The following is a 288,358-nucleotide window of genomic DNA, read 5'->3' on the forward strand; positions in this document are numbered from 1 at the left end:
GCTAGGCAGCAGGGTTTGCGTGGAAGGACAGTGCTGAGGAAATTTGTCCAGGCTCACTCATAAGGGGCAAGGTGAGGGAGTGGGGAAAGAAACATGCTTCCCCCTGGATTAAACAATGGAAGTCTTGACTTTATGACTGGCCAGCGGATACAGCATGGGCCTGGGAATCAGAAGGACCTGGGTTCTAATCCTGGATCAGCTGTGTGACCTTGGGCAAGTCACTTAACTGCTCTGTGCCTCGGTGTCCTCAACTGTAAAATGGGGATTGAAATTGGAAGCCCTATGTGGGACAGGGACTGTGTCCAAACCAATTATCTTGGATCTACCCCAGGACATAGTACAGTGCCTGGCACAGACTAAGCACTTAAGAAATGCTACAATTATTATTATTATTATTATTACTGGGGCTTTTCCCTGCCATGGTGGGAAGAGTTGGGCCCACTGGGTGACATTACTTGTAAAACCCTAAGATGTACATCCCAATAGACCCCAGTTGACTTTCTTAAGAGCAACACATTTTTGACAGAACAACATTTGTATCAAGAAATGGAATTTATGAAAGAAATAGATTCTATCCCAAGAGTATGCAGAGTTGTCGTATATATTTAAAGCTAAAATATGCTCACAGTGACAGGGAAATGATTTTATAGTGAGTGACTTTGGGTTAATTCATTTTCCAAGGGTACATGTAAAGCACTAAAACTGCCACTGCAAGTTATATGTGGAATGACTTTCCTTTTTGTTCTGTGAAAGAACAGTTTTAAAATGCTCATGCATAAACTAAGGCCAGACAATTTTACCCAGGAAACCCACTCTGGCTAAAGCAGCATTGTTTTTCAGACTTTGACTACACACAGGAAACCAGCTCTGTTCCTGTACATCTATAATCAGTTTGTAGAAAGAACAGGTCTAAGGGTGACTTTTCTGTGACAGAAAATTTCAGTGGTTTATAAGCAACACAAATTTATTAGGGTTGGAATAGAACTCGATTTGACAATAGTTATTGGGGAATATTCTCAGCTGGTAGGTATAAATGACATAGACATGTATCACCAAAGGAGAGTATGGCTTTTGAGGGTCTTTTTGATAGCAACATGTAGAAACTGCTGTGAAGCAAGGTCAGAAAACAGCATGCAAAACTCCGGCCATCCATTAAGAACAATTAGGTTTACATTCAGAAAAGATCAAAATGAATTGATCTTTGATCACTGGCTGACTTTTAAACAATAAATGCAAGTCACTGACATGCTACCAAATGGTATTACTACAGGAATAAGATTTAAGATTTTCTCCTGTGAAGGTTTCTGGTAAGTAGAGTTCAATTGTCCCTTTGCCTACTTATGTATGGTTGCATATGCATGCACCGTTTTATAATCAGGTTAAAAAGGACTTAGGTTATTTAAGTGTAATTGTTTATTTTTTATTTAAATGAAAGTAAGCTTCCACTTGAAATTTAGTTTCTCTATTTGTCTATTAGGATAAGACAGGATGGATCTTTAGAACTAAATAGCTGGTAAAATCTTGAACTATAATTTTGCACTACACCTAAATTAATCAATCTTTTATTCAAAAGTCAGGTTTTTGGGTTTTTTTTTTACATTTCCTCCACTTTGTTCTTTCCTATTTTGGAGCATCTTATCATCCTTAGGAAAAAAATGTTTAATCCCTTGAGTCTGAACTAATCAGAAATAACCTCCTTGTACTGTAAATCTCACTGCCTACAATATATGAAATACTGATCCAGTTTACAGTCTGGAAGAAAGGATTCCTGACCACCTAATCCGTGTGGCTTATGACATGTCAGGTGTTCCCCACTAATTCACTGCATGTTCTAAGGATGTTGGATTTGTTTTCAAAGTTCGGGTCTAGGAGCGCAGAGACCCACTCTTGCAATCGCTACCTTCTGCTTGACTTAGGGCAGAAGTCTCCCCCTTTGTGTATGAGGGACCCGTTTGCTTTTACTTCCTATCATGCAGGAATATGTCTTTAATGGACTGATTTTCGGCCCAACAGTAAAATCGCAAGTCGCTAAGTTTTAAGATCCCTTGTGTTTGCCAGCCTGCAAATATCCTTAAGAAACATTAAGCTCTATTCGGAACTATAAAAACAATTCTGACATTGTTTTCCTGGTGGAAGGTACAGTGTGGCTGGGACTGTGGGTCCTGTTTGGTGGAGTGGATGGAGCAACGACCTGGGAGTCAGAAGGTCTTGGGTTCTAATTCCGGCTCTGCCATTTGTCTGCTGGGTGATCTTTGGCAAGTCACTTCATTTCTCTGGGTCTCAGTTACCTCATCAGTAAAATGGGGATCGAGACTGTGAGCCCCACGTGGGACAGGGATTGTTTCCACCCTGATTTGCTTGTATCCACCCCAGCACTTAGTACAGTGCCTGGCACATATTAAGTGCTTCACAAAAAACATAGTAATTATTATTATTATTTGGCCTTTTCAGTCAGAGAGAGACAGACACACACTGTCTCTCTCTCTCTCTCCCTTTCTCTCTCTCTCCCTCCCTCCCTCAGGTTTCACTCTCCTAAGTACTTAGTACAGTGTTCTGCACATAGTAAGCACTCAATAAATACCACGGCTTGATTGATTAGGTGAACTTCGCTCCAGGGGTGTCTTCTTCAAAGATGAAAGGACAGAGAGAGAGAGAGAAAGAGGAGAGAGAGAGAGAGAGACAGAGAGAGAGAGAGTGTGCTGTGGTAAAAGGCTTCTATGAGGAATCACCAACAAGAGCCGGATCTGTGAATAAATGCAATGTAGTGACAAGAGTACATCAGAAGGAAGGGAAATTTTCCATCCATCTTTCTCCGATTACTTTTTCTTTACAATGGATGAGGACTGATTATAGGGTTGGGATAATTTCAATGCCCTGAGTTTGTGATGGCAACCTTGGCTAATCTATGTCTAATAATTTGCCAATCCCAGGTCCTCCTCATGCAAAAGATACATGGAATTGTAAATTAGGCACTTTTGGAAGGTGCCTTAGACTCTTTCAAGCCAGCTGGTTCCTGACATTCTAAAGTGGTAACTAACTCACCAAATAGTTCTCAAAGCCACCACTGAAAAAAACACATAATAGCTTAACCCCTGGGAGAATCTGAGCCAATGGAGAACAATTGATTGATACTATTACATGACATGACAGATCTTTTCTCAAACACAAAAACATTGCAGGCTGCTTTTCCTTTGGTTCACATGTCATGTCCATTTGCTTCTTCATTCTCTTTCCAGAGCCTCTCTGAAATTGAGGAGATAGGCTTCTTTTAGAAATCAACAGACTCATTTTTCATCTTATTGTATAATGGCATTAAGGTATAGTTCCCCGGTGACGAGGGAGAGCCTTTTTATGAATTCTACTTAAGGTTATGTAATAGTGGGAAGAAAGTTGTTAATAAATAGGAATAAAATTATCATAACCATTCCATGATGTAATGAATATGTTCTACAGGTGCATATATAGGGCAAACATCATCAAATAAAATGACAATCATTAACTGCTTATACTGTATGCTAAGCAATGGGGTAGAGATGAGTTTATCAGATTGAACAGAGGCCCCATCCCCTACAGAGTTCAATCAAGCAGTCCATCAGTGGTATTTATTGAGTGCCTTGTCTGTGTAAAGCAGTTTACTAAACACTTGGGAGAAGAGTACGAAGACATGATCTCTTTCCTCAGGTGCTTTTTATCCCCAATTTACAAAAGAGAAGTGGGAGTTTCAGAGAGGATTAGAGATTTTCCCAAGGTCACTCAGCAGGCCAGTGACAGAGCTGGAACTAGAACTGGGTTCTAGTCCTATGTCCCAGCTCCTTACACTTTCCACTAGGCAACTTTTCCTATTCCCTCATCCTATGACCTCTGGAGGTGTCCAGGGGCAGTGGCAGGTCACAGGGCACTCTGAGAATCTCCTCTCTGGGCTATCTATGACTGGCTGGTGGGAAAACCCTGGGAGAGATCCTGGATGAGCAGTTTTGGGAAGAGAAGTAAAGATATGGCCGCAGAGCTGCCTAAAAGACTCTTGATAGTCCTACTCAGCCAGTTCCAGCACCCTGCACACACTAAATGCTCAATAAATACCTCTGATGATGATAATGGCCTAGTGGCAAGAGCATCATGGCTCAGTGACAAGAGCAAGGGTTTGGGAGTTAGAGGACATGGGTTCTAATCCCGGCTCTGCCACTTAATAATAATAATGATGGCATTTATTAAGCGCTTACTATGTGCAAAGCACTGTTCTAAGCTCTGGGCATTTGTTAAGAGCTTACTATGTGTAAAGCACTGTTCTAAGCGCTGGGGAGGATACAAGGTGATCAGGTTGTCCAACGGGGGGGCTCACAGTCTTGATCCCCATTTTACAGATGAGGTAACTGAGGCACAGAGAAGCTAAGTGACTTGCCCAAAGTCACACAACTGACAACCGGCAGAGCCTGGATTTGAACCCCTGACCTCTGACTCCAAAGCCCAGGCTCTTTCCACTGAGCCATGCTACTTGTCTCCTATATGTGACCTTTGGCAAATCACTTCACTTCTCTGTGCCTCAGTTACTTCCTCTGTAAAATGGGAATTAAGACTGTGAGCCCAGTGTGGGATAGGGACTGTGTCCAATCTGATTACCTTGCATGTACCCTAGTGCTTAGAACAGTGTTTGGCACATAGGAAGCACTTAACAAATGCCATAATTATTATTACATGTTATCCTTTTCCTGGGCGTGGGTGGCAGCCACATGTGATTTGCTGAGTTAAAAATAATTGTGAATTTATTAAGCACTTATTGTGTGCCAAGTCAGTGCTGGGGTAGACATGAGATTATCCAATTAGCAACAGTTCCTGTCCCCCATGGGTCTAAATAAGGAGGCGGGGGAACAGGTCTTGAATCTCCATTTTGCAGGTGAGGAAACTGTGGCCAAGAGAAGTCAAATGACTTAATAATTATGGTACTTGTTAAACACTTACTATGTGCCAAACACTGTTCTAAGTGCTCAGGTAGATACAAATTCATCAGGTTGGACACAGTCCCTGGCCCACATGGGGCTCACACTCTTAATCCCCATTTTACAAAGGAGGTAACCGGGCTCAGGGAAGTGAAGTGACTTGCCCAGGATCACATGGCAGACATGTGCAGAGCCAGGATTAGAACCCAGGTCCTTCTGACTCCAGGCCCATGCTCTATCCATTAGGCCATGCTACTGGTCACACAGTAGGCAAGTGGTAGAGCTGGGATTCAAACCTGAGTTGTGCCATAAGTGGCCAAACCTTATGCATGAAGCTGGGTTCGAGGACAATTGGCTTGATTGGCCTCTAAGAACTCCTATGGCCCCATCTGTGGCAAGCGTCTGATTCCTGCCAACAACCTGTTTCCCTGCTAAAACAACTTCCCAAGTGCTTAGATCCACCGCCTTGCACCCTGTGGGAAATCAGTAAATACCACTGTTTATGTTATGTGTTATTCTACTATCGATCTTGTGCTCAATTGTTTTGGACTTATTAGCTTCTGAATATCTCTTTAAAAATGCCCTCAGTTTCCATCGAACCCAAGAAGTACACAGTTCTGAAATTCTGATAGGAGCCAACTTTTCTGTGCCAACTAGAGTCAATGACATCTAAGCATGACTGTTCACCTATCATTTAATTAAATTTGGAAGAAGTTATTCTATTTTGAAATATGATGAGCTACAGGAATTGGATAAAATTGCAATCTCGCCTCAGGATAGACTTTTTTCTTTTTCGTGCTTTCAGAGAAGTGGATATCCAAATAACCATTCAGATAAGCCTTGGTTACATCATATTTTTATTTGGAAAGTGAAATGGGTTGCTATTTGTTATTGTATCCTCTCAAGCTCTTAGTACAATGCTAGGCACACAATAGGTGCATAATGAATACCATTGATTGATTGATTTAAGCTTTAATTCTGCACTTTCCCCACATATCAAGCAAGGACATGCACTGCCTGATCATGGTTCTACTATATTTTACCATGGCAACATTTGGCCAGTGATTCCCTGTGACTAAAAAAAAGTAGATAATTGGTCCATGAAAGCTCACTTTGGGCAGGGAATGTGGCTATCGACTCTGTTGTACCCACCCAAGCTTTTAGTATAGTGCTCAGCACACAGTAAGCTCTCAATAAATGCCACTGCTTGATTGATTGATTGATTGATTGGAGACTGACAGAGAAAGAGTAGCACTAATCTAACATCAAGCTGAAGGTTTGTAAACTTTTTTTAGGGCTACAAAGCCTGTGTCTATCCAAGAAATCCTATCTGGTTCCTTTAGTAGCTGACTTTAGTAATGTAAAATGCTACCCTGAAGCTATGAACAGCAATCCTTCTGGCTACCATTTGTTGGAGAGTCATACCTTAGCTAGGTGCTAGCCTATCATTCGTTCATTCAATTCATTCAATTGGATTTATTGAGTGCTTACTGTGTGCGGAGCACTGTACTAAGCTCATCGTGTTCCCACTGGGTAGGGTATGTGCAGGGAATGACTCTGAGCTAGACCAGCCTGGAAACTTCTTGTGGGCAGGAACAGCCAACTCTGTTGTACTGTCCTCTCCCAAGAGCTTAATGCAGTGCTCTGCACACAGTAAGCACTCAATAAATACCATCATTTCATCATTTGATTGATAGATTGAATGAATACTACTTGGAGAACTTGAGTACTAATAGGTAATCAAGAGACTACATAATAATAATGAAGGCATTTATTAAGCACTTACTATGTGAAAAGCACTGTTCTAAGTGCTGGGGAGGTTACAAGGTGATCAGGTTGTCCCATGGGGGGCTCACAGTCTTAATCCTCATTTAACAGATTAGGTCACTGAGGCACAGAGAGGTTAAGTGACTTGCCCAAAGTCATAGAGCTGACAATTGGCAGAGCTGGGATTTGAACCCATGACCTCTGACTCCAAAGCCCATGCTTTTTCCACTGAGCCACACTGCTTCAGTGTGAAAGAACATAAAAGAAATGATTTAAGGATCCCATGATAGAACATCTTCAGACAATGTGATATGAATGTAGACTAATGGGTAGAATTAATGGCGACTAAATTGCCCTGATTGTCAATTGCCAAGTGTGATAACAATAACAATAATACTTGTTAATAATAATAATGATGATATTTGTTAAGAGCTTACTATGTGCCAGGCACTGTACTAAGTGCTGGAGCACTTACTATGTGCCACAGAGCTGGTGGAGATACAAATTAATCAGGTTGGATACAGCACCTGTCTCACATGGGGTTCACACTCTTAATCCCCATTTTATAGATGGACCCCAGAGAAGTTAAGCAACTTGCCCAAGTTCATGCAGCAGACTTGTGGCAAAGCAGGGATTAGAACCCAGGTCCACCTGACTCCCAGTCCCGTGCTCTATCCACTAAACCACACTGCTTCTCTGCTAGAGGCTTAGATAGTGAATCAAAGAAGCCATGTTGTAAACAATATTAAGTACTACTAATAACAATTCCATCCACAAAGCAAAGGCCCGTATTTATGCGTGTGTAGGATAAATGGTTGTTGGGTAGGGACCGTCTCTATATGTTGCTGACTTGTACTTCCCAAGTGCTTAGTACAGTGCTCTGCACACAGTAAGCACTCAATAAATTTGATTGAATGAATGGAATGGTCACCCATTGGCTTTCTTGGAACATGATTAGTAACACCACATTTAAATGTGCTATCCATACCTCATTTAAAGAATTAAGTCCAGCGTGAAAGTGATTTTTACAAAAAACATTCCTAAATTTTCAAAGCCCAAGGGTAATTAAAAAAAAAAAAACCCAATATGCAAATTCTCTATTCAAATTAAAAGAACATTACAATTGGTTTTGGGTACTGTCAGGTGAATCTCTCCATGAATTTTTGACCTAAATTCTGTTCACATAATATTAAAAATCACTGAACCCTCTTTAATGTGAAATAATTATTCCCAAGTAAAAATGAAAATCTGATAGGTATTGCCTGATGTCGCTTCTTTAAATTCCAATGACTGAATCACCTGACCACCCCAAAACGTTTCAGACATCATCAAAGGACTGAGGAACTCAGAAGACCTGGTAGGAGGAAGCTCTTTTGACATTTAGGTTATCGAGCCAGGAGCTAAAAACTTTCCTAAAAATATCAAAAAGCCACCTATTGGGGATTTGAAAAGTAACAGAAATCAGTGACTGAAGGGGGAACCTGAAACTGCCCCATAAAGGTCTGAAGATGGTAAAAGACCCTCGTGTATCAAAAAGCCTAAGCACAGCCATACCGAGTCCACTTCCACATCTTGATTAGAGTGTTCTAACTCAGCAGGGTGATTTTCTTTGTTAACCTTTCTTTTCACAGTTCATTAAGTGCTACCTCACTGTAAAGCACCACTATTTTTGAACTGTCTCACTGTCAGAAATCCAAAGCAATTTTTAGAATGCTGAATAGGTTCTAATTGTTAGAAAGATGGGAGTTAAGTCCAGATCTCCAAACTGGGTTGCAGTAGCCTATGAATGCGGAAGGAAGGATTAAAGACGATGTATTCAGAGGGTGCCGAGTAAAATTCTGTGGAACTCTTAGGTGGAAGGAACAAAATGCAGCATATAAAGAATGATTCACAATTTTAAAACGATACATGATTCTGGAATTTCACTTCCTTTGGAAAGCCTAGATCCCTTTTTTCGAGTATAAGAAACCTGTTCCTGTTAAAACTTGGCAAAGTAGTTTTCCGTAAAATAGGTGAAAAAAATTCCAACTATGCATACATAAAATTGTTGGTGGTTTTTCTTTATATACTTTTCCATAATGAATAAATTTAAAAAAATGGATTCCGGGACATTTTTACTGAATTTTTTAATTTCTGCTCAATGTTATAACAACATTAAATGATTAGCAATTTCACAGCTCAGAATCCTGCACCTAAATCCTGTCTCTTGAAATCTTTTGCTGATGCCTCTTCTCCTATGAGATCTTTGTAAAGACACATTTGTAGTTTGTGTGGGACAGTTCAAAAAGCTACTTGGATTTAGAGCTAATGGTTGAGTTCCACTCAGTCTAGAAAACACCAAAATCTTTCTTATTTTTCAGTTCCTTTCTCTTACTTCTGTTCAGATTATCTACAGCCTACATAACATGCAAAGAGCAGTTCACTGAAATTCAGCTACAGTTTGATCCTCTAATCAAAAATCTAGGGGGTCACAGAGAGACAGATGGGAATTCAGGCATTCAAATTCCACAATAAAAGGGGGTGGCGCACCCGACTTTCTACAGTGAAACGCTTGTACTGTCTGCAGTGAGGCTGAATGTATGGTCTATAGTGCTTTGCACACAGTAAGTGCTCAGTAAATATGATTGAATTGAATTGATTGAATAATTATGGTACTTGTTAAGCACTTACTATGTGCCAAACACTGTTCTTAAGTGCTGTGGTAGATACAAGCTAATCAGGTTGGACATAGTCCCTGTCCCACATAGGGCTCACACTCTTTATCCCCATTTTACAGATGAGGTAACTGAGGCCCAGAGAAGTTAAGTGACATGCCCAAGGTCACAGAGCCGACATGTGCGTCTATTACAGCCATGCCATTGGCCAAACTGGATTAGCATGGGGGAAGCCTGATTTTCCTGGAGGCCTCATGGTTGGAGTCTGAGAAACTGACCACCAATAAATCTTCTTTCCAGTCTTCTAAAACCAAGTCTTAGATATATTTATTTATTTGTACACTCAACTATTGATCTTGACTCCTCTATTTGGAAAGGGGTTCTGTCTATCTCCCTTTTAGAATGGAAGTTCCTAATAGGAAGAGAACATGTCCCTTCTTTGTGACTCCCCAAGCATACAGAAACTGCTAACCATATGCTTTAAGGCACTCAATCAGCTCTCTCTCATAATCCTGGCTTTGCCACTTGTCTGCTATGTGGCTTTGGGTAAGTCACTTCATTTCTCTGTGCCTCAGTTACCTCATCTGTAAGATGGGGATGAAGACTGTGAGCCCTATGCGGGACAGGGACTGTACCCAACCTGTTTTGCTTGTATCCACCCCAGCGCTTAATACAGTGCCTGGAACATAGTAAGCACTTAGCAAATACCATAATAATAATAATTATTATTACTCTCCTCCCACTGCAGCCCAGTTTACATGTTTTGCTCCTCCAAAGCCAACTTCAACATCATCTCTCTTGCTGTTTACCTCTTTACAACTTCCTTTCTCCCTGGAACTCTGTTCTCTTCACATCTGGCTAACCACTGCTCACCTCAGCTGAAAAACCCTTCTAAAATCGTATCTCTTCCCCAAAATCCAACCTGATTAATGTCTCCTCTCCCCAGGCTATTTCTCCCTCGCCGATACCCATTTCCACACCAGCACGTCCACATCACCTAACCTTTTGGATACTTGCCCCTCCCTGACCATAGCATTTATGTAGGTATTCTGTAATTTATATTAGTTTGTCTCCTCTACCAGGTTGTTAATTTTTTTTTTATGGTATTAAACACTAGAATGTACCAGGCACCATTCTTAGGCCCTGAGGTAGATATGAGCTAATCAGATTGAACACAGCCTATGTCCCACATGGGCACACAGTCTTAATCCCCATTTTACAGGTGAGGTAACTGAGGCACAGAGAAGTGAAGTGATTTGCCTAAGGTCATATATAGGAGACAAGTAGCGTGGCTCAGTGGAAAAAGCCGGGCTTTGGAGTTAAAGGTCATGGGTTCAAATCCAGGCTCTGCCAGTTGTCAGCTGTGTGACTTTGGGCAAGTCACTTAACTTCTCTATGCCTCAGTTACCTCATCTGTAAAATAGGGATCAAGACTGTGAGCCCCCTCATGGGACAATTTGATCACCTTGTAACCTCCCCAGTGCTTAGAACAGTGCTTTGCAAAGCGCTTAACAAATGCCATCATTATTATTATTATTATTAAGGGATGAAGTCAGGATTTGAACCCAGGTCCTTCTGATTTTCTAGGTCCATGCTCTTTGCACTAAGCCATGTTGCTTCACAATCCTTGGAATGGAGGGATAGTATCTATCCCGCTCTGCCACATGTCTGCTGTGTGACCTTGGGCAAGTAACTTCACTTCTCTGTGCCTCAATTACCTCATCTGTAAAATGGGGATTAAGACTGTGAGCCCCAAGTGGGGCAACCTGAGTACTTTGTATCTACCCCGTTCTTAGAACAGTGTTTGGGACATAATAAGCATTTAACAAAATGCCATAGTTATTATTCTTATTACATTAATACAGTTCAGACCATCAAGTGAATGCCCAATAAATACAAGAGCTACTATTACTAATAATAATAACTGTGGTATTTGTTAGCACTTACTATGTGCCAGGCACTCTACTAAGCTCTGGAGTGGATACACGCAAATCGGTTGGACACAAACCCTGTCCCACTTGGGGCTCACAGTCTCAATCCTCATTTTACAGGTGAGGTAAATGAGGCACAGAGAAGTAAAGTGACTTGCCCAAGATCACACAGCAGAGAAATGGTAGAGCCAGGATTAAAACCCACGATCTTCTGACTTCCCAGCCTGTGCTCTATCCATTATGCCATGCTGCTTGTCCTAATTTTACCGCAATTTTTGCTACCACTCTACACTGTTGATATAAACATTTTCCCAAATTGAAGTGGACATTTAAAGGAGAAAACCTCTTAAAGAAAAGAAAATCTCTGGAGTAGCAAACCTCTGACTCTGAAGGCTGTATTCCTCAATCCCATTTTTACACTGACCCCCAGTCAGAACACGAGACCCAGGCATCCATCCCCTCCTCTCGGGGATGTGGCTTTCAATCCTCCTGAATTCCCCTCTCTAGACTGGAATTTTGCCTTAAAATGAGCAGTTTTTTGGTATTTTACAGAGTGATTTGTTTACAAATATATAAAGTGATTTGGTTGCATATCAGAGTTAAATATTGTGCATTGGTGTTAAATGTGTTAGCTCATGCAAAATAATGAGAATAAGGAGGAAAGAGGCCAATCTGAAAAACCATAAACCTGCTAGAATTACTGCTTTCCTACCACATTATCTTTCCTTTTTGGTAAAATTAACAAAAATGTGAATAGACTGATATTCCTTCTGCGCAATGGAAACAGAGTTAGCCCTTTTTGTTTAAGTGCTCAACTCAACAGTTCTTTTGAAAACAAACGAAAATAAAGTCATTCTTAATATTAATTGTTTAATGAAATAACAGTAATTAGGATTTTTCCTCTAATCTTTCTAAACAAATTGAGTAATACACTTCACACTTACTGATGCCGTTCTGGAATTGTTGATGGGGTTGTTGACGGAAGATTAGAATTTTCTGGGTGGGTGGCTGTGAAATGAACCTTCCCCATATATCCAGGAATATGTGGAGTGCTGAAGGGAAAAAAGGAAAAGGGGAAGACGGAAGGCATTAGAAGAATCGTGGTGGCTCATTGGTAATACATAAAATGGTAGTGCTTTGTGGTTTCTATCACAAAGTTGGGACAAGGGCATCTGACTGACTAAAAATGTGAGCATGTGACATGATACTCTAAACATCAGGATTCTGGGGCAAAATAATGACTTTCAATATCCTAATATTTCTTTTTGTTTTTAAATTTGAATAGCAGATCATTCACAGAGATACCTGTGGTTTATTAGACAGAAGTCACATAGAATTCTGGAAAGTAAATTTGAATGGGTCCTTAACAACTTGCATTTTCATATTTCATGAAAACATGAAAACATGTTTCATGAAACATGTTTCATGTTTCATTCAAATTGCTTCAGGGTCAAACTTCAAATTCTCTTCTATCTAGTACAAGCAATTTCAGATAATCTCCCATAATGTAACACAATAATTTGATTTTTGAATAAAGAAGCATATGATTACATATTATTAAGTTTAACTTAATCTCATTTAATCCTCCACAGCAAAAAGAAAATAAATTGGGTTGTACACTGGTATGACCCAATTTCTTTTCATTAAAAATTTGTCATTTGACTTCTTTAGTTCGTCCTAAAGAATCGTCTAAGTAGTAGTTCAAAGGGTAGATGGAAGAATAATAGGTGAAATGCCGCAGGACTTCAATGAGGAAATAATAATAATAATATTTATTAAGCTGGGACCATCTCTATATGTTGCCAACTTGTACTTCCCAAGTGCTCTGCACACAGTAAGCGCTCAATAAATACAACTGACTGACTGACTGACTGAATGAATGTGTCAACTACTGTTCTAAATGCTTGGGTAGATACAGGATAATTAGTTTGGACAGCATCCCTGTCCCAAATAGGGCCCACAGTCTAAGTCGAAGGGAGAACAGGTATTGAATATCCATTTTACAGTTGAGGAGACTGAGGCCCAGAGTAGTTAAATGACTTCATTCATTCATTCAATCGTATTTATTAAGTGCTTACTCTGTGCAGAGCACTGTACTAAGTGCTTGGGAAAATACAATACAGCAATGAAGAGTGACAATCCCTGCCCACGACGAGCTCACAGTCTAGAGGTGCAGAGACAGACATCAATACAAATAAACAGACATTAATATAAATAAATAAAATTACAGATATATACATAAGTGCCATGGGGCAGTGAGGGGGAAGAGCAAAGAGAGCAAGTGAGGATGAAGTAGAAGGGAGTGGGAGATGAGGAAAAGTGGGGCTTAGTCTGGGAAGGCCTCTTGGAAGACATGTGCCTTCAGTAAGACTTTGAAAAGGGGGAGAGTGATTGTCTGGCGGGTTTGAGGAGGGAGGGTGTTTCAGGCCAGAGGCAGGCTGTGGGCCAGGGTTTGGTGGAGAGACAGGCAAGATGGAGGCCCAGTGAGAAGGTTGCACCAGAGAAGTGAAGTGTGTGGGCTGGGTTGCAGAAGGAGAGAAACGAGGTGAGGTAGGAGGGGGTGAGGTGATGGAGTGCTTCAAAGCCAATAGTGAGGACTTTTTGTTTTATACGGACGTGGTTGGGCAACCTGTGGAGATTTTTGAGTGGTGTGAATTGTCCTGAACAGTCCTGTAGAAAGATGATCCAGGCAGCGGAGAGAAGAATGGACTGGAGTCAGGAGAGGCAGGAGTTTAGGAGGTCAGCAAGGAGGCCGATGCAGTAATCTAGGTGGGACAGGATGAGTGATTGCCCATGGCCACACAGCAAGCCAAGTCCTCTGACTTCTAGACCCGGGCTGTTTCCACTAGCCATGCCATCAATAGTATTTATTATTGTGCTTAGAACAGTGCTTTGCACATAGTAAGTGCTTAATAAATGCCATCATTATTATTGGTGGAGCAATATTCAGAGCTAGGCACACAGACTAGGAATGGTCTCTGCACTCGAGAAATTTACAAATTTCAAGAAAAAAGGAAAAGTGAATATGGAAATGTCAGAGATATTTCACTGATCTTAATTGCCAATAAGATCCTAGCCAGGGACCTTCTAGTCCAGCTATTAAAGATGATCATCAACCAGGCAGTGGAAAGAGCATGGGCTTTGGAGTCAGTGGTCATGGGCTCAAATCCAGGCTCCGCCACTTGTCAGCTGTGTGACTTTGGGCAAGTCACTTAACTTCTCTGTGCCTCAGTTACCTTATCTGTAAAATGGGGATTAAGACTGTGAGCTCCCTGTGGGACAACCTGAGCACCTTGTAACCTTCTCAGTGCTTAGAACAGTGCTTTGCACATAGTAAGTGATTAATAAATGCCATTATTATTATTATTATTATCAAAATGTGGTTACAGACCAAGATGAAATTCAAAAGACAAGTTCTTCACAGCACCTCAGAATCCAAGATAAATCCAGGGAGTAACCCCAAGACCTTAATACACTACATTTGACCCCATCAGCAGAAAAATGTTGTGCGTGCCTCTTGAGCAGTTCCAACAGGCCCTACTGAGAGCTCACCTCCTCCAGGAGGCCTTCCCAGGCTGAGCCCCCTCCTTCTTCTCCCCCTCATCCCCCTCTCCATACCCCCGTCTTACCTCCTTCCCTTCCCCACAGCACCTGTATATATGTATATATGTTTGTACATATTTATTACTCTATTTGTTTACTTATTTATTTTACTTGTACATATCTATTTTATTTATTTTATTTTGTTAATATGTTTGGTTTTGTTCTCTGTCTCCCTCTTCTAGACTGTGAGCCCACTGTTGGGTAGGGACTGTCTCTATATGTTGCCAACTTGTACTTCCCAAGCGCTTAGTACAGTGCTCTGCACACAGTAAGCGTTCAATAAATACGATTGATAGATTGATCAGCTTCATTTTCGGACTATACTCAACATCAAATGGCAAGACAGGTGGGCAAACAATGAGGTCCTAGAACAAAGTCTGCCTCCAAACATCAAATCTCTGACCACCTTCAACATAGGTGATTTGAATGGAACACGTGAAGAAAATGAAAGGTACCAAGCTACCTAAGAAGCTGCAACTGGGACACAGAAGCAAGGAGAATAGACGAAGTGAGGACACAGTAAAGCCAGCCTCAGCCTCAGGCTGCGGCATTCCTCTTGAAAACTAGCAGTCATTTGACATCAATCAATCAATCGTATTTATTGAGCGCTTACTGTGTGCAGAGCACTGTACTAAGTGCTTGGGAAGTACAAGTTGGCAACACATAGAGACAGTCCCTACCCAACAGTGGGCTCACAGTCTAGAAGGGGGAGACAGAGAACAAAACAAAACATTAACAAAATAAAATAAATAGAATAGATATGTACAAGTAGAATAAATAAATAAATAGAGTAATAAATATGTACAAACATATACATATATACGGGTGCTGTGGGGAAGGGAAGGAGGTAAGGCTGGGGGGGATGGAGAGAGGGAAGAGGGGGAGATGAAGGAGGGGGCTCAGTCTGGGAAGGCCTCCTGGAGGAAGTGAGTTCTCAGTAGGGCCTTGAAGGGAGGAAGAGAGCTAGTTTGGTAGATGTGGGGAGGGAGGGCATTCATGGATAGACTGGCATGATTCATTCATTCATTCAATCGTATTTTTTGAGCACTTACTGTCTGCAAAGCACTGTACTAAGCACTTGGGAGAGTACACTGTAACGACAGACACATTCCTGCCCACATCGAGTTCATGATGTACTGTAATCAAGAAGGGAGAGACTCTTTTGAAGCAGAAGCTATGTAATAATGAAAAGGTACTGAGGCAAGAGTTGGAACACTAAGAAGCTCTGCAAACATAAAGCCAGACTCTCAGTTCATTGTAGGCAGGGAATGTGTCTACCAACTCTGTTACATTGGACTCTCCCATGTGCTCAGTACAGTGCTCTGCACACAGTAAGCACTCAGTAAACAGAATTGCTTGATTGACAGCACAGTAAGGAACAGTATTTTAGTGTACATAATTATGCTATATGGTTATAGGTCACACATTGTCCTTTTCAGTGAAATCTGCATCCAGAGGTGAATTTCATCATCAGGCATTTTTTATTCCAAGAAGGAAGTATAAGGATTTATGCACATAATTCCCCATTTTTTATGCATAATTTTTATTTACTGAAAAGGGGAGGGGCTAGTAGGTGTTTTAGAGAAGCAGCATGGCATAGAGGATAGAGCACATGCCTGGGAGTCAGAAGGTCTTGGATTCTAGTCCCGCTCCACCACTTGTCTGCCACGTGTGACCTTGGGCAAGTCACTTCATTTCTCTGGCCCTCAGTTACTTCTTCTAGACTGTGAGCCTGTTGTTGGATAGGGATGTCTCTATATGTTGCCAACCTGTATTTCCCAAGTGCTTAGTACAATGCTTTGCGCACAGTAAGTGCTCAATAAATACGATTGAATGAATGAATGAATGAATGAATGAATGTAAAATGGAGATTGAGACTGTGAGCCCCACATGGGACAGGGACTGTGTCCCACCCAATTCGCTTGTATCCACCCCAGCGCTTAGTACAGTGTGGGCAGACAGTAAGCGCTTAACAAACACTGCAATTATTAGAAAAGAACTGATTAGCAATAAAGAGAGGAGAGAAAAAAGTAGCAAAGTGGGGATACAAGGAAGAGGAAGTAAAGAGAGCTCTTGAAACTGCATCTCAGTTCTACTGAACTCTCCCTGTGATGCATACAATAGGCATTCAGTGAATTATCTCCCCCTAGTTTTGTTACCCCATTATCAGCTTTTGCTCCTTCTCCAACCTTTGGTGTCTGCTTACTTGTATGTGGTTCAGAAATAATCTTTTATTTTTTCCTCAAAACTCATGGTGGGGCAATTAGGCAACTAAATTTGGTACATCTTGTACCAAAGATATGGATCTCTGGGACTAGGATGTATGTTTCAATTTCAGTTAATACTGTTAATCACTATCACCACAATCATTTCCTTCATACAGGTTCTGAAGTCAAAGATTGAGTCTTGTCTTGTTCTCAGTGGAAGATTCCATTATGGTCAGAACATTTAAAAACTGCATGGAATGATAAGGTCTATGTAACCATCAACTCAAAGGTGAAACAAAAAGCAGAACCTTTAGGCTTGAATTAGATCTAGGAAATCATTTGGAGCTATGACGATTTTTCAAAGAAATGTGAACCATAAAAAGGAACGGACTGGGCAAGGCCAAACCAACAATCATCATCATTGTCGTATTTGATGATAATAATAATATTAATAATAATTATGAGTGGCATTTGTTAAGGTAATGAAGTCGGACACAGTCCTTGTCCTCCAAGGGGCTCATAGTCTTACTCTCCATTTTACAGATGAATTAACTAAAGCACAGAGAAGTTAAGCGACTTGCCCAAAGTCCACAGCAGACATTTGGTGGAGTTGGGTTTAGAACCCAGGTCCTCTGATTCCCAGGCCCATCCTCTTTCCACTAGGCCACGCTGCTTCCCCAGGGCTTACTATGTGCCAAGCACTTTGTGATACCAGATAATCAGCTCAAGCACAGTGCCTGGATCCCATGGAGCTCATGGTCCAAGTAGGAGGTCGAACAAGTAGGAAGTATTGAATCCTTATATTTCAAAGGAGGAAACTAAGGCCCAGAGAAGTTAAGTGATTTGTCCAAGGTCACACAGCAAGCAAGTGGGATTAGAATCCAGGTACTTTGACTTTGAGGCTCAGGCTCTTCCATGGAAATGCAGGAGACCACAAAACACATTGGTATGAGACTCTCACTGGAACAACCTGTGTCAGCTCTTAGAACAGTGCCAGTGCTTAGAACAGTGCTTGGCACATAGTAAGTGCTTAACAAATGCCAAAATTATTATTATTATTATTATGTGAATTGGGATTGTTTAACAAATTGGTTCGGCCTAATGCAGGGAGCTTAGGTTTAGGTTAGGATTCTTCATGCTTCAGTGTAGTAGGGGAGTGAAATAATTAGTGAGATTATTCAACTATGTCTCCCCAAGTCTTCACTAGAGCTTTCCAAGCATGCTACAAAGGAAACCCCCATCAGCCGGGTGGAAGTTTTTTACACTGACCCTAAAACACCTGCAGAACAGAAATATCACTTTGAACTCACTCTCTCCTTGTCCTGTCTAGTGAGAAAACTAAACACAAAAGAATGGATGCTCATCGGTGTGAATACATAAATCGAGTCACTTAGAGGAAGTTAATTAACACCCTAGAACAAGGTGGCAAGTGGAATTCAGGACTAAATAGATATCTGGTATTCACCCCTTGCCAGCTCCAAGAAGCTTCTGTACATATTCATCGGTAACATATTTTAATATTTGTCTCCTCTAGTCTGTAAACTCCTTATGGATAGGGATCATCTATACCTACTCTATTGCACTGTAATAATAATAATGGTGGTATTTGTCAAGCGCTTACTATGTGCGAAGCACTGTTCTAGGCACTGGGGGGGATGCAAGATGATCACATTGTCCCACATGGGGCTCACAGTTTTAATCCCCATTGTACAGATGAGGTAACTGAGACCCAGAGAAGTTAAGTGACTTGCCCAAAGTCACACAGCTGACAAGTGGCTGATCCAGGATTTGAACCCATGACCTCTGACTCCCAAGCCCATGCACTTTCCACTGAGCCATGCTGCTTCTGTACTCTCTACTCTCTCCCAAGGGTTTAGTACAGTGCTAGGCACACAGTAAGTGCTCAAAAATACCTTTATTTGATTGATTGATTGGTTTTGAAAACAAGTAGAAGAATAAAGTGCAGTACATACTATGAAAGGCAATTCCACATAACAGAGAATGAAGTCTTATTTTTACTGTTTGTAATTCATTATCATTAAGATATGCTGGTGTGGGGAAAAGTGATTGTTTACCATCTTGATGCAACACCATTCCCTCATGCCACCCAGCTTACATGCAATTCAGTGGCATTGTGGGCAGCTATTAGCACACGGAGGTTGCTTACTGTGTTAGTTGCGATGATGCACTGAAGAAATAGTACATCCTGATCCTCGGGGCTGCCGAGGCTTGGGATAAGACTTTCAGATTATGTGCAGGATAGAATTCCATCTCTGAGGGAAGGAGGCCAGAGACTCAGGGACAAGTCTTAATGAACAAGTCGACCCTGGTTTGAAAGACGCACCACCATTTTCATCTTGACCCACCTCTTGGATGAGTCTATTCTGACAACTTCAGTTCACGGACAAGATCATCTTTCACTAATGTGCCCTGCTTTGGATTTCCAAACAGGAATAGTGATGAGAAGCAGTATGGTCCAGTGGTGAAAGCACAGGCCTTGGAGTCGGAGAACCTGGGTTCTAATCCCGGTTCTGCCACTTGCTTGCTGTGTGACTTTGGGTGAGTTACTTAACTTCTCTGTGCCTCAGGTTCCTCATCTGTAAAGTGAGGATTCACCTGTTCACCTGTTCTCCCTTCTTCTTAGACTGTAGGCCAGAGCTGTATTCAAGTTGATTATCTTGAATCTACCCTAGTGTTTAGTTATGTGCTTGCCATATGCCAAGCACTTAACAAATACAATAAGTATTGTAATCATACTTTATAGTAATACATTCTTCTCTATGAAGCAGAAAAGAATAAATAGGAAAAAGTTTGGAAGCTAGACAGAATAACTGTAGGAGTTAGAAATTAGGAAAAAACAGAGAGAAATTACTGGGGGAAAAGTGTGGAAATTGATAAAGATTAAAAGGAAGAAATAAATAGAAAAGTTACTAAATTAGTGATTGTTCTTTCCTAGAGACTAATGCATGTGTTTTCCTCTAAAATAATTTATAAAACCACAGTTTTAACTATTTATGCCTGGCAAACTCTAGATATGGGTGAGTAAAAACAACTACCTTTTCCAAATCTGAGGAGAAACTGCCTGACCAGATTCATTCATTCAATTCATTCAATGGTATTTATTGAGCACTTACTGTGTGCAGAGCACTGTACTAAGCGCTTGGGAAGTACAAGTTGGCAACATATAGAGACAGTCCCTACCCAACAGTGGGCTCACAGTCTAGAAGGGGGAGACAGACAACAAAACAAAACATATTAACAGAATAAAATAAATAGAATAAATATGCATAAGTTAAATAAATAAATAAATAGAGTAATAAATACGTACAAACATATATACATATATACAGGTGCTGTGGGGAAGGGAAGGAGGTAAGGTGGGGGGATGGAAAGGGGGAGGAGGGGGAGAGGAAGGAGTGGGTTCAGTCTGGGAAGGCCTCCTGGAGGAAGTGAGCTCTCAGTAGGACCTTGAAGGGAGGAAGAGAGCTAGCTTGGCAGATGTGGGGAGGGAGGGCATTTCAGGCCAGGGGGATGACGTGGGCCTGGGGTCAACGGCGGGACAGGTGAGAAGGAGGCAAGGTGAGGAGATTAGCGGCAGAGGAGGGGAGGGTGTGGGCTGGGCTGTAGAAGGAGAGAAGGGAGGTGAGGTAGGAGGGGGCGAGGTGATGGAGAGCCTTGAAGCCGAGGGTGAGGAGTTTCTGCCTGATGCGTAGGTTATATAACATATGGTACAGTCTTGGAGATGTTTTTGAAAGAAATCAACATCCAAATGAAACATTTAGACAACTCAGACTTATGGGCATAACAAAATGCTAAGTGCACTTCTCTGAAAAAGTCAATGTAAAAAAACATTTTGGAATGTGGTGAGAATGGCATATTTTCTACCTGATTTTCACAAATATGTTCACATGTGGTTTGCAATGTGGTCTGAGATGCGTTTCGTTCCCTTCACTTCAAGGTAAGCATTCATTAATCTCTGGATGCTTACTACAGCACAATTAAGCACAAGGAGTATGTTATGGTCTACTGAAGGAGACACACCCAGTATTTTGTCTCTAATCTGGTTCTGAGGCTCCACATTAATTATTGTGGCATTTATTAGCGCTTATTATGTGCCAGGCACTGTACTAAACACTGGGATAGATACAAAATAATCAAATTAGACACAGCTCCTGTCCCATATAGGGCTCACAGTCTCAATCCCCATTTTAAAGATGAGGTAACTGAGACACAGAGAAGTGAAGTGACTTGCCCAAGGCACACAGCAGACAAGTGGCAGAGCTGGGCATTTGATATTCACCCCACCCTCAATGCCACAACACTTACATACATTACCTTTAAATTATACATTATAAAGTATTCATTTATATTCATGCCTGTCTCCCCCTTGAGACTGTAAGCTCACTGTGGGCAGAGAATGTGTCTGCCAACTCTGCTTTACTGTACTCTCCCAAGAACTTAGTACAGTGTTCCGCACATAGTAAGTGCTCAAAAAATACCATGAAAAACAAAAAAGGAAGGCCTCTTGGAGGAAATGTGCTCAGATTATAGTGCTTAGAATGCTGATTGGCACCTAGTGAATATTTAAAAACATACCATTATCATTATTAGTAAGATTTTTAAGTTGGGTAGAGTGGTGGTCTGTCTTATATGAAGGGGGAGTCCCAGGCCAGAGAGAGGATGCGGGTGAGGGGTCAGAGGTGAGATAGACTACATCAAGTTACATTGAGTAGGTTAGCAATAGAGTGAAGTGTGTGGGTGAGATGATTGAGTTCTTTAATGCTGATGGTATTTGATGCAGAGGTGGCTGGGCGACTACTGGAGATTCTTGAGGCATGGGGAGATGTGGACTGACTGTTTTTTTTAGAAAAAATGATCCAAGCATCAAAGAGAAGTGTGTACTGGAGTGGGGAGAGACAGGCGGCAGGAAGATCAGCAACGAGGCTTATGAAATAGAGTGGGATACGGTAAGTTCTTGGATCAGCATAGTAACAGTTTGTTTGGAGAGGAAAGGGGGCTTTAAGCAATGTCGTAAAGACAGGACTGACAAATTTAATGACAGATTGAATATGTGGGTTGAATGTGAGATGAGTAAAAGATAGTGTAAAAGTTATGGGCTTGTAAGATAGAGAGGATTCTGGTGTTGTCTAGAGTGATGGGGAAGGCAAGGTTTAGGTTTGGGCTTGGATGAGCAGTTAAGAAGTTCTGTTTGGGACATACTCAGTTTGAGGTGTCAGCAGGACATCCAAGTAGAGATGTCCTGAAGGCAGAAGAAAATGTGAGGTGGCAGAGAGAGGTCAGGACTGAGGAGGTATATCTGGGAATCATCCGCATAGAGATGGTGCTTGAAGCCATGGGAGCAAATGAGTTCTCTGAGGGAGTAGGTAGAAATGGAGAGGACAAGGGGATCTAGAACTGAAAACTGAGGGACTCCCACAGTTAGGGGGTGGGAGGCGGAGGAAGAGCCCATGAAAGAGACTGAGAAGGAGAAGCCAGAGAGATGGGAGTAGAACCAGGAGAGAACAATGTCAGTGAAGCCGAAGTTAGATGTTTACAGGAGGGGGGAGGTCTACAGTGTTGAAGGCACCCGAGAGGTCAAGGAGGATAAGGATGGAATAGAAATCATGGACTTGGCAAGAAGGAGATCACTGGTGACCTTTGAAAGGGTGGTTTCTGGGGAGTGAAGGGGGCAGAAGCCAGATTAGAGGAGGTCGAGAAGAGAATTGGAGGAGAGGAAGTGGAGACAGTAGTCTCCACTGAAGGAGTTTGGAGAGGAATGGTAGGAGGGAAATGAGCAGTAACTGGCCATTATAAATGCAAAGGGATGGGGTCAGAGATCAAGTGGAGGGAGTAGATTCTGAGAGGAGGCAGGAGATTTCTTGGGATATTTCTTGTGAAGATGGGAGAGTTGAAGATGGGATGGGAGGAGGGAGGTGCTGGAGAGGAGAAGGTGAGATTTTAGGGAGATAATACCTGATGGTTTCAATTTTATCAATAAAGTATATGGTCAGATCATTGGGGTAAGAGAACGGAGGGGAGGAAAGGGGGGCAAATCTAGCCCACACATTTCCTTCCTGTGATTCGAGCCTACTCACTTTTCCTCGCTCTGCTGTCACCTGCTGTCGATCCCTTCCTCATTCTCTCCCTCCTGCCTGGAATTTCCTTCCATTTCATATTTGACAGACAGCACTCTATTTTACCAACATCCTCCTGAAATTGCATCTCTTTCCTCTCCATCTAAACTGCTACCACATTAATCCAATCACTTTTCCTTTCCTGCCTTGATTACTGCATCAGCCTCCTTGCTGACCATACTGCCCTCCATCTGTCCCTACTCCAGTCCATACTTCACTCTGCTGCCCGGATCAGTTTTCTAAAATAAAATTTAGTCCATGACTCTCCAGTTTTTAAGAACTTGCAGTGGTTGCAAGTTCACTTATGTACATATCTGTCATTTTATTTATCCCTTTGCTCTTTCCCCCTCCCAGCCCCAATGAACTAAGGTACATATCTGTAATTTTATTTGTTTGTATTGATTTCTGTCTCCTCCCATCTAGACTGAGCTGCTTGTGTTCGTTGTTGTATTGTACTTTCCCAAGCACTTAGTATGGTGCTCTTCACACAATAAGTGCTCAATAATTATGAGAATGAATGAGTGAATGAATATCTTACCTCCCTGATTTCTTGCTGATACAGCATGCTTACTTTGCTCCTGTAACTCCAACCCATTCACTCTCCCGACATTGATTCCCTCCCCCCCATCCTCCCTCTGGCCTGGAATTCTCCCCTGCTTCATATCTGACAGACCATTACTTTCCCCGCCTTCAAAGCCTTATTAAAATGATATCTCCTCCAAGTGGCCTTCCCCAACTAAGCCTTCATTTCCTGAACTCCCTCTACCTTCTGCCTCACCCTTAAGCTTGGATTTGTACCCTTTAAATATTTGTTATTCACTCCATCCTCAGCCCACAGCACTTACATTCATCTCTGTAATTTATTTTAATGACTATCTTCGGGTCTAGACTGTAAGATCACTGTGGGCAGGGAATGTGCCAACTCTCTTGTACTCTCCCAAACACTTGGTATGGTGCTCGGCACCCAGTAGGTACTGTATAAATACGATTGATTCCAGGAAGCCTTCCCAGACTAAGTTCTCATTACCCTACCCTATTTTCTCTCCCTATTGCCTCTCCCATGCATTTAATCCCACCCCCAAGTACCTAGGTACTCCCGCACATCACATCTGTACAAATATATATATATATATTTATATATGATGGCATTTGTTAAGTGCTTACTATGCGCAAAGCACTGTTGTAAGTGCTGGGGAGGATACAAAGTGATCAGATTGTCCCATGTGGGGCTCACAGTCTTCATCCCCACTTTACAGATGAGGTATCTGAGGCACAGAGAAGTGACTTGCCCCAAATCACACAGCTGACAATTGGTGGAGCTGGGATTTGAACCCGTGACCTCTGACTCCCAAGCCTGGGCTCTTTCCATTGAGGCACACTGCTTCTCTAATAAATACAACCAAATGAATGGATAATGATGTGTTTACTGTGTGCCGAGCTCCATACTAAACGATAGGGTAGAGACCAGATATATCAGGTCAGACACAGTCCCTGTCGAACCACGTGGGGCCCACATTCGAAGTAAGAGGGGTAAAAAGAGGTATCATCCCCATTTTAAAGATGAGGAAACTGAGGGCTGGAAAAGTCAAGTGCCTCACCCAAGGTCATCTGGCAGACAAGTGGCAGAGCTGGGATTAGAACCTAGGTCCCCCAGCTTCCAGGCCGCCCAGCAGTTGCCCCTGAGCCCCCTTGCTTCCCTTAGTGCTAATTTATTTTAATATCCATCTCCACCCCCCTTAGGCTGTAAACTACTTAGAATTGTCTCTAGCAACTGTATTGTATTCTCCCAAGTGCTTAATATAGTTTCCTCTGCACAAAGTAAGCACTCAAAAAACCCAATTGATTGATGGATTGTTAATTGCACTCAATAGGCTTTGATCCTTTCACTGAATAAAGATTATGACTCTGCTGATTACAGCAAAAAGGTGGTAGGAGATTAACAGGTTTCAGAAGGCCCCCAGGGCTAATACTTTCACCAGTCAGTCGTATTCATTGAGTACTTACTGTGTGCAGAGCACTGTACCAAGCGCCTGGGAGAGTACAATATAAGGATAAATGGACACATCCTTAGACTAGATCACTCTGAGGGTTACAGAGAAATCAGACCCACATTCTGTACTTCCATAATCAATCAATCATTTTTATTGAGCACTTACTGGGGGCAGAGCACTGTACTAAGCCCATGGGAGAGTACAGTAGAACAATATTTATTAATGTTATCACAATATACTATAAGCGCCCCAACCAGGGACCCACCTGCTTCTCACATCCCTTTCCAGTATTCTCAGCAGGGAAAGGGAATAATATTGATGTGAAGTATCTCATGTATCTCATGCTTCTGTTCCCTTTTTTCCTGCAGGTATTTCTGGTGGGCTTTTTTTTTTTTTTGCTTTTTTTTTTTTTGCAACCAGCCACCAGCTGGCTGGGGAAGTGCTGAAACTTCTTCTTGTGTGGGAGGGTGCGGGCAGAGCTAATAACCCCCATGCAGCTGCAGTGGGCCACGGGCACTGGGGCAACTTGGTTGCACCAAGCCAGGCCCGCCTCTGTTCTAGGTGGACATAAATACGATTCATGATTTGTGGGTTAAAAGCAACTTCATATTTGAATACAAATCTAACTCCGGGTGAACACAACATGGGAAACCTCCTGGCTTTTTGTCCTTTAGGTTACAAGGTGAGTGTATCTGTGTCCCCAACTTGGCCCCCAAAACTCCACATCCCAGCAGGGCGTGGTGCTCTTCTGTGGCTATAACTTGACTCTTCATTGCAGATACCTGGTTTTCCATTTCCGCTGCTGCCGCTGGCTGTTTTATCATCTTTGCGGCAGGACCACTTTCTTCCTCATCCACCCACCGATGGTGGCTCTGCTCCTCCTGGCCCTTTGTGAGAGCCCTTACCGAGCAAAGAAGGAGGCTAAGCAGTTGGGAGAATAATAATAATAATAGCATTTATTAAGTGCTTACTATGTGCAAAGCACTGTTCTAAGCACTGGGGAGGTTACAAGGTGATCAGGTTGTCCCACAGGGTGCTCACAGTCTTCATCCCCATTTTACAGATGAGGTACTGAGGCACAGAGAAGTTAAGTGACTTGCCCAAAGTCACACAGCTGACAACTGGCAGAGTCAGGATTTGAACCCATGACCTCTGACTCCAAAGCCCGTGCCCTTTCCCCTGAGCCACACTGAGAAGGCAAGAAGCAGTGTGGCTTAGTAGTTAGAGCACGGGCCTGAGAGTCAGAAAGCCCCTTGCCTGCTGTGTGACCTTGGGCAAATCACTTAACTTCTCTGTGCCTCAGTTACCTCATCTGTAAAATGGGGATTGAGACTCTAAACCCCAAGTGGGACAGGGACAGCGTTCAATCCAATTTGCTTGTATCTACCCCCACGCTTAATATAGTGCCTGGCACATAGTAATAGCTTAACAAATGCCACAGTTATTATTACAAATGCAAAACTGTAGGGTCCTTGATAATTCCATTCTTTTAATTTGCTTGACCAAGAACACTGCTCCAGAGATCAGATAGTTAGACAGTTTAGCATTTTGTTTTTCTATAGTAACTGTAGGTAGGCATTCAATATCTTTCAGGATATCGCTCTCAATATCTCCCCATTCTTCAGTCTCACACTAATGACTAGTGTTAGAATCACATTTTGAAGCTACAGAGAATTATTTGAAGTGTCACTGTTCATTATTTTAAAAAAGGAAGGATTATCGCATTACAGAAATATGCCAACTAATACACAGAGCACTAGAATAGTAGTGATAATATTTATTAAGCACTTACTGTGTGTAGAGCACTCTACTAAGCACTGGGAAACAATGCATAGGTAAGAATTAGACCCTGTCTCTTGAGGGGAATCAAATAATGGGCATCTTGGGTCAGTTCCACCTGTGATTTTCTTTGTGTCTTGGAGCATACTGCATAGCTTATTTGGGCCTCAGCTTCCCCAAATGTGAAATAAAGGAGAAACCTGTGACATCAAATGGTAATGTATTTCTCAGGATCTGTTTTTCATTTTTAGATGCTAGTTTGATGTTCCACATCAAACTCTAACAAAGTAGCTAGTCATCCTAGGCTGGAAGGTAAAGAAAGCTTTTAAGAGAAGTATCCATTTGTCCAATTCCACACTATAACAGTCAATTATTATTATTATTACTATTATTGCATTTTTTAAGCACTTAACTATGTGTCAAGAACTCTTCTAAGCCCTGGGGTAGATCTTCTAGACTGTGAGCCCCTTGTGGGCAGGGATGGTCTCTATATTTGTTGCTCAATTGTACTTTCCAAGTGTTTAGTACAGTTTTCTGCACACAGTAAGCACTCAGTAAATACGATTGAATGAATGAATGCAAGTTAATCAGGTCAGACACAGTCGCTGTCCCACTGGGGGCTAGACTGTGAGCCCACTGTTGGGTAGGGACCGTCTCTATATGTTGCCAACTTGTACGTCCCAAGCGCTTAGCACAGTGCTCTGCACACAGTAAGCGCTCAATAAATATGATTGAATGAATGGATAAAAAGTCTCAAAGGCATTGAATTTCCATTTTACAGATGAGGGAACTGAGCCACAGAGAAATTAAGTGACTCACCCAAGGTCACACAGAGGCAACTGGCAGAGCCAGAGTTAGAACCCAGATCCTTTGACCCCAAGGTCCATGCTCTTACCACTAGGCAACACTGCTTCTTCTTACTTGAAGCTCCTTGTGGGCGAGGATCATCCGTGTACACCAATTTTGTTCTACTGTACTCTCCCAAGGGTGTAGTACAGTGGTCTGCACACAGTAAGTGCTCAATAAATACCATTGCTTGATTAAGGATAAAGAGACTGGTCTGAATGGGAACCATTTTAACCCAATGGTTGGGATAGAGCAGGCAGGATGGAATTGGAAAGCCATGCCTCCACTTAGTCAAGTTCGGCTATTGCGGTGTCACCTCATATCTCCTAGGTTATTTTACCCAGATAAGCTATCTTGGCTTGACAAATAAATATTGCTAATCATGTGCCTTAAGAAAGATTTTGCAGCTAACCCAAAAAACAAACAAAAAACCCCCAAAAGGCAACAACTCCAAAAACGTGTTTCTATGAAGATCAAGATTCCCTAGTAAAGGAACGTTTTATTCCTTCTAAAGAACTTTTATAGCCTTGGAGGACATCTAGTGTCCAAATTAGATAATCACATTTAACGTTTTCAGTAAACTACATTTTTATCAAAATGAATGATAGAAATCGTATCCTACATTAAAATCAAATTAAATATGCCTGCATTTGACATCAGATTAAATGATTGTGTTTAGGAAATACCACCTTTCAGAAAATAAAAAGGTTTAGCACTTCTGATGAAGTTAGGACCCTTGAGAGCTGTAGGTAGCAAAACCACCTGGCTTCACTCCTTACCTTGGCTGCAAGTAGAAACACTTGATTCTCTTTTCAGTGAAAGGAGAATCGATCTCTTGGCTACCCCTATCTTCACTGCTGCCCATTCCCAATATTCCTTTCAGCTCATAAGATCCTGGAGGTCAGGGATCATGTCTACCTGCTCTATTGCACTCACCCCAGCCCTTATTATGGGGCTATGTATGCAGCACTCAGCCCTGAATAAATACCACTGATTAGTTGATTGATTGATGGATTTGGAAGAGTTGTTCAAGGGGGAAGAAACAGCAGGGATTGGGCTATTGGCAAAATTATTAGGAGTGCCTGTCTGCTTCTTGTCTCTCTCCAGGCCACCCTCTAGGGCCAAATAGTGTCAATGGTCACCTCTAGTTTACCTCTGAAAAGTTACAGAATAATAATAATAATAATTGTGGCATTTGTTAAGTGCTTACTGTGTGCCAGACACTCTACTAAACACTGGGGTAGATATAAGCTAATCGGGTTGGACACAGTCCCTTTCCCACATGGGGCTCACAGTCTTAATTTTACAGAAGAGGGAATTGAGGCACAGAAAAGTGAAGTGATCAACCACAGTCCCAACAGACAAGTGGCAAAGTCGGAATTAGAACCCAGGTCCTTTGGACTCCCAGGCCCACGCTCTATCCGCAGGTCACGCTTTCTTGTTCTAATGAAGGCCATATCCCCCTTCTAGACTGTGAGCCCATTGATGGTAGCGACCGTCTCTCTATGTTGCTGATTTGTACTTCCTAAGTGCTTAGTACAGTGCTCTGCACACAGTAAGTGCTCAATAAATATGATTGAATGAATGAATAAATCTGAAGTGGAAAAGAGATCTGTTGTATTTAATCACATCATTGCGCCCACTGACTAATTCCATACCCAACCCCCAAGCCCAACCCTGCCAGTTTAGGAGGGAGTGAATACAAGGGATTTTTGTGTTGTTGTTTGTGAGTTGTTGTTTTTTTTTTTAAATCAGTGCTAGCAGCACCGGCTGGCATAGGAGAAAAAGGAAGGGTCAGGATGCCGTGGATACAGGCACACGCCTCGTGTTTTAAAGGTGAGAATGTGTAGGTGTAGGAAGAGGAGAAAGGAGAGGAGGAGGACATAATTCACTGTGTGTCTATTTTATGCAGCACTTGGGAGAGTGTAATGGAAGGAAGTGGGCAGGGAACGTGTCTAACAAATAAGTTATATCTACTCTCCCAAGCCTTTAGTAGAGTGCTCTGCACACACAATAAAGCTCAATAAATGTAACTTTTTGTTAGTCTCAAGAACCTCTTATCTTTCTCTTTCTTCTCCTCTTCTCCTCCGATTTATTTGCTCCTCTTTGTTCTTTGGTTTACCTTACTGCTCCATGTAAATAAACCTCCCCTGTTTCCTTTCCGTGATGCAAAAATCAGGCAAAGCAAGGGGCAAATATATAAACATGGTAATTCAAATTATTTTGCCTCTATTATCTAGATATTTCAGGAGGAAAAAATCTGGGCTCGATTCATTCATTCAAACAAACATACTTATTGAGCGCTCACTGTGTGCAGAGCACTGTTCCAAGTGCTTGGGAAGTACAAGTCGATTAATCTGGAAATTAACATTGGCTCTCCAAGTCAGCCTTCTAGGGGACACACCTGGCTCAATCAATCTCAATCAATGGGTTTTTTTTGGAGCACTTGGGAGAATAAAATATAGTTGGTAGCCACAATCCCTGCCCTCGAGGAGACAGATGCTAAAATAAATTACAGGAAAGGAAACAATTGAGTATACTTATGGGGTGGGACTAAGTGGATGGGAAAATTTGTTGGGAAAATGAGAGCTTAGTCTGGAAAGACTTCCTGGAGGTAATGTGATTTCAGAAGGGCTTTGAGATGGGGAGATTGCTGATCTCTTGGATAGAAAGGGAGAGGGAGTTTCAGGCCTGAAGGAGGGTGTGAACAAAAAGTTGATGGCAGGTGAAGTGAGAGCCAAGTCCCCGTGAGTGAGTTGGTAGGACAGAAGCGCAGTGAGTGGGCTGGCTTGTAGTGGGAGAGGAACAGGGAGGAAAAAGGATTTGGGGTTTGACTGAGTGCCTTGACTGTGGTGAGGAGGAGTGTCTGATGTGGAGATGGATGGACAGTTTACAGATCTGCTCTTCTTTAGCTGGCCCACTCAATACAAGGGCCTGCCTTTCTCCTCGGCTCCCCAGATATTACTGGCCTGGTGGTCCTTCTGACCTCTCCACCTTGGACCTCTGAGGGCTGACAGGGTGTTCCCTTACTCATAATAGTATTCAGACTCCCATGCTTGTCCTTCGGGCTCAGGGTATTTCCTCGGCTTAATGATCCTGCCCCCATCTCTACTCCTTCCTTCTTGTGCTTATGCGCATGTATCCTGGACACTGAAATACAGAATGGCTGCTGCCACCTATGACATATACTATGCTGATTCCGCTTCAATGCCCCACATTTTATAAAGTGAACGTCGTATTCTCAGTCGAACAGTTGCTATCCCTAGGGTACTTTTTTCTGAGACATCCTGTAAGAGATGCCTGTTTTCTATTTTTGGGCCCAAAATAAATCTGGCTTGATTTGAATTTGACTTAAATACCTGCTCTCCCTCTTTCATAGTTATGATTCTCTGATGGGACAGGAACTGTGTCCAACCTGATTATCATACATCTAACCCAGTGTTCAGTTCATGGCTTGACTGCGATTATCATTATTATTATTACCATTATTATTTAAATCCTTCATCTTCATGCAACTCACAAACAAAGTGCATTTGAGAACAGACTAGAGAGTCTATTTAGTCAACATTATGTTATAATACTACAGGGAATTCCTTGTTTCTGGGCCAGCAGACTTCAAAAGTGCTCCATCTGGAGAGCGGCCTCCTGGGTATCAGAGGAGCAGCGTGGCCTGGTGGAAAGAGCATGGGCCTGGGAGCCATAGGACCTGTATTCTAATCCTGCCTCTGCCACGTGCCTGCTGGGTGACCTTGGGCCTGTCACTTCACTTCTCTGGGCCTCAGTTGCCTCATCTGTAAAATGGGGATTAAATCCTACTTCTTCCTACTTAGACTGTGAACCCTAGGTGGGGTGGGGACTGTGTCCGACCTGTTGAACCTTCTAGACTGTGAGCCCGTTGTTGGGTAGGGATTGTCTGTCTTTGTTGCTTAACTTAACTTTCCAAGCACTTAGTACAGTGCTCTGCACATGGTAAACACTCAATAAATACAATTGAATAAATGAATAAACCTGTATCTCCCCCAGTGTTTAGAACAGTGTTTGGCACATAGTAAGCTCTTAACAAGTACCATTATTACGAGCTCCAGTCATCTCATTTGGGGAATAGGGAGGCTCCACCCCCTCCTCTTCCTTCCCCTTCATCCATCACTCGGCCAGAATATTCCTGTCCATCAAACCGAGCCATCCCAGCAGTTTTAATAAAAAGACAGCCGGAGGTAACTTACTAGCTTGTAGTTGTAAAACGAGGTTTGGAAGATCTAGGCTTGCCCAAAGACGAAATATCTCCATAAGGGTTGTCTATGTCATCTGCAGACATTGACTCAATACAGCCCCTGTTGGATTATAAAGAAAAGAAATGGTCCTTGCATTGCATTATTTAGGAAACAGATGGTTGGGGCAGCTAATATATGTTTAAAATTCCCACACTACCAAGAGGTTTTTAATTCAAATGATCCAAAAGGATAAAACAGAAAGATATACTCTCTTGTCCCCTTTTGCGGGGTCCTGGGATTCAATCCAAAAAAGTAGGAGAATAAAATTTGCAAACAACTTCACCACATTTGGGGAAGGTATCAACTCTGGAAAAAAAACTGGAAATAAAGCAAGAAACCTGCTACTCTTCTTTGCCTTCCAGTCTGAAAATAACCTGTTGTAGCCAATCACATTACAGGAACATATCTAGCTGCATAAAAAAAAAATCTGTAAAAGCGTAGGCTGTTTTACAACTGAACAGCCAGCATGTCCCAAGGGAGCTGAGACCAAACAGCTATTTAGATGAGATTAAAAATATTTATATTTACAGTGTCAAGAATCAGCTTACGTGTAAAGAGGGATATACTGCGTTCGGGAACTTGGGCTCACACTGGGAATTGCAAAAAAAGAAAAAAGAGAAAATCTTATATCATATTTCCCATCTACAGATTTAATATCCTTCAAATAAATTATGGCTTTGATTTGTAGCAAATGGTAGAAAGGAAATTCTTCAGCAGATTCATAAAGCAAAAAAATATCAAGATTGAAAGCTTCAACAGAAGCAGTGTGGTCTAGTGGATATAGCACGACCTGGGAATCAGAAGGATCTGGGCTTTAATCCCAGTACTGCCACTTGTCTGCTGTGTGACTCTGGGCAAGTCAGTTCACTTCTCTATGCCTCATTTACCTCCTCTGTAAAATGGAGATTAAGACTGTAACCCCCATGTGGGACAGGGACTGTGTCCAACCCTATTTGCTTGTATCCATCCCAGTGCTTAGTATAGTACCTGGCACATAGTAAGCGCTTAACAAATACCACAATTATTATTATTATTATTCAACTTCTCTGTGCCTCAGTTACTTCATCTGTAAAATGAGGATTAAAACTGTGAGCCCCATGTGGGACATGGGCTTTGTCTAACCTCATTAGCTTGTATCTACCACAGCGCTTAGAACAGTGCCTGGCATGTAGTTGGTGCTTAACAAATACTACACACACACACACACACACATACACACATACTACACAAACACACATACACCACTACTACACAAACACACACACACTTCTACGCAAACACACACACACACTACTACTACACACACACACACACACACACTACTGCACACACACCCACACACACACACAAAAAAAAAAAAAACCAGAATCAGTTTGACGGTTTTGGCCATCATTTTTCTGGAGAAATAAGTGGCAGCGGATCACAACCTCCAACTATCTTGGTTTGGTTTGGGAAGTCAGTTGATCACAAGCAGCTTTGATTAGCCATGAGCAGTGGGATCTGAATGTTGTTTAAACGCTATTTGTCTCCTGGCAGTCTAAAGGCTGGAACTTCAAACCAACCAGCCTCTCTCCACTTCCTCCATTAATTTCTATGTCCTCCTTCAGGAAATTGGGGTTATCAGTCCACTGTTCCCAGTGGATTTGGGGAAAATTCAGCCAAGGTGGAGAGAGGTCATAATTTGAAACATCTCTAGGGATCTGTTGTATTTATTCTACATGCATGATGGTGGTCCCTGGGGAGCCCCAGCTAGAATCCACAGGATCTGGAGTGAAGCTAATGGCTCAATGTGGACAGGGAATGTGTCTACCAACTCCGCTGGATTGTACTCTCCCAAGTGCTTTGTACAGTGCTCTGCCCAAAATAAATGCTCAGCCAGTACCCTTGATGATTGATTGCTCTGCACATAGTAAGTGCTCAATAAATACCACTGACTGAGCAATTGATCAAGTCAGTCAGTCAGTTAATCATATTTATTGAGCCCTACTGTGTGCAGAGCACTGTAGTAAGCGGTGGGGAAAGTACAACACCACAATGTACCTCCCAAGCACTTAGTACAGTGCTCTGCGCACAGTAAGCAGTCAACAAATACAATTGAATGAATGAATGAAAAATGTAACAGGTAGATTTCCTGCCCACAACAAGCACATAGAGGGGGAGGATGTGTAATATGTAAGAATTTCAGTTACAGACTTCTTAAGAAAGACATAAGAAAAGCAGCTACTGGAAGTCCTCGGAAGCATGCCTCAGTTTGTTCCTAAAGATCAATCACTCTTTCAGTGGTATTTATATCTATTATATGATCCATGGTATTTAGTACTTACAGTGGTATTTAATAATAATGGTATTTTGTTAAGCGCTTACTATGTGCCAATCACCGTTCTAAGCGCTGGGGTAGATACATGGTAATCAGGTTGTCCCAAGTGGGGCTCACAGTCTTAATCCCCATTTTCCAGATGAGAGAACTGAGACACAGAGAAGATAGGTGACTTATCCAAAGTCACACAGTTGATAAGTGGTGGAGCCAGGATTAGAACCCACAACCTCTGGCTCCCAAGCCCGTGCTCTTGCCACTAAGCCTGAGTGCCAAGCACTGTACTAAACTCTGGGATAGATACAAGATAGGTAGGTCCCAGATGCGGCTCGTAGTCTACATAGGAGGGAGAACAGGTATTTATCGAGTGCTTATTGAGTGCAGAGCACTGTACTAAACAGCATTTTATGTTGAAGTATAAGTCATAAACTAGTTAGAGGAAGAATGGAATCGGATAACCTATTTTTACCAGAATTGTCCAGAACACGGGTGCTCAGTGGATCACTGATGAGTAACATAACTACATTAATGCATTATTAATATCACAACTCCTCCAAGAGACCTTTCCTGATCAGGTCCTCTTCTCCCTGGCTCACTCTCCCTTTTGTGTTTATGCACTTGGATCCGTGGATTTTGAACAACTGATATTCGCCCTCCTTCTAACCCTACAGCACTTACATATGTGTCTTTAAATTATATATTATAAATAACTTATTGGAGTCAGAAGGACCTAGGTTTTAATTCTAATAGTGCTGTGTGACCTTGGGCAAGTTGCTGAACTTCTCTATGCCTCAGTTCTCTCATCTGGATTATGACTGTGAGCCCCATGTGGGTCATGGACTATGCCCAACCTGATTAACTTGTGTCTACCCCAGAGTTTAGTACAGCACCTGGCATGTAGCAAGCGCTTAATAAGTGCCATAAAAATATATTATTGTCTGTCTCCCCCTCAAGACTGTAAGCCCATTAAAGGTAGGGGACATTTGTGCTGATTCTGTTGTGTTGTATTTTCCCAAGCATTCAGTACAGTGCTCTGCACACAGTGAGTACTCAATAAATACCACTGATGGATTTATTGATCAATTAATGGATCTATATTGAGCCAAAGAGGTTCCATGGCAGATACTTCCCTGAATGTTTGACCCTCCCTGGAGATTCTGCCGAGCAATCAGGCAACTTCTCTCCATCCCTGTCTGCTCCATACACCTACCCTCTTTAAACTTATCTGCTCTCCCAGCCCCCATTTGTGGCTTTTCAAAACTATTTCCTCATTTCTCCAAGGCTTCTCTGCGTGTTTCCTGTGGGAGTCCCCGGACCCAGTGCTATGAAGGAGGCTCTGGTGTTTAAAATCTGAAGCAGATGGGTTGCAGAGCTGAAACAGGGTGTAAATTTAGAAACGTAATTTTAATAGCATTTACTAAGTGCTTACTATGTGCAGAGCACTGTTCTAAGTGCTGGGAAGGTTACAAGGTTGTAACCTTGTTCAGGTTGTACCACGGGGGACTCACAGTCTTAATCCCCGTTTTACAGATGAGGTAACTGAGGCACAGAGAAGTTAAGTGACTTGACTAAAGTCACACAGCTGACAATTGGCAAAGCCGGGATTTGAACCCCTGACCTCTGACTCCAAAGCCCGTGCTCTTTCCACTGAGCCAACTTGAAACACCTCAGATCAAGGATTACGTTGAAGTGAAAAGGGGGTGGTTGGGTAAGCGCTGAATCACTCCTTTCTCCTCTTTTCATCACCATGTTTTAGTTAACAAGAGGTATAAATACCCTTTAGTTCAGATTTGCACTCTCGATCTGGTAACCACACACCAAATGTCAACAGGAGCAAAAAATATAGTGCATTGTATAAAATATACTATATTATATTTAATCAATTACATGATATTTAAAATAAAAGATTCAGCTGAATATCACTATTATATTAAATATATGAATTGATTCAATCTTTCTTTTTTTAACAGCAGTATATCCTTAGAAGATACTCTAGACGGTAGACTATAATGCAGACATAAAACAGAGAGGCAGTGTTAGCAGGTACAGTAACAAGTAGATTTCTAAAAGTTAATGTTAATTCCAGTTATTCCACTGATTTTCTATGGAGACCTGGGCAAAATTTATGACTCTTATTTCCAACTCATCAAGAGGAATTTCTCCTCAAAAGAGGTGCTTTTGAAGAAAGAAAAGAAACCAATATCAAAAATGGAAACTTACAAATTAATGGGTTTAGCTGCTGATGTGAAGCGTCTTGTTTGAAATCGATCCCAAAGGCCCCCAACAATCTAAAAATGTAATCAGAATGACGGAAAAAGAGTTTTCATTGTAGGGTGTATAGAAAATCACTGGTTGCCCAAGAGAATCCCTCCCATCCCAAAGTTTTGGCGGATTGGCTGACCTGGGGGCTGGGGGCTTGACCTCCCCACTGGGTGGTCTTCATTTCGCCTGGCTGGGCCATCTCTGGCCTGCCATCACCTGGAGATGTGGGACCTGATTCATTAGCACTCCAGAGGATGGGAGGCCAGATGGATTTGGGCCCTACTCTGAAGGTTTCCCTGGGCCTGTCCCGAAATGGACATAGGAACGAATCTGGTAAGTCTACAGCATACTGGCTTCAGACCTACCTTGTCAAAGGGATGATCTGGCCCCAGGTAATCAGCTGGGTCACCTTCCTGGACTAGGCCAGAACCTGACCAATTTCCAGAGTTTGGAAGGATGAGGAGCAATTCACCTTATGATATTTGGTGCCATTTACCTTATGCTGAGGGCATTTAAACAGCTGTGTGACATGGTTTGGGCATGGTTTGGGCTCACATCCTCTAATAACCTTCCCTTCTAGCAAGAGTTCCAGCATCATTTTACCCAAAGGTACCATCAATACAAACCTTGAAGTTAGCTTTCAGTTTTCAGCAGATATTCATTATTCTTTTTTTATGGTATTTGTTAAACATTTACTATGTGCCGGGCCTTGTAATAAGCACTGGGAAGTAAACATTTGCCATCTGTCATGGAACTTCTTTGGCTCAAGGTAGACCCATTAATCAGTCAGTTAATTAATGGTATTTATTGAGCACTTACTGTGTACAGAGCACTGTATTAAACAAGCTAATCTGGTTGGACACAGTCCTTGTCCCACATGGGGCTCACAGTCTTGATCTCCATTTTACAGATGAGGTGACTAAGGCACAGAGAAGCAAAGTGACTTGCCCAAGGTCACACAGCAGACAAATGGCAGAGCTGGGATGAGAACTCAAGTCCTTCTGACTCCCAGACCCATGCTGTAGCCACTGGGCCATGCTGCTTCTCAGTGGTATTACTTCATACCATTTTCTGGAGTGTTCCAGAATTCCTGGGCACCTACCACAGATATATATGTTCCTTATGCATCTATGAGTGCATGTGTGGCTGAAAAGCTCAATGAGAGATCTACTTTCCCAGCCTATTAGGCACACAGATCTGTTGCCCTCTGTTACGTTGTTAATGTTTGCAGTATCTGGTGTTTTCTCTTTTGCCTCCTAGACACTCTTTCTATACACAGCTTTTATTAAGCCTTACCATGTGCAGAGCACTGTTCTAAGCACTTGGGAGAGTACAGTCCAACAGAGTAGGTAGACATAATCCCTGCCCACCATCAGCTTACAGACTAGAGGGGAAGACAGACTTTAAAATGAATTACAGATGAGCATGCCCATTGCCCTTGCCCGTTGTTTCCGATTCATTCATTCAGTCATATTTATCGAGTGCTTACCATGTGCAAAGCATTGAACTAAGTGCTTGGGAGAATACAATACAACAATAAGCAGAAACATTCCATACTCATAACGATCTTAACTCCCTCCTTAAACCCTCTGTCCCCCCACCTTCTTCCCAGTCTCTTGCCCATAATGACCTGGCCACGTAGTATATTGATAAAATTGAAACCATCAACTGTGATCTCCCTAAAATCTCCTCCACTCCTCTCCAGTACTTCTCTCCTCCTGCCCCTTCAACACCCCCATCTTTCCCAGCAGTATCTCGAAATGATCTCCCACCTCCTCTCAAAATCTACCTCTTCCCTTTACCTGTGCATTTGACCCCAGTTCCTTTGCACTTTATCAGAGTACTTGTCCTCTCCTTTTTTCTCTTCCTGACCGCCATCTTCAATTGTTCACTCTCCCACAGCTTCTTCCCCACTGATTTCAAAAGTGCTCTTGTTCTTAAATTGCTCGTCATGTTATTTGATATTGAGTCTGGTCACTAAATGATGCTGGTGGAACGGCTGACAGAACTGTATGGGACATGGGATCGGGCACAGGACAGAACACCTGAGCATCATCCGGTTCTCATACTTGGCAGGAAGATTAGACAATGTTACAGCTCTGCTCTGGGTCCTGATACCGTGTTGCAGCCACAGTCTGTTTGGTAGTCTCCCGAAGGACATGCTGGCCCTCTTGATTCTTTTCTCTATTTATCTATCATTGCATCACTGGTAAGTGTCTTTTTAAAGTAGCAGAATTTCTTGTTACCCAGAATAGCTTCTTGGGGCAGGGAACCTGTCTACCAACTCTATTATAGTGTACTCTCCCAAGTGCTTAGTACAGTGCTCTGTCCATAGTAAGCACTCAATAAATTACCATGGGCTCTGTGTAAAAGAAGTCATGTGATAAATTAAAGGGGGATACAGTCAATCCATCAGTCAATCACATTTGTTATTATTAATATTATTATATTTACGTGTGTTAAGCGCTTACTATGTGCCAGGCACTGTACTAAGTACTGGGGTAGAAACAAGTTGATCAGGTTGGACACAGTCCCCAGGGCTCACAGTCGAAATAGAAGGGACAAACTCCAGCTCACATTATTACTCAATTATTACTTTCTGGTGGGTCTCTCTACTTGTAGACTATGAGCACCCTTTGAATATGGAATAGTCCTTCTACCTTTCTCCAGCACTTAGTATGGTGTTATCAACAAAATAAACTAACGCATGTAATTATCAAATTCTAAAAATTACCTGCCCTGAGCCATAATATTTCTGTGCAATCCCTAACAAATCTGACTACAAAACCATGGAGTATTCATATATTTGACAAGTAGAATTAATATTAATTCATATGTATTAATACATACATATACACACACAAACAAATATATACATATGCTTGAGGCTTATGGAACATATGGCTAAAATGAAATTCTGTTTACAGCCCTGAGCTATATTTCCATGGATGGCTTTTGTGGTTACAAAATGTTTTAGCTTCACTTCCTTCAATGTTACAAACCGTCTGCCTCATTTACTATGTCCTTTTCAGCAGACTAAGTATTGAAGTGCAGCCATTAAGGTGGACCTGCACAGCAGTTACCAAGAACATTGAACTGTTGGAACATTTTACTAACTTGGCTTATTTCTGGCATCTGTTCATATCTTCTTAGGGTGAAACATTGAGAGACAGGATCGGCCTTCTTTTCTACTGTTGAAACGGGTGGTGTCAGTTTTGGAAGCAGAATCTTATCCCATGGGACAGCTTCATAACTTCTACGACATTAACACAGAAGGAAGATTTTATGAATAGGTCTTCAGTGCAACGAAGATTGAAGGTGACACACAGCAACAAAATTGTAATGACAGGTCTCCCTAAGACTTAATTTGTCCCCAAATAATCTATCCATTCATAAATAATTCATGAGAATGTGAACATAAGACCATGGAAATGCCATTCTAAAAGTAAGGCCAACAGTATATCCACGATTGCCTGAACATCCATCCTTACAGTTAGAGAAGTACATCTGACATCCCTAACTTTTCCATTTTCCTCCATAACATTCCCTGATAGGAAGGACTTTCCTTGAAGCTACCTTCTGCCTGCCTCATTTTTCCCCAAGTACTGTGGATTGCCACCTAATGTTTCTCTCTCCCACCTTAGGTCCAGAAACAATGACCCTAAGAGCTGCCCTGAGAGCCAGACAGCTTGGAAATGGGGAGGGAGGACAGGTTTAGGAAGTCAAGCACAGTAAGTACTCAATAAATACGATTGATTGACTGACTGACTGAAGAATGACATCTCTCCTCCCCTGTCTTCCCTTGGTAATGATAACTGAGGTATTTGTTGAGTGCTTTGTATGTGCCAAGCACTGTACTAAATTCTGGGGTTGATATGAGATAATCAGGTGGGCTAGGCCCTATCCCCAAGGGGGTTCACAGTGGTAAATAAGAGGGAGAACCGGTACTGAATCCCCATTTTACAGTTGAGGAAACAGAGTCACAGGGAAGTTAAGTGACTTGCCCAGGATCACACAGCAGGCAAGTGGTGGAGCCAGGATTAAAACCTAGCTCCTCTGGCTCCCAGGCCTGTGCTCTGTCCACTAGGCCATGCTGAAGGCCAAATTTTTCCGCCCCTAGGGCCCCCCCCACCCCGGCCACAACAATCAGATGTTGACTACATCTCCTAGCAATCCAAGTGGTGAGCCCTTCCTACATTGGCCTTCTCTTAAGAGTTGTGGAGGGAGAATGTCTTGAAACATGGAAACATGAGTCTGGGCTGTGGAAAGCAATAGCCTCCCAAATGGGCTAGCAGAAATCTGAGCCAGCCTGGGGGAGGAAAAATAAATTCCCCAGCCCCCAAAATTGGCTAATCTAGGCGCAAAATGAATTTTTATCACTATGACAAACTCCAATCAATCAATCAATGATATTTGCCAAGTGCTTACTATGCTCAGAGCACTGAACTAAGCGCTAGGGAGAGTACAGTACAACAGAATTAGTGAATGCATTCCCTACCCATAATCCTTTCCCTATTTGCTAATGGTAGCAAGAAGCCCTGGCTAGATTGTTAGAGAAGCAGCGTGGCTTAGTGGAAGGAGCCCGGGCTTGGGAGCCAGAGATCGTGGGTTCTAATCCCGACTCTGCCATTTGTCAGCTGTTGACTTTGGGCAAATCACTTCACTTCTCTGTGCCTCAATTACCTCATCTGTAAAATGGAGATTAAGACTGTGAGCCTCATGTGGGACAATGTGATGACCTTGTATCTACCCCAGCGCTTTTAACAGTGCTTTGCATGTAGTAAATGTTTAACAAATACCATAACTAGTTAATTGTTAGAGTGGCTGTCCCCAGCCTGGTTGCTATTTTCACTTCTTTCATTCACTCATTAATTAATTCATTCATTAAACTGTATATTTTGAGCACTTGTGTTCAGAACACTGTGCTAAGCACTTGGGAGAGTATGATATGACAATAAATGGACACATTCCCTGCCCACAATGAGTTTACAATCTTTGTGTTTGTATGGCTGTGCTTTTGAGGCTTTTGCCCTGAAGTGCCTCTCTGCATCACTAATTGTTGTAGATCAGGTTGACCTGCCTGCCACAGAACTGTTGGTAGCAATGCCTCGTCGTTCCAGGTTTTGCTTCATTACAATATTTCTTCTGTTTTCTAAGTTTATTATTTCCTCATTTTAGTTTGCCGTGAAGTAACTGTTGGAGTAGAGAGGGAGACCAGACTTTTAGAGGTTCAAACTGGGATGGGGTGGAGACTAAGATGGGGTGGAGACTAAGATGGGGCAAAACCAGGAAGGGAATGGGAAGATTGAGAGAGAAGAGAAAGGCAAAGGCTAGGGAAAAATGGTAGAGAAGGGAAAGGGAAAGAGAAGTAGAAGAATGAAAAAGAAAGAGAAGAAAAAGGAAAAGCTTACAGTATACTCTCCCAAGTGCTTAGTACAGTGCTCTGCACTCACTAAGTGCTCAATAAATACCATTGATGAGGAGAACAATAATGATAATGATAATAATTGTGATATTTGTAAAGCACGTACCATATACTAAGCACTGTGATGCATTCTGGTGGAGTTACCGTAGACTCAGAATGGACCCAGTCTCTGTCCCACATGGGGCTCACAGGTGAGGGTGAAGGAGTACAAATATTGAATCCCCATTTTACAAATGAGGAAATGGAGGTACAGAGAAGTTGAGTGACTTGCCCAAGGTCACACAGCAGGCAAATGGTGGAGCTGGGATTAGAACCCAGGTTTCAGACATCCAGCCCTCAGCCTGTTAGATTACACCATTCTGCTCCTCAAGTAAGGGGAAACTGAGGATCTGGGGATGGAGAAAGATGAGAGATTTATCACTACCATTTCCACCTCCTCCAGTTAATCCATCAATCAGTGATATTTATTGAGTGCTCTCTATGTGCAGAGACACTTGGGATAGCATGAAAGAGCCAGTATACACAATCCCTGCCCTCTTGAAGTTTCAATCTACTGGATTGAAAACGCTTCAACTCATGATTCTTTGTCCATTAAGAAAGCAAAGAAAGTATTCGAAGGGGGGAAATTTCAGTTAAACTAACAAGTTTTCTTTGTGCATTTTGCCTGGAGCTATTGGGAAATATATGTCTCTGCCTACAGCGGGTATTTGTAAATTTAATCAAAAATATGAAATATAAAAATGTTTCCTATATATCCTGTTTAATAAATGGAGAAGGAAGAGAAAGAGAAAAAGCAGAAAGTGTGGAATTGGAGAAGGATTAGAATCATGCTCTTCAGAGAGAGTGGCTCTGAGAAGCGGAGTGGCCTAGTGGAAAGAGCAGGAGCCTGGAAGTCAGAAGATATGGGTTCTAATCTCAGTTCACCTCCTATCTGTTGAGTGACCTTGGACAAATCACTTAATTTCTCTGTGCCTCAGTGCCCTCAACTGTAAAATGGGGATTAAGACTGTGAGCCCCATGTGGGATAGGGACTGTGTCTGACCTAATTACCTTGTATCTACCCTAGCACTTAGAACTGTGCTTGGCACATAGTAAGCTCTTAACAAATACCGCAATTATTATTATCATTATTATTTAGTGGCTCACTTTTGTGTGGAAGACTTGTAAACAAAGTCCCTTGCTCTGTCTGCAGCTTGATCCACAGAAGAAAGTTCATCTGAGTCCTGTTAAAAACATGGAGAAAAGAGGAACATGAGAAAATGCCCTGTGTCAGTTGGTACATAGAGGACTTAGATCCAACGAAGTTTGAAGCAGATTGTGTTCCCGATGGACTTGAGTCCCTACCCCTTAAGTACCTTGATACTCCCCTCACCTTTTAGGTACATGAGAAGCTGGGACTCAGAGGACTTGGGTTCTAATCCTGGAACCACCTCCTGCCTACTAGGTGACCTTAGGCAAGTCACGGCTTCTCTGCACCTCAGTTTCATTATCTGTAAAATGGGGATTCAGTACCCACCCTGCTCCTACTTAGACAGTTAGCCCAATGTGGGACAGAAACTGGGTCTGACCTAATTATCTTGTGTCAACCCCAACACCTAATGCAGGGCTTCGTACATAGTGTGGTAATTATAATCATTATTACTAGTATCACCTCTTAAACTCTGTGACTTCTCCAACCTGTAATTTATTTTAATATCTGCTTCCCCCACTGGATTGTAAGCTTTCTGAGGGAAGGGATCATGTCTACCAACTGTATGATATTGTACTCTGCCAAGTCATTCATCCATCCATTCATTCATTCATTCAGTCATATTTATTGAGCACTTACTGTGTGCAGAGCACTATACTAAGCACTTGGGAGAGTGCAATATAACAATAAACAGACATATTCCCTCCCTCCAACAAGCTTACAGTCTAGGGGGGAGACAGACGTTTAAATAAATAAATTACAGCTATGGACGTGAGTGCTGTAGGGCTGGGAGGGGGGGATGAGTAAAGGGAGTAAGTCAGGGTGATGCAGAAGGGAGTGGGAGAAGAGGAAAGAGCGGCTTAGTCAGGGAAGGCCTCCTGGAGGAGACATGCCTTCAATAAGGCTTTGAAGGTGGGGAGAGTCATTGTCTGTCAGATATGAAGAGGGAGGGCGATCCAGGCCAGAGGCAGGAAATGAGCGAGGGGCTGGTGGCAAGAGAGGCGAGACTGAGGCGCAGTGAGAAGGTTAGAAGTACTTAGTACCGTGCTTTGCAAACAGTAAACCCTCAACAAATACTATTGATTGATTGACTGACTGATTCTAAAGAGTAAAAATAAACACATGTATTCATTTGCCTTTTTAGAGTTTTAGTTTCTTGCTCTCAAAGGGTTGTATTTTTATGGTTTTTGTTAAGTGCTTACTATGTGTCACTGTTCTAAGCACTGGGGGTAAGTACAAATTAATTAGGTCAGACACAGTCCTTGTCCAACATGGGGTTCACAGCATAAGTAGGAGGGAGAACAGCTATCCCTATTTTATAGATGAGGAAACTGAAGCACAGAGAAGTTAGGTGTCTTTCCTAAAGTCATACAGCAAGCAAATGGAAAATCTGGGATTAGAACCCAGGTGTTTGTGATTCCCAAGCCTCTTTCCTCTAGGCCAGGCTGCTTCTTACCTATTTTCCTACAGGAATCCCTTATAATGACACCTGATGTTCAAAATGTCTAAAACTGAAACCATCATTTTCCTTCCAAAATCCTCATCTCTGCATGGAACCCTCTCAATATCTGTTTTTGGGATTGTGGATGGAGGACGGTTAAACTAATACATCCTATAGAAGATGAAAGCTTAAATAAGTAACTTACTTTATAAAAGATGAATCTGAACAGATCCAAATTATAGGTTTACATTCCACAGATGTTCAGAATGGTCTTTAATTATACTTACACAACATGTACATAATATATATGATATAAATACATTATATGACAAATATGATACAAATGTATTGTACATTATCAACATATATGATGAATTCTATAATATATAGTAAAGATATATAATAAATGTATCATATTTACTATTAAATATGTAGTAAACATAATAATCAGGGGAAAATTACACATATTACCTCAAGAGCCAGATCTCTTTTAAATAATTTTTTATTTGTGAATACACTATCCTCATGTCTACCAGGAGCAGGTGTTACTCTTGATGAACTTGTCCAACCTAGGGGGGAAAGAAATAATTTTTCAAAATAAAAGTAATGAGGCCTAATGGAAAGTATATATGAATTCCCAGTTAGGTGGCCTGGGTTCTATACATATACATATACACAGCGTAGTGGATAGAACACAGGCCTGGGAATCAGAAGGTTATGGGTTCTAATCCCAGCTTTGCCACATGTCTGCTGTGTGACCTTGGACAAGTTGCTTTACTTCTCTGGGCCTTAGTTATCTCATCTGTAAAAATGGGGATTTAGACTGTGAGCCTCACATGGGACAAGGACTGCATTCAACCCAATTTGCTTGTTTCCACCCCAGTGCTTAGTTCAGTGCTTGGCACATAGTACTGCTTAACAAATACCACAATTATTATTATTGTTAATATTGTGTAAAGAGAGGGAGAGAGAGGGAGGGAGAGGGAGAGAGAGGGAAGGGTTTGTCTCTTCTATTCCCTTCTGTGTTGCCTTGACTTATTCTCTTTATCCATCCCTCTTCCGAGCTCCGCAGTGCTTATGTACATATCTGTAATTTATTTATTTATATAAATATCCGTCTCTCCCTCCAGACTCTAAGCTCACTGTGGGCAGGGAATGTGCCTATTATATTGTTATAGTGTACTCTCCCAAGCACATAGTACAGTGCTCTCTGCACATAGTAGGCACTCAATAAATATGATTGATTGGTTAATAAATACCATTTCATAGGGACTCTATACATCAGTTCCTTAGGCCTCTGATTGGCATCTGTCAGGGCCCATAAGCATTCCTTCTGGATGAGCAGTCAGCCTCTAAATGACAAGAGTTTCGATCCAAGCTCCCTGGCCTGAACCCTTCCTTTCATTCATTCATTCATTCAATCATATTTATTGAGTGCTTACTTTGTGCAGAACACTGTACTGAGCACTTGGGAAGTACAAGTCCGCAACATATAGAGACGGTCCCTACCCAACAATGGGCTTACAGTCTAGAAGGGGGAGACAGACAACAAAACAAAACTTGTAGACAGGTGACTCCGTCTGTGAGTTGTTGTGGTGGCCATTCTCCATAGCCTTTACAGTGGGAGACTGAAAAGAAACCACCTCATCTGCCTTGGGGGCCTCGGGCTTTCAGCCGGAGGCTGGCATTCCTAGAAAAGAAACCAAGGAACCATGGCTGGAGTAGATTGCAGGTGCCATCCTAGCCGAGACCAATGGCTTGAGGAAGGGTGAGGGAGATGATAGAGCCCCACAGCTGTATTTCAGGGTGCAGTTTTGGGATCCTCAGCAGTCTGAATATGTCCTATTGGCATACAATGGATGCCATCACTTCTGACTTCTGAACAAGGGCCCAAATGCCACCCGTGGAAAGCTAGACAGCCATAATTCTGGGGCATGGCTGGGTACTGAGTGCTCTGTGGACCCAGTTAGTCAGTCATATTTACTGAGCGCTTACTGTGTGCAGAGCTTAGTACTGTGTACTAAGTGCTTGGGGGAGTACTAAATAACAGTATAACACACATTCCCTGCCCACAACAAACTTACAGTCTAGGGGGGAAGAAAGTCAACACTGACACTTGCTTTTCAGAAATTTAACTTACTCTCTGATTGACTCAACGAGACATGAATGTGTGGTGAACACTGATACGTGAAAATGTTTCTATATGTAAAGGTACTAATCCACCCCAGTTAGTATCAGTACTTTTTAATTTATCTATTTATGTAGTTATAGTCTGTGTAAGTGCATATGTGTGTGTGTATGTGTCTATATAAACATACATATATAGATACACACACACACACACACACACACACACACACACACATATGCATCCATCAAAGTTGATTACCCTGGTTAGGACTCTTAAAGGTTTCCCCTAAAAGAGAGTGTTGAAAGAAACATCTCTAAATGAAACATAGTTTCCTACAGCAAACAACTTAATGTAAAATGCATGAATCTGTTCATAAGAGCCAAAATATTGATCCAAAAAATATACATCTCATTTGAAAGTGATAAAAACAGTTAACCCGTGTATTAATTTACATGATCACATATGTAAAAGTATGGATAATAAAAGATTATGAATCTACACAATTATATATTACTATATGCAGCTACCAAAAGGCTCAAAAAAACATATTTATCCACAGGATAGGCCCTGCCAAACCCAGAGCTTTGCATACATCACTCTGATACTCACCTGAGTCCAGACATTTCAGAACATCTGATTTAACTGCCAGAACTGAGACCTTGGTGGTATTTTCACTCTGCACTTGCAACGGTAGTTTGGGTAGCCAGCTCTGAAGGCTTGGTGTGCTGTCCCTTTCTTATCTGAGAAGTATATTCGATGCAAATACTGCAGCTGCTAGTGTTGATGCCTGACAGATGTGCAGTGAGCCCCTGAAAGCCCAACACATGGAATGCACGTTTGCTGATCTGAGCACAAGCCAGACAGAACTGGACAATGTTATCAGACAGTGAGACGGCACTCTGAGAAATACCAGCTTTAACATCCACTAACACGAGCGTGGAAAAAGCGTTGAAAGGAAAGCGTTTTAACAGGAGTTGGCTATAACTGTCCGAGTGCACTAAATAAGCTGTGCATTCACTGTGCTCTTTACAAAGCTATTTATACAGCTGATAAGTCAAAATGCCTTCCTCAAATGACAGGATGCTGGCACCAAATCATTTTATATGTCAAGAAAATAAATGACAACAAATTAATGAAAATTGTAATATTTCATAAAAATGAGCTTGGCTTCAATCCAAAAACAACCACTTCCAATATTACAACTGTAGCTGAAGTACCACTAAATAATGTAGTAATGAAATAAATAGATTTCAAACAGTTTGCTACTAATGAGACCACAAAGCAGAACTTAAAAGGCTAGCAGATGGTAACATGGTTTTCGCACTTTCACTTCCAGATAAAACCCATATTTGGAAACTCAACTGACACACTCGTCATTAATGGGTAAGGGAAATGAGTTATTTTGTGTCACAGACTTCTACCCCAGGAGCAAACTCAGTTAAAAAGGCACATTATTTTCAGAATATCAGCTGGTACCAAAATCAGAATCTGGGAGGGTCTAAGGAGAAAAAAAATTGTCTATTTTCTATGTCTGTGTGGGCACATTTTAAGAGTTTAGAATGTTAATCTGTTCCCAGTTCAACAAACAAAGCACATTGGACAAAACAAAGGCTATGTCTGTCTGTCTACCCATTTTCTTCACAGATGCTGTGAAAATCAATATTCAATGTTGCGTAGACATAAATATGATTGATTGATCGACTGATTACATGTTTTTAATATTATTATCACGGGGCCTTACGATAAAGTGGTCCAGAGGGTTTATCCCGTGGGACTGTGTGTCAGATAGAGGAGTTCCGCCTAGGGAATTCCTTTTCCCTGTTCACTTGAAGGTTGGCACGTGGGGAATTCCTCTCCTTCAAATGTGCAGAGCACTGGGGATTCCCTGGGGGAAATTTGAGAGGCAAGGTAGACTTGCTATAGGCATGACTCTATCCCGTGTTATTGCTGAGTCTGGCGGTACACCCAGGAATTCTCTACACAGCTTTACACAGCTGACACACACAGGGAAGTGGCATGACCTAGCAGAAAGCATATCCGAATGAGACTCAGGAGATCTGGGTTCTAATCCTGGCTCCACCCAGTGGCTGTTGAGTGAGCTGGGGCAAATCATTTGCCTCTTCCGCACCTCAGTTTCCTCATCTGTAAATGGGGATCAAATACCCATTCTCTCTTACTCAGACTGTGAGCTCCATGTAGGACAGGGACTAGATCTGTTCTGACTGCACTGTATCTACTTCAGTGCTGGGCACATAATAACTACTCAACAAATATCACAACTATTATAGGCATAGATTTTCATTGATAACATTTCTATGTTATGCAGTCATCAAATTCTGCCACTAGTACTCAATCCAATGATACCCGGATAGCTAAATCAGTAGAAAACAAAATTGAAAAATGGCTTTATTAGAAGACTGGGTGAAAGAAGGTGTCGGCTATCGGGTAGTAAACTCCATATGAAGTTGAAGCTCTCCAATGCTGTTGGGATGTCTATCTATCTATCTGGTTGGACATTATCTATCTATCTATCTATCTATCTATCATCTCTATCTATCTATCTATATCTATCTATCTATCTCTATCCATCCATCCAATCATCCCTCTATCCATCCATCCATCTATCTGCATATGCTACTCCCTCCTACTTAGACTCTCAGCCCAATGTGGGACCTACTGATCTTGTATCCACCTCAGTGCTTAGTACAGTAAGCACACAGTAAGCACTCAATGAATATTGTTTTTATTCTTATTCTTCTCGGCTTCATAAAAACACTGGCCTGAAAATAGAAGCAGATCCTGTGCCAGACACATCTAGTTATGTAGGAAGGATGAATAAACCATCAATCACTTGATCAGTCGTACTTACTAAGCACTTACTGTGTTCAAAGCACTGTACTAAACTGCTTTTTTTAAATGGTATTTATTAAGCTTTTACTATGTGCCAGGCACCGTACTAAGTCCTGGGGTAGAAACAAGCTAATCAAGTTGGACCCAATCCATTTCCCGCATGGGGCTCACAGTCATAATCCCCATTTTACAGATGAGGTAACTGAGGCACAGAGAAGTGAAGTGACTTGCTCAAGGTCACGGTAGACAAGTGAGGGAGTCAGGATTAGAACTCAGGTCCTTCTGACACCCAGCTCCATGCTCTAGCCACAAGGCCAGAGTTGGTAGACATAGTCCCTGTCCTCAAGCAGTTTACAGTCTAGATGGAGAGGTAGGCATTAATATAAGTAGGTAAATTAAGGATATATAGATAAATTCTGGGGGACTGAGAGTGGGATGAATAAAGAGTTGGAAAAAAGGGATCTATTTTGTTATGGTTGCAAGGTGGAGGCAGGGTTAGACACATCAGTAATGTCTCCAAAAAAATGAAGCCAAGTTATATATGTAAAAGTTTTAAAACAACTCATACTGTGAGCTCTGGACTTGAGCTCATTGTGGGTAGGAACGTATCAGTTTGTTGTTACATTGTACTCCCAAGTGGCTAGTACAGTGCTTTATACAAAGTAAGCATTCAATAAATACGATTGAATGAATGAATATTATTTGCTCCTAATCTACTAATGATTCTCCATCACCCAAGAGCTCTTGAATTTATGACTTTTGAACAAATACATTTTCCCAAAATATTCTGGCGCCTCAATCCAAATTCCCCATTTCCACAGAAGATTGCATTTGAAGAAGATTTGTGTTGGTTTAAATCTGCTTCAGAGCAATTGCAAAGCTACTACATCAATAGTGAGCTGGAAGAGAATTTTAAAATCCTTGATATCGAAGCGCAGATTCTAGCTTTGGGCTTGTGTGTGCATCTTCTGCCCCCTACTGCACAGAATCCTGCTTCTTCGCAGTATTTCAACTCCCGTTTTGTGCTCTCAGACTCAATCTGAGCCTTTAACCCTCTTGATAGAGATCTGAATCTCTGAAGTCGAAGGTTGCAATTCTGATCCTCACAGTTTGCACAAAGTTAACTGATAGCTAGAACAGTTACGTATGGAGATGACCTCAGATTACGATGATTTTACATTTACTTTAATTGTTACACATTACTTTTTGATTAACATGATATTCATTCCTTGAACAGTTAATTAGCTCCACAGACCTCTCTTACTCTATCATGGCAGGTTTTAATTTCCTTTTTTTTAGCATCTGGCAGCTGTCATTGCTGAGATAGTTAATCTTCCATGAAATCTATTTTCTTTTGGTTGTTGGTGTCAAGAGGAGGCAGTGTAATTGTATTTACTCTCAGGTATTGCCTGCCTGACAGCTTTCCATGAACCAGAACCATCCAAAACTCATCCTTGTCTACTTGCCCTGACTTTCTTGCCGCCTTGATTGTGCTTTGGATTAAGGTCTCTTTGATTTGGTTATCATTCCAAGAATACACCAGTATTCTTCCAGAGGAGGCTGTAAATTCAATCTGGTATACAGAAAAATGGGGAGGGGGACTGGAGTGTTTTCCATTTTTAAAGAGGAGACAAAGTTGAAATTTCAGAAAATTAACAGCAACTATAATATTTTTTGGATTATTTTGGCATTATTCACCCTATAAGAACAAGTATCCCCGTCGCTCCCCCACCCTACCTCCTTCCCCTCCCCACAGCACTTGTATATATTTGTAAATATTTATTACTCTATTTTTTTTACTTGTACATGTTTACTATATTTTATTAATGATGTGGATATTGCTATAATTCTATTTATTCTGACGGTTTTGACACCTGTCTGCTTGTTTTGTTTTGTTGTCTATCTGCTCCTTATAGACTGTGAGCCCTTTGTTGGGTAGGGACCATCTCTGTATGTTGCCGACTTATACTTCCCAAGTGCTTAGTACAGTGCTCTGCACACAGTAAGCGCTCAATAAATACAATTGAATGAATGAATAAAAAGTATGAATAGGGTTTGTAGTCACAGGGCAACTTGTATAGAATGCTGGTAGGGAATTTCAGAACATTCCCACAGAGACCTGATGGAAAATGAGTTCTATTGACTCAAGTGGTGTTTCAACGTTGAAACTCTTGTGAGCTTGAAAGTAGCTTTGGTCTGCTGTCCCCAAGTGCTTAGAATAGTGTTCTGCATAAAGTAGAAATTCGATAAATACAATAGATTGATTGTCCACAGGTTGATTTCCAGCCTCTCCCTCATCTTTATGACGCCACCCTCCAAGCACTTACTGGCCCCTATGTGGATTTTTTTTGTGTTTTTTTTCAATTTCATAGAGCAATATCCAAGACAATAACAAGATTTTCTGAATGTTATTATAAAGGAATGCATGACACATAACATCAACATACGAATTTGTATTTAAAAACATCAGTCGTGACTTATTTGAACCCAATGCCATTGCCCATTAATTCCTGTTCAATTCATGATTTCTATAAGATGATTCTCCCCTAGTGGGTGGAACACAACCAGAACATTATGGCAGTCTTAATATATGAGCTAGGTAGAAGAAAGACAACATAGAATTGACTCATTCGTTAGCTAAAAAGATATGAGCAAGTGTGAGCAGCAGTGTGACTTAGTGGATAGACCATAGGTCTGGGAGTCAGGAGAATCTGGGTTTTAATCCTGACTCTGCCGCAAGTCTGCTGTGTGACCTTGTTACTTAACTTCCCTGGGTCTCAGTTACCTCATCTGTAAAATGGGGATTAAGAGTGTGAGACCCATGTGGGGAACAGGGACTGTGTTCAACCTGATGAACTTGTATCTACCCCAGTGCTGTCCTCTCATGATGGCACCTGGAGAGTTTCTGGTACTCTACTAGTCTCAGCTGCGGGAGGGAGAGGCAAGTAGAGGCCTACCCATTCCATTCCTAGCTTCGGCAGTGGCTAGCTAGTGGAAGGCAATCGACTACAAGTCAAAATTCACCTGTGCTGGACAGCAGCGGTGTGGGAAAGAGTCGAGGGTGGAAACTCAATTTTACTGTGCGGAAGAAGGCGATGATGGTAAGCCACGTCCGTGCTTTTGCCAAGAAAACTCTATGGATTCACTGCCAGAATGATTGCAGATGGAGGGGGGGGGGCGTTCTGAGAGAGATGTATCCTTGGAGTCGCTATGAGTGGAAGTGACTCAATAGCATAAGGCAAGACAAGACCTCAGTGCCTAGAACAGTGCTTGGCACATAGTAAGTGCTCAACAAGTACTATGATTATTATTATTATTGTTATTTTTAGTTCAGTTGAAAAAAACATAACGTTTCTGTGAGGAAAGGGTCATCTAGGAGAGGCTGCTGTGGCTCAGTGGAAAGGGCCTGGGCTTTGGAGTCAGAGGTCATGGGTTCAAATCCCAGCTCTGCCAACTGTCAGCTGTGTGACTTTGGGCAAGTCACTTAACTTCTCTGTGCCTCAGTTACCTCATCTGTAAAATGGGGATTAAAATTGTGAGCCCCTTGTGGGACAACCTGATCACCTTGTAACCTCCCCAGTGCTTAGAACAGTGCTTTGCACGTAGTAAGCGCTTAATAAATGCCATCATTATTATTATCTATCCCATGGGAACACAGCTGGCAGAATGGAGATTATGCGAGTGGCATCACATGAAAACTACTAGCCGTAGAATCAATTGCTCTGAGCAAGTTTCCAAAGTCTTCATGCCTGGACTGCAGCTTCTCTGTCATTTCTAACCGGAGACTATCGGCAGTGGCATCACTTCATTCTGCAGCCATTTTTCTTGTTTTGCAGGCTTACAAGATATTTCTACATTTTATATAGCTGGGTCTTTTCAATATGCTGACTGGGCGTTTTCTCTAATGGACAGTAGGGTGCTTCATTCATTCGTATTTACTGAGTGTTTATTGTATGCAGAGCACTATACTAAGTGCTTGGAAAATGCAATTCAGCAACAGATAGAGACAATCCCTACCCAACAACGGGCTCACAGTCTAGAAGGGGGAGACAGATAATAAAACAAAGCAAGTAGACAGGCAGTCCTTTTCAGCCTTTGGACAGAACTGAGCTGAGAAGAAAGAGATTGAGTCTAGGTTCTATGAAGTCCTTCTGATAATAATAATAATAATTGTGTGCCAAGCACTGTTCTAAGCACTGGGATAGATACAAGGTAATCAGGTTGTCCCACGTGGGGCTCACAGTCTTAATCCCCATTTTATACAGATGAGGTAACTGAAGTTCAGAGAACTTAAGTGGTTTGCCCAAGGTCACACAGCAGACAAGCGGTGGAGTGGGATTAGAACCCACATCCTCTGACTCCCAAGCCTGTTCTCTTTTCACTAGGACATGCTGCTTCTTAAACCTTTCTCACTCATTGAGGAATGAATCTTTACAAAACAAAAAAAAGTCTGTTGGGGAAGAAACTGATGTATATACATATACCATACATACATATATAGCTGTGAGAAGCAGTGTCTCAAAATAACACTGAATATAGCTTTCACAGATGTTTCTATATGTTTGTTTCTGCTATATTCTACTTTATTCCAACCAAAAGCCTTCGTATTGGCTCTACCTGGATCAGATTTTTTGTCCTTCTTATCTTTTAACACTGTCAGTAACTCCATGTGGACAAGGCATAAGGAAAATTGAACAGTAATCTTTGAAACCCTCATTTAGCCCCTGTTGAAGATTCTTCACCAAAACAGATTTTTTTGAAACAAAGAATTGAAATTTCCAAATTTTCTTTAAAAGCTGAGACATACCAATTATTCAAGAGTTTAATTCTGAAATGTACATTTTTGACACTATAATAATAAAGCCTCATGGGGAAATGGCTATTTTTACAATAGTGAAGAAAATTCCACAAAATTATTTGTGAAGGTAGTAAAGAATAGATGCTTCGGGTATCCCTTTGGGAAAATGCAATTAACTTTCAAGAATGGGAATAAAATGGATACCTTCAGCCTTAAAGCTTCAGCCTAGAGAATTTAACCTAGGAGCGTTCTCCAGTTCTTCTGGTTAGGGGAAATTTTGGGATTGAGAAAAGGCAGGCAGGATGCAGTTGGAAAGTTGCATGGTGCTCAGGAAGGTTGGATTGAGCCTTTAATTGGAGTGTGAATTTATGGGAAAGAGAATTAGCTACTATATTGCTCTGAACCTAAGATGCTCCAACACATTAAGATAGGCACGTACTATAATAATTATGGCAGTTATTAAGTCTTAAACAGTTTAGGCACAGTCCTAAATGCAGGGCTGGATTAAAAAAAATCAGATTGGGCACATTCCCTGTCCCACAAGGGGCTCACATCGAACACGTAGGGAGAACAGGTATCTTATCCCCATTTTACATTTGAAGAAACTGAAGCCAGAGAGGATAAATGATCACCCTAGGTCACAGAGCAGGCCAGAAGTGGAATTGGGACTAGAACCCAGGTTTCTTTTCTTCCAGCCAGCCCCACCTTCTTCCCACTAGGATCACATACAACAGTTGTTCATACTTCCACACTTTCAGATGGACTGCATGACAACCTTTGCTTCTTAACGATGTAGATTTGCATGTCATCCCATGCTGATATCCCCAGGAGGCAACCAGAGAAATCCTACTCCTAAATCTTACTTTGGAGTCAGAAGTCATGGGTTCAAATCCTGGCTCTGCCAACTGGCAGCTGTGTGACTTTGGGCAAGTCACTTCACTTCTCTGTGCCTCAGTTACCTCATCTGTAAAATAGGAATTAAGACTGTGAGCCCCACATGGGACAACCTGATCACCTTGTATCCCCAGAGCGCTTAGAACAGTGCTTCACACATAGTAAGTGCTTAACAAATGCCATTATTATTATTATCATTATTATTATTATTATTATTACTCTCACCTGCTCCCCTTGCTCCCCCTCATTACCCCTCTTTCAGACTTTTTACTCTCTGCAGCTCCTGTGCTCATCCCCCAACCCTGTACCCTGATATCCATGTCCCCACTCCAAACCTTATGGTCCTCCCACACCTGTTGCCTCTCACCGGACTCTCCCTGCACCACAATGGGATGCTTCAGTGGGCGGCTTTGTCATTTCAAATTTCCTGGACACCCCCTGCCATCCTTCCCCTCTCTCGAATACTGCCAGGGATCAGGGGGAAGTGGTCCCCTTCCAGGACACCCCCAGGATTCCCCCAGACCTCTTTCTTTGACGTTTTGATTGTCCTGAAAGCAGTGGCTGCAAGGGAGGCAGTAGCAAAACAAGGGTTTATTGTTATTACTATAACTAATAATAATAATAATAATAATAATAATAATAATAATAATAATAAACACTGGGCTAGTCCTGTTAAGGACCAGGGCCAACCTGCTGTGAGGAAATAGAGGAATGGGGAGTTCATGGTGGATTGAGGTAATTGGGATGAAGAAGGAGCTGGATTCAGACAGTATTAGGGAGACATTCATTCATCGTATTTATTGATCAATCAATCAATCAATCAATCGTATTTATTGAGCACTTACTGTGTGCAGAGAACTGTACTAAGCGCTTGGGAGAGAACAATACAACAATAAAGAGACACATCCCCTGCCCACAGTGAGCTTACAGTCTAGAGAAATGACTGGAAGGCTATTTTTAAAAGTCAGAAGGAGAGACACCCAAGGATGGGAGGAGGAGGATGAGAGGGTGAGGGGGGATGGGGCTTACTGATTGCCACCAGGGATGCTCTACTAACTCTACTGTATAACAGTCACCCGAAAGCTTAGTACAGTGCTTTACACCCAGAAAGCACTCAACAAATGCTATTGATTGACTTGATTGACTGATAACCTGCCAAAATACTTTGTCCAGAATAATAATAATAATTATGGTATTTATTGAGTGCTTACTATGTGCCAGTAAACTCACCATGCCATCACTAAACCAATTTGTCTTCCATTTCCCTATGTTGCTCTTCTGATTCAAAAAAGAATGATCCGCTTCCCTAGCTTTTTCCTCTGAACTTATGACTTTCCTGTAACTTCAAGGAGTGTGGGCAAGGAAAGTGTCACTTATTTATAGCTGTACTTCCCAAACCCCTGGTACAGCCGGTAGTTCACTCCAAGTGGGTGGTCAATAAGTACGATTACTATAGCCACTACTATATTTTTCTTATGACATCATTCCTAATCTTTGATAGTTTTAGCACTTTTTATTGCAAGACAGAGCTAGATTTCAGTTATGCACCATGTTTCTCACCTGAACCTTTATTCTTGTGAGACAGGAGGAATTGGTTGCCATATATATATATATATATATATATATATATATATATATATATATATATATCTCGAGACTGTGAGCCCCGTTGAGTAAGGATTGTCTCTGTTGTTTAATTGTACTTTCCAAGCTCTTAGAACAGTGCTCTGCACACAGTAACTGCTCAATAAATACGATTGAGTGAATGAATGAATGAATGAATGAATGAATAGTCCCAAAGACTAGATTCGGGTGGGAAGAAAATGTGGCCCTGTCAACTCCCTGTGGGATTCAGCTCCCTTCAGTAGCATAGGAGGAGAATGAAATGTAGCAGTAGCAACAGTAGCAGTCACTCATATTTACCGAGTGCTTACTGTGTACAGAAAACTGTCCTAAGCACTTGGGAGAGTACAATATAACGATAACCCGATACATTGCCTGCCCACAATGAGCTTACAGTCTAGAGCAGTGGCAGGAGAGAGGAGTAAGAGGCAGAGAGACACAGTGAGGAGGAAGAGTTAGTAGTACAACAGTCACAGAGAAGGGAACCAAAAAGTAGAAGTCCCATTTCTGTGGAGTAAATCGCAGGTTGCTGTGGTGGGGAAAGAACCAAATTTTTTGTGACGTTGTTGAAAGAATTTACAACTCCCACAGTCTCTACCTGATCTTGGATTAACTAATTTGTGGACACAAATGTTCTGAAGGATGAAAAAAAAGTTTCACAGCCCCACTCTATCCTCTCCTCTCTTTTCACAAAGTGTGAAGAAGGAGCAAGAAGAAGCTCAAGAAGGAGCACAAACTCACCTCTCTACGTCTCCTCCTCTCTCCCATCTCACCTTTGCCTACCACTCTCTATTACCCCCAACCTCATTGCCACCCATAAGGCTTCCAGCTGCTTTGTGAACCTGGTATGAGAGAGGAAGCATTTGACGGAACCCAAGAACTTGGGTTGAAGTTTGGTGCTAACTCCCTAAGGGCTGAGGTTGCTGACAGTGCTGACAGACAAGGAAAAAGGCTCCTCCTGCTACCCCTGGCTCGAATAATGATAGTCAGATGACTATTTCCATAGCAGAGTGAATAGAGCACAGGCCTGGGAGTCAGAAGGTTGGGGGTTCTAATTTCAGCTCTGCCACTTGTCTGCTGTGTGACCTTGGGCAAGCCACTTATCCATACTTAACGCCGCTGCTTGTATCGTCTTTGTGCAGAAATGCTCTGGGCATGTTACTCCCCTCCTCAAAAATCTCCAGTGGCTACCAATCAACCTACACATCAGGCAAAAACTCCTCACTCTCGGCTTCAAGGCTCTCCATCACTTTGCCCCCTCCTACCTCACCTCCCTTCTCTCCTTCTACAGCCCAGCCCGTACCCTCCGCTCCTCTGCCGCTAATCTCCTCACTGTGCCTCGTTCTCACCTGTCCCGCTGTTGACACCTGGCCCACATCCTCCCCCTGGCCTGGAATGCCCTCCCTCCGCACATCTGCCAAGCTAGCTCTCTTCCTCCCTTCAAAGCCCTACTGAGAGCTCACCTCCTCCAGGAGGCCTTCCCAGACTGAGCCCCCTCCTTCCTCTTCCCCTCCTCCCCCTTCCCATCCCCCCGCCTTACCTCCTTCCCCTCCCCACAGCACCTGTATATATGTATATATGTTTGTACGTATTTATTACTCTATTTATTTTATTTGTACATATTTATTCTATTTATTTTATCTTGTTAATATGTTTTGTTTTGTTCTCTGTCTCCCCCTTCTAGACTGTGAGCCCGCTGTTGGGTAGGGACTGTCTCTATATGTTTCCAACTTGTACTTCCCAAGCGCTTAGTACAGTGCTCTGCACACAGTAAATGCTCAATAAATACAATTGAATGAATGAATGAACTTAACTGCTCTGTGCCTCAGTTACCTCAACTGTAAAATGGAAATTAAGACTGTGAGCCCCATGTGGAACAACCTGATTACCTTGTATCTACCCCAGCATTCAGAACAGTGCTTGGCACATAGTAAGTGCTGCTAAAAAGAGACCACTCCAAACTTACCCTGGTTTTGGAGAAATGTCATTTTCGTTTTGATTGATATTTGTACCTTTCTGCTGTAAATGGTACTGAAAAGCTTATTTTTCAAGTTGGAATATTGAGCAGTTATTATTCGTAACACCTGAATATCCACCTATTAAGTGTTGGGAACTTGAGCAAACAGTTGATTTTATTCTGCAGTCAAGATTAGGATGAGCTCTTCGATTTGCTGCCTGCTGTTTGATTGCCTTTGAATGATATGAATTGTTCCAGTGGTTTTGAATCCGTGAATAAATGAGTGATCAGGGATTAGAAATCCCCAAGACCCAGGCCACAGGCTGACATCCCAGGTTGTTCAGCCTGGCAGGCTGGCCTGAGACTGGCACTTGCCTGTTGCTTTGGGGAACTGTGTCCCTGTCCCCCAAGCCTATTGCTGGCACCCCAGCGGGGCTACCAAATGTGCCTAACAGACAATTCCAAAACAGCAGTGTGGCCTAATGGAGAGAGCACAGGTCTGGGAATAATAATAATAATTATGATATGGGTTATGCACTTTCTGTGTGACGTACTAAGCGCTGGGGTGGATAAAAGCAAATTGGGTGAGACACAGTCCCTGTCCTGTAAAGGGCTGTCTTAATCCCTATTTTACCGATGAGGTAGCTGAGACACAGAGAAGTGAAGTGACTTGCCCAAGGCCACACAGCAGACAGTGGTAGAGCTGGGATTAGAAATGAGGTCTTTCTGACTCCCAGGCCTGTGCTCTCTCTGCTAAGCCACAAATCAGGGAAACAGGCTTCCAAATCTGGCTCCGCCACTTGCCTGCTGGTGACCTTGGGCAAATCATTTAACTTCTCTGTGCCTCAGTTTCCTGACCTGTAAAATAGGGACTAAACATCTGTTCTCCCTCCCACTTAGACTACGAAGCCTGTAACGGGAACCAGATCGAATCTGATGATCTTGTATTTACCCCAGTCTCAGCACAGCACTTGATACATAGTAAGTGTTTAACAAGTACTAATATTATTATTATTATGAGCTATGTCTGTAAACCCAGAACACTATTTGATGTGTGTGAACATAATAATAATATTAATAATGATAATTGTGGTATTTGCTAATTACTTACTATGTGCCAGGCACTCTTCTAAGCACTGAGGTAGATACAACATAATCAGTTGGACACTGTCCCTATTCTACAGGGGGCTCCCAGTCTTCATTCTTATTTAACAGATGAGGGAACTGAGGCACTGAGAAGTGAAATGACTCGCCCAAGGTCACACAGCAGGCAAGTGGAGGATCAGGGATCAGACCCCAGATCCTCCCAGGCCCGTGCTCCTTCGGCTAGGCCATGCTACTTTAGGTGGCCACGACCCAGGGGAGTGGAGGCAGAAATCCTGAAAGTCTTTCACCACCGGTCTGTGGCTCAGAGGGGCGGGGGGCTTGGAGACGGCCTGGAGCAGTGGCTCTTTCCAGTCTCTGGACACGGGCCCCTCCCTGCCCCCATCTCTACAATATAAGAGAATTAGCAGTCACATTCCCTGCCCATACTGAGCTTACAGTCTAGAGGTGGAGACATACATCAATATGAATAAAAGCTCTTCTTCTGCCACCACAACAGCTGCAGGTTTCCCGAACAACTGCTCGCTGGTGAGTTGAAATGGGGAAACCATATTCAGGATGGCTAGAGGAAACCCTCTGAAAACATGGTGTAGCCGGACCTTATATCATGGGCCACATCAGGGAAGAAGTGTAGCCTAGTGGAAAAAGAATGGGCTTTGGAGTGGTAGGGACTCTAATCACGGCTCCGCCACTCATCTGCTGTGTGACCTTGGGGGGGTCACTTCACTTCTCTGGGCCTCAGTTCCCTCATCTGTAAAAATAGAGAGTTAGACTGTCTGCCCCATGTGGGACATGGACTGTGTCCAACCTGATTAGCTTGTATCTACCCCAGAGCTTAGTACAGTGCCCAGCATATAGTAATCACTTGACAGATACCATATGTATGTGAATAGCTGGGAGGCAGCAGAAGAAAGATCAGCAAAGTGTAATCGGAAACAGAAATAGAACGACTACCTTAGCGGTGAGGTTTCATGATATCTGTGAAACCAAGAGAAATGGAAATGGCACCAGTCACCGTGGCTAACAAATTCAAAAGTGCACCAAAAGTAATCTTTACGTTACTCAATGCCAAGTCTGTTTTTGTCTCAGCCACCCTGGCAAAAATCTCCCTGGCTGCAATGCCATCTTCAAACCAAAAACACTCAATCGGTGATATTTATTGAGCCCTTACCATGGGCAAATAATTGTATTGAGTGTTGGGAAAGTGCAATACAATGCAGTTGATCGACACAATCCCCGCCAGCAGCGTGGCTTAGTGGAAAGAGCACAGGCTTGGGAGTCAGAGGGCGTGGGTTCTATTTCTGGCTCCACCACTTATCAGCTGTGTGACTTTGGGCAAGTCACTTAACTTCTCTGTGCCTCAGTGACCTCATCTGGAAAATGGGGATTAAGACTGTGAGCCCCTCATGGAACAACCTGATTACCTTGTATCTACCCCAGTGCTTAGAACAGTGCTTGGCACATAGTAAGCGCTTAACAAATACAATTATTATTACTATTATTATTATTACAGGGGGAGACAGGCACTAAAATACATTACAGACAGACTACAGCTGTACATATATATCTAACACATTACTACTAGATATTACCAGCCAAGGTTCCATTTTGCCAAAATCTTTATTTGGTGACTCAACTGCACTAAGACTCAAATCTGTTAATAGCAATTTCCCCTCCTCTCCCACCACATGGCTGGAAAACACTCTCCATTATTGATTTACCTCCAAGCCTGGCCCTGAGAGCGGCATCTGATACCGCCCTGGAATTCCAGAGTCTGCTCCGCTTCAGCTCTTCCATCAGTTTTGCTTCCCTTCCGACTTGCTGAAGACCGTCGTCTGGCGGAGGGATGAAGAGCTGAGGTTTCGGCTCACTGAGTTCCCTGCGGGTCGGGACGGTCCTTTCGACTTCGGCCTCCAATTCGGCCCGGCCCCCTGCACTCAAGGATCCCGAGCAAGGGTCGCCTAAAGGACTGTCATCCCTGTGCGGGGCTAAAGGAGACTGTTGGGTGGAAGGAGATGGATGAGGGTGGAATTTCAGAAAAGCCGTACTGCCCTTCTCTTCGAAGCTGCCATAGTTGTGTCGGTTTTCGGGGTCCTGTACGAAAGGCATGTTCATTTTCTTTAAGAGCCTGTGGTGGTGAGGTTTATCCATCTTCAGGAAGGGCTTTTTGGCTGGGGCAGAATCCGCAGTCGGAGGGGTAAGTAAACACGGCAGTTGGGGATCTGTAATGTTTTCCTGCATCGCAGTTTGAGATCACTGGAAATGGAAGAGATCCTTCCAGCTAAAACTCTTTAGCATCTCATCTTACAAAATGAGGCTAGAGGTCATTTAGGAGACGCGTTTGGTTAAAAAACAAACATCAAAATGCCCAAAAGATAGTTTAGTTCATAAATAAAGGAGTTTCTCAACAAAACAAGGAGCTAGTCGGCACATTGTTGTGAGGGCAGAAAGAGCTAGGAGTCATTTTGTTGCTTGGCAACACTTGGAACATTAGAAAGTTCTGAAACATGGACTTGCACATATCCTAATGGCCTAATCTCTTGAGACAACACCTTTAGATTGGGGGTAATATTACTGTGATATAATCCTCATTAGTGCCTATACTGAAAAGCAAAGTATTTTCCCTTTTTCCCCAATGAAAGTAAACTGTATCAATCAATCAATCAATCGTATTTATTGAGCACTTACTGTGTGCAGAGCACTGTACTAAGCGCTTGGGAAGTACAAGTTGGCAACATAAAGAGACAGTCCCTACCCAACAGTGGGCTTACAGTCTAAAAGGGGGAGACAGAGAACAAAACCAAACATTCTAACAAAATAAAATAAATAGAATAGATATGTACAATTAAAATAAATAAATAGAGTAATAAATATGTACAAACATATATAGATATATACAGGTGCTGTGGGGAAGGGAAGAAGGTAAGATGGGGGGGATGGAGAAGGGGACGAGGGGGAGAGGAAGGAAGGGGCTCAGTCTGGGAAGGCCTCCTGGAGGAGGTGAGCTCTCAGTAGGGCCTTGAAGGGAGAAAGAGAGCTAGCTTGGCGGATGGGCAGAGGGAGGGCATTCCAGACCCGGGGGATGACGGTTTTTTTTTTTTTTTCATTTAAAAAGTGATGGAACTTTATAAATCGATTCAATGTTAAGCCACGATTTCAGGACTCCCCCTCCCAAATTTCAGGAATGAATAATCCATCCATTTTTCTGACACAAAACCCTTGTCTTTATATCCTAACAGCTTTCAATTAAAAAACCCCAACAAACAACAGATCTCGAATTCATGGGGAGAAGGAAACAGTCCCAAATTCTTTTTCCTCTGTTCTTTGAATAATTTGAAACGTGCGTTGACTTTGCTTTCTGTCCTTACTTTTCATTTCTGTGACAAGATCCGGCACCAGAAGAGTAATTCCCCCGATATCTCATATTCCGGTTACACAACTGGGGAAGGGGGTAAGCTGCAGCTTAGCTAGGTAGCTTGATTCATTTAGATACATATTCCAGAAAATTCTTCAGTTTTTTCCCACTGATTACTAGAAAGGAAGAGGAAAGGGCAGGAAACTGTATATTCAACTTTATGTTGAAATTTCAACAACATACCATCCATAGAATAGTCGTTTCAATTAGAATACAATATGATAAATGTATATCATTTTTGATTTGTGTTTCATGTTTTGGGTTATTTTTAATAGTATTTAAGCGTTTAGTATATGTTAAGCATTGTTCTAACCGCAGAATATATTCAGGCATACCTTATAATACAACTGAGGAGCAGAATAGCCTTGATAGAAAGAGCCTAGGCCAGGGAGTCAAAGGATCTGAGATTTAATCATGGTTACACTTGCTTACAGTGTGACTTTAGACAAGTCACCTAACTTCTGTGTGCCTCAATTTCCTCATCTGTAAAATGGGGGAATTTAATCCCTGTTCTCCCTCCTACTTAGATTGTGAATCCCATGGGGGACCGAGATTGTGTCTGATCTGATGAGCATGCATCATCATCAATCGTATTTATTGAGCGCTTACTGTGTGCAGAGCACTGTACTAAGCGCTTGGGAAGTACAAGTTGTCAACTCTTAGTACAGTGCTTGGCACATAGTAAGAGCTTAACATATACCACTGTCATTTATTATGTTGCCTGAAGATGTGATTGTTTTGGGAACAGTTGTATGGTGGGGTACATTTTCCTATAGATGCACATGTTAATAAATTAGGATCCATTCCCCAACCAAGTCCGACAATTCCAATCTCCCTCCCCTCCTCACTGCCCTGACTGGCTTCCTTTGCTCTACTGCCTCTCCACAGCAGAGCACTTGTGTATACATGTACATATCTGTAATTCTCTTATTTATATGAATGCCTGTTTACTTGTTTTGCTGTGCACATATCTCTAATTCTATTTGTTTATATTGATACCTGTTTACTTGTTTTGATGTGTACATATCTATAATTCTATTCATTTATATTCATGGCTGTTTGTTTTGATGTGCATATATCTCTAATTCCATTTATTTATAATGATGCCTTTTTACGTGTTTTGATGTGTACATACCTATAATTCTATTCATTTATATTGATGTCCGTTTACTTGTTTTGATGTGTATAGCTCTTTAATTCTATTTATTTATACTGAGGCTATTGGTACCTGTTTCCTTGTATTGATGCCTGTCACCTCCTTTCTAGACTGTGAGCCCGCTGTGGGCAGGGATTGTAGCTCTTTATTGCTGAACTGGATTTTCCAAGCGCTTAGTACAGTGCTTTACAGTAAGCGCTCAATCAATACCACTGAATGAATGAATAAGTGAATAAATGAATGAATGAATGAGCTTCTAGACTGTGAGCCCATTGTTGAGTAGGGATTGTCTCCCTCTGTTGCTGAATTGGACTTTCCAAGCACTTGGTACAGTGCTCTGCACACAGTAAGCGCTCAATCAATAGGATTGAATGAATGAATGAGTGAAAGAATGAATTTCTAGCCTGTGAGCCCATTGTTGGGTAGGGATTGTCTCTATAATAATAATGATGGCATTTGTTAAGCGCTTACTATGTGCGAAGCACTGTTCTAAGCACTGGGGGGATACAAGGTGATCAGGTTGTCCCACATGGGGCTCACAGTCTTAATCCTCATTTTGCAGATGAGGTAACTGAGGCTCAGAAAAGTTAAGTGACTTGCCCAAGGTCAAACAGCAGACATGTGGCGGAGCTGGGATTAGCCATGATCTCTGACTCCCAAGCCCGGGCTCTTTCCACTGAGCCACAGTGCTTCTCTATCTGTTGCCGAATTGGACTTTCCAAGCGCTTAGTACAGTGCTCTGCACACAGTAAGTGCTCAAGCAATAGGATTGAATGAATGATTGAGTGACTGAGTGAATGAATGAATAAATAATAATACTAATAATGGCATTTTTTAAGCGCTTACTATGTGCAAAGCACTGTTCTAAGCGCTGGGGAGGTTACAAGGTGATCAGGCTGTCCCACGCTGGGGTCGCAGTCTTCATCCCCATTTTACAGATCATCATCATCATCAATCGTATTTATTGAGCGCTTACTATGTGCAGAGCACTGTACTAAGCGCTTGGGAAGTACAAATTGGCAACATATAGAGACAGTCCCTACCCAACAGTGGGCTCACAGTCTAAAAGGGGGAGACAGAGAACAAAACCAAACATACTAACGAAATAAAATAAATAGAATAGATATGTACAAGTAAAATAAATAAATAAATAAAAGATGAGGTAACTGAGGCACAGAGAAGTCAAGTGACTTGCCCAAAGTCACACAGCTGACAACTGGCGGAGCGGGATTTGAACCCATGACCTCGGACTCCCAAGCCCGGGCTCTTTCCAGTGAATTAAATGAATGAATGAATGAAGGAGTGAATGAATGAAGGAAGGACTGAATGACTGACTGAAGTGGGCGGGGCGGGGCTCGCGGGCCGCGAGGGCGCTGAGAGGCGGGGGTTGCCATGGTGAAGGGGCGGGGAGACGCATGCGCGCGCGCCGGGGGGGGGTGGTAACGGCCTTTGGGGCCGGTAGGCGGCGGCGTTGAGCAATGGCGGGCTCGTCCCCCGGCGGGTCGCGGCGGCTCTGGGGACGGGGCCGGAGCCGGGCTCTGGGGCCCGCTTTCCTCCTCTCCCTTCTCGTCTCCGTCCTGCAGGCGCCCCCTACCGGTAAGAGGCGGCGGCGGCGGCCCGGACTGCCAACAGCCCCCGCCACAGCGACCCCAAGCGGGGACCCGAGCAACTACCCCGACCGCCTCCAGCGCCATCTCGGCCGCTTTATCATCATCATCAATCGTATTTATTGAGCGCTTACTATGTGCAGAGCACTGTACTAAGCGCTTGGGAAGTACAAATTGGCAACATATAGAGACAGTCCCTACCCAACAGTGGGCTCACAGTCTAGCCCCGGCCTGGGACTCAGGAGCTGGCTAATAATAATAACGTTGGTATTTGTTAAGCGCTTACTATGTGCCGAGAACTGTTCTAAGCGCCGGGTTAGATACAAGCTTATTAGGTTGCCCCACTTGGGGTTCACAGTCTTGATCTCCATTTTACAGATGACAAATACCATCATTTATGAGAAGCAGCGTGGCTCAATGGAAAGAGCCCAGGCTTGGGAGTGAGAGGTCATGAGTTCAAATCCTGGCTCCACCAATTGTCAGCTGTGTGACCTTGGGCAAGTCACTTAACTTCTCTGGGCCTCAGTTACCTCATCTGTAAAATGGGGATTAAGACTGTGAGCCCCAAGTGGGACAGCCTGATCACCTTGTATCCTCCCCAGCACTTAGAACAGTGTTTTGCACATAGTAAGCACTTAACAAATGCCATTATTATTATTATTATATTTGTTAAGCGCTTACTGTGTGCCTAAGCGCTGGGGTAGATACAAGGTTATCGGGTTGTCCCACTTGGGGCTCACAGTCGTGATCCCCATTTTCCAGTTGAGGTCACTGAGGCCCAGAGAAGTTAAGTGATTTGCCCAAAGTCACACAGCTGAGTAGTTGGAGGAGTGGGATTAGAACCCACGACCTCTGACACCCAAGCCCCTGCTCTTTCCACTAAGCCACGCTGCTTCTCATAAATGATGGTATTCAGTGCTTACTATGTGCCAAGCACTGTTTTAAACTGTGGTATAGATACAAGGTAATCAGGTTGTTCCAGGTGAAGCTCACAGTCTTAATCCTCATTTTCCCTATGAGGTCACTGAGGCCCAGAGAAGTGAAGTGAAGTGAAGCCCAAAGTCACACAGCTGATGAATGGTGGAGCAGGGATTAGAACCCATGACTTCTGACTCCCAAACGCGGGCTCTTGCCACTGAACTGCCCTGGGTTCTAATCCCACCTCCGCGACCCATCTCCTCTGTGACCTTGGGCAATCATTTGACTTCCCTGGGCTTCAATTCCCTAATATATAAAATGGGCATTAAGACTGAGCTCTACGTGGGACATTGGACTGTGTCCAACCTCATTAGCTTGGATTCATTCAGTCGTATTTATTGAGCATTTACTGTGTGCAGAGCACCGTATTAAACACTTGGGAGAGTACACTATAGTAATAAGCAGATGCATTCCCTGCCCACAGTGAGCATTATCTATCCCAGGGCTTAGTAGAGTACCTGGCACATAGTAAATGAGTGACAAATACCACTGTAAAATATAGTTAAATAAGGTCACTTTCTTGATTACTAATGTCTTCATGTCAGCAGAAGCAGTTAAAAAATAACCAGGTAACAGTAATTGAGGACTTTTTTTAACCACTTACTATGTGCCAAGCACTGTAATAATAATAATGATGGCATTTATTAAGCACCTACTATGTGCAAAGCACTGTTCTTAGCGCTGGGGAGGTTACAAAGTGATCAGGTTGTCCCACGTGGGGCTCACAGTCTTAATCCCCATTTTACAGATGAGGTTACTGAGGCCCAGAGAAGTTAAGTGACTTGCCCAAAGTCACACAGCTGACAATTGGCAGAGCCGTGATTTGAACTCATGACCTCTGACTCCAAAGCCTGGGCTCTTTCTACTGAGCCACTCTGCTTCTCCAAGTGCCATACTAAGTATTGTACTAAGTGCTGGGGTAATAATAATAATAATAATGATGGCATTTGTTAATCGCTTACTATGTGCAAAGCACTGTTCTAAGCACAGGAGCACCGTTCTAAGCACTGCAAGATAATCAGGATCCAGATACAGTCTAAGTGAGGAGAACAGGTATTGAATCCCCATTCTTCAGATGAGGAAATTGAGGTACAGAGTTTTTTAATGTTTTTTTTTCTCAGCTCTGGGACAGATACAAGGTAATCAGTTTGGACCCGATTCCGGTCCCACGTGGGGCTCACAGTCTTAATCCCCATTTTACGGATGAGCTAACTGATCCACAGTGAAGTGACTGGCCCAAGGTCGCACTGCAGACATGTGGAAGATCTAGGTTTAGAACCCAGAGCCTGTGACTCCTAGGTCTGGGCTCTTTCTACCAGCCACACTGCTTCCCAAATGCAGAAGCACAGCAAAGGACAATCAGTATGTGCACTTTGCGAGGAGGGGATTGTTGATGTAAGTTACCCTTGCATAGATGGTTCAACTTCATCAAATGTGAAATATTCAAATTAAGGACAGTGAAATAGTTGATAGAAATATTTGTGGTGCAGGAGCTCCGCCTATGGGTCTCAAGTCTACATTGAAAAAAAAAATCAAAACAGAAGCTAAGCCATTTTTCCTCTGAGGTAGACTTCTTCTCAAGCTTGTTTCAAATCAGTTTTGACCTGTGATTCCAGTTTCCTGGAAGAAAAGAAAAGGAATGCAGATAATTCAGGACTGTTTTATTATATACTCCAGGTGATCTCATAAGAAATTGATGAGATGGTTTTAGTCAACCCTAATCATCTAGATAGAACGATGACCCATGACCCATGACCTCAGACTTCAAAGCCCGGGCTTTTTCCACTGAGCCATGCTGCTTATCTTGCCCAAAGTCCCACAGCAGACGCGTGGCAAATCTGGGATTAGAACCCAGATCCTTCTGACTCCCAGGCTCTAGGTCACGCTGCTTCTCCTTAGGGACCAGACTGGGTATTCAGTGGCAAAGGGGGGCATGGACGGAGCCTGGTCCAGAGGCCCCAGATTTCCAGTCTGTAAAGCGTTGCGACTAAAGATGGAATAAGGGTGTGAGTATCTGGGGATAGTTCTTCCATTCACTGTTAGAAATCACCTCCTAGAGCTCCCTGCAGTGCTCAGAGAACTAGGGAAAATGGGAAGAGAAGTGTATGTAAGCAAAAGTTTTCCCAAATTCGTCATCATTAATTAGTGTGATTCCTCTCTGTGAATTGGAGACTGGAAATCGAACAAAGTGAGAAGTGGATTTTGTTAATGTTGAATACAGATCCTGCCTTTAGGCCAGTGAAAGTTTGGTTGGGAGACATCCTAATAAAATAGAATAGAGCAGAACTTTAGATGCAAAGGAGGGAATAAATAAAAATAGTAGCATACATAACCAATGGGAATTGGGCTGGTTTGGGGTGGTAAAATCAGGAGAACGTCCTGTAAACAGGTGCTACATGTGGAGGGAAGGGCAGGCTACCTTAGACTGAGGATAATTTGAATACAGGATTAAAAGCAGAAAATACTTTTTTGTCTGTTTCCCTCAGAGTATGCAGAGTACCTTTTTGTCAGGGATCATGGCTCTGCTTCTGTTACTCCATCCTAAGTTCTTCGTGCTTTTACCCCAGTGGAATGGGTGCCCTCTTACTATTAAAGTAGCCCAGGGGGCTTTGACGCTATATGGAGTGTTATCCACCTAAAAGGAGATTCATTTGTGGACATCTGATGTAGCACTAGTATTGTCATTAACATCTACGATGTTAGGGATTTTTTGTAATATGACTTCTTTAATGAGGCTCATGATGGGAGATTCATGATCATGACGATGATGATACATTGATTTCTTTGTGAGAAATCAACCATCTGTTCAGAATTTCTGATATTTTAAGGCAGGGCAAAAATGCTTAATATTCTCAGCCCTTCCTCCCTCAAAAAAAACCCTGAAAAGTGTTGCCTTACCAAACTATTTTTGCTTTGCCACAGTGGACATGGCAGACAATTCCTATAAATTGTTTATTTGACAGGTATGCACTTTAGGGAATACAGTCGAATGAAAATTTTGAAGTATCTTTTGAAATTTAAAATTTTCCTTTTTTCCTACAAAGGACAAAGTGAAGTTGGGAGTGGTTTATTTCAAGAGATACTATGTAATGTTTTGTGCTGAAAGAAGGGAGCTGAGATGGAATTCTTTCACAGCAAATTGGCCGATAAAATAAATAGATGGATTTTTAATTTAATTTCTTTCAATTGGTTAGTTTAGTTTCTTAATACAGTAGATACTGGTTAAGCCAACATTTGTTTATTCAAAATACTGTGTAATTCAAAACAACTGCCATTTTTCCCAGACAATTACATGCTCTGTTGTTACTTAATTATCAGATAATCTGAACCCAGTTAGTTTGATCTGTTTTCTCTGGTTCCTTAGCATTCAAATTAATACAATTTTACAATAGACTAGACCGAGCAATAAGAACTGATTATTCCTCTATGTTTCAAATATTGTTTTACTCTCATTTTGGGTTTCAGGAAAATATTTTTACAAGGTTGTTTTTATTTCAGCCATGAAATTTTAGGGGATCACCGTGGTAGCATAGCCCCTGCTCTCAAGGAGTTTACACTTTACTAGGAGCAAAGGAGGAAGGAGAAAATGGATGTAAAATGGATTTTACAGTTGAGGAAATTGGAACACAGACAAGTTAAGTGACATCCAAATTAGGGCTTAAATAGTAGGGTGTGCAGTATGTAAGAGATTCCTATTCATGCTGTAGGAGGTTGGTGATTCACAAGTGCTCAAAGGTTGCTGAGTGGCAGTTGGGGGGAAGTACAGTGGGGAGATAGGATATTAAGTAAGAAGCAATGTGGCCTAGTCGATAGAGCATGGGCCTAGAAGTCAGAAGGATTTGGGTTCTAATTTCGGCTCTGCCACTTGTCTGCTGTGTGGCCTTGGGGAAGTCATTTAACTTCCCTGTGCCTCAGTTACCTCAACTAAATAATGGGGATTAAGATTGTGAGCCCTCTCTGGGACTGGGACTGTGTCCAACCTGATTAACTTGTATCTACCCTCCTGCTTGGCACATAGTAAGCATTTAAGTACCATTATTAGTATTACTAATTATTATCGTTAAATGGGGGAAGGCCTACTAGAGAAGCAGTGTGGCTCAGTGGAAAGAGCCCGGGCTTTGGAGTCAGAGGTCATGGGTTCAAATTCTGGCTCTGCCAACTGTCAGCTGTGTGACTTTGGGTAAGTCACTTCACTTCTCTGGGCCTCTGTTCCCTCATCTGTAAAATGGGATTTAAGACTGTGAGCCCTCCGTGGGACAACCTCATCACCTTGTAACCTCCCCAGCGCTTAGAGCAGTGCTTTGCACATAGTAAGTGCTTAATAAATGCTATCATTATTATTATCATTATTACTAGAGGAGATTTAATGTCAGGAGGGTTTTGAAGATGTGGAAATCTGTGGTCCATCAGACGTGAAGCAGAAGGAAGCTTGGCAGGGAGAAGGGCTTGGGCAAAGGGTTAGCAGTGGATCCTAGAGATATTTTGAAGGAAAAAACACAGAAGTTGGCCATTAAATTGAATGGAACAGTTGCAAGATGGAGGCATTGAGGATAATGTCATGTTTGCGGGCTTCAGCATCGAGGAGGATGGTAGGGTTGTCAACAGTGATGGGAAAATTAGGTAGAGGAAACAATATGGGAGGGAAGATCCGTAGTTGGAAGGTGGGAGGCTGAGGAAGAGCCAGTGATAGAGACTGAGAAGGAGCAGCCAGAGAAATCAGAGGGTTCCGATACTTGGGAAAATTAGAAATGGTTCAGCCAGTTCTGCCAGCGCACGGATTTGCACTCTGTGTTTTGACCAGAGTATGACAACAGAACTAGTGAACGTTCGTCCACGTTGAACATACTAAGCGCTAACAAGCTAGTTTTCTTTAACATGAGGGAGTTTTCAATATTACTCCCTCGTTGTGGGAGAAACAAGTGTACTAGGGAGTGTAATTAAGAAATCTCACTTTTGAAGTAAATGCCTTTAGATCCTTGTGGTGAGGAAGGAAGTAACTCTCAGTTGCCATTGATCTTAGCACAAAGTAAGCACTTGAAGTCTGTAATTGTTATTCTTCATTATTATTCTTTGTGTTATTTTAAATCTCACTGTTAATTGTGCCATCTTTGAACCTGAAGGGCAGTTTTATATACTTACATTGTGTGGGATAACTGCTAATAGTTTTTTGTGTGCGATGGAAACCGAATAATTTATTCTATAGAAAGTGTCAAACAGGTGTGTTCATGATATTGTAATATTCCACTTTCATCAGCATTAGGTTTTTTCCCAGTGGCCTTCAGTGTTGTTTAATTATTTTTTACTTTATATTTTAACAGTGGAATATCAAGGACGGGTAAATAGTGCTGATTCAGAACCGGAATTGCTCAAAGTAACAGGATCAACAATCTTCCCAGGTATTTAAAAAATGAAATAAATCTTCATTACTATTCTCAGGGAGTAATGTGACCTGATTTGTACAGTAAGGTCTTTGCATTATCTTCAAGCATTCCCTTCTCCCATACTACTTGTATAACATTCTGCAAACTGTAGTCACTCATAAAATACTGTTGATTGATTGAATTAAACTCCCTAACTCCGTAGATATGATGAGAAGCTGTGACAATGCAGTTCCAACCAAGAATACTTATCCACCCCCACACCTTCTGACCATTGACTCAAGTCCCCCCTTTAATGTCCCTGTAATTTGCCCACCCAGACAGAGTGAAATTGAGGGTCTGAACTATTTTGTTTGTTCACCATGTGACTCTAGCAGCATTAAATGAATGTAGTTGAGATGCACCAAAGTCACAGATGTGGAGTTAGAGCTCCTCCTGAGCTGAAAATCAGCGGGCTGCCCTGATCTGACCTTTCCTGCCCCTATCTGTTGTGACCTGGCCTGACCTGTGCAGACCTTCCCTGCCCATATGGGAAATGATTTCTGTCAGACAGATGTGAAATCATCTCAGCTAGGTGGAAAAAAAAAATCAGAGAGTCAGGGATTCCCCTGATGGCTTCCCCTTCCCTGCACGTTCCATTGGCATTTTAATTGGAAGAGAGCCAGGTCAGCCCCAGTTCAGATCATGTCCGGGGACTTTTAGCGAATTAACCCTCCACATCCTCCTTCCAGGGACTCACCTTGGGCTGGGACCAAGCATACCCACTGCCTGTTAAACTAGAAATTGCCTCAATCAGTCAATCTGTCGAATTATATTGAGCCATTCCTCTGTGCAGAGGTCTGTACTAAGCACTTGGGAGAGTACAATATACATGCTCCCTGCCTGCAAGGAGTGTATGTCTAGAGGAGTAAACTGATAATATAAATGAATAAATTATGGGTGAGTACATAAGTGCTGTGGGGCTGAGGGTGGGGTGAATAAGCAGTACAAATCCAAGTACCGGGGCAACACACAAGAGAGTGGGAGAAGAAGAAATGATGGCTTAGTTGGGGAAGGCCTCTTGCAGGAAATGGGCTTGTAATCTTGGGGTTCTGACCCCCCACACTCATCTGGGAAGTGTTTAGTGGGTTAGAAGACCCCCAAGATGACTGTCACACAGTGAACACTCAAATATGATTGATTAGTGAGCATGGTATTCCTGGCAGGCCCTATGTTCTTTTTGTTGCTTTGTTTTTTCTCTTCTTACCCTTCCTCATAGCATCCAAAATTTTGTTGACCCTTTCAGCTGCTGTTGCACAAAGGGACAATAACTTTAGGGAGCATTTGGCAATCATTTCAAGGTTCCTAGTCTGGATCCCTTTTTCAGTTTGTTTTGGATGACTAGGTAGTCATACTTAAGAATTATAATGGGGGAACCAAAGGAAAAACAGTTTTAAAAATTCCCCTCAAGCGCTCTTTCATCAATTACTAATTTCATCCATATCATGGAAATAAGGGACATCTTTTCCCTTTTATTTTTGGTAAGAACTGTAATACGTAGGCCCAGAATTCATAGTTCCTCATGACCACAATGAAAACATTAATGGGTAGGTAATTGCTAGTATTTGCATAATGCAGAAGAGCAGTATTCCTTAGGGAATGTTATTCACAATTTAACATGCTGTACTTTCAGTCAAAGTTTATGTCCAGTTGGATCACGCCAGTCCTCATATTCTGTGTGTTACGAATCGGCTGAGAAACGCAGAGCTAATTGACCCACTGTTCCTGTGGCATGGACCCAGAGGGGACCTTGTTGCAGGTAGGATTGTATTTTTAAAGCTGCAATGAATGCAGTTTGTTCATAAGTGCGTTTGGCCTAAGAACACAAATTCCCCATGCCTTATTAATTAATCCTTTTTTTCAATTACTTAAACTGTTTAGTACCTACTTTTGTAATGTACTTTGGTGAGGTTGGATGAGGTTTTCAAGAAAAGCCAAAGAGAAAATTATCAACAAAATATGCCAATAGGCTTCTAGGGCAGTGTTTTGTAAGGGTCTGAGTTACCGAATGTTTAGACGATTCCAGATTTGTCAGGCTATCATGCAGTTCCATTCAGTGGCAAAGCACAATTCATCGTAGAGGCACCTTTATTTAGCACCATCTAAAAGACAAATTAAATCTGCATAGATGTATGCACCTATTTACGTGTATTATTTTGTGCATATTTATTGAATTTGGTAGACACCCATAATCTAGATTTAATTGTTTCCCAGGCAAACAAAAATTCTACCCTGTCAGGCAAGATAATAATAATAATAATAATTATGGTATTTGTTAAGCACTTACTATGTGCCAAGCACTGTTCTAAGCACTGGGGCAGATACAAGGCAATCAGGTTGTCCCACATGGGACTCACCATTTTAATCCCCATTTTACAGATGAGGTAACTGAGGCACAGAGAAGTGAAGTGACTTGTCCAAAGTCACACAGCTGACAAGCGGCGGAGTCAGGATCAGAACCCATGACCTCTGACTCCCAAGCTCGTGCTCTTTCCGCTAAGCCACACTGCTTCTCTTACCCAAAGATTATGTTTTAAACTCTGACACAGTTTTCCCTGGTACCTGAAACCACTTGGATGTCACTGGAACTGCCTTCTAAGCTTTTTGTTTTTCAAGTTAGACAGTAATTCTCGAGAGCCACAAGTAGGTGATTGGGTTGTTGGGAGGAGGGGAGAAAGGAAAGGGGAAAAAGTTGTCCGTGATTAATAACCAACACCTTTATCCAATACCCTTCCAATACTCTTCCACAGTGCCTTTCATTTTCAGATTACAAAAAGTATTCCAAACATAATTGTCAACTCACCTGACAAGTTGGGTATTAAAATTAGCCTTTCAAAGAAAATGGTAGATCAGCCATCTTTGAATTGATCTAAAATGCAGGATTTGGGGGGCAGGATCTGATCTGATCTTGCTGCACTCTGACAGCTCTGGTTTCTGTTGCAGCGGTGTGTGAGTTTGGTCATCCCCCCCTTTTTAGAGGTGTACACAAAAGTTTAAAAATGAAATGACATGGTTTGAAATTACAGATTATTGTATCCATTAGCAATATCTCTTTCTAGACATCTCCACCACTCAATATTGCTTAGTTCAAAGGCATAAATGGGCAGATATTTTTCTTTATCATTTTCTCCCACTGTTTTCTTTCCTTGTGATCTACTTCTTCCTCTTGTACTCCAGTTCACTTATTGCTCATTCCCCATGGTTCTCCTCTCTCTGCTATTTGCATGCAGTTGTTACGCTCCTTTGTTGCCAGCCTCCTTGCTCCTTACCTGCAGCTTGGCCTATCAAGTCTTTTTACCTTGCTGTTTCTCCTCACTGTCTCTCTCTCTCTCTCTCTCTGACTTCCTGTTTCCCAAGTTCTCACTCTTTGCTCTTTCTGTCTCACTGACCCTCAAAAGTTTCTTGGTCTTTTCACATGCTTTTACTTTCCTTTTTCCTGGATTCCAGCTGATCTTTCTTCAGAGCTAGAGAACACTTAGTTAAATGTCACCTTAGTTGTCTGTCCTGCAAACTCTTTAACCTCTTTCACTTCCCAGCTTGGGAATGTGGTTGCACCTGTTTCTCTGCTTTCTGCGCCCAATCCTCACTTTACTTTACCCAAGCCACTCTTTCCAGTTGTCATTTTTAATTTTTCCCTTAGTTCAAAGAAGAAACAATGTAGATTGTACATACTCTCCCTTAGTTATAATAATAATAATGATAGCATTTATTAAGCGCTTATCATGTGCAAAGCACTGTTCTAAGCACTGGGGAGGTTACAAGGTGATCAGGTTGTCCCACAGGGGGCTCACAGTCTTAATCCCCATTTTACAGATGAGATAACTGAGGCGCAGAAAAGTTAAGTGACTTGCCCAAAGTCACACAGCTATGTTGGGGAGACGGGATTTGCACCCATGGCCTCTGACTCCAAAGCCCGGGCTCTTTCCACTGAGCCACGAAAGCATAACAATCATTTTTTATTTTAAAATGACAGAAATGTACACTATCTGAGATTTTTCCAGAGAGATCCTAATGTTAGGAGTCTTGACTTTGGTTTTACTTGAAAAATGATTAATGAAATAGCATCATTTTCAGTTGAAAATTTAAGTTGAAGTATTCACCTTGGGTTAACTCAGTTTTATAATATGTCTTGGTTAATAGTTTGATTACAGATCATACTCTAATCATTGGAAGAGAATTAACAAAAAATGTGGGTACAGCTTATATAGAAAGAATGGATATGAGACAGGCCTGGGAGAGGGTTGTATGTTCATTTAAATTGATAGCATCCAAACTGCCTTCTCATATTTGTATCAAACATGACAGGTATTTTATTTCAATTATTTCTCTTCCCCACTGAACTGCATCTGTTTGATTCTAGTTTTTTTTTTACTTTACAGAAAATTAATCATTGTACCTTTAAAAAAACACACTAAATTAACAGAATTGTTTCTGTGTTCAGGCATGCCACAAATCCAGATTGGTGGGTTGTCCTCCTAATGACCTGTTGGCAGAAGCATCCAGTCATCTTTTCCTGCCCTCTGGGAAAGAATTCCTTTTTATCATTCAATTCACCTGTTTTTTAATTTTTTCTGTTGCTTTTTTTCCACCTGCTCTGTTGGCATTGTGAAGCTCTGCCTGAGGATAAAAATTTCTACATATCTGTAAGTTTATTTGATTATTTTCTGTGGAGAAAAAGAGAGACAAAAACAGTATGTGGAAAGATGTTCTGCAACAAAAAGAATTGATTAGAAATGTTTGTCTCTTGGGACCCAAGCCCGTCTCATATTTTATACAGTTGCAGAAACTAATGATGCTGAACAATCTGATTGGAAATTTCCATATTTTTACATTGACTTTAAAACGGCACAAGCCTTGAAAGATTTGCTATACCAGATCAGACCACATTTTCTAAATAAAGGCCAGTATCACAAAAAGGCAAAATAATATCATAATGTGATTCTACAGTTGTGCTGGGTTCTTCAAAGGGTAATGATTTCATTCAAGATAATGACAATGATAAACTTATCGTTATGGGCAGGGAATGTGTCTGCTGATTCTGTTGTATTGTACTCTCTCAAGCCCTTAGTACTGTGCTCTGCACATAGTAAGCTCTCAATAAATACCATTGATTTATTGATCATGGTGTGTAACTCCAATTCTTCATCCGTGGCAACAACAGGATGTGAATACTACTTCAAATAAAATTTCAATTTTTACTAAGAAACCTGGAAGTCCTCTCCATCTCAGAGTTATTTGAGATGACTCAGAGTTATTTGAGTCATCTCATATCATTAAGGTCATGACTCCTTCCCCAAAAGTATGATTATCCAATGTAGATAGCCTATGAGTGATTCAGAAGAGTCCTAAATTCTAGTGGCCACTCAAATCTTGTAATTGTAAGCTCGTTGTGGGCAGGGAATGTGTCTGTTTATTGTCATATTGTACTCTCACAAACACTTAGTACAGTGCCCTGTATACAGTAAGCGCTCAATAAATATGATTGAATAAGAGGGAATGATCCTCTTTAAAAACTTACTCAGAACTTTAAAATACTTCTAATTAAGCTAAGGAGAACCTTGTTACATAGCTGCTTAGAATTGAAATGTTAAAATGATAACAAATTCATATTAATATTGCTTAGATAATTTCAACTGAAATTTGAGACAAGAGCTTCTTTTCATGCAATTATTAAAAAAAGAATTCTGGTGTCTAAAAGAAAAGTAAGAGCCATGCATCATTCGGCCTATTTAGATTCTCTGGCAAATTTGTTTGGCTTGTGCATTCTCTAGACAGTCAATCAGTTAAGTACTTAATACTGTACAATGCAATTCTAAATTTTATTACAAGAACGAAGACAAAAGCTTTTAACTCCTGTGAAGAAAAAAGAAAAGCTGTTTAACAATATTTAAACCATCCATGTAAAAGTATATTAGGAAGAACCATACAATAAGGTAAAGATAAAAAGTTTACCCATCTCCCCAGTCCAATTGGTTCTGTATATAAAGACTTGATGAAGTACTGGAGTTTACCATAATTTCAGTAAGAAATTTCAGTAAGTCAATAATTTTGCTTTAGAGTCTGTTCTCGCTAGATTGATGCAAAGTAAAGAAATAATATGGCCTAGTGATAAGAGCAAAGGCCTGGGAGTCAGAGGACCTGGATTCTAATCTTGACTCTTCCATTTACTTGCTGTGCGACCTTGGGCAAGTCGCTTCACTTCTCTGTGCCTCAGTTTCCCCCATCTGCAAAATGGGAAATCAGTACATGTTCTCCTAGTGGCTGTTTGGTGGGATGCCTTTCCCTGTAACTTTATGTGATACAAATTGAGATCCATTCCAGAACCCCTGGAAAAACAGTATGAAATTTCCTTACACAGTGTAACATCCACTATGACTAAACTATTTAATTTTTGTTAAATTAATTCAAAGCACTACACATGATCACAGTTCTTTGCAGGAGGCTGCAAAGTTGGTTCTGCTGACTGTGGTAATGGTTTCTTTTAACTCTAGCAAAAAATTTATCCACCTTGGTTTTCAAGGCGGCTTCCTTTCCTTAGGAAAGTACCATATAGCTGGCTAATTCATTCTTAGCCCTTTGCATACCTTTGAACTCCTCTATCTCTTAGGGTCATCTTTTTCCATTGATTCTAGAAATCCATCTGCTTTTCCTGAAGATGGATGCAAGATTTTACAATCCCCCAATTTTAGCGGTGGTGGAGGGACCATTACTTAGTCTTTGTCTGCTTGGTAGTTGCCCATGATGTGTTAGATGGTCCTAGATCGATGAGGCCCTCAGTGATAATGGTGTTTCCCCCCGCCCCGATAAGATCCAGTCAGCCCATAAGCATCTGCGTCATTCACTTCCAAATTGAGTTGCCCCCACTGTTCAACACTGGGGATAAGCAACATGGCCTAATGGCAAGAGCATGGGCTTGGGAGTCAGGGGATGTGGGTTCTAATCCCAGCTCCCCCACTTGTCCACTGTGTGACCTTGAGCAAGTCACTTAACTTCTCTATGCCTCAGTTACTTCATCTTTAAAATGGGGATTTAGACTGTGAGCCCCACTTGGGACAACCTGATTACCTTGTATCTACCCCAGCGCTTAGAACGGTGCTTGGCCCTTAGTAAGGACTTAATAAATACCATAATTATTAATTATTAATAGTGTGTTGGGCTCTTTTGAAAATTCATCACAAACTTTGAGGAGAATTTTTTCCAAGAGGCATTTGGTGTTAAATGCCCCATCTCAGATAAGGGTGAGGAGAAATCAGGGCAGGGTTTACCTACCCATATCACCCAACTGGAAGTTCCCGGTTGTTGGGCTTTGGTGTGTACCAAGACAGCAAACAGTAGTGATTGTGTTGCCAGAGTGGTGGTTGTGTCATGGCAGTGTTGTAGGCCGGTGTAAACTATCCAACAATGGTGGCTGAATCTCCAAGTGTTATGCATCATGGTATAGTTGTTACCAGGGTAAGGTAATGAATGAAACAGTAAAATGCCTTTGATTAATCCCTCAATCATATGTTTTCCATGGTGGCTGCAACTTGGAGTATACCTGCCTTTGTATTTAGTTTTCCTTGGATCAAAGATTAGCATTTTCCAGGGTGTTGGAACAGGGTGTGCATAAGATTTTCCTAAATGTATCCTATTCTTTTCTCATTGTCTCCTTTTCTCCTTACTTTAAAAATATATGCATGCAATACAGAATTGTGAGTCTTTTCTAAAAAAACAGAATCAAATTTGGAAGGTAATGATAATTACAAAATAATGCAAATTAGCATTGTGGAGCAGTGTGGCCTAATGGATAGAGCATAGGCCTTGGAGTCAGAGGACCAGGGTTTTAATTCCGGCTCTGCTACTTGTCTGCTGTGTGACCTTGGGCAAATCACTTCTTTGTGTCTCAGTTACCTCATCTGTAAAATGGGGCCTATGACTGTGAGTCCCTTGTGGGACGGGGACTGTGTCCATCCCAATTACCTTGTATCTCCCCCAGCACTATGGTGTCTGGCACATAGTACTTAACAAATACCACAATTATTATTATTATTGTTATTATTTGCTTCAGTTAATCATTTGTCAAATGGGAATTAAATACCTGTTTACCTCCTACTTAGATTGAGAGCCCATGTGGGACAGGGATTGTGTCTGGCTTGATTAACCTATATCTACCCTAGTGCTTAGTGCAGTGCTTGGCACATAATAAGTGCTTCGCAAATAACACAGTTATTGTTATTCCTCTTCCCATCAAGATGAAATTGGCTCCACTAATTTTCTACTGTCTTCCACTACAACACAGTTCACACTCTTTGATCCTCTAGATCTAACCTTCTCCCTCTGTCACGTTCTTGCCTCCAGCTCCTTGCTTTGACCCTTCACCCTATTTGGAACCAATCTGCCAGTTTTCAGCTCTCCCCCTCTCGTCATATCCCACTGAAGTCCCTGCTCCTCCAGGAAGGTTTTTCAGATTCATCCTTCTTCTCCGAACGTGCCCTCCCAACTGCCCTTTTAACACTTTTATTCCATCCCAGTATTTATGCACTCATGGTCACCCCTATAGTGCTTTTGTACTGACTTGAGTAGCATGGCCTAGTGGAAAGAGCACAGGCCTGGAAGTCAGAGGATTAGGTTCTAAACCCAACTTTGGCCACTTGCCTGCTGTGTGACTTTGGGCAGGTCGTTTTGAATCTATGCCTCAGTTTCCTCAGCCATAAAATGGGGATTCAGTAGCTGTTCTCCCTCCTGCTTAGACTGTGAGCCCCCATGTGGGACAGGGGCTGCATCCAAAATGATGAACTCGTCTCGACCCTGGCTCTTAGAACAATGCGTGATACATAGCAAGCACTTAAATAATACAATAATAATAATAATAATTATTATTATTATTACTGACTTATTCTATTATTTAAACACTTTCTTCTCCACATAGCCATTTTTCCATCATCCTGTTCCTCCTACCTATAATTGATTTTATGTTGTTCCTAGCCCTACACAAGATTGTAAATTCCTTAAAAACAGGAATCATATTTTCAAACTTTCGTATGCTCCCAAGAGCCAAGTGCATCAGTGTGCATCCATAGATGCCTGGTAACTACTACTGATTGATTAATCGGCTAAATATTTTACATGTCATTTCACTTAGTGTTGAAGTACCAGATTCTGGTCCACAGGTGGATTATTGATCTGATCTGGTGTGGTGATTCTAAAATTCCTAACATGGCTGTGTGTTTTAAAATGTCCAGCCATTGTAGCTCTTCTTGGTCATGAGTTCATTAGTGCGCATAAGCCTGAACCCAATGGCTCTTACAAATTCAACTACTTTTTTTGCAACATTTGATTGGCAAGATTACTGAGAAGCTTCACTTTGCCATTTTGAAGATATGTAGAAAATTCAGAGAGGCAAAAATGGATTTGTGTGTGGATCTGAATCCACAGATCTCGTGTGTATGAACTTCACGGCTAAATCCTCTGATTGGATGCCTTTGCCGACAGGTCATCTGGAGGACAACCAATCAGTCTGGATTAGTGACAGCCCACAAACATAGAGGTAAGAAATTACCTTTCCTTCTTAATAGAACTAAATGATCATACAGCTTCTCACTACACATATTTAAAGATATATATATAGCTATCTCAATCAGTGGTATCTATTAGGTGCTTATTGTTTGCATAGCACTGTGCTGAATGTACTGAGTACAGTATAACAGAGTTGATAGACACATTCCCTACCCACAAGAAGCTTGCATACAAAATCTTTTGGGAGTCTAAAGACTCCCAACTTCTGAGCAGTGCTTTCATGGCTGATGCCCCTGGGGGATTGGGAGAGTTGAAGCCTCTGCATGGCCTGAAACATTCCAAAAGTGGCAACCCAACCTCAGCACCCAAGATCCAGGGGAAACCAGAGCCACAACCAAGAACATGTCAGGGTCTTTGAATGTGCAGGCTAGCATTCTCTCTCTCTCTCTCGCTCTCTCTCTCTCTCTCTCTCTCTCCCTCTCCCCCCCCCCCCCCCGCCGCTTTCTTCCTTCCCCCTTCTCTCTCTAATATTATATATGTCTATCTGTGGGTTAAAGAAAGCAAACCAGGAAGACTCTGGCGAGGGGGGACTCAGAGTCAGAGCAAGAAGGAGAGAAGCCCTGAGGTGGAAGGGAAGGGAGACCTGTGAAAGAAATAGAAGATGCTTTGGAGGCGGAATTGGACATAAGGAGTAGAATAAAGGGGAAGGGGAAGGGGAATCTGAAGAGGAGGTGTCAAGGAAACAGAAAGGGTGAGAAAGTAAAAAAAAATGGGACAGAGAGAGTGTCAGTGAGAGGGGAGGGGAGGAAGAGAAGAACTGAAAGGGGAAAAAATATAGGGAAGAAAATAGGAGGTATGGGGAGCAGAGGAGATAAACTCAAGAGAAGAGGTTGAAATAGCAATGGGAGAGGAACTGATTAGAAAAATAGCCTTTAAAATGGGACAACAGACAGTGAGGGACAGGAAGAAAGGAATAGGGGAAAGAATGAGTAGAAGGATCCATAAAAACTGAGGGAGGAAAAAAGAGAATAGATTAGGAGGCTATATAAAACACATTTGAATTCAGTTAGCTCTTGAATTCATTCATTCAATCATATTTATTGAGTGCTTACTGTGTGCAGAGCACTGTACTAAGCACTTGAGAAGTACAAGTTGGCAACATATAGAGACGATTTCTACCCAACAACGGCCTCACAGTCTAGAAGATTATCTTCCCTGGGCTGGTGGCATGAATAAGATGTAGAAGAAGCGAAAAAATGGCTGATACAGGACCACAGATCTATGGCCCAGATATTATCCCGGACACTACAAGGTGACTGTCCAACATGTCCTCGCCATGGGCAAGTGCATGAACTGCATATGCAACTTGGCTTTGATGGTTTAATTTGGACATGTGCTTTTTCATTTGAATAGTCCAACATTCATTTTGAGGACTTCTAGTCAATGTCATTTGCAGAGGGTTTCAAAGTGGCTAAAGGAGAGTTATCCTAGGCATCCAGACTATAATTTTTTTTTTTTGTGTGTGTGTGTGTGTGAGAGAGAGAGACAGAGAGAAACCTCAATTTTTTACATTTCTTGGGAATAACTCTTATACTGAGTTTGTTTATATTTGATGAGCCCCTTTTGGGGCATCAGTTCTATACTGCCCCTATTAATTTTGACTTAGTGAGGATTTTTTCACTTTTACTTCTTATGATTGCTTTTTAAAAATGCTTTGAATGGCTGGAAAACTAAGGAGATGGTCAGGGATTATGAGGTGTAATTCAGGACTGTCTTTTGGAATCACTAGGTAATTTTCTTAGCCTATTGGTTTAAAGCTGTCTCCTTGTAAAACAATAACAAAAATGATACAACACACAGCTTAATGACAGTATGCCAACTATAACAACGTTTCTGCCATGTGAGAATTAAAAAAGCTATTTTTCCTCTTACTACCTCTCACCTTGACCTGCTTGAACTCTTCATGGTGGTTAGGAAGCAGGGGGAATGGGTATTGTTGGGTTGTTTTGAAAATATTTCTGTCCATGCCCTCTTTATCTGGAGCAGGAGTATCTTCTCTCTTCAGAGCTCAATAGCCCAAGAACAGCCCCAAATGGAAAATGTGTGTCAGATTTAGGAGTAGGTGGCTCACCATCATTAAGCAGTAGTGTTTCTTTTATCCAGTTCTAGTGACTAAATGCCCCCGGGGAGGTTATGCCTAACTAGCTTCTTCCTTACAATACTGGAGACACGGGGCCCTTTCTTAGGTCATAGGTCATATTCCTGCAAAGATCTGTTTTATGCCCGGTCTATTCCAGAATTTGAGTATACCCCAAGTTACTATTCCATGATACATGCAATCCAGGGCTACAATCATTATTGCTTGAGTCCTTGTCTCATGTTACAATAACCTCACAATACGTACAACTTGGGGATTCAACTGGTATTGTTTGATACCTTACCTTAGATTATAACCACCCAACCAAACATCCACCCCAGGAACATAACCTCTACTGTTTGGTTACAGTCCCTCCCTCTCCCCAGGCCCTGAAGTTCCAGCCAAATGACTGAGTAAATCCCCCACTTCCCCTTTTCCACCTGGGTTGAGATTAAACAATTAACAGTGATTGATCTAGGAAGAAGCTCAGCCCATAGTTTATGTCATGCTTTCAAATCATCAAAGAGATGATCAAATAAATTGTTGAATTGGGAAGATAACATAAGGACTATTTGGAAATAAATGATGCAGATATAAGTGATTTCATATGAGCTTATCAAGAGGAATCATTCTCCAAAAAGGACCTCATTAAACTTCAGTAATCCATTGCATTATTGTAAAATGCTAAAACAAACAGTTATGGTTTCTCCTCCATCAGCCAAAATTTAATGATTAAAAAGTTTTGTATCAATAGTCAAGAAAACAGATGAACATATATGATTGATATTCAGATATGTTCAAAGTCATTAACTTGCTAAATGGTGTCCTGGAAAGAAAAGTCTATTGCCTATACTAAATTGGTCCAATTCTTCACTAAATTTGAAAAGATTACGATTCCACTTACAGAACCTCTTCAAAAGACTTGATCATATAACAGCTCATTAAGTTAAAATATATGTTTCAAATTCCTTTAATACAGACAGCAATAGTGTGGTGATGTATTGTAAAAGTAAGCACGTAATGTATTACTCTTCCAGAAGTTCTGGAATGAATCCTAATTTATAGCATGCAGTTGTCTCTAGATTGTAAACTTGTTGTGGGCACGGACTGTGTTTGCCAACTCTTTATTTTATGGTATTTAGCAATTATTATATGGCAGGCACTGTACTAAGTGCTAGGGCAGATACAACCTGATCAGGTGGGACACAGACCATGTCCCACATGGGGCTCTCAGTCTTAATCTTCATTTCAGAGATGAGGCAACTGAAGCATCGAGACTTGGTCAAAGTCACGCAGCAGACAATCAGTCAATCAATCAATCGTATTTATTGAGCACTTACTGTGTGCAGAGCACTGTACTAAGCGCTTGGGAAGTACAAGCTGGCAACATATAGATACAGTCCCTACCCAACAGTGGGCTCCCAGTCTAGAAGACAAGTGGCAGAGCCAGGATTGAAACCCAGACCCTTTGACTCCCAGACCCATGCTCTTTTTACTAGACCATGCTATTTCTAAAACTCTGGTTTATGTCTTTATTTTTGTTGTTTTTGTTTTGTTTTTTACGGTATAAGTTAAGCCCTGTGTCACAGGCACTGTACTAAGCGCTGGGATAGATACTAGAGAATCAGGTTGGACACAATCCATATCCCCATTTTACAGATGAGGTAACTGAGGCACAGAGAAGTTAAGTGATTTGTACAAAGTCACACAGCTGACAATTGGCGGAGCTGGGATTAGAACCCAGGTCTTTCTGACTCCCAGACCTGTGCTCTATCCAGTAGGCCCTGCTGTTGTTTTGTACTTTCCCAAGCACTTAGTACAGTGCTCTGCACACAAAAAACACTTAATAAATACCATTGATTGATTTTTGGGTTGAAGTACCCCATATTGCAGTCACATTTTAAAGTAACGTAATCTTATAATAATAATGATAGGTATGTATTCTGTCAAGTGCTGAGTGCTGTTCTAGCACAAGATAATCACACTGGACAGGTCCCTGTCCCACATGCAGTTCACATTCTAAGCAGGAGTGCGAACAGATATTTTATCCCCATTTGACAGGTGAGGAAACTGAGGCACAGGGCAGTTAAATGACTAGCCCAAGGTCTTCTAAAGAAATAGCAAGATCAGAATTGCAGCTCAGATCTCCTGACTCCCAGTCGTATGCTCTTTCCATTAGGCTGCCCTGCCCCAAATCAATCACTCCTAACAGAGGACCCTGTAGATGGCAGGTGCATAAATGAAATGATCTTGAAAAATCAATAAAAATAAGTTGTTTTCAGACGGAGACATTGATAAATTCACCACCAAGCTTCTCCAGCTTTTGCAAAGGTGAAGCTGCCTTGATCTGAAATAAGGAAGAAAGAATGCTCGTACTGCAATCTTGGAGAGCCATTTGGAAAAGAAAGATTTGAACAAATATCAGGTTGCCTCAACAAGTAGACTCTAGTCTGTTTCAAAATATTTAAATTGAAAATCACTGGCATGTATATAATCTCCTTTTCATAATGAAGATAAATTATTTTTTGAGCTAAGAAATGATAAAAGACCTGAGTGCATTTTGAAGTGCCATTTCTCCTGAATCAATCAATCAATTATGTGTATTGAGCACTTACTAAGTACAGATTTAGCAGACATGTCCCCTGCCCATAATGAGTTAACAGTCTAGAGGGGAGACAGACATTATATGAATAAATAAGTAATTTATAATATATAATTTAAAGATATTCAATTCATTTGATTGTATCTGTTGAGCGCTTACTGTGTGCAGAGCACTCTACAAAGCTCTTGGGAGAGTACAATATAGCAATAAACAGACACATTCCCTTTCCACAACGAGCTTACAGTCTAGAGATATGTACCCAAGTGCTGGTGAGTTGGGGGTGAGGCGATTGTCAAGTGCCCAGAGGTCACAGATAGAAGTGGAGAGATGACACAAGGGAGAGCGAGCTGGGGAAAAGAGGGTTTAATCAGGAAAGGCCTTTTTTGAGGAGATGTAACCTTTGAAGGTGGAGAGAGTGGTGGTCTGGTGTATGTTCAGGGGGAGGGAGGTCCAGAGTAGGGGGATGACATGGGAAAGGGGTCGGTGTCCAGATTGGGGCCCAGTGAGTAAACTGAAGCTAGAGAAGCTAAATGCATAGCCCAAGCTGTTGTAGGAGATTAATGAGGTGAAGTAGGGTGGGGTGAGCTGATTGAGTGCTTGAAAGCCAGTGGTAAGGAGTTTCTGTTTGCTGTGGAGGTGGATGGGCAGCCATTGGAGGTTCTTGAGGAGTGGAGGAGACATGAACTGAATGTTTTTTTGTTGATAGATGGTTTGTGCAGCAGAGTGAAGTATGGATTGGAGTGGGGAGAGACAGGAGGCCGGAAGTTCAGCGAGGAGACAGATGCAGTAGTCAAGGTGGGAAAGGATAAGTGCTTAGATCCGCATGGTAGCAGTTTGAATGGAAAGGAAAGGGCAGATTTTAGCCAAGTTGTGAAGGTAGAACCAACAGGATTTGGTCGCAGTGAATATGTGGGTGGAGAAATGAGTCGAGGACAATGCCAAGGCTATGGGCTTGTGAGGTTGGGAGGATAGTGGTTTTATCTACAATGATGGGAAACATCTGGGAGTACAGTGTGGGTGGGAAGATAAGGAATTCAGTTTTGGACATGGACTCTTCCCTGAGTGGTAAAAGTAGTAAGGCAGCAGGCCATGTGAATGAAGAAAAGCCCATGTTTGTTTCCCTCAAAATTCCAAATTTAGATTTTTTTAATTGGCTCAACGTGGACAGTTCTCTTTTACTCATGTAATAAAGGAAATTGGCCAGCTGTTAATTCTTGCAGAATATTTTATTGAGTTTTGCAGTAGCTGTTTATTTGGGTTACATATAAATCGTCGAAATTTAAGTAACAAAGATTGAAATGTTATTTCTTTATCAGGAAACAACAGTATAAAAATCACCCCAACAGGAACCCTTTCATTCAAAGACTTCAAAGAGCCTATGAGTGGAGTTTACACGTGTTCCCTTGAATATAAGCCTACAGCAGAGCAATCTGAGAAAACCCTTCTACTCAAATACATTATTTATGGTAAGACTTTCCCTTATTTTGTACTTATTATTTGTACTATTTCTGCTTTTAAAATAAATATATTTGGATTAAAATGTGAGATCGACTGTTGACCTCCATTAAGTTTCCACTGTATCAATCAGTGGTATTTATTGAGCGCTTACTGCATGCAAAGCACTGTACTAAGTGCAGGAATACTTAGTACTTAGCTTCCCAGATTTCACGTAGTACTTAGTACAAGACAACTGAACTAGCGGACACGTTCTCTGCCCCTAACAAACTTACAGTCTAGAGGGGGAGACAGACATTAATATAAATGAATAATTTATAATATGTGTCTCAAAGATATGTATGTGAGTGCTGTGAGGTTGGGTGGAGCAGTAATCAAATGCCCCCAAATCAAAGGTCCAAGTGTATATACGATGCTGAAAAGAGAGCAAGCTGAGGAAAATAGGACTATATAATAATAAGAATAATTATGGTATTTGTTAAGTGCTTGCTATGTGCCAAGCACTGTTCTAAGCACTGGGGTAAATACAAAGTAATCAGATTGTCCTAAGTGGGGTTTACAGTCTCAAGCCCCAGTTTACAGATAAGGTAACTGAGGCACAGAGAAGTTAAATGACTTGCCCAAGGTCACAGAGCAGACAAGTGGTAAAACTGGGATTAGAACCCACAACCTCTGATTCCCAAGCCCGGGCTCTTGCCACTAGGGTATGCTGCTCCATGCTGCTTCCATGTTGCTCCAGTGCTGCTTCCACAGACTTAACTGTGGAAGGTATCCTGGAGGAGATGTGCCCTAATAAAGCTTTGAAGGCTATGGTTATGGGAGCATTTTAATTCCTAAAGCCCGTATTCCTTATAAGAACATAGGCATATACTAGGAATTTCAAGTCTTTTAAAGTTCCTCTGTGATGAGAAAGAGCAAAGGCAGCCGTTAGACTCCAAACTCCTGATTTCATAAAATTCATCAGACATCCCTAAGGAATCTGTAGGAAATTTAGAATTGTGAAAAGTACATTTATTTATGATGAAAAATTGCCTTTCACTTCTTATGTGGGCAAATGAATCTTACTTGGGCTTTCTTTATCTTGCAGCCTATGCCGAACCAAATTTTTACTACCAATTCTCAGCCCGATATCATTCAGCACCCTGCAACAGTATCTACAATGTTTCCTTTGAGAAGAAACTGCTTCAGATTTTAAGCAAGTTGGTTGCTGACCTTTCTTGTGAGATCGCTTTATTGAAATCAGACTGTCATCATGTTAAAATGCAGAGAGCTGGTCTTCAAAATGAACTGTTCTTTACATTTTCAGGTAAATATTCATCTGTTCCAAGTCCACCTTAGTGTTCAAAAGAGTTGTTTACTTAGTTTCATTTGAGACAACTGAAATCCTGAATGCATTTTTGATTATTTTTTTTTATTATACTCCAGGTATATTTTATGGCACCATGAGCATGTGTATATAGTCTTGTAAAAATAATGCAAAGGTAGATTTAGGAGTCAAAAGCATCTTTTCACAGTTGCAAAGTGCCTAGCTAGCGTGGTCTGGAAAAATAAACATCGTCTGGGGAGCCTGAGGCTTTATGCCACTCTCCAGCTGAAATAATCGTAGAAATTGTGGAATCTAGGCTGGTGGGAAGGTTGGGCCAACAGTAAGAGAGTAGTCTATTTTCTTAATCTCTTCTAACAAGGCTGGTCTCCGTCAATCATGGAAAGAGCATGGCTTAGTGGATAGAGCATGGGTCTGGGAGTCAGAAGGTCATGGGTTCTAATCCTGGCTCCACCACTTGTCTGCTGTGTGACCTTGGGCAAGCCACTTCACTTCTCTGTGCCTCAGTTACCCCATCTGTAAAATGGGGATTGAGACTGTGAGCTCCACGTGGGACAGGGACTGTGTCCAACCCGAGTTGCTTGTATCCACCCCAGCGCTTAGTGCAGTGCTTGGCACATAGCGCTTAACAAATACCATCATTATTACTATTGTTATTAAAGAGAGTAATCAATCAATCAATCATCAATCAGTGGTATGCATTGAGCTGTTACTGTGTTTCGAGCACTGTCCTAAATTCTTAGGAGAGTCCAGTCCAATAGAGTTGGCAGACACATTCTCTGCCCATAATAAGTTTACAGTCTAGATGGGGAGACAGTCATTAATATGAATACATAAACAATTTATAATATATAATTTAAAGATATGTACACAAGTGCTATAGGGTTGGGGGTGGGTGTAAGCTTTAGAATTGGAAGAAGGTGATCCAGACTGATTGGGGCGATGAATCTTTAAAGAGCAGCTTGCCTTCAAGAAGCATGATGCCATTATGTGCTCTTGCTATGCTGCCCCTTGCCTAGGCCAAAGCCCTAGTCAGAAACCAGGTAGATAACCTGGAGGATTAGGTTCACCCCTAACCTCTGGTTCCCCAGATTTATTTTTTCTTGTCACTAACAAGGCTCAAAGACCATCAGCTTTTAAAGAAAGTGAAAGGGGATAGTGCAAATTCACATACTGGTGAAGTGACACTGGGCAGATTCAGACACCAGGGCCATGTTTGTTCATGTGAAGTTGTACTCTCTTTTTTTTCCATACCCCCATCCTTATGAACCAGAATGACTTTGAGCTTTTTAGCTTTCAAGGAAGGGAAACATCAGGGCATCAACGTTCTCAGATCATACAAATCTGAACCTCACCCTGGGTCTGGATCTGGTTCCCCAGATCACCAGGAAATGGAGAGGGTGGAGTTTAGGGTGCTAATTTGTGCATCTAGAGAGGGGATGTTGAGTAGGAAGTCCAAGTAGGACAAGTTGACCTGGAAGAATTGAAAGGGTTCCAGTGATTGGAGGTGTCTTTAGCGGGAGAGGAGAGTTCTGCAGGAACTGAGATGAGGGAGAGAAGATGGGTTAGAAAGTTGTGGTCAGAGTGGTAATTGAGTTGGTCAGGTTAGGGGTGGTACAATAACTAGTGTTGCTGAGTTCCAGTGGGTGTCCAGGTTGGTGAGTAAGTGATGAGGGATGCAACAGGAAGTGTGCAGCATTGAGGAACAGAAGGAAGTGGGCGACTGAGTTTGTCACTGGGAACATTAATGTGGATATTAAAGTCCCTGAAGATCGGTGGTGGAGAGGAGAAAGAGAAAGAAAGTGAGAAAGCCATCAGTATTGCTCGGAAAATCGGAGGTTGGGTTAGAAGGGCAGAAGTTGACTACAACAAGTAGTTGAGGTGGGTGGTAGAGGCAGATGACTTGGACCTCAAAGGAATAAAGATAATGGATGGAGGATTGAGAGGTGGTGAAAGCCTCATTGGAGGGCAAGAAGCAGTCTACCACCTCCCTCTTTCTTTGGGAGGAAATGGATCTCAGCCCTATTATGTTGTAGGTTTGTGGCTCTGTAGGACACAAGACTTGACCAACTCTGGTATAACCTGTGAGATCTGCTGAAGTTGTCATAGGAATGACCACACAAATAGCAACCATTCATCTAGTCAGCAGGGAAAAGAGTTCACTAAGTGTCCTCCCATTCTCATTGACTGCTCCCCAATATTCTTCATCAAATATGTTGTCTTGAAGTCATTTGGGTGGTCAGCAGCCTCCTCTTTCTGCATCTTTTCCACCCTCCGTCCATCTGTCCTTCCCCTACAATCTTCCATTCCTCCATTTCTCCATCCTACTGTCCCTCCTCCAACAATCATCATCCTTATCCTAATCGATATTTATGGAATGGCTACTCTGTTGAGCACTGCACAGGGAACTTGGGAGTATACAGTAGAAATCAGAGGCACAATTCCACCTCCTGGAGGAATACAGGGCAAGGTGGCAGAACCAACAGTGTCAATGTTCTTGTATACCTACAGAATGAAATACATATCAATCTATAGCTAGCCATATAGCTGATTTAACATGCCATATGTTCCTTTAATAATGGGAAATGCAGCTTTAGATACGCGGTATATTGAAACATTTCTTTTAGTTTCCTCTCTAGAGTCTGTGAAAAGAAAAGATCCATGTGCAATGAAATCTTGTGATACTGCCAAAAGACTAGGCAAGGTATGTATAACACATAAGGGTGGAAAAGTGTAACTACATAGAAGAAATATCTATATCTTTAATATGATATTACCTTAAAAAGGTTGGGATATAGGGGAGGATTTGAATGTGGGGAGAGCTGTGGCCTGACTGATGAGGGAAGGCGGGTGGGGCAGGGATTCCCAGTCAGGAGAACAGTGCGGACGAAGGGGATGGAGACAAATATGTCTGTATTATCTTTAGTTCTCTCCTCGCCTCACTTCATTTCATTCCTTTCCCCCTTTCCCTCCTCTCTTCTTTCCATCTTATTTCACCCTTTCTTGATCCGTTTGCCTTCTCTGATTCCTCCCCACCTTATCCCACTTTTCCTGCATTTTTGATCCTGTCCCCCATGAGGGGCTTGACCCTCCCTTTCCCTTCTGACCCAAGAAACAAGTTACACTTCCCTGCTGCAAATTAAGTCCATTTACTTGTTCTATCTCAAGTAGAAATAGCATGATTCTTTACGCCAACTGTCCCGTGCTCCTCCCATTGTGCACTCTACTTTTAAACATGTACTCGTATGCCAAGCTATTCACTGCCAGGAATACAAGCAGAGAGCTAGCCATTGCTGCTTTAAAGAATGTTTAAGTTAAATTAATTTATTGTTTAGAATAGTTTTAAAGCATCTTTGCTGCTAATTCACTGCAGTGCAAGCATTAAATAAAAATTCCAGCTTGCTCTTCAACAAAATCTTTTTCAGAGGAAAGTGGGGAAGATATACAGAGTTGGTAGATGCATTCCCTGCCCACAATGAGCTATCTAACTTGAGCCTTCTAGAAGATCTGTCTGTCTGCTGCCTCTCCTTTCTCCAGTCGCTACTTCACTCTGCTGCCCTGCTCGTGTTATTCTGCACATATCTCCCCACTCCTCAAAAAACCACTGGTTGCCCGCTCTTTTCTGCATCAAGCAGATACTTCTGGCCACTGACTTAAGTGATTTGTGGTTTATCCTGCAGATTATACTGAAGGGGTTATAAACAAAATGTCAGATTTCAAGCATTCTCTGGAAAGATTAGGAAAAAAAATTTCTAGTGCATTATTATTTGTATACTAATTAGCTAAAGTTGAAGTTAATCCACATTTCAAGGGTTTTTTTCCTAATGTTACTTAATGACATCTGAATATTTTATTTAAAAAACTGAGTTATGTCATCATTGATTTTTCATTGTTAATATCAGCTGAATATGTAATTTGGAGAAGCAAGACGTCATATGTGATTGAAATTTTCGATTTCTATTAGGCTTTGAAAAAGCTACATAAGTTGTGCTGTCCAGCGGATCAGAAAATGAAAACATAAGCAAAATTCATGTTTATTTCCACCGGTATTTGAGAAAGAGTTAAAAAAAGAGTTACCTAAAATATTGCATACTCTAGATGATCTGTAATTGAGGTGACAAATATAAACTTAAGTTAGTTGAAAAATCCTTCACAGTGTAAAAGAATTAAAAAATTCTGCCAAAAGTGCTTCTGTAATTTCACCTACCATTTCTATTTGCTTTGGAAACCACTTTTGATTCTGCAGAGATCTTTCTGCAGTTAACTTTATAAGCATTCTGACGTCACATACTGAGAGCTCACCTCCTCCAGGAGGCCTTTCCAGACTGAGCCCCCTCCTTCCTCTCCCCCTCTTCCTCCTCCCCATCCCTCGTCTTACCTCCTTCCCCTCCCCACAGCGCCTGCATATATGTATATATGTTTGTACATATTTATTACTCTATTTATTTATTTTACTTGTACATATTTATTCTACTCATTTTATTCTGTTAATATGTTTTGTTTATTGTTTGTCTCCCCCTTCTAGACTGTGAACCCGCTGTTGGGTAGGGACCGTCTCTATATATTGCCAACTTGTACTTCCCAAGCGCTTAGTACAGTGCTCTGCACACAGTAAGCGCTCAATAAATACGATTGAATGAATGAATGAATCACAAAGGATTTTCATTTTTTCTTTTTTTCATGGTGTTTTTTAAGCACTTACTATGTGCCAGGCACTATATTAAGCGCTGAGGTAGATTCATTCAGTCGTATTTATTGAGTGCTTACTGTGTGCAGAGCACTGTACTAAATGATTAGCACTGTACTAAATGCTTGATACTAGCTAATCAGGTTGGAAACAGTCCATGTGCCACGTGGGGCTTATAGTCTTAATCCCCATTCTACAGATGAGGGAACTGAGGCATTGTGAAGTGACTTGCCCATGGTCACACAGCAGAGAGGTGGCAAAGCTGGAATTGGAACCCAGATCCTTCTGACTCTTAGACCCATGCTCTATCTACTAGGGAACATTACTTCTCATTTTCATCCATTTATTGTGCCCCTACTGTATACAAAGCAGTGTACTAAGCTCTTGAAAGTGGTCCAAAAAGTAAATTGAGGAACTAGTAAAGGGTATATAAAATCCTGCCTTAGTGGCTCTGGTAACTCAAGGCTCAGATGGAGTGGAAGGGCTTGGAAAACAGTTGGTGGAGTCAGTGAGAAGATAATAGATTATTCAGGTGAGGCCTCTTGGAGGAGATGTGATCTCTGGAGGTTTTGGAGATAGAGAGAGCTATGCTCTGTCAGATGCAAAGAGAGAGAGGGAGTTCCAAGCTCGAGGGAGAATTTGGGCAAGTGGTGGGATCGATGTGAATAAGGCACAGTGATTAGGGAAGCTTGAGAGGAAGAAAGTTTGTGTTCTGAGGTTTAGTGGAAGAGAAAGTGGATAGTAGAAAGAGTGGATAAAGGGGAGGGAGAGAACTGACTGCCTTAAAAGCCAGTGTTCAGGAGACCATTGATGTGGAGAAGAATGGGCAACCATTGGAGGTTTTTGAGAGGATTGGGCAGCCATGTTCCCCTTCATATGTTTCTTCAAAGCTGAATGCCTAAGCCAAATATCCTCTTCTTAGAGTGATCTTCATAGCCCTGCAGCTTCTGGGATGGCTCTTCCTGGTGATCACAATCTTCTCCCTCATCTAAAGAGACCCAGAGCTCTAGCCTGGCCCATCTTCTAGGCACTGGGCTTGCCCAGGGAACAGCCTAGGACAGGGCGAGGTCAGGCCTCACTCTGAACTGGGTTCTTGGGACACATCTTCCAGTTTTGGATAACAGGAAAAAAAAAACAGAGTGTGATAAATGTTAGGGTGGAGTAGGAAAGTTTGGAATTCTAGACATGACATAGCTTACTAGAAGTCCTGAATAGAGTGCCAGCCTTTTTAACTCATGTTCAAATGCATAGTGTTTGCAAGTCTCTTATTTTGTAGCAATCAAACGCAAGGGGTATTTCCAGTCCATAGCTAATTATAACAATTAAAGATTAGAGATTCTGAGTAACCCATGACCCAAGTATTTTGAAGATATAGATCCATATCAAATATGGAATAGATGCATATTCTCCATCACTGCAGAGTCAAGTGGGTGAAGTTGTTTTCTTTTTATTTAGTTTTTTAAACCCAAAATATGGATTGAATCCTTAAAGGGAACTTCCTTGGGAATTTTCAATGTGCTGGGACTCAGAGATGGATCAAGTAACTTAAAACTGAGTGTATCAGCATTATTGATCCTTGTGTGATTTTTGTTGATGTAGGTTTTAAGTTGTCAAATCCAGCCAATTATTTTTTTTCCATTTGCCTGAGGCTGCCTCATAGACCATGGACAAGGTGTTAATAAATGTCCATATATTCTCCTAAGGACTAAATATAGACATGGCATATTGTAAGTGCTTAATAAATGCTGGGATTGATTGATTCTCTTGGACAGGGGTGGGCAAGACCACAGTTAAACAGGTTTGTCCATTTGAAAATTGACCAACCTACTTTTCTTTGAACTATGTTCTTGTTTTTCAGGCTAAAAATCTTATAGAGAGATTTTTTAATCAACAAGTGGAAGTCCTGGGGAAACGTACAGATCCGTTGCCTGAAATATACTATATCGAAGGAACTCTCAAAATGGTGTGGATTAATCGCTGCTATCCAGGATATGGGATCAATATTCAGTTGCATCCGAATTGTCCTGATTGTTGTGGTAAGTGACAGATTTTACAAATCCAAATTACTAGAGTTAATGGTGGATTTTCATTTTCATGGTTGCTCCATTGAATTCTGTTTCACTATTTTGAATGGATATTTGAAGTAGGGTAGATTTGGAAACCTTTCTGTGTAGAGAAGCATGGCATAGTGGGTAGTGCACGGGCCTGGAAGTCAAAAGGTCATGGGTTCTAATCCTGGCTCCACCACTTGTCTGCTGTGTGACCTTGGACAAGTAATTTCACTTTTCTATGCCTCAGTTACCTCATCTGTGTAATAGGGCCTGATTTATGACTGACTATATAATAACACTGCCCAAAATTTGATCTGCCAGGGAGACATCTCTCTGTATTCTAGCAGTCTTATTTTTATATGAAATTACAAATGAAAACTTGTATGCACCTAAAAATGTCAGATTGCTATCTGCCAATTTAGAAGGTCTTAGGAAAGATACTGCTCATAGAGGCCTCTGTTTTCATGGTCGTTAGAGAGGAAAAAAGGTGACTTTGTTAAGCATATTTTTTGTGACGATGTAGAGCACATTAATAGAGTGTAAGCTGTTTGTGAGAAGCAATCTGTCTTGTGCTTCTGATGTATTGTGCAAGCGTAGTATAGTGCATTGCAGTAAGAAATTTGAAATAATAAAATTAGAATCAATCAATCGATCGTATTTATTGAGTGCTTACTGTGTGCAGAGCACTGTACTAAGCACTTGGGAAGTACAAGTTGGCAACATATAGAGACGGTCCCTACCCAACAGTGGGCTCACAGTCTAGAAGGGGAGACAGAGAACAAAACAAAACAATAACAAAATAAAATAAATAGAATAGATATGTACAAGTAAAATAAATAGAGTAATAAATATGTACAAACATATATACATATATACAGGAAGTCCAGGGCTTAATGTAACGTTCCTCTCCTACCTTTTAAAATGTGAAATATGTAGCCTTTTGAAATAATGAAAGTGCAGTCTTTGAAATTTGAATAAGATTTCCTCACTTTTCCGATGTGCTTCATTTTCAGGAAAATTATTATGACTGTTTTATTATGAAATTGTATACTTTCATCATTTCACTTTAGCATTTAGAAATAATGATCATAAAATAGCCTCTTTGATTTTTCTCACCTTGAAAATCATGCACTTAGACAGGAAAATTATTAGAGTATAAATCTTCACTGGATTTTGATCTATTCATGCAATTTAATATCCATTTCTGAGGATTATGAGATAATTAAAACCATTTAATGGATTTATGCACCTATAATTGGTAACCTTATGGTGAAGGTTTTCAGTCAAATTTTGAATTAGCTATCTGGAATTATAGTGGTTTATTTTGTTTCCTTTAATGTGGGTAAATTGGAATCTGTATTTTAAATGGGCCTCATTTAGGCTTTAACTTGCTCATGTGTTCTTTATATCTGCAACATGCAAATGATTGCAGCTTAAAATTGAAAAAGAGGATGATCCATCTACAATGATATTTTAAGATTTCACCAAATTGGAAAATAAAAGAAATATTGCTAGGTTAGTACTAGTGCTTTATGGAAGAACAAGTTTAATGAACCTAAAACTTGGTGAGAACTGAAATGCAAACAGAATAGGAGAGAGAAATAAATGGAAACTTGAAGTATAATTTTTCTGCAGGTGCTATTCTTATTGCAGATGTAGCTCTAAAATTAATACTGAACAAAAGCAATTTAAAGAATAGTATTTCTGTTGAAAAAATCGCTACTCTCTCAGCAGTAGACTGAAAAATAGTGCTCATTAAAATTCTTCCCAGACTTCTTCCCCCTCTTTTCAGGCTTTCCCCTAGATGGCAGGCAAAGATTGACTAATAGCAAAGTCGCCATACCAAAAAAATTCCACATGCCATTCTCTAATACTCACAGATACTAAAACACCCACAGTGTCATATGTGTCTGTTATTGTCATTATAAGTAACTATAAAATCATGAAGGACTTACTTAATATTAAAGGTCCCCAGACTATGAGCCCATTGCTGGGTAGGAACCGTCTCTATGTTGCCGACTTGTACTTCCCAAGCGCTTAGTACAGTGCTCTGCACACAGTAAGCGCTCAATAAATACGAGAGAATGAATGAATGAACGAATGTAATCCCCATTCATTACAGGAACCGTTTGCTCTGAATGTGTTGTATCTAACCCAAGTCTTAGCACATAGTAAGCACTTAAATGCCATAGTTATTGTTAGTGTCAGTAATATTTTGAAATGTGAATTCATTTTCACCATTTTCTTCTATTTCTGTCTCAGAATTATTTGCTGAATGTGTATCTTAGATTTATAAAGAGTGGCCAGTTTCAAAAGTACTCACTTTGGCACAAAATGATTCTTTCACCATTTCAGCGCAGTCGAGATCCAGTGTAAAATTACTAAATAGAAAACTGGAAATGAAAACAGGAAGTAAACACACAAAAAGTAAATTTCATCATAAAAAGCCACTGGTAGAAGACTGGGTGGTATATTTGCTACATCCCAGCTGACAAGAGGTGATCCTCCTATCCAAACTTTCCTCTGTCCCTTAACTTCCAGTTTTGATGGATGATTGAGAGTTGGGGTCATCACTTGCTCTGGGTTCAGGGTGTGGACCGAAGGTTTGGTGATCGTATTTCCCAGGCTTCACTTCCAAGTGTGTAGCAACAACCGAAGTAGAAGGAGGCAGTGTTTAAATTGTAAACGGTGCACATGAGGCCGTTAGGTTCCATATCAATACTAGACGGGACAGATGAGGCAAAAAGCAGTTTGGACTCTGTAAAACTGGACCGCGGGCTGCCCCGACCAAATCATTGGTATTGACTGAGTGCTTACCTTATGCAGAGCACTGTACTAAATGTTTAGGAGAGTACAATAGAATAAACACAATGCCTGCCCTCAAGTATCCTAAGAAACTTGTAGGGGAATTACAGGTAAGGGGAAGCAACTGAGTATATGGATATGTGCAGAAGTGCTGAAGGGTCCTGGTTGGGATAAATACCTAAATACTTAGAGAGTTCAGATTCAAATGAATGAGTGAAAGAGGGAAAATAGGATGGAGAGATGAGAGATTAGTTAAGGAGAGGTTCCTGGAGGAGATGTGGCTTTAGTAGGGATTTGAAAATAGGGAGTGCAGTGGTCTGTTGGATATAATAGTAATAAGAATAATGATAATAGCATTTATTAAGTGCTTATTATGTGAAAAGCACTGTTCTAGGCACTGGGGTGGATACAAGGAGATCACGTTGTCCCACGTGGGGCTCACAGTCTTAATCCCCATTTTACAGATGAGGTAACTGAGGCACAGAGAAGTTAAGTGACGTGCCCAAAGTTGCACAGCTGACAAACGGTGGAGCAGGGATTAGAACCCATGACCACTGACTCCCAAGCCCATGCTCTTTCCACTGAGCCAAGCTGGATATGAAATGGGAGAGAGGATGTGAGCAGGGGGTAGACTACAAAAAAGATGAGTGTGAGTCACAGTCAATAGACTGGCACTAGAGGATAATGTGGGGATGGATAGGAAACCACTGGAGGTTTTTGAGGACTGGGAAGAAATGCACAGAACAGCATTTTAGAAAAATGATCCGGCAGCATAGTGAAATATGCATGGGAGAAGGGAAAAGCTGGAGGCGGAGGGAGATGAGAAGAACTGTGTAGTGGTTTATGATAAATACTTGGACTAGCCCAGAGGGTGTCTGGATGGAGAGGAAGGGGAGATGCTGGAGAGGTTATCAAGACGGAACTGACAAGATTCGATGCCACCGGAAGTTGAAAGAGAGAGAAGTCAAGGATCATGCCAAGGCTGTGGTTTGTGGAACAGGGAAGATGATAATGTCAATAATATCAACAGTGGTGGGTAAGTCAGGGGGAGGAGAGGATGTGGGGGGCAAGAAAAGTTCTGTACCCATGGGCGAGCATTGCTCAGTCACCAGGCGAGCTATCAAAGGACATGGCCGCCTCCCCCTCAGCAAATACCAGGCTGGGATTTACTGATGTTTTCTCGTTCTTCAGTTTATGGTTAGAAGATGGAGTTGGGGGTGGGTTGGGGTGGGGGGGCAAAGTCTATATAGCCAGCAGCACAGGGTTCTGTGGAAGTGGTGATTGTGTGTGCTGAACTATCCGCAGTCTCTCACCCTACCTCGTGTGTCTAGCAGGATGCAGTGCAAGACAATTGTAACTGACCAAGAAAAAACCCCACCAAATTTAATTTGATCACCATTTTGAGAGGCAGCAAACTTAACTAGTTTAGCAGGCCTCTTAAATCAATCAAAATATTTTTAAAAACATTTTTGACTTTGGACTTGATTTTCCTTTTGGAAATGATCATGCCCAAGAGAGTGGAGAAGATTATAGAGCCTAGAACAGACTTCAGAATATTTTGAGTCCATATTTTGATTCTGCCAGATTAAGCCATTCCTGTGAGCTACACTATTTGTAAAACAGTTCATGAGTAGCATTTAATGCTTGAAGAGTTCATGGAAAAATAATGACATAGACATATTGGGGAAATGAGCTTTGTAAGTGTGAAGATGCATAATTAAAGGTTATTAAGGTTATGTTATAGAAATCCTGTGATTTTTATCTAGGTCAAAGTAAGTTGCTTATATAAGATCCTAGTCTGAAGCTTTTGCTTCTTTATAACTTCCTGCAGATGTGGGAAGGAACTTGCATTACTGAATTAGACTACATCAAGTTTATGATTCTCTTAGGCATTTTTTTGCTAGGTTCTCCTCTATAGTCAATATGCCCTTTGTGGGTAATGATTTGAGCTGTGCAGCAGACACTTGAGTTAATTTAATAATTAAAATGCATTCCAGTTTCTGAAATTAAATATTGAGCAGCGATGATCTAAATGGGAGAGGGCAAAACACATCCAGACTCTCAGTGCAATTGGGAGGCAGGGAGGTCCAGGGGTAAGAGCACAGATTGGGAATCAGGGGCCCTGAATTCTAGTCGCAACTGTTACTGGCCTGCTGTGTTATCATGGGCAAGTCATGCAACCTCTCTGGGTCTCAGTTTCTTCATCTGTAAAATGGAAATAAGATAGATTATAAACCAAGCATGTGACAGGGACTGTGTCTGACCTGATTTCCTTGTACCCAGCTAATCACCTAGCACACAGTGGGCATGTAACTAGTTGCTGAAACTGCATCTTAACTGAAAAGGTAAATTGCAACTAACGTTCCCTGAAGGAAAAAATTTTCAATCGAGAGAGTAGTTCCTGAACCATGACCAGGTATCCCACTTTTACCAGAGATACCCAGAATGGTGTACTTAATCAACTAAAGATGAGTAATGTAGCTAAATTAATGAATTATATATTGTGAATAGCAATCATACATACGTAAAAATCACCTAAAGTTAAAAATGCAGCTCACAGAGTACAGTTAAATGTGCATTAGTTCCTACCTAGAAATGATCTAAAATACCTAGAAATGTAAAACCTTTTATTTTTACAAAAAATGGGGTCATGGAGTAGATTTAACTGGGTGAGAGAGTATGCAGTGCAAGGGAAAGGAGAGAGAGAGAGAGTGAGTGCACTTTATTCTTGGTTTTTGTTTAAGAAGGTGGGAGGATGAATTGCGGTATTGAGTGTCTAGTTGCCATGCTTGTGAAAAGCATCATTATCTAGGTATTTACCTCCACAACCCCTATCATAGTTGGCATACCACCACCATTCATTGTCATATTAATTGAGTGCTTACTGTGTGCAAAGCACTGTGCTAAGCACTTGGGAGAGTACAGTATAACAATAGACACATTCCCTGTCCACAACGCGTTTACAGTCCTTCCAATATCTGAATCCGGAAACCTCAGCCTTGTCCTTGACTCCTCCCTCTCTTCAATTCCCCATATTCGGACTGTCCCTAAATGTATCAGTGTTCCTCCCCAACATTTCCAGGATCTGCATCTTTCACTCCATCCAAATGGGCACCCTTGTCACTCGGCAGGGAGAGAGGACAGGAAAACCAGGTAGACGACGCGGGCGGGGTTACCTAACCTGTAAGTCACAGGTCTGGCTTCATAAACCCAGATCTGATGTCGGAAATGTAGAGGCATCGTGAGTGTTCTCTGTCTTAGTGTGCAGAGTCATATATTGAGGTCTGCCTTTACTCTCTCTGGGAATTCCTGAAACTTTATCCTCTTGTTAAGTAATTTGTTTCAAAGTTAAATATACTTATCCGTCTGAACTGTCATTTTAGAACCATTTAGAATTGATTTTTTTTGTTCTTTATTTCAGTGATCTGCAGCCCAGGAACGTTCAATCCCCAAGATGGAGTTCATTGCCTTCAATGCAACAACAGCTCAATATTCGGAGCCAGGGATTGCTAAACCATCAGGATTTTGTGCATCTTAATGGTTCCGGTTTCTTTAATTTAACATGGTAATATAAACCATTTCAGCACTAGGTAACAGTTAATTTTGATTACATCAGTAAATAAGTTCATTGAAAAAACAAATGACTCATCATTTGTCACATACTTTAGATAGATATGTTATAGGTGTAAAATTTGTTTGTAAAAGATGTAAATGTTCCTAAAAGGTTGAAAGCCAAGGCTTAGTGTCTCTTTATCCACACAAGTGGTCTTCACCTTGGCAATTGCTTTGCAAGATTTGTTCACAGTCTACACTGAACTGTGTAAAGTATGTTATAGAAACACACTAGAGCCAGAGAATCCACATCATGAAAACTTGCTTTTTGCCACTGGGATTAGCTAGAATAGCCTAATAAAAGTAATAATGATTGTGGTATTTGTTAAGCATTTACTTGGTGTGAAGCAGTGGGGTAGATACAAGATAATCAGGTTGGACACAGTCCCTGTCCTGCATGGTGTTCAGAGTCTAAGAGGGAGAGAATGGAATTATTTAATCCCCATTTTATAGATGAGGAAACTGAAGCCTAGAGAAATGAAATGACCTGCCCAAGGTCCCACCGCAGGCAACTGGAAAAGCTGGGATTAGAACCCAGATCCTCTCTCTGCTTCTTATCAACTTTAATCAATCATATTCATTGAACGCTTACTGTGTGCAGAACACTGTGGCTAGAGCATGGGCCTGGGAGTCAGTAAGTAGGTCATGGATTCTAGTCCTGTGTGACCTTGGGCAAGTCACTTCACTTCTCTGGGCCTCAGTTACCTCATCTGTAAAATGGTAATTAAGACTGTGAGCAACCTGATACAAGGTAATATCTACCCCAGCACTTAGAACAGTGCCTGGTACATAGTAAGCATTTAACAAATACCATAATAATAATAATAATAATGACTATTATTCATTCATTCATTCAATCGTATTTATTGAGTGCTTACTGTGTGCAGAGCACTGTACTATGCACTTGGGAAGTACAAGTTGGCAACATATAGAGACGGTCCCTACCCAACAGCGGGCTCGCAGTCTAGAAGGGGGAGACAGACAACAAAACAAGACATATTAACAAAATAAAATAAATAGAATAAATATGTACAAGTAAAATAAATAAATAGAGTAATAAATACGTACAAACATATATATAGGCGCTGTAGGGAGGGGAAGGAGGTAAGGCTGGGGGGATGGAGAGGGGAGGAAAACCTCTTACTCCAAATATTGCTAATATTATTATTACTAAGTCTTTTGTAACAGAATTGGTTTAGACCCATCCCCTGCCCACAATGAGTTTACAGACAGTCCATGTTTCCCCACTCCTCAAGAACCTCCTACCATTGGCTTTAAAGCACTCAACCACCTTGCCCCTTCCTACCTTACCTCACTGCTTTCCTACTACAAGCCAGTCCACCCATTCACTCCTCTAATGTACCCTGATCTCGTCTATCTCTCCACCAACCTCTTGCCCATGTCCTGCCCCTGTGCCTGGAATGCTCTCCCTCGTCATATCTGACATTAGAGGAGAGAAGTGTGTGGACTGACTTATAGTAGGCAAACAGCGAGGTAAGGTATGAGGGGCCAAGGGGATTGAGTGCGTTGAAGCTGCTGGTAAGGAGTTTCTGTTTGATGCAGAGGAAGATGGGCAACCACTGGAGGTTCTTGAGGAGTGGAGAAACATGGCCTGAATGGTTTTGTAGTAAAGTGATCTGGGCAGCAGAGTGAAGTGTGGACTGAAATGGTGAGAGACAAGAGCCAGGGAGATAAGCGAGGAAGCTAATACAGTAAACAGTTTGGCTGGAAAGGAAAGGGTGGATTTTACCGATGTTGTGAAGGCAGAACTGACAGGATTTGGTGACAGATTGAATTTGTGGATTGTAGGAGAGAGATTCACAGAAAAAGCCAAGGGCACAGGCTTGTGAGATAAGGAGGATGGTGGTGATGTTTATGGTGATGGGAAAGTCATGGGGAGGACAGGGTTTTGGAGGGAAAATAATAAATTCTGTTTTGGACATGTCAAGTTTGAGTTGTCAGCTGGAAATTCAAGTAGAGATGTCCTGCAGGAGGAAAAGTGAGATTGCAGAGAAGGAAAGAGATCCAGGCTGAAGATATAGATTTGGGAATCGTCTGCACAAAGATGGTTGTTGAAACCATGGAGCAATATAGTTGTCCTAGAAAGAATGTGTAGATGGAGAATAAAAGGGGACCCAGAACTGAGCCTTGAAGGGATTCCACATTTCAGGGTTGAGAGGCAGAGGAGGAGTCCACAAAAGAGTCTGAGAATGAAGGGCTAGAGAGATAAGAGGAGAACCAGGAGAGGAGAGGTCAGTGAAGCCAATGTTGGATAATATTTTCAGGAGAAGTGGTTAACAGTGTCAACGGCAGCTGAGAGGTTGAGGAGGATTAGGATGGAGTAGAGACTATTGAATTTGGCAAGAAGGAGATCATTGGTGACCTCTGAGAGAGTAATTTCCATGGAGCCAAGGAGGTGGAAGCCAGATAGAAGGAGGGTCAAGAAGAGAATTGGAGGAGAGAAAGTGGACACAGTGGGTGTAGACAACTCACTTAAGAGGTTTGGAGAGGCATTAGTAGGAGGGAGATAATAATGATGGTATTTGTTGAGCGCTTTCTATGTGCCAAGCAGTGTTCAAAGTGCTGAACACTGTTCTAAGCACTGAAGATGGGGTGATAACTGGAGGAAGCCAAGGAGTCAATGGCAGTATGATAGGGGATGCATGAGCATGTTTGAAAACCGTGGGAAAGAAGCCATTGGAGAGTGAACAGTTGAAAATGCTTTGAGAGATTCTGTCTAGTAGTTTTACCTGTTGAGAGAGATCCAGGAGAAAGAAAACCAACAGATAGATGATGCCCTGGTTAAAATTAAAGAACAAATGAATATGGGAGAATGTGCAGAGAAAATTAGGGGTAGAAGCAGTGTGACCTAACGGAAAGAGCCTGAACCTGGGATACAGAGGACCTGGGTTCTAATCCCAGATCTACCACATGTCTGCTGCATGACCTTGGACAAATCACTTAACTTCTTGTGCCTCAGTTGCCTTATCTATTACATGGGGATTCAGATTGTGAGTCCCATGTGGGGTGTGGACTGTGTTCAACCTGATTAGCTTGCATCTCCCCTAGTGCTTACTACAGTGCACTTCACATAATAAGCACTTAGCAAATACCATTTTAAAAAAAGGGTAAAGATCAAGTGACAGAAAAACAGAAAAGGCTGATAATGCCTCAGACTCATGAATAACTGAACTAAGGGGAGAAATAAACCTATCATTGATTTAGCTTGAATTTCAAATATAGTGAAAACATTGCTTTAATCATCCTCTATGGGAATGGAGCCTGTAGGATTCAGGAACTCTTTTTCTCCATAAAGTCTGTCTGATCCACCAGTGGGAGCTCAAGGCCTATTAATTAAATCTTGAGCAGGAGAAAGTAGGGTGGGGAATTCAAGTGCTCTGCTTTCAAAGCAGATGTTTTAAAAATCACATAAGGAGAAGTCATGGTGACAGCATGAGCTGGGACTGCTCAAAGTTCAATATTTATTGAAGCCCCTCAGTGTGTTCTAGCCAATTTCTTAGGAATCATAGAGACTTTTCCAGATCTCTCTGAGGATGTTTACTGGAAATGTAATGTATCAAATTAATTGTATCTCCTACACTTTTGCCAAGATTGCATGGTCATTTCAATGAAATCTTTCCTTAAAAGATGACTTGATTTTTATTTTATCAATGCATTGTCACCATAATAAGATCTGAAGTATCTAAGGAATAGTGCTATGTTTAAAGGACAAGTTCTTGTTGATATTTTGGGGAAATTTCTCCTTAGGAAACCTGCGTCTTGCTGGGTATGGTAAAGTCTTTCCTCTAAGGTATAAATGGGGCAGACAATCTCAATTTGTAACCTTAGGGAGGAACATATTTCACAAGAATTTGAGTATGAATTTTCTTAACTAGGCACTGTTTCTTGGATTCTCCATTGTAACACAAATCTTGGTATAAAATACAGTTTTCATAAAGACTTTTTAAATTGAGACATCTCATTCCTTGGATTCAAATCTATTGTCTTTTAATTTGCATCATTTAGTATCCATCTTGATGTAGAATAGTAGGCTACCAGTGTCTCAAATAGTTTACTATCCAATCTACAAACTTGCACTGAGACCAAAAGGAAGGTCTCTGTTTCTGCTTTGGAACTGAAAAGACAAAGCCTGCCTATCTGTAATCTCATATTTCATCTTGCCTGCAAGACATCTCTATATGGATATCTCATCAGCACCTCAAGTTCAGTATGTTGACAAGTGAACTCAACTTTCCTCCTAAAACCTCTTACAATCAACCGATGGTATTTTTATTGAGTGCTTACCGTATGCAGAGCACTCTATTAAACACTTGGTTGAGTACAAAGCATTAGTTAGTACTACAGTGAATTTACAGTGTAGAGGGGGAAACGAACATTCATATAAATAAGTAAATTATGAATCTGGACATAAATCCGTGTAGCTCTGTGGAAAGAGCATGGGCTTTGGAGTCACAGGTCATGGGTTCAAACCCCATCTCTGCCAATTGTCAGCTGTGTGACTTTGGGCAAGTCACTTAACTTCTCTGTGCCTCAGTTACCTGATCTGTAAAATGGGGATTAAGTCTGTGAGCCCCCCGTGGAACAACTTGTTCACCTTGTAACCTTCCCAGCACTTAGAACAGTGCTTAGTGCATAGTAAGTGCTTAATAAATGCCATAAAAAAAGTCCTGTGCGGCAGAGGTTGAGGTGAATATCAAGTGCTTCAAGGGTGCAAATCCAAGTGCATAAGTGACTCAGAAGGGAGAGGGAGTAGAGGAAATGAGGGCTTAGACAGGGAAAACCTCTTGGAGGAAATGTGATTTTAATAAGGCTATCAATTTAGAGATCATGGTTGTCTGTCAGATATGAAAGGGGAGGGAGTACCAGGTCAAAGGGAGGATGTGGGCAAAGGGTCGATGGCAAGATAGATGAGATTGAGGTAGAGTGAGTAGGTTGACAATAGAGTGAAGTGTGCAGTCTGGGTTGTATTAGGAAATCAGAGAGGTAAGGTAAGAGGGGGCAGAGGGGGCAAGCTGATTTTGTGCTTTAAAGCCAATGGGAAGGAGTTTCTATTTGATGAGGAGATGGATGGGCAAACCCTGGAGGGTTTTGATGAGTGGGGAACTGTGAACTGAACTTTGTTTAGAAAAATGATCCAAACAGTAGAGTGAAGTATGGACTTGGGAGGGGATTGGCGAGGAGGCTCCTGCAGGAGTCAAGGTGGGATACGATAAGAGCTTGGATTAACATCGTAGCAGTTTGGATGGGGGGAGAAAGGGTGGATTTTATTGATTCTATGAAGGTAGAACAAGCAGAATTTAACAGATTTTTTTTTTTCCCAGCAATCTCTATCTCTCTCTCAGCCTTTCTGTCTATCATTCTGTACCTCTGGGTATATTTCTCAGTCTACTTTGTCTTTCTATTTGATTCTCTTAAGCTGTCAATGAATCAATGGAATTTATTGAGCACTTACTGTGTGCAGAGCACATTTTTCTCTCCGACTTTCACACTTTTTCTTTGAGAGTCTCCCTCTTTGTTTTCCCCATGGTCTGCCTAGGATTTTTTTTATCTGTAGGGCCCTCTTTATTTCTTACATTCTCAATATTTCTTCTCTCTCACACGCTATCTCCTACTGACTCTGTTCCTGACTCTCCCTTTCTCATTCTTCCTTTTGATCTGTGTTGCCTTGTCTGTCATTCTCTCTGTTCCTGGGTATCTCACCTGATGCCTCTCCAAACTGAGAAAACCCCCAACTGTCATTGCAGCAAACAAGTGAAAAATAGAGGGGAGAAAGCATATCTGTTAAAAGAAAAAAAATGGTGAAAGGTACTGGGGAGGATTATCAGTGGAGTGGCTGACAGTAATGATCTAATTAATAGATGCACAAAAGTTTGTGGAAAATAAATGGAGAAATCGTTCAATTTTTTATACTGAAGCATGAATGAGTCCTCTTAAATCTAAGTTTGTCTAGGTTGGCATTAAACAGGAAGTTGCTTTTATGCTGGAAACTGCTGCCTAAGAGACATCTTAGTTTATCCTGTCAATCAATCATATTTATTGAGTGCCTACTATGTGCAGAACACTGTATTAAGCACTTGGAAGAGTACAGTATAACAGAGCTACTAGACATGTTCCCTGCCCACAACGAGCTTACAGTCTAGGGGGGAAGACAGACATTAATGTAAATACATAAATTACAGATATCAATCAATCAATCAATCAATCGTATTTATTGAGCGCTTACTATGTGCAGAGCACTGTACTAAGCGCTTGGGAAGTACAAATTGGCATCACATAGAGACAGTCCCTACCCGATAGTGGGCTCACAGTCTAAAAGGGGGAGACAGAGAACAGAACCAAACATACCAACAAAATAAAATAAGTAGGATAGAAATGTACAAGTAAAATAAATAAATAAATAAATAAACAGAGTAATAAATATGTACAACCATATATACATATATACAGGTGCTGTGGGGAGGGGAAGGCAGTAAGGCGGGGGGATGGAGAGGGGGACGAGGGGGAGAGGAAAGAAGGGGCTCAATCTGGGAAGGCCTCCTGGAGGAGGTGAGCTCTCAGGAGGGCCTTGAAGGGAGGAAGAGAGCTAGCTTGGCGGATGGGCAGAGGGAGGGCATTCCAGGCCCGGGGGATGACGTGGGCCGGGGGGTCGATGGCGGGACAGGCGAGAGCGAGGTACAGTGAGGAGATTAGTGGTGGAGGAGCGGAGGGTGCGGGCTGGGCAGTAGAAGGAGAGAAGGGAGGTGAGGTAGGAGGGGGCGAGGTGATGGAGAGCCTTGAAGCCCAGGGTGAGGAGTTTCTGCCTGATGCGCAGATTGATCGGTAGCCATTGGAGGTTTTTGAGGAGGGGAGTGATATGTCCAGAGCGTTTCTGGACAAAGATAATCCGGGCAGCAGCATGAAGTATGGATTGAAGTGGAGAGAGACACGAGGATGGGAGATCAGAGAGAAGGCTAGTGCAGTAGTCCAGACGGGATAGGATGAGAGCTTGAATTAGCAGGGTAGCGGTTTGGATGGAGAGGAAAGGGCGGATCTTGGCAATGTTGCGGAGCTGAGACCGGCAGGTTTTGGTGACGGCTTGGATGTGAGGGGTGAATGAGAGAGCGGAGTCGAGGATGACACCAAGGTTGCGGGCTTGTGAGACGGGAAGGATGGTAGTGCCGTCAACAGAGATGGGAAAGTCAGGGAGAGGACAAGGTTTGGGAGGGAAGATATGTACTTAATTACTGTGGGGCTGAGGGAGAGGTGAAATGAGTGCAAATCCAATTGCAGGGGTGATGGAGAAGGGAGTGGAAGAAGAGGAAAAAAGGGCTTAGTCAGGAGATGTGACTTCAGTAAGGCTTTGAAGGTGGACAGTGTGATAGTCAGATATAAAGAGGGAAGGAGTTTTAGACCAGAGGCAGGATGTGTGCTAGAGGTTGGCAGAGAGATCGAGGTACAGTGAGTAGGTTGGCATCAGAGGAGCCAAGATTATGGCCTGGGTTGTAGGGAATAAGGGAGGGAATGTAGGAGGGGGCAAGGTGATTGCTTTAAAGCTGGCGGTAAGGAGCTTCTGTTTGAGGAGGAAGTGGATGGGCAACCACTGGAGGCTCTTGAGGAGTGGAGAAACATGGACTGAACATTTCTGTAGAAAAATGATCCATCAGCAGAGTCAAGTGTGGACTGGAGTGGGGAGAGAGGAGGAAGGGGGATCGGCAAGGAGGTTGATGCAATAATCAAGGAGGAATAGGATAAATGCTTGAATTTAAAATGGTAACGATTTGGATAGAGAGTAAAGGGTGGAGAGTATTCTAGTGATGTTGTGTAGGTTGAACTGAAAGGATTTGGTAACAGATTGAATATGTGGGTTGAATGAGAGAGGTGAGTCAAAGATAACATCAAGGTTAAGGGCTTGTGAGACAGGGAGGTTGGTGGTGCTGTCTATAGTGATGGGAAAGTTGGGGGAGGACAGGATTTGGGGGAGAAGATTAGCAGTTCTGTTTTGGACATGTCAAGTTTGACTTATCCATGGGAAGACCAAGTAGAAATGTCCTGAAGTTAGGAGGAAATGAGAGACTGCAAGAGAAGGATCAGGGCTAGAGATGTAGATTTGGGAATCATTCATTCAATCATTCATTAAATTGTATTAATTCATCCTCATAGAGATGATAGTTGAAGTGCTGGGAGCAAATTTGTTCCCCAAGGGAGTAAATGCAGATGGAGAATAGAAGGGGACACAGAACTGAGCCATGAGGGACTCTCACAGTTAGAGGATGGGAGGTAGCAGAGGAGCCTGAGAAGGAGGGGCCAGAGAGATGAGAGGAGAACCACAGGAGGATAGTGTCAGTGAAGTCAAGATTGGATAATGTTTCCAGGAGAATGGGGTGATTGACAGTCAAAGGCAGGTGAGAGGACTAGGAGAATTAGGATGGAGTAGAGAGGCTGTTTGGCAAGAAGAAGATCATTGGTGACCTTTGAGAGGGCAGTTTCTGTGAAGTGAAGGTAGTGGAAGCCAGATTGTAGGGGGTTAAGGAGAGAATTGGAGAAGAGGAACTGGAATCATGCTGAGAAGCTGTGTGGCCTAGTGGATAGAGCTTGGGCCTGGGAGTCAGAAGGACCTGGGTTGTAAAATCAGCTCCACCATTAGTGTGCTGTGTGACCTTGGGCAAGTCACTTCACTTCTTTGTGCCTTAGTTACCTCATCTGTAAAATGGGGATTAACACTGTGAGACCCATGTGGGTCATGGACTCTGTCCAACCTGATTAGCTTCTATCTACCCCAGTGTTTAGTACAGTACTCGACACATAGTAAGCATTTAACAAATACCAATTTTAAAAAAAGAATCCTCAGCAAATATATTTTTTTGCTTTATGCTTACAATTTAGTGATTTTGTTTTCCCCACCACATTTACCTTTAACATTTTCTGGTATTTGACTACAGCCCTTAGGTGTTAAGAATAGAACCACAGATCATGTGTGGGGGGGTTTAATGGTATTTGTTAAGTGCTTACTATGTGGCAAGCACTGTTCTGAGTACTGGGGTATAAAATACAAGTGAATTAGGTTGGACAAATTCCCTGTGCTTTGTGGGGCTCACAGTCTCACTACTAACCCTCATTTTCAAACAACTGTTATTTGTAACCAACCTTTCCTTTAGAGTCAGGGATTTTGTTCATTTCTTTGGCCTATTTGTTTCATTTTCCTTCAAAAAGAAACTTGAATTTGAGGAGTCACTTGCTTTTGAGCCCCATTTCTGGGCTTGTGATTTATAGAATTAAAACCAGATTTACCTAGGTTTCAGTCCCAAAGCAGCATGCATTGAAGAAGGAGCAAAATCAAGGGGATAAAATATAGCTCTTACTCTTTAATACTAGAAACCTTAGATGGTTTTTGTTTGAGGAAAAAAAGGAAATAAAAAATAAAGCCTACTTTAACAAATATAAGAATTATGTGAAAAATTGCACAGGGCATTAAAGGGAATATATTTTGAATATTCTCAGTGCACCATCTCTTCTGCTTAAGTTGAAATTGTCATGAAATCTATATTCATAATGACTGCAAATTTTCCAGAAGTCAAAACATCCAGTTTGAAAATTAGAACTCTTTGTTACCATTTTTATCATTTCACACTCTAGTTCACACAAAGTATGTATATCTATTAACAAAAAAGAAAAGGAAGTTCCATATGATTAGGATTTAACATTGTGATATTTTTATTTCTGAAACATTAGTATAAACAGCATACATAATATTAGCAGAATATATAAAATAGCTATTTTTATCAAATGCCATTTTCAAATAGCTGTGAAAAAGCAGTGTTGAAAAGTCTTAAGCAGTAAGTTAAGAAATTCACCTCCACTCTATTGGAATCATTAAAGAGATCAAATCTTGGCTATTCTTCATCCCCATGTAGTAAATAGGGTTTAAACAGATTACAAACTGATATTGTAGCTACCCATGATGGAAATGTTGCAATAACTTGAAAAATCCAGCACATAAATATGTAATCACCATAATTGCCAATCACAGTAACATTAAATAACTTACCATTCAATTGATTAATAAAGCATAGGCAACAGTGAGGATTGCAGTAACAAATACATAGGCTTTCTGTTGGAATAACATGCTGTAAATATAAGCACATGAAAATTAACACAGTGCCTAAATCTTTCTCAGGATTATTCGTCAAAAATAAATTCAAAGTATTTCTAAATCAGTTCCTATATAGCATCAGCAGAAATTTGATTGATTAATTGAAAAAATGTTTTAATCACATACCCTTTAGAAATACATTCTCTACACCATGCTCATTGAGTTTGATGAGAATTTCAGATATTGAATAAGAGGAGGATTTGATCATCAATTGGGCATTAGATCAATTCACTCAAATTCATATATAAAATTCCAACTTTCTTTCATGAATCCAGATTTTTAAAAATATTAATATAATTTAAAAATATTTTACTGCAGTAGTTTTTGTAATCTTCCCCTTCCCCCAGCTGTACCAATGCATGATAGTCCTAAAAGGGATTTTCTTTATGGTCCTTTCAATCCATCTAGAACACTTACTATAGGATGCTATATAAAAATAACTATTAATAGTTCAAGGTGGTTGCTTTTTTCCTACTACAGAGAATGCTATATAAACACTTCATGGGATGACTTTTATCATCTATAGATTCAGTGAATAGAAGTAATTCTTGTATATATTTTTTTTCTGGTTTACTGGCAAAGAAGTTTGGTGTCCAATCTCAAAGCATGCCTGTGAGCTGAAGGGGTTTTTAATGGGAGAGTTATATTAAGATCCTTAAACCAATTCAGTAAAACTCAAAGATAATTTCTTTTTGAGGGCCCTTGCATAGTACTTACTATGGAGCCTGGCATTGCCAATTTCACATCATAGTTAAACTTACTTGGCATAAGGGATACCGGTGGCTTCACAGAAGGATCCATGAATCCACTTGCAAATGCTACAGTCTTAGATGCACCTTTTATTCGCATATGTGTCTAATTTGAGAGGGAGCCACCAGGGTATGATTCCATTCCTTGATGCTTCTTTCAGGTTTTAGTGGACATTTTCTAGGGGATTCTGGGACTTTGGATATCTTGGACTCAGTGTGGGGCCATCTGCCTGGGGTTAAATGCCCTGCTCATGTTGTCACCTGGGTGTACTTTCATTTTGTGAATTGGACAGTGGAATTGTCAGGTTGGCTCAATTCCAGTGCTTAGTACAGTGCCTGGCACATAGTAAGCATTTAAAAAATGCCATAATTATATAGGTTGTCAGATTGAATCCACATATTGACACACTGAAATCATGTGAAGTCTACATCAAGTGGTAGTCCTGAGTAATCATCTAGAGCCCAGGAGTGTGTGTATGTGTGTGGATTTGTTTATAGATATTCATATTTTATATAGAATATTTTATACGTGGGTAATATGCACTATATCAAGTCATATGTGGACTTGATTATTTTTCTCCAGTTTTTGTTTGCTCAACAACAGTTTGTTTTCCTCTCACTGTGCTTCGCTTGGTCAATCATTCACTTGTAAATATCTTGGCCAAAAATGCCTGAGAGATCAGTGATAGTTTCCTATTTGCAAACTGATCAGGACTCCTTTATTAGATTTCTTAGTATTATTGAACTTCCCTAGGGTTTCATTTTGGTCCCAGTCAGGCTCACTATGACAAACCTCTGCCCGTATTTATTCCAAACAGACTTATCTTGCGTTTCTCTTTTAGATTTTCCACCCTGGCTTCAATTCTTTATAACATTTAATTTCCTTACTCCCATTTTTTAATTTACTTACTCATCAAACAAAATTTAAAGTTTTTAAAAAGTTTCAAGAATTTCTACCTTGAGGCAGCATACACTCCATTAGAAAAATCATTTCCCAAAATATACCTTACCTTTCGTAGACCTCACTATTTATTATGGCATGGACAGCATGAAGCTTCAGACACATAATTACAATATTCTTGGCTTACCAAAGATCATAAGTTTCCCTGGGGAAACATTTAGACCATATATTCATTTTGAATTTTTTTTAACTTTATGAAACCCTAAATGAACATTTTGCAGTTTGGTAGTCGGTGAAATCTACTAGAAGTTTAATTAAACAGCTACAAATTTGGATTTCTTTTCATCATGATTGTGTGTTGGGTGAACTGCAGTAGCTCTACTAGGGTGAAAATCAAAAACAATCTTTTCTAAGCAGAGAGAGTATTTTGGCAGGGAACAGGGAGGGGAAGGGATGATGATGATGATGATGGCATTTGTTAAGCACTTACTATGTGCAAAGCACTGGGGAGGATACAAGGTGATCAGATTGTCCCATGTGGGGCTCACAGTCTTCATCCCCATTTTACAGATGAGGGAACTGAGGCACAGAGAAGTTAAGTGACTTGCCCAAAGTCACACTGGGGGAGGAGGGGAAGGGAAGATGAGGAGGGAAAGGACCCACCTTGCCCCCTTATGAAGTGGTGGGGGAGCTGGGTACTACAGTGACCTACATTTTATTATTAATGATTATTATTATTATGGTATTTGTTATGCACCAGACACTGAACTAAGCACTGAGGTGGATACAAACAAATCAGGTTGGACACAGTCCCTGTCCCATGTGGGGCTCACAGTCTCAATCCCTGAGGTAACTGAGGCACAGAGAAGTTAAGTGATTTGCCCAAGTTCACACAGCAGACATGTTGGTGGAGTCAGGATTAGAACCCATGACCTTCTGACTCTCAGGCCAGTGCTCTACCCACTACACCATACTGCTTTTCAAACCAGAATAGCCTGGTTTATTTCCACCCCCATGTTAGACACAATTTACACTGGCATTCCCATGAGTGGGCAAAGATTTAGAAAAGTGTCCATTTCAACACAAATTCAAAGTGGGGCACTGGAAAACCTTCCTTCTTGCCCAAACAGTAGAGGATCCAGTTATTTTTTTAATTGTAGATGCATATAGGACTTTTATATGCACTCTCTGAAATTAAAATGTGCAATAATCTCTGGTCTGGCTGTTTTAAGGGGCAAATCACTGTTGCAAAAACTTAAAATTAATTTTCACTATTACTCATGGATTTTCTGCCCACAAACACATTGTTCTACTCCTCCCATGCGTGACAGACATTCTCCTCAAACCAGCCTAAAACCAACAGCTCAGTGCTACCAAACTAGTGTCGTGGCTTAGTGGAAAGAGCACGGGCTTGGGAGTCAGAGGTAGTGGGTTCTAATCCTGGCTCCACCACTTATCAGCTGTGTGACTTCGGGCAAGTCACGTAACTTCTCTACTTCCTCAGTTACTTCATCTATAAAATGGGGATTAAGACTGTGAGCCCCACGTGGGATAACCTGATTACCTTGTATCTACCCCAGTGCTTAGAACAGTGCTTGACACATAGTAAGTGCTTAAAAATACCATTATTATTATTCATTTATTCGATCATATTTAGCTCTTACTGTGTGCAGAGCACTGTACTAAGTGCTTGGGAAAGTACAATACAATAATAAGCAGGAAGGGAGTGGTGAGCAAGGAGCTGATATTTCTCTGCTGCAAGAACCTGGCTTCTCAGCCACAGGGGACCCCATTGGTAGCCATGTGAGGTTTTTAGTACTTCATGGATTCTTTGGCCCTGGCAGAATTTGGCTGAAATAGGGGCAGGTACTGCGGTGACGGAGACAGACAGGGACGCAGAGACCGAAGTACAGGAAGTTGGAGGAACAGAATGAGAATGCAAACAGAGACCAGTGGAAACAGAAATGGAGACGGCGCAAGACAGAGAATGATTTATAGAGCTAGACCCACAGAGAGAAGCAGGATAAATATTGAAAGAATCAGTGGAAGATTTAGCGACATGACAAAACAAAGACAAGACTAAATCAGAGTGAGGTTGAGGCAGAGGGAAACATGCAAAAATAATCATGGATAGACCTACAACAGGAAATAGAAGCTGACACATTGTGAGATAGTGACCCTTTAAAGCAATGAGAGGCAAGGGGACACAGAGGCAGGATCAGGAAGGAGCAGAAGCTGACAGAGATAAAAACAGGTAGCTAGCAAAGATAGTCACAGAGGGGCCAGGCTAGAGAAAGACATAGGTGAAGTTAGCGAGACAGGGGCATTATGATGGGTACAGAAATTAGGAGGTATTTAAAAATAATAGTTATAATTATGGTACTTGTTAAGTGCTTATGCGCCAAGAACTATTCTAAATGCTGGAATAGATACAGCATTTAGATACAGTCCCTGTCCCACATGGAGCTCAAGCTCTTAATCCCCATTTTACAGATGAGGTCACTGAGGCCCAGAGAAGTTAAGTGACTTCCCCAAGGTCGTCCAGCAGACATGTGGCAGAGCTGGAATTAGAACCCAGTTCCTTCTGACTCCCAGGCCCATGCTCTGTCCACTAAGCCACATTCTTTAGCCATTTTCATCTGCAACAGACTGCCCACACAGTGAACTATAGGCTCTAAGAGGATAGTTTTTTGCTACCCACAGCTTTGAAGACATCTTCACAAAATACATCCAGGAAACAAAAGCCCTTAGGACTGATAGTTTACTACTGATGTTTATAATATTTAATACATTTTTATTTTCACATTTAGGAAGTGTTTGGAGGGAGGGCTTCGGGGTAGGTGGCTTTAGCTAAGTGGGTTTCTCTACTTTGGCTTTGATTGAATGAAGCAGGAAATGGCCGCTGCCAAGTCTGCATTCTGGAGCTACTCTTAGAGGGTTTTGTCACGTTCAGAAGCAGGCTCACCCATGCCAACTGGCAAAAGAGTAGAAGGGGTGAATCCAGCAGGAGCATACAGCTGTAAACCACCTTGGCAAAAAGAGCATAAACACCATTAATCAGTGGCACATTCATTGCCTTCGTCCAATCCATTAAGTGCTTTGTCTGCCAATGTGGGATCACTTTCATCGGCTCCAGATTGAGCTGTGGCCAGTTTATTTTCATCCCACTCTTTATCTCAGTCAAACACAGGGAGAATAATGAGACTATGGAATTTGTGTTCTGTGAATAATAGTTGACTCAAAACGGCAAACCTAGCTTATTTGATGCCTCTGCAGCCACAAATGGTACAAACTGATCCTTAACTTAACATACATAATGAACGAGAAGGATGATGAAATAAAACTCTACAGCAGTCTGCCAGCAAGAGGAAAGGAAATGCTGAATTACATTGTTTCACTTTGCATGTCTATCAAGAGGTTTCCTGGCCAATAGTTGCCTGGAGATCAGCAATCTGTGCCATATCGGCTCTCTGCAATTGCTCAAATTACTTTTCCCCGCAGAACTCAGACCTGCGGGGAAAATCCTGGAAAACAACCTGCCTCAGAGAAGAAGATCCTGGAGACTGAAGTTTCAATTTGAAAACAAAACTACCTGAAGTTCAGTCCCCCTCTCTGCAGGATTCATTCATTCAATTCAATTGTATTTATTGTGCACTTACTGTGTGCAGAGCACTGTACTAAGTGCTTGATCTCAGAGTATAGCCCACTCCAGCAATCTGTCGGTCCCTACTCAGAAAGGAAGGTGCCAAGTTTGTTGAGCTTCCACCGACAGTGGAAGGCTTGGTGGCCGAATGGTTCACTTAAAGAATTCTGAGAGATTTCAGAAATGTTCTTCTTGGTTCCATGGCACTGCTGATCTCCTCCGGCTCTCATTATTTTTATCATTTCAGTCTTTTCTTGTGTGACTGTCACCATTCCCTCCTTCCCCTTCTCAGACTATTGGCCCATGAGAGCCAGGGACCATGTTTAATTTAGCCTCCAATATACTTTTTCCCAAGGCTAAGTACAGTGCTCTGTCTGATATGTAAACAGGCAGTATGACTTAGTGGGAAGAGCATGGGACAGGGAGTCAAGAGTCCTGGGTACTAGTTCTAGCTTACCTCTTGTCAGCTGTGTGACCTTATTCAAGTCACTTAAATTCTCGTGCCTCAGTTTCTTCATATATAAAATGGGGATAAAGCACCAGCTGTCCCTCAGACCGTGAGCCCCCAAATGGGAAAAAGGAATATGTCTGATCTGATTATGTTGTATTTTCCCCACTGCTTATCCCAGGATGTAGCACACAGTAAGTGCTTAATACATGTCATTATTACTAGATACTACTGAATGATTAAGTGAAAGGTGTAATTTCATTTGTATGGAAACCAAAGAAATATAAAATATCATAATAGGGCTTATCACCTTTTCACCTTCCTTCTCTTCCTCCTCATTGTTTATAGAGCATATAAGTTGGGCAAAGCACTGTACTAGGTAGGCAATTAATGGTGCTTACTATGTGCAAAGCACTGTACTAAGCACTTGGGAGAGTATAATGTAGTTGGTAGAAAGGATCCCTGCCTATAAGAAGTTTACAATCTGAGTAGAATTACAGAAGAAGGGTAGGTGGTTCCTGCTTTTGAATTTACATTCTCCTGACATGGACAGGCAAACACAAAGGGGGCAGGATGATTTAATTGGATAAAAGCACAAGTACTTAATGTATATTCTTAACCTGGAACTATACATAGTTGCTGGAGTTCCTTTAATCAATAGTGTGATGGTTTATGTTAAGGGTAATCTGAGAAGGCAGGTGTTAAAATTTAAGGAGAGCTTTGAAGGAAGGGAGATTTGATGTGGTGAAATGGAGAGGAAAAGATAAGTGAAATGATGGAATCAGGAGAGTCCTTTAAAGGAATTGTGACTATGTCTGTGCAGAGCAACAGGCGTGAGCTGCAGTGTAGCAGGAGATGAAAAAGTCACCTGGGGAAGATCCTTGAAATTCAGACAGAAGTATATTTGGATGAAAGTATAGGAGGAGGGAGAAAAATAGTGTAATCAGATCAGTGAGGCAGTGTGATCTACTGGAAAGAGCATGGGGCTGGGAGTTGAGAGGGCCAGGTTCTACTCCTATGTCTGCCACTTGCATGCTGGGCAAATCACTTAATATCTCCGTGCCTCAGTTGTTTCATCTGTAAAATGGGGATAAAATACCTAATCTCCTTCCCTCATGGACTCTGAGCTGTGTGTGTGGTAGGAACAGTATCTGATTATCTTGTTTCTTCTCCAGAAATTGGACCATAATAAGGACTTAATAAATACCATTAGAATGATGATAAGAGTGATGAGGATTAATGCTTGGGAAAGATGGTTCTTGCTGCTCTATGTGGGGCAAATTGAAGTGGATAAATATAGGAGATCGGGAGGCAAAAAAGCTGTTACAAACGTCAAATTGTCACAAGGGGAGGAGGAGGCATAGAAAGGGAGAATACTTGAAATATTACTAAGGAATGATGAACAGGATATGGGAAGAGTGAATATGGGGGCACAAATGAGAGGAGTTAAAAGTAACTGAAATGTTAAATAGGGGAAAAGGAGAATGGTGAGGTTGTTAACAGAGCAGGGAAAGTTAGTGGTAAAGGAAAGTTCTATTCAGTCAGTTATGTTTGAGGTAGTGGCAGGATATCCAGCTAGCGATGTCCTGGAGAGAAATTAAGAGGTCAGATCTGAAGAAATTGATTCGTGAATTCTCCATAGTGGGAAATGTGCTATCTCTAGCGGTGGTAGTGGAAACTGTAACTAAGACTAGTCCAGAGGAGCCAAATAGAAATTTGAGATATACTCTGATTTAAAGGAGGGACAAGGAAAAAGAACTGCAAAAGCAGGCAAAGAAGTGTGAGAAGCGAATGACAATGGGAAGGAACTGTATCCTTGATATTGAAGCAACAAAGGATTTCATAGCTGGTAGGCTGTCAGCAGTGATGAAAGCAGGCACAACCAAGAAGAAATAGAATGAAGAAGTCATTAGATTTGGCCAGAAGGAAGTCAGTGAGACTTTTAGTAAAAGAGAGTGACAAGGGTAAAATCTACTTTGAAGGAGGCTAGGGAGGGGTGAACAAGTAGAAGTGGAGGCAGCAAATTTAGCCAGAATATTAGAGTTAAGGCATGAAAGAGAGAAGCAAGATGTGTTGAAAATGGGCCTGATGGGCAAGTTAGTAGGTTGGAGGTGGAGAGAACAGTGCCTGTGCTTTCCAGAGTCAAGCAGCATCTGGAGATGATAAGGCTGATAAGGATGGTAAGATAAGTGTGTTGTCTTCGATGAGCAGCTTATGTGGAGAAGAGTTGGCAGTCTGACGAGTCCAGGAGAAGAACAAATCAAGCAGTCAGGATGTCTACAGAATTATCAGCAAGAATGCTGAGGTACTGAGGGTTAGAGTGGGATATGAAGGTTGAGGGTAGGAATATCATGTTCTCCTAATCACTTAGGATAGTGCTGTGGATACTGTAAGTACTCTTGGTGATGGCAATAAATTCCCACGGGGTGAGAGTAATGGTAGAGGAGAAGAGATGTGATAATCAATCAATCATATTTATTGAGCGCTTACTGTGTGCAGAGCAGGTAGAGGGGGCTGAGGCCATGGCAGATGCAGGTAGAAGAAGCAGGGGCAGTGGGGTGGAAATGGGGTGCAGTGCTTGGTCTTGTACTGGGGAGACTTTTCATCTCAAAGTAAGGCTGTTGGAGAGAACCAGAATCAAGTAGTGGAGGTGTCTGTTTCTGGAGGGACTAGAGAAGAAGTAAGAATGATGATAATAATAATGATGGTATTTGTTAAGAGCTTACTATGTGTCAAGAACCATTCTAAGCACTGGTGTAGATACAAGCTAATCAAGTTGAACTCAGTCCCACATGGGGCTCACAGGCTCAATCCCCACTTTACAGATGAGGGAACTGAGGCACAGAGAAGTGATGCAACTTGCCCAGAGTCACCCAGCAGACAAATGGCAGAGTCGAGTTTAGAACTCAGATCCTTCTGACTCCCGGTCCCATGCCCTATCCACTAGTGGCCATGTGTAAGGTCCACTCGTTGATTGAGCCTGGTTGCATATGGGTGAAGTGGTACACTGGAGGAAGGAGAGATCGGATCGAGGAGAAGGGAGAATCTCGGTACCCTGGTGAGTTTTTGCAGAATTCTAAAGGGGACTTAGGGGCAGAAAATACTTGCTTGGCACTCAGTAAGTGCTCAATAAATACAATTGCCTGACTGACTGACCTATTGCAGGGAGCTTCTAGTGAGGCTGCCAGAGCCCAGGAAGCTGAGCTCAGCCAAGAGGTGTGGATCTTAGTAAAAAACCATCAGATGGCGGCAGAAAGGACCTTCCTCCTTGCCCAGCTCGCAAATGGCTTCTGATGAGGCCACCAATTTGGGGTGAATGGAGCTGACCTCAGGCCTGAGGTCATCCAGGCTGGACCAAAGTCTTTCCCAAGGCTTTTTCAAGCAGCTATAGTTGATCAGGCTTACATTTTTAATATGAAGCAGAATCACATCCTCAGAGCTAGCCAGGAAAGACTGCTTTGATTTACATGTTCCTTCTACTACATTCATCCTAAGCCAACCAATTTCCCCTGTAAAGGTGCAGTGTGTGGAAAATCTTCAAGAGCTGTCTATATCTCTAATGCTAGATTAAGATCTAATCCCGAAGTAGTTGTCATTATACCAAAAAAATGGGAAAGTTGCTTGGGGCTCCCAGGCTCGTGCTTTTAGATGAAACCGTTTTTTGGAAGCTCCTATTTCTCTGGAATCTCTTGAAGTTCTGGTTTGGGTTTGCTTGAATACTAAGGGGAAGTATCCTAAATCAGTTTATGAAGGTGTATTTCACGAACTCAGAGATCGTTTTTCTAAGGGTGAGAATTGAGATGAGAAGAAAGTATGGGTGATTTGATGGCCAGTGAAACTCTTGATACGGAAAAGGCAAATGCCCTTGCATTGCTTAAGAAATTAGCAGGCTTTTTTTGTAGTAAGAGCAAGATCAAAAGCCTTAAAGTCTTCCTTTAATGGACAAAGGGAGACTTATAAGACTTTTGATCCTGAACTTACTACACTTCTGCAATTACTACAAGAAAGGCAGAATGCTAACCTTCTCTGTTTCTCAGGCTCCGCCTAGCAAAACCTCTAAGAATGATTTCAAGGAGTCTCCATAGCCATTCTAACTTAGTCTGTCTTTGGAACCTCAGATTTTGGGATTGTGATGATATGAACAATTGTCTCCTGGAATTTGGGTGGAGAACACTGGCTCATTTGTCATAGGCTTCCTTGCTGCCATCCAATGAGGACCATTCATAATACCTAGCCACCCGATCTGGGTTTATTTAGGTGTCCTATCAGTGAGAGTATACAGAGCTCTGCCATCATCAATCCTTTACTGACACCTAAATAATTCCTCTGGCCCAAATAGAAGGAATGTCTTGTTGAATTTAAACCACCCTGAAAGCATGGAGAGATAAGACTAACCCTCTCAACGATTTGGAAGTATCAGGAAAGTCCTGGTTTCTGAATTAGTAAATTAGTAAATTTCTTCATGGATTACCTATCTAGGAAACAGCTTTGACAGATATGAAGGTACAGTGCTTAGTGCAGTGTTGTGCACACAGTAAGTGCTTAATAAGTATGATTGAATGGATGAATGAATGAATGGAAGGGAGAAGAGAGTGAATGTAGCCATCTGAAACACACATGGATATCATAAGATGGAAGCTCTTCAGCTTACTAGTAATCTAGCCAAGATATACAGTGTTATTTATCCCTAAAGACAGCAATGGAGAAGCTGTCCATTCTTGGTTATTCAAGACAGCGGGGAAGAAGCCTGGAAAAATGTAATCAAAACTCATTAATAATCCAAAGCAATAACCCCTGCACTACAAATTACGTTGATTGTGCCAAGCTATTCACCAGCAACCATAAAAGTCATGAGTAGGATGTATTGCTAAAAGGGAAGGTGAACTGTGGGCTATCCAACTGGGTATGTCGGCCAAGTGCCAACTGGGGAATCCACATCCTCCCTGGCAAACCACATTTAGTGGGGGGAAGGGGCAGGGGAGTCTGTCAATGTTTGGTGAGCTGGAGACACCCAGCTATGGGCGTGATGGTAGGTAATCATAGATCTTTTCCAGTAGAGCTCTGGACATGGAAGTGCAAAGCCAGCTTTCTGTTGGCCTTGTATTTGCAGAGGGACAGACGGTGGAGTCCTTGTAATCCAACCTGCCCTGACCCCCTGGATACATGTGGTCTAGGGAAGAGGCTTTTTTCCTCTGTCTTTCGCTCTCTGTGCTGAAGTGGAAGGAACAAACTCTTATGTGGGAGGTTTGAGGCACCCATGAGCAGAGATGTGACTTCAATAACTACAGGAAGAACCACAGATCGGAAAAAAAAATCCCAGAATAATTCATTGTTTTGTTCCAGAAATCTTTTGAAAGAGTCAAAATCTCAAAGGCAAAAAACTGACATCAGGTGACGTGTAAACCAGGTTTCTTTCCCCAATGAATCTTGCATCTCTCTGGTGGTCCCTATTTTTTCTACAGGAGCTTTCTGAGGACAAGAGACTTTCTGGACTAAAGGTAGAAACTACACAATAATCATCATAATAATGCTATTTGTTAAATGCCTATGTGTCAAGCACTGTATTAAGCACAGGGTAGATGCAGAATTTTCAGATTGGACACGGCCCCTGTTCCATGTGGTGTTCACACTCTGAGGAGGCAGAACAGTTATGGAATCCCCATTTTACAGATGAGGAAACTGAGGCCCAGAGAAGTTAAATAACTTGCCCAAGGTGAAACACTAGGCAAGTGGCAGAGCCCAGATTAGAATCCAGGTTCTCTGACTCTCAGGTCTGTCTTCTTTCCACTAGGTCATGCTACTTCCTGCAAACATGGTATTGCCCAAATTTATGATGCCAAAATTCTAAAGATAGATGTGAATGACAGTTATAATTCACTGTTCTTTAAGCTTCCATATACAATTTCACTAAAAAGTAAATAGCATATACCTAATCAGCATGTATGCCTATTTCAAGTGCTGATTCTTCTGGTGAGTTTAATGGATTATTTTGTTTGTCCCATACTAAAATTAGCCAAGTATAATTCTCTCAAGTTAAATATTTTGGTCATATATCTGAATATGTTATGGTAGAGCATCTGAATAATATTTTCTCTTTATAAAAGAAAGGATTTGGGTTTTCCTTAGGAGAACACCAGCCATCTGCCCATCTTGACCCAGAGGGGAGAAGAAACTTCTCCGTTCCCATTCAGTCCAATGTTGCCCATCTGGACTGCAGCTACAGGGAGCTGGGAGAGAAGGCCTCTTATCTAGAGCGATTGGTAAATAGTTCTAACTCAGGAGAGAAGTGGTCTGGTGTACCCCATCTTAATGTCGCCTTTTCTCCTAAAACTACTTCCCTGCCTGTCACCTCAAGCCTCCTGGAGGAATGCATGGATTGTGCAGATGGAGTCTGGAGTACCTGACTCAGGAGGAAAAAAATACAGTGCGTCTTCCCACCAGTGAAAAAGCACGTACAACCTGGCCCAGCATGTGATTAGGCAAGACTGCTCTTCCCAACCATGTGAGGGAGGAGAACTTCATAATTTGGTTGCACCTCCCCAATTTTAGATTGCATCTGACACACAGCATTTTGCACTGACATAGTTTTTCAGAGTTTAACTGCGGGGGATGGGTGGCAGCTAGAAATCCCATTCAAATCCTACACACATGTGCATGGACATAAGTATATGCATATATATTCATATGTATCTATTCTTTTTTTTCAAATGTGACAGTATTGAGAGTCATCCTATCCATGTGTATGACTGTGGTTGAAAGGAACATTATGGGATCGACTCGTCACCCTGCATTGTTTGCATGTAACTATAGATCCTGGCTGGACTGGTTGGTTTGATTCACCTTGGGCCTGTCTCTGTTTTCAACTCTGTCTCCTTATAGAGCATTTGCTATAGGAGAGCAACCCCTCTACCACTTTCTGCTCTCCAGGTTGGTCTGTCTGTGCCTTGTCCTATGCCGTCGAGTCATTTCCAACCCATAGCGGCACTGTGACACTGGTCCTTACATCCAATCGTGTGGGAAGATGACCCTATTTTCTTAGAGGTTTCTTATCTGGGACAGATGTGGCTGATTATGCGTATGCTTTATTTATACAATTTTCAAAGTGTGGATCGGTCCGTCTCTTGTTTACCTGACCTGGTAAAGAAAATTGTAATGAAAATGTATTTTTCCCATGCTATCAATGGTCGGTGCAGTCAAATTATGATTAGAAGGGAAAATGTACTTTAAAATGAAATGCACTTTTGAGATTAATAGTGAGGCAACGCCAAAACTTTGATCAGACAGGTTAAAAAAATCAGTGTCATTTGGTGAGTCTGTGCCTCTAGGTTACTTTACATTGAAAAAATGAAGCTGTGAAATTTGGCAAAATATTTTGTGGAAATGATACGTGCTTATGGCTCGGGCAAAATCTTTAGGGAATGAATATTAGACATGAGAATGAACAGTAGAAGTCGATTGTTTAGAAATTTTCTTGGTGATTTGACAGTCCTCGTAACCTGTGATCGGCTGATTTGTAGGGGGTTGGTGGAAAATTGTCACCCATTAGAAAGGACCTTATCAATCAACATAAAACAGAAATATGTGTGCGCAACGTTACACAGTAGGGACTCTTGGTAATTCAGTATTTTAATCTGTATCTATATAAAACATTTAATAGAAGCTCTCTAATGGGTTTACAGAAATACATATAATATTTAATAGAGTGTACTTTAGTGTACTCACTGTGAAAATAGTACATTTACTTAATAGGAATCTCTCAGTCCGGAGACATTTTAAATGTGTGTTTTTCTTTGACTCTTGCAGCAATGGTTACCATGAAAACCAAAAGGTCAGTATTTTCTCCTCACAAAAAAAATTCCCTTTCGATTGAGACTTCCCAGGGTCCCCTAGAGTGTCTGCGTCAGTGAAATATTTTAAAAAAGCATCCGAGTTTTGTGGTTCTTTTAGATCTCTACATCTGCTTGCATTCATGTCTAGTGCACATTGCTTGCCGTTCAATCCTCCATGTTCCTTCCTCATAAGTACAGTGACATATAGTGCATTCATCAGTCTTCACCTCTCGACCAGCTGGGATGACAGTGGTCTCTGCAAAACAGTTTGGCCCTGAAATAAAGCAGAAGGGGGAGAGATGCATTATGTTCTTTTCGATCTGGAATTGGTATGTCTGGGCGAGCTCAGTTTCCTCCTCTGGAGGGTCGTGTGGAAAATACCAGTCTGTCCCACCCCTACTAACTCTACCTTGGTGATATCCTGCCTGGATTGGGGCCATACTCGTCTTCATTTGAAGACGTTTCCTTTGAAGAAGAGCAGCCAACAGCAGGGAGAATCTTCTTGGGGATCAGCTGAGTCAGCTGTTTCCTGCTTCACCCTAGTCTGCACCTTCTTCTCCATGACTGTGGTGCCCTTCTTATCTTCACCAAGGCTCCATTCCCCCAAACACCAATGGAGAATCAGGTTCAAGATAAAAGGCATTATTCTTTTCAAACAGTCTCAAAAGCTCCCTATTCCAGCATCCCACCAGGGTAGATAGGCCATAAATCCTGTTCTCTGCTTCTCCCACTCACCAGCTTTGGCTTAATTGGGCTCTGGTAGGAGCTGGTTTGCTGGTGTCCTGGTGCACCTGCTGTCCCGCCACCTTTCCTCTTGTAAACAGGCCCCATGTGGACTGACTGATTGCCATTTCCACACTGCTGGGAGGAGGGGAAACATGACATTTTGTTAACCCAGTGGAGAAAAGGTGGAGGAACCCTGGGAGAGGAAGTCATGGTAGCTGGTGATCCAGAAACAGTGGCTTTCTCTTCCAAGAACCACCCCTATTCCTGAGACCATGATGTAGTAATAATAATAATGGTATTTGTGCCAGGCACTGTACTAAGTGCTGGGGTGAATACAAGCAAATCGGTTTGGACACAGTCCCATGGGATTCACAGTCTCAATCCCTCATTTTACAGATGAGGTAATCGAGAAGCTAAGCACTTAGTAGAGTGCTAAGTGCTTAGTACAGTGCTCTGCACACAGTAAGTGCTCAATAAATACGATTGAATCAGAATAATAATAATAATGGCATTTGTTAAGTGCTTACTATGTGCAAAGCACCCTTCTAAGCACTGGAGAAGCAGCGTGCCTCAGTGGAAAGAGCCTGGGCTTGGGAATCAGAGGATGTGGGTTCTAATCCCAGCTCCGCCACTTGTCAGCTGTGTGACCTTGGGCAAGTCACTTCACTTCTCTGTGCCTCAGTTACCTCATCTGGAAAATGGGGATTAAGACTGTGAGCCCCATGTGGGACAACCTGATTACCTTGTATCCACCCCAACACTTAGAACAGTGCTCGGAATATAGTAAAGCACTTAACAAATGCCATCATTATTATTATAAATCGAGGCACTGGGAAGTGAAGTAACTTGCCCAAGGTCACACAGCAGACAAGCGGCCAAGCAGAATTAGAACCTATGACCTTTTGAATCCCAGACCCATGCTCTATCCACTACGCCATGCTCCTTCTCCTTGAGTGCAGGGATTGTGACTACCAACTCAATTGTACCATACTCTCCCAAGCATTTAGTACAGTGCTCTGCACACAGCTAAATATCCTACATATCAGTTGAAAGACAATTCAAATGTTACCCATCCATAGCATTCTCATTGAAAAATGTACGAATAAAAGCAAGAAAAGAAAAGCAAGCCAATGCAACCTATTCCTCCACATTTTGAGCAGCTGCAGTTTCATTTAGAGGATGATTTGTGTGGTGAGTTGGCTGGAGAGGTGCACAGTTCATTTACCTGGGAAGCAAACAGCATCGCCTATGCAAAATCCAACATGATAAAGGCATAGGAAAATACCAGAAGTTGCGAGGAAGCCTATGCTATTTATCCTGGAACTCTGCTGCATGAATTCTAAACATGCCAGAAATTGCTTTCTCTTTGCAAAAATATGTCGGTAATTTTCAGGTAAAAAAAGGTAGCATCTCTTCCCAGTTCTTCAATTTATTCTTATATCACCAGGGAATGTTAAATATGCACATTATTGATTTTTCACAAGCGCTCTAGGTTCTTCATTTTACTCAGCAGAATGAAGATGTTACCAGTAGCTATAAAGCACTTCTTTTTCACCATTCTTCATCTGGTTCTTTGGACAAAGAACCCTAGAGACTTTGAGAATTGTTCCAGTTGTGCATTTTTCATCGTGTCCCTTCCTCCAGTGGTGAGAGAGTTGCAATATAGATTTACTAGATGCAGCATTTCACTGTTAGCTAGGATGTTATCTGGCAAGATGAAATGTAAAATATAAGGATTAGAAATTCATTATTGTAAAATATTTGCTGTTGCCAATAGGAAAAAATAGTTTCAATACATTAAGTCTGTAACAGAACTCCTTGTCTTCTCACCCAAACCCTTTCTTCTCCCCAACTTTCCTGATGGTAGACAAGATCACTATCCTCCCTGTCTCACAAGCCCATAATCATAGCATTATCCTTGACTCATCCATCTCATTCAACCCACATAGTCTGCCACCAAATCCTTTCAGTCCTTACTTCACAATACCTCTGGAATCCACCTCTCCTCCATCTAAACTGCTACTATGCTGGTCAAAGCGCTTATCTTATCCCATCTTGATTACTGCATCAACCTCCTGGCTGACCCTCTGGCCTCCTGTCTCTCCCCTTTCTAGTCCATACCTTCACTCTACTGCCTGGATCACTTTTCTAAAAGAAAAAAAAAACAAACCTTCAGTCCATGTCACCCCTTGCCTCAAGAATCTCCAGTAGTTGCCCATCCACCTCTGCATCAAACAGAAAGAAACTCCTTACCGTCAGCTTTGAGGCACTCAATCAGCTGTATCCATCCAACCTAACCTCGCTCATCTCCCACTACAACCTAGCCCGTCCACTTTGCTTCTCAATTATTAACCTACAGGTATTGTGTCCCCATTTTACAGATAAGGAAATGGAGGCACAGAGAGGAGAAGTGACTAGTTCAAGGTCTCACAGCAGGGCAAGTGCCAGAACTAGGACTAGAAACTGGGTTTTCTGATTCCCAGTCTCATGCTCTTTCCATTAGGCAACATTGCCTCCTAACTGCTGTGGTTATTTGGAATACTCCTTGTGTCTTTTGGCCAGAGCCATGCGGAAATGCCTAATTTTTACGATTTCACATTGCTTTTATTGTAGGATTTTCAAGCATTCAAGAACGTGATTGTCAATAAAATCTTTCCTCTCTTCCTGAAACATGGAACAGTGTTTATTGAACACATTTGACATCAATTGGTTATATAGTTTGTATCATAACTGGGTGCTTTTTTCTGAAGAAAAGAAACTTGGCTGGGGTATTTCTGTTAAAAGAGTGTAAAAATCCCCTGAATATGAAGGTTTTTTTAATCAAAGGAAGCTTTGAATCTCTAAAAGTAATTATAGCTCACGTAGGTAATTGTTTAGACAAGTTTAAATGGGAACTAGGTATCATCATATTGCTCTTCAAATGTTCCAAATATGTCTGTGACTCCTGTAATGTACTCTATGAGTTCTTTTTTGAATTGATATCAGAGTAAGCCTCCGGGAAATTATGACGTAATATACTCCAATATTATCAATGAAATGGGTCTTAATTAAAATGAAAATTTGGTTAGCAACCTCAGAAGAACAGCTGATTCCAGCTTTCAAAGAGAAAGAACCCAATCTTTCATCTGCACAAACACCAGGCTTCATAATCCTGACAAACTTGTGAGAGAAATTTCAACCCAGCATCCCTCCCCAATGATTCCAATGTACCTATTCTTTGTAAACTCTGTGATATTTGCTTTTTTCCATCTTGCAGTTAGTTCTCTACACAAACATATTTGGAATGTCAATCAAGTCAGTTGTTTAATCAACCATTAGCTTGCCAGACAGGAACTAACACATTTAAATGATCTTATAATTATGCACCCTTGAGTACTTGCTCCCGTGTTACAGAAATTATAGGTTCTCACAGGCACACCAGGTTGTTCTTCTGAGGTACATGGAAAAGGAGGAGGGATTTCACCCGCAAGTTGTTACTGACACTATGTCCTTCTATTTGGCTCAGCCCCCTCCACACCCAGAACAAGGTGGCCGGGCTAGTTTAAAGGCTTGTGAGGCTAATCAAAGGGACCTTGTTCTTCTTGTACTCTCTTTCCAACTTCCCCTCTCTTGAAGAACAGATCATTGCACCTAACTTCACCGTCTCCACCAAACTGAACTCCTTCTCCCGCTGATCCTCTGTTAATCTCACATTATCAACCCCCAGCCCTGGATCACCTCCACAAAATGCTCTCTCCACACTTGCTGTAAAGTGCTGTTTGCAGAACTCATCAAAACTCATTCAAAACTCATCCTTCATCTACTGTACTCTCCCAAGTGTTCTGCACACAGTAAGCACTCAATAAATGTTTTTGATTGATTGACAACCTCTGTGCGCCTCAGTTTCCTCACTTGTAAAATGGGCTATGATACGTGTTTCCCCTACCTTTTAGATTGTGGGTTGGGACTGTGGCTAATCTGATTGCCTTGTACCTACTGCAGTAGCACAGGGCTTTGCACTGAGTAGGCATTTAATAAATTCTACGATGCATGATGATAACATCGACATCCACAGAACTGTCTCAAGAGGGGCTACAGGGAGCTGAGATGCTCTGCACACAGTAAGCGCTCAATAAATACGACTGAATGAATTCCCTGCCCCAGCAGCATCCCAGTTCTTGCTCCATCAAGGACTGCACAACACAAGAAGCCTTGTGGTCTAGTGGAAAGAGCACAGGCCTGGGGTCAGAGGACCTGGGTTCTAATCCTGTCTCCATCACTTGCCTGCTGTGTGGCCTTGAGCAAGTCATTTAACTTCTCTGTGCTTTCCTCAGCTCTAAAATAGGGATTCAATTCAAGTTCTCCCTTCTACTTCGAATTTGAGTCCCATATGTGGGACATGCTATGTCTGAGCTGATTACCTTGACTTTACCCCAGCACCTAGAACAGTGCTTGACACACAGTAAGCATTTAACAAAATGGCATAAAAAAATGGCAGGGGAAGCATTTTCAATTACCCAAGAAGTCCTGCTGTAGTGACCTCACCAATACCAGCACAGATATTGACTGATGCCCTACTCCAGGCTCTTTCAGGCGTTCAACAATATCTAGTTCCTCCAGAATGCTCCACCCCATTACATTAAAGTCCAACTCTCCCCTAGGATCCTTAGCGAGTCAGTGCCTGTCCCCAAAGTAAACGATTTACTCTTCTCCCACTTCCTGGTGGAACTGAGCCCCAGGAAGGCTCAATACTAACTTTTCATTAATACTTCATCAAGATGCATGTCATTGCTCTGGTTATTAATAGCATTACCCAGGTGTTAAGGCAATTCTCCAAGTGTGCTAATGGGAAAGCATAAATGACATTTGCAATAAAGGAAAACCCTCACTGACCCTTATTAAAGCATTCTGAATCCATTCTGGACAATGTCTAATGGAATGGAGGATTGCCAGTGGGGTCTGCTCTCTCCTGCTTCATATCTGGCAGACCAGCAATTTCCTCACCCTCAAAACCCTTCAAAAATCACATCTCCTCTCAACTGGCTTTCCCAGATTAAGCTCTTCATTTCTCTTTTCTGCCCTCCCCTCTGGGTCAACTCTGCAATAAGCTGTGTACATCTTAGGCATTCTGAAATTCACCTCAGCCCCATAGTCCCTAGGTAAATATTCTTATACTCTACTATTCTCCCTACCTGTGATCCATTTTACCATCTCTCTCTCTCCCCCTGTAAGCTCCTTGAGGGTAGGGATCAAATCTACAAACTCTGTTGTACTTTCCCAGGTATTTAGTACAGTGCTCTGTACACAGTAAGTACTCAGTAAGTACCATTCATTGATTGATAGATCGGTCGACTAAATGGATATTGTGTCTTGAAAGAGTTCTAATCCCACTCTACCGCTTGTCAGCTGTGTGATTTTGGGCAAGTCACATAACTTCTCTATATCTCAGTTGCCTCATTTGTAAAATGGAGATTAAGACTGTGACTCCCATGTGGGATAGGGACTGTACTGAACCTGATTACGTATCTACACAAGCTCTTAGTAGAACACCTGGCACGTAGTAATCAATTAACAAATACAGTTAAAAACAATAAAAACAAAAACCCAGTAAACTCCACCTTCTCCTAAGTAGGGGTTATGAACAACTCCCCTCCAGAACAAAAAAATCTTAGGTCAACTCAATGGACAATCCGTTGATAATGACGAGAATTACCTAAAGCGACACCTGGATTATGGCAATGAGCTGTATAAAGTGGAGTGGAAAGCCTCTGAGGTACTTTCTGTTTTGAAAATGTTGCTAAGTCCTGGTGTATGTTAAATGGCAAGATGTACCTGAACCCCGAATGTTGATAAGGAAAGGGATTTGTGAGGCATTGGAGGGAAATCCCTAAAGCCTTCAGCTCAATTCAAAGTTAGAGGGAAAGTAATTTATAATACTTCTGTGACAGAGGAGCAGAATATAAACCAATGAAGACGATTTTATTTCATGAAAGAGGCAGACCCCTGCCATAGGTATCCATTTCGTTTTATACACTAACTTTATATTTCATTCTCTGGAAACTATAAAATTAAAATAAGAATAATCCCCAAGCTTGTGCCTCAACTTTGTCTCAATTTTCTATTCAATCACTGTATGCAAACAGCTGGTGATCCCCCGCCTTTGTGCAAATCACAGTCCCCAACAATCTGGAATCTTAAATATGAAATTCTCCAATTTATAAAGGGGGGAACAAAATCCCTCAGAATGGCTAGAGCAGTGCTGATGACAAGTGCTTCTTCCAAAAGTTTCTTGGGCTGGTTTCCCAAGTACATTCCTCTGAAAAGAATTAGGAAATTTGACAATCAAAAATAGTGAAAGTGTTAGCTGAAAAGATAATTAAAAGAAAGATGTCATTGTTTTTTTTTACCAGGAGGCTACTGGAGGAAAAAAACCCAGCTGAGAATACTGAAGCAGTGATTAAAGTTTCTAAACAAAGAAACATGCTTTTCATTGGGGGGGAAAGACAAAAGCCTAAAATAAATAGAACATTTGAAGAGAAACATGTAATTTAGACTTATGGGGGCTGGGGGGCTTTCGCTACTTAGAAGAGGCTTGTACAAAGCTTGAGACAGAGTTGATTCAAGTTATAACTTTGGGTTTTAAAAAATCAAAAAACCCTCCCACAGCTATTTCATTTATTATATTTTAATTACAGTAATTATGGTATTTGTTCTAATGCCAAACACTATACTGAACGCTGGGGTAGACAGAAAGTAAACTTGACCGGACGCAGTCCCTGTTCCATACGGGTCTCACAGTCTAAGTCTAAATCACAGTTGAAGAAGGAGGGAATAGGATTTAATCCCATTTTACAGGTTACGAAACTGAGGCAAAGAGGAGTTAAATGATTTGCCGAAGGTTACACAGCAGACCAACCCTGGACCTGGGCCTTAGAACCAGTATCCTAAATTATCAGGCTGTTTCCTGAGGGAGTCCCTTTAGCCTCAGAATGCCATAAGCCAATCTGCAAATGAAGGATCACGTCACTATCTCATTTTAATCAATCAATCAATCAACGGTACTTATTGAGCTGATATGAAACATTCGGAAGAACACAATAGAACAGAATAAGTAGAAACGATCTCTTCCACAAGGAGTTTACACACAACAGGAGAGGCTTCATCTGATTCGGACTGGTTTTTCTAGCCCTTTCTAAGTTAGGAAAATTCCTAGGAATGTCTTGTATCTATGGGGAATGCCGTGGTTGGCAGCTCACCTGTACTAGGTATGAAATCAGATGATTAAACCTGAAGTTCTGCTCCGCTCCTCCACCATCCAGAAGAGAGTGGGCTTAGGAAGATGACTCAGGACAGAAGGTGAGATTGGCTGACACAAAGGCCACCCACTGAATGATGCAGAGTTTCCACCATTTCGGGTCCAGATGTTGGGGGCCATTCTCTCACCCATGGTGGAAGGGTCAAGCCACACCTTGGATTTTCCCATCCTAGATTCTCAAGTGTTAGTGAACGGCTGTGGGCACTTCTGAAGCCCTGAATCCTGGTCTAAATGTGTGGTCATCGGAACCCGGAACACCTTTTCTTCCTCCCTGAGATATGTGAATCACTCCCCCACATCCAAGGGGGTTCCAGCTGCAAATTCCCTATTTGGGATCTAACCCCAGGCTGAGAAATCAGCTGCCCTTTCCCAGCCAGCCCTATCTACCGTCTAAAGAGTGAAAACACATCCTGATCCGCTTCAATGCCGCCAGGAAGGCGATACAGTTAATCATGGACCAGTGCTGGCATACATTGCTGGAATTCCTCAGTCACGTTTGACTGAGATCAGCCACATAGCCAAGGCACGGGCATAAAAAAGTCACCTACTCAGGGTTGCTTGCTGACAAATTCACCCAGTCTGGGCACGTTTGTGCTGTTGAAATTGTTCAATACCAAAGAAAGTAGCTCCAAGTATCAACTTTGTGTTCTCTAGGGCTTATGTGAGGGACTTTGCTGAATAAAGGACACATCTATAATCACTCTTCTTTGTGTGTTTTTACAAGAGATTGGGAGCCTGGGATGAAGAGGTGTATCATTAAGAGGTATAATAGCTTAATATTTTTAGCTATGTCTGTGCTCCTTTCACTAGGCCATGTTTTATCCTTGAATTATATTACTTTCAAAATCATTTCTTTTAAAAACACTGAATTCCATTTAGTCCACCATCCCTCAGTTACTCCCTCTCCCGTACTGTGGAATTCACGGGAAGAGAGGAAGACTTCCTTCAATTGTAATTGACTGTGGAAGAAGCTCCCTAAAGGTGGCAGTCCTAAGGACCTGAACCTTCAAAATCAATTAATCAACTGCATTTATTGAGTACTCAGTGCAGAGCACTGCACTATGCATCTGGTAGAGTACAGTTCAGAGGGTAGAGACACGATCCCTTCCATCAGGAACTTACAGTCTAGGATAAAGATTCTTACACAAAGGTGCTAAATGAGGCTCAGCTTTCAGGGCTATAGAAGTTATTTTCTTTCCAACACAAACCACACCACATTTCTTCTTTAAGAAATATATTATCTTTTTCATTTCAAATTCCTTGATAAGTTGTATGTTTCCTCTGAAGACTGAATCGACTTTACAAAGATGCACAGATCATATCTGGAGGCATGGCTTCCAGTAGAAAAGATTTTAGAGGGACTCAGACCAGAAACCAAACCATTTCTAGGGTTGGGGAAAAGACTGATAATAATGCTAATTTTAATTTTTGTTAAGCACTTACTATGTGCCAAGAACTGAACTAACAACTGGGATCGATACAGGATAATCAGGGTGGTCACAATCCTTGTCCCCCTTGAGGCTCTCAATCTAAAGGCAGAGAAGGGTATCTACATTTTAGAGATTATTTTACTCCACCTCCTCCCAGATCTTCCTGAAGAGGTTCCTACCCATCTCACTTCAACCCGCTTTCACCAGTGAGCAGGGCACAGGGCTGGCATGAAATAACCCACTTTGCCTCTGCCTTGGATTTCCTCCACAACTTGGGTACCTTCCAAAAAGACTGAAGTGCAAGGCAGAACAGTATACTAAGAACTTGGGAAAGTACAAGAGAAGCAGCGTGGCTCAGTGGAAAGAGCATGGGCTTTGGAGTCTGAGGTCATGGGTTCAAATCCCAGCTCTGCCAATTGCCAGCTGCGTGACTTTGGGCAAGTCACTTCACTTCTCTGGGCCTCAGTTCCCTCATCTGTAAAATGGGGATGAAGACTGTGAGCCCCCCGTGGGACAACGTAATCACCTTGTAACCTCCCCAGCGCTCAGAACAGTGCTTTGCACACAGTAAGCGCTTAATAAATGCTATCATCATCATCATTATTATTATTATTATTACAATACAATAGAGTTGGCAGACAGTAATTGCCTACAGGAGTTTACAGCCTAACAATGAGAAATAGCAATAACAATAACGATAATAATAACAATATAACATAATAATTATAACGATGAGAAACTCCTCATTCACCAACCCTCCTCCCAACACTGTCCGGAGGGAAGGCTAATAGAAAGGAAGGATTGGGAGAAGAGGCAGCAGAAATTTCAAGGGAAAGGATGGGGGGGAAGTGTTGGGGGTTAGGGGCAGGGGGAGTAATAATAATAATAATAACAATTATGGTTACTTGTTAAGCACTTACTATGTGATAAGCACTGTTCTAAGCACTGGAGAAGATATAAACTAATCAGGTTGGACACAGTCCCTGTTCCCCAGGGGGCTCACACTCTTAATCCTCATCTCACAGATGAGGTAACTGAGGCACAGAGAAGTTAAGTGACTTGCCAAAGGTCACACAGCAGACATGTGGCAGAGCTGGGATTAAAACCCAGGTCCTCCTGATTCCCAGGCCCATGCTCCATCCACTAAGTCATGCTGTTCCAAACTCCATGGTTTCCAGTGTCCTAATTTCACTTCTGAATAAATCAAAAGCAGAGAGGTCTACCAGAATACAGAGAGGGGAACATATCAGTCCAGAAAACAAGATCCAAAGAGATGAGACAGTCAGAAATGGAGAGAGAAGAAGGGTCAGAGAAGGGAAGAAAAATAATGAGTCCAGGAGAATAAGAAAAAGGCACCAAAGAACAGAAGACAAAGAACAATGAAGAGAGAGTTGAGATGATGTGGCACTCCAAGGAAGAGGTCTCTTTACCCATCCAGACTTTTGTAAGATGTTAGCTAGAGTGAGCCCATTGTTGGGTAGGGGCCATCTCTATATGTTGCCAACTTGTACTTCCCAAGCGCTTAGTACAGTGCTCTGCACAAAGTAAGCACTCAATAAATACGATTGAATGAATGAATCAATCTACGACCACTTTATTCCAATGGAGGAAGGAGGGATTAAAATGACAAGGAACCAGAGAACAGAGAGGAACAGAGGTAGAGGAGGCCAGGGAAAGGAAGAGAGTGAACTACAAAGCAGCAACTGCTTATAGGGATCTGGAAAGGGAGAGTACAGAGGAGTGGAGGGAAAAGAAACTGGAGAGTGGAAAACTGAACACAAAAAAGCAGTGTGGCCTAGCAGAAAGACCATGGGCCTGTGAGTCAAAGGGCCTGGCTTCTAATTCATTCATTCATTCATTCATTCGGTCGTACTTAATCATATCTAATCCCAGCGCTGCCACTTGTCTGCTGTGTACCTTGGGCAAGTCACTTCAATTCTCTGTGACTCAGTTTCCTCAACTGTAAAATGGAGATTAAATATGGTTCTCTCTCCTACTTAGACTGTGAGTCCCAAGTGGGGCAGAGCCTGTTTCTGACCTAATTAGCCTGTATTCATTCATTCAATCGTATTTATTGAGCTCTGTGTGCAGAGCACTGTACTGAGTGCTTGGAAAGCACAATTCCCCAGCACTTAGAACAATGATTGACACATAGTAAGTGCTTAACAAATACAACAATAGTAATAATAACATTAATAATAATGATTAAAAAAGAAAAGAACAATAAGTAGTGTGTGGGGGTGTATAGCGGAAGAAAAGTTGTGGGACAGAAATCATGTTAGAAAAACAGAGATAGAAACTCTGGAATCTAAGCCCCTTGTGGGCATGGAAATGCTGTGTTTTACTCTCCCAAGAATTGAGTACAATGCACTGCACAAAGTACAATTAATAAATACCATTGATTAAAGGAAAGAGAGAGAGGAAGAAAGACAGAAATAGATGAGCTGAAAGCTAGACACCTCCTCTCCTCCCTGCCCCAAACGCACAATAAAGAGAATGATGGAGTGGCGTAAGTAGGGGGTCAAGGAGAGCAAGAAAATACAGGAGAAATGCAGATGAAAAGGAAGGTAAAAGGAGATAGGAAAATCTGTGGCAAATAGTATATTGCTTTTTTACAGCGGGCAAAGATGGGAATTTCATCTAATCTTACCCAGGATCGTAAGAGAGGTACTAGGACCGGAGAGCAGATGTTATGGGATTACAGTTGGGTTTCACATTCGTAGCATTTTAATAAATCCATTTTAAAAGATTTACACTGTAGGCATTTTCTTGGTGAAATACCAAAATCAGTAACAAAGTGGAATACATCAGCTAAGAAAACAGATGATACTTAATGCCTAGCTCAAAGCTAGATTTGCTCTTGCTCAAGCTACATTGGAACTACCTAAAAATACAAACGATTTTCAGAACAGCATGGTAATATAAAACCATATCAGTGCAAATGAAGAGAGAGGATAATATGATTTTAAAAGTGAAAAAACTGAAAAGGCAGGCCTTAACTGGCAAAACATCAGACAGGCATATTAAAAGTTAAATTTGATTTATGACTGCATCTTTAACTAGTAAATGTATCTTTGGTATTTTTTCAGGTAATAGAAATGAATTTCTGACAACTGTAGTAAACCTTCAATAGCCACTACACATTTGAGCTCTAAAAATAATGCCAAATATCCACTGCTTAATCAATGACCAAGACCCTCCCTCCCTGATGAATCTATCAGCCAATCAGTTGTGAGCCCACTGTTGGGCAGGGACCGTCTCTATATGTTGCCAACTTGTACTTCCCAAGCACTTAGTACAGTGCTCTGCACACAGTAAGCGCTCAATAAATACAATTGATTGATTGATTGAGCACTTACTGTGTGCAGAGCACTATGCTAAGCACTTGGGAGAATACAATAGAGTAAATGGTCTTAATCCCTGCACTTAAGAAGGTTACAGTCTAAAGGAGAAGCATAATGATGGCTACCTGGAAGAATTACATCTGTTTCTTAACTAGTCTGACATAACAGTGTCAAACAAATTTAGAAAACAGTGATGCGTTTTTGATAATAAAGCTGAATGTCATTTTGGAAATCTGCACCCAGATCTGGCCCATAGCTATTCTTTGTTTCCGTTTTTGACATCCTACAATACAGTAATGCGCATAACCTTATTTTTCACCTTTGTGATGAAAAATGACAATGGAGAATTTTTTAGAAGATGTTTGATGCAAAGGTCATTTATAAATACAAAACAACAAATCACTGGATGGCAAAATACCGGTCATTTATAAATCATTCATCTCATGCAATCTGTAACAATCTGACTGTCTAAAATACTAAGTATCAGCTCCTGCTCCTCAACACTAAAACTCTAAACTCTAATTCTATCTTTAAGCCCACCCTAATTCTTGACCTAACATTAATTCTACCCCAAAACTAACCTTAGCACTACCTCTAATCCCAGTCATATCAGGTTTAACTATGACTGAGGTTATCAGGCAATTAATTTAGACTTTTGGAATTGTTGACTGACATTGGACTTTAGGGGTTTGGTCAACAATTTAACCATCTCCCATACAGAAAATATTTTGGTGTTTCATTTTCCCCACCTGATGAATAGCATGCTAAATGCCTATTGTTAGTAGTAGCATTTACTGAGCACTTGGAGAGTGTAAGGTTATGAATATAAATGCTCTGGGACTGAGGGTGGGGTGATATCAAGTGTTTATGGGGTACAGGTCAGAGCGCATAGGCATCATAGAGCAGAGGTTGGGCAGAAGAATTGAGGGTTTAAATGAGGAAGGCCTCTTGGAGATATGATTGAAGAGTGGTGGTCTGTCAGATAAGGAAGGGGAAGGAATATCAGGTCAAAGAGAGAACATGGGCAAGGAACTTAGTGTGCAGAGCATCTGGTACAACCCCAGTTTCATGAGATTTTTTTATGGTATTTGTTATGTGCTTACTGTAAGTCTGCCTCTGTACTAAGCACTGGGGTAGATTCATGGGTTTAAATCCTGGCTCTGCCAATTGTCAGCTGTGTGACTTTGAGTAAGTCACTTCATTTCTTTGGGCCTCAGTTACCTCATCTGTAAAATGAGGATTAAGACTGTCAGCCCCTCTGTGGGACAACCTGATAATAGTAATATGATGGCATTTATTAAGCACTTACTATGTGCAAAGCACTGTTCTAAGTACTGGGGAGGATACAAGGTGATCAGGTTGTCCCACTTGGGGCTCCGAGTCTTAATCCCCATTTTACAGATGAGGTAACTGAGGCCCAGAGAAGTTAAATGACTTGCCCAAAGTCACACAGCTGACAAGTGGCGGATCCGGGATTTGAACCCATGACCTCTGATTCCAAAGCCCAGGCTCTTTCCACTTAGACACACTGCTTCTCTAATCACCTTGTAACAATAAATGCCATTATTATTATTTTTATTATTCAAAAGATAATTAGGCAGGATCCAGTCTCTGTCTCAAATAGGGCTCACAGTCTAAATCCCCATTTTACAGATGAGGCAACTGAGGCCCAGAGAAGTTAAGTGACTTGCCCAAGGTTACACAGCAGACAACTGGGGGGAGCCAGAATTAGAACCTAGGTATCAGGTCCTTCTGAAGCCTAGGTCTGGGCTCTATCCACTAGGCCCCACTGAGATGAAAGAACAGGGGTAGATGGTGAAACGGGATAAATTGTAGGCAACAGCTGGCTGCAGGGAGAACAAGAAGGGAATCATGGAGTATATAGGCCAAAATGCGGAAGAACTAATCCCATCCTAAAAGCTGATGGGAAAATTGCTGAGCTACAGTACTGGACAGGCAGAAGGATTACTTCAACACCTGCCCTTTGATGATCTTGGAAACTGCTAAAAGCAATCCGGAGTGGTTTCCACAGAACCTCACATTTCCACCAATCGCATCACAAGTAATTAAGGCTATAGATCAGCTTCATACAGAAAGCCGGGTGGTCCAGATGGCATTTGTTGTATAAGCATGGCAGGCACAACCATAGCAGAAAGCTTACCCATCACCAGGGCACAGGCTGTGAATGGGAAAAAGTCTAGTGTAAATCATAAATGCTCACATTGTCCATCTGGGTAAGAGGAAGGGTATGGCTGCTACTGGCAAAGACCATCCTGGGCTATCTCTCCTGGCCACCCTCACCACAGATAAAGAGGGAATCCTTCGCAGATTGCATGACTGCTTTCATGAACTCCTCAACAGGCCTTTCTACCATCTGGAAGGATATAGATATAGAAAGGTGACCAACATTTGGAGACGCGAACTTAGATCATAATAACACTAACTGTGGTAGTTGTTAGCACTGAATTTTGAGGAAGTAACCTCTCCGAGCCCTTGCCTTGGACATTAGGAAAGCACAGCATCTCTGCAGAAAACTCCAAGCATGGAGGGGCCCTAAGCTTCTCTCTGTAAGAGCTTTTGGAACGTTTTGGAACCAAGCAGACTGTGGAAACTACTGGGGAATTTCCCAGTTCTCAGTTGCAGAAAAAATTCTCGCCAACATCCTTCTGAACAATCGACTGAACAACAGAGTCAACCAGGCACTACCTGAATCTCAATGGAGTTTCAGACTAAAATACCATCCAGAAATGACACTGAAATATAATAGATACAAAAAAATGGCTGATAGAAACATCGAACACCCGGTTGAATAATAAGAATAATTGTGATATGTTAAGCACTTACTATGTGCTAAGCACTTTACTAAGCACTGGGGTGGATACAATTAAATCAGGTTGGATACACAGTCCCTGTTCCATGTGGGGCTCACAGTCTTAATCCCCATTATACAGATGAGGTAACTGAGGCACAGAAAAGTGATTTACCCAAGGTCACAGAGCAGACAAATGGTGAAGCTGGGATTGAAACCCATCCTTCTAACTCCCAGGCCTGTGGTCTGTCCATTAGGCCACTCCTTGTAGGCAGGGATCATGTCTACCAAGTCCATCATATCATACACTCCCAAGTGCCTAATACAGTGCTCTGCACACAGTGAGCATTCAACATATACCACTGACTGATGAATTGATTGATGGGGTGGAGTAATCCCTATGGGGAGCAGATTCTGGCCTCCTTCCCTCCTGCTGCTAGCAGTTTGTTTCCACCTGACAGCAAGACACAAACCCCTTTTGAAAATGCAGCTCAAGGGAGTCTAGGAGTAGGGAAGTAGCATGGCCTAGTGGAAAGAGCACAGGCCCGGGAATCAGAAGGTCCTGGGTTCTAATCCCAGATCCGCCACTTGCCTGCTGTGTGACTTTGGGCAAGTCACTTAACTTCTCTGTGCCTCAGTTACCTCATCTGTAAAATAGGGATTAAGACTGCATCCTTTATGGGACAGGGACTGTGTCCAACCTGATTACCTTGTATCTATCCCAGGGCTTAGAACAGTAACTGGAACACAGTAATTCTTGACAAATGCCATAAAAAAGGGAAGAAAGGTAGCCAGAATGTGGATAATTCTGAAGAGGGTCTGAACTTGAAAAGAATAGAGGGAAAAGGGAAGAGGTAGAGAACTCTGGGGCAGGTGTCATCCACACAAATCAGACATATACCATGAGCCTGATCACATTTAAGTGAGCATACTGATTAAGTTTAGGCTTCATATTTTAAATAGTCTTGGCATGTTGTGTCATATTCTTTAGACACGAAGCCTTAGAAAATAAAATAACCGCACACCTGTAATTAAGAAGACATTTTTCAGCTGATTATGCCATATTTATTCAGACCAAGTAAAGCTGTATTGACAAGGAGTGACTGAAGGTGTATTCTGACTGTCAGAAAAAAAGAGAAATCTTAAAATGGGATAAATTGTCAAGATTAATTGAACTCAACAGTACCAATCTTGCATTTTATCTCCTTTGTGATTTCTCCTCCTTGGGCCACTTTCAGTGGCTATGCTCAAAGACTTACTTTTTCCAAATGAGTACTTGAATGCAGTTCCAAGTCTCCACCCGACCCACATCCTAAGCCCAGGCCCATGTTCCTCAAGAAACACAAAGCAAAAGGAATCAGCGCCTTGGCTATATAGACTGGCTGAGTCATCCCCACTGCTGAGTCACACGCCGGATGGCCACTACGAGCAAGAGAATCACCAGAGGTCAGCTGAAGTCCGTACTTCACAAGGGGAGAACGCCAACCCTGTGTCCTCCCCATCTGTCAGAACGTGCGGGGCTCTCCAAGGCTGGAAAGCATTATGCGGAGGGTCTCTGAACCTCAGAGAGAGACCCCACCTTGGCCAAGCAGATCCACAAAATTCCTCCTCAGCCTCACCACTTGCCGCTATCTTGTAGACCTGCAGGATGGAGGAGGTGGCATGCCCCCTTGCTCGTTCTTGCTCTCCCTCTCTCTTGGTGTCCCTCTCTCTCTCTCTCTCCTCAATACCTCCATTCCCTACAGAGTCTGGCCCTCCTCAAATGGCCAAGAATCAGTGTAGCTAAGTGGAAAGAGCACAGGCTTGGGAGTCAGAGGTAAAATGGGGATTAAGACTTTGAGCCCCACATGGGACAACCTGATTACCTTATGTCTTCCCCAGTGCTTAGAACAGTGCTTGGCACATAGTAAGCACTTAACAAATACCATCATTATTTTTTATTATTATTATTATGCCTAGAAAAAGGTTCAGTGAATGCAGTAGCAGCATTCTCAGCTCCTTAGACATTGGGAAAGGCGTTCTGACACTTACGTGGTGGAAGCAAAGTAAAGCTGCCCTGTGGTAGAAGGGAATAACCCCCTAGCCTTCCAAACTGCCCTTGCCTCTCCCTGCTCCCCTCTTGCCTTAGGATACTTTGCTTCTTAGGCAACAGAGCCCAAAATATTTACAGGCAAGGAGCTGTTACTAGAAGGTCTTCTGCCCTTACCATGTTCAAGGATCAATTTCTATGGGATGGGGAAAATGCCTTAGTGATGTATTACACTATACTGTTCCATAGAATCAATAGATCAGCGGTATTTATTGAGTGCAAGGGTACTGTACTAAGCACTTGGAAAAGTACAATACAAAGGAACTAGTACACTCTGCACATCATGTTGGGACTTTCATTCTAGTGTGCGTTTGACACTTGGGGAAGTGTCTCTTGGTTTGGATCATTCACTGCATTCATTGAGAACCTATTGTGTGTAGAAGAGTATACTGTACTAATCAATCAATGACATTTATTGACTACTTGCTTTGTGCAGGGCAATATACTAAGTGCTTGGGAGAGTACAATCTAATAGAGTTGGAGAGGGCAATAGAATTAGCAGACATGGTCCCTGCACTAATGAATCTTACAAGTAGTAAGGCTAAGTAGTGAAGAGAAAGATGATTGAGTGACTTGAGTGGCTTAGAGCCAGAGGTCAGGACTTTCTGCTTAATGTTTCAAGTGCTTTGTACAGCACTCTGCACACAGTAAGCACTCAGTAAATGCCTCTGATTTATGCAGAGGGGAATGGGCAACCAGTGGAGTTTTTGGTAGAGAGGTGTTCAGAACACAAGATTAAGAAAAATGATGTAGGAAGCAGAGTAAATTAGGGATTGGAGAGGGAAGGACCAGAGACAGGGAATTCAGTGAGGAGGCAGAAACAGTTGTTGAGGTGAGATATGACAAATGTCTAGGATAGCATGGTGGCAGCATGGATGAAGGGGAAGGTGCAGATTATGGGAATCTTTAGAGGAAGAACTGACATGATTTGGAGACAGACTGAATATAGGAGTTGAAGAACAGAGAGGAATCAAGTCAGGAAGTTGGGGGTGATGCCAAGCTGGGTGAAGAGTGTGAGCAAGTGGTGGGATGAAGAGAGTGGTTATGAGGGCTTTTGAGTTATTCTTTTTTCCCCTAGGGTCAGCATTTTTTCATTAATCCTTTTTACCAAAATACAATATCCTTATGCCTCCTTATCCCCCACCAACTGTTACATTTGAGTTGTGGTCATTATTGCTCATATATATATATGATGGGTCCTGACTGATATTCAGAATCAAATCCAGTGTGGGTTTAAATTTTTCCTCATGGGTTCCTAGAACTAGTTGTTCCAAATTAGTCATTTTTCCTATGCAAAATTCTTACCTCTTCTCACTCTGATGAATTACTCAACCAATTTCTGTGAGGATAATTGAAGTATTCCATTATTATCTCTAGTCTAGTTTTACAGTTTCTCCCAATTTGGGAAGCAGTGTAACCTAGAGGAAAAAACACTGGCCTGGGAGTCAGAGGAGCTGTTTGACTTTGGACAAGTCACTTAACTTCTCTGTGCTTCAGTTCCCTCATCCTCAAAGTGAGGATTCAATATCCATTCTCCTATCTACTTAGACTATAGTCTAAGTAGAACACATGAACATCATATGTGATCTGATTAGCTTGAATTTACCCCAGTACTAGGTACTGTGTTCAGCATGTAGTAAGCACTTAACAAATATCATTATTACTAGTATCGTCTAATTTTTCCTACTCACTTTTCTCAATTTAATCAGGTGACCTAAAGGACAAACCTATTATGATATTTTTCTTCTAAAAGTTTGGCATGCCTAAACCAAGGATTCTACAGTATTCCTCTTAACCACTATGATTTGTAGTGAACCATTTAACTGTTAATTTTGACTCTTTCCCTATAGGTCTACTCTCCTAATATCACCCTCCTGTCTGGGTTAATCATTTCATAGTTCCAAATCAGAAATGTGGCTGTGATTGATTACCAGGAATTTTACCAGCCATGGGCCCTGTCATTCCTCTTTCTTGTCTCCACTGATCAGATGATTGAGGAGATGAGAAAATCTCAGGGAAAGACCCCCTTCAGACAAGTCACCAGAATCTCAGGATCCCCATATTTCCTCCGAAGAAAGGAACTCCTCTATTGAAAGGATCCCTTCATTAATATCAGAAAAACTTAAATGAAAACCATTCTTAACCCTGCTTTGCGACCTGTTAGTGTCAGTTTTACCGAGATAAGTGGTATGGTAGACTGTTTCCATTCCATTAAAGGTTACTTCTAAAGCAAAGATTTTTTTCACTTCTAACCTGTAGACAGTAAGCTCATTGTGGGCAGAGAATGTGTCTGTTATATTGTTACACATTGTTATATTGTTGAGCTCTGCATACAGTAAACATAATAATAATAATATGACATTTAAGTGCTTACTATGTGCAAAACACTGTTCTAAGCGCTGGGGAGGCTACAACATGATCAGGTCGTCCCACGGGGGGCTCACAGTCTTAATCCCCATTTTACAGATGAAGTAACTGAGGCACAGAGAGGTTAAGTGATTTGCCCAAAGTTACACAGCTGGCAAGTGACAGAGCTGGGATTTGAACCCATGACCTCTTGACTCCCAAGCCCATGCTCTTTCCACTGAGCCATGCCGCTTCTCTGACTTCTAGCACTGACCAAGGGAAGAGGAAGAAGGAGATGCCCCAGATCTGAGCTGATTGTACATCTACCCCAGTGCTTAGCACAGTGCTTGGCACCTGGTACATGATTAACTAATACCACAATTATTATCAATCTAACAATGGTATTTGTTGAGTGCTTAGTATGTGTGGGACACTGTATTAAGCACTTAGGAGAGTACAATAGAGTTTGTAGACATGATCCCTGCCCAAAAGGAATTAACAGTTTACATGGGGAGACCAACATAAATATAAATTACAGACCAGGGAAAAGCCCATGCTCTTGCCGCTAGGCCAATGCTGCTTCATATTCATTTAATATGAATAAATAAGTTATGGATAGGTACATAAGTGCTGTAAGGCTGAAGGAAGGGTATGAACAAAACATGCACGTCCAAGTGTAAAGGTGACATGGAAAAGATGGGAGAAGAGGAAATGAGAGCTTAGTCAGGGAAGGCCTCTTGGAGGACATGTGCTTTTAATAAGATTTTGAAGGTGGGCAGAGTGATCATCTATTAGATATGAAGAGGGAGGATATTCTTGGTCAGAGGCAGGACTTGGGTAAGAGGTCATGGAGAGGTACACGAGAATGAGGTACAGTAAGCAGGTTGGCATTAGAGGAAGGAAATGTGGAGGCTAAGTTTGTTTAATGATGGCATTTATTAAGCACTTACTATGTGCAAAGCACTGTTCTAAGTGCTGGGGGGGATAAAAGTGATCAGGTTGTCCCATGTGGGGCTCACAGTCTTTATCCCCATTTTACAGATGAGGTAACTGAGGCACAGAGAAGTTAAGTGGCTTGCCCAAGGTCACACATCTGACAAGTGGCCAGCATAAATGTTGACAGTCACTACAACTGCTGTATAAACTCTCAGTTTGAATTGAAGCTGATCTCGATTTTGGCTCCACCCTCAGTCTACCAAAGAACAAGTTGGGTCTCCTCGATTTGGTTTTCTACTTCTTTTTCCTGCCTTTCACTTTTGGATGATGTAATTCTGTGACAGCATTCGGCTCTACCCCCAGGGAAGATTCTTGTTCATATGTAGGGATTGTGATCTTTAGGCTGGTACATATCTTTCAGAATAACCTTCAGGCTTGCCAGTCCTTAGCACTCTGCCAATTCCAAAAAGTGGTTCCTAACAATTAGCATGTCTTTTGTCAATATGTTTTCAGAGCACAATTATCCACCTATAAGACTTCTGTTAGCCTGATTCCAGGACTTTCAATTATCCTCTTAGCCTGTTGATTTGGAAGTTTCCCAGAGGAATGGCATCATTTTCCCAAACTCAATTCCAGATTCCTTTTTGTGGCCATCAGCATGACTGTGTAGACTCCTTCAGGGCAGGAGATAAAAGTGGCTCCCATGATCTCCGATCCCTCCACTGACACTGAGAAAAGCACCTGCTCTTCCATCATCCCTCCCATCCTAGAGGGTTACTGCTCCTGGCATGCTCCATGCCCCCCTCTCCCCCCCCCCCCCCCCCCCCCACCAGGCTGGGGATAAAAGCTGCTTACCATCACACCCACAGTGTAAGGCCTCCACAAAACCATGGGAAAACTGGTGACTGTAGGTGTGCCCTGAGCTCTGACCCCAAGAATCCTAAAATTCTGCTCCTACACACTACTGATTTTATTTTTATATTGTGCACATGTCTGGTGTTTTAATGTTTCATTATTCCTGATGTGTCTGCTTCCATTACTTCTCACCACTTCTACTCTAAGATTGTGAGTTCCCTGAGGGACAGGAACCATATCTAATTTATTCATTCAGTCATATTTATTGAGCACTTATTGTGTACACAGCACTCTATTAAATGCTTGGGAAAGTACAATACAACCATAAATAAGAAAGTACAATGCAACATTTCCTGCCCATAATGAGCTTACAGTCTAGAAGGAGGGAGACAGACATCAATACAAATAAAGATACAGATATGTAAATAAGTGCTGTGCAGTTGGAAGGGGCAATCCAACCTGCGCAACCTCTCCAAGTGATTGGCACAGTGCTCTGCACACAATAAGCATTAAATTAATACTATCGCTTCTACCATTTCTGACCTCCCCCATTTCTGGTCTTTGGTAAGACCCGAGAGTTTCTGAAAAGGGATGAAAAGACCTCAAATTGGGTCTTTCTGAATTGTTACCTCTTTTAATCCTTCCTGCTTCTCTGAAACCCCATCCTGCCTTTCTTCCTCATCCCTTTTTTTAGTTCCACCTTCCACATGAGAAGTTAATATTTGTATTTAGTTATATAAAGTACCAGTTGTTATGTGGACTCAGAACAATACACTAGGGTGAATCTCAAAAATTGTCATTAGAAAGACCATGGCCTAATGGATTCAGCATGGGCCTGGGCGTCAGAAGGACCTGGGTTCTAATTGTGAAACCAACATTAGTCTGCCAGGTTACCTTGGAGATGTCACTTGACATCTCTGTACTATTACCTCATCTGTAAAATGGGGATTTAGGCTGTGAACCCTCTGTGGGGCAGGGACTGTGTCGAACCTGATTATCTTACCTCTACCTCAATGCTTAGTACAGTGCCTGGCACCTAGTGATTGCTTAACAAATACCATTTTTAAAAAAGTGCAAGTGATAAAGGATGTGAAACACATTTATGTCTTTGCTGTTTTCTGCATTTAATTAGAAACTGCTAGATCCATTCTCATTTAGAAGGCAGGAAATCCCTGAATCTCACTTTACAGGAATGAGCTCTAAAACCCAACTCCCCAGTAACTCACAGATGGCAGACACAGCCATCTCTAGGCTCATAAACTATTAATGTTTGGGTACAGAAATGCCTAATTTAGAATAGTTCTCAGAGACATTTGGTGCAGCAGGAACCCAATAAATAAACTGGTTTAGGAAAAAGGTATTTAATGTTATGAACTGCCTTAAGCTCCTTTTCACTGCTGTATCTAAGTGGAAAACTGAGGTGATTATCAAGATGTTTCAAGCTGAGAGCTTGACTCAATGCTCTATTTACATTTTTACCCCCATGCATGTTGGACTGGAATACAGCACTCACTACCAGGTTCACGGTGTAACTTGCCCACAGCTGTGAAAGGCCTATCCTGAAGACAGAAGAGAGGAAGAGGGGAAGGCAATTGTCTGGGAATCTGAGCCAGTTGGAGCTCTGGCGACAGGAAAGAGTTTCGTGGCTTTGAACCCCTCCATCTGCAAGAGCAGTGAGTGGGCAGAGATCGAGAGGAGAACTTGTACTTCCCAAGTGCTTAGTACAGTGCTCTGCACACAGTAAGCGCTCAATAAAAACGAATGAATGAATGAACAACTTCTCAGATATTTCCACACTTGGGAAGATTATGACAGTTCAGGCCAAGAATGGCCCCAGTTAAAATAATAGTAATTGTGGTATTCGTTAAGCTCTTGCTATGTAACAAGCACTGTGCTTAGCTGTGGGATAGAACTGGTACAAGCAGATTAAATACAATCCCTGTCCCACGTGGGGTTCACAGTATATGAGAAGCAGTATGGCTTAGTGGAAAGAGCACAGTCTTGGGAGTCGGAGGTTGTGGGTTCTAATCCCGGCTCTGCCACTTGTCAGCTGTGTGACTTTGGGCAAGTCACCTAACTTCTCTAGACCTCAGTTACCTCATCTGTAAAATGGGGATGCAGACTGTGAGCCCCACATGGGGCAACCTGACTACCTTGTATCTACCCCAGTGCTTAGAACAGTGTTTGGCACATAGTAAGCACTTAACAAATACCAACCAATATTATTATTATTATAGGGGAGGGAATACAAGTGTTTGGTGAATCACCATTTTACAGTTGAAACTGTAAAACAACATTTGTACCATTTTAAAAGTATAATAATAACTGTGGTATCTGTTAAGCACTTACTCTATGCCAGGCACTGTACTAATTGCTGGGATAGATACAAGAATACAAGTAATGAATCCCCATTTTATAGTTGAAACTGAGACCCATAGAGGTTAAGTGACTTGCTCAAGGTCACCAGCCCTGTCTAGAGTGTGGAGCAACCTGACTTCTTGTACTTCTTGTTTTTGATGGATGTAATAATACAATAATAATAATCATGATTAGTAATAATAATAATTGTGACATTTGTTTAGTGCTTACTAAATGTCAAGTGCTCTACTAAGCACTGGGGTAGATATAAACTAATCAGTTTGGACACAGTAATAATAATAATAATAATAATAATGGCATTTGTTAAGCGCTTACTATGTGCAAAGCACTGTTCTAAGCACTGGGGAGGTTACAAGGTGATCAGGTTGTCCCACAGAGGGCTCACAGACAATTCCCATTTTACAGATGAGGTAACTGAGGCATAGAGAAGTTAAGTGACTTGCCCAGAGTCACACAGCTGACAATTGGTGGAGCCGGGATTTGGACCCATGACCTCTGACTCCAAAGCCCGGGCTCTTTCCGCTGAGCCCCGCTGCAGTCCGTGCCCCTCGTGGAGCACAAAGTGTTAATCCCCATTGCAGATAACTAAGGCACAGAAAAGTTAAACAGCTTACCCAAAGTCACACAGCAGACAAGTGGTAGAGCCAGGATTAGCACCCAGAGCCTACTGCAAGTCACTTAATTTCTTTGTGCCTCAGTTTCCTCAATTGTAAAAAGGGGATTTAATACCTGCTTTCTCTCCTGAGACTATGAGCCCTATGTGGGTCAGGGACTGTGTCCTACCTGATTAATGTGTATCTATCCCAGTGCTTAGAAAAGCGCTTGGCACATATTAAGCACTTAATATCACACTGTTGCTACTATTCTATAATAATAATAATAAAAAGATAATTACAGAAGTGTCTCAAGGGCACAGGTAATGTGGAAATGCTGAAGTGGCAAAAGGTGGAAAAATAGAAGCAAGGAGCTGAGAAATTAATCAGGGAAGGCCTGTGCTGGATGAGATGAGGCATAGTGGATAGAGCAGGGGCCTGAGAGTCAGAAGGTTATGGGTTCTAATCCCGGCCTACCACTTTTCTTCTGTGTGACTTTAGGCAAGTCACTTCACTTCTCTGGGCCTCAGTTACCTCATCTGTAAAATGCGGATTGAGGCCGTGAGCCGCACATGGGACAAGGACCATGTCCAACCTGATTGGCCTGTTTCCACCCCAGCACTTAGTACAGTGCCTGGCATATAGTAAGTGCTTAACAAATACCACAAATATTATTATGTTTATTTCAGAAGGGATTTGAAGATAGAGAGTACACCTGCTGGGTATCAAGGGGAAGATGAGAACAAGGCTCAGTGACAACTTTGGCATGAGAGGAGCAAAGTGTGCGAGCTGGGATGTAGCAGGAGAGAAGCGAGGATAAGTAGCGGGGAGAGAGCTGTTTGAGTGTTTTACAACCAGCGCTCAGGACCTGCTTCTTCTTCTGAGGTCTCTCAGGGCCAATGAGCCTCTTGGAATGAGTGTCTTTGTATTTTTCTCTCCAGGACTCAGTAAAGTGTTTTTATGTGCTTAATGTGCCTTTCCTACCAGAGTAACTCTCACAAATAAACTTCCTTGTTTTAATTCCTCATTGAGTTAGTAACTAGTGTAACATGAGCAAGCAAACCAATACAGCAGTGTTTTGCTCAGCAGCGTGGCTCAGTGAAAAGAATCCAGGCTTCGGAGTCAGAGGTCGTGTGTTCTAATCCCAGCTCCACCATTTATCAGCTGTGTGACTTTGGGCAAAGTCACTTAATTTCTTTGTGCCTCAGTTACTTCATCTGTCTCTTTCTTCCTGCCCTCCCTCCCCCCCCTTTCTTCCTGCCCCCAGTCACCTCTCTGTTTCTTCCTGCCCCCCACCCCCTATCTAGACTGTGAGCCTGTTGTTGGGTAGGGACCGTCTCTATATGTTTGCTGCTTTGTACTTCCCAAGCGCTTAGTACAGTGCTCTGCACACAGTAAGTGCTCAATAAATATGATTGATTGAATGAATGAATAAATGCCATTGAATGAATGAATGAATGAATGTAAAATGGGGATTAAGACTGTGAGCCCCATGTGGGACAATCTGATCATCTTGTATTTACCTCAGTGCTTAGAACAGTGCTCGGCACATAGTAAGCGCTTAACAAATACCATTATTATCAACATAGAACGAATAGCCTAACGGGGCCTAAGAGTCTTTGCAGAGAAAGTGTACTTGTCCAGTGTGTCTTTGCTACATGTCTCAGAGGTAACAGAAAACAGCAGTGACCACAAGGACTTTCAAACCCTTCTTGCCATTTTCCTTTCATCCTTTCATATATATAGATGAACTGGATTGCTTTCCTCCTCTTGAGGCTAAAAAAATTCAGTCCATCTTCTCCCCAATTGTTGTTCCTCTAATAGCGCAGGAATCCTGGAACCTTCCAATTCCCAGTCATTTTCAATAACCCTCTCCCTCGAGTCACTATCACTTACTACTGTGGAGTAAAGACTAAGGAGCCATTTATCTCCTTCTTTTTGCTGGAAGAAATTCTTGTCAAATGTGATTTAAAACAGGAAAGCTGGAAATTAATTCCACCCAGGCCAGCCTGCCAACACCGGGGCAAAACATTCTGTGCCTCTTCTGAGGTGATGGCTAACTTAATAATCCACTAGGGCAAAGCAAAGAGCAGAAAAACATTTCCTTCCTTGGTTTTATGCAGTTATGCTCAACTGATATTCACAAAGGAAATAATTAAGGACATCAGCCCTACGAGGATAGGGGGTCCATAATAATAATGAAAATAAGGGTAATAATTATAGTTGTGGTATTTGAGTGTTTACTATGTACCGACCATTACATGCTAAGGTGATCTTCAGTCATATTTATTGAAGGCTTACTGTGTGCAGAGCACTGTGCTAAGTGCTTGGGAAACTACAATACAACAAGAAACAGTGACATTCCCTGCCCAAAACTAGTTTACAGTCTAGAGATGTAAAGTAAGTAAATCAGACACAGTCCCTGTCCCACATGGGACTCACAGTCTAGGGCGGGAGGGAGAACAGATACTCAATTCCCATTTTATAGATGAGGAAACAGAATCCCAGAGAAGTTAAGTGACTTGCCTGAGGTCAAATAGCAGGCAAATTGTGGAGCTGAGATCAGAACTCAGGTCCTCTGACCCCAAGATCCATCAGGCTACACTGTTTCACTACAGCACAAAGGTCATTTGTGTGGTTTAAACAGTATCTCTGAGATACTGTGCCCTAGTTCAGATCATTCCCAAAGGAATGGACATGACAGAGGAGATATTATTCAGTGAGGTTCAACCCAGCTTGTAGGACACCCCAAAGGACACATTTTTGCTGGGAAATAACTCCATCGTATAATATTCACAAATCCCTCCTGTAAAATGGGCATTAAGACTGTGAACCCTATGCGGGACAGACAGTAAGCTTGTTATGGGCAAGGAACATGCCTGTAAGTCCATTGTGGGCAGGGATTGTCTCTCTTTATTGCTGTATTGTACTTCCCAAATGCTTAGTAAAGTGCTCTGCACACAGGAAGTGCTCAATAAATACAATTGAATGAATGAATGTCTGCTAATTCTGTTATATTGCACTCTCCCAAGAGCTTAGTACAGTGCTCTGCACACCGTAAGCATTCAATACATACCACTGGTTGCTGGATTGGTTGATAGGAACTGTGTCCAACCAGATTACCTTGTATCTATGCAGCGCTTAGTAAAGTCCCTGGCACAAAGTTGGCACATAATACAATACAATGGAAAAAGTCATAACTCCAACTGTAGAATATTCACAGACCCTATTGCTCTAGATTGTTATCTACTTGAGGTCAGGGATTGCATCTACCAACTATCAGATTGTATTCTCCCAAGCACCACTTAATATAATGGTCTGTACACAGTGAGTCTCAATAAATACTACTGATTGATTAATTGACGGATCACCCCCACTATGCCAAGCAGCCTTAAGGACTTGTCTTCTGGGACAGTGTGGAAACAGTGTGACAAGTGCTCTGATAACATCCAAAGGCATCTCAGAGACCTTCTGGAGCCATCGTGATGACTCTCTGACCCTGTAGCATTGTTCTCCAGAGCACCAGGAATGATACAGACATGGTATAGTTGGAAGTGCCTCAAGATCTGGACGGAGGGGACTCCAGGAATGTTAGAGGTAGCCCACATGTCCTTGGGAACTCCGTGAAGGAGTTCCTCTTTAAAGAGAGCCCAGAGAAGCCCTGGCTCTGCCCCAGGTGTGGCTGTGTGGCTCACTAATAATAATAATAATAATGATAATAATAATAATAATAATAGTGTTATTTGTTAAACACTTACTATGTGTCAAGCACTGTTCTAAGTGCTGGGGCTAGGCTAATCTGGTTGGACACAGTCCCTGTCCCAGATGGGCCTCACAGTCTTAATCTCCATTTTGCAGATGAAGTAATTGAGGCACAGAGAAGTGATGTGAGTTGCCCAAGGTCACATAGCAGACAAGTGGCAGAGCTGGGATTAGAACCCAGGTCCTTCTGACTCCCAGGCCCATGCTCTACGTAAGGCCCTGTGCCTGTCAGACTCTAGTTCTAGATACATGCTCTTCCACTGGGGAATGCCAAAGACCTCACCACAGTAAAAAGCTCTGTACCACACAACTAGAAAATACAGAGAAAAGAGAAGTTCCTCTGAGATTTTAATCAGACTAAAGTAGTAGTCTGGTGTTCAGCATCTATCTGGTTCCTGGAAATTGGTAATATTTCAACTGTTTGGATTAGCTCTTGCTGGTTTCGAAAGTTGAAATAGTTAAATTATATCTTTCATAGCTTCATGAGCTGTGTTTACCACCACATCTCAAAAATAATGGGTTTTTTTTTGCATTAGCACCCCCTTAACTGACTGCACCTTGAAAACTAGGGCTGTAGTCAGTTGCTGAGTTATAATGTAGAGATATTATGAAACCCATTTTTAGAGCTGTGGAATCCAAATTTGGATATTCAACCCTGAGCAATTGCAGCCATTGTCTCATCAAGAGAATGGCAATTTGGCTCAATGCTTCAATTTTTTTTTTACCATTCACATTCTTTCTGGAGATTCACTTTACAAATGTGACTAACTGATGCTTTTTGTCAGTATTTCAGCAAGTGAGAAGTCCCTCTGAGAATAAATATAGAATAGAAACTCCCAGGCTAACAAATGATTTCTTTTTCTTGGGGTTACTGAGCTCAACCAACAGCCTAGTGATTGCATTACAATATCCTTTAATAGCAAAATCCTCTTCCTCAAAATTCTCTCTTTGGGAAGACAACCCTAGCCTTTTTTTTTTTTTTGGTAATGACAATTCAGTCTTGCATGTAACTTTTTTCCTCCATTCAAGGATATTGTTTAATGGCAATGATAAACAGCTGATAGTATTTTAGCCTATAGAAGAGATCAGCCATCAAAATAAAAGCCTTTGCAGGGTTTCAAAAATATCCGGTTGCTAATACAAAAGAAACAGAATTGAAACCATGTGCTTTTCTATTCTCTTTTGCTTCAGTTTTCGTAGAAAAGTGCATTTATGGGATAATGTCTAGTACATGCTTTCATAAATATTTTGCTCTAAGGTATTTATTCCTTTGGAAACTTAGGAGGCTTGCTTCATATTAAACTGTGTGCTAAATGAATTAGGGTTTTAAAAGGCCTTTCAGTTCCTTTTTAATATCTAGGTGACAGAGAAGAATCTTACCGACTAATTGCAAGCAAAAGAAAACAATCTGCAGTCATCTTTCTAAGTTGGTTCACATAAACAAACAGATGACTTAGGGCACAGAAAGATAATAATCACATTAATAATGATAATGATATTTTGTACCCTTACAGCTGAAAAACAGATTTTTGCAAGCAATAACTTGCACAAATCCATTGGGAAGTAGATGATAAGAATCCTCAGTTTATGTACAAAGGCAAACTTGAGATTCACACCTCAACTTGTTTGGGTGGGAGGGGAGTGGGTAGGATGAACTAGGTAAAACTAGGGGTAGACCTTCTGTAGGCGGGGAAAATGTCTGACCAAAGAATCCCTAGGACACCTTCAGTGGTGGACAAAATCAGTGGGAATCATGAAAACAGCTGGCTAATGTGGGCAGCAAAGACCACCATCACACGTTCTGTACCATACATCCAGAGAATATAGAGATTAAATTTCAGGCTATGTTTTCCCCACTTCTCAAGAAACTCCAGTGGCGGCCCATCCACCTAAATAGCAAACAGAAACTCCTCACCATTGTCTTTAAATCGCTCAATCACCTTTCCCCTTCCTACCTCACCTTCCTGTTCTTCCAATTAAAAAGAAGCAGTGTGGCTCAGTGGAAAGAGTCCGGGATTTGGAGTCAGAGGTCACAGGTTCAAATCCCGGCTCCGCCAATTGTCAGCTGTGTGACTTTGGGTAAGTCACTTAACTTCTCTGTGCCTCAGTCACCTCATCTGTAAAATGGAGATTAAGACTGTGAGCCCCCTGAGGAACAACCTGATCAACTTGTAACTCCCCAGCACTTAGAACAGTGCTTCGCACATAGTAAGTGCTTAATAAATGCCATTATTATTATTATTCTCCTACTATAACCCAGACCACACATTTGCTCCTCTAATGCTAAACTTCTCACTGTGCCTCGATCCCATCTATCTCTCTGCTGACCTCTTACCCACGTTCTGCCTCTGGTCTGGAATGCCGTCCCTCCTCTTATCTAGACAGACAACGACTCTCCTACCCTTCAAAACCTTACTGAAGACACATCTCCTCTGAGAGGCCTTCCACAACTGACCCCTCCTTTCCTCTTCTCCCATTCCCTTCTGTGTCATCCTGACTTGCTCCCTGTATTTCCTCCTGCTTTTAGAACATCTAGGTAACCCACTGGCACCTTACCCCAATGCTTAGTACAGTGCACAGATCATACAAAGTCCTTAATGAATTTCAGAAATATTAAACTTAATAAGGTAAAAAAATCAAACTTCTCATCTTTTTTCCTAAACTCCTTACTCTATCTTCTCTACCACTGTCCACAGTACCTCTCAAGCAACCTATCAATAGCATTTATTGAGTGCTTACTGTGTGTAGAGAACGGTGCTAAGCATTTGGGAAAATACAATACAACCAAGTTGGTAGATGGCACTCCTTGTCCACAGGCAACTTAGACTCCAGAGGAAGACAGGCATTAAAAGAGGTTAAGGATAGACTCAAGATTAGGGGTAGGGGAAATAGTAGAGCAGACCTTATCATCTGTAGGATGATCTTCAAATATTATTCTTGGTCTTCTTATTGTATTTGTTATGCTTTTCCTGTGTGCCAGGCACTGTACTAAGCACTGAGGTGGATACAAGCAAATGAAGTTGGACAAAATACCTGTCCCACATGGGGCTCACAGTCTCAATCTTCATTTTACAGATGAGGGAACTGAGGCCCAGAGAAGTTAAGTGACTTGCCCAAGATCACACAGCAGACAAGTGTTAGAGCTGGGATTAGAACCTCGGTCCTTCTGACTCCCAGGCTTGTGCTCTGTCCACTAGGCCAGGCTCAGCCCTATCATGATTATCCTCCTTAGAGCTGGGATTGGAATGAAATCCTCCCGAGGGCAGGGATTATGCTTTCTAGTCCTTCTACTGGTTCCCTAAATGTCTGGGTATTGCTCTGCATACTGCAAATGCTCGATGAATGCTGTTGATTTGAGGAAGGAACAAAGACCAGTATTAGTTAGGCTCAGTGTCACCCTGGGGTTATGGATGAAGGAAGCATATTCTGGAATGTACTGCAAATTAGCAGAGCACTGTTTACAGCTGAAAAACAAATGGAAGTGGTAGCCCAGGAATGGATATATCCATGTTCTTCAGGGTCTTGGTAGTTAAAACAAGTGGTCCAAAAGGACAGACATTAGGTCAACACATTTGACATCCTAGATTTTAAACTGAAGAACAGTGTTGGAGGGGGAAGGTGGAGGGACTGTTGGGAGAGGGGGAAGAAGATAGACAGAGTATGGGTTTAAACTCAGGGATTAAATATGAACAGAGTTCAATATTTAATGACTTTCTGACTAACCTTGGTAATATAACCCCTCCTTTGTCCGTCTACCGTTGTCTGTGTCACACAAAATCCAGTTCTTATAATGAACTTTATCCTCACTTCCTTCCTTAGCTCCTTCAGAGGCATAAACTGGCCATCTCAGTTTTCAAATCTTTCAGTCAAGGTTTATGATGCAAGGAGAAGGTTTGGCAAGTAACAGACTAAGGCTTTCTGACTTCCCTGAAATGACCATTTTGCTTATCGAAAATGTACTCAGCTCTAGTGGAATATTCAGACGTAAAAAAGAAAAAAAGCCTTTGACAGACTATTTAGGTAAACGTGGCTCTTAAGTCAATGGGAGTATTGAACCTTTATGACCTCCAGTTGCCACAGTCTTTCTGAGCTACTCTGACTCTTTGAGGTATAGTATCTTTTGCTACCTTTGGAATTAGGAGGGGCACACTTCTTTCAACTCACCCAGCAAGAGACCCCAGGTTTTCATTCTGGAGGTACCAGGGGTTGGGGGCGGGGGAGGGAAAAAAGCCCAAAAAACTTTGAGTCAGTTTTGGGGTGGCAAAAGGCCAAGCCAGTAAATCATCAGGTTGGCTTGCCGGCTGGTTGCTTGGCATTCGACTAGCAAATGCAGTGATGAAATAAGACAGATATAGATTTGTTCTATTCCTTTGTACAGCTAATTGAATTAATATTAAGTTTACTCTCAATCTGAGGTGACAGTGATTTAAAAGGAGTTGTTTGTGGCTCTGAGATATGCATAGTGAGAGAAAGATTCAAGTTTAAAAAATTGTTACTTATGAAGAAAATCCCTAGTGGGTGGTCTTTATACAGTTATAGTCAATCAGTGAACCAGTGTTTCAAAGGCTTCGACTAAATTAAACTTGAAGCCTTAAAGAGGATAGCTCTGGAGACCACTGGCTACCAAAGTTTAGATTTATTGAACAATCTTTCTGATTTTCACATTCAACTAGATCTACAAGTTGGAGACTGAATACCGTTTCCGTCCATTGGGAGACTTCTCCAGTTACGCGGGCTCTCTGTATCTTCAGAAGTGGTCCAGGAACTATTATATGTAAATGACTGTTCTCTAAACACACAAGGATCAGCAAATGATTACGAATCACTTTGGAAAAGCAGCCCTGTGCTAAGGACTGATGAAGCAAATGAGAAGTGGTATACCAGCCCACACCTGGGAGACACTACACAAAAGAAAAGTAGTGTGGCTTAATGCAAAGAGTACAAGCCTTGGAGTCAGAAGACCTGGGTTCTAATCTTGGCTTTACCTACTGCTTGCTGTTTGACCTTGGCCAAGTCACTTAACTTCTCTGGGCCTCAGTTTCCTCAACTGTAAAAGGGGGATTAAATAATTATTCTCCCTCCTACTTGAACTGTGAGCCCCTTGTGGGACAGGAACTGTGTCCACGCTGATATATCTGCCCCAATTCTTAGAGCAGTGCTTGACACATAGGAAGTGCTTAATAAGTGCCATTATTAAGCCAGGAGTGTCCATAAGCAACACAGAACTTAACTCACAAGCCAAATTCTGCTACTGAGGTGGCATGCTGTCAACCCATGCGGCATGGCCTAGTGAATGGAACACGACGCTGGTATCCAGAAGGAGCTGGGTTCTAGTCTTGACTCTACTACTTGTCTGCTGGGTGTCCTTGGGCAAGACACTTAACTTCTCTGTGCCTCAATTACCTCATCTGTAAAATGGAGATTAAGATGGTGAGCCCAACCCAATTAACTTATAACTACCCCAGTGCTTAGTACAGTGCCTGGTACATAGTACCCACTTAATGAATACCACACATTATTATTAGATAAAAAGGTGATAGAAATGGTAAAAATGGAGAGTGGTTTTTGGCAGAATGCAAAACAGGCAAAGGAGCCCCAGATTCCATTTCATGTTAAAAGTTTATAAGCCTGATGTGGTGTTCAACCTCCTATACGACTGTGAGACCGGTGCTGACTACAAAAGATACATCCAGAAGATACATCCAGCTTCTAGAACATTTTCACCAGCACCATTTGTAAACCATTTTCAGCATCAAATGGAAGGACAAATTTACCAAACAGTCAAATGCCAGGATACAGTCAGCTCACCATCACTGATGCCATGCTCAGAACCGCACAGCTCCACTTGGCAGGACATGTGAGGAGAGTGTATGCCAGCAGACTCACTGAGAAATTTCTCACTATGTGCCAAGCACTGTACTGAGCACTGTGACAGACATGACATAACCAGTTCCCACATGGGGCCCACATTCTAATTAGGAGAGAAAACAGGTATTTAATCCTCATTTTGCAGATGAGGAAACTGAGGCACACAAAAGTTAAGTGACTTGCCCAAGATTACCCAGCAGACAAGTGGCAGAGCTGGGATTAGAACTCAGGTCCTCCGATTCCCAGGGCTGTGTTCTTTCCACGAGGCCACACTGCATCTCGGTTATTATTGTTATTATGATTATCATTAGTATGCAAGGGTTTCATGAAGATCAAGCTGCCAAGTGGCAGACTCGAGTATAGAGACAGATTTTGTATGGGAAAAACCTATTAACACAGCACATATTACACTCTACTATTGTGGGAGGGTGTGTCAGTTTTGGATCCTTCTTTTGCTCTCTCTCTCTCTCTCTCTCTCTCTCTCTCACACACACGAACACACACACACACATAGGATTTTCCGGTCAGTAACTTCATCTTCAAAAATGAAAGACAGCTATGCACATAATCACCATCACTAGCTCATCATGATCTCACAGCCTTCATTTACATATTCAGGAACAATAACATAGCCCATTTTTCCAGCTGCAGTTTAACGTGTAGTGGTGTCTTCAATCAGTGTATTTTGAATATATATTAAAACTACCTTTTTCTCAGATTCTCTCCCCATAAATCTCTAACGGAAGGTGAATGATCTGAATGTGAAAAGCTTTCTCCAGCTTCCCAGGGAACTGCCTCTGTCTCCTAGGATCCAGAAAGCCTGGTTGTAGGAATGAATTACGATAAGCCAAAGTCAGAAGCAAACCTAAAGAGCTGGGCTGCCCGATGGGACAATTTATCATGGCATCACCAGATTTCAGCTGCTTTAAGATTAGAAAAGGCTACTGTATGGTCATAATTCCACTCTGTCTTCACCCAAATAATTCCCATGCAGCTCAATGATCTTTTTGGTGGGAGAGGTTGGAGAAAAGGGCTTCTGTTTTAGTGGCCCTCATCGAGATAGAAATATGTCATTCAATATCATTTATGCTCTGCATCAGTAGTAGTAAGAGTATTTTTTGGTGGTATTTGTTAAGCACTTACTATGTGCCAGGCACTGTACTAAGCACTGGGGCAGAAACAAGCTAATCAGACTGGACACAGTCCCTGTCCCATATAGGGTTCACAATTTTAATCCCCATTTTACAGATGAGGTGACCGAGTCACGGTGACTTTAAGTGATGTGCCCAGGGTCACACAGCAGACATATGGTGGCAGCAGCATTAGAACTCAGGTCCTTCTGACTCCTAGGCCGATGCTCTATCCACTAGGCAACACTGCTTCTCTTGGCATTTGTATAATAGTATTTATCATGTGTGCAGAGATAATTCAAGTAGGAGAAAGACATGGATCCTATCTGCCAAGGGACTCACAATCCATATATCGGGTGTCAGTGTGACAGAACTCAACCACATGTTGCTAAAAAACAGAAATAGGTCAATAATCAAAGTCTCCCTGTATTTTCAGGATGTTTGTTTGTAAAGGCAATTCAGACATTCCTATTTGGATGTCCCGCTGTCACCTCAAGCTAAATCTGTCCAAAACAGAACTCCTTATCTTCCCACTTAAACCCTGTCCTCCCCCAGACTTTCCCATCACCATGGACAGCACCACCATCCTCCCATCTCACAAGCCTGTAACGTCACTGTTATCCTCGACTCACCTCTCTCATTCAGCATACATATTCAATCTGTCACCAAAAACCTTTAGGTTCAACCTTCATAACATTGCTAAAATCTGCCCTTTGCTCTCCATTTGAACTGCTACCACTTTAATGAAAGCATTTATCCTTTCACACCTCAATTACTGTTTTGGCCTCCTTGGTGACCTCCCTGCCTCCTATCTCTCCCCCTTCTGTCCATTCTTCACTCTGCTGCCTGGATAATACTTCTATAAAACCACTCAGTCCATGTTTCCCCACTCCTCAAGAAGCTCCAGGGGATGCCCATCCACTGTTGCATCAAACAGAAACTCCTTACCACAGGTTTTAAAGCACTCAATCACCTCCGACTTCTTACTACAACCCAGCCCGCACACTTCGCTCCCCTAATATCAAACTCCTCACTGTACCTCGAACTCATCTATATCACTGCTGACCCCTCCCACATCCTGCTTCTTGCTTGGAATGCCTTCCTTCTTCATATCTGACAGACGATCATTTTCCTCAACTTTCAGTGTCTTAATTAAAGCATATCTCCTCTGAGAGGCTGTACCCAACTAATCCCTTATTTCCTTTTCTCCCACTCATTTATGCATCACCCTTGCGTTTAGATTTGCACCCGTGTCTTGGTGAAACGTTATACAAACACGATGAAAGTTTAAAAGAGAAGAGAGGCAGCATAGCTTCATGAAAAAGCATGAGATTGGGAGTCAAGAGACCCAGTTTCTAATCCTGGCTCTGCCACTCATTTGCTGTGTTCCCTTGGGCAAGTTATTTCACTTCCGTATGCCTGAGTTACTTCATCTGTAAAATGGGGGATTAAGACTGTGAGTCCCATGTGGGACATGGATTTTGTTCAGCCTGCTTATCTGGTATCTATTCCAGCACTCAATACAGTGCTTGGAACATAGTAAGTGCTTAACAAATAACATTAAAAAAAATCATTGCTGGACCTCAGTTTCCTCATCTGTAAAATGGGGATGAACTATCTATTCTCTCTCACCCTTTGATTGAATACCCCTTATAGGACAGAGTCTGTATCTGATCTGAGAGAATTAGGTAACTGTGTCTCAGTTCCCTCATCTGTAAAATGGGGATAAAGACAGTGAGCCCCACGTGGGACAATCTGATCACCTTGTATCCTCCCCAACACTTAGAACAGTACTTTGCACATAGTAAGTGCTTAACAAATGCCATCATTATTAATTATGTTTATCCCAGGTCTTAGCAGTGTTTGGCACAAGTAATCATTAAACAAATAAAACAGTTATTACGGTGACAGTGTAAAATGGTATCCTCAGAACTTGGGGGGATCGGCTGCCTGCCATGTAATATTTCCTTCAATCCAATGGACGTCAGCACTTAGAACAGTGCTTGGCACATAGTAAGCGCTTAACAAATACCATCATCATCATCATGTCCAGTGGAGATTTATGGTGAGTGCCTTATTTGGGTGCTGCTGCCACGTAATCCAGCTCCCTCTCAGCTCAGAAAGTCACACCTGTTCACCTCCGAGTCACGTCTTTCCATCAATCTGCTTGAAGCCCAGCAGTGACATAACCTTCTCTTCTTCAGGGAACTGTTCCTGGAAGCTCAGGTTAAACTTTAGCCTCAACCTCCATAGCAGTTCATCAGTAACTGAGCTATGATGCTGGAGCAAAACAGAAAATCTCTGATGCTTGACTTTGCCTGATTTAAAGGTGGGAGAAAAATTTTTCAAGTCCCAGAGAGTGAAATTTCAGACCTTGGAGGAGCATCATGGCCTAATGGATAGAGTGTGGACCTGAGAGTCAGAAGGATCTGCATTCTAATCTGTTTGCTGTGCGTCCTTGGGAATGTCACAACTTCTCTGTGCCTCAGTTACTTTATGGGCAAAATGGGGATTAAGACTATGAGCCCCATGTTGGACAGGGACTGTGTATCTAACCCAGTGGTTAGAACAGTGCTTGGCACAAAGGAAGTGCTTAACAAATACCATATTAATTAATTATTTAAATAATAGTCCTAGGATTGCAGAAGAGGAAGCAGCCCCGATTGACAGAGTAACCTGTGGAGGAAGTTAACCTCTAAAGTCAAGACGACTCATCTGAAGATTATCACTAGTGGAATTTGCAGTGTTTAGCAAAAATTAGCAAATTAACAAAAAAAAAATGACTGTTTTGCCATGCACCCTCCAGTTGCAAGATGCTAGTGAAGATGCTAGTGGTCATCTATGACAAATAATAGCTTTAAATTGCAGAAATACCAGCCAAATCCGTAGAGTAAAACCAGACTGGTGCTGAACAACTCTCCAAAATAATTTAACACATTTTTACTGGCTTCAGGCATATACTATCAGGTGTTGGCTTCCCAATTAGAGAGTCACTCATCTCAATTAGACTTTCCAACGGCCCAGAGGTATTGACCCTTCATCTGCTTTTAAAGCATAAACTCCCTGCTGCAACCATTAGTACATATTCCTGCTTAACAGATCCAGACAAGGGAGAAGGATTCTACAATAATTTGGATGAACTCAGCCTAGCAGGGCCTACAGTTTATAATCTGATTGTTATAGGTGATTGCAATGTTTCCTATTGGTAGCATTCCTGGAACCCCCCCAAAAAAATCTTAGGCACAGGATGAGAAAACTAAAGCGTTTAATACACTGCTCTACACTCAGCAAATGCTCAATAAATACCACTGATTGATTGATAAGTGGCAGGAGTCTGTGCCAAGAATCATGTTGGAACTCTAATTACCATCTCTCACCTACCAAAAGAGATGGAGGTGTCCTGAATGAAGTGTTATCTGATCACTACCTAATTCATTCCATTCAGATTATACATTCAGTTGCATATGCTACATAATAATAATAATAATAATAATAATAATAATAATAGCATTTATTAAGCACTTACTATGTGCAAAGCTCTGTTCTATGTGCTGGGGAGGTTACAAGGTGATCAGGTTGTCCCACGGGGGGCTCACAGTCTTAATCACTATTTTACAGATGAGGTAACTGAGGCACAGAGAAGTTGAGTGACTTGCCCAAACTCAGACAGCTGACAATTGGGGAAGCTGGGATTTGAACCCATGACCTCTAACTCCAAAGCCCGGACTCTTTCCACTGAGGTACACTGCTTCTCTATATATGTTACATATTATATATGTATATTTTATATATAAGGTCAGGTTACCATACCTACATGTGATGGCCTGACCAGTGCTGTCCAAATTTTCACCAATGATATGACCCTTATGTTGAAAGTGATATTCAAATCATCCATGTGGCTGAAAACAACCTCTACTAAGAATCAACTATTGTCATTTGTTGTATTTTCTCAAGCATTTAGTAGTACTCTGCACACAGTAAGTGCTCAATATATACTGCTGATGATGATCTATTAAAATCTCTTCCCCAAATGGAAGAGAATGATGCATTTTAGCTTCACTGAATTCTAATCAATTATAAGTATAAAATGATAATACTAATTATTATCATTATTATATTTAAGGTCTTGCTATATGTCAAGCACTGCACTAAGCCCTGGGGTAGGTACAAGTTATTCAGAATGGACAAAGTCTCTACCCCATATAGGGTTCACAGTTTAAATAGAGGAGAGAACAGGTATTGAATCCCCCTTTTACAGAGGAAACTGAGGCACAGAGAAGTTAGGTGAATTTCTCAAGGTCACAGAGCAGGCAATTGCCAGAGGTGGGATTAGAACACAGTTCCTTTGGCTTCTAGGCTCTTGCTCTTTCTACTAGCCCCCACTGCTTCTCTGTAATCTTCTCATAACAGATTTCTGCCTTCAAAACACTTTGATAGCTATCTCTAATAGGAGTGTCTTGCAGCAAGTTCTAGGGGGAATCGTTAAAGAGCTAATGCTGATCAGGAAATAAGGTAGTTGGCTTTTGAGTGGATGCCAACAGTTTCTTGTATAACTAAGCAATCAGACACTTGAAGGAACAGTTGCCATGTAAACACTCAAGATGAAGCAAACCCTATGTGAAATGGTAATATTAATATGGAGTGAAAATAATAAGGGTATTAACATATCTCCCCACAGGTTCCTGGAGAAATTAAAAGCCTTACTTGGAATAAAACATATTACTCTCTCTAGAAATGCTTTAGTTAAATCTGTAATGTCAGTGGCTGAAGCTAGTTTGGATTTGGGGGGTTTTTGGCATGAAACTGTATCAACTGTGAGCCTTAATGACACAACAGCATACAAAGATGGCAACCAATTTAATGAGATTTCAAGTTTCTTTGTTCAAATGTAGAGTATATCTGTGTGGAGGCTATGCATCATAAGCTCCCTGGAGACAAGGTATGTGTCTAGTTACTTGTCTGTAGCCTCTCAAGTGTTTAGTACAGTGATCAGTAAGCACTCAATAAATACCACTGACTACCATAATTAAATATGTATTTAGTGCCCCCAATCAGGAAAAGCCTAACTTAAGAAGTGTATGTCGCCTCCATACTGTAGTTATGGAAGAATTCAACTAGGTTGTAAACTCCTTGAGGCAAAGGACCGTGTCTACCGACTCATATTGTGGTCTTCCAGGTTATTAACCCAGTGCTCTGCACACAGTGTGTCCTCAGTAAATACCATTAGTTGAATGACTGAATCCCATTAGCTCTGGGAGCCTTACTGTGGGGTTGATGTCTCCAAAACATTGGACAAAGTCCACAAATTAACATGGTTTGCAGAAGGTCACTGAAGCGTTATTACCAACTCTGCAGGATCCCTTCCTCATTGGTAATGCTGACTGAGCCTCCTGCCCTTTCCATCTGGGTTCCTTAGTTTGGAACTGGTCTAAGGGCCCTTGGATCTCTTTGGTTTTGACACCAACCATTCAAAGGGCACATTCAAGAACTCAATGGCACAAATTTCAACATTCATTCAATCGTATTTATTAAGCGCTTACTGTGTGCAGAGCACTGTACCAAGTGCTTCAACAGGCATCTCTTTGTCAGAGCTATGAGGGGCTACAAAGATTTGACCATGCATAACTTGTTTCTTGTGAATTTTGCCTTGATCTCTGGGTCTTTCCCATCCAATCAACCCTGATGTTCCTGGCTAATCTTGCCTACAGTCTCAATGCCTGCCTGGTAGACAAGACTGCAGAGACAGTCATTCATCTGCTTACCCTGGTAGAGACAGGTGAGGTTTCTTATTGCAATCCAGTTTCTCTAATGCTACTGTTTTCATGCTCTGGGTGTTACTATACCACAAAATAATGCCATAGAGTAATCAGGAAAGGGGTTGAGCAAGGGAGTTAGGGATTCCAGGGCAGTTTCACAAATAGTGATGTGCAATGCAAGTAGCACCAGCATCAGTAAAATCCATAAAGTGGAAGGCTTGTCTTTGATAAGACTTTTCAGTAGCACTGCACACACAGAGAGGCTGTAACTGTCATCACCATCATCCTTGAAAATTAGACAGCCACATGTGCTTGATTCTAATATTCTTTTTATTTTAAGGTACTATAAATCAGTCTGCCCTCCATCAAAATCTGGTTTGCCAACTATTCACAAAGCATCTCTGTCTGCATAGCCAAAGCAACCACATTTAATCTTTGTTTCTCGTTAGTATTACAGATTCATGGTTTATAAATGAATATATTACACTGAGGGCAAGGAAGCTGTACTGTTGAACTCTCCCAAGTGCTTACTATATGGCTTTGCACTCAGTAGACATATACATAAATAGCACATGTGTATATATGGAAAGAGAAAGAGGATGCTTCTGAACAGGGGACATGTCTACCAAATATGCTATATTGTACTCTCCCAAGTGTTTAGTACAGTGCTCTGTAAACAGTAAGCACTCAAATATAATTTATTGATTGGGAGAGGAATTGAGGGAGAGAAGAGAGTTCTTTGAGATCAGGAGATGACACTGATTGTGTTTGTGCGTGTGTGTAGAGTGACTAGAAATCCCATCCAGATTGAACATTCATTCAATCATATTTATTGAGCGCTTACTGTGGGCAGAGCACTGTAATAAGCACTTGGGAAGTACAAGTCATATGTAATAAAGATTAGCTCTTGCATATCCTGAAGTGTTTGCTACTCTAGTCCTGTGCATCAGTTCCCTTGCAAATAATCTTCTGTAAGTGTCCTTTCTGAGAGACTTCCAGTTTTCAATTTCCAGGTTGATTGGTCTCCTGCTGCAGTTACCTGCAGAGAAGGCATCAACAGAGGTAGACTCAGTTCCTAGGATGACAGTTCCCAGAAACGCTCACAGTGGAGAGAGTGGCGGCAACTGTATGGAGGCTTAGAGCAATAGTAGAGGCCCATACCTTCTGTGCCACAATTGCTGCTGCTTCCAAGCCAGGGAGGTACGATGAACCCTGTTCTGCTACTTAACGATGTATGTCTCATGTGGGACCAGGACTGTGTTCAACCTGATTAATTTGTGTCTACCCCAGTGCTTAGAACAGTGCTTGGCAGAGAGGAAGCACTTGGCAAGTACCATAATTATTATTATTTTTACAATCCTTTCTCTCTCTCTCTCTCTTTCTCTCTCCCCACCCCCCCCAAAATGGACAAGCACAGAACCACTGTGTGCATGTATGCCCTTTGCATAGATGTATAAAACTGCACTGTGCCTCATCACACAGTTATCTTGGAGATGCCATACCAGAGGAGGATTTATAACAATAATTATTATTACTTTGGTATTTGTTAAGCACTTACTATGTGCCAGGCAGCAAGGCCTAGTGATTAGAGCACAAGCCTGGGGATCAGAAGGACCTGGGTTCTAACCCCAGTTCCATCACATGTCTGCTGTATGACCCTAAGCAAGTCACTTAACTTCTAGTGCCTCAGTTACCTTATTGGTAAAATGGGGATTAAGACTGTGAACCCTATGTAGGACAGAGACTGTGTCCAATCCAATTACCTTATATCTACCCCAGCAGCTTAGTACAGTGCCTGGGACTTAGCACTTAACAGAGAACCACAATCATTATTATTAGGCACTATACTATGCTCTGAGGTAGATACAGATAATCAGGTCCCACAACAGGCTCACAGTCTAAATAAGAGGGAGGACACGGATTGAATCCCCATTTTGCCGATAAGGGAACTGAGACAGAGAGAAGTGAAGTGACTTGTCCAAGGTCAGCCAGCAGATGTGTGGCAGAGCCAGGATTAGAATTCAGGCAGGTCCTCTGACTCTGAGGCCCATGCTCTTTCCCTTAGGCCAAACTGATCTCTACTGAGGTGTAACCCAGGGGAAAATTAAAGGGAGTATGACTGGTCCTTCCTTCATCCTTTCAGGACAATGTATGCTTCCGGAACTGAGTGTTGCAGTGGTGCTAAGTGATCTATCCCCTCTGAGCAATGTCTCCAGCCTGTAAGCCCCTCTCCCTTTCCAGCCCCTCACCAAACCAAGCCAACAACTCTCAAAGCTAGCAGCAAGCTCTTCTTAAAGACTGACCCCCATAGGAATTGTGCTACCCTACCTAACCGAGACAGAAATGACTTGACGTTGGCAAAGAGATCTCAGCCATGCAAAAGTAGACAGAATAGTAATATCATTTTTCGGTAGTGTTAACCATGGTGAATGTTAATTAAATGACAAAACAGTTTCAGAGAGAACAAATAGTCGATATCCTGTTATTTTTAGACAAAACTTTATAAACTAAATCAAAACCAATATTGAACAAAGATGGTCCCTGCCTTCCAAGCTGAGTGACCTTTTGTATGTACCAGAACAATCAATATACAAAAATTTGTTAAGAGAAAGATTCACAGCTATTTGCATGTATAAACGTGAACTTTGATTTTAGCTCTGTTAATCCAGGAATGATTATTTTACTGAGATCAAACTCTATGAACATAGCTACTTCATGCTATGGTGTTTAACCTTAATCTGTCTCAGAAATATGGTGACAACTTCACCTTTAAATGTAGAAACCTGGCAGTTTTTATCATTTTAAGTCAGTAGCATTTTATTAGTTCTTATTTAACTTTCAGACCTAGTTATGAAGGGTTGTTAGTAATTTACCTGGTATTTTTTATCTTCAAATGCAAATTTCAATGACTTTCACATGAACCAGGTCAGGGAGTATGAGACACCTCCTTCCTCTGCCATAATAATAATAATAATAGTAGTTTTTAAAAACTTATTTTGTGCTAAGCACTCTTCTAAGCACTTGGGTAGATACAGGGTAATCAGGTTGGATCCAGTGCCTTCCCCAGGTGAGGCTAAAAGTCTAAGTAGAAGGGAGTAGGTTTGAATCCTCATTTTACAGATGAGGTAACTGAGGCTCAGAGAAGCTAAATGGCTTTCCCAAAGTCACACAGCAGACACACGGCAGAGCTGGGATTTGAACCCAAGACCTTCTGACTCCCAGGACTGTGCTCTATCCACTAAGCCTATTTCCACCTCACGGGGCATGCCAACCCCGCAGACAGTGGGATATAGGTCTACTGGAGGAGGGCATGCTGGTCTAAAGGAAGGCGAGCTGGGACAATTGTGGAGGTTTGCAGGAAGAGCAAGATAAAGTCCCACAAGAACAGAAAAGGCGATTCAACCGGTGGCAAGAGATTAGTACAATGCTTTACACGCAGCAGGTGCTCAATAAATCCGAGTGAATGAATGAATGAATGGAAACTTCAGCTTCATTTGGAAGGTACAGCAATTCAGATTGGTCAGAGAATTTATCAGTTTCCTCTTGAGTCAGTTTTCGGTCTTGCCATGGAGAGAACTCACTAAGGGTGAAGAATCCTACCTTCAATAAAAGTCATCTTTCTGCTGGTACTCATCACAGGATCCAGAACAATGCTCTCACATCTTGGACATTCACAAGAAATTATGTTGATAATTCAGCCAGAAGGAACACTGCATTGGCAGGATGATCTATGCTCCTTAGGGATAATCAGTTTTAATGTAATTTTAATTTAATTTTAATTGGAGAAGCAGCATGGCATAGTGGATAGAGCAGGAGCCTGGGTGTCTGAAGGTCATGAGTTCTAATCCCAGCTCTGCCACTTGCCTGCTCTGTGACCTTGGGAAAGTCACTTCACTTTTCCGGTCCTCAGTTACCTCATCCGCTAAGTGGGGATTGAGACTGTGAGCCCCACGTGGGACAGGGGCTGTGTCCAACCCAATTTGCTTGCCTCCACCCCAATGCTTAGTCCATTGTGAGAACTTAACAAATACCAATATCATTATTATTATTATTAATTATCCCCAAATTCTTCCAACAAGTATCTCTTAAGGAGACTGAACCTTAATTTAGTTGAATGACTTGTTTTATGTCAGGTGCTGCCATTGAGGGAACTGTATAATGAAGTTAGGTATCACGTCATATCATTCCAACACACTTCTCACCACCAGGATTGATTAAACGCCTACTGTGGCAAGAGCTCTGAACTGGTCATTTGGGGACACGCAAATAGAAGTAAAAGATGTGGTCTCTGATCTCCAGGAGTGGAAAAAGTAATGCAGGAGATCCTACATCATCCCGAACCAGAGAGACTTAAAGAATGATTTCATTACTGCCATCGTGCGTGGTGGGAATACTGGCCTGGTCCTTGCCTGATACAGTCAATAATTTCTCTAATCATAAAACCAGTGTATCAGAGCAGGATCCAAGCAATCCATCTAGTTGAATGTCAAATGGCTGGAGGATGAAAAGGCAGGCAAGACAGCATTAAAATACCTCAATCAGAGCATGAAACCCTACCCATGATTACCAACATGAGCAATGAATGTGTCTCTAAAAAACACCATTGTCCAGGAAGCTCCAAAGACAGAAACCATAATAAGGAAGTCTATAAATTCCCAAAGACTGTATTCAAACACACCTTTCATTTACGGGAAAGCTGGTGTCATCCTCAAAGAATTAAGGAGAACAACAGTCAGTTATCTCCTTACTATATCCACTAATCCCTAGTTTGCTATCTTCTTTCCACTCAAGATGACCATCTAAATATGCCTTGCTCTCACCTCTCCCGTTTCTTTCCTCTTGCTCTCACTGTTTTCCCAGCTTGAGATTTCTCTCTTTCCAAATCCAACAGACCACAGCCCTCTCCACAGTCAAAGCCCTTCTAAAATCCCAGTACCCCCAATTCTTCCTTCAGATAAAATCCCCACACTTTTTGTCATATGAACCTATCAATTGTTCCAAGCATGTACAAAATTAATTATTCTCATCTTCAGCCCTTTTTGTATATGTTTACTCAACCATACAAATTTATTATTTTGACTACTCAATTTGCAAATATTTTCACATCTGATTTCCTGTTAGTGGATAAGCTCCTTGTGGGCAGGCATTGTGCTGCCTTTGTTTTGTATTTGCCAGATGCTGTCTAGTGCATTACATCCAATAATCAATCAATCCATCAATTATATTTATTGAGCATTTACTGTGTGCAGAGTACTGTACTCAATGCTTGGGAGAGTACAGTGCTAAAGAGTTGATAGACATGTTCTCTGCCCACTGCAAGCTTGTTGTCTAGAGGGGAAGGTAGGCACATCCTCGACTCCACTCTCTCGCTCACCCCTCACATACAATCCGTCACCAAAACCTGCTGGTCTCACCTCCGCAACATTGCCAAGATCTGCCCTTTCCTCTCCATCCAAACCGCTAGCTTGCTGGTTCAATGTCTCATCCTATCCCGACTAGATTACTGCATCAGCCTCCTCTCTGATCTCCCATCCTCCTGTCTCTCCCCACTTCAGTCTATACTTCACGCTGCTGCCCAGATCATCTTTGTGCAGAAATGCTCTGGGCATGTTACTCCCCGCCTCAAAAATCTCCAGTAGCTGCCAGTCAACCTACACATCAAGCAAAAACTACTCACTCTCGGCTTCAAGGCTCTCCATCACCTTGCCCCCTCCTACCTCACCTCTCTTCTCTTCTACAGCCCAGCCCGCATCCTCCGCTCCTCTGCTGCTAATCTCCTCACTGGGCCTCATTCTTGCCTGTCCCGCTGTCGACCCCCCGCCCACATCATCCCCCTGGCCTGGAATGCCCTCCCTCCGGACATCCGCCAAGCTAGCTCTGTTCCTCCCTTCAGAGCCCTACTGAGAGCTCACCTCCTCCAATAGATCTTTCCAGACTGAGCCCCCTTTTTCCTCTCCTCCTCTCCAACCCCGCCACCTTACCTCCTTCCCCTCCCCACAGCACCTGTATATATGTTTGTACAGATTTATTACTCTATTTATTTTACTTGTACATATTTACTATTCTATTTTGTTAATGATGTGCATCTAGCTTTCTATTTATTTTGATGACTTGACACCTGTCCACATGTTTTATTTTATTGTCTGTCTCCCCCTTCTAGACTGTGAGCCCGCTGTTGGGTAGGGGCCATCTCTATATGTTGCCAACTTGTACTTCCCAAGTGCTTAGTACAGTGCTTTGCACACAGTAAGCACTCAATAAATATGATTGAATGAATGAATGAATAAAGAAATTATGGATATGTACATAAGTGTTGTGGGGCTGAGGAAGGGGATGAATAAAGAGTGCAAATCCAAGTTCAAGGGTGACACAGAAGGGAGTGGAATTGGTCAGGGAAGGCCTTCTGGAAGAGATGTGCTTTTAATAAGACTTTGAAGGCAGAGAGAGTGATTGTCTGTTGGATATGAAGGTGGAGGCAGTTCCAGGCCAGAGACAGGATGTGAGTGAGGGGCTAGCAGTGAGATAGATTAGATTGAGGTACAGTGAGTAGGTGGGTATTAGAGAAGCTAAGTGTTTGGGCTGGCTTGTAGTAGGAAATCAGAGAGGTAAGGTAGGAGAGAGAAAGGTGATTGAGTAATATAAAGCCACTGGTAAGGAGTTTCTGTTTGATGCAGTGGTGCAATGGCTATCACTGGAGGTTCTTGAGGAGTGGGGAAACAAGGACTGAATGGTTTTGGAGAAAAATGATCTAGGCAGCAGAGTGAAGTATGGACTGAAGTGGAAGAGACAGGAGTCAGGGAAGTCAGTAAGAAGGCTGATGCTTTAATCTAGGCAGGATAAGGCTAAATGCTTGGAACTTGTGCATGGAAAGAAGACTGCAGACACGAGCATGCATGTTTTCCTCCATAATAATAATAATAATAATAACGGTATTTGTTAAATGCTTTCTATGTGTCAGGCACTGTACTAAGTGCTTGGTAGAAACAAGATAATTGGGTTGGACACAGTCCCTGTCCCCTGTGGGACTCACAGTCTTAGTCTCCATTTTACAGATGAGAGAACTGAAGCACAGAGATGTAAAGTGACTTGCCCAAGGTCACACTGCAGACACGTAGTGGAGCCGGGATTAGAACAAATGACCTTCTGGCTCCCAGGGCCAGGTTCGATTCACTAGGCCATGCAAGCGTATGTGGGCACTGCAGCCAGGCCTCTCCCAGCTGGTCACAGAGAGCGGCTGTGGTTAGTGTCCCCTCCACCAGGCTGTGTGGATAAAGGGGACACACTGATGGGTCAGGGATCAAATAGGTCACTATGGCAGGGGCTGGTGGGGAGAGGGACAATCTCTCCATTCAACAGCCTGGGCTCCGGTGGGGAGAAGATCTTTCCCCTTCCCTCACAGCAGGAAAATGGTGCAAACTAAAGCGATTCTGTCCAAATCCTCGGGTGTGTGCCTGAAGTCTGTCTTCCCCCAGGGCGGGTGGAAGAGACAAAATGATTAGTCTCATGTTGGTTTTCTTTCTATTAAAAAAAAGACAAAAACTAAATCCCCCAGGGCCAGCAGTGGTTTGAGTCACGGAAGATCCCCAGGCCAGGAAGCACTATGGCCATGGTCCGGCCCAGCAGGGCAACATGCTGGGGACGGGAGTCAGACTGAATCATATGACTGGCAGAGGGAAGCGGTGCCACATTGGATCATGGTTAAACCCCTTCTCCTCGGGATTGGTAGAACTGATAAGACTCTCAGAAACTTCATGAGCCAACCAAATGCCTCTTCTGCAAGTCACACCCTTGTACAGATTTAATCCTGGGTTGCATGTGTTGTGGAGTGGCTGTGCCCAGAATATGCCAGGACTGGAATGCAGAGGTGGGTTTGTCCATCATCTTCATTTACTTGTATGCCTTAAAACCGTTTAACTCATAGCCTTTAACTAACTTGCAGTCAGCTCTCCACCTACTGGATAGTTTCAAATAAAATATTGCGTTGAGCGACTTCTCCAAGAATCAAATGAACTGACTTCTTTTCCAACAGATATATGTAATAGGGAACAATTGGGAAGAAGTTCAGTGCCTTTTTAGAAGTGATTTAGATAGAAACTAAATATGCTTTAAGATCAGCTACTTCAATCAATCATATTTATTGAGCTCTTACTGTGTGCCGAGCACTGCACTAAGCACTTAGCACTGTACTACTTCTATTAGGAATAGACCCAGTTACACATTATAAGGAATGAAAGTCACAAGGAAAAAAAAATGACATTTTAAGGAAATCGTATGGGATCCTGGATATCTGCAGACTTTCTAGGAAAATGCAATGGATCATATTTTCCTTGTTTTTTGCTTGTAAATTCTTTGGTCAATACAATCTAATCTCCTTCTGATAGAAAAACATAGGAGTTAATATATTAAAGAGAAAGGTCCATTAACATCTGATAGGATTACAAAAATGTAAGCTCTTTGAAATGATCCCATTCGTCAAAGATGAGATATGCTCCATGAAATCAAAATTTATGGTTACTTCCTGAGGAAATGGACTATTTTACAACTGAAATTTATATTCCTGAAAGAGAAACTAAGAATCTCCTTCTACTAGTTAGGTGAGAGCAGAATTGACCTTCCTGAACAACGTAGACATCTAGGACACATTTTACATTCCTTCCAAGCATTTACAGAAATTCCACACCTAGGATGAACCCAGAATATTCACTGAATAGCTGCACAGTGGACAGATCTTAGAGGAAAATGGGATCTTCCATGGTGTAATTTGTTTTCACAGTGTCTTCTAAAGCCAGTCTGAGATTTTCTTCTTATGCAGTACTTTTTATATAGTGCTATTGTCATAAGAAGCCTGGGAAAAAGTGAACTTCTCCCTAGGAGTTTAGATGATGGTTGTTTCTATATTGTAAATATTTAATGTTTCTTTGATTTTGTAAATTTTCATTGAAGATTTTCCCTTCTTAACTTTTCCCACAATGTTAACACAAGAGGGTGTCCCGATAAAACCTGGAGTGGCAGAGTTGGCATGGATGGCTGGATTGGAAGTCCCACTTCTGGTGCAGCCCCGATTCCATCCCGATCCAAAAGTGGCCTGGGGGATCCTCTTAGTATCTTAGAAAACCTGCTTTACTCGACCTCTTTCTAGGTCAGTCACTAATCCCCCTCACCATCTCCGAGACCAGGCTCATTCCGGACTTTACCCTTTCCCTTGCTGCTCTCTTCCAAAGGGCACCCATCTTTCTCCCACTCCCCGCAACCTGACTTATGGGGCTAGGAGAAGTCGACCTGTTCTTTGGACCCTCCTTCCAATGCTGCTTTTACATTATCCCACTTGTTCCATCCCTCCATTTAAGCCCTTCTGCTCCTTTGAGCCTTGTCCTCAACCACCCGTTATAATTACTCATCTCAGCCATCAACCCACCTCCCACCTCCATTTTTCTGAGTGAACCTGATGCTTTTATCACCTTCCTTTAATCCTTCACTCCTCCTCCTCCTCACTAATTTATGGGAACATCAATATCTAGATCTATGAGTCCTCAACCACCTGATTCTAACCCCAGCTCCACCACTTGTTTGCTCTATGACTTTAGGCAAGTCACTTCACTTCTCTGTTCTCAGTTACCTTATCTGTAAATGGGGATTAAGACTGTGAGCCTTCTGTGGGACAGGAACTGTGTCCAACCTGATTTGCTTATATCCACCCCAGCACTTAGTACAGTGTCTGGCATATAGTAAGTGCTTAACAAATACCCTTATTATTATTATTATTTTGTAGACTTCCCGATCCATCCCATCTCACCCTCTCACCAACTTGGGTCCAAACTGGTCCTCATCACACTCATCATCATTCCATTTCTAATCTCACTAACTCCAAAATCACACTCTCTAAATACAATCTCCAAACCTCCCTCTCCACATGACTTTCTTTTTCCTCCGTGAACAGAACTCCCATTTCTAAACCCCCCTCCACTTACCCTAGGCCATCACTCCCCATTTGGACCCAACTGCTTTTCTTGATGCACAAATCCTCACCCTCTCCTCTGGATGTCAATCTCACATCACTAACCCCAAGTATGCACCCTTTACCCATTCATTCTTTCAATCGGATTTATTGAGTGCTTTCTGTGTGCAAAGCTTGTGCAGAGGTGTGCTGTTAGTGGAAATCAAGGTTCCAGGCCTATTCAAACTCAGGGTCATCTGATGTAATTCTTCCCGCTCTCCCCCTCAACAGCACTACCACTCTTTTCTCATTGACTCCCATTCCCATTGCCCACACAAATTATTTCTGAACTTTAGTTCAATCAATGACATTTATTAAAACTTATTGTATGCAAAGTACTGTACTAAGGACTTGAGAGACTATAATACAACAGATTTGGTAGACACATTCCCTTCTCACAAGAAGCTCCCTCCTGAAACCTCAGCTCCTGCCTTCATGGCCATCTCCACATTAAATCACTCAATCAGCTCTCTTTGCTACTTGTCTTTGTTTCTTTCCCACTACAATTCAGCCCACCCACTTTACTACTTTAACATCAACCTACTTTTTGACTCCATGCTCATATCTTCCTCCTTACCTGGAACCCTCTTCCATTCACTAATTCAGTCAATAGTATTTATTGAGTGCTTACTCTGTGCTCTGCTACTGTATGCTCTTGGTGCAGTGCTCTGCTGAACTAAGAGCTCGTGAAAGTACAATACAATAATAAAAAACAGACACAGACAACAAGCTTCCACTTCACGTCTGGCAGACCATTACTCTCCCAATCTTCAAAGTTCTTTTTTTTTTTTTAAACACAGTTCAGATAAAAGTGACCACCAAATGGAAGTTCTGCATTTTCTCATTGGTAATTGTAAAATTATTAAAGCCATTCTCATATGGCAGTGCTGCCAACCATGATTGAATCAGTTCATTAAACCTATATAAGGTTAATGAGCTGCTGTCTCAGGTAAAAAAATAATTTTCTGTCTTAGATATCTGCCATACATTTTTAATAAATCCTCACTCCTTTCTCCTGTTACAACTCACACCCTCCATTCCTTCCAGGATTACTTTCTCACTGTGCCTTGTTAATAATACTGATAATAATAATTATTATGGTACTTGTTAAGCACTTACTATGTGCCAAGAACTGTTCTAATCAGGTTGGACACAGTCCCTGCCCCACATTAGGTTCACACTCTGAATCACCATTTTTTACAGATGAGGTAACTGAGGCACAGAGAAGTTAAGTGACTTGCCCAAGGTCACACAGCAGACAAGTGTTGGACTCAGGATTAGAACCCATGACCTTCTGACTCCGAGGCCATGCTCTATCCACTACACCATGCTGCTTCTGTTCTCATCTCTCCTGCCTCCAGTAATAATTAATAATAATTATGGAACTTGCTAAGTGCTTACTATGTGCCAAGCACTGTTCTAAGCACTGGGGTATGTACAAGTTAATCAGGTTGACACAGTCCCTGACCCACTTGGGGCTCACACTCATCCCTATTTTACAGGTAACTAAAGCACAGGGAAATGAAGTGGCTTGTCCAAGTTCACATAGGAGACATGTGGTGTGCTGGGATTAGAAACCGGGTCCTTCTGGCTCCCAGGCTGGTGATCTATCCACTAAGCCACACTCCAACCCCTGACATACATCTTCCTCCTTCCTGGATCTCTCTCTCTCTCCTCATCTCCAAAAATCCTTCCAAAATCCTGTCTTCAAGGAGGCCATCCCAATTCATTTTCCTTCTCCCCAGGTTCCATCCAGCTACCATCTCAGGACTTTTGCACTCAATTCTTATCCTGACACGCATTTTTCACACTCGACTGCTTGAGCATGTCTTCTGCCTAATGTATGTTATTTTATGTCTTTCTCCCCAGCTCCTTCCTTTATACCCTTCTAAATTTTATACAGTGCTTTGCAGACAGTACTCAACAAACATTTTTGATTGATCAATTTATTGCACACTCTACTCTCTGCTCCTAGTCAATATGGTACTGAATAAATGACAATTACGGCACAAATAATGAGAATCCCACCTGGAAACCATTTCAGAAGAGCCTGTTAGAATCTCTGAAGCAATAACCTCTTACTCATTTCTGAAACACCTCTTTGCCCTGAATTTCTGGGCTTTTTGTAAAAAACAACAACAACAAGAAAAGGACCTGTAACCTGAGAAGACTGAGGCAGAGTGAATTTGAGGAAAAAAAAATCCCCTGCTTTATTAAACTCAAGCTTTACAATGAATAGTTATAATGGCACTTTAATATTTCATTTGTCCCAGTGTCATATTCAGTGACCTTTCAGGTTCAGAGATGACACTGCTGCTGATGAGATTTTTATTAGTCCATGGGTGTAAGGCTGAGAGCTACCAGGAAGCAAAACTGACCCACTGAGAAGATACATATATGTCTAACAGTCCCTTGAGCATCACATGCCTGTAAAAATTGTCCCTTGCTGAATTGGTGTGTTTTTACTCACAGCATCTGATGTTGTTTCATTTTTCCTTCATGGTGTTACTATCTTCCTGAAATCTCTGAGCCAAAATAGTTGCCCCATTTATGACTGCAGCGTGCCAGGCTAATCTCTCTTCTCCTGCAGTTTCCTCATTATCCATTGCCATTCCATAATTCTTGAAGTTTTGCTTCACTGTGTCTTTAAAGTGTTTCATCTGTCTCCTGGGCTTACAGTTAAATCAGTACAGACAACCATAGAGTAACTTTCAAGGTATCTTGTTCTCATCCTCTGGCTGTGTGATTCACACCAGCACAATCCAGCGGGCTTAAGTGCATGCCAGGCTCTTCCTTCTTAGTAAACCTGTCTTACCCCGTGACATTCAGTGTGTAGATGGTATTAATGGAACTGCTCAAATAAGGGGCCTATGTTTAATCCAGGTCTCACAGTCAGGATACAGAATCAGAACTACAAATTTTCTGAATCTTGATGCCCCAGGATTTTTTTTTCTTGTTTTTCACCTTACTGCATATCTGAATCATAATCTAAAGCAGAGTCTCAGTTTGAAAAAAGCTTGCCACTTCTGCCCCCATTTGAGAACAACTAAATGTGGCATGCTAAGACACTGACAAAATGACCAGAGCCAGCTCTGTCATAAAGGCAAAGGGGATGACTGTTTAGGGTGGTGAATAGCTAGGTGCACTGCTTAAGTGCTTAGAACAGTGCTAAGTGCGTCTGCCCCTTCCAAACTGTGAGCCCGTTGTTGAGTAGGGACCGTCTCTATATGTTGCCGACTTGTACTTCCCAAGCGCTTAGAACAGTGCTCTGCACACAGCAAGTGCTCAATAAATTCAATTGAATGAATGAACGAATGAATGAAAGAGTGTTCTGCATAGAGTAAGCAGCAGGGTCTAGTGATCAGGGATGAAAATAGTTAGCAGCTCAGAGCCTTGTGTACCTATTCTGGCCCCAACTCCCACATATAGAGCTCGGAGTACCCTGCCCTGACACTTCCTTCACCTTGCTGGTCTCTCGAGGTGACTTGGCAAAAGTGAGGGATCCAAGCACTCTCTCTAGCCATGGCTCCTGGGTTCTCGTCCTTCGCTGGGCCTCTCTTCTCCCTTTTCCAGCCTTGATTTCCAGTTGTGGCAGGGAGGGTAACCCCTCTTCGGGGCTTATTGTTGTGTTGTACTCTCCCATGTGCTTAGTACTGTGTTTAGCGCACAGTAAGTGCTCAATAAACACGATCAAATGAATGAAATGCCAAAGAAGATCTCATTAGTATCCCTCTAGACTGCAAGCTCATTATGGTCAGGGAATGTGCCTTCTAATTCTCCCAGGTGCTTAGTACAGTGCTCTGCACATAGTTAGCTCTCAATAATTACTATTGATTGAATGGTCAATTAGTTGGACCCAATAGAACTTGTTTTAGCTCCAGCCAAGGCTCCGTCAAATCTCCTTGTTATTCTCCATATCATCCGGCCTATGGTTTTTGGAGACAAACCTAATTTATACACCTTACCATCCTAATTTATGCACCTTTTCTTTCCATTCCCACACAGGGCAACAACAGGAAGCGGCATGGTATGGGCCTGAAATTCCTCCCACTATAAAGGAGGGTGTTGAGGCCTATTAAATGGACAAACAAGGCCTTGGAGAATTCCTTAGGACCCGAGATGGCCAAACAGCTTTCTGGAGCTTTCAAGCAGTCCTAATCATGAATTCAGTAACAGCTCAGAGGATGGGAGAACCCTCCTGATTCCAGTAAGCCACCAGTAAATAACCCGACAACTCCTTTAAAATGCTTTTAGAATGGAATGATCATTGCCTAAATCCTTCTTTTACCCTCTTTGTTGAGGCATTGGGCTCTGCTTCTGTGTTTAGAACTTTATGGCAGGTCTCTGTTGTTCCTGAGGACTGCATGCACACATACACACACACACACACCCCTCCCCCTGCCCCGCCCACGGGTATTTGCAAACGGTCCCTTCTATTAAGTGTTTGGCACCACCGCACTGCCAGGTGTCTTACTCTTGCCAACCCCTTCACTAGGGATGACTTCCAAGTCCAGAGCAGGAAACTGAGTTTCAGGAGGCTGAGGTGCCTTGCCCGAGCAGCTAACAGGAATTAGACTCCATGACTCTCGGCTCCAAATCCTGCGGGAAGACTCCCCTTTTCACACTTTGAATGGCTGCAGAGGTTCTGGCGCAGAGAGGGACCATTGGTAAACTGCAATATTAATTCTAATAGTCCCTGGTGGCACACACAGAACGACAGGATCTTTCCTCCTTGAGGCTGACAAGGTCACTTTCTGCAGCACATCTCCCACGGTTAACATCTTGGTTTATTAATGCTCCCAAATTAAGTTTTTGCACAGATGGGCACAATGGAGCTATTTTGTCTCCTAATGCAGATAGGTCCTGGAGCCTCAATTAATTCTCCTACATTCATATAAATGCCTCTCGCCTATGGGACCTTAACTGAAACTGAACTTCTGAAGCTTTGAAGTTCATCCATCACTTGAGAAAACCTGCACCCCTGAAAGTTGATGCTTCCCAATTGTTTGTTCAAGGAAAACTACCTCCACAGGCTTCCATCTTATCAGAAAGGAAAACCTGGAGTGGTCAATCCATACGAGCCAACAAAGTGAATATATTAAGTTTAATTTCATTTGCGATAATGTAATTACATTCATGGCACTTTTGCTATCAAATTTTTAGCCTCTGTGATTCCACATAACCAATAGGCTTGGAAAATAGCAACTGAACTTTCATTCATTCAATTATATTTATCTAGCACTTACTGTTTGTAAAGCACTGTACTAAGTACTCGGGAGAGTATTGTATAACAATAGACACATTCCCTGCCCCCAGTGAGCTCACAGTCTAGAGGGGGAGACAGACTTTAATATAAATAAATTACAGATAAGTAATAAATTACAGATGTGTAGAACTAAATTCTTCCTTCCGATGGGTGATGGTCCAATGAAAGCCAAAAAGGCAAATCAGTAGAATTTAATAAAGAGCAGAGGGATAACCCTATAAGGTCACTTGTAGAATCCCCTAGGACTCTTTCACGCTAGTACAATTTCTTCATCCATATTTGAAAAGTAGTTTCTCATACGGTCACCATTTTGCGTTTCTTCTAATTGTCTATTCATTTTTTATAGTGTATTTCTTCTTGAAACATACTTTTTTTTCTTGTTAGGGATTTTTGAGCATTGTAAATCATTCATTAAAGCTTAGTCAAAACGGAAAACTCGTCTATGCTAGAAAAATCTGTGGGTCAAGTGAACCTTACATTTAAGAACACCACATAAACATTCCTCGAGGCCTTATGCAACACGTCTGACAAACTACAGAAAGATTAAAGCAATGTTGTGCCTGTGACATATGTCTCCAGGAAACCTAAGAACACTGGTATCTGTGTTGATTTTGTTTTGACAGGTCTGAACCTTGGATTGGCCATTTTAAAAATATGACAAAATCAAATTTGCTGTTTAATATTCTGGTTGGCCTTTCTGAATAAAGGCCTTTTGAAATATTTATTAATCTAGCTAAATGGATGAGCTACTCAAATTAAAAAAAAAATCTCTTTAGACCCACACTGGAATCCAGGGAGTCATAGAATTCTACAGCTGAAGAGGACTTTGTGAGACCATCTGGTCCAGCCCCCTGCCTCCAGGAAGATGAAGGACTTGCCCTCTCAGGGCAGAAGGACTTCTATTTTCTCCCTAAAGACTGCCGTGGATGGAGAACCAAAACAATCACTTTGGTTGCTAGTCCGAGGGATTTATTGCTTATACCAAGAAGTGCCCTTCCTTGTTTCTAACTATGATTTTTCCTGCTTTGCTTTTAGTCCATTTCCCCAGGCTTGATCTTTGGAGAAGCTGCATGGCCTAGTAGAAAAAGCATGGGCCTGGGAGTCAGAGGACCTGGGTTCTAATCCTGGCTCCACCGCTTGCCTGATGCGTGACATTGGACAAATCACTTAACTTCTCTGTGCCTTAGTTCCTGCATCTGTAAAATGGGGATTCAATATGTTCTCCCTCCTTCTTGGACTGTAAGCCCATGTAAGGGCTTGATTATCTTGCATCTAGACCAGTGCTTAGTACAGAGCTTGGCACATAATTAACCCTTAACATATACCACAATTAGTGAACATGGAGAACTTGCCCTAATCATCACCATAAAATTCCTTCAAATATTAGAAAAAAAATATTAAATCATCCCTTAGCCTTTCTCCTTCAGCCCAAACTATTTCAATCCCTTTCATCTCCCCTCAGAGTATCCATTTTCCATTCCTTTAGTCATATTTCTAGCCCTTATTGGGCCCCATACTTTGGAAAAAAAAAAGTGATAACCTCAACTAAGCTCATAAGTTAGAGAAGGGTTTGACCAGTGTAGCTTGTTTCCTGACCCTTGGGTGTCATATTCCTTTTTTCAGAAGGTCAGGGAACAGCCCCAGGACCCCTATGCAGTTTTCAGAGGCCTTAAAACATTTGATTTAATCAGCAGATCAAGTCTCTGAAAACTATTAAGCAGATTTGGCTGTCCTGAAAGGTTCATCGGGATTCTGAAACTGCTTCCTGACCATAGGTCTGACCAGGTCAGAGCTAAGAATGCCCTTTCTGAATCATTCTCTTTTGCCAGTGAAGTAATGTAGGAATGTATAGGTGGCTCAAACCTGTTCAACTTGTTCTATGCCGTCATGTTGGAGGATGTAATAATAATAATAATAACTATTATAATAATGGTATTTTTAAGTGCTTACTATGTGCTAAGCACTGTTCTACTCACTGGGTAGATACAAACTAATCAGGTTGTCCCAGGCTTCTTAATCCCCATTTTACAGATGAGACACAGAGAAGTGAAGTGTCTTGCCCAAGGTCACACAGCAGACAAGTGGCAGTAAGACAAGAGACAAGCACTAAACTGTGCGCTCCATGTGGGACATGGATTGTGTCCAACCTGATTATTTTGTATCTATCCCAGTGCTTAGTACAGTGTCTGGCACATAATAAGAGCTTAACAAATAACACTAAAAACAAGAATTTTATAAAGGTCCATCAGCAGTGGCCCTTCAGAATTGATGAGCAGCACTATCAGAACAGACTGTTATTTTTAGAAAAAATTGTCCTTGCTTATTACATACCATATTACCATAAGCACAATGCCTTTGAGTAACTCTTACATACTACCTTCCCATTAGTTTTTACTTCTTATTTTATTTAGTCACACATGCACCACATACAAATGCAAACTCCTATGAAATCAGAGTATTTCCAACTAGTCAAAAAGAATGGCATCAGTGCTAATCATTTGAAAGTTTCTTCACCTCATGAGTTGAAATCTCAAGTTGGTCAGCTCTCTGCAGTAAGTATTCTTACTTTACAGAAGTTTTGATTTACAATATCATGCAATTCCTTTATAATAAGACAATAATAATAATAATGATGGCACTTGTTAAGCACTTACTATGTGCCAAGCACTGTTCTAGTAGAGGTCTTTAATCTGTCATCTAATTTATCTCACTGGGAGAAAAGCCTTCTTTTCTGAGCAATACCAGTTCAAAAAATATTGCTATATTACAAATCAGATTCATTTAAGTAATGAAAAATCAAGATCAACTAATGTGCTTGTTGCATCTTCTACAAATTTTACGTACACAATAATATAAAGATAGGAAAAAATTTTTTTGCTCAATTTGGGGAGTCCGATCCACACATTTTTAGTCTTGGTGGAAATTCAAATTTCTCACCATAGAGTTATTTAATTGACCTTGCAAAATTGAACCAGGAAAATAAAATTAGATTTGCAGCCACTACTTCCATCCCATTAAAACTAGAAGTCTAAGCTTTTGGACCAATTAGAAGACTAAAATCTTTGCTAGACTTGAAGGTTGAAATGCTTAGATCACTTACAAAAACTCTTAAAAAGGAGTGACCTAGAAGGTTGCAAGCTGGTAAAATACACCATTTTGGAGGCCCAGGTAAAATGTGTACCACCAAACCACAAAATAGCCTACTAAATTGAACCTTGCTTGGCTAACTGGCACAAGGGAAAAAGGCTTCCTTTACAAAACGGAACACTCAGCAATAAGGAGAAGAGGAAAACCCATAAAAAAGCGGCAAGCTGTGGGCAAACAGGAAATCAGGCAGACTAAAAAGGATTTGAAGAGTGTCTTGAAAGGAATATTAAGCTAGTAATGAAAACTTCTCACATTGATCAAGTACAGGAACCTAGCTAGGGACTCAGGGTAGAAGGTGCACTCAAGTAGATTCATTCATTCAATCATATTTATTGAGCGCTTACTGAATGCAGAGCACTGTACTAAGCACTTGAAAAGTACAATTTGGCAACAGAGACAGTCCCTACCCAACAATGGGCTCACAGTCTAGAAGGGGGAGACAGACAACAAAACATGTAGATGAGGAGCAGTGGCAATTTCTGACATGGGATTGATCATATGAGTGTGAAGGGCTTGTTTGAATAATGATTAATAATAATTATGGCATTTGTTAAATGCTTACTATGTGCCAACCACTGTTCTAAGCACAGAGCATTGTTCTGAGAAGGAACTGGGTTGCTGAGAGGGGTGATGGAGAGAAAATTGGGACAGGACAGAGGCCTGCCATAGGAAAGCCTCCCCTAGTTCCTAAAGCAGGTCCTCCTTCTTCATTTGGTGATGAAAGCCTTAGTAGCCCTGAGAAGCAGGGTGGCCAATTGGCTAGAGCCTGGGTCTGGGAGTCAGAGGACCTGGGTTCTAATCCCCGGCTCTGCCACTTGTCTGCTGCGTGACCTCGGGCAAGTCAATTAATTTCTTTGTGCCTCAGTTTCTTCATCTGGAAAATGGAGATTAAGATCATGAGCTCCGCATGGGACAGGGACTGAGTTCAATCCGATCAGTCTGTATCTACCCCAGCACTTAGTACAGTGCCTGGCATTTAGAAAGCACTTAAATACTATAAAAAATGGCCCAGAGAAATCACTACTTAAAAGCTAGCCGAGAGTTGGGGTGGGTAAACTATGACCTGTGGGTGGGATGGGGGGTGTGTGTGTGTGTGTCTATGGTTTCTCCCCCCAACAGATGCCACAGATTTCTGGCAGTCATTTTACTTTCCTCTACGCTACTGAGGGAAGAGCAGAGGAGACCTTGAGGCCCTGATCTGCTCCAACATGGTTTTTAACCCATTCAAATCACAGTTTTCATGACCTGACAAAAATCCAGAAAATGGAAACACCACTAAAATAGAGGGATTAAGCTTAGTATCACCACTGACCTAAACGTCTTTTTCCTTCATTAGAAAACAGTATGTGTATGAGAGAGAGAGAGAGAGAGAGAAATAAATTTGCCAACATGACTCCATGAAGTAGTCATCTCGAGGGTCTGAACCTACCATTTTTGCAGATGGGGCAGCACTGATCAGGCTCATATACTGGATCCACACATTCGGTCTGAGGACAGGCAGACACCGTACACAGAACTTCACCGTTGGATTCGCAGCGGCACTTCTCACACGGGGAGACCTGTAATGGAATCCAGCCAGTCAGGTTATTCTTCCAGAACATTCCTTTTCAACCAGTGTTGGATTAGCCTCTATCTTAGCTAGTGTTACTTCATCACAGGGTCCTTTAAATCACCACCCACCTCCCAGCAATAGTCCTGAGCTGCTTTCGGCTCCTCTATGGGGAAGCTGGACACAGCCCAAATCCAAAGCTCTTTGATAGGCTCCCCCGCAACACATACCCAGCTGGAAAGGGCACTGGGAAAATCAGAGCCTCCATTGACTGTAATAGTGCCCAGTGTGATCAATGATATTTGAGCATGAAAGAGAGTCAGAAGGACCTGGGTTCTAATCCCACCTCTGCCACTTGGCTGCTGTGTGACCTTGGGCAAGTGATTTTACTTCTCTGTGCCTCAGTTACCTCATCTGTAAAATGGGGGTGAAGACTGTGAGCCCCACATGGAACAACCTGATTACCTTTCATCTACCATGCTTAGAACAGTGCTTGGCACATAGTAAGTGCTTAACAAATACCAACAACAACAACAAAAAAACAAACAAAAAAACCCATACACAGAAGAGAACATCTTCTCTCCCGATGCCCTGCCCGCTTTCTTCTAGTGAACGAGGCTGACAATGGTTTGCCAGAGAAGCTTCTGGAAAGGAATCTCAAACAGATGCAAATGAGATCTGGTGCCACCACTGGACTGTCCTAACCTACCTAAACTGCACACCCATGCAGAACAGCCCTATGCTTAGCAAAACAATAGAACAGCTCAAGTTTTTCAGGACAACTTATCCAGGTTTCCTCTGATAAATGGAAAAGTTATGAGAGAAAATATCAGTAAGGTTTATGCTTTAGCTTTGAATAAGCACTTAGTACAGTGCTCTGCACACAGTAAGCGCTCAATAAATACTGATGAATAAATCAGTGGTATTTATTGAGTGCTTACTGTGTGCAGAGTACTGTTCTAAATGCATAGGGGAGTATAATAAAACAGAGTTGGCAGGCACGATCCCTGCCCTCAAGAAGCTTGCAATCTACTGCTGACAAGTCTTTTTCCTGCTTGACCACAGTGGTTTCACAAAAGAGTCATTTTTTTTGTTACCCATTGAGTCAAATTATTCCCTATGCATCAGCTAGAATCCTGCTTCAGTGGAAAACTTTTGGCTCTGAGCAGACTGGCCCCAGCTCAGACATAGCCCTCTCTGAAATGGACCATCACTCAGACCCGAATCAATCAAGCTGACTGCCCTGCCTCTTACATCTACATCTCGCATCATCTACTCACATCTCCACATGCCTCAGAAAATCCCACTGATTGCCCATTCAACTCTCCAAACTAAAATTTTTTACCAAGAGTTTTAAGGCACTCAAATCAGCTTTCCACCTCCCAACTAACATCGTTCCTCTCCTACTACAACCCACATGCTTCATGCTTCTAACCCCAATGTATTCACTATATCTTGATCTCCTTCCTCTCACACTTGACCCTCTGCTCACAACCTCCCTCCAGCCTGGAATTCCCTCCCACTTCATATCCACACCACCACTCTCTCCATTTAAGAGCCCTACTACAATTATATGTCATCAAAGGAGTCTTTTCTTGACTAACCTCTTATCTTCCCCCCCAACACCCCCAGCCCCCAGTTCTCACTCCCACATCACCTATGCACTTGGGCCTTTATTCCCTGAGCACTTTGACACTGACCCCAGCAGCACTGATATAATATTTCCTTGGACACTACTACATCCCATTTAAATTATTTTTATGTCTGTCTCCCCACTATTTTGTATGCTCCTGGAAGGCAGGGAATATGTCCACTAGCTCTATGTATTATACTCTCCCAAGTGCAAAGTACAGTGCTCTGCCTCATAAAAACAATAATGATGGTGGTGTTTGATAAGTGCTTACTGTGTGCCAGGTGCTGTATTAAGCACTGGGGTTGATACAGGCAAATCAGGATGACATAGTCTCTGTCCCATATGGGGCTCACAGACTCAATCCCCATTCTGCTGATGAGGTAACTGAGGCACAGAAAAGTGAAGGGACTTGCCCAAGGTTACACAGCACACAACTGGTGGATCCTGGATTTGAACCGATGACCTCAGGTTTGGGCTCTGTCCACTAAGTCATGCTGTCAAGAGCAGCTGCTCAAGAAATACCATTGCCTGATAATAGTTATTGGATGCTATTGTATGTAGAACTTAGTAACAAGCAACCTGAGAGCGATTAGCATTTAGTTCCTGACCTCAAGAAGCTTAGATACTAAAGGAGACTAAAGGAGACTCTGAGCTCTTTTTCAGGGAGGGAGGGGGGCCCCCACAATCACAGAATGCCTGTGGCTCACTGGGTGATGAGTGTAGCCCAGACAACCAAGGAGATAGCTGATTTAGCAAGTGACATTAGGGTCCTACTGCTCTAGTCGCTCTTCAGTCATTGAGAGCCCTAAATGGAAGAAGTATAAACACTTCCTCCCAGCCTGAATTCATCCAATCAATGGTATTTATTGAGCAGTTACTGTGTGCAAACATTGGTACTGAGATCTTGGGAGAATACAACAGAGTTGATAGACATAATTTCTGCCCTCCAAGCATCTTACCTTTGTTTGTCTCCAAAGTCTAGACCAGTCCAAATTCATGTAGCTCTCTAGCTAGAGCAGGATGGGACAGTTATCTTGCCTACGGGCTTACTTAAAAAATTTTGGGACCCTTAGGGTTGGGAGAAGTGGACACACCAACAGCTGACTGGTAAAAAAATGGGGGAGTAGTATGGGAGTTAGTCTCTTTCTACCTCTGACAAACTGCCTAATTAACTTCAAGTCTGGCACAACTTTAACCAGCCAGCCCTCCTCTTTGACCTTGAAAAGTCTGGCAAATTCCATGACCCAGAGCTTAGTAGAAGAGCTGGTTTTATCTGTGGCAGGCCTTGGGGAGCTTGGAGGGGAGGACAATTACTTGTAATGTGGAAAAAGCCACAGCTGATTCCACTTCTAATTCCTCACAAGAGCCTCAATGAATCACTTTTCCAGAACAGGTGTAGCCCAGGAGTTGCATTCTAATACTACTACTATTACTAACAGTGCCAGCGCTTAGAACAGTGCCTTGCACATAGTAAGCGCTTATATTTATTTTTTGTTTGTCTCTGCTGCTAGACTGTAAACTCTTTGAGAGTAAGGATTGTGTCTTACATATATATTGTAATCTCCCAAAGACTTAGTAAAGTTATCTGCACCCAGTAAGGTCTCAATAAATGCTATTGAGTGAATTTAAAGAGGCAGGTAGTGTTTAATGCACATTATCTAGCACTTTCTTCACATGGAGCAAGCAGTATTGCCTAAATATGTTTGCCTCATAAGTGACCTAACAACCAGTATCCTAGATACCCACTTGCCAGGGACAATTGTTTAAGGAATGAGGCATTTCATCTACAGCAGAGCGTAGTTGTGAGGCTTGAGGCTGAGACATCCACACTCTCTCACCAGGCCCTCCTGAGATTAACCCTGGGCATTTTGAGACAGTGCAACCTAGAACCATGGGTCAGCAGACCCACAGTAGTGTAGTAAGTGATCCTCCGGTGTTAGCTGAAAGAGCCCATTGCCCTCCAAAATGCCAAAGTGACTTCTAGAGAATATACTGAGGAAGTAGGAAAATTGGGTTCATTAGGTCCAGAGAATTTGCATTTTTACCATTTGGATCATCAATTTTTAGAAACTCAATCCTAGTCACTGAAAAAGAAAGAACAGGAAACTCACTGCAATCAATGTTACCTTGTGCATTGTACCCTATCCTTTGCCATTTCGGGTATTAATCTGAATTTATAATTAATATGAAAACTCTTCCTTGTAGCTAAATTGTCTATAATTGAATGATCAGTATCTTCACTGAAACATTAAAAGGTTTCTAAGTCATTATTATTTAAGGAGTAGGTAGCTCAGGAAAGCAAATTTCCCACGACTGCTGTTGGACAATCTACATTTGTGGCTTTCTCTTGGGTAATTCTTAACATACCACTGCAACACAATATGAAACAACATTTTAAATATAAGCTAGAACTTGTAGGTTCAAATAAATTCTCCATACTGATTCATCTTGGCAAGGAAATAGTTTTTTGTTTCACTTGCAGAAGTGAGATTAGGGAGGATTCTTATCCTGTGTAAGTAAAAATTCTCCCTCAGTCTGACCTGGACAAGTTAAAGTCTTGATGAAATGACCCAGTCAGAGTGAAAATGGGAATCCTTCCAAACAACCAATCAATTAATTGTATTTATTGAGAACTTATTGTGTGCAGAGTACTGTACTAAGCGCTTGGGGAGAGTACAGTATAACAGAGTTGGTCGACACATTCCTTACCCACAATGAGCTTACAATTAAAAAAAATAAAATAAATTATGGAATTTGCTTACTAAATACCAAACTGTGCTAAATGCTGGGCTACCTCTATATTATAAATATATTAATATACATGTATATACATATACATGTATGTGTATACATATATATGCACACCCACAAATGTGCACGTATATATATACAACAATACAATCAGATCAGACACATTACCTGTCCCACTTGGGGCTCATAATCTAAAGGGAAGGGAAAACAGGTATTGAATTCTCATTTTGCAGATGGAGAAACTGAGGCACAGAGAAGTTCAGTGACTTGTCAAATGTCACACAGTAGGCAAGTGATGGAGTTGGATTAGGACCCAGGTTTCCTGACTCCCAGCCCTGTGCTCTCTATCCTTTAAGCCATGCAAGAGCTCCATTATGACTGCCAGGGAGATTTAAGTCCATGGCAGAAGCTCTACACTTGAGAGAAATGTACACTGATAGAATGGGACAGTAAAGGTTGAATAGACTCAATCCATGGAATTGTGACTTTAGGAGAATCTGTTGCCTTTAGGTAAAGCATAAACCTGGAACAAATCACTTCAAAAAGCACAAGAAACACAATGAAAAGAAGAATAATTCTGATTACCTCTGGGCTGAAAACAATGTTGAAAAATACCAGTCACAAGTTCTATGTATGCCTTTCACTACCACAGTTTTTTTAATTCTGCAGGACTAATAGATGGTATTGAACAGTGGAAAAAGATGAAAAACGTTTGCTTGGTATCATCTTGTAACATTTCCAAGGACTACCATCAGTTTCCCTACAACACATTTCCTGCCAAAATCCCCATTCAGGAAAACCCATGTTACAGCATATTCACACACATGCACAACCGTTTCTTCTGATATTGCATCAACTTCTATCCAAGCAGATGTGCTTTTCCTTTCATGATTCCCCAAAGTGCATAGTGAAAACATGCATTTTCAAAGAACTGACTGCACTTGATTGATTACAGTATAAAGAGCTTACCATGTTCTGAGCCCTGTACTGAGTGCTAGGGTAGATACACCCATTTAAACAGTATAAACACAGTCTCTGTCCCACTCAGCTAACAGCTAAGAGAGTGCAATGTACTGAGTAGGTGCTCTGTAAATACCACTACTACAGATATGTAGAGAAAAGGGAATAAATTGTAAACAATTTAGAAAATAAAAGCTTCACCTTGGAAAACACTTCTTCGAGGGAGGACCCTCAGAAGTAGCCCTGGGAAGGCAAGTGACTAGTGGCCCCACTTGTTTTATGGAGCTAGTCTGCTGAGGAGGTGCTGGTGGGAGGCTTAATGGATAGGCCCGGGAGTCAGAAGGATCTGTGTTCTAATCTTGGCTCTGCCACTTTTCTGCTGTGTGACCTTGGGCAAGTCACTTAACTTCTCTGGGCTTCAGTTCCCTCATATGTAAAATGGGGGTGAAGACTGTGAGCCCTATGCAGGACAGGAACTCTGCCCAACCTGATTAACATGTGCATGCCTCAGAGCTTAGAACAGTGTTTGATGTATAGTAAGCACTTAACAGCATAGCTTAGTGGAAAGAGCATGGGCTTGGGAGTCAGAGTTTGTGGGTTCTAATCCTGGCTCTGCCACTTATCAGCTGCATGACTTTGGGCAAGCCACTTAACTTCTCTGTGCCTCAGTTCCATCATCTGTCAAATGGGGATTAAGACTGTGAGCTCCACGTGAGACAACATGATACCTTGTATCTATCCCAGTGCTTAGAACAGTGCTTGGCAGATAGCAAGTGCTTACAAAATACCATTATTATCATTATTATTATTATTATTATTAATAATAGTAAATACCATAAAAATGTGAAATGAATAATACCTTACATACTGGACTTAGTAGTCACACTCAAGCACACTCTGTAGAAAATATTACCATCAGTATCATCTTCTTCTAATACTTCCATTATGAATAATTTTAGAGTTGTTTTAATGGAGTAGATATACTACCAGTCATACAGGTGCAGAAACATCTCTTCAACTTGAGACTGAAAAGCATTTAGAACAAAGCATCTTTTACACAGCCAGTGAACATTTGATTGAAGATAAACAGCGCTATTTACTCAATCAATCAGTGGTATTTATTGAGCTTGTTTGCAGAGCATTGTACTAAGTGCTTGGGAGAGAACAATATAATGGAGTTGGAGATATGACCTCTATCTTCAAGGAGCTTACACTTACTTATGTTCACCTGTCTAATTTTGGCCACCACTTTTGTGCACTTTGCTTGCCTTTACTATACACAGTTTTCTGAGGATCACTAAATGGGAATAACAGCCAATCATTGTGGAATTTTCTAAGATTTGTTCTATTTGCTCCAAATATCATCTTCTGGGTCTTCATTTATGCAGGAGTTAGGTACAATGTTGCATCCTAATGATCATTATTTGGTCTTTTTAATACCTAAAAATATCACAGAGAGTTTTAGGCTGATAAATAGCAAGGTTAAAGAAAATGAAATAAAAGCTGTTTTCATTCACACAAAAGCATGTCTTCTAATTTCGACCCATCCTGGGTAGAACCTGTTCTCTAGTCAAATCAGCAAAGACACAGATGTTGTATTAAGTTCCTCCCACCCACTTCAATAGAATATTTCATCTCTGCGGGTTGTATTTTTATATATGGAACCTGATTAAAAAGGCTCTGGAAGTTCATGAATTTTTGTATTCAGAGCTAAATTAGTCGGGATCTTTTGTGGAGAATGTGGTTAGGCAAATGATTTTGCCAACATAAATACTATTTTTCCTTTTTAAGAAATCATTTAAGAGTAATAGCAAATACAATCTGAAAGTAATTTATGTTAATTTTAGACTCCATGCAATGAAGCACAGAGATGAAATTTCAAGAATTAAAATCTGATCAGTACATGTCAATTTTTCTGAATGGGAAAAGATGCAAAAAATTCTATATCAATGCTGGCAGGTGTTGGAAGTCAAACATGCCTTTCCAGACACACCTCATCCAAGAGGCCTTCCCTGATTAAACCCTCTTTTCCATGGCTGCCTCTCCCTTCCTCTTCATTCATTCAGTCAATTGTGTTTATTAGGCGCTTACTGTGTGCAGAGCACTATACTAAGCTCTTGGGAAGTACAAGTCGGCAACACCTCTCTTCTATGCACTTGGATCTGTGACCTTAGGGCATGTGATATTCACCTCACTCTCAGCCCCTCAGCACTTATGTAGATATGTGTAAATTATAGATTATAAATTATTTATTTAAATTTATGTCTGTCTCCCACTCTAGACTGTAAGCTTACTGTGGGCAGGGAACACGTCTACCAACTCTGTTGAATTGTAATTTCCCAAGAACTTAGTACAATGGTCTGCACACCATAGGTGCTCAGTAAATACCATTGATTGATTGATTGATAATGATTTGGGAAATTAAGGCCAAAAATGCTCAAATTCTCCTATATTTTCTTCCATTTTTCAGAAAAAAAGTAATAATTTTCCATTTTTCATCTTTCCTTTGGGATAGATAGGTCTGATGTTTAAACCCAGTTAGGAAAATTTGTGTCAATTTCTAAATCTGAAGTAATAGAGAAGCAGTGTGGCTCAGTGAAAAGAGCACGGGCTTTGGAGTCAGAGGTCATGGGTTCAAATCCCGGCTCTGCCAGTTGTCAGCTGTGTGACTTTGGGCAAGTCACTTAACTTCTCTGGGCCTCAGTTACCTCATCTGTAAAATGGGGATTAAGACTGCGAGCCCCCCGTGGGACGTGATCACCTTGTAACCTCCCCAGCACTTAGAACAGTGCTTTGCACATAGTAAGCACTCAATAAATGTCATTATTATTATTATTATTAATAGTTCTAGTAGTAGTGGTGATAGTAAATAGTGGTGATGGTAGAAGTAGCAGAATGTATTGAGTGTCTACTTGGTGCCATGAGTTTCTGCCAACAAGAAGCCTACACTCTAAAGAGGGGAAACAAATGTGAAAATATTTACCACTAGAATTGTCAAAATAAATACATTGAGCGGTCATGTATACAGGAATGTTAAGGAGGAAACAAACGAGTTCATAAGTCTGTAATCTTCTTGTGGACTGGGAACATGTCTAACAACTGTATTGTAATGGTACTTTCCAAAGTGCTTAGTACAGTGCTCTGCATGCAGTAAGTGCTCAATAAAGATCACTGATTGACTATTAAGTGCTAAAGTTGGATGGAGGGATGATATGGCTTAGGGTGCTGGGAAATTTATCAGGGAAATCTTGTAGGAAGAGGTGGAATTTTAGGAAGGATTTGAATGTGGGGAAAACTGTGGTCTGTTTACTATGGGGTGGGAAGGAGTTTAAGCCAGGGAGAAGTGTGAGCCAGAGACTGGATATGGGAAAGGTAGGAGTTTTTGCCAAAACATAATATGGGCCCCAACTTGGCCATGTAGTAGTTTCACTGGCAAACGTTTGTCTCATAATCACGTTTCACAAATAAAAGTACTTGCTTAAATTCCAGGGGTGACTTTGGGGCTGATAAGGGTCCAGGGACATTTAAAAACTCCTATTCGCACCCCACCTATTAATAACAACTGTGGAATCCATCAAGCAATGAATGGTACTTATTAAATCCTTATTTGTGGTTTTTTGGTATTTTTTAATGGAAGATGCTATTGATGGTGAAATTTCCTTAGTAGTACATCCTGACTGTAAAGAGCAATGTGGGACCAGCAGTTTTAAGCATATCATGCAAACACAAAGGCTGATGTCTGCAGAATCTGAGGTGATTTTTCATTTTTGCCTCCTCGTCTCTCATTCCTTGCAAAGCTACTACTCAGAGAGAACCACTCCTTCATTGCAGTGTGCCAGGCTGGTCTATCTGTGGCAAATGACACCCAGTTTTCCATCGGGATGCAGTATTGTCTGAGGCTGTATTTACCTCTACCCTTAAAACATTTGCTCTGATTTCTTTGCTTTCAGTTTCACAATTTCAGGTCCCCACCCAGTATCTGCTTAGGTATCCTGCTGTTAACCATTCTCTTCAGGTATCCCTCCCATCTCACTTCCTTGTCCACATAGATCCATTTTCTCCTTCAAATGGAGGCTGCCCTTCTCTCACACAAGTTTCCTGCCACCTTACTGGAGGTTTTATTCCCAGACATATTTCTCCTAGGCTGTTAGAAATAAAAGGAATAAACCAACCAAAGAAACACATAAAAATGTGTAGTATTAACACAGAAAAAGTATTCATCTGATTTAAAAGATACAGCCATAAAAGTTAAAATCAATACAGCATCAGATCAGAAGTGGAGAAAAGTAGAACTGGAAATTACTCCGGCTGAACATGTATTGGAATTTTTTTTCCCATAAGTATAATGTCATTGGAAACTGAATAATAGAAAAATAAGCAAATAAATTAATGGCCGTTGAAAAATGGTAGTGGAATTTTTGCTGAATTTACTACACTCACAAATTCTCCATAATTACACATATTTTCAATAACTGGGGGGAGAAACTGCATAATAAAATGTAATTTATTTGCACACTACTAAAAATAGAAAAATAAAGTTGAGGGAAATCTAGACTGAAGAAGGATAAATTGGGGAGGATAAAATGGGGCAATAATAATGTTGGTATTTGTTAAGTGCTTACTATGTGCCAAGTACTGTTCTAAGCACTGAGGTAGATACAAGATATCAGGTTGTCCCACGTGGGGCTCACAGTCTTCATCCCCATTTTACAGATGAGGTAACTGAGGCCCAAAGAAGTTAAGTGACTTGTCGAAGGTCACACTGCTGACAAGTGGTGGAGCCAGGATTAGAACCCATGATCTCTGTCCCCAAAGCCCGGGCTCTTACCACTAAGCCACACTGCTTCTCTAGTGCATAGGAATGCATTAGAGAATATTACTCTCTATTACTCTCTAATGCATAGGAATATTACTTTAGCCAATTGTTTAGCAGCAAATGCAAGACCTAAGGGAATTTAGCAGAGAGAGTCTGTATAATGAGTAAATCAAGGTCAGGATTTCGTCAATCCAGCTTTCCCCCTCCATGAAGAGATCAGTTGATCAGAATTCCATGGAGAGACTCCTTCATCTCTTAGTCAGAGAGCCAGCCACTGGATAATAATAATGATGAGGACAATAATAATAATAATAATAATGATATTTGTTAAGGTCTTACTATGTGCCAAGCACTGGACTAAGTTTTGGTTAGATACAAGATAATCAGGTTGGACATAGTGCCTGTCCCACATGGGGCTCAATGTCTAAGTAGAAAAGAAAACAGGTATTGATTCTCCATTTTACAAATGAGAAAACTGAGGCAAGTGACTTGCCCAAGGCTACACAGCCCTGGAAAGCTATTGAGCAGTATGGGGCTGCGCAGTCATGTGATAGATGTTTAAGGGATTTATTAAAGACTCTAAAAAATTCTTGCCCTTGAGGAACTTAGATTTCAAGAGGAGAAATACCACTTCAAACATGATCTACATACTCATTTGGAAGTATCTGAGTTGGTTTAAAAATGTTAAACTTACATTATATATATCCACATAGGGTCTCCTGTCCTTGGAACCTAATTCCTGTATTTAATAAATTCCTTGGGAGAAACTGGATTTGATATCACTTTAGTCACAATTTTTTCTAGGAAATAATTTCAAAGTTGAAAGGAGGCAAAGAAAGGTAGTTATTGGCAGAGACTTAGAGGCACATGAAGACACGTATAAAGATACAGAGACTCAGAGATATAGTGGAGGATAGACAACGACACAGTAATAGAGAGGCAGATAGGCAAAGACAAAGATAAATAGTAGAACGGTAGAGACCCAGAAAAACAGAGAATTTCCAGACAGAGATATGACAAAAAACAACAAACAAAAAACAAAAAACAACCAAAAACATATATTCAGAACTACAAATAGGAAGGCAGAGACAGGGATACAAAGTGTGAGACAGAAGCAGAAAAAAAGGTGCAACGAAGACAGTATTAGTAGTAGCAGTAGTAGTAATAGTAGTAGACTTAGCAGTGCTATCTATTAACCTCCTACTATGTGCAGAGCATTGTTCCAAGTTCTGAGGTTTCATGAGATTTTCAGGTTGGACTGGGAAAAGCTTATAAATACTACAATTACAAGAATAAGGTGATGAGTCAAGGTGGAGCATGGATTATACTGGTGGAATGGAGAACACAAGGTGAGCCCGTTGTTGGGTAGGGATTGTCTCTATCGGTTACTGAGCTGTACTTTCCAAGTGCTTAGTACAGTGCTCTGCACACAGTAAAGGCTCAATAAATATGATTGAATGAATGAATGAAAGCTTCCCGGAGGAGATGGCTTTGTGCTTTGAATGTTACTGTAGTCTCCAATCTCTTCGTACAGTGCTTTGCACAGAGTAAGTGATCAATAAATAGTACTACTGATTGGCTGAGGGAAAGGATGTAATGTAGCAAAGAGGGTAGGAAAGCAATTCACATGCTTTGGTGGAGGTCCAGAGTTGGGAAAGGGGAAACTGGGGAGAGGAGGTTGAAAAGAGGAAAGTCAAACTGCTGCAGAGAGGGACCTCTGGTATCTAAGGGATGGGAGCAGAGCTATGACCAGGCTCTCCTATAGGGCTCTGTGGCTTTTCATGGTGGGAAGAGTTATTTTCCCAATGCTTTGCTCTAGCTGCTGCTCTCTAGAGGCCTTGTGACATCTCTGTGCACCCTGCAAAAAACTGGGACCTGCTCAATAGAGTTTAGATTCCTTTATATGAAGGTACAGAAAGTAGTGAGGTTGTTTGCTTCATTTTATATTCTGGAATCATCATTTGCAGATCCCTCTTTCTCCTAGCTCCCTCTCCCTTCTATGTCATCTGCACTTTCAGTCTAGGGGGGAGACAGCAAGAACAGAAATACATAATATATAATATATAAAGATATGTATATAAATGCTGTGGTGTTGAGGGTTGAGGGTGGGGTGAAAATAGAATGCCTAGACTGAAAGCTCCTTGTGGGCAGGGAACATGTCTGCCAACTCTGTTGCACTCTCCCAAGTGCGTAGTATGGTGCTCAGCATATAGTAAGTGCTCAATAAATAGCATTGATTAATTGACTGATTGATTAATTAACAAATACCACAATTATTATAGCACATATTTTCCTTAACATGGCTTTTGTGAAAATGCTAACCTCTTATTTTAGGAGAACAGTCTTGTTAGGAATGTCTTTCCTATTATATCATAAGCATCATGAGAACAGAGGCTCTATATATTCTCTTAAAGGGTATCACTAGCATGTAGTAGCAGTAGTAGTAGTAGTAGTAGTAGTAATAGTAGTAGTAGTAGCATTTATTACTAATAAATGTGCATAGAGCAGTCTACTAAGCACTGGGAAAGAATACACAGTAGGGAATTAGACATGGTCCCTGTCCCTTGGTTGATTCCCAGCCTAAAGATCTAGAACAGCAAATGGTGTACCATTTGTCATTTGTACCATTTGTAGCATGAGTCAGACTGACTGACTCATCAGAAATGGAACTTTTCATTTTCTAAATGGTGTTTATTAAGCCCTTACTATGTTACAGAAGCTATACTAAGCACTGGGGTAGACACAAGCTAATCAAGTTGGACGTAGTCCATGTCCTATGTGGGGCTCAATAGTCTAAATCCCCAATTTACAGATGAAGTTACTGAGGGTTAGAGAAGTTAAGTGACTTGCCCATGGTCACACAGCAGACACGTGACAGTGTCAGGATCAGAACCTAGGTCTTCTGGCTCCCAGGCCAATGCTCTTTCCACTAGGCCACATTACTTCTTGTGATACAAAGCATCATTTTTCCTTCCTCTAGCCCTCTTACACCCAAAGTGTTGTTTCATAAAAGAACAGAAGTGCACCGGGTTTCTATTCTGTACAGTTTGAACATCAATTGAGCTTTCCACCTCAACAAGAGCTATACTTCCGCCACTGTGGAAAGAAGAGACTTAATGCCCTCAAAGGCCCCATACTCATAATTCTAATTATCTGGATCACCTGGAATCTAGATCATAGGACTTACTATGGTGAGGAAGAGCTGCTCAAAGATTTGCAGTGAAGAGGTAAAGAAATATTAGATTAAAACTGAGTACCAAGTGGAGTCAAAAGAAAAAGTATCATATGAGAAGCAAAATGTGTTGTTTGTTTTGTTAATCCATTATTTGGAAGGTTTATAATTTCAGGAAGCTGGAGCTGTCCATGCAAATCAGTTTATGTGCATTTCAGACTCGAGAGCTCTGTAGTGATAAACTATCATTTGCAAGCAAAATCTAAAAAAAAATCCAGCAATTTAAGTGAAGGAGAATAACATAAACTATTAATAATTATGAGGAAAAATGTTGATACCAGAAGGACATGTAATTACTGATACAAAAATATTATCAACACTGACCTAAAATAGGAGATATGGATGAACCCTACAGTACAGCATGATTTAGTCCTCAAAAATGCAGATGTATCATGGGGAACATTTTCCCTAAGACCTGTATGCTATAAATTGACATCTGTTCCAAAACCTCTGTAAAAAAGTGAAATTCCTTTATGTTCCATTTACTGTTATGTTAAATATCACTACGCTATAGTTTATACCTTAATAATGCAATTCAGAGTATAGCATCACAATGCTAGCTAGTATAACTTTTGGTTTGATCAGCCTTATTAAAAGCACATTTCCTCCAAGAGGCCTTCTCCAACTAAGCTCTCATTTCTTCTTCTCCCACTCCCTCCTTTGCTGTCCTTGCGCTTGGATTTGCACCCTTTATTCACCCCTCCCTTAGTCCCATAGCACTTAACGGTACATATCCGTAATTTATTTATTTATATCTATGCACGTTTCCCCCTCTAGACTGTAAGCTCATTGTGGGTAGGGAATGTGTCTGCCAAATCTGTTGTACTGTACTCTCATTAATTCATTCATTCAATCATATTTATTGAGCGTTTACTGTGTGCAGAGCACTGTACTAAGTGCTTGGGAAGTACAAGTTGACAACATATAGAGATGGTCCCTACCCAACAGCAGGCTCACAGTCTAGAAGGGGAAGACAGAAAACAAAACAAAACATATTAACAAAATAAAATAAATAGAACAGTAAATATGTACAAGTAAAATAAATTGAGTAATAAATATGTACAACCATATATACAGGTTCTGTGGGGAGGGGAAGGAGTGGTACAGGGCTCTGAACACAGCAAGTGCTCAATAAATATAATTGATTGACCATGAATCATTGCAAGAGATTGAAAGAGAAATAGTTCGTCCTGCTGACTATGGTAATGATTTTTCAACCCTAATAATTAGACAATGAAATCTTCTTGTCTTTATAAACTACCTTGTGAAGTCCAGCTCCCTTTGAACACCTCTCCACACCTCTGTCCCTCTCTCTCCATTAGTATTTGCATCAATCATTTTTATAAATTCATTTGCTTTTTTGAAATTTCTTGAAATTGATGCACAGCCTCTGAATTTTGACAGTGGAGAGAACATAAATTCTCTGTTTTATTATTATTATTATTATCTTATTGATATTATAGTTATTATTAATAATAATGGCATTTGTTAAGCACTATGTTCCAAGAACTGTTCTAAGATAGATACAAGCTAATTAGGTTGTGCCACATGGGGCTCACAGTCTTAATTCCCATTTTACTGGTGAGATAACTGAGGCCCAGAGAAGCTCAGTGACTTGCCCAAAGTCACACAGAAGACATGTGGCAGAGCCAGGATTAGAACCCACATCCTCTGACTCCACAAGCCCATGCTCTTGCCACCAAGCCACGCTGTAGCTTCTTGCAACAGTGCACTGGATTCCTGAGGTGCCTAACCCTAACAGCTGTTATATTAATAAGTTATATCATATTGTTACAACAGCTGAAATGCCTAACCATAACAGAGCAGAGCACCATTCTAATTGCTTGGGAAAGTACAATATAATAGAGTTGGGAGACATGATCCCTGACCAAAAGGAGACATTCTGACCATCAGTGGTCTCTTCCCTGGGATCTGGGGGCCCAAAGAGCCAGGTATGCTTCTCCTTCACTTATGCCTTTTCCATTTTGAAAGGCTGGAAAACAAAACTAGCAATCTGCTTTTGGCAATGACTCCCTGCAAAACCTCTTTTTGGAGAGGAACTCTCCAAATGTGCCAGACCATCTCTTACTCAAGAAAAAACTGATCAATGCTAGCTTCTCATTTGCTATTCTTGTCAAACATCCAACTCTGCAGAAAAGATATGCTGAAGAATTGGGACATGTTTGGAAAATGCAGACCACTCAACTGCCTTTGACATTATGAACCACCCCCTTCTCCTGGAAAGTTTATCCTACCTTGGCTTCACAGATATTGTCCTCTCTTGGTTCTCCTTTCTCTCTGGGTGTTCATTCCCAGTCTCTTTCACAGGCTTCTCCTCCTACCTCCCTAACAGTGTTGTCCCTCAGGATTAATTCTGAGTCCCCTTCTATTCTCCATCTATACCCACTCAACTGCAGATCTCATTTGCTCCCATGGCTTCAATTATCATCTCTATGGATATGATTCCCAAATCTACATCTCCAGTACCTATCTTTCTCCTTCTCTGCAGTCTTATTTCCTCCTGCCCACAGGACATCTCTACTTGGATGTTCCACTGACAAATCAAACTTAACATTCCAAGAAACCTGGCCCACCCCACTGAATTTCCCACGTCTTAAGACAGTAATACCATCTTCCCTTTCTCACAAGCCTTTAATCTTGGCATTATGCTCCTCTCACTCATTTGACACACATATTCAAACTATCACCCAATCCTGTTAGTTCAACCTTCATGAAATCAATCAATTATATTTACTGTGTTCACAGGACTGTACTAAGTGCCTGGAAGAGTACTACATAGCAATATAGCAGAGTTGGTAGAGACATTCCCTGCCCACAGTGAGCTTATAGTCTACAGAATATTGCTAAAATCTGCCCTTTCCTCTCCATCCAAACTGCTACCACATTAATCGAAGCACTTATCCTATCCCACCTTGATGATTACTGCATCACCCTCCTTGCTGACCTCCCTGCCTCCTACCTCTTGCTACTTCAGCCCATACTTCATTCTGCTGCCTGGATTATTTTTCTAGAAAACTGTTTAGTCCATGTTTCTCCAGTCCTCAAGAACCTCCAGTGGTTTCCCATTTACCTTCGAATCAAACAGAAACTCCTTACCACTGGCTTTAAAGCACTCAGTCACCTTACCCCTTCCTACCTTACTTCTATGATTTCCCCAGACTTCGCTCCTCTAATGCCAACCTACTCATTGTCCTCTTCCTACAATTGCTACTTCTAGACTACAAGCCCAGTGTGGGCTGAGACTGTTTCTATTGCTGAATTGTATTTTCCAAGCACTTAGTACAGTGTTCTGCACACAGAAAGTGCTCAATAAATACAGTTGAATGATTGAATGAATACTGGATCTCATCTCTCTCACTGGCAACTCCTCATTCACATCCTGCCTCTGGCCTGGATTTTCCTCCCCCTTCGTATCTGACAATCACTTTCCCCACTTTCAATGCCTTATTAAAATTACATCTCCTCCAAAAGTTCTTTCCTTCTTAAACCCTCATTTCCTCTTCTCGTATGCCCTTCTGCATCACTTTTGCACTTGGTTTTGCTCCCTTCATTCACTCCTCCCTCCCATAACATGTATGCATGTATCTGTTATTTATTTATATTAATGTTTGTCTCCAGCTCTAGACTGTGAGCTTATGGTGGGCAGGGAATGCGTCTCCAACAGTTATACTGTAGTCTCCCAAGTGCTTAGTACAGTGCTCTGCCCTCAGTAAGTGCTCAATAAATGACTGATTGATTGATGAAATCAGGCAACCAGGATCTAGATTTAAAAGACCAATAATAATAAATAACCTACAAAGCTGTCTTTAGTTAAAGCCACACCCTGGCTATATTAGTCATATAGATCATTTATTTCATTGACTGTATCCCCCTCTAGACTGCAAGCTTCTTGTTGGAAGGTGGGAAGCAGCATGGTCTATTGGATATAGCATGGGTCTGGGAGTCAGAGGGTCATGGGTTCAAATCCCAGTTCCACTTCTTGCCTGTTGTGTGGCCTTGGGCAAGCCACCTAACTTCTCTGAACCTCAGTTCCCTCATCTATAAAATGGGAATTGAGACTGTGGGCCCCATGTGGGACAGGAACTGTATCCAACCCAATTTGCTTGTATCCACCCCAGTGCTTAGTATAGTGTCTGGCACATAACAAGCACTTAACAAATACCACAATTATTATTATTATCTACAAACTCTCTTGCATTGTACTTTCCCAAGCACTCAGTACAGTGCTACACACAGTAGGCACTCAGTAAATACCACTGATAGACTGAGTTGCACGACACATATGCTATTTACCTCAGCTGTTACTCAACTTGGACTAAAAGTCAAACTTGTCGAAAGCATCAAAAAATGAATACGTAAAGTCAGATAACTCATTCTCTCACAACTATAGGAGGGCATTTTTGATGGCATCTGTTAAGCGCTTACTATGTGCCAGGCACTGTTCTAAGCAGTGGGGTAGATACAAAGAAATCAGGTTGGACACAGTCCATATACTAGATGGGGCTCACAGTCTTAATCCTCATTTGCAGGTGGCAACTGAGGCAAAGAGAAATTAAGTGATTTACCCAAGGTCACGGAGCAGACAAGTGGCAGAGCTGGGATTAGAACCCAGGTCCTTCCGACTCCCAGGCCCGTGCTCTATCCACTAGGCCACGCTGCTTCTTATTGCAGAGAGATTCTTAACTGTCTTCTGTGACCATACATATCCGAGGGCTGAAGATGGATAGGAATAAATGCATAAACACTAGGGTAAACTGATGTGTTTATATGGCTTATGGTGCTGGGAAATTAATTGAGGAAGGCTTTTTTGAGGAGGTGGGTTTTGGGAAGGGCTTTGTTACAAAAGACATCTGTTATTCAATTTTATTTTTTGAACACTTATTGTGTGCAAAGCCCTGTACTAAGCACTTGAGAGAGTACAATATAGCAAACAGACACATTCCCTTCCCACAATGAACTCACAGTCTACTGCTCTGTCATGCCAGCATTCTACATACACGGGGATAATGAGCTAATCTGTCCTTTAGTACCCTGAAAGAGTTAATTCTCCTCCTGAAGTGTCCAAATTTGTCTTTATTGTTAACTCCTTGAGGAAAGAGATTATGTCTACTCATTCCATTCTACTCATCCAAGTGCTCACTTACTACAATGCTCTGCATAGAGCAAGTGCTCAATAAATACTATTGATCGATAATTTCCCCCAAGGAGTGCTCCAGGAACTGAGGGAATTATGCTCAATTTACTACCCAATTATACTTCTTTGGTCAGTTCAGGATCAAAGGTTTCCTTGGTTTATGTGCCATCCATTAATGGAACACAAATTTCTCTGCTCCTTAAGCGATATTAACCAATTTTAACTGTAATTCCTCTTTCACCTCTAAGGGGACAGATGGATTCGTACAGCTGGATAATCTTGTGGGTTCTCACTGTGGTTACCTGGCACCCATCATGTTGTCTGTCCATTTCAGAGGGAGTAGGGAGGTGCTGGCTTATAGCCAGTGCCTGACTGAAACAGGTGGTGGAATGGGTGGGTGAACTTGCCTGGCCAGGTATGATAGCCCCCTGCTTGAGGGAGGGAAAGCCAAATGCCAGAGCAGAGCTCAGGAGAGATCGGTTCATTCTGCCCTAGGGACAGAGCAGGGATTCCTCCCCATCCCCCTATTTCCTTACAAGGATGCAAGAGATTTCCCCCTATCCCCCACCTAAAACCTAACATTGTAAGGACCTTTTATTCCCAACCCCCAACTCCCACCATGTGCCAAGAATTTCCTTCTCCCAACCTGGAACTTGTCCAGGGGTTCACCAACTCTGGCTCTGCTCAGGTCTCTGGGAGAAGAACACTGGTTTTCATGAGAGTTGCAAGAGAGGGGAATCCCTTCTCTCAAAATCCACACCCTCCATCTGCACATCTGACCCCTTATCAAAGCACTTACCCCCTCCCTCCTTCCTTCCTGACCACTATCTTCAACTGTTCCTTCGCCAATGGCTTCTTTCCCACCGTATATCCAATATACAATTGATTTCCCCACCTTCAAACCTTTATTGAAGACACATCTCCTCCAAGAGACCTTCCCTGACTAGGCCCTCATTTCCTTTTCTCCCACTCCTTTCTGCATCTCCCTGATTTGCTCCCTTTTTTTCACACCCTTCCTGCTCCACAGCACTTCCGTACATATCTGTAATTTATTTATTTATATTAATGTCTGTCTCCTCATCTAGACTGCAAGCTCATTGTGGGCAGGAAATGTGTCTTTTATATGGTCATAATGTACTCTTCCAAGTGCTTAATACAGTGCTCTGTACATAGTAAGTGCTCAATAAATACAACTGATTAAGACATTTTGAATCAATAATTGCCAGCTATTATGTTTCTGAAATGACACCCTGTTTCAGTTTAAAAGCCCATGCAGTTTTTCTTTAAACATTTGCCTCATTTAAGGGGTGAACTCCTGGGGTGAGGGCAGTGGGTATGCAGTGGAGCTGCAGAGATATGGGGAAATAACTTTAAAAGTTGCGAGGGGAAAAAAGAGTTACGAGAGTGTGGTGAGTTGGCAAAGAGAAAGTTATGGGGCAGGGAAAGGGATGGGGCTACCTAGTCACCAGGCAGAGTCACTTGGTTGATTGGCTATACATACCTTACCACTAATGAAGGATTGACTACCTTAACTGGAATCAGGGAAGAAGCGTGATGTTGTGGAGAGAACATAGGCTTAGGAGTCAGAGGAACTGGGTTCTAATTCCAGCTCTGCCACTTGTCTGCTGTGAGATTTGGGGCAAATTATTTAAGTCCTCTGTGCTTCAGTTTCCTCATCTGCAAAATGGGGATTAAATCTTACTCCCTCCTATTTAGACCGTGAGCCTCATATAGGACAAGGATTGTGTCCAACCTGATTATCCTGTATCCAGTGCTTAGTATATTGTAGAGAAGCAGCATAGCTCAGTGGAAAGAGCATGGGCTTGGGAGCCAGAGGTCATGGGTTCAAATCCTGGCTCAGTTGCTTGTCAGCTGTGTGACTCTGGGCAAATCACTTCACTTCTCTGGGCCTCAGTTCCCTCATCTGTAAAATGGGGATTAAGACTGTGAGCCCCATGTGGGACAACCTGATTACCTTGTATCTACCCCAGTGCTTAGAACAGTGCTTGGCACACAGTAAACACTTAATAAATGCCATCATCATCATCATCATCACAAAGCAAAGGCTTAATAATTACTATAAAAAACCTACCATAAAACCCCTCTTAATCTCACCATCTCTACATTAATGTAGCTCTATGACTCATCCATAATTGACTACACACTCCTGGGTAATTTGGGAAAAAACAGGGAATCCAAACTTCTTTCAGGATCCAGTCCCATATTTATAACATTGTTCCCATGAGAAAATTGGTTCTAGCATGTCCAGGAGCCAATTGTGTCATAAATCCAAGAACTGCCTGCAGAAGTTTCTGTGATTATGAGCAGGGAGCCTGCATTGCCCACGTGGCAGACAAACAGAGTCAGAGCAAGGGCAATTGCTCAGGTCATATGATCCCTGAGGCTCAGCAGGGTTGCGGAGGCTGTGGGATGCTTTGTGCCTCACCCCTCACCCCCTCAACACACACACACACACACACACACACACACACACGCACCTTCATGGCTCAGAGTTCTTGCCAGGCAAGAGCACTGTCCTGCGGCTGTGGGAGCCAAACCGCTAAGGCAAAACCCTGCTGAGGTCAAACACCAAACCCCTTCCAAAACTTTGTGACTGACAAGCTGGATTTCCCTTGTCCATCCTGCTGAAATGTCTTGTCAGCTAGGGCCAGTTTTATCATCAAGAAAGCGTGTCCCACATGCTCTTGAAACAGATTAATAACTACTGTGGTATCTGTTCAGTCAGTCAATCGCATTTATTGAGCGCTTACTATGTGCAGAGCAGTTTTAAGTTCTTACTGTGTGTCAATTGAAACCATAATCAATTGTATTTATTGAGCACTTAAAGTGTTCAGAGCGCTGCAATAAGCACTTGGGAGAGTACAGTGTAACAGCTGGTAGACATATTCCCTACCCACAAGAAGCTCACAGTCTAGAGGGGGAGACAGACAATAATATATAAAAATAAATTACAGATATGTACAGAAGTGTTGTGGAGCTCGGGGATGGGTTGTAGTAGGAGAGTAGTGAGGTAAGATAGGAGGGGGCAAGGTGTTTCAATGTTTTGAAGACAGTGGTAAGGCATTTTTGTTTGACACAGAGGTGGATGGGCAACCACTGAAGGTTCTTGAGGAGTGGGGAAACATGGACTGAATGTTTTTATAGAAAAATAATCTTGACAGCAAAATGAAGTATGGACTGGAGTGAGGAGAGATAGGAAGCAGGGAGGTCAGCAAGGAGGCTGATACAGTAACCAAGGTGGGATAGGATAAGTGATTGGATTAATGTCGTAGCAGTTTGGACAGTGAGGAAAGGGCAGATTCTAGAGATGTTGGGGAGGTTGAACCGACAGGAGTTAATGATAGATTGAATATGTAGGTTGAACGAGAGACAGAAGTTGAGGATAATGCCAAGGTTATGGGCTAATGAGACAGGAATGATGTTGATGCTGCCTATGGTGATGGGAAAATCAGGGAGAGGATGGGGTTTGGGTGGGAAGATAAGGAGTTGTGTTTTAGACATGTTAAGTTTGAGATTTCAGCCGGATATCCAAATAGAGGTGTCTTGAAGGCAGGAGGAAATGTGAGACTGCAGAGAGAGAGAGAGAAAGTTGAAGCCATGGGAGCATATGAATTGTCCAAGGGAGTGGGTGTAGATGAAGAATAGACAGGGACCCAGGACTGAACCTTGAAGAACTCCCACAGTTAGAGGATGGGAGGCAGAAGAGGAGCTGGCAAAAGAGACTGAGAATTAGCAGGGAGGGATAGGAGAAGAACCAGAAGAGGAAAGTGGCAGTGAAGTCAAGGTTGGATAATAATAATAATAATGGCATTTGTTAAGTACTTACTATGTACAAAGCACTGTTCTAAGGGCTGGGGGTATACAAGGTAATCGGGTTGTCCCACATGGGGCTCATAGTCTTAATCCCCATTTTACAGGTGAGGTAACTGAGGCACAGAGAAGTTAACTGACTTGCCCAAAGTCAAGCAGCTGACAAGTGGCAGAGCTGGGATTAGAACCCATGACCTCAGAGTCCCAAGCCCATGCTCTTTCCACTGAGCCATGCTGGTGGTTGTTAGTGCTGAAGGCAGCTGAGCAGTTGAGGAAGATCTCCTCTTGAGATATTGCTGGGAAAGATGGGAGCTCTGAAGGAGGGGAAGAATGGGGGAGGGACTGGTAAGGAGCAGAAGAGATTTTAAGGACAGCATGCCTGGTAGTTTCAATTTTCTCAATAAACTAGGTGTCCAGGTTATTAAGGGCAAGGGATGAGGAAGGTAGGGAGACAGTGGGTTTGAGGAGGTTATTAAACAACTGGAACAACTGGCAAGGTTGTGCCAAGCACTGTACTAAGCACTGGAGTAGAGACAAGGTAACCAAGTCCCACCTGGGGCTCAGAGTCTAAGTAGGATGAAGAAAACGTATTGAATGCCCATTTTGTAGATGAGGGAAATGAGGCACAGAGAAGTCAAGTGACTTATCCAAGTTCACACAGCAGACAAGTGGCAGAGCCAAGATTAGAAGCCAGGTCCTCTGACTTTCAGGCCCACTCTCTTTCCACTAGGCCACGTAGCTTAACACTCGACCCTGCTGCTTCACCTGATTATTGGCTTTGAGCATACAGACTTGTCTAGTAGTCAGAGACACTTCTTTACACTTTCAGTACTAACCAGCTTCCTTCTCCACCTTAATATTCCTTTCTCTAACATTCCTCTCCAGTACTCACTCTGTACTTCAATCGATCAGTGATATTCACTGAGCACTTACAGTGCGTAATACAATAGAGCAGAGAGATGTGAAAACGGACTTCAAGGACCTTACACTCTCCTCCCTTCCTTGTGAACCTCTCCACTAACACCTCCTGTCTATATTCTACCTTCTGGAGATATTCTCTTTACCAGCCAAACTGTCAGATATCGAGTGGAGGCTGGGATATTCCTCAGAGGAATGGAAGACTCAGAGGGCATAAACCCTACCCATGGCACCCCTATTCCACTACCTACAGATTCTGTGCAGTCATCTGTTGTATTTGAAGAAGACACTACTTTTGGTGAGGTTGCCAAAAAGCGCACGTGTGGCTGAAAAGGTCAACACAGGAGCCACAGTCCTTGTTACATTGGCCACACAAAAAGCTTTGTCCCTTGTTGGGTGGTTGTAGCACTCAGATCAATCCCACAGCTAACTTTCTTCTAGTTAACAAAGTCCAGATACTTCCCAAGCAGCAGGAAGGTGGCCTATTTTTAACCTCCAGAAGAATCAGGAATGGAAACTGTTGGCTGGCTTTTCTTTACTTTTTGAGCCTAAGTCCAACCTTTACTCTCGTGTGAGAGTCAAAGAACAAGCTGTTTGGTGGCAGCACCTAGTTGTGAGAACATTCCATTGGAGGCAACAAGTGAAGTGGGGTGAAGGAAGGGGAAATAAGAAACGTTCATAGAACCCCTACTGCCTGGGAAATACAATGTCCAGCAGCCAGAAGTTTACTTTTCCCAGGATCTTCTGGGAATGAGAGGGTGAATCTGCAAGAAAGCAGAGCTTCTACATTCAGGAGACGGAAGCTTGCCTTCTGAATTTTCTTTCTTTTTTTTCCTTTTTCCTTTTCTCTCTCCCTTCTGTCCCTCTCACCTTCTCTCTTTGTGTCCCTTGCTACTGGGATACACACTGGCAGCCTTGACAAATATCCTGTCCTATGTGCTGACTTGTGAATACACATGGTGACAATTTTGCCTGTGTAGCTTGTCTGTTTATTGAAGGTCTTGTGCATATCAAAGCCCGTAGAAATAGGGATCCACAGGCAATCAGATCTCCTTTACCTTTGCCCACTTTCTCTCACTGTATGTTAAATTAAACTATTACATTTAGGTTCCAAATATTTCCAAACTGCCTGGGGTGCCCATGGACTTTTTTCCAGTTCCTGCCCCCAGTAACCCTGTTAGATGCACTTTCCTGGTTTGCCACACATAGAAATGGGAATCCTTTAGTATGGAAAGATGATCCAAGTCATCTGAAAGAACTCAGACCCCAATCTAAGCTTTGAATCACGCCGAAGTTTGAAGCATACTCTACAGAACCCTGTTGTAAAATGATCTGGGATTGAGGTTAATTCAAATGACAAAATATTGCAATAAACAAACTAAATTAGGTTAATGTATTTGGGCAAGAATGACTCCATTCTCAGGCTCCCTTCATCCCCACTCATTTGCCCAAGAAGGTAAGCAAGAATAGAACTATTTGCTCAGAGAGGCTAGTTGTTTAACTTCCCAAATTCTTTCCTGATTGCTTAGACTAGGTCTGGGTCTGATGATGGTTAGTGGAATGGATAATGCTCAGAGAATCAGGTGAAGTTAATATATCCTGTTCAAGTCTAGAATGTACTTTAATCTCCTTAAAATTCATTTGCTTCCTTCTCTCTGAAGTTCATTTGCATGTTATTCAATTGGGTGGTGACAATCCACCCCAGAATGATAATGATGCCCTGCACACCCTCAGAGTCGCTCTTGGCATGACCATATTTTTAACTGACCATCAACATAAGGGTACAGTGATCTTTCTCATCCATCCCGAGGTAAATATAAAGAGACAAAGCATCATCAAGGAAAGATGTCAGAGCTCTCCCCAGCTGACAAGACCTATCATCAACAATTTGTTGTTTTATCATCAACAATATTATCAATGTATATTATCAACAATATCATCAATTCGTTCTCGCCTGTCCCGCCATCGACCCCCGGCCCACGTCATTCCCCTGGCCTGGAATGCCCTCCCTCCACACATCCACCAAGCTAGCTCTCTTCCTCCCTTCAAAGCCCTACTGAGAGCTCACCTCCTCCAGGAGGCCTTCCCAGACTGAGCCCCATCCTTTCTCTCCCCTTCCTCCCCCTTTCCATCCCCACCGCTTTACCTCCTTCCCCTTCCCACAACACCTGTATATAGGTATATATGTTTGTACGTATTTATTACTCTATTTATTTTACTTGTACATATTTATTCTATTTATTTTATTTTGTTAATATGTTTTGTTTTGTTGTCTGTCTCCCCCTTCTAGACTGTAAGCCCGCTGTTGGGTAGGGACCGTCTCTATGTGTTGCCAACTTGTACTTCCCAAGCGCTTAGTTCAGTGCTCTGCACATAGTAAGTGCTCAATAAATACAATTGAATGAATGAATGAATCAACAACCAGGACTAGAATTCAGCTTATGAGTCTTTAGTTAACTAACTTCCGGTTATTGCCATTGAAAGCTGAATTTGTCTCTTGTACATACTCACACCTTAAAACTCTATGACAGGTGTGAGAGGTCCCTAATGGTTCTGCTTCCTGACTTTAATTTGCAATTTAGAGAATGAATTCCTACGTCCTCCAAATTGCTTCTTTCTTTCTGACAAAATCAGTGCCACTCCTCCTTCAACCAGTCCTTGCATGCCCAGTGAGCAATACAGTGTGATCTGATTATGTTATTTCTCTCAAACAGCCACAGCCAATAATACTTCTGTTTTTAAAGAAATCCAGGGCATTCACAATTGCCGTTTCCAAGGATGAATGTGATTCTCACCCCTGCTTAAGCTAACTCAAGTATGCAACAGAAACCTACTGGGACATAAGGGTGAGGAGGAGAGGGTGGTGGAGGAGGGGAAAAAGACACATCCTTCTCAGAGCTAGGGCCTTTGTGTCACCACTGACTGGATCCCGTGCCCCGGGTTAGGACTGTGAGGGAGGTACCAGCTGAGGGGTGTGGGTGGGGTGCTTGCAGTAGGGGTAGAAAGGGAAACAGGGAGGCAGGAGCACTTGTTGAAAGGCAGACTCATTCATTCATTCATTCAATCATATTTATTGAGCGCTTACTGTGTGCAGAGCACTGTACTAAGCACTTGGGAAGTACAAGTTCGAAACATATAGAGACGGTCCCTACCCAACAGCGGGCTCATAGTCTAGAATAATAAATAGAGTAATAAATCTGTATAAATGTATATGCAGGTGCTGCGGGGAGGGGAAGGAAGTAGGGTGGGGGGGTTGGGGAGAGGGAGAGGAAGGCGGGGGCTCAGTCTGGGATGGCATTTATTAAGCACTGTTCTAAGCACTGGGGAGGTTACAAGGTGATCAGGTTGTCCCATGGGGGGCTCACAGTCTTAATCCCCATCTTACAGATGAGGTAACTGAGGCCCAGAGAAGTGAAGTGACTTGCCCAAAGTCACACAGCTAAGTGGTGGAGCCAGGATTTGAACCCGTGACCTCTGACTCCCAAGCCTGGGCTCTTTCCACTAAGCCACGCTGCTTCTCTAGGCTTGATCTTAGCTATAAAATATCAATTCACTAAAATACACACTTTCATAATGAATCATTATGCATTGATTTTGAACTTCCACACGGCAACACCGTGCCTCCCTTTCAGCCAAGGAATTGATGATGTCTTAGGTGATGGACAAGACTGTCCCATCGCAGCCTTCAACTGCTGATCAATCCCACCTTCTGTCAATCCATTTGATTGCTAGTTCTTTTATAAGCTCTCCTTCTAGACTGGAAGCCCCCTCCCTCCCAAACTATAAGCTCCCTCTCTAGACTGTAAGCTCATTGCGGGAAGGGGATGTGTCTGCCAACTCTATTGCAACTCTATTGCCAACTCTTAGTACAGTGCTCTTCACATAGTAAGCGCTCAATAAATACCACTGATTGATTATACTGAACTCCAATCAGTCATCTGCTTTTGTCATGCTATTTTTTAAGTATTCTTCCGGCATACCTGATCACACCACTCTTGAGGTGAGTTTGCTGCCAAGATGCTTGATTGTTTACTTTATTACAATACCCTGATTTATATTGAAGTCACTTTCAAAAACTCAGGAAAGGATATCTAGACCTGCCTACCCTCAGATCAAGAATGCTATAAAGGACAGGGCTGATTACTATGTGTTTACCCCAGCCTTTAGCAGAATACTTAGCCCATACATGCTTAATAAATGTTATCACTAACTAATTAATGCCCATATTGTGTACAGCGCACATTGCAATTGTAAAATATGCAATATGCATGCTGAATTATTAATATGGATGTTTTTAGTTTATTCATTTATTTCTCAGAAAGTACACACTTTCTATTCCCTCCAAAAAAACTTGCCCCTCAAAGCCAGAGCCTCTAGGGCTTCTAGGGAGAGATCTGCCCCTGTCAGTTACTTGCTGCCTGCCACTCTGCTACTGGAGAGACAGTAACTGCTCCGTCTGCTCTCCTCGCCAATTCCTCAGCTTAGCCAGTCCCAGTGGAAGGGAGCTGGTTAGCAGCAGGGTCGGGTGGGTGGGTTCGCTGAGGCAAAAAGACCATGAGAGTGGTGGGAGTGAAGACCCCCATGGACCGTGGTTTACTAGGCAGGAAAGGTTGCCACAGCACCCACCACTCTGAGGCAGCCTTGGAGATAGAAAGGGGCTAGAGGTGGATGCAAGATGGCAGCTTTACTCCTTGCCCTCTGCCTGTAGGATACAGTCCCTCGCCTAACCCAGGGAGTCCATGAGAAGTAGCAGGGCTAAGAGTACGGGCATGGAAGTCAAAATACCCTGAGTTCCAATCCCGGCTCCACCACTTTGTCTGCCGTGTGACCTCCATCCTGCCGTGGGGCCCCGGGGATGAGCTGCTGTCCCATTCACGCTGCGAGCAGCCATCGGGAAGCAGTATGGTGCCAAGTGTTGGTGAGACAGGCCAGAGCCCTCACAGGTGGGCTGTAAACCAGTTAGGGCTGGGGGGTCGGAGCAATTGGCACTGATCATGGCAGCAGGCAGGCTCAAACCTGAGAGAAGGAATTATTAATAATGGAAGTGAAAAAGACTGTCTCAGGTGCTCTCATACCTTCCACTCTTCATCCCCTTCTCTCCCTTTCTCCTTGCCACAACCCTATCATCCCCTCCTCCTTTTCCCTCCCTCTACATCCTCCTCCCTTCCTTTTCTTTCTCACTCTTCTTTCTTGTCTCCCTTTTCTATTATCTCTCTCCCCCATTTTCACTCACTCCTTTTTTCTCTGCTTCTCTCTTTTGACCTTTCAAAGCCCCTCGTCTCAAAGTTCCTCCCCTAGAAGCTCCACCCCCTCAGAGCCCCATCCCCAATTTCAGCTCCCCCCTCCAATTGAAAATTGGACAACTGTACCAGACTCTACATAAATACCTCACTCACGTGGCATCTCTTTGTACAGAACTTTGATTTCTTCAGTTTCCTAACAAGACAGTACTGCCCAGGGCTTGTTTCCCACCTTGTCACTGAAGATCTCAAAGCAGTCTTGTAGTAATTGGGTCATCTGTCCCCTGGAAGTAGCAAGTATGCCCATTTAACAGCTAGGGAGACAAAAGAGGTGCAGACCTTATGCAAGGTCAAAGAGTCTTCAAGAACCTTTTAATCAATGCATCTACGCAAGACTCATCCCAGCATCCCCAAGGGCGAGGCTGGTGAAATGGATCGCTGTTCTCATTTTACAGAAGGAGAAATTAAATCAAAATGGACTGTTGCGTGAATTATGATTCTGTCAAGGGACCTATTTATAGCTCAGCATTTCCCCAGATGCAAATCCTTCTCAGTCGTGCTCTGTACAAGGAGTTCAGAATAAAGGTAATCCCCTAGGAAATCTCAAAGACTAGTTGACCATACCCAAGACTAGCACAGAGCTACTGACTCTATAGTTTTAGCCACAGATGAGTAATGCTGGGCAGTGACTTATTACCTCGACTCTGTGAGTTTTTAATAATAATTATGACATTTGTTAAGCGCTTACTATGTGCCAGGTACTTTCATTCATTCAATCGTACTTATTGAGCACTTACTGTGTGCAAAGCACTGTACTAAGCACTGGGGTGAATACAGGAAAACCGGCTTGGACACAGTCCTTGTCTCATGTGAGGCTCCGAGTTTCAATTCCCATTTTATAGATGAGGTAACTGAGCCACAGAGAAGGTCTCACAGCAGACAAGGGATGGAGCTGAGATTAGAACCTTCTGACTCCCAGGCCTGTGTTCCATCTATATCTCAACTCTGCCACAGTCTTGGGAGAATGAACTAAAATACGATTGACTGATTGATCTAACCTGTTTAGGATTCAGCTTTTCCTTCTTAACATTTGGTAGTAACTATGCTGAGCTACCTTACTGGCCCATTGAAGGGAATGACTAGATTACAAAAGTGGGTAAATGAACTGATTAAACATCAATAATTACGAGTTGACGTGCTTATGTTTTTATAAGAGAGGGGACCAACCGAGGAGAGTGATGGATCAGTCTCTGAACATCCGTACGTCATTTATCTAGTCACTGCACTGAGAAAGCCAAGGAAATGTCTCCACAGAATCTGGGATCTAACACCTTTAGTTTGTGGCAAAATGAATCCAGCTCTGCAGTACTTTGTAGTTATCTGTAGGAAGGCCAATGCAGAATGATTTTGGGTTTTACTGATATGGAGCCAGAAGCCGACATCATAGGAGCCTATTTCAATTCACTAACTGCAATTTGAACTGACCTAATAATCATCCTCGACATCAATACAGCACACCGTGCCTATGGGGCAAGTGTTCTCCTTTAAACAGTCTCTTTGAGTACCATCCTAAGAACCAGTAGTTCTGAGCAGGATTCCTCGATATTCCCACCTATTTATTAATCCAGCTCTTACAGGCATGCTAATGAATTGTTTTCTGATGAGTAAGCATTAGGATGCTACTCTGAATGCAATAAGAGGGGACGGGTCTATTGATGTGGATTTTCTTCTATAATTAGCTATTGGCAGAGGAAAATACAGCCCAAACGGAACTGTTCATCACACTCTGTTTGAAAGTGGGGCTCACCTTAAACCAGTAATACTTTACATTTACTAAGCAGCAGGTAGACGTTGGAGTTATGACAGTCTTACTATCGAAGAACTTACGTCTTTGGCACATTGCCGTGTGGGTTCATTCTCTGTAACAATTTCCCCAGAATCGTGTCTCTGGAAAATCAGGACCAGAGAGCAGGGGTTAAAAGGATCCTACTATCTGAAGAGTCTGTATAGATTTGAATTTTCTTTGAAAATATCATGGCTTCTATGAAAATGAGAGATTGGACTAGAGGGAGTAGTTGCAGCCCCCAGGGGAAACTAGATGGATCACAGAGCCTCTCAGAAGTTACGAAAAAGTCGGCCTCATGGTCCCCCAACAAATCAGGCCAGAGCATTGCCTCTCAACCTGCCGCCTGCTCCAGGTTCAAGCGCTTACCATGAACTCCTCCAGGGTCTGGTAGGTCTTTTCTCGGAATTCGCAGTAGTTTTTTCTCTCTCTGCACTGAGGGCAGCACTGACTGGCATCTACCTGGATGCAGCGGGGGTGAAGTCTTGGACACTCGGGTTGAATACACAATGGTCCCTCCTCGGTGCAGAGGCAGGGGCAGGCCGAGGGGCCTGGAGTGAACTTCTCTCCGATAGCGTAAACGAAGCCACTCTCGTCAACACAGCCCTTCCCCCTGTAGTCCGGGTAGACATACTCCTCAGGAGGCTCAGGAGTGACCAAGTCTTCTTCTACAGTGCCCGGTTCTTCCTGCATGCTCCCCCCTGGTTCTTGAGCTTGCAAATCCTCCGACTTGCTGCTCATCCCCTGACTATTCCAACCCTGCTTCTGTTTGCTCCAAGGATCTTTGTTGGAAAAATTTCGGTTTCCTTTGCTCTTCCCATCCCTGGAGGTGCCCTCCTCTCTCCCATTTCTGCTGATTTCATTCATTTTCCCCGAGCCTAGTTGGCTCTGGCTGTCCCGGGCTAGGTGGTCTCTCTTCTCCTGGCTGGTTTTCACATCCTGTTTGTCTTCAGCCTTTGCCAGTTTTTCCACGGGGATGGAGGGACTACAGAGGACGACCATCAGGCAGCAGGTGACCAGAAGGGAACTGGAGATAGCTCCAACTGCCATTGCAGTAGAACTGGAAATCACCTACTGCATCCCAAAGAAGGGCAGGGGAGAGGCAGGGGCCAGAGCTTCTGGTACCACATCAAAGGGAATCACTCGGTAAATCCACAGTCCCTGGAAAGAAACAATTAGGAAACACTTCAGTTTCCAAACGCCTCTCATTCTGTGGGGATGCAGCAGCAGCAGCAGTCCCGAGCTCAATCGCCTTTATTAAATATAGGTCTTTCTTTAAATACGAACAAAGCTATGGACAGAGCAAAGAAAGCTGGCTGATAAACGTGAAGCCGGGGCTCTGTCTGGCTTGTAGAATAAATGTTCCCCCAATCAAGTAAAGCTTTTAAAATCACAGTAAAGTCTAGAACAAACACGAGGCATCAGCTTTTCAATTTCTGCCTAGATACATGGAGTAGTTCACTAATCCCAAATCGAAAGGCGGTAGTTTAAAGTCCTGGTTTGCTACCGTGCACATTTAAAAACACAAGTGAAAGTCAAAATGTTAGTGAGATCAGCAGAGACTCAGCAGAATACCAGTCACAAATGCTGCTTCTCCTCTAATTTTCAAAGGCAGAGCACAATAGTTTGAGAAGCCTCCCTAGATGCTTATGCCAAAAGATGAACGAGTTTTCTTATCGACAACCATCTGCAGTCTCAGAATAGCAATTTCACTTCCTGCCTTTACTGATTATTAAAAATGTATTACGATTAGAAAGAAGTGAAAAGAAATTGAGATGGAAAAAAAAACCCAATCCAGATAAATACTACCCCCTTTGAGGATTTAGGTAAAACATCTCTATATAATTTAAGGGTATTTTTTTTTTCACGTATTGAAGCTGGGAGCTGGTACTGGACCCATAAAATACACACCCAGTTTCCAGGAAGGGTGCACCTGTTAACTCTATGCTATCAATGTAGCTTTGTCAGAAGAGCAGACCATGCCAGGAATACTAAACATTACCCCTCTCCAACGGATTTCTATATTCCCTTTAGAGTAATGTCTGCAGGGTTAATTAGTTTAGAAAAGAAGCCTTTTTTTTTTAAAAAAAAAAAAGCAATTTCTACAGTAGGTTGGAAGATAAGGTTTTAAAAAAAAGCTTCAGAGAGAAACAAACAAAACACAAACAACATAACATTTTCCCAAGAATCGTATCTCTGGAAAACTGGTACCAAAGAGCAGGGGATAAAAGATCATAACTGTAGCTGTGGGCTTGATTCCTCTTTCCCCTTCCTAACAATTCACAGTTTTTAAAAGTTTCCAAAGCTAGAGGACAGTGGTAGGGATGGAAGGATGGATAGATGGATGGATGCATGGACAGGTGGATGGATGGATGGATGGATGGATGGATGGATGGATGGATGGATGGACGGATGGATGGATGAGACCCGAAAAGCCAAAGCCCACCTTGTTAACTCCCACGGCTCCAAGTGCCAACTCAGCCTCAGTGCCAGCTCCGGGAATTCCCAGCCAATCCTTCTCCTCCCTCCCATGCCATAGTTTCCACCCCCTCCTCCCTGCCCCAACTCCCCGTTGCCTCGCCCAGCCCCCCTCCTGCCCTCCTCCCCCAATTTCTCCTCTTTCTCTCCGAGCCCCCAATTCCCCATCCCATCCTCTCTCCCCTCGGCCCCCTACTCCTCTCCCTCCGCCTCCCTATCCTCTCCATGCCCTCCATCCTCTCCCTCCCCTCCATCCTCTCCACTGGCTCCCTTCCCTCCCGATTCTCCTCTCAATCCCCCAACCTCCTCCCACCGCCCCCTTCCCTGTAGCGTCACCTTCTGCCCCAACCCCTCTGGCTTAATCCCATGTCCGAGCCCCCAGCCCCCTTTCATCCCCCCCCCCCCCGGCCCATCACCTCCAGCCCCCCTCCTCTTCCCGGAGAGGAAGGCCGGTGGGCTGCAAACTTTCGGGGGGCTGGAATGGGGGAGGTGTCGGCCTGAGGGCAGGGGTTCCGGAAGTCCTGGGGGGTACCTACGTGGGTGGTCGTGGCGGGGGCGGGGAGGGGGGATGTCCAGGGTGGTCCCTCTCGGGGAGACCGCCCGGCCCCACGCTCCGCCAGGAGGGGAGGGGGAGGAGGAGGAGGAGGAGGAGGAGGAGGAAAAGGGGGGAGGAGAAGAAGAGGTGGAAAAGGAGGAGGAAGAAAAAGAGGAGGAAAAAGAAGAGGAGGAGAGGAGGAGGAGAAGAAGAGGTGGAAAAGGAGGGAGGAGAAGAAGAGGAGGAAAAGGAGGGGAGGAGGATGAAAGGGAGGAAGAGAAAGAAGAGGAGGAGGAGGAGAAGGGGAAGGAGGAGGAGAAGGGGAGGAGGAGAAGAGGTGGAAAAGGAGGAGGAGGAGGAAGGAGAGGAGGAAAAGGAGGAGGAAAAGAAAGAAGAGGAGGAGGAGAAAAGGAAGGGAGGAGGAGAAGAGGAGGAAAAGGAGGGGAGGAGGAAGAGGAGAAGAAGAGGAAAAGGAGCAGAAGGAGAAAGAAGAGGAGGAGGAAAAAGAGGGGAGCAGGAGGAGGAGAAGAAAGAAGAGGAGGAGGAAAAGGAGGGGGAGGGGGAGAAGAAGAGGAGGAGGAGGAAAAAGAGGGGGGCAGGAAGATGGGAGCAGGAGGAGGAGAAGGAAGACGAGGAGGAAAAGGAGGGGAGGAGGAGAAGAAGAGGAGGAAAGGGAGCAGGAGGAGAAAGAAGAGGAGGAGGAAAAAGAGGGGGGCAGGAAGATGGGAGCAGGAGGAGGAGAAGGAAGAAGAGGAGGAGGAAAAGGAGGGGAGGAGGAGAAGGAAGAAGAGAAGGAGGAAGAGGGGAAGAAGAGAATGAGGAAAAAGAGGAGAGGGAAAAAGGAGGAGGAAAAGGAGGAGAGGAGGCGGAAAAGAAGGGGAGGAGAAGAGGAGGAAAAGGAGGAGGAGAAAGAAGAGGAGGAAAAGAGGGGAGAAGGAGGAAAAGGAAGAAGAGGAGGAGGAAAAGGAGGGGAGAGGAGGAGGAAAAGAAGAGGAGGATGAAAAGGAGGGGGAGGGGAGAAGAAGAGGAGGAAAAGGAGGAGGAGGAGGAGGAAAAAGAGAGGGAGGAAGAAAAAGAGGAGGAGGAGAAGACGGGGGCGGCTGCAGGCCCGGGAGTGTGGGGCCGATCCCTCTCTCTTTCCCGGCGAGCTCTCCCCTGGGCTTCCCCCTCTCCCCCCGCGGAAAAACGGGGGCTCCCCCGGGCCCCGACCACCTCTCCAGGGACGGGGCCTGGGGGGCAGAGACTCCGATGCCGCAGCTGCAGCCGCTTGGGTCTGCACCGCGCTGCGCCCTGAGCGCTGCGCTCTGCGCTCCCTCCCGCTCCTTCCCCCGCAGCCGCCTCCACCTTCCTCTCCGCCCGGCCCTCCTGGGTCCCTCCCCTCCACTCCTTACCGCACCTCCTCTCCCTCTCCGCTCCGCTTTCCGGGCAGCTCCCCTTTTTCTCTTTCTCCCCCCTTTCTTCTTCCCCCTCTTTTCCTTCTTCTTCCCCCACTCTCCCACACCTCCCGACCTCCTCGTTTCTTCTCTTCCCTCCCTCCCTCTCTTGCTCTCTCTCCGTCCTTCTCCTTCCCTTTCACCTAGGACCGTACTTACTTTGTAACTCACCTTCACTTTCATTTCGCCCTCTGCACCCTCTGAATCCCTCTTTTCCTTTCCCACCTTCTTCTTTCCCAATCCCACCCTAGAATTCCATTTACCCTGGAGGCCCAAGACCCCAACACATCCATCTTCAAGTTCAAAGACTTTCTCAGCTCAGCGCCCTAGATGGAATGTGTGAGCAAGCAAGTGTGTAAATGTGTGTGTGTGTGTGTGTGTGTGTGTGTGTGTGTGCGTGCTATTGATGCCTGTTCACTTGTTTTGTTTTATTGTCTGTCTCCCCCCTTCTAGACTATTAGCCCGTTGTTGGGGAGGGATTGTCTCTCTTGGTTGTCGAATTGTACTTTCCAAGCGCTTAGTCCAGTGCTCTGCATGCAGTAAGCACTCAATAAATACAATTGAATGAATGGAATGAAGCGTGTGTCCATAAACGTAATAGGATCCCAGAATTGGTAAAGAGCAAACTTAGACAATTCATTCTGTGAGACAAAGCCCAGCCCTTTTAGGGCTGTCACTGCAGTTAACTGCAACAGACAGGTTATGTTTAGCAGACACCTGTCTTAATTAAAAACAAAACCCACACAATATGTATTCACTCGGTTTGTCGCTTTATCCGTAATTTAGAAGCTCACATAACTACGTGTTCAGTTTAGTAACCAATAACAACAACAACAAAATCCCCATCCTTTTAGATCTAGCCCTAGGTAAATAAAATACTGAAATGATCAATCTGAAGAGAATCCCACCTTAAAGCCAAGTGACAATCCAAAATAACTGTCACAGGCTAAAATGTACCCTATCTAAAACTCAGTAAATTGGGTAATTAGAGAGTATTCGTGATCCGTGCTTATTATGTAAATTATAAATTGAGTCTCTGTTTCTGTCCTTTGTCCCCTTCCATCCTGATTCATGGTGGATAGTCATGAATCCAGGTCGCTCTTCTAAATGGCAAATAGAGAACTAAAAGGATTAATATCTGATCATGCCACCAACTGTTGAACACCATGAGTTTTGTTTTACACTGGAAGACACTAAGCTGCGGTCAGGGATAAAAACAAAACTAAAAGAAATAAAATGGAAGACCCAGGGGGAAGCTGCTTCTGAAGATTGCTTTTGATGATGGAGTAGAACTGCAGCTATAAAGCTAAGGTCTACACTGCTGCTTTTCTTCCCGTTTCTCTAAAAATTTGCAGAGACACGAGATGCAGGTTTTGGAGTTGAACTTGGAGCTCTCGATGTCTGGGCTAGGCTCTTTTTGGGCAGAGATGGAACCGGCAAAGAAAGAGGCTGATCTAGAGCCACTTTCTCTTCAGAGGGCTGAAGCGCAGCCTGTTACTTTCTAAGGGTTCAGCCTGAGTTTCTGGTTCAATCCACCTCTTCCTGCCTTAGTTATCCCATTTCCCAACCTCTTGGTACAGTGCTGTGCTGTGCTACAGTAAGCACTCAGTAGAGGAACAGCATGACATGCTAGGTAGGGCATGAGCCTGGGAGTCCAGGGACCTGGGTTCTAATCCCACCCCCACCACTTGGCTCCTCTGTGACCACGGACAAGTCACTTAATTTATCTCTGCCTGTTATTTCATCTGTAAAATGGGGATTCATTCTGTGAGCCCCATGTGGGACTTGGACTATGTCATCATCATCATCATCATCAAGCGTATTTATTGAGCGCTCATTGTGTGCAGAGCACTGTACTAAGCACTTGGGAAGTACAAGTTGGCAACATATAGAGACAGTCCCTACCCAACAGTGGGCTCACAGTCTTATCTTGTATCTACCCCAGCACTCAGAACAGTGCTTGATACATAGTAAGCACTTCACAAATACCATTAAAATCATTTTTTTTTAAATACCATTGATTGATTCAAATGACACACAATTCATTCGGTTATCTTTTCCTAACCCTACATGGATGATATCATGGGCTAATGAAAAAAAATCACTGGCCTGGGAGTCAGAGGACTTGGGTTCTAATCCTGACTCCGCCACATACATGCTATGTGATCTTGGGCAAATCACTCAACTTCCCTGGGCCTTGGTTCCCACATCTGCAAAGTGGAGGTTCAATACGTGTTCTCCCTCCCTTGTGAGCCCCATTTGGAACCTGATTATCTGGTACCTGCCCCAGCACTTAGTACAGTGTTTGGCACATAGTAAATGATTAACAAATACCACAATTATAATTATTAAATTATTATTGTTGTTCTTGTTATTTCTCCTCGGCCATTTTCATCTCAGTGTTATTAAGTACCTTCTGGTGCTGGGTAGTGGGAGAAATAGAAGATGAATAGATGATCTTCACCCTCTAGGAGCTGACAGTCAAAGACAATCTGGACCTAGAAGCACATGTAAAGGACATTCATACAAATACATAAACAGTAAACAGACACTGAAATGATATTAAGTATCGCAGGCCCATGCTCTTCAATTCTTTACTTTAGACATTTAGACAAATAAATTAACAGTAGACAGGTACTTATAGGAAATTGTGTAGCTCAAGTTCATGCTTCTCAAATCTGTACTTCTGTTATATGTTCCCCAGCACCTAGCAAGTTGCTCTTCACTCAGATGTTGCTGACAATATTGATTAATAATAATAATGATGGTACTAGTTAAGCGCTTACTATGTGCCAAGCACTGTAGTAAGAATTGGGATAGATACAGGGTAATCACGTTGTCCCAAGTGGGGCTCACACTTTTAATCCTCATTTGACAGATGCGGTAACTGAGGCCAAGAGAAGTGAAGTGACTTGCCCGAGGTCACACAGTAGACAAACAGCAGAGTCAGGATTAGAACCCATGTCCTCTGACTCCCAAGTCCGTGCTCTTTCCACTAAGCCAAGCTCAGGCCAAGAATGAAAATAATAATAATAGTAATAATAATGATGGTATTTGTTAAGCACTTACTATGTGCCAAGCACTGTTCTATGCTCTGGGGTAGATACGAGGTTATCAGGTTGTCCCATGTAGGGCTCACAGTCTTAATCCCCGTTTTACAGATGAGGCAACTGAGGCACAGAGAAGTAAAGTGACTTGCCCAAAGTCACACAGCTGACAATGGTGGAGCCGGGATTCAAACCCACGACCTCTGACTCCCAAGCCTGGGCTCTTTCCACTAAGCCACACTGCTTCTCAACTGCTTTGCGTTTGTCACTGAACACCCCTACCACATCAGCTCCCAGGCACAGATTGAACCCACACACCCTGAAACCCAAAATGCTTTGTATACTTCCAACATTAGCCCTTGACTGCTTCATTTACTTACTCCATTCATTTATTCTCCCAAATATTCATTTCCACACAGTCTTGCAACCTTCAATTGTATCTTCAATTGTATCTGTATATTGTCTCCTACTCCCACTGTAGATATACAGTTTATTTGTGCTCCGTTCACTTTCATAGCATGTTCTGATCTACCTCTTCCTTTCCAGCCCCACTAACTGTTTCTCCTTGGAACCACAACTTGATCTTCCATGCAGATCCTATTCCACCTCTGCCTCACCTCCTGGAGAGTCTCAGTGATACTGTCAAAATTGTCTTCCCCACCTATTGCTTTGTTCATTTCATCCTCTTTCTTAAAACTCTAGCCACCTTCTCAATGTTCATCTTCTCTACAAGGACTCAAATGCACAGATGAAACAGAAGTGTTAAAGTGGTGGTAGGGGAAGAGAAAGGATGGGAAGAAGTAAGATTAATTAGAGAAGGCCTCCTGGAGGAGGGGCAATTTTAGAAAGGCTTTGAAGATGGCAGGAGACGTGGGCTGACAAATGTACAGGGGAAGGAAATTCCAGGCAAGAAGAGGGTGATGGTGAGATAGATGAGAATGAGGTCCAGTGAGTAGGTTAGCTTGAGAGGAGCAGAGCGTAAATGCTGGGGTGAAGCGGGAGAGGAGTGAGGATTAGCAGGAGGGAGAGCTGATTGAGTGACTTTAAGCCGATGGTCAGGAGTTTCTGCTTGATAGAAGAAAGGACAGCCATTCAAGGTTTTTGTGGAGTGGGGAGATGAGTGAAAAATGATCTTTTTTTTTAGAAAAACAACCTGGGCAGCAGAGTAAAGTTTGGACTGGAGAAATGCGAGCCTGGAGGCACGGAGATATGCAAAGATGCTGCAGCGCAGCTCAGTGGAAAGAGCACAGGCTTTGGAGTCAGAGGACATGGGTTCAAATCCAGGCTCTGCCAACTGTCAGCTGTGTGACTTTGGGCAAGTCACTTAACTTCTCTGTGCCTCAGTTCCCCCATCTGTAAAATGGGGATGAAGATTGCGAGCCCCCCATGGGACAACATGATCACCTTGTAACCTCCCCAGCGCTTAGAACAGTGCTTTGCACATAGTAAGCACTTAATAAATGCCATTATTGTAATTATACAGTATAAGCACATTGGAGAGTATGAGAGAATTATTATATACGATCCCTGCCTTCAAGGAGTTTCTCCCAGATCACCTCCTTCCTTCATCTTCCCCTAATTTCCTATCTGTCACTCTTCAAGCACTGGGCAAAATTTGCTTATGCAACCCATTCAACTTATCATGAGAACAGAACTCTTCATCTTTTCACCCAAACTCTGTCCTCTCACTGACTTCCCCATCACCGTAGACAGTACCGCCATCCTCAGTGCCTCACAAGCCCATAACCTTGGCCTTATTCTTGACGAGCCTTTTGTCCATTCAGCCTCCTATTCAATCTGTCGCCAAATCCTGTCAGTTTTATCTTTGCAACATTGCCAAGAGCTACCCTTTCTCCTCCATCCAAACTGTTACTATTCTGATCCAAGTGCTTATATCCCACCATGACTATTACTATCACATATTACTACATATTACATATCACATATTACTCCCCTCCTCAAAAACCTCCAATGGCTACCGATCAATCTGCGCATCAGGCAGAAACTCCTCACCCTGGGCTTCAAGGCTGTCCATCACCTCGCCCCCCTCCTACCTCACCTCCCTTCTCTCCTTCTACTGCCCAGCCCGCATCCTCCGCTCCTCCACCACTAATCTCCTCACTGTACCTCGCTCTCGCCTGTCCCGCCATCGACCCCCGGCCCACGTCATCCCCCGGGCCTGGAATGCCCTCCCTCTGCCCATCCGCCAAGCTAGCTGTCTTCCTCCCTTCAAGGCCCTGCTGAGAGCTCACCTCCTCCAGGAGGCCTTCCCAGACTGAGCCCCTTCTTTCCTCTCCCCCTCGTCCCCCTCTCCATCCCCCCGTCTTACCTCCTTCCCTTCCCCACAGCACCTGTATATATGTATATATGGTTGTACATATTTATTACTCTATTTATTTATTTATTTGTTTTACTTGTACATTTCTATCCTACTTATTTTATTTTGTTGGTATGTTTGGTTCTGTTCTCTGTCTCCCCCTTTTAGACTGTAAGCCCACTGTTGGGTAGGGACTGTCTCTATGTGTTGCCAATTTGTACTTCCCAAGTGCTTAGTACAGTGCTCTGCACATAGTAAGCGCTCAATAAATACGATTGATTGATTGATTGATTGATTGACTACTGCATAAGCCTCCTTGTCCTCTTTGCTTCCTATCTTCCCCTACTCCAGTCCTTACTTCACACTGCTGCCTGGATATTTTTTTCTAAAAAATGTTCAGCCCATGTACCCCCTTCTCCTTTTAGTCCATGTCCCCCATTCTCCTCGAGTAACCATGTACTTCCACAACAAGTGGATACTCCTTATCTTTAGTTTTAAAGCACTCAATCAGCATTCTCACTCCTATCTTACCTCGCTGATTTCTTAACACAACTTGATCCATTCACTTCACTCCTCTAAATCCAACCTCTATTTTGTCTCTCCTCCCTCTTGCCTGGAACCACTTCTCTCTTTATATGCCACAGACCACCACTCACCCCACCTTCAGAGCCTTATTAAAATCACATCTCCTCCAAAAGGTCTTCCCCGACTAAGCCCTCATGATCCCCTAATCCCTCTCCTTTCAGAGTCACTCAAACTTGGATCCATACTCTTTATGCTCTTGATATCCACCCTATCCTCAGCCCCATAACCCTTATGTTTATCCTGCTTGTTGGTAAGATTCTTGTGGGCAGGGAATGTGTCTACTGATTCTCTTCTATTCTACTCTCCTGAGTCTTTAGTATAATGCTTCGACACTGATTTCTCTTCTTACCTCAGTGTCGCCTTCCTAAGGTAGCCCACCAAGCTCTTAGCAGTCCATACTCAAACAGCTCACAAATCCCTCTTACTTCTCCATGAAGCACTCCCTGATTGGAGAGCTCGGGATTTCTCTCAACCATCTCCAATTACACTTTTTTCCTAGTCTTGCACTATATTTTTTCCACTTTTCTTCAGTGCTGGGGAGCATAGGAGTAAAAATTTGAGAAGCAGCTTGGTGTAGTGGAAAGATCACAGGCCTGGAATTCAGAGGACCTGTATTCTAATCGTGACTCTGCCACATAACTGCTGTGTGACCTTGGGCAAATCGCTTCACTTCTCTGTGCCTCAGTTTCTTAATATGTAAATCAGTTGGTATTTATTGATCACTTTCTATGTGCAGAGTACTGTACTAAGTGCTTAGGAGAGTATAATACAACATAGAGTTGGTAAACACGTTCCCTGCCCACAAGGAGCATATAGGGTAGAGGGATAGAAAGATATTAAAATACAGTATGAATCTATATATAACTGCTGTGGGGATGAGGATGGGGTGGATATCAAGTGCCTAAAGGTAGAGATCCAAGTGCATAGGCAATACAGAAGGGAGAGGGAGTAGGGGAAATGAGGGCTTAGTCAGGAAAGGCCTGTTGGAGGAGTTGTGATTTTAATAATGTTTTACAGGTGGGGAAAATGATGGTCTGTTAGATATGAAATGGGAGAGAGTTCAGGCCAGAAGCGGGAAATGGGTGAGGGGGTCGGTGGAGAGATAGATGAGATCAAGCTACAGTGAATGGTACCTATTTGCAGCGATTCTTGAGGATTCATCGAAGCATCTGGAAACTGGAAGAGAGGATATTGTTTCTGTCATCTGGTATAGCCCCTCCATTCAACAGGTCAAGAGCCTCCTTGAAAGTCCTTGAAACAGTCCTCCAGGACTGCTATTTCTCAATGTAATTTTGAAGCACAGACATGCAGAGAAAGACATATAGCTATTATGAACTACTTTTGAGAATCAGCAAAACACCATGATACAACAATTATTCTGTGGAAGACCGAGGTTATATTTGAAATGGGTACTTCTTACTTAAAGCCAACTTTCTCCATCAATGACATGCAGTTGAATGTTCTCACTGAATTCTATTACCTAGGCAGCACATAATCTAATGATTCAATGTTAGGAAAATAAACAGATAAAATTAAACAGTCCATTGAGATACATTTACCATATCCAATATCTTGAGGTGTTTCATCAGCATTTCCCAGTTGTATTGTACTCTCCCAAGTGTTTAATATAGTGTTCTGCACACAGTAAGCACTCAATAAATACCATTGATCATTTGATCGAATGGTTTGTGTCTGTGCTTCCAGGACACAGTCATTAGTGTTTAGCAGAATCTCTGAATGATTGACTTTCATTGACACTTACAGATTATTGAAATGCAAGAGCTTCCCTAAGGATAAGAATCAAATCCTGATAAAAGTTTCCATGTTCTTTGTTTTCAGCTGAGGCAAAGAGGGATGACATAATAGAACAAGACTGACTTCCTTCCCTCCCCGTTTGTAAGTTCAAGTTTCCATTTCAAAGCCCATTTGTAATTTCCTTGTGGGTAGGGGCCATGCTTACCAACTCTGTTGTATTGTACTGTCCCAAACACTTAGCACAGTATTCGTCACATAGTAAGCACTCAATAAATACCATTAAGGGAATAATTGATTGATTCAGTTATGACCTAGTTATGACCTACCTGATCCTATTGTTGTGGAATAGCCATGGGGTTCTCATACATTTTTCAGGATAGCCAAGTTTGCCTAGTAGCTGCCACAGTCCAAGTCATTTAATGGTGCCAAATGCTTCTGCCAGGTCAACAAATTCATCAGAGAAACAACAATGCTGTTCTCTGAACTTCTCTCAGAACAGACTACCTTGTGGTTTAAAGCCACATTCTTTGTCTGGGATCTTATAATCAGCAACACTCTAGGTAGTTCAGAAGCACTGGCTCAGCACTTTCTACCAATGGAAAGCAAATGTCATGGTTGTTTTTGCTTTCTCTTCATTTCCTTCTTGAAGGTGTTCTTGGCTATTGGAAAATGTCAAAACTAAGACTGAAGATGGGAAGATTCTTGACCCAAGACTGATGATGATGATAATGGTATTTGTTAAATGCTTACTATGTGCCAAGCACTTGTATGCATTCATTCAATCACATTTACTGTGTGCAAGGTACTGTACTAAGAACTTGGGAGAGTTCAATATAACAACAAACAGACACATTCCCTGAACACAATGAGCTCAAGGTCTAGAGGGGGAGACAGACATTAATATAAATAAATAAATAATAAATCGACTACAGATATATATAGAGAGAGAGAGTGAGAGAGAGAGATACATAATCTATGTATATATAGATACATACGTTCTGTGGGGAAGAGAGGGAGGATGAATGAAGGGGAAAGTATGAGCCACACAGAAGGGAGTGGGAGAAGAGGAGAGGAGGGCTCAGTCAGGGAAGGCTTCCTGAAGGAGATGTGCCTTCAATAAGGCTTTGAAGTGCGGGAGAGCAATTATCTGTCTGATATGAGAAGAACGGGCATTTCGGACCAGAGGTAGGATGTGGGAGAGAGGTTGGCAGTGAGATAGACAAGATCGAAGTAAAGTGAGAAGATTAGCATTAGAGGATGAAGTGTGTGGACTGGGTAGCAAGAGAGTAGGAGAGCAGCAAGACAAAAACAAATACTACTTCTTTTTCATAGACCTCTGGACCTCTACTGTGTTGCAGAAGGAGGAACAGAAAGAAAAAGGTTTACTCAGTTCACACTTTCCAGTAGGAGATCAATAATGAGCACTCTTTTCATCTCTCCCCTCTATCTTCCTCTCCTCCATCTTCTCTTTTCTTTCTACTCTTCATATAAAAATCTCAGCCCTACTCTACACTTTGATTCATGGTTTGGCTTCATGTACGTGCTTTGCTTCTATCTCTTGGTTTATTCTATTTCACAAGCCTCTGCCACCTGAATGATTTTCCTTCTAATAAGAGAGATAAGAAAGGACTTGATCTCCTAATGCAGCAAAGAGGAGTTTAATATACATAATTGGATAATATTTTAAAGTATCTCTAGAAGTATTTTGAAAATCATAGGCAGGAGAGCCAAATGGGCATAATTAAAATCAAAATGAAGATGCAGAATTCTGTAATGCAATGACCAAGGAATTCACCCAGTGGATTAAGAGACTCTAAAGAGAGAAGTTAAAACAAGTGTTTTGTTCTCTCCAGTCCTTAATGTAGTTGGGGAGAGCACACCTTTGCTCTTCCATTTTGGGGCAATAAAAACAAATAAAAAGGGAAGGAAATTTTTATTTAGGTGCTAAAGTGGCACATCTTTTAGACTGTTCTCAGTAAAGCAATTTACAGAATGGCATTAATCCAGCTCTAAATCAAAGGAAGCTTGGTTGGTCAGGGATATAGGAACAAAATGATGGCTTAGATCACTTACCAAGGGAGTGAGGGACAACACTGGAAGGCACAGCGTCTCTTCTTGATTCACAAAATTCTATTCCCTGAAACTGCATGCATATTGAGAAGCAGCATAGCATAGTGGATAGAGTATGGACCAGGAAATCAGAAGATCATGGGTTCTAATCCTGGATCTCCCACATATCCTCTGTGTGGCCTTGGGCAAGTCACTTTACTTCTCTGTGCCTCAGTTACCTCATCTTTAAAATGGGGATTGAGACTGTGAGCCCCATGTGGGACAGGGACTGTGTCCAACCCGGTTTGCTTGTGTCCTCCCCAACTCTTAGTATAGTGCCTGGCATTTAGTAAGTGCCTAACAAATACCATAATTAGTATTATTAATTATTACTGCAGGCATCCTCTGAGTGAATACCAAAGAAGTGGAGTAAGAAGGTGAGTGGTCAGCTTGGGATAAAATTCCTCATTGCTGTCAATGCAATTGTTGTCTCAGACAATGACGTGTGATTTTGGTTCAGTCATTTGATTCTTTATGCCTTAATTTACCCAATGGTAGAGCAGTAATTAAAAGTTATAGTTGTCTCTGTCTTGCAAAAATGCTATGGCAATACATCAGGTATCGACAATCAGTGGTTCCTTTGACTGGAATGAAATGGAAAGTTCAATCCACATTTTTTTCCATTTAAGTCAGCATTATAATTAATACTTCATTTGTAATGAAAATTACATTTATGTATAGACATATGTTTGAAGATCCTTTTATATATTATTGTCCAGGTCTGCTCACATTTATTTCTAGTGATGTGGCATATCAAATATTTTATAAGAAATCAATGGGCTGGAGTTGAGACTCTTGCATACTTTAATTTTTTTAAAAGGACATCACAATTAGTATTCAGAAGTGTTTGCTTATATTTAAGGAGCCATGTACTGAGATTTTCTAGAATATGGTCCTTAATTAGGACTGAGTATTTATAAATGGAACCTAAATAAACTATTTCACTAATGCACAAGAAATTGTAGAGGCAAAAAATAATTCAAAAAGCCTTCAAAATTCTGGCTTGTAAAGCACCAAGGAAAAAAAAAGTTCAGTATTCTCAGACACATATTCAACCAGAAAAAAGCTTCTTGTGTTGCAAAAAATAGCTGTGAACTGGAAGAAAATGTTGGGGAATGGCATAAGAATAAACAATTTTTCAATGACAGCTTTGATATTTGGCAATTTGGTAAGCAAAATTGTTTTATTTCAAATAAATTTTGGTTTCTTTGTTAATTTCCAACCACATAAATTCCTGCCTGTATAATGAGAGTGCACATATAATAGAGCTGAACTGTCAAAGGTCATGGGTTTTTTTTGTAGCATTAAACATATTGTGAGTTATTTCCTATTCAGTACTTTACCCTTTTAGTCTGTCACACAGCTTTTCAAGATACTGATTATTTATTTCTTGTTTCTCTACAAATAATTCCTTAATCACCAAATCATTCTCATTATACAATCCTGGAGTTTAGTTCTGGCAGCACCTGCAGTTTGAAGAGATTCCTGATAGAGAATATGTTGTAGGAGACCCAGCAGACCTGGGTTCCAATTTCATGTTCAGCCACTTGGCTGCTGTGTGACCTTGTGCAAGTCACTTAACTTCTGTGTGCCTCAGTTGCGTCATCTGCAAAATGAGGATTAAATATCTGTTCTCTCTTTTAGGCTATGATCCCCTTGTGGGAGAGGGACTGAATCTTATCATCCTTTATCTACTCCAGGGCTAAGTATATTGCTTAGCACATGATCAGCAGTTAACAAATACTGCTATTAATACTACTTCCATCATTATCATCATCATCATGTAGAAATGCTTATCAAAGCTTATGTTATGGAACACAGAATCAGCTAAGAAACACATATTGCAAGTAGTCAAATCCCAAAGATTAACCATATCGAATTATGCAAGCAAGAACTAAGTTGAATGTAACTACAGATAAGCACTTAGTACATTGAACAGTAAGCGCTCAGTAAATACCATGATGATGATCACCAAAATACTCTCACAGAAAAAGAGTTAACTATAAAATGATGGCATTTATGTCCATGATCTTTTTAACAATTTTTCCATCAATGAGGATGATGCTCAGTGAAGAACAATCTGCCAACATTTAGCACAGTATCTGGCACATAGTATGCACTTAACAAATACCATAAAAAAATTTCATGACATCACCATTGCAGCTGAAGTCATGAAGCATAGCAAAGTTCCTGGAGCTGACACTAGCTGCAAGATCTACAAGCAGAGAAGGGTGTTTTGTTATGGTTTAGCCATATATAATCCTAAAATATAGTAGAATATAGCAGAAGGCTATAGAGGACAGGATAGCCTAGCAAACATCAATTCAAAAAGTAGTGATCATCCCTTGAACAATCATAACTCCAAGAGGGAGAAAAGGAAACAATGTGTCAGGATTGCGGGCAACAAATGCATCAAAAAAAAATCAATCAATTAACCTTATTTATTGAGTGCTTTCTGTGTGAAGAGCACTGTACTAAATTCATTCATTCAATCATATTTATTGAGTGCTTACTGTGTGCAGAGCACTGTACTAACTAAATGCTTGGGTGAGTACAGTATCACAGAGTTGGTCACACATTCCCTTCCCAAAATGACTTTACAGTCTACAGGATGAATTTACAGTCTAAAGGGAGTTAACTGAGATATGGAGAAGTTAAGTGACTTGCCCAGACTTCAGGGCAGCACAGTGAACGTGAGGTAGCCGGGCTAGGGACAGGGGATGATTGACAGTTGCAACCCAAATAATAATAATAATTACTGTGGTGTTCATTAAAGTGCTTACTATGTGCAAGGCACTGTACTAAGCACTGGGATAGACACAAGCTAATCAACTTGAACACAGTCCCTGACCCACATGGGGCTCACAGTCTTAATCCCCATTTTCCAGTTGGGGTGACTGAGGCACAGAGAAGTTAAGAAACTTATCCCTTGTCACACAGTAGACTTGTAACAGAGCCAGGATTATAACTCAGGTCCTTCTGACTCCCAGGCCCATTTTATATCCATTAGGCCATGCCGCTTCTCTGACTGGGCAGGGAATATGCCTGTTATATTGTTGTGTTGTACTCTCCCACATGCTTGGTACGGTGCTTTATACATAGTAAGTTCTCAATAAATATGATTGATTGATGGTTAATTGAACTCCATCTATCGTGTTGACACTACTGGAAGGAGAATACTGGGCTGGATGAGCTATTGGTCATAACCTGCATGTAAACTTGTTATGGGCAGGGGAATGTGGCCACTAATTCTGTTGTATTTTACTCTCCAAGCACTTAGTACCATGCTCTGCACGTAGTAAGTGCTCAATGAATACCATTGATTGATTGACTTTTTCACACTGCTACCATTTTTATATTCTTGGAGTAGACTTGGAGATGGACTAAACCATTTATCCTGTCAGCACACTTAATCTCTGATGATGTTGGGGTGGAACTGAAGTTTAAATTTCTTTCACAATAGAGTGCTCTGCACAGAGTAAGCACTCAATAAATATGATTGAATGAATTAATTCATATAAGATGCAGAACTCCCCCACAAAACAACCATCCAGTATCATTTGATACTTACCTCAGATTACAATCACCCACGATTGAACCACCCAGACAATTACTTAACATTTATTGAATGCCTAATCTATGCAGAGCATTCTATTAGGTGCTTGGGTGAGTGCAATAGAATTAGGAGAAACAATTCCTGCTCTCAAGGAACTCTCAAGGACTCTAGCAGGGGAGGAAGATCCAAAATAGTTTACAAAATAAGAAAAAGAAAACAAAAAACCAATTAATAGGTGTCGAAGTCCTTAAGTAATAGGACAGGTGGGTCAAAATGTACAGAAATGCTTCTGGGAGGTGTGAGTCATATTAATAATGATAATGATGGCATTTGTTAAACGCTTACTATGTGCAAAGCACTATTCTAAGCACTGGGGAGGATACAAGGTGATCAGGTTTTCCCATATGGGGCTCACAGTCTTAATCCCCATTTTACAGATGAGGTAACTGAGGCACAGAGAAGTTAACTGACTTGCCCAAAGTGGCAGAGCTAGGATTAGAACCCATGACCTCTGACTCCCAAGCCCGGGCTCTTTCCACTGAGTCATGGTGTGTAGTTGACACAGAAGTGCTAGGGTGTTTTATAAACCTATAAAAATGATTTAAGAACAAAACCACATTGGAGAGAGAAGTTTGAAGATCTTTAAAGGACTTCAGAAAGGGATTGTCTCCTGGGAGGTGCTTTTAGAAGAAGAGAAGACTCCTCTTCCACATCAATCAGACCATTAAAATTGAGAAAACACTACTCCAGTAATCTGAGAAAGTTTCTGCTTCTGCAGCCACCTATGAAGACCAAAAATTCTTATTAAAATTTTTGAATATTTAACTACATTCAAATGAATTTTTTAATAAGCAATAGTTGTCAGTGACAATTAATCATGGCAATCTATGGCATGTGAAGAAATTGTATATGACTTTTTCTGGGTTCTGGAATGGTTCCTAAATTACAGCCTATAAATCTGTGCTAAAAGTATCCCACAATGCAACCATAACCTCATGGAATCATGTTAATGATGTGCATTTAGCTTTAATTCTATTTATTCTGATGACTTGACACCTGTCCACATGTTTTGTTTCATTGCCTGTCTCCTCCTTCTAGACTGTGAGCCTGTTGTTTGGTAGGGACCATCTCTATATGTCACCAACTTGTACTTTTCAAGCACTTAGTACAGTGCTCTGCACACAGTAAGTGCTCAATAAATACGATTGAATGAAAGAATGAATGAATGGGGTATTTCACTAATTTTTTTTTCAGGGGCAATCTCCCTTCTTTTTTTTTAAACAACATTTTTTAAGTGTTAAATGTGTACCAGGCAGAATAATAAGTCCTGGGGTAGATGCAAAATAGGTTGGACACAGTCTTAATCCCCATTTTACAGAAGAGGTAACTGAGGGATAGAGAAGTTAAGTGTCTTGTCCAAGGTCACACGGCAGACGTGGCACAGCCAGGATTAGAACCCAGGTCCTTCTGACTCACAGACCCATTCTCTAGTCACATGGCCATGCTGCTTTCCCTGCTTTTAGTCAGTAACACTGACTAAAGCAACACTCAGCATAAAGTGGGAAAGAATATAACCGTAGGGGACATTGGAAAGTTCAGGGAGCAAACAGGTTTTGTCAAAGTGTAGGCATGTATAAATCTAATAAACATGCTAGGAATGATGCTAAAGCAAAATGTAATGATTGAAATTTAAATAAAATTATGCACTCAGAAAAATAAATAAAAAGAGATAAACATCGCTATCAGTGAAGAACATCAGTACAGCTTCATTCCAGGCTGGGAGAGTAAACCGTTTTCTCTGATATATCCTTTGTAGAACATCGTTTTTTTTTAATAAGAGGGTAAACAATACCCAATCACCATTTTGATCTTGGTAATGTTGAAATGAGCCCATTAATTTAAAATGAGAGCACTGTACTTGAATGAACTCTCATCGAAATAAGAGATCCATGTATCATGGAAAAAGAATCAGATTAAAGCAGCCAGGCTTTGTAATAAAACTAAAGAATCAGGCATCTGGGAAGTCAGCCAGTGAAAGGGAACCATAAAAACTTTTTCATGTGGAAAAATGGAATTAAAATCTGACCTGTGACAGGTATTTCTAGGGTGAAGTTCTCTTAATAGCAGTGTAGCTATTTTCAGGGATTTAATGATATTTGGGAGTGTGGATGTGTTTATGATCCGTGATTGATATCTTCCTTGATCCTATCTACATGCTTCCAACATGGGCACTAAATTTGGTGAATACATGCACAATATGTTTAGGTTACATTAGATGGCACTTTGTGGAATTTTCATGGGATTACATACAGGATATAACCGCATGCATGCCTGCACTCATTAAGTTGCAAATTGTATGATTAATGTGCGTACATAGTACATGAATGAATGTGGATATGAATTCAAATAAGTGCATATGAAGTCGTATTTGAAGATGTGTGGGGTGAAAATTTACATGCAGGTCGAGATGTGTTTATGGTATACGTTGTTTATCTGTGATAGTAGGGATTTAATCTAATTGATATATTTTTGCAGAATCTTACCATCATTCCATTTTGCTTTCACTAGCCTGATTGGGCTTTCATGAGCACAATCTAAATTCTGAGCCAACTTCTAAATCACTTTACTTCTATAGGGAAGTCACTTCAGGATACATATGACCCAGAGATACACTGTCGAGATTTCATTCCTTAGCCCGGGTTACAGCCTCCCCAGGGATATGGGGTACTATTGTTTGACAAATCAATAATGCAACGCATCATTGCAAGATGCTGAAACAGATGTAAAAATTGATGATCATTCCACTGCCAACCAACATTTTGGGATTAAGAAGTTTGGCACCAATTTTAAAGAAATCGGATTAGTGGAAGAGGAAGAAGAAGATGACAATGAAAACGGGGAGAGGAGTTCTGCGTTGTGTAAAGGTGTTCAGAGGAGTTGGACTGCCACAGAATACTTTATGGAGTCAAGAAGAAGGCTGTTTAATCTAAACTGGACACATTTTTTACTCAAGTTGAAAAACCACTACGAAACTCAACTGAAAAAGCCAGGACCTTCTCAACCTCCTGCTAAGAAACGACTTGCCCAAAATCACACAACGGACAAGTGGCAGAGCCAGGTAAGAGCCCATGACCTTCTGACTCCCAAGCCTGGGTTCTATGCACTAGGCCATTATGCTTCTTCAAATTTGCAGTTTCAAATTTGCCGTGCCTGTTCTGAAATACCTGCCTAACTTTCTCTTTACACCAGCTTTCCTCACCCCATCCAGCAAGTGACAACATTTACTTTAGTGTTTACATTTACATTCCTTCCAAAATGTCAGTGCAAGCTTCATTTTTAGGAAATGAAAATATAGGCATAATCTGCAATACACCAGTTGGACGGTTCCTCAAAGCAGTAGTTGTAGTATTTGTTAAGTGCTTACTATTGGCCAAGCACTGTACTATGCATTAAGGAAGATACAATAATCAGACCAGACACAATCTCTGTTCCACATGGGAATAACCACCTAAGGAGGAGGGAGGGTGGATATTTTATCCTCATTTTTACAGACGAGAAAATTTAACGCAGAGAAGTTCCACTTCCGTGAAGCAAAAGTGTGGCCTATTGGATAGAGTTTGGGCCTGGAAATCAGAAGGACCTGAGTTCTAATTCCGGCTCCACCACTTGTCTGTTGTGTGACCTTGGGCCAGCAAGCTAACTGTTCTGTGCCTCAGTCGCTTCATCCGGAAAATGGGGATTAAAACTGAGACTCATGTGGGACAGGGACTGTGTCCAACCCAATTATCTTGTATCTACCCCAGCGCTTAATACAGTGCCTGGCACATCATAAGCGCTTAAGCATACCACAGTTATTATTGTCATTATGACTTTTAAACCCACAACAGGAAATCTGTCTTTCTTACAGGCTACAAAAAAAACTGGATAAACAGAGAGGTAGCATGGCTCAGTGGAAAGAGCCCCTGCTTGGGAGTCAAAGGTCATGGGTTCTAATCCCAGCTCCACCACTCACAGGTGTGTGATGTTGGGCAAGTCACTTCACTTCTCTGTGCCTCAGTGACCTCATCTGTAAAATGGGGATTAAGACTGTGAGCCCCATGTGGAACAAACTGATTACCTTGTATCTCCCCCAGTGCTTAGAACAGTGCTTGGCACATAATAAGTACTTAAATACCACCATTATTATTATTATTTGCCACAGCCACTCAGGAATGGCCTTAGGTGGCTGACTGAGCTCTGGAGGTGAAAGAAGACATGCAACTGGCTATGAATTGCTCTGCCAATTTGGCATATGGCCATGGACTGACAATGAGCCTGAAATTAATAGGTATTTATTGAGTGATTACTGTGAGAAGAGTACTGTACTAAGCGCTTGGGGGAAAATGTTCTATGCTGATAGAATCGTTCCCTACCCACCTCTGCTTCAAACAGAAACTCCTTATCACCGGCTTCAGAGCGCTCAATGACCTTGCCCCCTCCTAGCTCACCCTGCTCCCCTCCTACTACAACCCAGCCTGTACTCTTGACCACAAGCAAGTCATGCTGTATGACCATGGGAAAAACAGGTTGGACACAGTCTCTGTCCCTCCTGGGGTTCACAGACCTAATCCGCATTTAACAGACAAGGTAACTGAGGCCCAGAGAAGTGAAGTGACTTGCCCATGGTCATACAGCAGGCAACTGAGAAGCAGCATGGCTCAGTGGAAAAAGCATGGGCTTTGAAGTCAGAAGTCAGGGGTTCAAAACCCAGCTCTGCCAAATGTCAGCTGTGTGACTTTGGGCAAGTCACTTAACTTCTCTGGGCCTCAGTTCCCTCATCTGTAAAATGGGGATTAAGACTGTGAGCCCCTTTTGGGACAACCTGATCATCTTGTAACCTCCCCTGCACTTAGAACAGTGCTTTGCACCTAGTAAGTGCTTAATAAATGCCATCATTATTAATATTATTAAGTGGCAGAACCGGGATTAGAACCCAGGTCCTTCTGACTCCCAGGCCCATACTCTATCCAGTCACTTAGTATAGTGCTGTGCACACAGTAAGCATTTTTTTATGGCATTTATTAAACGCTTACTATGTGCAAAGCACTGTTCTAAGCGCTGGGAAGGTTACAAGGTGATCAGGTGGTCCCACGGGGGGCTCACAATCTTAATCCCCATTTTACAGATGAGGGAACTGAGGCACAGAGAAGTTAAGTGACTTGCCCAAAGTCACACAGCTGACAATTGGTGGAGCTGGGATTTGAACCCATGACCTCTGACTCCAAAGCCCAGGCTCTTTCCACTGAGTCACACTTCTTCTCTAATAAATATGATTGGTTGATTGAGATTACCAACAACTAGATCTGTCAGTGCTCCCAACTCACCAACACTGTTCATAGCAACTCAGCTTCACTAGGAGGGACATGTAAGGAGAAGGAAGACAGCAACATACACAAGCAGCTGCTGCTGGGTGAACTCAAAAGGAAGCAGACACAAGCTTAGACAGCAGAATAGATTATTTAAATGACATGGCTCAGCACAGTTTCAAACAGGGCAAAATAGAAGGAAACTTCTAGGAGGTAACTGCAGAAGACATACCGGACTGATGGACGGAGATATCTCCCTTTTTATGGTATTTGTTAAGCACTTAATATGTGCAAGGCACTTTACTAAGCGCTGGGGTAGATACAAAATAATGATAATACTAATAATGATGGTATTTGTTAAGCGCTTACTATGTGTAAAGCACTATTCTAAGTGCTGGGGAGGTTACAACGTGATCAGGTTGTCCCACGGAGGCTCACGGTCTTCATCCCCATTTTACAGATGAAGTCACTGAGGCTCAGAGAAGTTTAGTGACTTGCCCAAAGTCACACAGCTGACAGTTGGTGGAGCCTGGATTTGAACCCATGACCTCTGACTCCAAAGCCCGTGATCGTAGGACACAGTCCATGCCCCACATGAGGCGCCAAGTCAATCTCCACTTCACTGTAAAACTTTACAGATGAAGTAATGAGCAGTTAAGTGACTTGCCCAAGGTCACTCAGGATTAGAACCCAGGTCCTTCTGACTCCCAGGCCTGTGATCTATCCACTAGGTCATACTGCTTCTCCAAGCCATGTTGCCTTTCTTTGAACAAAGAGATTGGAATTTTAAAAATCAGATTCAGAACAGAGACAGACCCTGTGTGGGACAAATCAGTCAATCATATTTATTGAGCACTTACTGTGTGCAGAGCACTTACTGTGTGCAGAGCACTGTACTAAGCGCTTGACAGAGGATAACACAACTGTAAACAGACACATTCCCTGACCACAACGAGTATACCGTCTAGAGGGGGACAAATACATTTGTTCAGCAAGATCCTACATTTATTTGCCGCAATATACAACAAGAATATATCAGTCATGCTTGACAAACTGACTTACCAGCTGGGAGTGAAGCAGGGTGAGGCAAACAGGGTAACTCAGCCAGGGTCCATGGATACCTGCTGTCAACCAGTTGGTTTGCTGGGGCAGTCAGGAAGCATGTTTGGGAACTGTAAAAATTCCTGCCCTCATGATATAAACCTCATCCTTTTGAGTCTTTTCATGTTGAATTGTGATTTGAAACACCCTGTTAGGAAGCCAGTTAGCACATAGTTAACTGGATAATGAGGTAGTTTGTAGGATTCTGCATTTTTTTCAGCTTGTTCTAAGTTATTTGCTAGGCAGAGTCAATCAAAGAACTTTTATTGGGAGTTTGAAACATGTGATTCTAGTTCTAGGATGAGTGAACCCGTGGCAAAGCAATTTTTAAAATGCCAAAAATATTGTGCTATCTCCAAGACACCAACTGAAAGAGGTAGAAGCATATGCTGAATAGCTTATTCAATTCAGTCACTAAACCCGTTGATCACAAAGACCCTAGTGGTAAAAGAAATTTTAAGGCACATGTTTATCTTCAGCAAAATGCATTCAAGCAAATGAGGTCGGAGTTGCAGGAGAAACAACATGGCTTAGTGGAAAGAGCCCGGGCCTCGGAGTCAGCGGACCTGGGTTCTAATCACAGTTCTGCCACTTGATTACTGCGTGACCCTGGGCAAACCATTTAGCTCACCTGTGCCTCAATTTCCACATCTGTAAAATGGGAATCAAATACCCATTCTCACTCCTTCTTAGACTGTGAACTCCATATGGGACAGGAAGTATATCTGACCTGATGATCTTTTATCTGCCCTGGCATTTAGTGCGGCACTTGGCAAGAGCTTAATAGATATTATTTTTATTGTGTTATTATAGTGGTCATTCTCTCCTATGAATTGATACTTTATCGTGGCAGGAGGGTTTGTGTACGTGGATGAAGCTTAGCACTACACCATATCAATAACAGAAAGGTCTAAGCCGAAGCTTCGGACAAAGTTGATTACTTGTGCTGGGTAGCAGCAGCATATGATAAAATCAGAGGTGGATGACCAAATGATCCAGATGTTGATCAAAGACAACAGGCAGTGACTTGAGTTTTTACTGCATGGAAGAAGGCAATTATAAACCACTTCTGTATCTTTACCAAGAAAACTCTACCAATATACCAGAATGACCCGGTGACAGAAGATGGGGTGTTCTGAAGAGGGTGTGCCATGAAGTTGCTATGGGTTGGAAATGACTCGATGGCATTTGAACAGAGAGATGATCTGTTACCTGCATTTTCTGAGGGTTCATGTTACAGGAAACAGTATTTTGAAAATTGTATGTGCCATCAATATATCTTGAAAGGAATGGCTTTCCAGGTGGCCCATTTCAAACAGGATCTTTCAAATGATCGTAACGTGTTTTTTTCCTTTTAATGATCAAATTCCTCACACTTATCAGCAGAAAGGCAACACAAGTCCATGTAGATAATGGACTCAAGCCCCTAGTATAGAGCCCTGCACCAAATGGGAGCTCAAAAAATGTTGTTACTGTGACTGCGATTACTACTACCAATCAGTCAATCAATGGTAATGATTGAGCACTTACCATGTACAGAACACTGTGCTAAGTGCTTGGGAAAAGTACAACAGAGTTGGTAGGCTTGAAGCCTGCCCTCGGGGAGCTTATTGTCTACTGATTCAAGTAACCCAACTGCACTCCTCCCCACCCCCAGCCCCAGCCCCTAAAGTGAACATTTCGGAGGCAAAAATTTAAGTTAACTTAAAACTTAAACTGACTTGCTAGATGTGAATGGCAAATATTGGCACCAATGGCATAGAAAAAGGCATTATTCCAGATATAAATTGAGAGGTTTTGCTTAATGCTGGGAAAATTGTGAGAATGAATAAAATAATTAAGACCCCTGTGCCCAACCCAATACTGGCACGAGTACACACAGAACTTAAAATTGATTCCTGTATGTATGCAATCAAAGACAGATGATTGCAGCTGCTCTTGAATAGGGAACAAATTGGTCCAATCTCTCCTAGTCCTATTTCGGCATTTCTATTTTTGTATTTCCTCCATGCTTGAAAAAGATGATAGTGAATGAAAGCTCTTTAGTGAACTTCAAAGTGTTTAATAGTACTGGGAATTTGTATAAGAATTGAGGAATAACAGCAAAGATATAGCTAAAGAAAACATACAACAACCAAAAACATTAGCTCCTACAGTTTTACAACTCACTAAATGAAATACATTATGAAAATTGAATTGAACCACATTCTGAACACAAAGACACCCTTGTTACTAAATAGAACCACCGCTTCATCAGAGGCGCTTGCGTGTTTACCTAGTAAAAAGGTAGGAAAATATGTTTGGTAAGAAAGATCACCCAGATGTTTCAGGCATTAGAGGGGGGGACATTTTACTCTGGAAAGTAGTCAGTCTCCTAGCATTGAAGCTATGCTGTGTGGAACTCATAAAGAGAATAAGCATCAGCAGGATATCCAAACAACTGCTGAAATTGGGCCACCCCCCAAAAGCCAGAAGGGCAGAGGAAACACTTTAGGGATACATTAAAACAAAGTCTCAGATGATGCTGATTACCAGCTGAAAAAAAGCTGGGAGTCGATTGCTGAGGACAGATCAGCATGGTACACTGCCACCAAGGAAGGAGTGGCTCTCTTTGAGCAGAAGCGAGAGACTAGGAGGCAAAAAAGAAAGCAGTATCAAGTGCAGCAAATATTAAGCTCAATGACACAGTATTTTGTGTCCTAGATGTAACTGATACTGTGGATCAGCCACATACACATTCACAATTTAATTTCTCCGTCAGCGTGTCTTCTTCAAATTCAACAAATTCAAAAGATCACTACATATTTTAATTTAGAATGACCCAATGTCTCCGGTCAAAATGTCATCTCAGGAATTACTCATTCCAACTGATGCAGACACATTAGATTGTAAGCTCCTTGAGGACAAGTTTCATGTCAATCGTCTCTATCATATTGTACTCTCTCGAGTGCTTAGTACGGTGCTCTGCACAAAGTAAGCCCTCGATAAATAACATTGGGAGACTGATGCAAACAAATTCCATTTCATTCACTCTCAGATGGAAACAAAGCGCCAGCTATTTGTGCCTATTCCAACTGAGATATTCTGTCAGATTTTTCCAAGTTCAAAAGATTTCTGCTTCCATTTTTGACCAAATATTTTCATATTGTCTACTCTGAACAAGCTCAGCAATTGTTAAATACTCTTATTTCGAATGTTCTGCAAATCTAATGTAGTTTCTTGTCTGGTATCTCCTAATGACTTTTTTTGGTCCTTGCTACATATTGTCTCTCAGATAGCTCCTGGGCTTTGACAGACATCTCATTTTCTTCACTATTGTTTTGGGTTTGGGTTTTAAGCAGAAACATCTCTCATTTGAGAGGGTTTCTATGTTAGCACAGATGACTCGGGTTAATCACGGCTGTTCTCATTTCAACTTTCCGACAGTTTCATTTTTGATAAGTCAAACTCACATCGCTGTAGCATGTAATACCCAAATGGAATTCTTTAAAGTACATGATTAAACTGTAATCCATGGAAAAGTGGTGGCCCCAAAGGGGAAAATGGAGGAGGAGTCTCTCATGGATGAAAAATGGTCCTATTCATAAAATGGTTACTACCACACTTGCAAAAATAGTTCCATAACACCAAATTTCCACAGATGCTTCAGTGAGAGAGGTAGATTATCCTAAGGCCTAAACTTTCCATTTGGCCATCCTCCTCCCTGAGGGCCAGGGAGCGGCCCACTCCATGATAGAGATCGTGGCCATGCTTCCTTCCTTGGGTGGCATTCATTCAATCGTATTTATTGAGCTCTTACTGTGTGCAGAGCACTGTACTAAGCGCTTGGGAAGTACAAGTTGGCAACATATAGAGACGGTCCCTACCCTACAGTGGGCTTACATTCTAGAAGACTGTGGCAACCCATGGTCTCCCACGCATGCCAGGATACAGACTGACTAGAAAAACTTAGGTCAGGAAAGGGAAAAGATCTTTATACTGGGTATTTCCTTGCTCTGAAATCAATTAGGCAGTCCTCCCTTTTTACATATACCTTGCTGCTTATGCAATGCTTTTAGTTTATGGGAAGCATCATGGAGTAGTGGCTAGAGCACGGGCCTGGTAGTCAAAAGGTCATGGGTTCTAATCCCGGCTCTGCCACATGTCTGATGTGTGACCCTGGGCAAGTCACTTCACTTCTCTGAGCCTCAGTTCCCTCATCTGTAAAATGAGGATGAAAACTGTGAGCCCCACGTGGGACAACCTAATCACCTTGTATCCCCCCCAGCGCTTAGAACAGTGCTTTGCACAGAGTAAGTGCTTAACAAATGTTATTATTGTTATTATTATTATTATTATTATTATTATTATTATTACCCCATTTGTAAAATGGGGGTTGAGACTGGGAGCCCCAGGTGGGACAGAGACTGTCCAACCTGATTTGCTTGTGTCCACTTCAGCACTTAGTACAGTGGCTGGTACATAGTAAACACTTTACAAATGCCATATTTTTTATTTTCTTTGCAAAGCCCCCTCACAATACTTGCCACATTTTTGCCTTCACAAAAACCCTGATTTACTGATTTATTGATTTTAATGTTTAGCCTCCCTCTTTAGACTGTAAACTCCTTGTGGTCAGGGAACATGTCTACCAACATTATTCTCTAGTCCTCTACCAAGCACTGAGTACAATCCTCTGCACACAGTAAGCACTCAAAAAATACCACTGATGAAGCGACGGACTGTGAGGTAGGTAGAAAGGCTGGTGTTATTATCCCCATTTTGCAAATGAAATTGAGGTACCAAGAGGTTTAAATCAGTTGCCCAAAGTCACACAGCAGACTGGTGGTGAAAGCTCAGCCTGGAACTGACACAACAGCTGGAACTGAGAAGCAGGGTGGTCTAGTGGTTAGAGCAGAGGCCTGGACATCAGAGAACTTGAGTTCTAATCCAGGCTCCACCACTTGTCTGCTACATAACCTTGGGTAAGTCACTTCATTCATTCATTCATTCAATCGTATTTATTGAGAGCTTACTGTGTGCAGAGCACTGTACTAAGCACTTGGGAAAGTATAATACAGCAATAAAGAGAGACAATCCCTGCCCATAAAGAGATCATAGCCTGAGGCGGGGTGGGGGGAGGGAAAGGGCGAGAAGTCATTTCACTTCTCTGTGTCTCAGTTACCTCATCTGTAAAGTGGGGATTAAGACTGTGAGCCCCACAGGGACAGGGACTGTGTCTGACCCGATTATCTTGTATCTATCCCAGTGCTTAGAACAGTGCCTGGCATATAGTAAGCACTTAACAAATACCACAGTTATCATTACCTTTCATGGTCAAAAATGGTATTAACGGACTGTGTGTGTGTGTGTGTGTGTGTGTGTTTGTGTAAGCCCATTGTTGGGTGGGAACTGACTCTATATGCTGCCAACTTGTACTTCCCAAGCGCTTAGTACAGTGCTCTGCACACAGTAAGCGCTCAATAAATATGATTGAATGAATGAATGAATGAATGTGTGTGTGCCTGACTATCCACTTCTATTTGGCATGACTAAGACCCACTAGATGAGCCTAATTTCAGTGAGACAGTTTTTATGGACACATTTTCTAGTCTCCATCTCCATCCAGGAAGAGAAATGCATCCCTACTCAGACATAAATACCATCAGCTGATATAACATTTTGCAACATGCTGCAGAGAGTGGTTAAGGGACTTCCCTGTAAAAAAGACCTGCTAATTGTTGCTGAAGTAACAGTTATAAATTTGTCACTGCTGTCTAAAGGGTGCTTAAAATCAAATGCTTATGTACTTGCTACTGAATTTTATTCAGAAAGCACAGTTTTCATGGGGAAAACCTTATAACATTGAAAGAAATGCACAGATCCCTCCTGTGCCTGAGCGGTGCTGTTGATTGATATGATTGGTAGTCAACTAAAACTAGGTAGATTTGCTACTACTGTTAACTCTGATTTTAACAAATGTCACAGCTATTTCCAATTTTTACAGAAAAATCAGAAGCATCTTTCATAAAGTAAGCAGAGGTTTCCTGTCCAACATATGCTCATATGAATAAACACAAATCTTCATTCCACAGAGTTTCCTTAAACCAGTTCACTAGAATTCTTTTAGTCTTCAATGAAAGTTGACTGGGCTAAGAAAGAGACAGGATGCGCTCACATAGGCAGGATAATTTGCTGGGAGACTGGGCCTTCCAAGGTCCCTACTAATTGGTCCTGCAGTTGATCAGATTGATTGATCTCTCATACTGTCACCAATTAGGTAGCATTGTCAGAACTGCCCCACATGGAGCTCACAGTCGAAGTAGGAGGGGGTAGGATTTAATCCTCATTTTATAGATGAAGGAACTGAGGCACAGAGAAGTGTAATAACTTGTCTGAGATCACAAAAGATACAGGTCACGTGCTATTGATACCTGTTCACTTGTTTTGATGTCTGTCTCCACCCTTCTAGACTGTGAGCCCACTGTGGGCAGGGATTGTCTCTGTTGCTGAATTGTACTTTCCAAGCACTTAGTTCAGTGCTCTGCACACAGTACGTGCTCAATAAATATGATGCTGCTTCTCCAAGATCCCAAGAGAAGGCTCGGAGAGACTTAGTGGGATGTATACTATCCCTGCCTTAACAACGCAATCCAAAATATTACATTAGATTTGTTAGGCTTCATTGAATCATATTTTTGCATTCAGTTGTAGTGATTGAAAACAGCACTGTACTGTGTGCTTGGAAAGTACAATTCAGCAATAAAGAGAGACAGTCCTTGCCCACACTGGGCTTACAGGTTTGATTGACCCATGAAGAGTCAGCCTGAAAATTATTTTCCTTTTAAATGTTTTCTTGAAAAAAATATAGCTGTCCAAAGTCCATTATGACCAGTGAAAAAGTCTGGGACACAGTGCTGTACAACTCTGAATTTTTGGTTCACTGCATCAGTCGTGGAAATGGGTGGTCTCACAAGTACAAACCCAAGATAGGAGAATTATCATTTTCTACTACGTTGCTCTGAGAGACAGAACATCTAAGCATATTGGTTGAATCACTAGCCTGAAAAGTGGAAATTTGACCCTTTCACAGAGACAGACAGGGAAGAGATTTCTGAGACCGATCAGCTTCCACAAGAACTGTGGCCCTCGGATTCTTCCAGCACATATGGGGACGTTTCTTCAGCCACTGAGTTGGCAGGCATCACTGCGCTCCTGGTAATAATAATAATAATTTTGGTATTTGTTAAGCGCTTACTATGTACAAAGCACTGTTCTAAGCACTGGGGAGGATACAAGGTGATCATGTTGTCCCATGTGGGGCTCACAGTCTTAATCCCCATTTTACAGATGAGGTAACTAAGGCCCAGAGAAGTTAAGTGACTTGCCCAAAGTCACACAGCTGACGAGTGGCGGAGCAGGGATTAGAAGCCATGACCTCTAACTCCCAAGCCTGGGCTCTTTCCACTAAGCCATGCTGCTTCTCTATGTATGAAATGGTCTAAAGAATGCCAAAAAGGCCAGTCTGAGCTTAGCCCAGTCACTCCTGGCCCAGCCCATGAGTTCAACCAGATCATGAATCATCCATGTCCAGGAGCTCCACCAGCCAAGACTTCAAGCAGATGATAAACCCACCGCGTTCATGAGCCCACTGTGACCATGAGCTCCACCAGTCCCCGAACTCAAACAGGCCCTTGCAGGCCTTAAGGTAAAGGACAATGCCTTCCTGACTCAGTTCTGCTTACCATGAGGCTGGCGGGAATACTGAGCATTACATGATAAAGCCACCGGTGTTAACCACGGAGATGCTCGGCCGAATTGAGGTTCAACGAACGACTTCCAGTTCTGCTGCATGCGTCCCACAAACCAGTGTTCTGTGTCTTGGGGAAATGCCAAAGAACTCTGCCATAAAAGATCTCTGTAGCCTAGAAGCCCCCAGGTGGCTGGAAAACTCTCCATTCCTAAATCCTTTCCTAATTAAGTGGCAACGGAATCAGGGATCCACAAGATGGTGCTACAGTGGAAAGCACAGAACGACAACAACAACAAAAATATTACCTAAAACACGTAAATCGTCTGCATGTGACGACTCCCATCTTAGAACGTCATTCTATATTACTTACAAAATCTAGTCTCCCTATTGCTGCATTTTCTGAAAAACAGAAACACTCCTGGTTATCTCCATCCTTATTACGCGCTCCTCTCTGACTTCTAGTTATTAAAGTAAAAAGTTATTTCCAACACATCCAATCAACTTAAACTGACTCTGCCCCTTCAGCATTACACCTAATATATTTTATATCAAAGGGGAGATTTCTGCATAAGGAAGGAAATTAGTCAACACTTGTCAATTGCACTATTAATTCTAAGTTGTTTTCTCAACCTTGTAGTGTCAAATAATATTTCCTTCCCAGGTCCCCCAGACCACAAGGTCATTGTGGGCAGGGAACATGTCTACCAGCTATGCTATATTGTAGTCTCCCAAGTGCTTAGTACAGTGTTCTGCACACAGTAATCACTCAATAAATACAAATGATTAATTGATTTGACCATTTGGAAGACAATAATAATAATAATGATGGCATTTATTAAGCGCTTACTATGTGCAAAGCACTGTTCTAAGAGCTGGGGAGGTTACAAGGTGATCAGGTTGTCCCACGGGGGGCTCACATTCTTAATCCCTATTTTACAGATGAGGTAACTGAGGCCCAGAGAAGTTAAATGAATTGCCCAAAGTCACACAGCTGACACTTGATGGAGCCGGGATTCAACCCTTGACCTCTGACTCCAAAGCCCAGGCTCTTGCCACTGAGCCACGCTGCTTCTCATAATAATAATAATCAATATTGGGAGTTTCTTGATCTATAAAAGGCTACAAAAACCCACAAATTCCTTCTACTTTTTTTTAGCTTGAGAGCAATAAACAATGAGGATATTTTCTTTTTTATGGTGAGTCCAATTGCTGCCAATTTGGCAAAGAAAACAGAAATAAATAAAAGAAATAGAGAAAGTATTACTCTGACAGCAGAGTCAGACTGATACCCCTTCCCCTACACACCCCCAGGCCCAGAGACACAATCTGTTCAGATGCACACACAACACAACAGAAAAAACATCCTCAAAAAGGAGCAAAAAGAGCAGCAGCAGGGGAAGCTTCTGGACTGTGAGCCCATTGTTGGGTAGGGCTAGTCTCTATATGTTGCTGATTTATAATTCCCAAGTGCTTAATAAAGTGCTCTGCACACAGAAAGCGCTCAATTGAATGATTGAATGAATGAATAAATGAGAATATGAACAGAAATTCCAGCAAAAAACACCTGTTGCCTGAAATTTGTACTGACCCTGTCAAAGGCTCAGACTGTAAGATCGTTATGGGCAGAGAATGTCACTGTTTCTTTATGTAATAATAATAATAATGGTTTTTGTTATGGTACTTGGTATGCTTACTATGTACCAAGCACTTTTCTAAGCGCTGGGGTAGATACAAGGTAATCAGGTTGTCCCACGTGGGGCTCAGTCAATCCCCATTTTACAGATGAGGGAACTGAGGCACAGAGAAGTTAAGTGACTTGCCCAAAGTCACACAGCTGACAAATGGCGGAGCTGGGATTAGACTCATGTCCTCTGCCAAGCCCGTGCTCTTTCCACTGAGCCATGCTTGTACTTTCTGAAATGCTTAGTACAGTGTTCTGCACATAGTAAGCACTCAAATACGTTTGAATGAATTAATGAAAGGCAGATCTTTTCATCCTCAAACCACACATTTTCCTCTCAGATGGGCTCTTGGGCCCCCTAAATCTTGGGCCCCCTAAATCTGAAGCATTTCTTCAGTAGTTCTCAGCGAGATGCCAGGTTTCATCCCATTTCTGGGCAACACAGTCCAGGTAGGGGCTTGGGATTCGCCATTTTTTAGAACAATTCTGCACCTGAATGAGTGGGAGAGATGAGGCGTGAATGATCATTTCATGGGAGTTTGAGATCAATCAATCAATCAATCAATTAATCAATCGTATTTATTGAGTGCTTATGGTGTGCAGAGCACTGTACTAAGCACTTGGGAAGTACAAGTCGGCAACACATAGAGACAGTCCTTACCCAACTGGTGGGCCACTTTACCCTGTGTCATAGAGAACAATAATACTAACTAATGTTATATGATGTGATACTAATTGTGGTATTTCGTTCATTCAGTCGTGTTTATTGCGCACTTACTGTGTGCAGAGCACTGTACTAAGCACTTGGAAAGTACAGTTCAGCAATAAAGGGAGACAATCCCTGTCCACAACAGGTTTACAGCCTAGAGGACACGCTTACCTTGTGCCAAACACTTTATTTGGCACAAGGGAGTTAAGTGACTTGTCAAAGATCACACAGTTGGCAAGTGGGTGAGCCAGGATTAGAAAACAGATCATCTGACTCCTAGGCCCGTTCTATTTCTACTAGTCCATGCTGCTCTTCACTCACATTAATTATTGTGGTATTTGTTAAATGCGAAACACTGTATTAAGCACTTGGAAGAGTACTAAACAACCAAGTGCCTGGTACATAGTAAGAGCTTAATGACTATGATTTAAGAAAAATATGCAACAGAGTTGGTTAGAAACATTCCCTGCCTACAAGGAACTGACATGTCTAGAGGGGATGGCAGACACTGAAATAAATTACGAATATAATAATAGCGAAGCAGCATGCCCTATCCACTAGGCCACATAGAAATGCAGTGTGGTCTAGTGGATAAAGAACAGGCTTGGGAGTCAGAAGAACCTGCATTCTAATCCCAGCTCTTCCACTTATCTGCTGTGTGATCTTGGGCAAGTCACTTTAACTTCCTGTGCCTTAATTACTTCATCCGTAAAATGGGGATTAAGACTGTGAGCTTCATATGGAACATGGACTGGATCTAATCTTATTAGCTTCTATCTACTCCAGCGCTTAGTACAATGCCTGGCACATAGTAAGTGCCTAATGAATACCATTAAAAATAATTAATGGTGGTATTTGTTACTATGTGTCAGGCACTGTACTAAGGACTGGGGTGTATATATGAGGTAATTAGGTTAGACACAGTCCTAGTCCCATATAGGGCTCAGCCTTAATCCCCATTTTACAGATGAGGTAACTGAGTTACAGAGAAGTTGAGTGACTTGCCTAAGATCACACGGCAAACAAGTGGCAGAGCTGGGATTAGAACATCGATCCTTTGACTCCCAGGCCTGTGATCTTCCCACTAGGCCACACTGTTTTTATGGAAGTTCCGCTGGGCAAGGATTTGTGAATATCAAGGGCTTAAGGGAACAGATTCATGTGCATAGGTGATGCAGAAGGGAGAAGGAACAGGAAAAATGAGGGCTTAGTCAAGGAATGCCTCTTGTAGGAGATGTGATTTCTATAGGGCTTTCTATATGTTGCTGACTTGTACTTCCCAAACGTTTAGTACAGTGCTCTGCACCCAGTAAGTGCTCAATAAATACAATTGAATTATTATTATTAATAATAATAATAATAATAATGGTATTTGTTAAGTGCTTACTATGTGCGAAGCACTGTTCTAAGTGTTGGGGGATACAAGGTGATCAGGTTGCCCCATGAGGGGCTCACAGTCTTAATCCCCATTTTACAGATGAGGGAACTGAGGCACAGAGAAGTTAAGTGACTTGCCCAAGGTCACACAGCTGACAAGTGGTGGGGCCGGGATTCGAACCCATGTCCTCCGACTCCCAAGCCCAGGCTCTTTCCACTGAGCCATGCTGCTTCTATGAAGGTGGGGATAGTTGTGGTTTGTCATCTGTGAAGGAGAGAGTATCAAATCAGGGGGAGGACGTGGGTGAGAGCTCAGTGGTGAGATAAATGAGATCGAGGTACAGTGATTAGTGTTAGAGGAGGGAATTATGCTAGCTGGGATGTAGTAGGAGATCACCGAGGTAAGGTAGAAAGAGGTGAGCTGAATGAGAGCTTTAAAGCCTATCGTAAGTAGGGTCTACTTGATGTGGGGGGTAGATGGGTAACTACTAGAGAAGCAGCGTGGCTCAGTGGAAATAACCTGGACTTGGGAGCCAGAGGTTGTGGGTTCTAATCCTGGCTCCGCCGCTTGTCAGCTGTGTGACTTTGGGTGAGTCGCTTAACTTCTCTGAGCCTCGGTTACCTCATCTGTACAAAGGGGATGGAGACTGTGAGCCCCACATGGGACAATCTGATCACCCTGTATCCACCCCCGCCCCCGTGCTTAGAACAGTGCCAGCACATAGTAAGCACTTAACAAATGCCATTATTATTATTGGGGGGTTTGAAGAATGGAGAGATATTGACTGAATTGTTTTTTCTAGAAAAATGATCCTTGCAGCCAAGTGAATGAAGTAAGAGTTGGAGTGGGGAGAGGCAGGAGGCCAGGAGGTCCCAAGCGCTTAGTACAGTGCTCTGCACACAGTAAGTACTCAATAAATATGATTGAATGAGTGGATGAATGAATGAATGAGGCTGAGGCGGCGGTCACGTGGGGAGATGACCAGCGCTGCGGTCAATGTCATTGTAGATAATAATAATAATGATGGCATTATTAATAATTAATTAATAATTAATTAACACTAATTAATCATTAATTATTGATAATAATAGTGTGTATTCAGCACTTACGGTGTGCAGGGCAGTGTAATAAGTTCCAGGAAAAAAAATATTCAGGTCAGCATTAGTCGCGGTCTCTGACCCTCCACAGGGCTCTCAGCCTAAAAATAAGGTGGGAGGAGGTTTGGCAACATCCGAAGAAGGCAAGGTGAAATACAGAAATTAGGAAACAACATAAAAGACTTGAGTTCTAGAAAACTGGTGGTAGGCTGGGGACCTCAGGGAGTTCTTCATCTCGGAACACGATAGCTTCTTGAAATGATTCCCTTTCAAAGGAAAGGTTTGTTGTCAAAGTACCGAATATGTTTTGCATCAGGTGAATTGACTCATTTTTAGAAGCTTTAGTTTTCACCTCAGGTGGCAAGTAGATCTTAGCCTTTCCTTTCCCCCATTCCCCTGCTGGAACTTGTTAAAAAACAGCCATGTCCACTTTACATGGAAGACTTCAGGTGCATTTTCAAAGGCGAATAGGTCCTTTTTATCTAGTAGAATTCATATACAATTTCCAAGTAAGAATACATAAACTGAGCCCTTATAATATTTAACACATTATTATTTTCTTATGATAACAGAATATATCTTTAATTTGAATAAGTGTGGATAATAAACTACACCCATCACCATGTCCTGAAAATTTAAGAATACTGAAGGCAGACATTTTACAAAACATCAGCGAAATTAACGATACAGGAGCCGGTATATTTCACTATAATTTGTTCTTCGATTGCCAGTTTTTTCTTAAAGAACGTATCATAACTGGTTTTTAGCTTTCAGTATTTTTATTATTTATTCCCTTCTCATTAGTGTGATTAATTTTGTTATTTTAATATTTTTGCGTGGGATTTATAAATATCCCAATGGATCGATCAAGTGTTAAGTGAACTGGATGCTTAGATATTGTTTGATTTTTCATCATTTTCATTTTTCTTCATTTTATTATTCATTTTCCTCTCTTCACTGTGATACATTTTCTTTGGTTGATATTTTATGTGAGCTTTAAAAATGTCCCTATAGACGGAGCAAGTGTAAAGTGAACTGGACACTTAGGTATTAAATTAGATTTGATTTTTCATCATTTTATTTTCAATCATATTGTTATTCACTCTCCCCTCATTATAGCAATTAATTCTCTTCTGTTGATATTTGGAGTGGAGTTTATAAATGTCCCAGGCTGGATAATAAGCCAGTATGGCTTAGTGGATAGAGCATGGGCCTGGGTGTCAAAAGGGTCCTGGGTTCTAGTTCCAGCTCTGCCACTTGTCTGGGTATGTCATTTAACTTCTCTTTGCCTCAGTTACCTCATCAGTTACCTCATCTGTAAAATGGGGATTAAGACTGTGAGCCATGTAGGACAAGGACTGTTTCCAACCTGAGTAATTTGTATCTACCCCAGGGCTTAGAACAGTACCTGGCTGAGAGTAAGTGCTTAAAAAATACCATTAAGAAAAAGTTTCCAGTCAATGAGGGGCAGGGAATGTGTCTACCAAGTGCTTAGTACAGTGCTCTGCGCACAGTAAGTGCTCAACAAATACCACTGATTGAGTGATTCAAACAAAAACTAAAAGCCGTTGGGGAATCTGCAACTTTAAATCAGCTCCAGTCAATTTCTCAGAGTGTCTCACAACATTGCCTTAGAACACAACTGATTACATTAAACACAACAAGAAAAAACTACTGGGGGTTGGTTAATGCATGCGAATTAGGCCATGCAGCCCGAAAACTGTGGAGTAGCCTTGAAGCCAAATGTAAGGAGTCTCAGCTTGATGTGGAGGAAAATGGGCAACCATTGGTGGATTTTGAGGGGCGGTAAGACATGAGCTGAATGATGTTTCAGAAAGATACTCCAGGTAGGTGACTGGACAATGAATTGGAGGGGTGAGAAGTCGGAGGCAGTGAGTTCAGCAAAGAGGCTGCATTTAATAGTTCAATTGTGATATGATGAAAACTTTAACCAAGATTGTGGTTCTATGGGTGGAGAGGATAAAGCCAACACATTAGAAGCCTCTGCATTTTCTCTCAGCTCTTCACAGCCTTCCCTTCACATCTACCTGAAAGTCAAATTGTAATGTGTTTCCTGTTTTTCTTCCTTACGCCTAACACAACTGCTGAACATATATATTTTTGCCATGTGTGTTGATCTTTCATTCCCAATACAACTCCTTTCGAGTGTAAACTTTCCTAATCTTGACTATGCCTAATTGTATGATTTCTTTCTACTCTTTTTCAGAAAGTTGCTTAATTTCCACTTTCTGAACTTGCCCTACAGTTGCCCTACAGTTGACAATCCTGGATTGAGCCAATTTGGCTTCTTTTACCCTTCCTGTCTCCTGCCCAGGTGTAATTGAATGGTTTGTTCCTGAGATGGGGGAACTGCCTTTCTGAAGAATCGCCAGTGCTCTTGGACTTGTTTGCGCTTTTGATTTTACTTCCTTTACATTGCTCGTATAAAATGATGCCTAGGATGGGATTTCTGCTGCAATATTTCTGGAATTTCTTTTGTTGCTTACTCGCTTACCCTGTTGGTCAAATCACATCTCTGAACAGTGCTCTGCGCACAGTAAGCAATCAATAAATACAATGAATGGATTGAACTGTCATCTCTGTCAAGGATTCCCCTGCTATCAAGGCTGTAAGTTCCCGAGGGGTTGGACCAAGGGATGGGTCATCCCAGTCCTCTTGTCCACCTTTATGGGAGCGAAGTCACATTCTCAACAGGAGGGAAAGATTGGCAGAAGGCCAATGGCACAGAGCCTGAGTTCTGTCCATTAGCCGGGCTCTGAGGCACAGGTGAGAGCTTGACTCCAGGGGCTGCTGCTTAATAGTAATAATAATAGTAGTATTTATTAAGCACTTACTATGTTCCAAGCACTGTACCAAGTGCTGGGGTGAATACAAACAAATTAGCTGGGACAAAGTTCCTGTCTCATGTAGGACTCACAGTCTCAATCCCTAGAGAAGTGAAGTGACTTTCCCAGAGGCACACAGCAGACAAGTGGCAGAGGCAGGATTAGAACCCACGACCTTCTGACTCCCAGGCCCGTGATCCATTCAATCACATTTATTGAGTGCTTACTGTAAGCAGAGCACTGTACTATGCGCTTGGAAAGTACAATTTGGCATCAGATAGAGACCATCCACTATGCCTTGCTGCTTCTCACTCAATGCTGCATATGACAACTCAGCTGCAGCAGGCATTTAATAATGATACTATTACTACTACTACTACTAATTATTATTAGTAGCATTATTAAGGCATTTGTTATATGTTTACTATGTATCAAGTACTGTTCTCAACACTGGGATAGGTACAAGGTAATCATGTTGGACGCGGTGTCAGTCCCACTAAGTAGGAGGGAGAACAAGTATTTAATCCCCATTTTACAGATGAGGAAATGGAGGCAAAGAGAAGGACTCACCCAAGATCACACAACAGGCAATTGGTGAAGTCAGGATTAGGACCCAGGTCCTCTGACTCCCATGCCCATGCTTTTTCTACTTGGAAAAAGTCTCTTAATCAATCAAACAATCAGTGGTGTTTATTAAGCACTGACTATGACAGAGTAATGAACTGAGTGCTTACAAGAGCACAGTGAAGTTAATAGACATGATCCCCTACTAGCTTACAGTCTAGATGGGGAGTCAGGCTTTAAAATAAATTGCAGGTAAGGGAAGCAATGGGCAAGGAGTATTTACATTCTGTGGAGATTGGGATGAGGAGGGTCAGCGGGGGTGGAACCTAAGTGCTTAGGGGGTGACACTAAGTGTATGGCAGAGGCAGTAGGGAGAGAAAATAGGAGTGGGAGAGGAGAGTTTAGATAGATAAAGGGCAACAGTTTGGACCAGGCAGGCAGGGGTTGGGACAAGGAAGAAACAAGGAATTGAATCCTTTATTATTTCTGCTTTTGTTCAATGTTTTCTCAGTTTTTTTCCACAGGGACCAGGCCTTGTGCCTGAAAAAAATCCATGTTTAAATATCTCCTTAACATCTACTGCTTCCCACAGTGTATGCAAATTAACATCAACGCTAGTAACGATTGATTGATTGATTGATTTACTTGCATTAACTGAGAGGATTTTGAGGTTTTGCCTGGTGCTGTCTCTGCTCTTGAAAACAGTCTCTTAATGGAAAATTTTCCCCTTCTGAGAGAACTGAAAGTTTAAGAACAAGATTTAATGAATCGGGGGAGATAAAACCATTTATCTCCCAAATTAGTAACTAAACCCGTGAAGATTGCTTTCCCATTATTAATAGCAGTCCAAGATTATCGACCAAGAAAGCCCTTTCCCTGTTACAGTGTTAATATTGGAAAAAAAGACAACTACTCCAATCCAGGAGAATGGAGATTTGGAAACCCACGTGTGATATTAGTTGATGACTGAGGTAGACAGAGTCTAACACATCTGGAAACTTGAGGATGAAAAGGAGAGTTTTCAATTCAACTTGAAATTGTACCAAAGCATTACATTTTAGACTCATTGGTTGTCTCTATACGCAGCTCAGAAGCAAAATCTCCCTCTCCATCTCTCTTTCCCTTCCTTTCCATTTCTCTCTCTCTCTCTCTCTCTCTCTCTCTCTCTCTCTGTCTCTCTCTGTCTCTCTCTCTCTCGATCCACCCCCCCCCCCCCCCCGCCCTCCGAAGCCTGTCATCATCAGCGGCTCAATCCCAGAGCAGACTAGAACACAAACATTTAGACCAGTTGAAGCAAGCAGAGCTAGCAGAAGCTGCAAGAAGAATGATAGTGTTGAAAAGGAGGGCAGAAAAGCCACCTTCTGATACTGAAACGGCCCGTCTGCTGTGACGCTAACTAAAGGGAATACAGATCAATGTGAATTGCCGAAGAAGTGACAATTCGGATCTTGCCCTGAACCTGCTGCAATGGGAAATAAGGCCTTGATGGCTCATCTGGTCATAATCACCCACATCAGTTATTTCTGTGGCCAAGGTCTGCTTCTGTTTAGTTTCCCTGCAGTTCACTGTGAAGTGTGGGGGCGTGGGCCTGCATGGTTTAGCTGCCATTAAATTTAATGGATCTGGGCCGGTGCCCAGAGAGGAGAATGGAAAGGGGGGAGACATTTCCCAGCCGCTAATTTGGGAGGGAAATGCTTCTACCCCCTCCATCCCCTTAAATCTTTTTCTGAGACTTTCAGTCCTTTCTATCAGGGAAAATATCCTAGTAGGAGATCTGTACACAGAAAAGGGAGGCACCACCAGGTAGCTTGTCAAATTCTCCATGGTCGGTGCTGGGAAACAAAGAGATGTTATTTTGTCAAACAGGATAAACAAGCCAAAAACCAAAGTGAAAATCAAAAAGACAGCACTGAGTACTGAACCAGATTCTTTTTTGGTACAGTGCGTTGTTTGCCGTGTCAAGCCTTGCCCGATGGTTAGAGGCAAGGTTCCCTGATTTTTCATTCCCTCTGGCAGTCTTTTATCTCCCTCCACACAACTGTAGTCTGAACTGTGTTAAGCATTGTGGTGTATTGCTAGTGAAATCTCTGCAAGAAATTTTAGTTGTAGTGGGTTCTATTATTTTGACTCGTTCCTTAGGTCTGATAAGGGTTGAAAATGGTGTCTATGAAAATCACAAGGGGTCTTTCACTCAGAATGTGATGTCTCTTCACTCTACGGAGAAGAAACCTATGACAGAAATTGAATGAAATGAGTTTTGCTGGGCAGATCCCGGGCATAACTGGCCTCCAAACTCATTGTTATTTATCTCACAGTTTTTTTATTATTATTATTCTATAGGATGGCCAAATTTTCTTCCACTTGATCAAGTCTTAACAGTGGGGAGAATGTTGGCAAAGTGAAGCAGATCACAACTTCAACGATAAGTCAATGGTAAGAATTAGCAAGGCTGGCTGACACCTACACCTAAACACCGGTAAGAAATGGGAGTCCAAGAGGGCTTTGTGTTCCTTCAGGACCTGAGTCCCTGAGTCTTCATTTTGCTTGTCATGTTTTGCAACAGGTCTTTAGTTTTTGAACTTTGAAATGAGGGATTCATAAACATATCACTCACTTTTGTCGGTGTATACAATTATCCTTCAGTTCAACAATGATGCTGCTGAGATTGCATAACAGGGAATGATGGTCATGCTGAGAATCACTTGCTACCATGGCCAGTAAAATGCAGTAGCACACTGTAAATACCATAGCTGTTCCCTTGACAAGTTGTTGGCAGAAATAGTTTAGTCAGACATTGGCCGAGTTGTTTCTGGAGTAGCAGAGAGGATTTGCAATGAGACATCCACACTCTTGCTTGTCTCCCCCCCAACAAGAAGTAGGGTCTAGTGGAGAAAGCATGGGCCTGGAAGCTAGAACATCATGGGTCGAATCCTGGCTCCACCACTTAACTTCTGTACTATTTTGGGCAAGTAACCTATCTTCTGAGAAGCAGCATGAACTAGTGCATAGAGAACGGACCTTTGCGTCAGAAGAACCTGTGTTCTAATTCCAGACCCACCTCATTAGAGAAGCAGCGTGGCTCAGTGGAAAGAGCACAGGCTTTGGAGTCAGAGGTCATGGGTTCAAATCCCGGCTCTGCCAATAGCCAGCTGTGTGACTTTGGGCAAGTTACTTAACTTCTGTGTCTCAGTTACCTCATCTGTAAAATGGGGATTAAGACTGTGAGGCCCCCATGGGACAACCTGATCACCTTGTAACCTCTCCAGCACTTAGAACAGTGCTTTGCACATAGCAAGCGCTTAATAAATGCTATCATTATTATTATGTATGCTGTGTGACCTTGGGCAAGTCACTTCACTTCTCTGCACCTCAGTTCCCTCATCTGTAAAATGGGGATTAAGACTGTGAGCCCTGTTTGGGACAGGGACAGTGTCTACCCCGATTATCTTGCATCTACCTTAGCACTTAGATCAGTGCCTCGAACATAGTAAGTGCATTTCATTATTATCATCCCTGGGCCCCAGTTTCCTCACCTACAAAACAGGGAGTAAATTCATGTTATCTGCTGGTAGACTGAGAGCCCTATATGGGACAGGGACTGTGTGTCTGATTTGATTATCCTCTATCTGCCCCAGGACTTAACACAAAGTTTAACACATAATAAGCATTTAACAAAAACCATGACTATTTTTAGTACTGCTAGGTGGGGCTGGGATGAGAGGTAGGACAAGGTTTGGGGGGAAAAAAAGTGGCTTATCAAGTTGCCAACTGAAACCTATATAGCCACAAAAGGAATTTTATTTCTGTTGAGAGTCCCTTTGTTTTTCTGGTACCAGCTTGCCTCAGAATCAGGGTACTGTTAAATTTCAGATTAACATCGGAATCCAGTAGCCCAAAGTAAGCAAGTTGACTTACCCTGGTTATCTGTACCAGCCTATAGCTGTGATGCTAAGTATTTTTTTTTAGCCACTGAATATAATTTGCAAATCGAAAGAGAACAAACACATGCCATGCTTCTATTACTACATGTGAATCATGAAAATATAAATCGTTTCAAAAATTTGAACCTGATTTTTCTTTAATTTTAAAACAAAATTGACACTGACAATTACCTTCCAAATGATAGTTATTTTGAAACCCCCTAAATCCCCTACTTGCCTGAGGTTTTTCAGGTGTCCATCCTTTGGGTCCAGTGATTTGTTGATTTTTTTTCTTCCTTTCTGGGTGATCCCTTTTTACTTCTAGTGCTCCATCTGCATCACCAGTTCTTGGGCTTCTCTCCCTTCTTCTATTCCTCTCCAGCATTCCTTTATTCTAACTTGTATCTGGTCTGTGGTTGTTCAGCCAATCCCATCTGTCTCCAGAATACTCTGCATGTAATTCTTTCCATTTGGCTGTTTTCCAGTTTCTCCTAAATCTGTGTCTTGTACCAGGCCCTTCAGTCATTCCTCCTCTTAGCAATGCCCTGTTTTTAGGTTTCATATTTCTTTTGTTCTATCGGTATCACTTGATTTAAAAATGAAGCATATACTGCCAAGCACTGTACTGCACACAGGGTAGATAAACCATAATCAGTTCAGATGCAGTCCGCCCATGGGGCTTACAATCTAAGGGGTAGAGAAGACAGATGCTGAGTACCCATTTTACAGATAAGGAAAATAAGGTGAAGATCAACTGAAAGACTTGTCCAAGATCACACAGAAGGTGAGTGGCAGAATCAGGATTAGAACCCAGGTCTCCAGACATCCTGAAAAGTGCTGTTTTCTCCAGTCCATGGTGCTTCTTTACCACATTACTAAACTGGGGCTGATGCCAGTTTGGGATTCAGAAACCATAAATGTTAAGATACCCTTCCAGATGACCATTAAGCATGATGTTGTATCTCTGGGCTTCTTGTCACTTCTCTGGGAAATGGGGATTCTTTCATTCAATGGTATTTATGAGTGTTTACTGTGTGAAGAGCACTGTACTAAGTGCTTGGGAAGTACAAGTTGGCAACATATAGAGACGGTCCCTACCCAACAGTGGGCTCACAGTCTGATAACATTACCTTATTTCTCCTGGATTTTGGGGAAGAAAAGTTACTCTGTCAATGGAAACCCTGGAAAAACTATCTATTCATTTGTCTTGAAAGACTTCAGTAAGCAAGCTATGCTTTAAACTTCCTCAGACTTTAACTCTGCTCTTGGGACATTCGAATGTGAGAATTACTCGAGCCACCTCTTCTTTTTCTATTGTGAGTGTGTGTGTAAGTATGCTGACCAAGTGCTTCTTTTGATCAAAATCTACAGTCACAAAGAGTACCTAGATACATCACACCTTTCTGTTATGTAGATAAATCAAATCTACAGTTAAAGAGTCTTTCACTTTCTCTGTTGTAAATGGTGAGGGCTACCCAGAATTCATTTTTCAATTGTTTAACAAAAGACAAAGGCAAACTTTGGTTTTATATCCGTTCTGTCCAAAACCCTTGGAACTTTGGGAGCCTCCTCTCTAAGAGACATAACTCAATGTTGCATTTGCTTTACAGTGCTTTGGGTGAAACTGATCCACTAGAATTACTGGAGTAGGAAAATCTCGAAGTGCATCAGCAATCAGTCCTCTGAAAAAGAGCTGGGGATCTCCACTGGGGTTTCAAGGAGAATGGAAGAACAGTTACTTTATTTATAACTGCATTCATGTGGAAACAGTGTGGCCTAGTAGAAAGTACATGGACCTGAGGGTTAGAGGACATAGGTTCTTATCCCCAATCTGCCACTTGCTGTGTGACCTTGGGTAAGTCACATAACTTCTCTATACCTCATTTTCCTTATTTGTAAAATGGTGATTCTATACCCGTTCTCCCTTCCCTCTTAGACTCTGAGCCAAATGTTGGACAGGTATTTAGACATCACCTTGGACACAAATTTGGTCTCATCATCTCTAGTCACTGCACAATCTCTACCCTCACCAACTCTGGAATCCCTCTATTTGACCAAAAACTCCTCACCTGCCTTCTGTACTACATAAGCATTTGTCCTGTTCCCCCACAAAGACCTTCATTCTTTTGCCCCTCTCCAATAGTCTACAACCACCCTCTCCCATTTGGTCTCCCTTCCCAAAATACCTTCTCTTAAAGCACAAACCACCACCCTCAATACCACCCTTTCCACTGAACTCGACTCCCTTGCTCCCTATCTCCCTGCTGATCTGTACCAGTAGCCCACGGCTCCAGATGTCCTCCACAGTCCACTTCCTCCACTCCTGCACATGAACTGTGGAAGGCTCCTGGCAGATATTTAGATATCAGGCCAACCTAGTCCACCTCAAGTTCATTCTTGACTGCTTTACCTCTGCCCTCTCCTCCACCCGGCAGCATATTTCTCCACTGTTATTGACTCCCATGACCATTGCCCTCTCCAGTTGTTCAGATGTTTAACTCCTTCTCCAAGTCCCAGTCCCCCTCTCCCCACTCAGCTCTTGCCCCTAAATACCTGGCCATATACTTTCTAGATAAATTGAAACCATCACGTGTGATCTTCCTAAAATCTCCCCTGCTCCTCTCCAGTCCCGCTCTCATCCTGCCCTTCTTCAACAATATCTCAAGAGGAGATCTCACACCTCCTCTCAAAATCCACCCCCTCTATCCGCACCTCTGACCCCATCCTTTTGCACCTTATCAAAACACTTACCTCCTCCCTCCATCCCTCCCTGACATCCAGCTTCAGTGGTTCACTTTCTAAAGACTTTTTTTCCCATTCTTGTCAAGCATGTTTGTGTATTCCTTATCCTAAAGAAAACCCTCCCTTGACTACATAGGTCCTTCCAATTATCACCCCATCTTCCTCAGACCATTAGTTCTTTTTGTTTTTAATGATATATGGTAAGCGCTTACTGTGTTCCAGACATTCTACTAAGTGCTGTGGTAGATATAAGCTAGTCAGGCTGGACCCAGTCCATGTCCCTCGTGGAGCTTACAGTCTTAATCCCCATTTTACAGATGAGGTAGTTGAGGCACAGAGATGGAAAGTGACTTGCCCAAGGTCACACAACACAAAAGTGACAGAACCGGGTCAAGAACTACCATCTCAACATGGATGATTCACAAATCTACATCACCAGCCCTGACCACACTCCTCAACTTGCATCTCAACTTGCACATCTCAACTTGCATGTTCTGCTACTGATACCAACTTAACATTTCCAAAACACACCTCCACTTCCCACCCAAACCCTATCCAACCTGTAGCTTTCCAATCACTGTAGACAGCACCAGCAAGTGTTGGACTTTGGCATCATCCTCAACCCCATCCCTTCACACCTCATAAATACACTTGCCCCATCTTTTCTTCTCTCCCTGTCATCTTCAACCATTCACTCTCCATAGATATTGCTCTAATGGTAAATGTTTGATTTCCTCATCCTATCTGGCTTCCTCTGCCTGGACCTTGGTCGTTAAAGTGCATTGAGAAGTTCTGTTGGAGGTGGAGGCTGTAGTGGAACAGAATTGAGCTGATGCATGATCAGTTCAAGTCTGTCTAAATTTTTCAATATTTGAGATTTTGCACACTTTGAATGATGTTTTGGGAAGCATCATCAATGGGAATTTTTCAGTGATTCACTTAGACGTATAATTTTAAATTATTTGATGAGATCCCACACTGCCAGTAGACTGAGCAGCTGATTCATTTTTCTTGAATACTTCCTCAAAGAAACCACCCTGCTGTTCTGGAACCTTCCTGAATAAGACCTTTTCAGCCCCGTGCCCTTTATTCATTCCCTGGTCTTATCTCTTTCTTTCTCTCCAAATGCTTTGTTTCTCAAAATAAGGTTGGTTTTTTTTTTTTTGGACTTCACCCATTATCTCAATCAAACTGGACAGAATGGCTCAGGCAAATCTGAGCCAAAATTTGTATTCTTTTTGTCTCTCTCCCTCTATCTCTTTGCTTCTTTCTGTCGATCAATCAAACATTGATATTTATTCAGGGCTTACAGCATGCAGAGCACTGTAGCAAGCAGTTGGGAGAGTAATCAATCCATCAATCATATTTATTGAGTCAATATGTGCAGAGCACTGTACTAGAAGTGTACTCGAAAAGCAGCATGGCTCAGTGGAAAGAGCAGGGGCTTTGGAGTCAGGGGTCATGGGTTCAAATCCTGACTCTGCCAATTGTCAGCTGTGTGACTTTGGGCAAGTCACTTGACTTTTCTGTGCCTCAGTTACCTCATCTGTAAAATGGGGATTAAGACTGTGAGCCCCCTGTGGGACAACCTGATCACCTTGTAACCTCCCTAGTGCTTAGAACAGTGCTTTGCACATAGTAAGTGCTAAATAAATGCCATCATTACTAAGAGCCTGAGAGGGTACAACATAATAGAATTGGTAGGCATGTTTCTAGCCCACAGTGAGCTTACAGTCTGGAAGGGAGATAGACATTAATATAAACAAATAAATCACGGCTATATATGTGGTGTGCTAGTACAATACAATAGAACTGATAGACATAGTCCCTGCTCACAAGGAGTTTACAGTCCCTTTCTCTTCCTCCCACTTTCTAGAATTGGCTCTTATTAGGTCATTTAGAATCCCTTTTTAAAACTTTATACAATCTTCTGAGAATGATACTAGTATTCACAAATCTGTAGAAGCCATATTCAAGGACTTAAGCACATATTAATTTGCTTCATTGGACTTAATTTTGTAACTGCCATTAACATTACTGTTGCTTGAGTTAACATTCTGTGCACTGAATGAAGGACATGCCAACAAAATGGGCAAATCCCCAAATTACCCATTAGAACAATCTTTCTGTATTAAATACAAGATACGATAAATTCATTTTTAAAAATAGAAGCACTAAAGAAGCCAGTTTCAAGAACACACTCATTTGATCTGAATCTCCCTACTGGGCTATAAATAAATTCAGCCTAGAGACTCATAACTCTGAGGTTGTCAGCTGCTGTCTCTTGCAGGTGATTGTTACACAGAGGAATCTCTTTCTACCCTTAGGATATCTCATTAACAGCAACATCTGTTATTCATGTATTAACAAAGTAAAAGCTTTGTTTTGGAAGATGAAGCTCCTTGCAGACTGTTGAGATTGGGGACAGTGAATTACACGGAATAGCCAACACTAAAGCAATGTTGGAATTAAATCAAAGATTATTTGTACTGTTGGGAGTGACATGCGTAGCAAATGACTAGAGTCCGAGACAGCTGAGAATCCTACAATTATATTAAAATATTTTTTCCTCAATTTAACATCTCCCTGGGTTTCCAAACATCATGTTCATGCTGTTAAATAAAAGGCTGTGGTTTTTCATTCCTCATCTAAAACTTCTCAAGCTGTGATAAGCAGCGTGGTTCAGTGGAGAGAGCACAGGCCTGGGAGTCAGAAGGACCTGGGTTCTAATTCCGGCTACACCAGATGTCTGTGGTGTGACCTTTGGAGAGTCACTTCACTTCTCTGGGCCTCAGTTCCCTCATCTGTAAAATGGGGATTAAATCTGTGAGCCCCAAGTGGATCATCTGTCTCCTCTCTTCTACACTGTGAGCCTGTTGTTGGGGAGGGATTGTCTCTGTTGTTGAATTGTACTTTCCAAACGCTTAGTACAGTACTCTGTACATGGTAAGTGCTCAATAAATACGATTGAATGAATGAATGAATGAACAAACATGGACTGTGTCCAACCTGATCAGCTTGTTATCTACCCCAGAGGTTAGCACAGTGCTTGGCATATAGTGAGTGCTTAACAAATATCATTTAAAAAGTTTATTCCCTTCCTGTAAATAATAATAATAATGATGGCATTTATAAAGTGCCTACTATGTGCAAAGCACCGTTCTAAGCGCTGGAGAGGTTACAAGGTGATCAGGTTGTCCCATGGGGGGCTCACAGTCTTAATCCCCATTTTACAGATGAGGCAACAGGCCTAGAGAAGTTAAGTGACTTGCCCAAAGTCACACAGCTGAAAATTGGCGGATCCAGGATTTTAACCCATGACCTCTGACTCCCAAGTCCGTGCTCTTTCCACTGAGCCATGCTGTAAATGGTGGAATTAGTATTTCACCATAACCTGGATATTCTTAAATTTTTAAAATACCTTTCCACTTTTAGAGGTTCTCCTATGCATGTCCCTATTTCATTTTCTCAATTACTTGATGGTGTCTCTCTCTTTTTCTTTATCCCTGTCTCTCCCCATTCCCCCACACTCTTTTTCCCTTTTCACTCCATTCATCATCTGTATCCCTCATTCTATCATCTAGAGAAGCAGCATGGCATAGTAAATAGGGCCCAGGCCTGGAAGTCAGAAGGTCGTGGTTCTAATTCTGGTTCCAACACTTGTCTGCTGTGTGAACTTGGGCAAGTCACTTCATTTCCCTGGGCCTTGGTTACCTCATCTGTAAAATGAGGATTGAGACCATGAGCTCCATGCGGTACAGGAACTGTGCCCATGTTTAGTACAGTGCCTGGCAACAAACACCACAATTATTATTGTCTCTCTTCTCTCTCCAAGCTGCTAGATTTTTGCCCAACTACCCAATCAGATATGCAGATATCTGCCCTATAATTCCACTTAACCAATATATCTGTCCTTTCATCTCATAAACCAGAAATATTTATGGTTAATAACTGGTGATTGAGGAAGGTAGAATGAATTGCTTTGCTTTTATTTATTATTTCATTATGACAGTTCTGAACAGGAATCTTGTCTACCAACTCCATTATATCATACTCTCCCAAATGCTTAGTACAATGCTCTGGCAAACAGTAAGCACTCAATAAATACCACTAATGGATTGATCTACAATTGTGACAGAGTACTGAAGCTGTGAAAATGACCTAGAAATTAAAGTTTTACCTGTAATTTTTTTAGATGTACTCATACAAGAGACATGTAATTCAATAAATGTGTTATTGGAGAGTTAGAACTTGAAAGTAAATAAATGAATAAATAATTAGGTTGGACACAGTCTCTGTCGCACTTAGGGCTCACATTCACATTCTTAGTCAGAGAGAACATTTTCTTCTTCTTTGCTATCTCTTTCCTATAGCAGTAGAGCAGTTGTTTGGGCAGTGATTTACAATCACCTACATTTCTTCTTAACTGTGTGTTTCTACAGTACAGGTTCTAGAACGACTGTGTCCAGACTTCAGAAGATGCTCTGTGAGTTGAAAGAGTGTCCCAGAGGAGCAGAAGCACATTCTAGCTCCTTGATCAATCAATCGTATTTACCGAGTGCTTATAATGTATAAGCAGTCTACTGAGCTCTAGGGAGAGTGAAATATAACAAAATTACCAGACACATTCCCTTCCCATAACACCTTTGCTTACTGTACAAGTCTCTAGTTGCATGTTCCAGAATGGCTGTGAAGTATAAATTGAATGATATTGGATACGATTTTACCCAGATAATGCAAGCAGATGGATTGAGCGGGACACCCGCAAATCTGTATTGACTAGCCAATGACCAATGACCAACATTTAAATTAACTTCAGGATTATTCTAACTACTAATTCAGATGTTAAATGGACTTTATAAAACATAACTTCCATTCATTGCAGTGGCCTAAGACTAAAGGAAGGAAATTAAGAAGCTGATGTCTTCACTTATTCTCCAGTAGTAACCTTGGCTGTAGTTTTGCAACTACTTATTAATAGTGGCCAAATTTCATGGGAACAATCAACAAACTGGAGTATAAGTAGAACTTTTAATGAGAATATTTTCTTACCCTTACCTCCACCCTTGAGTCGAATAAATAATGTGTGTTATTTCTAAAGATTTTCTAACGATTGTAGCTCAAAGCTCTCTGCACCCAACTGTGAAAAGGAATAATTGACCAGAAATATATATATATATATATGTATATATGTAAATCACTCATATAACATTAAAAATAATAAAGATTTAACAATGATCCAGAGATCAATGAACAGTAGCAAACTATGGCCTTCCTGAGTTTTATAATATTTCCCCCTTCTTTTTCTCTTTTACTGGAGAAAGCTTTGGCTGTACTGTAGAAAAGATAAATCTTCTGCTTCAGTACAAAGCTTAGTTCTACTAGGTCAAATAAAAACTTTCACGTCTTTCTATAGCCATTTCTTTTTATTGTTATGGTTACTATCTAACCCAGCTGTTCCGTGAAGTTCTATTATAGTTCCACCTCTGAACTGATTTGTCATAATCAACCAAAGATCTCCTTTGGCAAGCTGGAACAGAAACCCCCCACAGAATTCAGAATTCAGTTCATCCTGCCCAGTGATGCAATTATAAGCAAGAAAATAGAAAATCAAATAAAAAAGACCTGAACTGCAAGCTACGATCAAGAAAAGAGTCATTCTTTTAAAGCCTAAGCATAGAGATGATGGTGATTCAAAGAAACAAAAGGGGACACAATGCCAGGCATTCGAAACCAAACATGACACTGCAAGAAGCCACAGGGCCCAGTAGAAGCTGGGTTCTAGTAATGGATCCGCCACTCGTTTGTTGTGTGACGCTGGGTAAGCCTTCGGACGGCCCTTGCCCAGGACTAGCAGCCCATGGCCTTATGCTTTGATGAATTGATTGGTATCGCTCAAATTTTCCTCTGCTTTTCCCTTCCTGCAGACCACCAAGGCCCCTTTTGACTCCCAGGCTCATGTTATGTCCACTTGGCCCACACTTCTTCTCCCACACCCTTCTGTTTGGGAAGCAGCGTGGCCCAGTGGAAAGAGCATGGGCTTTGGAGTCAGAGGTTGTGGGTTCGAATCCCGGTTCTGCCACACGTCTGCTGTGTGACCTTGGGCAAATCACTTAACTTCTCTGAGCCTTAGTTACCTCATCTGTAAAATGGGGATTAAGACTGTGAGCCCCGCGTGGGACAACCTGATCACCTTGTATCCCTCCCAGCACTTAGAACAGTGCTTTGCACATAGTAAGCACTTAACAAATGCCATGTACTTGGTTTTGCACTCAACTCCTCCCTCAGCCCCATAGTACTTCTGTATATAGCCCTAATTTATTAATATTAATGCCTGTCTCCCCCTCTAGTCTGTAAGATCACTGTGGGCAGGGAACATGTCTACTAACTCTATTACATTGTACTCTCCCAAGCACTTACAGTGCACTGCCCACACTGCACTGCTCTGGGCATGTTACTCCCCTCCTCAAAAATCTCCAGTGGCTACCAATCAACCTATGCATTAGGCAGAAACTCCTCACCCTTTGCTTCAAGGCTGTCCATCACCTTGCCCCCTCCTACCTCACCTCCCTTCTCTCCTTCTACAGCCCAGCCCACACCCTCCGCTCCTCTGCCACTAATCTCCTCACTGTGCCTCGTTCTCGCCTGTCTCACCGTCGACCCCCGGCCCACATCATCCCCCTGGCCTGGAATGCCCTCCCTCTGCCCATCCGCCAAGCTAGCTCTCTTCCTCCCTTCAAAGCCCTACTGAGAGCCCACCTCCTCCAGGAGGCCTTCCCAGACTGAGCCCCCTCCTTCCCCTCCCCATCCCCCTGCCTTACCTCCTTCCCCTCCCCACAGCACCTGTATATGTGTATATATGTTTGTATGTATTTATTACTCTATTTATTTATTTTATTTGTACATATTTATTCTATTTATTTTATTTTGTTAATATGTTTTGTTTTGTTGTCTGTCTCCCCCTTCTAGACTGTGAGCCCGCTGTTGGGTAGGGACCGTCTCTATATGTTGCCAACTTGTACTTCCCAAGCGCTTAGTACAGTGCTCTGCACACGGTAAGCATTCAAGAAATACGATTGAATGAATGAATGAATGAATTCTTCATCCCCATTTTATGGATGAGGTAACTGAGGCACAGAGAAGTGAAGTGAAATGAGGATAAGGTAACTGCTCTCCTCATTTCCTTAGGCTGCGAACCCCAAATGAGGCAGGGACTGTGATTGCTCTGATTACCTTGTATCTACCTCACCCTTAGCACAGTGGTTGCCTTTTAGTAAGTGCTCAAAAAATATCTTTAAATAAATTTGTCAAAATCCCAGATTTTTCCAACATCCGGGCAGTTTAGGATTGAATTAGGTGAGCTAGAAGTCCTGTTCCTACACACTTGTTATTATCCCATCTATTTCATTAACACTTCAATGCAATGTTCCTTTTCAACAGGCTGTTCTTAAGTTCCCAGGCTATAAATAATAGTGAGTTCACTCGATTCTTTTTTTTTTTTTTTTTGGTTTGACTAAACGTAATTCTGCTGAACTAATCTGTAAATACTGTATCTCTTTTCCAACATATGAACCTTTAGCCTACTTGTGGAAATTACATCTCCCGGGAATTTGTCTCTGGATCAGAGGTAAGTGCTCTGATGGATTTGGAGACAGCTTTCAGAGGGCAACTGACTAGCAGGCTAGACCATTCCAGGGAAGAAGCCCAGTCAGAAGCAGGGACAAGAAAGAGGGGAAACTGAAAAGAAAAGCAGCATGGAAGAAGATGAGGTCAACTCTAGGACCCAAAAATATAGAGGCTGCTGGGTGAGGAAAAAGTAGCAGTGTCTGCCCCTAGTAAAAGAGTCTGGCTGTGGCGGGAATAGAAGGGTCTGTGTTAAAGGCAGAAGTATCTGGCAGCAGGTTAGTTCTTTCTAAACAACTTTGTTTTACTTCTAGTAGAAGCTCATTGAGAAGCAGGGTTGGGTGGATACTTTCCTACCTCACCTCACTACTCTTCTACTATAACCCAGGCTGCACCCTTCACTCATCTAATGCTAACCTTCTCACTGTCCCTCAATCTTGTCTATCTAGTCACTGACCTCTCTTCCATGTCCTGCCTCTGGCCTGGAATACCCTCCCTCCTCATATCCAACACAATTATTCTCCCCCTTTCAGAGCTGTATTGAAGGCACATCTCCTCCAAGAGGCCTTTCCTAAGCCCTCTTTTTCTTTCCCTCCACTCCCTTCGGCATCATCCTGACTTGCTCCCTTAATTAATCCCCCCTCCCAGCTCCACAGTATTTTTGTACATATTTGTAATTTATTTACCTATATTAATGTCTGTCTTCCCTCTACACTGTAGGCTTGCTGTGGGCAGGGAATGTGTCTGTTACACTCTACTCTCACAAGCACTTAGTACAGTGTTCTGCACACAGTAAGCACTCAATAAATATGACTGACTGGCTGACATTTGCTAGGGCTAGTAGACTTTGTAAGTGTCATTCATTGGTGCTACATATGACAACACTGGTGCTAGCATTTGGTTTAACCAATTAGCTCCTGGAGAGGAGCTTCTCCTCAACCCCAATTTTTTCAGCATCTCTGCCTCTCCATCAGGGAGCAGGCCGGAACAAAGACCTGACGCATGATTCCAGGAAGGGTCTTGCAATTTGTTCTTCACTTTGGTAAAAGATTCAGCATGGGAGAAGAGTGGCATTAGTGACTGAAATGACATTTAGGCATTTGTTGATTTCTATGACAATGGAGAACTGTGAGTACGCCTTATTAAGACATTAAATATTTAAACTAGATTGGATGAGCAATTTTCTAATAGCGCTGGAAGAATATCAATGTCATGCAGTTTTGCCTCACTGAGTTACCTTGACCAGGCCTACTTGGGGGTTATACTGCTATTATGGGTTACATTAGCATTAATTGGAAAGCCAGACCTATATTTACAGCTCATGGCAGGAATTATTTTTTCCTTTGCTTTCAGTCAGACATATGCATCTGGAAGAGTAAAGCCAAAGCTGTCCTGTTTGTGAGAAAGATTAGAGGTGGTTAATGAAGGGAAAATGGAATTGTCTACTCTGAGGTTATAATGGTTTCCTGGAGAAAGATGAATGCTGACGTACAAGAGAGTTTATTTTGCAGGAGACTATTATCAAATCACAACACACTGTGCTATTGCCATTAATAGTACTCTACTGAATAATTCTCTTGGAAAAGCCAGAAAAATCAAGTAATATAGAATGACTTGGCATACCTCTGGGCAACATAGTGAATGTGTGGAAGCTGGGCTAGGGACAAGGGATGGAGATCCAAAGGGATGGATACAGAGTGTGAACAATAAGATTGATTCTCTTATATTTTGTTGAACCTGAATTGAAGGAACAGGTTGCTGCAAAGGCAAGATTTTCAATCTTTTTAGAAATCAGGTTTCTAATGTCTCAAAGCTTTTTCTGGAATACCTTCCTTCCACCTTCCCAACTTCTGACTCAGACCACCCCCCCACTTTCATCCCCCCTGCCTCCCCCCAATTCACATCCCTTCAAAAAATACTCTCTGGCTTGGGAGGTGTGGGAAAAGAGTGGTGACAACTGGAATGGTGAAAAGAGAAAATCTTTCTGCTGCTGTCACCGCTACTAATTCCTCAAGGTTTGTGCTTTTGAAGTTTCAGGACGGTTTCTTGCTGTGCTCTTAGACAGGAGACAGCAAAGGTGGCAACGGTACGAGCTTCTCTTCTTACGAGTTTCTGCTGTTGCTCCTTTGCTTAATGCTGGAGTCCCTGACTGACTACCCTCAGTGGCTGCTGCTGCCGCCACTTCCCTAACAGCTAAATATCCAATGATACTCTAAATTATTCCCTTGGTATAGGGTATGTCAGGAGTGGGCTCTTCCTGGGGAAAGGGTAGGTATAGGTGACTAGGGATAGGCCAAAAAGAGGAATTTTAGCTGAATGGAGCAGATGGCTCAGGCGGATTGGTCAAAATCAAGCTGCATAAAGGTGTTACATTTGGTTACATCTGGAAGGAGTGTGAAACCTCTAATCAAGAGTTTGGATTTTCTTTGTGTATTTTTAAAATGGTAGTTATTAAGCACTTACTATGTGCTAGGCACCATACTACATTCTGGGGTAGATACAAGATAATCAGTTGAACACAGTCCCTCTCCCATATGGGGCTCTCAGCCTAAGCAGGTGGGAGTAGGATTTAATCCCCATGGTACAGATGAGGTAACTGAGACCCAGAGAAGTTAAGTGACTTGCCCAAGGTCACACATCAGATGAGTAATTGAGCTGGGATTAGAAATGGATTGCTCTGACACCCAGGCCCATGCCATTTCTACTAGGCCCTGCTGACTCCAGCTGAGTTGGGAAATAGGGAGGCCTTACGCAGTTATGATGAAATAAGGTGACATAACCAGAGTGGCCCTTCAGAAAGATGTTTATGATGACAGCGTTTCAACTGGTTGGAATAGGGGAGAAAAAGGATTGGAATAGTTTTTCCATTTTTTTGACATATTTGTTAAGTGCTTACTGTGTGCCAGGCACTGTTCTAAGCCCAGGGGCAGATAAAAGATGATCAGGGTGAACACAGTGCATGTCCCATATGGGGCTCTCATTCTTAATCCCCGTTTTACAGATGAGGCAACTGAGGACCAGAGAAGTTAAGTGATTTGCCTAAGGTCACACAGCAGACATGTGCAGAATGGGGATTAGAACCCAGGTCCTTCCGACTTCCAGGCCCATGCTCTACCCACTAGGCAGTTTCCTTTACCAAAATACAAAGAGCTGGAAGAGATAATATTTCATGGTCCCATCAAGATTGATGATTCTTTAGTTCTAGGAGAAAGCTTCAGAGAAAGACACTGTAGTAATCCAGGACAGCCAAGGCTGGGATCAGCTATCCATATCCCGTAGTTATTGCTGATCCTGCTTCCTGAAGGAACGGGCAAATTATTATCCATTTAAGGACTGGTTTATCCTCTGGACTATAAGCTTATTATGGGCAGGGAATGTGTCTACCAATTCTGTGGTACTATACCCTCCCAAGCACTTAGTACATGTTCTGTCCACAGTAAACACTCAGTAAATATCACTGATTGATAAACCACCCACAAGTATAAGTGCGGGGAGATCAATCCCTGAAAAGATCAGTTATGGGCTATCTTGGCACCAAGGCAGCAAGAGACTAACAGGGCAGTTTTGTGGCTGGTATTTAGATTTCTGCTGAAGTCAAAGGAAAGGAAGCAAAGGGTAGAAAGATGAAGAAGGAAGGAACCAGCACAGGTGTGAGGACCATCAGCCTCTCTTTTGACCCTACCACCACCATCCACATAGATGCAAGACCCCTGGATGATCCCACCTGGAACCACTGGCCTTCCAGAAATTCAGGGAAAAAGATAGAACTGTGGGAAATGTCAACCAGACCCTCTGAGAGTCTGGTAAAATCCCATGGACCATGCAGAGCTGCTCTGAGCTGTGAACCATACGAGAGGTCCAAGTCCTACACCACTGGCCTGGAAGATCTGGCTGTCCACACATCTAGGAGGTGTTTGTGTGAGCATGGAACATGTCGACTGACCCCCTTAGTACAGTGCTCTGCACACAGTAAGCACTCAATAGATACGATTGACTGACTGAATGACTGACAGTAAGCATACTGTCCTTTTGCCCAGAGAGTTTACTGCGTCATGGGGGTTTGTGCCCAGGGAATCTCTGTTTGTTTCTCATACATGCCAAATCAGACTTCTAACTTCTGTATTTCATGGCTTTTTCCAACCTTCCACCTTTGGCCCTGTCCCATGGCTCCTTTAACTGTTTCTCAGGCGTCTGGCTCTTATGCCTGATCTTCACCACGTTTCTTTGGCAAGGTTTGGACCATTGTTACAAGCTGGCCTTCTCTTCTTCCTGTCCTCTTCCTCGAGTAAGTCCCATAACTCTACCATTTCTAGGTCTCACATGTCCTGGGGATCAATTACCCACCTTAGAGCCTGTTGTCAGCTTGCTTCCTGAGGAGTTCACTGCCATCTCAGAAAAGTGAGCCTTTCTCCCTCCCTCTTCTCATAGGATCCTCCCAAAATTCAGCAACATTAACCATGTCCCCTCTTCTCTAAAGCTTCGAGGTATTGCTTCGTACAAGACCCATTGGCCTTCATTATCTTCCAAAACACTGGTGTCCTAGCCCTCAACCCACCTAACCAGATCTTCATAGAAGCAGCTCAATGGGGAAAGGGTTTCTCTTGTATCGAACTCTCCCGAGTGCTTAGTACAGTGTTCTGCATAGAGTAAGCACCCAATAAATACCATCGATCAATTCAGAGGGCTGCTGTGGGAATTTTCATTTGAGCTCAGCTTAAGACAGTCTGGTTATATGGTTCTCAGGGGACAGGGCTACCAGCTCAGTAGAAGAGTCCTGGAAATCATGGGTACAATATTCAGCAAATCATGTGGCATCATGGACCAATCAGAAGACCCAACTGTGCATGCGCTCTTCTGACTCAGAAATCCCACTGAAATCTCAACTTAGTGTTTTGCCATGCTTCTGTGCTAAATTGTGACAAAAAGCCCTTGCGGGAAGCCCCATAACATTTACTGTCCAGCAAGGTAGATTTTATTAGAGCTTTTAAGGAACATGGGTATTTGGCAATTTCTTTTCACAATGGCCCTGGTTCTGCCTGTGCAAACGCAGCCATTGTCTATCCATGTCTGTCCAGAGAAAGTTCACTGAAATAATGGGAGAGAAATTTTTCTTTGGCCATTTGATCAAAGGTCACAGCATCACACAGATAACACCAATTTCCCATTCTGGGGGGGAAAAGAATGTCAGCTGCCTATTTGTAAATGGCCGGATATGGTGCTCATTTGTTCTGGCTCAGTGTGACCCCTAAAAGAGTAGCCTGTCAGAAAAATTGTGATTCATGTTAATGGCAAACTTAAATAGGACACAGTTGGGGATAAATTGCTTTCATTGGGTACTCAAGAATTTACCAACACTCTTTTGGGACTCAAACAGGGAATAGGCAAAATTTGCCCTCATTACATCATGCTTAATTTGGAAAGTATAAAAACCTCCTGGGGTCTTGCCTCTCAGGCTCTTGCTGAACTTTAGTCAGTGAACTGGAGTAAGACGCTTCTAAAGCTGGATAAAATCAAATTCTAGAAAATGTACAGAGGATATTCAATCCTGGAAGTCAGTATTATCTAGTGGAAAGAGAGAGGTCTGGAGTCAGATGTGGCTTACTCATCCCAGCTCTGTCAATGGCCTGCCATGTTCTCCAGCAGGTCATCTAAACTTCTTGTGCCTCAGTTTCCTCATGTGGAAAATGGGAATACATGCCGTCCCTAGCTCATAGAGCTCTAGTGAGGACAGTCCAAAATAACTGATGTGAAAGCACTTTGTAAAGAAAAAGATGCTATATAAATTTATGGTATTGCTTATTGTTATTGATAATAAAGTTTTGCCCATCAGGCAAGAGGGAGTTTTCTGGCATATAGTCAGGCCAGCAGGGAAGGCAGGTATGAAATCTAGGCCTGGAGCTTTCTTGGTTCCCAGAAGAAGGGTCTGCAGACACAACAGCACAGCTCAGTGGAAAGAGCCTGGGCTTGGGAGTCAGAGGTCGTGGGTTCTAATCCCAGCTCCACCACTTGTCAGCTGTGTGACCTTGGGCAAATCACTTAACTTCTCTGTGCCTCAGTTACCTCATCTATAAAATGGAGATTGACTGTGAGTCCCACGTGGGGACCAGCTGATAACCTTGTATCTCTCCCAGCGCTCAGAACAGTGCCTGGTACCAACATTATTATCCAACAACCACACACACATTCTCAGCTCCTCACACTGAGCATTCCACCCTCCCAAACAGAATTCTGGAGGCAGATTTCTTTATCGTAAAGTGATCAACAAGTTAGATCAACTTGGGCAGAGTCTGGGACAGTTTTTCATCTTGCCACTAGGTTGGGCCCGTGCAACTGGGGCCAACATCTGCAGCTTCTGCGCAGTCCCCTTGATAGGAACAGCACAGAGAGCGTGGCTTAGTGGAGCGAGCACAAGCTTGGGCATTAGAAGGACCTGGATTCTAATCCTGGATCTGCCACATCCCTGCTGTGTGACCTTGGGCAAGTCACTTAACTTCTCTGTTCCTCAGTTGCCTCATCTATAAAATGATGATTAAGACTGTTCCTAGGTGGGACAGGGTCTGTAGTCAACCTGGTTATTTTCCATCTACCCCAGCGCTTAGAACAGTGCCTGGTACATATCTCTCTTACGCTGTCGAGTTATCTCCAACCCCTAGTGACACCATAGACACATCTCTCCCAGAACACCCGACCTCCATTTGCAATTGTTCTGGTAGTGGATCCATAGGGTTTTCTTGATAAGTGCTTAACAAATACCATAATTATTAATTGCTATTCTCCGTGCCTCAGTTGTCTCACCTATAAAATGGGGATAAGCATTTGAACCCCATGTGGGACAGGGATGGTATCCAACCTGATTAACCTGCATCTATCCCAGTGCTTTGAACAGTGTTTGACACATAGTAAGTGCTTAACAAGTACCATAATTGTTATTATTGCTATTACATTTTCTTGGGATTTTCCATAAACTCATGCTACACCTACCAAAAGGGAAAATCCCATTCAGATTGTTATTATTATTCTATTTTTACTATGTTCTAAAATCTGCAGTAGATACAAGATCATCAGATTGGACACAGTCCTTGAGAAGCTGCTAAGAGAAGCAGCATGGCTCAGTAGAAAGAGCCCGGGCTTTGGAGTCAGAGGTCATGGGTTCGAATTCCAGCTCCATCACATGTCTGCTGTGTGACCTTGGGCAAGTCACTTAACTTCTCTGGGCCACAGTTCCCTCATCTGGAAAATGAGGATTAAGATTGTGAGCCCCACGTGGGACAACCTGATCACCTTGCATCCCCCCCAGCGCTTAGAACAATGCTTTGCACATAGTAAGTGCTTAACAAATGCCATCATTATTATTATTATTAAATAGGAGGATGAACAGGTAATGAATCCCCATTTTGCAGTTGAGGAAACTGAGGCCCAGAGAAGTACAGTGACTTGCCCAAGGTCAAACAGCAGGCAAGAGGCAGAACTGGGATTAGTACCCAGGTCCTCTGACTCTCACACCCAGGTTCTTTTCACTAGGCAACATTACTTCCCATTTAAGAAGCAACAGAAATTTCGTGAATACCAAACATTTCTAATATTAAGTAAAAATAGTGGATCTACACATACGCCTTACTGAGGCCAAAAAGCAGGAATTGGTGTTATTTTGAGAACAAGAATATGCACAGGCTTATGTGCTGTCTGGCTTCTGAGGGATATGCCCAACATTGCCCAACATTATGAGAAGCAGTGTGGCTCAATGGAAAGAGCCCAGGCTTTGATGTCAGAGGTTAGGGGTTCAAATCCCGGCTCCACCAACCGTCAGCTGTGTGACTTTGGGCAAGTCACTTAACTTCTCTGTGCCTCAGTGACCTCATCTGTAAAATGGGGATTAAGACTGTGAGCCCCCTGTGGGACAACCTGATCACCTTGTAACCTCCCCAGCGCTTAGAACAGTGCTTTGCACATAGTAAGCGCTTAATAAATGCCATCATCATCATCACCATCAAAAGAGAATAATGGCATACTCACGTGTCCTTAGGCTTAGGTCCCCACTGGTCCAGGACCCTGCCTAATTGACAGTTGCTTAGCGGGAATATTCTCCCTCCTTCTATAGAAAAGGAAGTGGTGCAGAAGAAAAAAGAATTCTTTGTTTGTTCTTCCTAACTTCATGAGAACATATGGTATGCCATTAATGGGTCATTCTGAAACTTGCTGTATTGTACTCTTCCATGTGCTTAGTGCAGTGCTCTGCACACAGAAAGAACTCAATAGATATGATTTAATGAATAAACTAATTGATTGATTGTATATATAGAAAACCTAGGATTTGACTTTTCCTGCACTTTGCCTCTATATCCAAAGATGGTCTAGGTTATCACCAAAGGCTGGTAATTTAAATTTTGCTTTTCTTACTTTTCTAGGGTCATTTTCTCTCCCCTTTGTGAATTTTCACTTACTTGCTCTGTAGTTTTATCCTGTATTTCCTCTCCATTTTAAACTCTCCCAAGCACCTTGGAGTTGTTGTGCTACAATAACAGGAGAGCTGCGAGAGAGAGGAAGGAAATGTTTATAATTCCCCAAACTCTCCAGCCAAGTCAGTGGCCACGGCCTAGGTCCACTATGAGTTCAAAGGGAGGGATTTGGCTATTCTAGAATGAATCTGTCAGTCACACAAGGATACTGTGTCTGCGTTCTTCATTTGTGTAGACGCTGAGACATGTCTAATGCTACATGGCTCCCAAAACATTTGCTTGATTTGGAATGATTTCTGCAGATGCATATTTTGCACAGAGGTTTTTCCTCACCTTGGGCAGATTCTGGTAAAAAATGGAAAATTTCCACTAGAAATATATTCCCCAGACAGTCTTCACAGTCCAGAATGATCAACAATCACTATAGTTCTCTCCACAAAAGCAAGGTAATGTCATTTGTCCCACGCAAATAGAGCTTCCCCAAAATTGCTTTCCCACCTACATCAAATTCCCTTCTGCTGATAGTACACACTCCATTACTATCACATTCTGCTCCTGAATGCTTAGACTCTGTCCTCTTTATATTGATCTCTGTTCCATGTCCTCCTCCTGGCTGCTTTCTGTATCAATTTTCTAGGATGCTGATGCCACCCCTCCCCTTAGCTCCTGCTCAAGACAATATTGGCCAAATTATGCAGCACTATCGCTCCACCTCCTTCTCTCCTTGGAAACGTACCAGTCGTAGGCTGCATCAGGGAAATAAACTTTTCCGATTTTCTCTGGATGTCGTCCCATCTTCCAACCAACTACCCCTCATCACCTCAGGAAATTGAAGAGCAAGCAGGGTAAACTGATTCAGTGATCTGAGAACCAACTGAACAGAATCAAATATTCTCTGGTGAACTCATCCATAGATGAAAAGCTATTTTTAATATTGTGAGAAATTGATCTTTTCTATGCAGTTCAAATAGTAATGATGTCATCCATTAATTGCTTACTTGGGGCTAAACCCTGCAGTAGGTACAAGAAAATCAGGTCAATTGATCAATGATGTTTACTGAGTGCTCTCTGGGGGCAGGGCACTGTACTAAGCATGAGGGAGAGTAGAATACAACAGAGTTTGTGGACATGTTCCCTGCCCTCAGTGAGATTTCAGTCTAAGGGAAGCAGAAAAGGACCCAGGCAGTACAAAGGGGATCAGAAGTTGAGGATGGTAGCATCGCTAACCAGAGCCCCCAAGCACACCTAGATTAGGGCAAATGAGGGGAGGACAAACAGACTAAACACAGGTTGGAGAAGGAGGTGAAAAACCACATAAGCTTCAGCCCCTCATTCAGAGCCTTCGGTACTTACAGAGGGCTTACTTTGCATAGAGCACTGGGCTAAGTGCTTGGAAGAGTACTCCATCACCTTGCCCTCTCCTATGTCACCTCGCTACTCTCAAACTAAAACCCAGCCCATATATTTCACTCCTTTAATGCCAATCTATTCACTATACCTCAGTCTCATCTCTCCCCATGCTGACCCTTGGCCCACATCCTGCCTCTGGCCTGGAACTCTCTCCCTCTTCATATTCGACATTCACTCTCCCTACCTTCAAAAATCTCATTAAAAATACTTCTCCTGAAAGAGGCCTTCCCCAACTAAGCCCTATTCCTCTCCTTTCTGTGTGGCCCCTGCACCAGGATTAGTACTCTTTACCCACTCCGCCCTCAGCCCCATAGCACTAATGTACATATCCACAATTTAATTTAGTTATTTCTATCAATGTCTGTCTCCCACTCTAGACTGTAAGGCCATTACAGGGAACATGCTTACCAATTCTAGAGGTTTTCATGAGTGGTCAAGTAAGCACTGGCTGATGTTTTAGAAAGGTGGCTTGGGCAGCAGAATCTTATTTCAACTGAAAGGTGGTAAGGAACAAAAAGAGGAAGCTGAGCGAGTAATCTAGATAGGAGAGCACGAACTAAGGACAGTGCCCAGTGCTTAGAACAGTGCTTTGCACATAGTAAGCGCTTAATAAATGCCATTAAAAAAATCATTTAACTTCCCATGCCTCAGTTTCCTCATCAGTAAAATGGAGATTCAATACCTGTTCTCCCTCTGTGTCATATACTCTGTGTCTTCTCTAGGGCAGGAACTGAGTCCAACCTGATTGTACATAGTACACTGCTTTGCACAAAGTAAGTACATAACAAAATACCATTATTATTATTATTATTATTATTATTATTATTATTCTTATTATTATTTAGAGAAAGGGACCAGGAACCATGCAAGAATGGGAAGGGCTGGGTTAAGGAAAGCTGAAGAACTATTTCTCTGGAGAATTTGCTAAAATGGAGATCTGAACTTCGATCATTTCATGAGAGGGCATTTCTCCCTTGTTGACAGAACCATCAAGGCTGTCGATTCAAAACTGAGTTTACTCATTTTTGCAGGGGAGATTTCTTAATCACTTCTGTGTGAGAGTAATCTATGACTTTATTGTCCTCTCTGAAGGGCTCTATAGAGTTCCGCACACAATAGGTGCTCAATAATTACCGTTGAATGAATGGAGGAATGGTAGACAGATAAAATCACAATCTGCCAGTTATGAGTCTCCCAGAACAATCTCTGGTCTTGAGTCTTTCAAAGCCAAACAAAGGGCAGGGGATAGAGAGGGCTGATTGCAGCTCAGGTTTTCTTGGCATACTGGATCAGAAAGAAGAGTCTGAAAGCCTGCCTTCCCAACAGGTCCTGCTTTCTATGTGAATGCAGCCACCTTGCCTGTCTGGGAAGCTAATTATCCTGGCCGTGCTAAGGAAAAAAAAAGTGCATTAAGTTAGTTATTTTCCTAATATTGCTTATGAATTCAAATGCTCTTACAGTTCCAAATGCCCACCATCGATATGGAAAGCAACAAGGTAGAGAATTTTCTGAGGTTTTACAATCAATTTTCACCTTCTAACACTCACAGGAAAACAAACATAAATACCCTAATGGCTTAGATAATGACACCTCCGAATTGACAATAGGCATTTTATGTTGGAAAGACCTCCACTGTCTTGATAGTAGAGTGTAGACCAATTCAGGAGAAATGAGATATTCTTTGTTTAGCAACCATCAGAAAGAGTAACTGCTTGTCCATCTGAGGCTAAGGCAGAAAGGGAACACCTTCATTATGAAGTCATCCTGAGAAGATGATCAGTTTTCAAAAGAGTCCTGTCTGTAAAGTCAGAACAAATGCAAAGATTCTCAGCTGAGTGATGTATTTGCACTGTATTGAACAGTTTACTTTGTGAAAAGTTCTTTTTAAAGAAACCCTCTCTACAGCCTGAAAAGATGAGAGAGCTGTGCCTTGATTTTTACCTTTAGCCCATAACTTGGATTTATTGCACAATCTGTGAACCATGCACTTAGTTAATTTACCAAGTTTTTAAGGATCAATCAATTAATCAATCAATACTATTTATTGAGTGCTTACTGAGTATAGAGTACCACACTAAGTGCTTAGGAGAGTACAACCGAGTTGGTGACATGCCTTTGCCCACAAGGAGCTCACATTCTAGAGGGGGAGACAGACAATAAAATGAGACCAGGGTTCAGAACTCAACATGTCCACGGGCAGGAACCAGAGGAGAAGCTCCAGTGCCCCTTCACTCCGATGAGACCAAGGTTCTTCTGCCCATCCCCAGAGGAGGCCTGAGCTCGCATCTCCTCCTGCCTTCAGGACATCTCCATCTGGATGTTTGCCCGCCAGCTAAAGCTCAACATGTCGAAGACTGAACTCCTTGTCTTCCCTCCCAAACCTTGCCCTCTCCCTTACTTTCCCATCTCTGTTGACGGCACTACCATCCTTCCCGTCTCACAAGCCCACAACCTTGGTGTCATCCTCGACTCCGCTCTCTCATTCACCCCACACATCCAAGCCGTCACCAAAACCTGCCGGTCTCAGCTCCGCAACATTGCCAAGATCCGCCCTTTCCTCTCCATCCATACCGCTACCCTGCTCATTCAAGCTCTCATCCTATCCTGTCTGGACTACTGCATCAGCCTTCTCTCTGATCTCCCATCCTCATGTCTCTCTCCACTAGGTATTCCTTCCCGGGCCTGGAATGCCCTCCCTCTGCCCATCCGCCAAGCTAGCTCTCTTCCTCCCTTCCAGGCCCTGCTGAGAGCTCACCTCCTCCAGGAGGCCTTCCCAGACTGAGCCCCTTCCTTCCTCTCCCCCTCGTCCCCCTCTCCATCCCCCCCATCTTACCTCCTTCCCTTCCCCACAGCACCTGTATATATGTATATATGTTTGTACATATTTATTACTCTATTTATTTTACTTGTACATATCTATTCTATTTATTTTATTTTGTTAGTATGTTTGGTTTTGTTGTCTGTCTCCCCCTTTTAGACTGTGAGCCCACTGTTGGGTAGGGACTGTCTCTATATGTTGCCAATTTGTACTTCCCAAGCGCTTAGTACAGTGCTCTGCACATAGTAAGCGCTCAATAAGTATGATTGATGATGATGATGATGATGATGAATAAACAATTTATAGATGTGTACATAAGGGCTGTGGGGCTGAGGGGGGGTGAATACCAATTATCAAATGAGAAGCAGTATGGCCTAATGGAAAGAGCATGGGCCTGGGAATTGGAAGGCCTGGCTTCTAATCCCAGCTCTGCCAATTGCTTGCTGTGTGACCTTGGGCCAGTCACTTAACTTCTCTGGGCCTCACTTTCCTCAACCGTAAAACTGGATTTCAATACGTGCTGTCCCTCGTACTTAGACTGTGAGCCCCATGAGGGACAGGGACTGAGTCCGGCCTAATTAACTTGTGCATAGCCCAGTGCTTAGAACAGAGTTTGACTCATAGTAAGTCTGTGTAACAAATACCGTTTAAAAAATGCCCAAAGGTTCACCTCCAAGTGCAATAGATGTTTAATAAAGTCACCTTCATACACAGAGCCATGAAGAATGACAAAACACCTAGATGGTATGTGTACCAATCAGAATTTACAAACAATAAGGCATGAGCTGCCTTAATACAGAGTTTGGCTCAGTGTAAGGAACACTGAGGAAATGCTCCCAACTTTCAGAATGTCCCCATTATCACCATCAGGAAGAAAGGGAAGAGAGTTAACTGCAAAAGGATTGTGACACCTCATTGCTCTCCTTTGCAGAAGAGAGCCTAGCCACTGTCTTCCTGATTGGGATTCTAAAAGCATGAACCAGTCCCTCCAGGCTGCTTCAGAACTCAGCAAGATCCAGCAGTTACTATCTTTACGTGCATCAGCTATAGAAGTAGATCACGATCACTCCATGTGGTTTGTAGACCTTACAAAATGATTCGATAAACTGGGTAGACTGGGTTACTAAAGATACTGATAAACTAAAGATACTAAGATACAATACTACAGTTTTTGGCCATGCTGAAAAGTTTATCAATGCTCCAAAGATTACTTCCTGATGATAAGAATGGCTTCCCGGAAATGGGTGCAGACTTGCTTACACCTGTCCACATCAACAATTCAGTAAATGCAAGTTATTCACCAGATCTGGTTTATTCAACCTATTACTAGCTTGTACATGACCACTTCTGAGCATACTATATGAAATCTCGAGGCTGGTGTCAGAATTTCAATTCTCTCTATACCTCTTGAGGTATAGTGAGTAGGTTGGCATTAGAGAAATTAAGTGTGCTTATTGGTTTCTAGTAGGGAATTAGCAATGTAAGGTAGGAAGGGGCAAGGTGATTGAGTGTACAGTAAATATGATTGATTGATTGACATTGCCATACCTCCAGACTATATCGAAGCCTTTGCTTTCTCATTTTCTCTTCAACTGGACATGAAGACATCACTTGGGGTGAATTTGCCAATGTCAGGAATTGAGGCAACTGCAAAGATGGAACAAAAGGATGGGAAAAGTTGGTGCATTGGAGAACAGTTAGGGCAGGTAAATTAAGTGTTCTTTCTCCGTGGTTCTGTTGTATGGCAGGCCAGGTAAGCAAAATGTAGCATGATAGGTGTCGCAAGCCCCCAGTTTGTACCATCCAGGCCCTTCGTGGACCGGGGGGCCTCAGTGATATGTAGTAGAAGTCAAACCACACCTCTGATCATCAAGGTTACTGTGAAAAGTTTTTTACTTAGTTTTACCAAACATGCAAGGGAGTGACACATACACACACTTACTCTCTTCACCTCCACTAAGGGTCCAATACCAGTTTGTGGTCAAAGGAGCCTGTTCTGCTAATGCTTCTTCTTCCTGCTTCCAAGTGCTTCTGCCTTTTGCTCCTTGCCGTGCTGCTCTCGCTGCTCCAATGCTTGCTTTTCTCTGTATCTCAGCGTGCACACAGTAAGCGCTCAATAAATACAATTGAATGAATGCCTCTGTGCTGCTTCTTTGCATGTGTCCTCTTCTCAATGCAAAATGGGAGCCTTTTATCTGCCTTAAGCGTGGCAGTTGTGGTTCTACGTGGCTGTCATTGATTGGTCCAGGCCTGTTACCAGGTAGAACAGGGAGAGAAAGCCATGCCTCCCACCATGCTCTGCCCACCCCCCCCACCCAAAACAGGCCCAAAATCACCTGTCTCAGGTAGAGCCCATCAGTGGTTTCCCAAAGTCTCTTTCTTCTTGTTCACAGGATCATAAATAGTCACTAAATAAGACAGCTTGTTGTGGGATCACCACAACAGGAAAAACATTCATTCATTCAGTCATATTTATTGAGCGCTTCCTGTGTGCAGAGCACTCTACTACACACTTGGGAAAGTACAATACAACAATAAATAGTTTCATTCCCTGCCCACTTTGAGCTTACAGCCTAGAGTCGGGGAGACAGACATCAATGCGAATAAATAGAATTACAGATATGTTCATAAGTGCTTTGGGGTTGGGAGGGGCAAAGAGCAAAGGGATAAATAAAATTACAGATATGTGCATAAGTGCTTTGGTCTTGGGAGGGGTCAGTTTTATAATTCAAAACTAAGAGGAAAAATCCTCAAAGTATATTTCACTTACAAAATTGTGTTCGACTGGATTATTTCTAGACTTCTTCTAGACTGTGAGCCCATTGTTGGGTAGGGACCGTCTCTATATGTTGCCAACTTGTACTTCCCAAGCACTTAGTACAGGCTCTGCACACAGTAAGTAC

At 42.1% G+C, this 288,358-nt stretch overlaps 3 protein-coding genes, 1 long non-coding RNA gene and 1 other non-coding gene across 9 annotated transcripts; 3 read left to right on the plus strand and 2 right to left on the minus strand.

Moving 5' to 3' along the window:
* Positions 1 to 3,178: 3,178 nt before the first annotated feature.
* SPATA48 (spermatogenesis associated 48) lies at positions 3,179 to 62,530 on the minus strand. 3 transcript variants are annotated; one of them, XM_038760596.1, is made up of 9 exons: positions 61,827 to 62,530; positions 45,220 to 45,317; positions 43,265 to 43,341; positions 39,811 to 39,949; positions 36,652 to 36,719; positions 32,666 to 32,707; positions 32,070 to 32,177; positions 12,231 to 12,338; positions 3,179 to 3,243 (listed from the first exon to the last, which is right to left on the minus strand). In XM_038760596.1, the coding sequence occupies exons 1-9, from the start codon at positions 62,344 to 62,346 to the stop codon at positions 3,222 to 3,224; spliced, it is 1,182 nt and encodes a 393-aa protein (XP_038616524.1). In that variant the 5' UTR covers positions 62,347 to 62,530; the 3' UTR covers positions 3,179 to 3,221. The 3 variants fall into 3 exon arrangements, with proteins under 3 accessions (XP_038616524.1, XP_038616526.1, XP_038616525.1); XM_038760598.1 differs by lacking the exon at positions 32,666 to 32,707; XM_038760597.1 differs by lacking the exon at positions 3,179 to 3,243 and having other exon boundaries at positions 12,201 to 12,338.
* On the plus strand, positions 52,606 to 52,743 carry LOC119940490. Its single transcript, XR_005454968.1, has one exon. It is a non-coding gene; the product is annotated as a small nucleolar RNA SNORA7 (small nucleolar RNA).
* Positions 62,531 to 66,116: 3,586 nt separating the features above from the next.
* LOC119940240 (zona pellucida binding protein) lies at positions 66,117 to 102,869 on the plus strand. 2 transcript variants are annotated; one of them, XM_038760379.1, is made up of 10 exons: positions 66,117 to 66,272; positions 72,580 to 72,657; positions 74,312 to 74,437; positions 77,290 to 77,321; positions 82,150 to 82,204; positions 88,229 to 88,378; positions 89,455 to 89,673; positions 92,319 to 92,395; positions 96,237 to 96,414; positions 102,656 to 102,869. In XM_038760379.1, the coding sequence occupies exons 1-10, from the start codon at positions 66,155 to 66,157 to the stop codon at positions 102,745 to 102,747; spliced, it is 1,125 nt and encodes a 374-aa protein (XP_038616307.1). In that variant the 5' UTR covers positions 66,117 to 66,154; the 3' UTR covers positions 102,748 to 102,869. The 2 variants fall into 2 exon arrangements, with proteins under 2 accessions (XP_038616307.1, XP_038616308.1); XM_038760380.1 differs by lacking the exons at positions 77,290 to 77,321; positions 82,150 to 82,204.
* A 20,082-nt stretch (positions 102,870 to 122,951) lies between these two features.
* LOC119940212 lies at positions 122,952 to 124,989 on the plus strand. The gene is made up of 3 exons (XR_005454896.1): positions 122,952 to 123,240; positions 124,200 to 124,235; positions 124,864 to 124,989. It is a non-coding gene; the product is annotated as an uncharacterized LOC119940212 (long non-coding RNA).
* Positions 124,990 to 126,351: 1,362 nt separating this feature from the next.
* VWC2 (von Willebrand factor C domain containing 2) lies at positions 126,352 to 229,791 on the minus strand. 2 transcript variants are annotated; one of them, XM_038760345.1, is made up of 5 exons: positions 229,747 to 229,791; positions 225,078 to 225,162; positions 218,588 to 219,379; positions 187,720 to 187,849; positions 126,352 to 126,840 (listed from the first exon to the last, which is right to left on the minus strand). In XM_038760345.1, the coding sequence occupies exons 3-5, from the start codon at positions 219,266 to 219,268 to the stop codon at positions 126,689 to 126,691; spliced, it is 963 nt and encodes a 320-aa protein (XP_038616273.1). In that variant the 5' UTR covers positions 219,269 to 219,379; positions 225,078 to 225,162; positions 229,747 to 229,791; the 3' UTR covers positions 126,352 to 126,688. The 2 variants fall into 2 exon arrangements, with proteins under 2 accessions (XP_038616273.1, XP_038616272.1); XM_038760344.1 differs by lacking the exons at positions 225,078 to 225,162; positions 229,747 to 229,791 and adding an exon at positions 220,665 to 220,715.
* Between the last annotated feature and the right edge of the window lie 58,567 nt (positions 229,792 to 288,358).

The sequence above is a fragment of the Tachyglossus aculeatus genome, chromosome 18, assembly GCF_015852505.1.
Source record: "Tachyglossus aculeatus isolate mTacAcu1 chromosome 18, mTacAcu1.pri, whole genome shotgun sequence".
Taxonomy (NCBI): Eukaryota; Metazoa; Chordata; class Mammalia; order Monotremata; family Tachyglossidae; genus Tachyglossus; species Tachyglossus aculeatus.

Excerpts from the sequence above, each read along its gene's own strand:
- SPATA48 (XM_038760596.1), bottom strand. The coding sequence starts at position 62,346 with ATGCAGGAAAACATTACAGATCCCCAACTGCCGTGTTTACTTACCCCT. Across the intron at positions 43,342-45,219 it reads AAAGAGATCTGGCTCTTGAG|GACTCAGATGAACTTTCTTC; the intron begins GTAATATGTGTA and ends TGTTTTTAACAG. Across the intron at positions 32,178-32,665 it reads CAGTATATCCCTCTTTACAC|GGGCTGTATTGAGTCAATGT; the intron begins GTAAGCTGATTC and ends ATAATCCAACAG.
- LOC119940240 (XM_038760379.1), top strand. The coding sequence starts at position 66,155 with ATGGCGGGCTCGTCCCCCGGCGGGTCGCGGCGGCTCTGGGGACGGGGC. Across the intron at positions 66,273-72,579 it reads CCTGCAGGCGCCCCCTACCG|TGGAATATCAAGGACGGGTA; the intron begins GTAAGAGGCGGC and ends ATATTTTAACAG. Across the intron at positions 96,415-102,655 it reads GAATTGTCCTGATTGTTGTG|TGATCTGCAGCCCAGGAACG; the intron begins GTAAGTGACAGA and ends TCTTTATTTCAG.
- VWC2 (XM_038760345.1), bottom strand. The coding sequence starts at position 219,268 with ATGGCAGTTGGAGCTATCTCCAGTTCCCTTCTGGTCACCTGCTGCCTG. Across the intron at positions 187,850-218,587 it reads AGACCCTGGAGGAGTTCATG|GTCTCCCCGTGTGAGAAGTG; the intron begins GTAAGCGCTTGA and ends ATTCCATTACAG. Across the intron at positions 126,841-187,719 it reads CTGCCCCATCTGCAAAAATG|GGCCAAACTGTTTTGCAGAG; the intron begins GTAGGTTCAGAC and ends GCTTTATTTCAG.